The 288,358-nt window shown below is 48.6% G+C and overlaps 1 protein-coding gene across 1 annotated transcript; it reads left to right on the forward strand.

Annotated features, from left to right (window-relative positions):
- The first annotated feature begins 118,098 nt into the window (after positions 1-118,098).
- Positions 118,099-242,555, forward strand: LOC140903899 (corticotropin-releasing factor receptor 1). The gene is made up of 13 exons (XM_073325842.2): positions 118,099-118,883; positions 143,913-143,997; positions 183,789-183,908; positions 192,906-192,991; positions 203,021-203,127; positions 205,536-205,656; positions 209,186-209,339; positions 210,788-210,848; positions 211,999-212,071; positions 221,406-221,491; positions 226,401-226,536; positions 227,167-227,208; positions 236,201-242,555. Exons 1-13 carry the CDS (start codon positions 118,848-118,850, stop codon positions 236,339-236,341), a joined length of 1,248 nt encoding a protein of 415 aa, XP_073181943.1. The 5' UTR covers positions 118,099-118,847; the 3' UTR covers positions 236,342-242,555.
- Positions 242,556-288,358: the final 45,803 nt, after the last annotated feature.

A 288,358-nucleotide genomic window follows, 5' to 3' on the forward strand; every position in this document is an offset into this window, starting at 1 on the left:
GGGCAGAGCTCTTCTTGACCTGCTGCTCACAAACCGGGAAGAATTAGTAGGGAAAGCAAAAGTGGATGGGAACCTGGAAGGCAGTGACCATGAGATGGTCGAGTTCAGGATCCTGACACAGGGAAGAAAGGAGAGCAGCAGAATACGGACCCTGGATTTCAGAAAAGCAGACTTTGACAACCTCAGGGAAGTGATGGGCAGGATCCCCTGGGAGAATAACATGAGGGGGAAAGGAGTCCAGGAGAGCTGGCTGTATTTTAAAGAATCCTTATTGAGGTTACAGGGACAAACATCCCAATGAGTTGAAAGAATAGTAAATATGGCAGGCGACCAGCTTGGCTTAACCGTGAAATCCTTGCTGATCTTAAACAGAAAAAAGAAGCTTACAAGAAGCGGATGATTGGACAAATGACCAAGGAAGAGTATAAAAATATTGCTCGGGCATGCAGGAGTGAAATCAGGAAGGCCAAATCACACCTGGAGTTGCAGCTAGCAAGAGATGTTAAGAGTAAGAAGAAGGGTTTCTTCAGGTATGTTAGCAACAAGAAGAAAGTCAAGGAAAGTGTGGGCCCCTTCCTGAATGAGGGAGGCAACCTTGTGACAGAGGATGTGGAAAAAGCTAATGTACTCAATGCTTTTTTTGGCTCTGTCTTCACGAACAAGGTCAGCTCCCAGACTACTGCACTGGGCAGCACAGCATGGGGAGGAGGTGACCAGCCCTCTGTGGAGAAAGAAGTGGTTCGGGACTATTTAGAAAAGCTGGACATGCACAAGTCCATGGGGCCGGATGCGCTGCATCCGAGAGTGCTAAAGGAGTTGGCAGATGTGATCGCAAAGCCATTGGCCATTATCTCTGAAAACTCAGGGCAATCGGGGGAGGTCCTGGATGACTGGAAAAAGGCTAATGTAGTGCCCATCTTTAAAAAAGGGAAGAAGGAGGATCCTGGGAACTACAGGCCAGTCAGCCTCACCTCAGTCCCTGGAAAAATCATGGAGCAGGTCCTGAAGGAATCAATTCTGAAGCACTTGGAGGAGAGGAAAGTGCTCAGGAACAGTCAGCATGGATTCACCAAGGGCAAGTCATGCCTGACTAATCTAATTGCCTTCTATGACAAGATAACAGGCTCTGTGGATGAGGAAAAAGCAGTGGACGTGTTGTTCCTTGACTTTAGCAAAGCTTTTGACACGGTCTCCCACAGTATTCTTGCCAGCAAGTTAAAGAAGTATGGGCTAGATGAATGGACCATAAGGTGGATAGAAAGCTGGCTAGATTGTCGGGCTCAATGGTTAGTGATCAATGGCTCCATGTCTAGTTGGCAGCCGGTATGAAGTGGAGTGCCCCAAGGGTCGGTCCTGGGGCCAGTTTTGTTCAATATCTTCATAAATGATATGGAGGATGGTGTGGATTGCACCCTCAGCAAGTTTGCAGATGACACTAAACTGGGAGGAGAGGTAGATACGCTGGAGGGTAGGGATAGGATACAGAGGGACCTAGACAAATTGGAGGATTGGGCCAAAAGAAATCTGATGAGGTTCAACAAGGACAAGTGCAGAGTCCTGCACTTAGGAGGGAAGAATGCCATGCACTGCTACAGACTAGGGACCGACTGGCTAGGCAGCAGTTCTGCAGAAAAGGACCTAGGGGTGACAGTGGATGAGAAGCTGGATATGAGTTAACAGTGTGCCTTTGTTGCCAAGAAGGCCAATGGCATTTTGGGATGTATAAGTAGGGGCATTGCCAGCAGATCGAGGGATGTGATTGTTCCCTCTATTCGACATTGGTGAGCATCTGGAGTACTGTGTCCAGTTTTGGGCCCCAAACTACAAGAAGGATGTGGAAAAATTGGAAAACGTCCAGCGGAGGGCAACAAAAATGATTAGGGGACTGGAACACATGACTTATGAGAAGAGGCTGAGGGAACTGGGATTGTTTAGTCTGCGGAAGAGAAGAATGAGGGGGGATTTGATAGCTGCTTTCAACTACCTGAGAGGTGGTTCCAAAGAGGATGGTTCTAGACTATTCTCAGTGGTAGAAGATGACAGGACAAGGAGTAATGGTCTCAAGTTGCAGTGGGGGAGGTTTAAGTTGGATATTAGGAAAAACTTTTTCACTAGGAGGGTGGTGAAACACTGGAATGCGTTACCTAGGGAGATGGTGGAATCTTCTTCCTTAGAAGTTTTTTAGGTCGAGCTTGACAAAGCCCTGGCTGGGATGATTTAGTTGGGGATTGGTCCTGCTTTGTGCAGAGGGTTGGATTAGATGATCTCCTGAGGTCCCTTCCAACTCTGATATTCTATGATTCCATGAATTGCAAGGGGAGGTGAGGCACCGGCCTTAGAAAAGTGACAGAGCTTTCCAGGGTGGTGCAAAGAAGCTGGCATCCAGAGTCTCTCTCTCCTGACAATTCAATTCACACGAAGCACCAGGCACGTGACCCGGCAGCCTCCGACGGAGGTAATTAGAGTCCATTTAGTGTAGAGTCTGCTGCTTTCCTGACCTCATACAGTGCCTCAACCCAGGGCAGCGAGGGGATAGTTCTGCAATTTCCATAGCTAGATATTTCCTTTGCGGCCAACTAGGGGAATAGAGTCAAGGCAGCAGTATTGAAACCACAGGGCGTTAGCGGCGCAGTTAAGGAAACAACTCTGACTGCATAACCCTGAGACACCTTTCATGTTTTAATTAAACCTATATATAGAAATCTGCAGGCAGGCAAACTGCAGTAAAAGTTTCTCACTTGCTGAGTATTTTTCCATCCAATTTCCCCCACTCCCCAATGTTGGGGCAGAGGGCGGGAAATCCCTTGCACTCATTTTGATAGAGAGAGAGAAATGCCAAGGAGATAGAGATCAGCAGCATTGAAATTCTCCAGGACCTGTCTGAATGGCACAGGACCTGCTGACGCTCCCTGATAAGACAGAGCTGTGCCCTTTTGCCCCGATAAAATGAGGCTAACACAAGCCACACACAATGAGCCATGGCATCCATTTAATCAGCCTGTCTTTGCTCTTTGTGGAACTGGAAGGGAATGCGGGGTTTCAGACAATGCTTCCTGGGTCTGGGGAAATCACAAAGGGTGTCCAGAGGAATTACTGTTGTGAGTGGGAGGTAAAAGGTAAAAGTGTGATCTTTACTGCTTTTCAGCCCTAGCATTGCTGCAGGGAACAGATCATCACCAGGGATTATAGGAATCCGTTTGCCATGGAAAAACGTGGAATTTTGCATTTTTACAGAGAATCTTTAGTTTTTACATTTTGCAAAGAAATAAAACCATATGCAACGGAACCCTGATGATCCAATCTAATTAGGACCAGGTCCAGCTGGGATAATCAGGAGAATGGGCAAAGAACTTTCTATCCCTTATTTTAAGAGGGCTGACAGCCCGAGCCCTGCCGTTGTCAGCCCCAGGCGGCTGGTGGTTCAGTTAATTCAGAGATCCAGATAACAGAGGCTCAGATGAATGGGGTTCTGCTGAATATCAATAATACATGGTTCAACTGAGACCTCTCTATACTGTGGGCAGGAAAACTACAGTTCAGCATTTCATTTTAATCACAGGAAAATGCGTATTTTTGTAATGTTTTTATATCTGAGAATTTTGGGGGGGTTATCATGGAAAACTAGAATCCCTGATCGTCAACATGGCAAATCCCAAAAGGACATAGCCTCCTCTCGGACTGAGCTCCACGTGGCCTGATTGCTAGCTACGCCCTTAAAGTAGTAATGAAAATACATTGCTCTGATTCCAGCGCCTTTCACTGGTAGATTTCAAACTGCTCACAAAGAAGGTCACTATTATTATCTCCACTTTAGAGATGGGGAAATTGAGGCTCCGAGAGGCAAAGGACTTGCCCACGGTCACGCAGCCCATGAGAGAGGCAGGCAAAAGGCTTTCATCTCTTCCATACTGTCACAGTGGCTGGAGCCTGAGGGTGCGTAAGATCTATGACACTTTAGAGCAGTTCAGCTTATTTCACTTTGCTGAAGTGGAAGCACTTAGATACCTGTATTACTGCATCTACACTGGGAGAACTGCCACTTTAACCGTACTGCAATAACTAAAATGGCAACCCTTTTAGTGTTTCAACAAGGCCTTGAGCTTTGTTGTTGCTCAGTCTAAAATAAAAGCTACAGCATCACAAGGGCTCAAAAAGCATGACCCAGGCCTCAAAAAAATCAAGGCATTATAAAAGCAGGGGTTTTGTTAAAAAAATACATCTCAGGTTGGCTTTCTTAGTTTCTTTTGTTTTGTTTTGTTTTAACCTTTATGTTGCTTTGGGGCCGTGCTTTCAAGCCTCTCTCTGCAACTGTGAGTGCTAGAAACCTAATTTTCCATTTTTAAACAACAGAGAGAAGAGACTCCCCTTTTGGGGCCCTGGCAGGTCCAGGACAGAGTCCTGCACCCTTGACTTCCCTGGCAGCAGGCCGCACGCGCACACACACACAATCACTCTGGCAACCCTTCTCCCTTTACCAAGGAGAAGAGGGGAGACATCAGCAGTCCCCACCAGCCAGTCAGAGGGCAGAAGCCAGCCACGCAGACTGCAAGCAATCTCTGACCCAGTGCAAAGCTCTGCATGCCCAGGAAAGCAGGAGGGAGGCTGTGACTGGCCTGGCATTCCCAGCACATGACAGAGACCCGCCAGAGGGCGAAGACGAAAAGAGGTCTCACTGCAGCCTGCCAGCACAGCACACTCAGGCCCAGAAGCTGACCTGTGTGTAACCTCGGCCTGCAGGAAAGGCTCAGGAGGGGACAATCCGTTCCTCCCATACCAGGAGGAGGCAGCACATCCCTCCTGCCACCCTGCAGCCAGCCCACACCAGATCCAGGGGTTTGGATCCAGAGACCCAACCTGCTTACAGATGAACCCATGGATTGCAAGCTTTAGAGACTGTCAATACCATTCCAGGAGGGAGCAGGTGGTTAGTACCCCTCCAGAGATCCCTGGGGAGGACCTGCTGGCCTGCACCAATCTCCTGCTTGTTCACCCAGAAAAGAAACCTGAGTGAGTTCTCTGTATTATAGGTAGATGCGGGTAGGGTTCAATCTTGCACTATTAAAGCATCTGCATCTGCGAAAAGGCTTTCCTCTCCCTGGATCATCAAGCCCTGCATTGCCAGTTCCCAGTATGATTCTAACAGCATCTCCTCACAGGCCTACAATACACCTGCGCATGCAGCATGGGGGTACCTGAGACATGGGGGACAGACAGAGCCGAGGGGGGAGACGCTGGTGTTTAGGAACATTGTGGGAGTGTGGGGTCACGTGCGCTCCTGTGCTTGCTGGCATAGCCTTCAGTAATTAAAAAGCATTATTAATATCTCTATTCATTTAATCTTTTTACTGACTGTGTATTTCTCTTTAATCAAATCCGCACATATTGGTTTTCATTGTTTACTTGTGTGAGTTTGAATTATTTGTGAGTCCAAGTGTGGCAACCCTGGCCTTAGTATGGTCACCCCCTTGTCTCACTGGAGGCACCGCCAGGTAGCTTTATTCTTTCGCACACCAGGAGGAGGAGTTGGGCATCTGAAAGGAGCCTGGGCAACAGAAACTTTGGAACTGTCCAAAGACCGTGAGCTGCCCCTCTCCTGTTTGCACATCATCTGAGTACTAAGCCAGCAGTGAAAGTGGGGTTACATACACCTTGGGGAGTTCATTCTGGGATGGTCACCTGATGCAGCCAGACCATATCAGGAATTGAAATCCGCCAAGAATGAACAGGAAGATTTTGACAGAAGTAGAGTCCTTTGTCACCCTCATAAGAACAAAGGAACATAAGAATGGCCCTTCTGGGTCAGACCAAAGGTCCATCTAGCCCAGACTCCTGTCTGCCGACAGTGGCCAGTGCCAGGTGCCCCATAAGGAATGAACAGAACAGGGAATCATCAATTGATCCATCCCCTGTCGCTCATTCCCGGCTTCTGGCAAATGGAGGCTAGGGACACCATCCCTGTCCATCCTGGCTAATAGCCATTTGATGGACCTATCCTCCATGAACTTACCTAACTCTTTTTTGAACCCTGTTATGGTCTTGGCCTTCACAACATCCTCTGGCAAAGAGTTCCACAGGGTGACTGTGCGTTGTTTGAAGAAATACTTCCTTTTATTTGTTTTAAACCTGCTGCCTATTCATTTCATTTGGTGACCCCTAGTTCTTGTGTTATGAGAAGTAGTGAGCAACACTTCCTTATCTACTTTCTCTACACCAGTCATGACTTTATAGACCTCAATCATATCTCCCCTTAGCTGTCTCTTTTCCAAGCTGAAAAGTCCCAGTCTTATTAATTTCTCCTCATATGAAAGCCGTTCCATACCCCTAATAATTTTTGTTGCCCTTTTCGGAACCTTTTCCAATTCCAATATATCTTTGAGATGGGGCAACCACATCTGCACGTAGTATTCAAGGTATGGTCATACCAAGAATTTATATAGACAACATGATATTTTCTGTCCTATCCCTTTCTTAATTATTCCCAGAATTCTGTTTCCTTTTTTGACTGCCGCTACACGTTGAGTGGATGTTTTCAGAGAACTATCCACAATGAGTTCAAGATCTCTTTCTTGAGTGGTAACAGACTCTCGAGATCAGGCCAGGCTAGAACAATGGAAAGACACAGTTTCCAAATTGAACTTCATGCATTTCAGTCACAAAGCCTGGCAAACTATTAAAAGAGACTGAGCACAGATTCTAGTCTGGGCAAGAGGGAATAACCAGTCACAGCAAACTCCATTGCAACCCAGCTGGTGGCCACTGGCAGAGCTTCGAATCAAGATAAAGTTTTCAGCCATGCAGTTAAAATGATGGTTGCTGAGAGATGGCAGGCTCCGAGTATGGACACAAACCTGATGGCTCCTTTTAGTGATCAAGAGCTTCACCTGGTTATACATTAATTGTCATCTAACAAGGCTCCTGGTCTAGATAACACCCAGCAGGAGCTTATCTCTTACTTTGGGCCCATCACCAAAAACTGACTGCTTCTATTTCTGAATCGTTGGACCCAGGACTGCAGCAGAGCAAAGGCTGTAGCTGTTTCCAAATGAGGGAAACCACTGACAGACCCAAAGAGCTCCCGATCAATGGCTCTGTGCGTTACCTACAAGCTGTTGGAGAGACTAATCCGGACGTGGATTAATGAGTTAGTTGAGCCTCAGCTGCCTTGCATTCGGGCTGGATTCAAGGGGGATGATGCAGCCAGTGTCAGGTGCTTTATCTGACTAAAGGTATTGAAAACACATTGCAATGAGGAGAGAGAGTTGGTGCCGTCCTTATTGGTCCGACAGCAGCCCACAACATGTTTTGCTGATTGCCAGACTTCTGCAGGCGGATGGTAAGGATCAGCAATCAAAGCTTCATCCTGTACACTGGGGAGAAAAATCAGTCTCCTAAAATATCTCCACAATGGCCTTTCACAAGGGGTCCATTTTGACTCCCCTTTTGTTCAGTACATATACATACAACCTTCCTGAAAAGCAGGCTGAGAAGTATGTGAATGCTGATGATGTCCGTTTTCATAGAATATCAGGGTTGGAAGGGACTCAGGACGAAACTGGAAATGATGGAAAGGCATCTCAGCAACGGTATGGGAATTTGGACCACTTACCTCCAGCAAAGGAGACTAATTCTCAATGAAACCAAGACAGGGGCAACTACTGACTATCTAAACGATCATCTCGCCAATCATCCCATCCTGATCAGCATCCAAGGATGGCTACTTCCCTTCCATCCAGTTGTCACATATTTGGAAATAAAACTCAACTGTAGTTGCACATACCGGCCTCCCCTGGAACACCTGAAAATGAAGATCTCTTCCCGTACAGCCTTGAGATGAAAACGATCGGGGATCTCCTGGGGAGAGACCCTTTGGACCTTCATACATTGGCCCTGATGTTTGCTCCAGCTGAAGACTGCTCTGTGGTTTGGGCAATCTGCCACACTGAGCTCGTTGCCACAGAGCAGAATTCGACCACTCAGATTATTAGTGGCTACTTGAATTGCACCAAGCCTCTACTCTGTATGTGCTCGTGCACATAGCTCCACCAGACCTTCGGTGAGATGCCACCACCGTTAACGCTGCCTGGAGAGCTGTGACAGGTGAAACCAACCTACTACATCTGGGTACTAAACTGGGAGGACTGGTAGATACACTGGAGGGCACGGATAGAATACAGAGGGACCTAGACAAATTGGAGGATTGGGCCAAAAGAAATCTGATGAGGTTCAATAAGGATAAGTGCAGGGTCCTGCACTTAGGATGGAAGAATCCAATGCACAGCTACAGACTAGGGGCCGAATGGCTAGGCAGCAGTTCTGCAGAAAAGGACCTAGGGGTGACAGTGGACGAGAAGCTGGATATGAGTCAGCAGTGTGCCCTTGTTGCCAAGAAGGCCAATGGCATTTTGGGATGTATAAGTAGGGGCATAGCGAGCAGATCGAGGGACATGATCGTTCCCCTCTATTCGACATTGGTGAGGCCTCATCTGGAGTACTGTGTCCAGTTTTGGGCCCCACACTACAAGAAGGATGTGGAAAAATTGGAGAGAGTCCAGCGAAGGGCAACAAAAATGATTAGGGGTCTAGAACACATGACTTATGAGGAGAGGCTGAGGGAGCTGGGATTGTTTAGCCTGCAGAAGAGAAGAATGAGGGGGGATTTGATAGCTGCTTTCAACTACCTGAAAGGGGGTTCCAAAGAGGATGGCTCTAGACTGTTCTCAATGGTAGCAGATGACAGAACGAGGAGTAATGGTCTCAAGTTGCAGTGGGGGAGATTTAGATTGGATATTAGGAAAAACTTTTTCACTAAGAGGGTGGTGAAACACTGGAATGCGTTACCTAGGGAGGTGGTAGAATCTCCTTCCTTAGAGGTTTTTAAGGTCAGGCTTGACAAAGCCCTGGCTGGGATGATTTAACTGGGAATTGGTCCTGCTTCGAGCAGGGGGTTGGACTAGATGACCTTCAGGGGTCCCTTCCAACCCTGATATTCTATGATTCTATGATTCTATGATCTCCAGTGGTCTGATGCCGAGTTTTCAGACAGGAAACAACATGCAGGGCCAACTCGAAGGTGTGCTTTTTATTGAGAGGAGGAATTCCATGCCCGTGGACCAGGGTGTGACACCATGGCTGATCTTTTGATCCCCCCTTTGCTGTGGCAGTGCTCACACTTCTGGACAAGAACGCTACCGGCCTTTTACCATGCACAGGTGATCCGCACCGCCAGGGAGCTGAAAACCACATTCTTATTAGGTAGACATCTCAGTGGCAAAGAGAGTCTACAACACTAAGTCAATACAGGAGTCCACCCCTGCACCTGCCTCCTTGTCCATTCAATCATAGATCCTGGACTGGGCTCAACAGGCTACTCTCTGGCTCATCCAGAGTTCCTGGAACAATGCAGCGGCTTGGCCTGGTGTTCTCTTCGTGCCGTGATTGTGGGGCAACATTGAAGGCAGTATCCCATCTGGCCCAATTCCACATCTGGAGGGTGGTTTACAGCACCTGGCCATCTCTCCTCTGGTTCTGGCAGCCGGGCAGTGAGCTCAGACACCTGCATACTCCATGAGACTTCAGGTGCAGGGATTGGGGTCCTGGCACACAGAATCACAGAGAGCTTCAGAGGTCCATGCTGCTCAAACCCCTGCATGGCTTGCTGCTTACAAAACCATGCTCCCAGAGGGAATCAACACCAGTAACTAGGATCAAACCAGAAACCTCTGGTCCTTAAGAGCCCTTGCTGCCAGAGCTAAATGACTCACTTTCTGGTGTCATTGCTGTAGGAGGCTCATTAACCCCAGTTATGTGGCCCAGTCACCACCAGAGGAGGACTGAGTAGGTGTGGATTACAGATTCAACACACATGACTGAATCACAATACTGGGGTGATATGACTGCTGGGCTTAAGGTTACCATACATCTGAGTTTTCCCCAGACACGACCTCTTTTTTGGTCCTCCAATCTCCATCTGGGTGGATTTTTGAAATATGAACAAATGTCCATGATTGCCACCCTTACTTCTGTGCTGCTGCTGCTGGCGGTGCTGCCTTCAGAGCTGGGCAGCCTGAGCAAGAAGTAACTTAGGGAGCAGAAGCTCCCTGGGACTGACTTCACGTGCAGGGGCTGGGGCATTGCTGGGGAAGGGGGTATATGTGAGGCAGAAAAGTGAGGACAAAGCCAGCAGACAGCGAGAGAAGCAGGTGCGTGTGGTCACCAGGGAGCAAAGACCGAACTCCTGGGGGCATGGAACTGCATGCAGGGGCAGACCTGGAAATGGCACAACAGGAAGAGACAAAGTAGGAAAGGACTGGCTGCCTTTAAAAAGGTATATTTAAATTTGATGCATGCATCTGAAGAAGTGGGTATTCACCCACGAAAGCTTATGCTCCAGTACGTCTGTTAGTCTATAAGGTGCCACAGGACTCTTTGCCTCTTTTACAGATCCAGACTAACACGGCTACCCCTCTGATATTTAAAATTGATTCACATTTATTTTTGAGGCCATTACACTTGTTATTTATAAACATTAGATATCCAAAGTAGAAAGAAACTGTACAGTAGAAACTGTGCACCCCCTTCCCCCGCCAGCTTCCCCTCCCCCTGGCAGTGTCCTCTATTTGGGAACTTGAAATATGGTAACCCTATTTGGGCCTCCCCAATGCTTCCAGCTTGAACAGTTACCATAAGAGAGGAAGACAAACACTAAAGATCAATGCCTTATAGAGAACGCAAGCAGGGAGCTAGTCACACACTGCTGTGGAGTCACTGGGGTCTCCGGCAATACGTGCTCCTCAATTAAAGGCAGTTTGTCCTTGTAGATGGTGCTCTGGTCAGGGCCTCAGCAGACCTAGGTTCTAGTCCTCACTCTGCTGCTGGGTAACCTTTAACGTCTCCGTACTTCAGTTTTCCCATCTGTAAAATGGAGATAACATCTCCCACTTTTGCAAGCTACTGACGAAAGGTGAAATGCCAAGTGCTCTTATAATATAAATCCTATTTGCCTGCAAAACAATAGGAGTCTATGCCCTTCCCTGGAACTGCCCTTCTGGCCTCTTTAGTCATGCCAATTCTGTCTGAGACAGAGTCTTTCTCATTTCCCTTCTGTGTGTCCACTTCAAGGACAGCAGCCAGGAACATCTTTATTCATGGGCCAGGATGGGCCTGCTCTAGGAGTGATGAAATGAGATGTTCATCAGCACCAGCTCTCTGCAAAAGCCGCCCTTTCCCTAGCAGGGACCATTGTGTAATTAACACAGAGTATAAAGCATATTTAAGTACACTCCAAGCCATATGCCCCTGTTTTTATTTGCAAGTGACAGGAATCTTCTTTTCCTCCTGCTGCAAGATATTTTAAGGACCTTTCTTCTCATTTTAAGCCATCAGAGTTCTCTCTATTGAGTTAAGACCATGGATGAACAGCTGGGCCCAAAATGTGACTCTTCACCATGAGCTGAAAGAGATACTAAGATGGCATCATGTTGCTTTTAAACAGCTAGTCTATCTCCAGGCTGCTACGGAGGCTGGGAACAGCAGTGGTGAGAGTGTTACATTGAATCCCACTTTCCTTGGAATCTTACGGCAACCCCTCAAGTCCTGCTGAATTCTACACCAAAGTCTTGAGCATGAACTACAGTCAGAATCCAAAAAGGGGACAGTCATCTTCCAGGTTAGCCCTGCCTCTGGGTGAGTTTGGAAGAACCTGAGCTTCTCCAAAGGTATTCCAAGAACCGGAGAAAACTGTTAATCCCTCACTCCAATTTTCCACCTTATAAAATACATGAGATTTGTAAATCATGCACGGGACAGTACTCTTTTCTAGATTCTACATTTCCCTGCAGCTCATGCAATCCCGCCATTGCCCATGAGTGATTGCTAACACTCATTTCAATCACCCCTGAAATGCTAAGTCAAGACAAAGGCTAGAGAACATCTCCTATGTTTAAAACAAACTGAAATGTTTTGAAATGATTGAAACAGAACCTTCCAATCAACCCAATCCTTTTTTTTTTTTTTTGATTATCGGTCCTTGAAAATTTGCATGATTGATTTTTTGTCCGATTCTGGGGTGGAAACATTTGTTTAAATCTCGAACACACTCATGGGATGGGAAAAACATTTCCCACCCAGCTGTAGGTCAAACAAGGAAGAGTGGCCAAGAAAGAATGGTGAGACCCAATTGAGAAAAGAATGGCTTTCTGCTTCATTCTGATAAATCCCTCCCTGTCTCTTCCAGTGTGAATCTCCTTCTTTTCTAAGTCATAAAAGACTTGCTTCCCTTTTCAGTTTTGAAGCATCTTCTGCCCCTTTCCCATGGCTGCATCAGGAATCCAGGATGAGACAGGCCTGTTCAGATGAATTAAGAATCAGTAAACTCTTCTTCTGAACTGAATCAATGTTTCGCAAAGGAGAGTTCTCAGCTCTGCTGAGTAATAGATTGACAGAGGTGAGGCCCTGGCTAGCAGGAGCTACACACCTATGCACAATCTATAAAGTTGCCTTTCGACCGTTCCACTTGACCCTGAAATTTATACTGTCTTCTCCAGCAGCTGAGTGTCGTAAGTTGTGCCTTCCGCCACAGTTCAGGGCAACCGCATCTGTATTGCCCCTCTATGGTCCAGCAACGGCACCCACTCTGCTTCTCTTGCGTGAGACACACATCATTCTCCCTTCTGGCTAGGGTATTTCCAGGCTGAACAGTTCCCTGACTATACCGTGATATTCCCCAGCAAGGCAGCCTGCCTACATGGCCAGCATCCGCACTCCGCTTTCTCTTCAGAGGCTAATCACAGAGCCATCACCGCCAGTTACAAGTAACAACACAGCTCTTTCTAAGCAAGCACATTTATTTTTAAGGTACGAGGCATGCAGAGAAAACAGATTAAAAACAATAAAAGAACATACATGCATGCTAATATGCTTCCCAGAGGTCACCACAGCTCCAACATGGCTCTAGCAGGGGAGCAGTCCATCTAACCCCACTCGGAGGTTTCTTGGTTTCAAGTTCATCACATGATTTGCTCAGAACAAGAACCCAATTTATGGGGCCTCAGAAGGCCAAAGTCCTTCCAACCTTTAGCCAAGGATTGGGGCCCTCCATGCACCGGAGGTCCTATCCATTTGCTGGATGAGAAAAGAGCCATTGGGTCAGGATACCACCAAAAATCCTCTCTTCATCTATTTAGTCCCCAGAGAAGAGGGAATTGGATTAGATTATGCAAACCTCCCCAAGGCATAGCTTCGAAAGGTCTCCCAAGTATCTCTTAGGAAACCCACGTCACACGTATTGTCCCAAAACGTTCTTTGACATGCACAGGGCTTCCCAGAGATTGCATGAATCATGTCTGCGCTCCCAAATAAATTCCATGCAATCCCACAATAACACATACACTTTTGCATTTTTAATACAAGGAGCTCCTAACATACTTAAGCTTCATTCAGTGAGGCTTAATTTAATTCAGTCAGGTTTGTCCAGGATATTGCAGGGCATTGCCATAATAGTCACAGGGTGTATCCATCTGATAAATTATCAGCAACAAATAATTCAAGAAACTCTCGTTCCTATCTAATACTTCACATGCATATGCAGGCAAACTCCAATATTTTGTGCATGTCGCTGGCTTATCTGCTAATGTTTATTCATTTATTTATTTTCTTTACAGGAAAAAACAATTAATTTTTAATCAGCTGGTAATTAGCTTTCGGCACAGAATCCTCACATCGAAAACTCCGTCCGAGGCCGTATCAACGAGAAATGATTAAGTGGACAATAATGAGAAAATTAGACAGTCAGTGACTTAGTCAGACTTGAAACAAATGATCCCTTACTCAAGCACTGAAGCAGCTCATGAAAATAAAAATAAAATTAATTCATTAAAAAGGCAGCTGAGAGAGCTTTCTCTCTGAGAAAGGTGTTTGCAAGGCCCTTTTCGCTGTCTGCTACAGTGACAGCTTCAAGAATCAATAGGCAAGAGGAGAAAACAAGATGTCAAGGTATTTTGGGAAACGTGCGAGACTCACTCCTCTAGACAAAAACAAGATGTCTGTTGCTGTTATTTTATTTATGCTGTCCACTCCAAGCCACAAGAGGCTCTTGACTCTCTGGATCTGGATATGCAAGAATTGCCACGTAGACCCAAAAAGTTCTAGTTCACACAGGAATTATTTCAGTAAGTCCTATTCCCTAGTGTTATACAGGAGGTCACATGAGGTGACCACAGCAATCCCTTCTGGATTTGGAATCTATGATTCTTTCTCAGGTTTGGATTCAAACCCAAAGCCGTGGAGAGGTTCAAAAAGGGCTCAAATGATTCGGCTTTCATTTTATGGCACCTGTGGAAAATATTAGCAATGAACCCAGGGGAAACTTGACATATTTAGGATTTCATTACCAGCCCCAAACTCAGATCAGCATTGCCAGAAAGTCTGCTGAGGTTCCCCGCCTGGGACTCAAGTTTCTTGGGGACCCAGAGCCCAAGTTTCAAGCCAGTCTGAGAAGTTTTCAGTGTACCTGGGAAGATGGGTGACAAATGCACCTGGGCCCAAGTTCCAAGCCAGACCAAGCCTGTATTCCATGCAAGCCCAAGGTTAGATTCTCTGCAGTCCGTGGTTCAGTCCCGTTGTAGCCAGACAAACCTATCACAGTTTTGCAATGTGAAGCCAAGTGAAAGTCAACAGGTAAACTGGGTTCCACTTTAATTTGAGCCCGGAGTCTCCCGGGGAGGTTGCAGGAGTTGCAAACCCACATGAACTGACATTAAAAGGGAGCTTCCCATGAGGCTGAGTCCTGGTTCTAGCCCAGCCTGGTGGCAGAGAGCTATGGGAAGCTCACAAATGTGTGTGTTTGCATGAGCTCTGCAGCTTGGTGCTGCAGACCCAGGAAGAGTCTCCAAGTTAACTGGCAACACTGGGCAGTGCTGTTGGAAGAATGGGCATATACCCATGCACTCCAGTGTATCTCACATTCACGCTGCTATCAGAAGGGCACAGGGGTGAGTTTGTGGGGTTCTGGCAGTCCACTTGCTCCCCTGAAGATACCCATCAGATGGATTTGCAAGAAGCCAAGTTCGCTTGCCCCACCCCAGTGTCTGAAGCTACAGGGCAGAGGGAACAGATGCCTCTGAAAAAAACCTGAAGCTGAGCACCCCCAGCAGAAACAATGGAGAGATGGGTGGAAGACAACATGGACTCTCCCCTAGAGGCTGGCTGCTGGATATCCTGGAGGTTGTTTGGAGAAGAAGGGGATCCAGTTTGGCAGGGATTAGCCCTTGTAGGACTAGCTTGGTCCCTCTGGGTGTTGAGGTTCCGATTCCCAGTGTGGAACTTTGCTGGAGAGCACTGGTGGAACCATGGTTACCAAAATGGGAACTCAGGGGGTGGAAATCCCTGGGAGTCCCCATTCCAGAGGACTTGGCAGGCATCCACTCCACAGCTTCCTGGGGCCTGGCCCAGTTCAGGCCGACCTGAGCGCTGGACAGCTATCCTAGTGTCATTCTGCTGCAGCAGCTGCTTTCCCAATCATCCATTAAGGAACAGGCAGCACAAGGTAGTGTGCCCATGAATATGGGCTGGAAACATGCGGCCATTACTGGCCTGCTGAACACAGCCAATACTTCAGCTGTTTTGTAGGCTCACGGTTCAATCGCTCTGCCCTCAGCCATCCTGGTGCCTGTTGCCCATCTCTGATAAACTCCCGGTTTCCTCCCCTTTAACGGCTCCTTCTCCCAAGTCTTTGTTTTGCATCACTGCTGTGCTTGCTTCGCACAAATGCCTGGAGGGGGTGTTGAAAAGAACAACACACCCCTCTTTGTTGCTGTTGATTGTATGACAGGAGCAAAGTCTCTGGGGCACGGAGTGGGGCCTGGAAAGGTCACCGCTCAGTGGGTTTCTCTAGCAAATTAAGCGGCATAGTTGGGGAAAAAGGACTCTCTACATCACTGGCAAGGTCATGGTGTTCGCTGCGGCTTATTCATGTGATCAGCAGGGAAGATAAAGGCACCTTCCCTCGAGGATCCACACATGGAAGACTGCAAGGTGCTCACACATGGTGGCAGTGGGCACCAGATAAATGCATCAGCTGGATTTCAGCTCTGCATGCTAGAGAACCTACGGGGAGAGGGTTTGTGGAATGGGCTGCTCTCCGTTTTCTTCTGCTAGCACCTACAAATGGAGAATACATGTGCAGGGCCCAATACTGCCAACGCCACCTATCACGTGACTGATGAGCCTGGATTTCAGTGGGACTGCTCATGGTTATGAGTGTTAAGTGATGGCAGGACCAGGGCCAGAGGCTGGGATCCAGTTACCCTTTGTGAAGTGACTGGTCACTACTGCATCAAGATGGTTTCTCTAAGTCGTTGTCTGTCCTGCACTGTGGATGATATTGAGGCTGTTTGTGAATATGGGGCCCACGCTAATCTCCCCGGATCCCAATTCCTCCATTGAACGCTGGGGAAGGTGGGCTGATGAGCCGGATGCTCACAGTGCAGAGTCTGTGCAGGCAAAGGCAGCCGCTGTTTGGTACCTGGTAAATGCTCACGCACAGCCTGGAGCAAACAGAAGAGCTCGAGAGAGGAGGCTGGGCCAGGTTTCTGGGGTTAGCTCCTCCTCTGCAGGCAAAATCCCTAACTTCCAACTTGACCTCTGCCAGAAGAAGCAGAGGGGACCTGGAACCAAATCTCCTCCAAAGGGCAGGTTTCAGGGGGTCCTGATGTGCGGTACATGTCTGTACAGAATGTGGCTGAGGAGGGGATTCAGTTTATGTGCATTCATTTACTCTCAGAACAGGAGTTACAACCCCTGTGGCTGTGGATTTCACTACAGTGACAGGGTCAAACCATGATCTGGATTTAAGTCTGTTGACATCTGCCCTTCCTGACCTATCTCTGAGCTCAGCATGTGAAAACTCACCCCAGGAGTTTTAACTGGTCATGTTCCTGGATGAAAACAAATGCAGCGCTACCCAGGAAGTTTAACAACAAAAGCTCGGTCTCTGTCCTGCTGCCATCTACTGGCCACTGGCTTTGATTTAGCTGCCATCCAACAGATGTAGGCACCTAATGTTGGGCCTCCAGGTTGGAGACACCAGGGGTAACATTTTCCAAAGCAGCTAAGTGATTTTGGAGCCCAAGTCCCCTTGACTTTCAGTGAGACTTAGGGTCCTAAGTGCTCAAGTCACTTTTGAAGAAGGGGCTCAGGGCCTGATTTTCAAAGGTGTTTCAGTGCCTGAAGATGAAGCTAGATCCCCATGGGGTTTTCAGAACCCTAAATCAATGCAAGCTAGGCAGCTTTGAAAACCCACTAGGTGCCTGTTGGCATCTTTAGATGCCTAAACACCTTTGAAAATCAGGCCCATGGGCACTTTCAATGTTACCCCCAGTGATGCCTGTCTGCCTCTCAGGGGAAAATCTCATGTACCAAGAGAGCAGCCCTCCCATGTTCTCATCCTTGTCCCTTTTGTCCAGCAAAGTTGGAGCACAGTGGAAGGGCTGGAATAATGCATCTAGTTTGACCTGTCTCCAGCTGAGATGCCACCACAGTGAGGAGCGAAGACAGGAGCCCACAGGGAATAAGGGGAAGGTGCAAGGTTGTGGGAGCTTTCACAAACCTAAGGACAGCTTTGGGCTCAGTGTGAGAGGTGGGCTGGATCATTATCTGAGCCATTTCACCTGCCCTTCAGGTGAGTTCTTGTGTGCCTCTGCTCACCTGGAGACCATTTCTTGGCCTCACTAGCCCTGCTCCAGCTGGCGAGCATTCCATGGGACCATGAGAGTCCAAACTCCACAGATGCCATAACAGAGGGGCTGGCAGAGTTTTACTGGTGGATACAGGTTCGTTCCACACTATTCCATTTAATAGCTATGTGGAGATTTTGCCATGGGACTATTTCATTACACTGCTGATAAAGCGGTATATGACAGGGAGGGAAGGAATTCGGTTCACCACTGCTTCTGTCACCATCTCACTGGGCAAATCATTCAGGCTGAAATTTTCCAAGTGGCCACAATCTGAGTACTCAGTTTTTAGGTACCAAAGTCCATCCATCCATCCCCAAATGCCCTGTCTATCTATCTAAGGGTTTTATCCTGCCACCCATCAGTAGTATCTGGGCACCTTCCACATAAAATCAATAGAGAAATCTCTACTGCATTTCAAAGAGTCTCTGGCACATCTCCGCTTTTCTGGGTCAAAACATGGGTTAGGTGAAGGTTTTTGTTTTGATGTTTTGGGTGTCAGGGTTGGGGGGTAGGAGTTGTAGGTGGTGTCAGGTCTGTGACTGTTATTATGGAATAAAGGCTTTTTCAAATAGGTCGGTTTGCAATGTTTCCTAAAGATGCCCAGACTCTGGATTCACCTGATCTCCCCTGGGATCTGGTTCAGGTCTGGGTCCCCTGAGCTGAGTCTGGTTTGTCCCAAGCTCTCACGCATTTCGTCCTGGCCCTTGTGATCTGCATTGTCCCGGAGGAGTGAACCCAAATAAGTGACCTCGGAGCGGACACCCGGATACTAACACACCCAAGATGTGTAAAATCTCAGAAGCATCCATCCCCCTGAACTCCCATTTCCCTGTGTGGAGAAGAATCTAAATGCTCACCTTCAGAAAGGGGATAGATAATGACAGAAAATGTAATATTGCCTCTACATAAATCCATGGTACACCCCCATCTTGAACACTGCATGAAGATGTGGTCACCCCATCACAAAAAAGATATATTGGAATTGGAAAAGATTCAGAAAAGGACAACAACATTGATTAGGGGTATGGAATGGCTGCCATATGAGGCAAGATTAATAAGACTGGGACTTTTCAGATTGCAAAAGAGATGACTAAGGGGGGATAGTATAGAGGTCTATAAAATCATGACTGGTGTGGGGAAAGTGAATAAGGAAGTGTTATTTACTCATTCTCATAACACAAGAACTAGGGGTCATCCAATTAAATTAGTAGGAAACAGGTTTAAACCAAACGAAAGGAAGTATTTCTTCATACAACGCACAATCAACCTGTGGAACTCCTTGCCAGAGGATGTTGTGAAGGCCAAGACTGTAACAGGGTTCAAAATCAGGGATTGGCCCTGCTTTGAGCAGGGGGTTGGACTAGATGACCTCCTGAGGTCTCTTCCAACCCTAATCTTCTATGATTCTATGAAAAAAAATCTAGTTAAGTTCATGGAGGATAGGTCTATCAATGGTTATTAGCCAAGATGGGCAGGGATGGTGTTCTAGCCTCTATTTGCCAGAAGCTGGGAATGGGCAACGGGATGGATCACTTGATGATTACCCTGTTCTGTTCATTCCCTCTGGGGCACCTGGCATTGGCCACTGTTGGAAGGCAGGATACTGACTTGGATGGACCTTTGGTCTGACCCAGTATGGCTTCTGTCGTGTTCTTATGTACATGCTTTTCAAATGCACACAGAATGGGCCATATTCTGCCCCCAGTGAAGTCAACTGGAATTTTACCTTGAACATCAGTGGCGGCAAACTCAGGTCAATGCTGAGAGCTTTTAAAATTCCACCCTCAGATAAATACTGTGTGCAAAGTGCTGTGAGCTCTTCCGATGAAGGACAGTGTTGGGGCCCCAAGCAATCACATCATTATCTTGCAGAAAATACAGTAGCCCTTTCCTTTGGGCACAATTATAATAAAGCAGCACCTCACCCATCCACCCTTCGCTAATTCTCGCACTGCAATTCAAACATGTTAGTTTCCTCCTTACTTCTCACAGCCACGATTTCACAGCAGCTTTCTGTGGCGAGCTCTCGGTAGGTTTATGAAGGGCTGTGAAATCCTTGAATGGAAGGTGCTATCCGAGCGTGGTGTATTATACTGCTAAGACTTCACTTGTTTTTACACACAGTTGCTACAGCACATTTTGCAGGACACACATTACGCAGGGTGATGGTAAACAATTAAAACTCAGTGGCACTTGTCAAAGCAAATGAGCAAAATACATTCTGGCGAGGTGGAGACCTTGCTATTTTCCCTGCCTTTAATCACTTCGCAAAGTTCAGCTCTTCAGGGATTCATAGATATTAAGACCAGAAGCAATCAAACACTCTGATCATTTAGTCTGACCTCCTGCCTAACAGAAGCCAGAGAACCTCACTCTGCATCAAGATCCCTTTGGTGGACACCGAGCCAGCCAGTTAGCTGTAAAATCCCTCTTGGTCTGGTCTCTGCTTGCTTTACCTGTAAAGGGTTAACAAGCCCACAGGTAAAAGAAAAGGAGTGGGCACCTGACCGAAAGAGCCAATGGGAAGGTAGAACTTTTTAAAATTGGGACAGAAACTTTCTCTTTGTCAGTTGTTCCCTGGGCTGCAGGGACAGAGCAGCAATGTTGTGTAAGGTTTGAACCAGGTATGAACATTCATCTTCCATACCTAGAAGAAATTATTTGGATAGGGAATATTTAGTTAGACACAATCAGGTTTATTTCTTATTTTGGCTCCTCTGTGCTAACCCCTGATGCTTTTGTTTCCTTGTAACCTTTAAGCTGAACCCCCCCAAGAAAGCTTTTTTGGGTGCTTGATTTTTGGAATTGCTCTTTTAAAATCTAGCAAAAGCCTAAGTTCCAGATGTATTTTTTTCCTTTTTGTTTTTAATAAAATTTACCTTTTTTAATAACAGGATTGGATTTTTGGTGTCCTAAGAGGTTTGTGCATGTTGTTTGATTAGCTGGTAGCCACAGCTAATTTCCTTTGTTTTCTTTCTCAGCTCTTCCCCAGAGAGGGAGGGGGTGAAAGGGCTTGAGGGTACCCCACAGGGAGGAATTCCCAAGTGCTCCTTCCTGGGTTCAAAGGGTTTGGGTTTTTTTGCATTTGGGTGGTGGCAGCGTTTACCAAGCCAAGGTCAGAGAAAAGTTGTAACCTTTGGAGTGTAATACAAGCCTGGAGTGGCAAGTATTATTTTTTAAAATCCTTGTGGGCCCCCACTTCTGCACTTGGAGTGATAGAGCGGGGATTCAGCCTTGATGGGCGTATTTGCTCCAACCTCGTTCAAAGCATTAGAATCATAGAATTCTAATCACAGAAGATTAGGGTGGGAAGAGACCTCAGGAGGCCATCTAGTCCAACCCCCTGCTCATTCCGATACCAGAGCTATGGGTGCATAAGAAATATTGAGGGACACACAGACAGAAATGATACGGGTTAGAGATTTCTCATAATGGGAACAGTGGGTTTGATTCACTCTCCTAGAACTATTTGCAGTGGTACTCCCAGTCACTAAAGCTTCTACTTGTCATGACACTTATTTGGTCATTTTCATTCAAGAGTTCAGCAAGCTCATGGGCTCCAGGTTTGTATAATTTTTGGTGGTGCCCAGAACAGGTTCAAGTCCTGCCCCCCACACCTGCCTTGTAAACCAATATATATCCTTGCCCCTGTCCATGACCCCCACAGCTGGGGCTGGGAGCAGGGCCGTGTGTCCGGGAGGGGGGACCTGGACGGGTAAGGGAGCCAAGGTTGGGGTGAGGCGTCGGGCTGGGAACGGCAGCACCCCCTGCACCCCTAGTTCCTGTGCCTATGAAAATAAGGTTGTGTGCCCTTCAAGTTGATGTTCGGTGGACAATTGTGAACAGAGATATTGTTCACATCAAAACGTATGGAGAACAAAAGCCCAAACTTTGGTGGAGCCGGGTCCATGTTCCTGAATATTGGTGGCGCGCGGGCACTACGGGCCCATATATCTCGCCACCTATGGACACGCTGATCACAAGCTCTGGTGTTTACTGCTGGAGTGAATAGAGACAGCTTTTTCACAGAACAGATGTGGAGCTATGTCATGGCAGCACAGATAGGGTGAGTGGCACACGGACTAGCTGCCCCAAGTACGTACTCACAGGGCCTGGGTGTAGATGCATCCTGTGTTCTGGTTTGGGACAGGAAGTGCTTTGTCAGTATTTTCCCCCAATTCTTTTTTTCACGTATTTCTGGATCTGAAGGATAAGGAGGCGGGATGTCATTTTGAGAGCTGAGCATTTTTTTATTTTTTTTGACAAATCAATGCTGAAAAAAAAGAAAGACCAAACCAAAATGAAAAAGTGAAAAATTTCATTTTCACTAGAACCAAAACATTTCAGTCAATTGGACACTGATCTTTTTCAATTCAACTAGAAAACATTTGAAAAAAATTGGGTTTGGTTTGAACTGAACCATATTTTCTTTTTTGTAAAATTCCCTGGATTTTTCAGTTCCACCTCCAAACCAAAAAATCCATGATTTGCTCATTTCCCACCAGGACCAACCTTCTCATTTTACAAAAATGCTGTGGAACCCTTAAGGGCCTGGACCACCTTCTTCTGCGCCCTCCAACACCACAGTGCCCCCTAGCACGATGTAGCAGGGAGCACCCTCACCAGGAAGGAAAATAACCACCCACCTCATTCCACCAGGGTGTTCTTGATCTCGCTTCCAAGTGCAAACCAGATCACACTCTGCCTAGCTTTGGAAAGATCATGAATTCTCTGGCACACAACTGGTACTGACTTGCAGGTACTATTACTACACATCCAACAACTTCTCGGTTGAACCTTCATTGTCACTACCTCGTCTGTGGCTAACTCTCTGCTTGTAAAATATACCGGGAGACTTGGAGCATGAAACCCCCCACTGTAGACCGCCTTCTATTGTGTGTCACTCTAATTTGTGTAGGTGGCTGTGTTTCAAAATCCAGACCAAGGCGTGCAGTGAACTGTGCCGATTGTCTGGTGGAGAAAAATACAGGTTGGGGAATGAACATCAATCCCATGCAGACCTTGTCTGATGAGCACCGTGCTGGTCTTTGGAGTTGATTTGCATAGAAAAGCATTTGGCTGCTTTTCAGAATCCAGGTTCCCGATGCGTTGATGTAGCTGGGCTCCTATGCCTTGGATACCACTAGAGTAAACAGGGGGAGCTTTTTCACAGCATGGGACTCTGTCTAAGCTAAGAGCTAGGGATGTATTTCACAGCTCAACTAGACAGACTTGTGCTAGCTCTCATCCCGCTACTGCGATAAAAATAGTAGTGTAGCCATGGTAACATAGAGAGGGGTGAATGGCAGCACGGACTAGCTGCCCCACGTACGTACTCACAGGGTGCAGGTGTAGACACAGCCTGGGTTACAATTTGGGACAGGAAGTGCTTTGCCAGCCTTTTCCCCCAATTCTTTTCATTCATGGCCAGCATAATGGCTGTGCAGGTGAATGCCACAGATTGTAACTCTCGAGCTCAAGCCAATGCCAATGATGGGGCCCACTGGACAGGACACTGCAGTACTTTGTTTGAAATGTTTAATGGGGATGCAAAACGGTGTTGGATCCCGGCCCGCTGTGTGAATATGATGAAGTTCTCTGTTGATTCAGTTTGGCAACCAGACCAGATGTCTTCTAGCTCTGGAGATTCTTGCTTCCATCCCTGGTGTATCTGCCTAGCTGGGACTTTTGCATTCTCTGGGGATAGTGCACTGAAAGGGACTCATGTACATCTGGTTGGGAAATTGTTCTCCTGCCCCACACAAATTGGAGATTTTGAAAAGTTTTCCCATTCCCAAAAAGTGAAAAACTCAAAAACATTCATGAACTGATAATCCTCAAAGAACTGGACTGGGTTGATCAAAATGGTTCAGTTTAATCTTTTTTGAAGCATTTCATTTCAATTTTGACTTTTTAAAAAAAATTTTCTTAATATAATTCACTAAAATTTTGGAACCAAAATTTATTGTGAACAGAAAAAAAATGAAACTTTTTTGTTCAAACAAAGTCAAACCAGGAAGTTTTGACAACTTTGAAACTTCTCTTTCTTAAAGTTTGATTTTGCATCGGGAGATTTATTGAAACCAACCCTTACCCATGCAAGTTTTAACCAATCAGCATTGTCTGATGGAGATACACTTCATTGGAAAATTTCTCACCAGCTCTACCTGTAATGCAGTTGCCAATGGGTTCATTACCACTTCCTGCAGGGCTTGCTTGCAATTTGCAAAACTTTTTTTAACCTATGTACAGAATGTCAAAGTGAAAGGCTCCTGATCATCAGCTGCCATGGACTGGAGTCCCCTGAGAACAGGAAAAGTGTGGAAAGCAGATGTGCAAACTTCCCCTGTACTGCCCTTGCCAACGCGCCACAGTCTTGACCTGGAGAGACCCCCCCCTTCTCAGAGCAACAACAGAGCCCAGGATGTCTTGCCCATGGCCACCTGGATCTCACTAACAAGGAGGCCAGATTGTGGTGATTTTTTTGTGCTGTGGACACTTGGACTGAGACCCACCAAGTCACACTGAGCCTGGAATCGTAGCGACCTATGGAATGTTTGGCTGGAGTTTCTCTTTCTGAATGCACTTCCTTCCTTCATCCTTTTGCTCCCAGCTCTACGTTCTCTTGTCATCTGATACTCACCTAGCCTTCTAGCCACCCAACTCATGCCTTAACTACAGTGCTTCAAATTCTGCACTCAGTCCCAACCGTAGAACCCCACCAAAGCCACTGGAGTTACACAGGTGTAACTGACTTGGGGATTTTGGCTCAGTGTCTCCTGCTGTCTCATCTTATGCTTTGAATATATATGTTTTTTACTGTTTTATGTTCCCACTTGTCCCCGTTTGTGTAGGTCTGCCCTACCTCATGTGAAACTAGCTTGCAAATTAAAATAAAAACTCCCAAAGTTTATTTGACCTGCGGGGGGCGGGGGTCTGCCAAGTGAGAACCCTTCAAACTGTCTGCAAATGCAGATAGTTTCATCACCCTTGCAGGAAAATCTCCAGCATGCTCTTTGATAGCAATCCAGGTATTATGTCCTGAGAGAGACCCACCCAACACAAGCCTCACCCTCCTCAGTGAGTGGGAAACTTGATGGGGGTTGGCCAACTGGGACAGCGGCAGCTGAATGGGATGAATAGAACACATGGGGATGTAGGGGTGCCCCTCCCCTTCAAAGTTTCACTACAAAAGGCTTTTTTTCTCTCCTGCTGGTAATAGCTCACCTTAACTGATCATTCTCGTTATAGTGTGTATGGTAACACCCATTGTTTCATGTTCTCTGTGTATATAAAATCGTCCTACTGTATTTTCCACTGCATGCATCTGATGAAGTGGGCTGTAGCCCACGAAAGCTTAAGCTCAAATAAATTTGTTAGTCTCTAAGGTGCCACAAGTCCTCCTGTTCTTTTAGCTATTCATTGACTAGCCTGGGGAGGAAGGGAGCTGATTGGTCCTTTGCCTTCCCCTTTCATTGATGTAAACCCTCGTTTGACCAACATGGATCCTCTTTTCGCTCCATTCCAGCAGTGCCCCCTCCAACCCCTCCCCCCATGCTGGTAGCCTCGGAGCTGTGGTTTGTGGATGCTGTGGGTCTGACTGAACACCTGTTTTGGGTCAGGAAGGAATTTTTTCTTCCCATAAGGGCCAAATAGGCAGAGGCCTGGGGAGTTTTCCCCTTCCTTGCAGCATCCTGGAGATGCAGTGGAGTTGTAAAGGATTTAATAATGAATGACAGCACTCCGCAAGGAGGTTAGTGCGTCGCAACTTGCAGTCGGTTTCAATGGCTGTTAAAGGGATAAGATGAACCCAGAAGAAGAGACCTGGGATTTTACTGGTGGAGCTTCTTCCCACTGGATAAGGGAAGCCTTTGTGGCCTTCGCGGGTCAAGGTCCCAGATTTTAGTCCCTGCTGTCCCATCACAGGAAGGTGGGTGGTAGGACTCAGAAGGGCAAGCTAAGACCTAGCGGCAGGTTGGAGAGACTCTGTCCTGAGTTATGGGTTAGATGGTAGGAGCCCTGGAATCCCCACATGGGAACCACTTAAAATGCCTGCTAGGTGAGTGTCTAGGTGACAGGGCGGGGAGTAACCCTCCCCTGTGGCAGGTTTAATAAAGTTGTGGCCTTAAAAGCCACCCTGTGCTTGTCCTCATTTGCGGGTATTAATCAGGGCTGCAAGGACCTCAGCCACCACATGATGGCTCACAAGAGACAACTCTCCAAACGCAAGGAATAAGAAGTAGGCGAGAGATCACAGCATGGATCAGAGCGACCCTTTGCAGGGGACATGCACCCTGGCTATTTACATTCTGCAAGAAGCAAAGGCAGGTGACTGTCTCAAGCTAACATGGCTCAGGAAGGCTTATTATTATGATGATCTGTGTTGTATCCCCACAAAGGTGCTTTGCAGACGTACCTGATGGGACAGTCTGTGCCCTAAGGAGCTCACAGCTGAGAGACGGATAGGACAGACAGAGAGAGAGAGGGGAAGGAAGGGGAGCCACAAAATGGGTTTTCTCTACAGGATCAACAAGGTTTGTTATAGGCAGCTCAGCCAGAGTGGGCTTTGGAAGAGGGATGAGATGTGGGGAGTTGCGTAGAGTTTAAGGCCAGACCTCATCAGGTCTTATCTCTTATCAGACCTCATCTGGTCTGACCTCCTGCATAGCACAGGCCATTACATTTCGCCCAGATCCCCTAGTGACTTCAGTTAGACTCAGGAGACTAAACGGTTCTGTGTAATAGGAGAGAACAGGAGAGACCGAGCGGCCACCAATGCCCATGGTGATTAGGTGAGACATGCCCAGAGGATGGGTGGAGGGAGGCGGGGGGCGGGGTATCTGTGGGGGTGGACATGTAGAGTACAGGATGGAGGGAGATGTTGATCTCTGTGTATTTGGCATAACTCCGTGGGTAATGTCATCTATCACGGTTATACCAAACATCCACTGTGACAGGTAGGGCACTTTCCTGCCATGTCTTTAGGAAATCTTACTGCGTGAAGTTACTTTATCATAGTGGGCCCAGGACTGTCTGTAATTTCCTGGGGGAGGGTGACCGCAGTTCCCCCAGGAACTAAGAACAGGTGCATTTGCCTCTTCCCTTGTAAAGGGACCGTATCACCCTGTGACAGTATCATTATCCCCATTTTTACAGATGGGGAAACTGAGGCATAGAGAGGGGAGTTGACCAATTAATTTGCCCAAGGTCACTGAGCAGGCCAGAGGCAGAGCCACGAATAGAACCCTAAGTCCTAAGTCCCAAGCCAGTGCTCTACCCACTGGGAAACTCTCAACAACTTTTGTTCTTCCTCTATATTCCTGCCCCCCTCAACCTATAGAGGAGAAACTCTTTAAATCTCTCTCCTCCCCCATTTCCCCAGTATCATGCACATTCCCAACACAGGTGACAAATCACCCCATTCCCACCACGCATGGACTATGGAACAGCATCCAATTCCTTACCCTCTTCAGCCAGAAACACTAACCTTTTATCTCTTTCCTGCCATACCCAGATCAGACTTGACCCTCCATCATCCCAGCTGTTATGTCAGAAGGCCCCAGTGCTTCTTGCTGTCCTTGTACTGTTTTTGTGGAAAATTGGGGTTTTGGCTGAACATATGTTTTCACTAAAAGGGATGTGCTTCCTGAGGAAAAACTATTTTTTGTCAAAAAACTAACCCCCAAAACCAAAATGTGAGTGTGATAAACTGAAATATTACAATTCAGCTAGCTTGTCATGGGTGCCTCATTGTAGTTGTAGTTTGATTGCATCGTGGTCCCCATTCTCCTCTTTGAGTCAGACTTCCCAGCCAGACTACATCTCCCATGATGCACCATTGCCCCATCTTGATACCACTGGTGCATCGTGGGAGATGTAGTGCAACCATGGAGGAGCCTAGGGAGGACAATGGGAGCGTGAGGCACCCAAACTACAATGCCCACAAGGCACTGCGGCAGCATTTCCAAAGCAAAGGATTTTGGATCTTGGTTAAAATATTTCTCTTTTTGCCAGAAATATTTAAATTTTTGAATTTCCACAAAAAAAATCTAAATTTTCCACAGAGAATAGAGATGAAAACAATTTTTTGTTTGTTTTCCTCAAAAATTTTCAAGGGAAAAAAAATTTCTCGCCAGCTGTGCCCATGATGCCCCTTCCCACTGTGAGGGCAGAACCTCCCAGAGAAAGGCTCCATGTCCACCCAACACTCGCTAGTTCTCAGACCTCCCAGCACCCTGAAACACTGCCCAGCTAGGATGTTATTGACAGACCATGGAGGAGAGACGGAACATCACTTTTATCATTTGCCCTCAATGATTTCAGAGCTGTTTATTGTTGTGCTTGTCATGAGAGCTGCATCTCCCTGTTGGATGGCTGGTGGGTGGCTGTATGGGGGAAGTGTTAAAGTTGTTTGTGGAATTGGCAATGTGATATGATACACACGTGCAGTTAGCTCATGTTTAGCTGCCTTCTTAACTGCTCGTTTCCTTACATTTAAATACAGTATCACCTCCATCCCCACCCAAAAATCATGAGACTGACTTAAAAATCGTGGGATTTAAAATATAAGCATCAAACTCGGGGGTTGTTTTCACCTTCTGCTTTTTTTGCCTTTCTGGATCATGATTTCAAACTGTTCTCACAACCGGGAAGGCTAGAAACTCCCTTCTTCTTGTGAATGAAAGCTGAGACTCTCACATCCCTTTTAAAAGGAATGAGGTTCAACTCCTAGCCCCCTATTTTTCCAGCAGGGTGGCTCTTAGAAGCCTGGGTCCCTGGACACCCAATGCCCTGCGGTGCCCATGGGCTAGGTAAAGTTCCCAGCTCTCCCTGCTGTCCTGGTACTGCTGCCCTGCAAAGTTTATGAATTCCCCAGACTCCTCTGTTGCAAGCTTGGCAGACCCCCTAGGTCCCAGGCTTAGACTGCCTTGCAGAAAGACAATCCCAGTGGGCTAGCCTGGGACTCAAGAGATCACAAAATCAGAGAAGACCAGGGTTGGAAGAGACCTCAGAAGGCCATCTAGTCTAACCCCCTGCTCAAAGCAGGACCAACACTAACTAAGTTCAATCCCCTGCTCTGCCACAGATGCCTTTGGATGTGTCACATAGCCTCTCTGTGACTCAGTTTCCTCCCTTTGTAATAGCCCTGCCTCGCCCCACAGGGGGGCTGTGAGGATAAATCCATCAAAGACCGTGAGACACTCAGGTCCAGGCTTCTCAGAGTGTATTGCTGGGCGATAACATTTAATGGTGTGCATGGTTTGAAATTGCACCATCCAACTCCTTTTCATTTAAAGGGACACCCCCACACACATACACCCCGCAGCAAAACAATAAATGTTGAATGACATTTTCAAAAGGTGTCATTTCGAGGGGACGTGATGGAGGGAGGGTGTGAGAAAGAGGAGAGGAAGACAGAGAGAGGCCTCTCAGTGATGCCTTCTCTTTCCGCCCGCTCTTTTTGAGCCTGCCCCTGAGCAGCCACCAGACCTGCACCTGACGCCTTCATTCAGGCAAAGCTCCCATTGATGTCCATGGGATGGCTGCTGCTCCACTTCTGTTCTGGGCTGGGCTGTGTCTGGTGCTCTGTCCAGTGTGCTGAATCCTGAGGCTCAGGGTCATTTTGGGTACATCTACCCTGCAAAAAACCCAGCATGGCAGCAAGTCCCAGAGCCTGGGGCAACTGACTTGGGCTTCATGTATGTGTGGGAGGGTCACACTGGAGGGCTTTATTGGCATCATTGCAGATGATCTCGCAGACACCCTGGCTGACAAGAGACAGGGGAGGTTAAAGTGAATGTAGACAGCGAGCGCCAGCTGTACTCCCAGGAGAGCTTCTGACGGCAGCCTGACAGCTGATGCGCAGGGCTCATAAGAACGGCCCTACTGGGTCAGACCAAGGGTCCATCTAGTCCAGTATCCTGTCTTCTGGCAGTGCCCAATGCCAGATGCCCCAGCACAAATGAACAGAACAGGTAACCATCAAGTGATCCATCCCGTCATCCATTCCCAGCTTCTGGCAAACAGAGGCTAGGGGCACCATTCCTGTCCATCCTGGCTAATAGCCATTGATGAACCTGTCCTCCATGAATTTATCTAGTTCTTTTTTGAACTCTGTTATAGTCTTGGCCTTCACAACATCCTCTGGCAAGTTCTGCGTTGTGTGAAGAAATACTTCCTTTTATTTGTTTTCAACCTGCTGCCTATTCATTTCATTTGGTGACCCCTAGTTCTTGTGTTATGAGAAGTAGTAAACAACACTTCCTTATCTTGGGGCTCTGTCCAAGCACTCGTTGCTCATAAATTGTACCCCCAACAGAAGCGATCGTGAACAGTTAGCACTTCTCAAAGACAATCCCACTGCGAGCCCAGGGAACGACGTTCTACAGCGGGCAATGCACAGAGCTGTTACATCGGAAATCATCGGGCCAGGCGGCGATTGGTTTGAAGGAGCTGCACAGGTGTATAGGGGAGTAGCGCAGGGGGAATGAGGCCAGCTGAGTGCCGTTCATGACCATCCACAGCATCATGCTACTCGGGCAAGTGCCAGCTGGTCATGGGGTTTGGAGGTTTCGCCCATTTTAGCCTGAAGGGTCATTTGGCTGGAAATCTGAACTCGAAAGTGGTGTTAGCCACTAGTCAGTAGTTGTTGTTCTGCTATTTTAAGAGCTTCACTGGAGCACAGACAATCACGTGTGGCTATTACAGACCAGTCTGAGACCTAATGTGAGGGCAGATTATACCATACCTGCTACTGCAGGGTTCTTATGCCTGGCCCTTAGCACCTGTCCGCTGTCAGAGATAGGACACTGGGCTAGATGGAGCTTGGGTCTGATCCAGTCCGGCAATTCCTCTGACCCTCCAAACACCATTATCTATGGGTGCTCAGATGCTCTAGTGACAGGTACTATGGGAAACAAACCCAGGCAAAGGAAAACCAACTTGGTTCATGAGTGACATTTAAATAGGCAGAAGTGGGGACTGATTGTCAGGCTTGGGGTTCCCAAGAATCCCAAAATCATGTTCTATGCCTATTACATTAGCTCTTAAACATGATAATGATGGGCACTATAGAAAACCCTGGGAGAAAGGGAGGGAGGAATGGATGGATGGATGGATGAGGGGCTGGACAGATAGACTGATTCTCAGACAGTCATTCTGGGGAACACTGAGAGCTCAGGGATCCTACTTTTGGGGGTTCCAGAGTTTGTTTTTTTTCTAGGTTAAGTAAAATGAGAAACATGTTAGCCAAGCAGCGGGGCTTGTTTTTCAGGTATGCTGCTAGATGGAGTCATGTTGTTCTATGCTGCACCTTTTCTCCACCAGACTCCCCTGTTGACTGCAGGATGAGTGAATACGTGGGGGCTGTCAGGTTTCTGGGATTTTTTTTAATGTCCCTGAAAAGAAATGAGTGAATGATTGGAGTTTGGTTTAATTGCATGTGTTTCTTTTGCTCACCTCATTTATTTTTTCTGGAGATTCAGTTTCTCACATCCTGCACTATAAATGACCACTTGGGGCTTTAATGTGTAATTGGATTCTTTCCAGAACAGGAGTCAGAGGTTGCTGGCTTTGGTTTTGCTTCCTTAAAATGACTTTAATAAATAGCTGCATTTCTTACAAAGAGGGATTGCTATTTTTTCAGAACATGAATTTTGTTATTTTCAGTCTACTCCCTCCCTGATGTTTCATTCCTCTGCACAGCTCAGAAGCAACACAGATTGGCAGTGGCTGGAATTGCAGGAGTGAGGTGCATTAGCTGAGCTGTGTGTGAGAATCCCAGGACCAGAATAGTGGCCGGGGGGGAGGGGAGGCTGTAGGTCAGCATTGAGGTGCATGAGCAGAGCTGTGAATGGGGAGCCCAGGACTGGAACAGCAGGGAGTTGTGGGTCAGGAGTGAGGTTCATTGACAGAGCTATGGGGATGGGGGTGCCCAGGATTGGAATAGCAGGGGGGCTGCGGGCCATGGGAACGTAGGAATTGCCAGGCTGCATCAGAGCAGTGATCCACGCCAGTACAAGCTGCATCAGAGGAGGAACCCTTGCAGCTGGCAGTGGTCGGATATACTTTCACCGACGTCTGTAGGGGGAGGCTGGCTCATGCCCTGACGCAGGCGGGTTTATAGCCCTTCCAAAAAGTGACTGTGAGAGAAGGAGGGGTGAGAGGGTTTGGAGGCCGCAGCCAGTCAGCAGAGGGGAGGGAATGTCCAGACATCATCAGCGTCTGAAGGTGCCTGTCTGCTCCTGCTGACATGGGTCTGGCTGTCTCTGCACTGGGGTTTTCTCTCTCCCGTGGAGCCAGGGCAGGGGGTGACGAAGGGAATATAGGTCTTCATGGGGTCTGGTGCCCCATTTGCCCAAGAGGGGTCTGCCCTGCCCTGGACTGTTCTGGGTCCAAGGCTGCTGGTGGGGAGAGGTAGCCCCAGTCATGTCCCCTATCTCCACTACTTATTAGCTTTAGTGGTGTTTTGTGAAGGACATTGTCAAAGGCCTTTTGCTATCTACATACACAGTAAGCTGCTTCTCCTTTGCCCATGTTAATAGTGTCCCCGTTAGCAAACTCAAATAGATGGGCAAGGTGGGAGCCCTCTGCAGAAGCCACACTGGCTACACCGTATCATATCATGTTCCTCTGAGTGCTTTATAATTCCATTGGTGTTCTTCATCTCCACCAGGGCTCAGTAGTGTCAGGTTCCCCGGCCATTGCCTGGCACTCCAGGTCATCTGTGTTTGCTCTTAAACCTCTCACAATTGTATCAGGGACGTCCCTTTCTTATTTTTAAGCACATGCTTATGTTTATTTAACTCCTGAGACTGGGTCCGTCTGTAACCCACCCACCTCCTGGGCATGGTGTTCTGTCCCATCTCGTGGCACTGAGCCCACATACAGAGAGAGAGAAAATGAGTCTGCGCTACAGCCTGAGCGATTTTTCGCTCATGCGGTAGAGGTTCATGCGCTAAACTCCAGAGGTCCCAAGTTTGACCCCACCGACGACCAGGGTCTGTCAGTGTCACACATCAACCCAGCAATAAAGGGCCAGCAGTTACTGATGTGCCTAATAATAATACACAGCTCTTGTCCAGCATTTTTCACCTTTAGATCTCAAAGTGCTTTACAAAGGACATCAGCAGAAGTATCCCAATTTTAGAGATGGGGAAACTAAGGCATAGAGCTTTGCCCATGATCACCCAGAAGCAGAGCCAGGAATTGAACCCGAGTCTCTTGACCCCAGGCCAACACCCTAGCCACTGCATTGTCGTACATTGTTAAGAATATGGAATAAACAGGCCGACCGTGGACATATTGGAATATAAATACAGGAGACCATGTTTAAGTTGTAACACACACACACAGAACCGAGAAATTCACATGACACACAACGCATCAGAGACAGGATTCCCTCCTTTCGCTTCCTCCTAAGCGAGCTACTGAGTAATTCCAGGAGTCACACTCACAAAGTGCTCCACAGAACCAGGTGTCTTCCCATTAGGCAAGTGCCAAAGTGGCTGAGAATAAATCCAGGCTGGCTGGCTGTGAATGAGTCACTCTGAGTGGGAGAGCATGTACTGACTGCATGGCAGGGAAGGGGATTAGTCACTTTTAGGTGACAGTGCAAGGAACAGCCAAGCATTTGCAGGTTCCTAGGTGCACATGGAATGGGGGAGCCCCAGGGGATATGCCCAGCCTCTTCCCTGATTTAATTAAAGGCAAAACAGACCAGAGTTCAGCACCTAGAAACTGAAGCCCTCTCCTCACAGCCTGTGCCTCCCACCATCCCACCCATGGGCCTCCACAGAAATATGGAGAGACTGTGTCAGGAACCCATTCAACTTTACCCACTGCCTGCCAGGAAATCTCTTCTTTGCTCCTAGTGACAGTGATTCCCCCATGCCTTGTTAGGGCACCTTTAACGAACCAGCCAATGATTCCTGCAGCCTCAATCCATGGGACACACCAAAACAAGGCATTCTGGGAAAGCATATATCCCAGCTAATTCTGTCCGATTAACACTCAGCCAATGGCCCTGTGGATACCTGCCTAAGCATCTCTTTGGCTGGCAGGTGGGCAAACGGCCACACTATGAAACTGAGTCATGGTAAATTCATCTAAGCCATGCTAGGAATAACCCAAAAGCTCCGTAGTTAGCCAATCTCTCGCTTCCCAGAATGCAGCTTAGTTTAAATGAGATTTTGCTTCTTGATTTAAATGCCTTCATTCATCTAATCAATGAATAACACCCTGGAATTGGTTTTCTTGTGGACTGACATATGTAAGAGTTCATTCCCCCAAGGGTTCGGGCTTACTGTTTTTAGCATTGCAAGTTCAATGTGGTGAAATGTCTTTTAGCCAGCTGGGAACCTTGTTTATATAGTAAACAAGCAGACCTCTGCTTTGTGCTCACTCAGCGTTCATGCGCCACCCACACTGAGGCAAACCCAGAGACAGCTCAGGAGACTGGTGAGGGGATCGTACCCATGGCTCCCTCTGCCCTCCAGACCTCTGGTCTGGATTTCAATCCAGCTGGTAGTGACTGTGGACGGCTAGATGGGCGGAGATTTGCAGGCATGGCTAGCTTTCCCTGTTAAGTATTAGAGCCTCAAAGTCCAATCATGCTGGCCCATGCACTTCAGCTGTGATCAGCAATGGTAACATGCTCCTGGCCTTACAAGATTCAAAGATAAAGAGAGCCCCGACCCAAGGACTTTCCAGTCGAACAGACAGACTCCAAGCAGACCTGGTAGTGTGGAGACTGGACAGCTCCCTTCCATGTCCTTTGGCCTGGGGCTGAGCTGGAGAATGAAGACTACTCCACCTCACCTTCCTGCTCTCTGCAGGGATGTCCGCCTACTTGCTGTCTTTTAATCCGAGAATCAGGTGATCTGTAGGCAATCACCTGACCCCTGGCCTCAAACCCCATCACCTGGGAGGCACAGTCACAGCTGGCGGCTAAGCCCACCTACCTTAAAGGGCCATCCCACCCTAGGACAAGAACATTTTTATGGCTGAATTTTGGGCAGAACAGAGTGGCAGGTAGGGGATGGCAAGTAGGTGTTGGGGGGACCAGAGACAAGGAGGCTGCAGTAATCATGATGGGAGATGGCACGGGTGATGTCAAGGGACAGACAAGAGGGGACAATTCAATTTGGATGCAGCTAGGGTGTGATGGATGCAGGGAAGGAGGAGCTTGTGAGGAGACCAGGGGATGGCCCCGTTGATACTCTCTCACACACACACACACACACACACACAAAGGGAGGAGCTAAATTTGCAATAGATATTCATGGCGTTGGGTATCCGGCCCAGCCCGAGTGTAATGCTGGTGAAAAGTCTGGATCAGCGTTTCTCAACCTTTCCAGGCAGGTGACCTCTTACTCAGAGTCATTCATGTTTGTGACTCCCTCACCCTGGACAATGCAGCGATGCAAACAATGTTAAGGCTGTGTAACTGGTTTGTGTGTCTGTGTGCATGATGGGGTGTACAAACCCCACATCGGGCAACAAAGGGGTTCAGGGATTATTTGGGGCTCAGCCAGCCCCACCCCACCATAGAATCATAGAAGATTAGGGTTGGAAGAGACCTCAGAGGTCATCTAGTCCAATCCCCTGCTCAAAGCAGGACCAACACCAACTAAAATCAGCCCAGCCAGGGCTTTATCAAGCCAGGCCTTAAAAACCTCTAAGGATGGAGATTTCACCACCTCCCTAGGTAACCCATTCCAGTGCTTCACCACCCTCCTAGTGAAATAGTGTTTCCTAATATCCAACCTAGACCTTCCCCACTGCAATTTGAGACCATTGCTCCTTGTTCTGTCGTCTGCTAGAGGAATTAAAATACAGGGAATTAGCTCCCTTGGGTGGCTGAGCTGGAGGTGAGCAGACCTGCTCCCACAGCTCCAGCAGTGCAGAGCAAAGGAAGCCTAAAGGCTCTGACACAGCTGCCCAAAGGGGCTCTCCCCGAGGGAAGGAAAGACCCACCCCAGAGACAACCTGAGAGGGAAGGATCCCCCTCTCCCCTGACTGTCGACCCTGCACATTGGTAACCCCTTCTTACTTATTTTGGTTTGGACTTCCCCAACAGGGGAAGCCTTGGATTAAGCTGATCCCGGCGGGAGGAGAGGAAGAGGCCCAGGGAGCCTTAAGCTGCCTTGGTTGCCAGACCACTGGAAGCCCAAAGGACTCTGGTTCGGAGCCCGATGGAGTGGGAGGGCCAGGGCTCCCCGCCCCACAACCTCAATGGCAGTCAGGGGTTGCGGTCGTGACCACTGGGCCACGTTCCCCAACCAGACCCCGAGTGAGGACAGTGGACAATGTGTTTCAAAGGGCTGACAGAGAACGGAGGGGGGGTGTGTGTGGAGAGTAGGGTAGCCATATTTTCTTTGCTTTAAGGTGTAGGAAAATTTTCAATGCCTCGCGACTTCCCCAGTCACCTTTCGTCACCCCTCCCCCGAATGTTGTGAGCCCCTGGTTGAGAGCCATTGCTCTAAAGCCATGAAGACACATCAGACAAATAAACAGGCTCACTTAGTGCACCGCAGCCGGCCCTGTTCCCAGGCTATCGCCTTTTGCACGTGAACGATGTGTCCTGCATCAGGAAAGCCCATGGCCACGCGGGATCGTTTCACAGGAAGGTATGAATGCAGGGAAGCCACAGCACAAGGCATTTCATGTGAGCTCCCTTCGCCGCCTGGCCCCCTCGCTTCGCCCAGCTCAAATTTATGCTGGCATGGCGATTCACGATAAGCCACAAGAACACATTAATTTCAATTTTGATCGTTCTGATAAGGTCCATCACCCCCTCCCCCCAAGCCACGCTCATTTTGAAAGGCAAAGACTCAATGTATTTCTCCAGCGGTAACAAAAGCTCTGACTTTGCATTATCTCTCCACTGAGTCTGCCAGGCATAACGAGAAAGTGGGAGCCTCGTTAACCGAGGCTTGCTCAAGGCATTAGGAGCTGACAGAATCCCTGGGGAAGCTGGCACAGTTTTAAGGGTAATGATACTTCAGAGATGTCAGAAAGAAAAACCGTTGCTTTACTTGAGTGGCAACCAGCTTAGGCAGCTGCAGAAATCTTCATTGTGTTCAATGGACAAGGCGCATTATTAAGGGTTTAGGTCATTTAGTGGCTCAGATAATGGACACTTGTCTGCCATGTAAATCACATCAGTGTGGCTCACGGGGGCTGGAATAGGCCGGGGAGGAAGGCAGAACAGAGGGGCATCAGCAGGCCCACAGGGGAGCCCAGGCTTAGAATAGAAGGGGGCTGTGGCTGGCCAGGATTGCAGTGCATTGGAAAAGCTGGGGAGCCCAGGGCTGGAATAGTGGGGAAGGGGCTACAGATCAGGATTGAGGGGCATCAGGAGAGCTTTGTGTGTGACTGGGGAGCCCGGAGTGGGAAAAGCAGGGGCACTGCAGAGCAATACAATGCATGTGGGGTATCCCATAGAGAAGGAAAAGGAAGAAGAGGTGGGAGGGCAAGGGTGGGTTGGTTTGCTTGTTGAGTTTGGTGCTACCGCCAGTAATATCAACTGCACTCACAAACTGCATTGCTGGGCCTGCAACATCGCCCAGCCCAGTCCAGCCCAGCCTGGTTTTTATTTCCATCCATTAGCCAATCATATTCCTGGGATCGGGGCTCTCTACTCCAGGGACCTGTGCTGTGGCTGAGTTGAATGGGAGGCAGGGGGATCTCAGTGCAGAGCGAAGATTGCAATGGCTGGTGTGAGTTCAGTCCCTGCATTACAGCTCTCCTGGATTTGGCATGGGAGGCAAGTGTCTTTCCATTCATATCCAGCTAGAGGAGCTTTAGAAACTCAGGGAAGACCTAGAGCTGCTTCTGAGTTCCCCAAATTTCTAGTCGTAGACACTAGTGATAAGAAAGCCAGGCTGTCTCTGTGCAGTCTCCTTGTGCCCCAGGAGAGTTGCAACATTCTTTACTAGTGGATGCACTGATCCAAGAAAGAGGTATGTTCAAGAAGCCCAGATTACCATGGCATGAAGGTGATATGTCAAATCTGAGAATTTACTGGAAACCGAGGGGGCAATGATCTTCCCAATGAAACAGAACACCATCTCCAACTTCTGTGTCATGTGCACTTATTAGGTGTCCATCGCTGTAGTGTCCGGTCATCCTTTACATGAGTGAGATGAAGGATCTGCAGTATTTTCCCATAAATGGCATGCACATGTGCATACTTCCTCTCTCTCCTGCAGATGGCATACACACACCCAGCCACATGCGCACCCACACTGCAGCCGCATAAGACTCCAACATGAAAAGGCATTTGCTTCTAACTCTGACACATCAAGAAATAAGGTGGGTGAGGCAATATATTTTATTGGACTAACTTCAGTGGGTGAAAGAGACAAGCTTTTGAGCTGCACAGAACTTCTCTTTCCCCAGCAGAAGTTGGTCCAATAAAAGATAGGGTCTCACCCACCTGGTCTCTCTAATATCCTGGGATCAACATGTTTACAACAACACTGCAAACACCAAGAAATATCAGCTTTAATATCTTGACATTATTATTTATAGGAAAGCTATTCCATTGCACAGAGCCTCAGTGAGACAGCTCAAGAGTTGGAATATTAACAAAAAAAATACGCCAAAACCTCCTACTGCTAAAACAAATAATTGTGTAAAGCCAAATAAAAATGACCCAGAATAATGAGAGCCAGCAAATCCAGCTTCTTTAAGCCACAGGGTCACTGGAGAGACAGACCATGCTCGGTTATCCATACCTGAGCTTCAAAGACAGCCATAAAGTGGAACTCCCCTGTAACGGAAATGCTGAAGAGTATTGTCCTAGGACAAATAAACTGAGAGCTTCAGTGACTTCATCGGAAAGAAAAGTTGAGGTCTTTCTGCTACATGACGTGCTCAGGACAAGAGACTGTGAACAAGATTGGAGATCCTGAACAAGAACCACTAGTCATCACAGAAGAGATAGGCACTCACTCTGGAATGGTGAACAAGAACTTATCCCCCAGTACAAATTCCTCTCAAAAATAACATCAAGCTAGCAAAAATGTTGGGAAAACAAATCTAGCCATGGCTCAGGAGAGCGTTGTGGGTTCCTGGAGGGAGGTCCCATCATGTGAAAATTTCCTAGCTGAGTTAATACTGAATTTCGTCTTTGATGATGTTCGATTGGCCAGATCTTCATCTGATGTAAACTGACCCCTCCCCATGGACTTCAGTGGAGCTATGTTGATTTGCTGCAGTTGAGGCTCTGGCCCTCTGTGGCTTCTAGAGCAGGAGGCTTCTAGGTAGGTGAATAGGCATCTAAATGTTTCTAGACTAGTAGGCTGCTAGATGCTCTGATTGGTGGAACACTTGCGGGTGGTCTGCAGAGAGTTGGCTGTAGGGCTGGTTGGGAATTTTTCCATGAAACATTATTTTTTACACAAAAAAATGAAGATTTGTCAAAAACGAAACTATTTGTGAAACAGCGTTGGGTCTGATGAAACACCTGACTCCAGAAAAATGTGGTAAAAAAACTTCTCAGATTGTCAGATTGGAAAGTTGCTTTTTTTTAGTCTAAATGACTTTTCATTTAGAAATTTTAGTAAATTTAGACTAAAAATGGTTTAAAACAGAGGGAAATTGAAAGTAAACATGTTGAAATTATTGAAATAAAATGTTTCAATTGATCCAAACTGAATTTTTTTTCAGTTCATGAAATATTTCAAGATTTCAACTTTTCATCCTAATTCAAGATGGGAAGATTTTTTACACATCAAAAATCCTCACGGGATAGAAAACCATTTCCTGGCCAGCTCTACCTGGATGTTGACATATTACTTCTTCTCTTGCTTGTCTCCTACTGCTAAAATACATAAAGGGAGCTCAAACTACCTGAAATACTTCCCTGGTATCACTATTCCAGGTAAGCAACTTCTTTATGTTCTGTGGAGATAGAGGTGGTTAGGGACTATTTAGAAAAGCTGGACGTGCACAAGTCCATGGGGCCGGACGAGCTGCATCCGAGAGTGCTGAAGGAGTTGGCGGCTGTGATTGCAGAGCCATTGGCCATTATCTTTGAAAACTCGTGGCGAACCGGGGAAGTCCCGGATGACTGGAAAAAGGCTAATGTAGTGCCAATCTTTAAAAAAGGGAAGAAGGAGGATCCTGGGAACTACAGGCCAGTCAGCCTCACTTCAGTCCCTGGAAAAATCATGGAGCAGGTCCTCAAAGAATCAATCCTGAAGCACTTGCATGAGAGGAAAGTGATCAGGAACAGCCAGCATGGATTCACCAAAGGAAGGTCATGCCTGACTAATCTAATCGCCTTCTATGATGAGATTACTGGTTCTGTGGATGAAGGGAAAGCAGTGGATGTATTGTTTCTTGACTTTAGCAAAGCTTTTGACACGGTCTCCCACAGTATTCTTGTCAGCAAGTTAAGGAAGTATGGGCTGGATGAATGCACTACAAGGTGGGTAGAAAGCTGGCTAGATTGTCGGGCTCAATGGGTAGTGATCAATGGCTCCATATCTAGTTGGCAGCCGGTATCAAGTGGAGTACCCCAAGGGTCGGTCCTGGGGCCGGTTTTGTTCAATATCTTCATAAATGATCTGGAGGATGGTGTGGATTGCACTCTCAGCAAATTTGCGGATGATACTAAACTGGGAGGAGTGGTAGATACACTGGAGGGGAGGGATAGGATACAGAAAGACCTAGACAAATTGGAGGATTGGGCCAAAAGAAATCTGATGAGGTTCAATAAGGATAAGTGCAGGGTCCTGCACTTAGGACAGAAGAACCCAATGCACAGCTACAGACTAGGGACTGAATGGCTAGGCAGCAGTTCTGCGGAAAAGGACCTAGGGGTGACAGTGGACGAGAAGCTGGATATGAGTCAGCAGTGTGCCCTTGTTGCCAAGAAGGCCAATGGCATTTTGGGATGTATAAGTAGGGGCATAGCGAGCAGATCGAGGGATGTGATTCTATGATTCTATGATTCTATGTGCTTGTGAACAAAATCATAGAATATCAGGGTTGGAAGGGACCTCAGGAGATCATCTAGTCCAACCCCCTGCTCAAAGCAGGACCAATCTCCAAATAAATCATCCCAGACAGGGCTTTGTCAAGCCTGACCTTAAACTTCTAAGGAAGGAGATTCCACTACCTCCCTAGGTAACGCATTCCAGTGTTTCACCACCCTCCTAGTGAAAAAGTTTTCCCTAATATCCAACCTAAACCTCCCCCACTGCAACTTGAGACCATTACTCCTTGTTCTGTCATCAGCTACCACTGAGAACAGTCTAGATCCATCCTCTTTGGAACCCCCTTTCAGGTAGTTGAATGCAGCTATCAAATCCCCCCTCATTCTTCTCTTCCGCAGTCTAAACAATCCCAGTCCCTCAGCCTCTCCTCATAAGTCATGTGTTCCAGTCCCCTAATCATTTTTGTTGCCCTCCGCTGGACATTTTCCAATTTTTCCACATCCTTCTTGTAGTGTGGGGCCAAAAACTGGACACAGTACTCCAGAGGAGGCCTCACCTATGTCAAATAGAGGGGAACGATCACGTCCCTCGATCTGCTGGCAATGCCCCTACTTATACATCCCACAATGTCATTGGCCTTCTTGGCAAAAGTAGCACACTGGTGACTCATATCCAGCTTCTTGTCCACTGTTACCCCTAGGTCCTTTTCTGCAGAACTGCTGCCTAGCCATTTGGTCCTTAGTCTGTAGCAGTGCATGGGATTCTTCCATCCTAAGTGCAGGACTCTATCCACCTTATAGTGCATTCATCCAGCGCATACTTCTTTAACTTGCTGGCAAGAATACTGTGGGAGACCGTGTCAAAAGCTTTGCTAAAGTCAAGGAACAACATGTCCACTGCTTTCCCCTCATCCACAGAGCCAGTTATCTCGTCATAGAAGGTAATTAGATTAGTCAGGCATGACTTGCCCTTGGTGAATCCATGCTGACTGTTCCTGATCATTTTCCTCTCCTCTAAGTGCTTCAGAATTGATTCCTTGAGGACCTGCTCCATGATTCTTCCAGGGACTGAGGTGAGGCTGACTGGCCTGTGGTTCCCAGGATCCTCCTTCCTCCCTTTTTTAAAGATGGGCACTACATTAGACTTTTTCCAGTCGTCCGGGACCTCCCCAGATCACCATGAGTTTTCAAAGATAATGGCCAGTGGCTCTGCAATCACATTCACCAACTCCTTTAGCACTTTAGAAGAGGAGTTGGCCCCTATATCTATGGGGGAAAGAGGCCGAGGTGGCTGTGAATGGGATGGGAGGTGTGGGCAAGGCTCAAACAAGGTGTGAGTTGACCTGTGAGAAGATTTGTGAAACTCAGCCTGGAATTCTTACCCGTAACTTGGATTCATAGATCCACAGATTTCAAGGATAGAAGGAACCATTGTGATCATCTAGTCTGACATCCTGTATAGCCATAGAACCATGCCCAGAGATTTCTGCATCAAGCACAGTGACTTGTGGTTGAGCTTGTGAGATATCTTTTAGAAAGACATCTAGTCACGTTTTAAAGATGCCAAGTGATGAAGATTCCATGACCTCCCTGGGGGAGCTGTTCCAATGGTCAAAACACCCTCATTTAAACAACCTCATGTTGTTTCCATATCTCTAGCTTCAGTGTCCAGCCACTGGATCTTGCATTGCTGCCTTAGTTAGATTCAAGAGCCCTCTAGTAGCTGATATCTTCTCCCTTTGAAGGTACTCCTAGAGTGTGATCAAGTTGCCTCTTAATTGAAGCTAGCTGGGAATTTTCTGACAACATTTTTTCTCATCAGAAAATGTTGACTCATCGAAACTAAAACTGTTCTTGAGACAAATCTCCCAATTTGAAAAAGTCTTTAAAAGTTTTGAAATTGTTGAAATGTCACGTCAACATTTTAAAAATCAAAAGTTTTGTTTTCCAGTTCAAAATGGCTTTTCATTTTAAATTTTTAAATTTATACTTTAAAAAAATATTTTTAAAAGGTCAGAAAATGAAACATTTCAAAAGAATCAAAATGAAATGCTTTGATTGATCCAATCAGAAATAAATTTCAGGTGATCACTTCAGTAAAAGTTTTGAGATTTTCAACTTTTTGGCCCATTTCAGGATGGGAAACATTTATGAAATCTCAAAAACTCTCACAGGACAGGGAAAACCATTTCCTGCCCAACTCTGCCCTTAACCTTCTCTTCAATATGCTAAATCGATTGAGCTCCTTTAGCCTTCCATTAATCATCAGATGAGTTTTCAGCTGCTGGAATTGCTCTTGTAGCTGTTTTTGGAACGCTCCCCAAGTCTGGATAAGTGGACACACCTCAAGTGGAACTAGATTAGGAGCCATTTTTTATTATTCTCATTTATTGTTCAGATGGAGGTAACATCCAGGTGATTCAGAGATCAAAACCCAACTGTGGTATACACCGCACATACCTAGAGCGGAAAGGTAGTCTCCGAACGACCATAAACCCTCTGAATACAAAGAGAGTCAAGTAGGCAAGAGGTAGATAAGGCAAACAGGAGAAGCAGGGCAGCACACAGTGATGGGTTGGATCATGACAATGTCCTCTGAGCAGCAAGATTATGAAGGATGCCAAAAGTTCCCCTTTCTGCGGTGATAGGCAGCCATGCAAAAGAGAAAGAAGGAATTTCTTGTGGCCTTGGCTGGGATGATTTAGTTGGTGTTGGTCCTGCTTTGAGCAGGGGGTTGGACTAGATGACCTCCTGAGGTCTCTTCCAACCCTAATCTTCTATGATTCTATGATACAGGATTTATAACTGAGAGAGCAAAAGGGGGGGCTTGTTTCCCCCTTCCTAGCCCCTGGTCCACTATAAAAATAAACAAATCACACAGAATGCAAAATCCATCAGTCCAGAATTTTTCAGAGACTGCATCGACCCTGTTGATGGATCAATGGTGAACTAGCACCATGGTCCTTCTCTCTCTGTCTCTCTCTGAAAATTACTACTCTTTAGTGCTCAAGCGTTATCCTGACTTGTTCTGTACCTAGCACCACCAGTGCCTGAGGCACTTATAGGCAGTAAGAAGATAAGCTCCCAGCCCTGAAAAGCTTAGCTGAGTAGCAGCAAAGCTGAGCATACAGGGAGTGCTGAGGACAGGAGGCAAAGCAAAGCAGAACCCGCCTAGGCAGTGAAGTTCAGCATGAGATTTGCTAGCTCTACAGTATGGGGCTAATGGCTTTTTTCCTTTAAAGAGCATTTCCTCTCCTCGGTTTTGTTATCGCTGTGGGAGAAGGGTGTATTAAGGAGATTGCTGGAGGAGCAGAGGGTGTATTCATGGCCCACAGGGGCGGGGGGACATTGTAATGGGGGTCTGCATTGTGAACAGGTGCAGAGAGAAGAGAAGGCTCACGACTGGCCCAGCTTGGGTGCAGTTTGGGAGCCAAGGGAAGGCAGCAAACAGAGACAAGAGCAGAGAAGAAGGGAGGTAAGCAGGGTCTTCTAGGGGAGGACAGCCAGGGTAGCTCCTCAGCTGGTGTTAATCAGCATCGGCTTCCATAGAGCTGCCTGGCCCAGGCAGATTCCATCTGATGCAGGCTTTAAGGGGTGTGTGGCTGGAGTGGAAGGGATGAGGGGCACTTTTTCAGGCAGCTATGCAGTCTCCAGGGGCTAACTGCTGAGCAGTGCAGAGTAATTGCTGGAAACCAGCAGCCTGCACTGACTTTGACAGCAGATTGAAGGGGTGCAGGCCTGGGAGGTCAGGGAAGAGGAAGAAGCTGCAAGAGCTGGGGGTGTAGGCTTGCCATGGAAAGAAGGGAGAGGAAGGGATGGATTCTGCAGCCGTTGGGGAGGAAAAGCCAGCAGGATTTAGTGAGAGTGTCAATCAGGGGAGGAGTTGCAGACAGAGGAGTCCAAGGGGACACCAGGCTGTGAGCCTAGCCAGGCTGCAAGGAGCATTTGAGGGTGGCAGAGAAGAGATGGTGAGAGAGGAACTTCGAGGAGGCCAGCCTTGACCACCTGTTCTCAGGTCGGACGCAGCATTTCCTTTAGGGTTCAGGTGTTTTTTACCCTTTTTTAAAAAAAATTACATCCAGTTACCTTTTAAGCCAAAACACACAATGCCCAGGAAAACAGGGGGGACTTTGAAACTTGCAGTCTGAAGTGGAGAAACAAACTCCTGAGCCAATGCTTTGACTCTATAATCCCCCATGCCTGCACACCCACCCATCCACAGACAGACTCACCGTATCTACGGAGTGGATTTCTTTGTCTTCCTTCCAACCCAGTGGGGATTTGGCTGCTGAACCCCTGCCACTAGCACATGCATTTATATCATTTATTTTATGTATTTTGCAGCAGCTGGCAGCAGCACCACCAAATTTGTCTAGCTTTGGAAAAAGCCAGTTAACAGGAAGATACAAAGACAGCAATTAACAACGACGCCCCTGCACGCAGCAATTAGACACTTGCAAATCAAAGGATGCCGCTGAACACTAAAATTGCACTGGCAGCTTCCCGGAGTTGAATGGATTAATGTGACTTCCAAAGAATTTAGAGGCCTGGATTATTTTTATTTGAATGTCATTTCAATCAAGTTTTTGTTCCGAGCACACCATTTAAGAAGATAACAACTTGGACAGGTTGAGGGGGTTTGCAGTCAAAGCTGTGGAGGTGAAGAACCTCTAGCACTGCGCAGCTCCTCCAGCAGTGGGCAGCGCGGGAGGGCTTTGAAGATGCAGCTGTCTGGTTGCAGCCGGAGCTGGTGTCTTCAGACAGTGCACCGGGCTAGCAGAGATCAACAAGGAGCCACGAAGGCCCTGGTCATGTGTGTTTCGGCACCTATACACTTGGATTGGGATTTCAAGAGGCCAGTGAGTTGGTGGATTTTCTCATGGATACCCTAACTGGGACAGCTGTGAAAATAAACCCATTGGAACTCTACGGGTTCACTCGGCATGAGGGTCTGAAAACAAGGGGAAAGCTTTTGATCTGTGCTATGGAGTAGAAGGGAAGAGATGGGCTTCTGGCTAAAATGCTAGGCTAGGGATCGGGTAGTCTCAGTTCAACTCTCCATTCTACCACAGACTCCTCTGCTCATTTGTAAAATAGGGGGAATGGTGTTTCTCTATCATGTGGAGGTGGGGGTTCGGTATGAGGATCCATTTACTGAAGTTTGTCAGGCCTCCATAGATGCGTCATGGCCTCAACAGAAGTTCTGAGCAGGCATTTGTGATCCCTCTTCTCATAAAGCTTCCTTCTTTAAGGACATCTTATGTGTTAAGGAAGTAAACTGGGGAGGATGGTCAGCACGGAAGCTAGAACATCTATGAACTTGTCTATCAAGTCATTGGAAAGTGGCTTAAACAGAAGGCCGCTCGTTCCATTGCCAGTTGCATCATGGTTAAAGTCTTCAAGATGTTTATCTTTACTCACCTTTAGGTGTCTGAGTCATGGTTACTATTCGGGGGGGAGCAATGCTGCCCTGGCATAAAGATGCTCGCTTCCATGTCTAACTTGCAATGGTCGATATTTCTGAATGAACCACTTTACAGGATCGCCACATGACCATTTGTGATGCAATATCTATAGGCTTTTACAGAATTCCATTGTGGGGGAGGGGGTTGGGGTTTTTTTGGTTTTTTTTTTGTAATTTCAGCAGATATCAATGCTTATTTGTAAGCATTTTTTTAGCTTTTTATCAATGTAAATGTTCACCGTTGCAGAAAATGATTAAGAGGGCAGACAGTGGGGGGGGGGAATCAGTCAATAATTATTAAACAACAGTTGATGTTGGGATTTCAAAAATGTAAAGCTTTACAACTGTTAAACCACAAATGGAAAGTATCATGTGTCAAAATGTACAAAGTAAATATCTGGAAATCAAATTCTAAGAAGTTCTCAAGAAGCGTTTTTCTGACTTTGCCTCACATTGTGATTATTATTGGAGGAAATATTTTTTCATCGGGGCGGGGGTGTAGCATTAAATCCACATTTGTGGACATTTATTGAAAAAATTGAGTCCTTCCAAGCCTATATATAAATGAATGCTCTATTTTAATGACTGGTGCAGAGTGGCTTTGGGGCCAGCCCTAGAGAGGGTTGCATTTCAGTGGCTGTCAGCATCCCCTTTGCAGTGCACTTTGGGATCCTTCAGGACGGACGTGTTATAGATGTCTTAGATTTTAAGGCCAAAGGGCACTGTTGTGATCATCTACTCGATACAGGCCACAGAATTTCACCTGCCGTGATTTCTGCATCCAGCCCGACAATTTTCTGGCTCCTTTGAATTAATCCCAGTGATTTTTAATTGGCTCAGGATAAGAAACAAGAGAAACAAAACAACAATGCACGGAGTTAACACAGTGGATGGGGTTAGGTCCAGCCCCACCTCATTCCCGGGCTCCCTTTCTAAGTAAGTCCAGTTGGACAAGACTTCGAAACTCAGCAATAGAAATCATTCCAGACCTTCACCGTGAAGGAACCACCCGCACCCAGTGCAGCTCTTTAAAACACCACCCACCATAGCACCACTGGACGGGGCCTTGGTTAAGGCTTTCTCAAGGTCCATGGGGCCAGAATCCTGAAGTTTGGACTCAGTTTTCACTTGGATAAAACTCCCCACAACTAAAACAGGAGATTCCCTGAATCAGGTCTGTCAAGGTTCCTTCCCCACTCTGAACTCTAGGGTACAGATGTGGGGACCTACATGAAAGACCTCCTAAGCTTATTCTTACCAGCTTAGGTTAAAAACTTCCCCAAGGTACAAACTTTGCCTTGTCCTTGAACCATACGCTGCCACCACCAAGCGTTTTAAACAAAGAGCAGGGAAAGAGCCCACTTGGAGATGTCTTCCCCCAAAATATCCCCCCAAGCCCTACACCCACTTTCCTGGGGAAGGCTTGATAAGAATCCTCACCAATTTGTACAGGTGAACACAGACCCAAACCCTTGGATCTTAAGAACAATGAAAAATCAATCAGGTTCTTAAAAGAAGAATTTTAATTAAAGAAAAGGTAAAAGAATCACCTCTGTAAAATCAGGATGGTAAATACCTTACAGGGTAATCAGATTCAAAACATAGAGAATCCCTGTAGGCAAAACCTTAAGTTACAAAAAGACACAAAAACAGGAATATACATTCCATCCAGCACAGCTTATTTTACCAGCCATTAAACAAAAGGAAATCTAACGCATTTCTAGCTAGATTACTTACTAACTTAACAGGAGTTGTAAGTCTGTATTCCTGATCTGTTCCTGGCAAAAGCATCACACAGATAGACAAACCCTTTGTTCCCCCCCGCCTCCAGATTTGAAAGTATCTTGGCCCCTCACTGGTCATTTTGGGTCAGGGTGCCAGCGAGGTTATCTTAGCTTCTTAACCCTTTACAGGTGAAAAGGTTTTGCCTCTGGCCAGGAGGGATTTTATAGCACTGTATACAGAAAGGTGGATACCCTTCCCTTTATATTTATGACAAGGTCTCTGAGTGAATATTGAGGAAAGGCTTTAGGCCTGTGTACAGGGGGCATGTCTGTCTGTCTGTCTATCTGATCTAACCCTTTCTCTTGCCTCCTTCTCCGTCTTTCTTCCCATCCCCATCTCTCTCCAAATTTCCCCCCTTTTTCTCCCTCTCTCATCCACTTGTCTTTTCAACCAGTCTCTTTCCTTCTCTCTCTCCACCTTATTTGCTCCCTGTCCCATCCCCCTCAAACATCTCTGCTCCTCTTTCTTCCCCACACACGTGCTCCCGGTTCTCAGGACTCGGCACCGGCTAGCTGCAGCCTCTGGCGCTATCTCCTCCCTCAACAAAAATCATTTTTATTTCATGTCTAAATGAGTCCTAAATTGCAGTAAGGCCAGGAATCCATGTCAAATTGAAATTGCTTTTCAAAAATGTTTCCTCAGCTGAAATATTAACCTGGAAAGACTTCACAAGGGCCAAAGTGACTGAATTAGTGGAAATGGAGGTTTTTAAAAGATAAGAGAGATTAAATATCCAAAAATCCCAGAAGTCAGACTGAACCAGGTGCCAGCTGGTTCAGAATATTGGGTCAAATTCAAGGCTTTGATTCAAATCTTTGAAGATCTCTCTGTAACGGACTGGCCCATATCATTGAAACAATGCCCTCTGCTGGTGTGATGTCCATGGCAACTGTAGAACCTTCTAACCACAGGGGTGAACCCTGGGGTGCTGTAGGAGGAGGTGGCACAGGGGTGCCATGGGTGCTCTGGGGGGATGGCGGCACATGGCCCAAGACCCCTGCTAGTGCTGGGGTGGGGGCGGCGGTGTGCCACCAGGACCCCCCGCTGCTGCTGGCCTGAGACTGCGCCAGCAGTGACCCATGCGGCCTGCCCGAGCCAGCCACACGGGCCACTGCAGAAGTCCCAGAGGTCCCGGAAAGTCATGGAATCCATGACTTCCATGACCTCTGTGACAGACTCGCAGACTTACCTCTGGTGACAAGATCAGTACAAGGAACAGTCAGAGTCCTCTGATTTCCTGCTCTCATCCCTGTATCCCCCCTCACATCGCTCAGTAATAGAAAGAGCTGGCTTGCTTCGAGGAGTCTTTTTCTGCAATGGGGTGACAAAGAGCCAGTGACGCTCTGCTTTGAAGCCTGCTGCCCCCTCTCTCCATCTGTCTCTGACCCAGTCCTTCAAGCACAGGAACCCACTAGATGAGCTAAAGGAGAAGTTCCATCTGCTGCCACAGGGAAGGGACTATGGTACCCATGTCATTCACACCTACTACCTGGGCTGATCTGTTCCCTTCTAGCTGTGGCTGGGGTACCTATGAAGGTTGATGAGTCCACTACCAACTAGGCAGGGCCAATCGGGGGCTGGGGGGGGGCAGGAGCCTTAAGCTCAAAGGGGGCCTCACATTTAGACACTCGTTAATTTTTTGGCACTTGATAAATTTCGCAACTTGTTTTTACGTGCATCCCTATCGGACCAAAATGTGACACACTCTCTCAGCTTGGAGCTGCAAATTTAAGCGAATAAGAGATGTGATTTGGTAAAAGACATAATTTTTTTGTTAACTGATATAGATTTTGTCATAGTAAAAAGTTTAAAATGTTCATAAATATTAATAAACATATATCGGTTCTGAGGGCACAAGATTAGGCCGTGATGAATGTGTCCTCTCAGTTCAGCTGATTATATAAGCAAACCACTCCAAGTGGCTGGTGCTGGATCAAGTGCATGTTGAAAGGTAGAGAATTGTTACATTTTAGTGTCTTTATAGTTTTACGTCTAGTTGACTATGGAATTATTTATGTGTAAGAATTGCACATTATTATCTTCATAGGGTAGCTAAAAGAGGTGACTGGTTGGTTGGTTGAGCCCTAGCTTGGTAGCTTAGCCATCATCATAGGCTTTCGTAGGCTATAGGCCCAGATTCAAGGTGAAAATTTCTGAGAACAATCTTGTACAGTGAGTTTCGTGAGGACACACGTTTGAAATTTTTGGACATTATCCCTCTGTCTGTATCTGTGTCTCTGTTTACTATATATATACGTCATCCCTTTGTCTTCAGCTCAGCCTGTTATATTATACCTTGCGTGCTTGAGTTTTGATTCAGTGATAAGGATAATAACCTGTCTGTTTCGTTTTGTGTTTTTAATTAGTAGTCCTATATTTTAAGTCTTTTCAGCATTTGTGTACCATTCAGCATTTGTGTACACATTTACAGTAGAAGATTTCAAGTGTGGATAGGCTCCAGATAGATCACTATGAAGAGGAGATTTGAAAATGGTGCAAGCAAGAGATGGTGAAAACAACTGAGTGAAGCAGCCACTAAGAGCTCAAAGCCAATAACTTCATTTCTCAAACCACTGGAAAACACACCTTACCCAACAAATAATGCTACAGATAATGAAAACTCTGCAACTGCAACAGGTGATAGTTCAATGCCAATACCTGAACATGAGGACAGTAGTCAAGAAGGAGACGTGCCAACAGTAACAGATGCAGCAGAAGATCCTGTGTGTGATCAAGAAACTCAACAGCAACAGGAAGATGTAGATCTTATGCAGCAAGAGCAATTCATGAGTACTAAAGGTTTGACTGGGACTGACATTGGAATTATCGACAAGAGCAATGCTGCCCAAATGCAATCTTTTCTTCAAATTAGTTGTTTTGAAATTCCAAGTAACATGAAATTCCACAAGATGCTGATAATCATGCTTTCCCTAATCGTCTGCTGACAAAAACTCTTCCAAATGGTGAGACCTGCACAAGACACTGGCTATGCTGGAGTATGGAAAAACAATCTCTGTACTGTGCATACTGCTTCATTTTGGACAAAAGTGCTGCAAGTGCATCAGTTCTCTCTGATCAGTCAGGATGGAGCATCAACAGAGGTTGGAGGAAGTTGAAAGACTGAATACCACCACATGAGAGTTTGACGTCACACAAAGAAAACTATGGTGCATGGAAATCAGCCAGTAGGGCAGCATCAGCTGAAAGTTCAGTTGAGAATTTACTCTTGACTGAATGCTCTACAGAAACTAATAACTGGAAAAAACTTCTTGAGTGCATCCTGAATGTCATCCTTTTTCTTTCCTTTATTGGTGATCATGCAAATGGAAACTTTCTAGGCATAGTTGAGCTCCCCAGCAAATATGACCCACTTTTATCAGAGCATGTTAACCGTGTTTGAGAATCACAAGAGAGTCAAAAGCGCATGCAAGTCCATTATCTTTCCACATGCATACAATATAAGTTTAGTGAGCTATGTGAGTCATTCGTACAAACAACAATTCTTGATGAGATTCGAAATGCCAACTATTTTTCAATCATTGTTGATGCCACTCCAGATTGTTCTCACAAGGAACAGACTACTATGGTTATTTGATATGTTAAGGTTGTAGACAGCTCAAAATTTTTAATTGAAGAAGGGTTTATATTGTTTGATAATTTCATGAGAAAAACTGAAAAAGAAATTGCTGCTCGAGTACTAGCAATTCTAGAAGGTTTTAAGTTAGATTTTCACGTCTGCATTGGTCAAGCCTATGACAATGGATCTAATATGGCCGGGAAGTACAAAGATGTACAAGCAGTTTCGCTTGAGCATAATTCAAACTGTATTTTCTCCAGCTGTGGAAAGCACACACTAAACCTTGTAGGTGATGACTATGCTGAATCGTGCAAGGAGGCAATTACTTACTTTGGAACTGTTCAACAAATGTACAATCTCTTCAGTAGCAGTCCACAAAGGTGGGAAATTCTGAAGCAATATCTTCCTGTTTCACTGCATGGGATGTCCAAAACTAGATGGTCTGCATGGATTGATGGTGTTCAACCAGTTGCGCAGCATTTGAATTCAGTAAGAAAGGCTTTAAATGAGCTTGAATCTCTTAATCTCACTGCACAGGCTCGAACTGAACTTCAGTCTATTCAGAAGCACATGTCCAAATTTGAATGCATTCTGATGTCATCTTTGTGGATGAAGCTACTTATAATGATCCCCAAACTAATCTAGTAATTGAAGCACTCAATGCTACACTTGATGTTGAGAGGGATAACACTGAAAGTCTTATCAATGACATTCAACAGATTCGTGAACAACGGGATGCGATCCTGACTGAGTCCAAATTAGTAGCACAGAAAATTGGCATTTCTTCTGAGTTCTCCACCAATCACAACTTACCTACTGAATCCGATGCTGAGCAGCATTATAGGGTCAATGTCTTCCTTGTTGTCATTGACTCTATTCAGTCAGGTCTTACACGTCGATTTGAGTTACTGCAACTAATTTGTAGGCTTTTGGGGTTTCTTTGGCAGTTCAACAGACTGAGTAATGAAGATCTACTTTCTGCAGCTGAACAATTTCAGCAACAGTGCAACAAAGAAATCTCAAAAGATCTCAGTGACGAGGTCATCTTCCTCAAACGAATATATTCCACGAACTTTAAATTGGATTGCAAGCCAAAGGAATTGCTTCAAGAAATACTCGAACTTGGACTCTCTGGGGTGTTTCCTAATATCACAATTGCATTGCAAATTTTTGTCAGTTTGCCTGCATCACGGGCTTCCGGTGAATGCACCTTCACTGTGTTGAAGCAGGTAAAAAACTATCACCGTTCAACTATGGGACGAGAGTTTGAATGGGCTAACCATGCTTAATATCAACTGTGACATTGCACAAAAGCTAGATTTTTCCTCAATAATAAGTGCATTTGCACAGAAAAAGGCTAGAAAAGCATTTGTTAAATAAAAAAATATTCAAATTATGCCTCACCCTTTTTTTGGTGCCTTATTTTGTTTTCATGTGTTGTCATTATTTATTTTTATTACGGCTAGGGGCCTCAAAAGCTGGAAGTGGCCCAGGCCTCTCTGAGAGGGCCTGTGTCACGGAGTGTGGGGGAGTCCAGGCCCTGCACCCCTCTTCCTGGGATTCACTGAGACTCTCAGCCAGTCAGTAAAACAGAAGGTTTATTGGACAACAGGAACACAGTCCAAAACAGAGCTTGTGGGTACAACCAGGACCCCTCAGTCAAGTCCTTCTGGGGGAGCAGGGAGCTTAGACCCCAGCCCTGGGGTTCCCTGCGTTCCTCCATCCAGCCCCAAACTGAAAACTAAACCCCCCCAGCAGGCTCTCTCCTGCAGCCTCTGTTCACATTCCTAGGCAGAGGTGTTACCTCCCCCGCCCCCTCCTGGCTCAGGTGACAGGCTCTCAGGTCTCCCATCCCCAGGGCACATTCCCAGGTCAACACTCGCCCCTCCCTGCTGCGTCACATTGTCACATCTCTCCCCCCTTCGAGACTGAACTGAGCGGGGTCACTGACCTGGGGAATTTCGGGGCCCACACTCCGGGACAGCGCATCCGCTATCAGGTTGGCACTTCCCTTAACGTGGACCACGTCCATGTCGTAATCCTGCAGGAGCAGTTTGGCGTTGGCTCCTTTCATCTGGTGCAGCCAGGTCAGGGGAGAGTGGTCGGTGTACACGGTGAAGTGTCGCCCGAAGAGATAGGGCTCTAGTTTCTTGAGGGCCCACACCATGGCCACACTCCTTCTCGATGGCCGCGTAGTGTTGCTCCCAGGGTAGCAACTTCTTGCTCAGGTACACGATGGGGTGTCTCTCCCCCTTTTCATCCTCCTGCATTAACACCGCCCCCAGTTCCGTGTCTGAGGTGTTGGTGAATGCCACAAAGGGCTTGTCAAAGTCTGGGTTTGCCAGAATGGGCCACTGACCAGAGCCTCCTTCAGCGCCCGGAAAGCCTCCTGGCACTGCTTGGTCCAGACCACCTTGTCTGGCTTCCCCTTCTTGCATAGCTCAGTGATGGGGGTGGCAATGGCGCTAAAGTGGGGCACAAATCTTCGGTAGTATCCTGCCATCCCAATAAAGGTTTGGACCTGCTTTTTGGTGTGGGGAGCGGGCCAGTCTCTGATCACCTCCACCTTGGCTGGTTCTGGCTTTAGGCGGCTGCTCCCCACCCGATGGCGCAGGTAAGATACTTCAGCCATCCCCACCTTGCACTTCTCCGCTTTTACAGTCAGCCCAGCCCCCTGGAGTCGGTCCAGCACTTGTCTAACCTGGGACACATGGTCCTCCCAGGTCTGGCTAAAGACACAGATGTCATCAATATACACCACGGCAAAACTCTCCATCCCCCTCAGTAGCTGGTCCACCAGTCGCTGGAAGGTGGCCGGCGCTCCCTTCAGGCCGAAAGGCAGGGTCAGGAACTCATAGAGCCCCAGAGGGGTGATAAGGCCGATTTCAGCCGGGCATCTGCATCCAGCGGCACTTGCCAGTAGCCCTTTGTAAGGTCCATGGTGGTAAGGTACCGAGCTCCTCCCAGCTTGTCTAGGAGCTCGTCAGGCCTGGGCATGGGGTAGGCATCAGATACAGTGATCATAGAATCATAGAATATCAGGGTTGGAAGGGACCCCTGAAGGTCATCTAGTCCAACCCCCTGCTCGAAGCAGGACCAATTCCCAGTTAAATCATCCCAGCCAGGGCTTTGTCAAGCCTGACCTTAAAAACCTCTAAGGAAGGAGATTCTACCACCTCCCTAGGTAACGCATTCCAGTGTTTCACCACCCTCTTAGTGAAAAAGTTTTTCCTAATATCCAATCTAAACCTCCCCCACTGCAACTTGAGACCATTACTCCTCGTTCTGTCATCTGCTACCATTGAGAACAGTCTAGAGCCATCCTCTTTGGAACCCCCTTTCAGGTAGTTGAAAGCAGCTATCAAATCCGACCTCATTCTTCTCTTCTGCAGGCTAAACAATCCCAGCTCCCTCAGCCTCTCCTCATAAGTCATGTGTTCTAGACCCCTAATCATTTTTGTTGCCCTTCGCTGGACTCTCTCCAATTTTTCCACATCCTTCTTGTAGTGTGGGGCCCAAAACTGGACACAGTACTCCAGATGAGGCCTCACCAATGTCGAATAGAGGGGAACGATCACGTCCCTCGATCTGCTCGCTATGCCCCTACTTATACATCCCAAAATGCCATTGGCCTTCTTGGCAACAAGGGCACACTGCTGACTCATATCCAGCTTCTCGTCCACTGTCACCCCTAGGTCCTTTTCCGCAGAACTGCTGCCTAGCCATTCGGCCCCTAGTCTGTAGCTGTGCATGGGATTCTTCCATCCTAAGTGCAGGACCCTGCACTTATCCTTATTGAACCTCATCAGATTTCTTTTGGCCCAAACCTCCAATTTGTCTAGGTCCTTCTGTATCCTATCCCTCCCCTCCAGCATATCTACCACTCCTCCCAGTTTAGTATCATCCAAAAATTTGCTGAGAGTGCAATCCACCATCCTCCAGATCATTTATGAAGATATTGAACAAAACCGGCCCCAGGACCGACCCTTGGGGCACTCCACTTGATACCGGCTGCCAACTAGATATGGAGCCATTGATCACTACCCGTTGAGCCCGACAATCTAGCCAGCTTTCTACCCACCTTGTAGTGCATTCATCCAGCCCATACTTCCTTAACTTGCTGACAAGTTAAGGAATGATGATGACTTTGAGCTTCTGATAGTCCACACAGAACTGGACCGACCTGTCCTTTTTGGGGACCAGCACCACCGGCGAGGCCCAAGGGCTGGCAGATGGCTGGATCACCCCCAAAGCCAGCATGTCCCAGACCTCTCTTCCCAGGTCCTGAGCAGTTTTCTCTGTGACTCGGAAGAGGGAGCATCTTATCGGCGGGTGCGATCCTGTCTGCACCCGGTGGACAGTCAGATTAGTGCGTCCAGGCTGGTTGGAAAACAGCTGTCGGTACGGATGCAGCACCCCCCTGACCTCAGCTTGCTGGACAGGGGTTAGCTGATCTGAGAGGGGAATTGTTTCCAGGGGGGAACCAGCCCTGGTTCCAGGGAATAGATCTACTAAAGGGTCATCTCCCTACTCCTCCCACTGTCCACACATGGCCAACACCACATTCCCCCTGGCATAATATGGCTTCATCATATTCACATGGTGCACCTGGCGGTGGTGCGCCCAGTTAGACAGCTCCACCACATAGTTTACCTCATTGAGCTGCTTGACAACCTTGAAAGGGCCCTCCCAGGCGGCCTGTAGTTTGTTCTTTCTCATGGGGATGAGAACCATCACCTGATCCCTGGTGGCATAGGCACGGGCCCGCGCCGTGCGGTCATACCAGACCTTTTGCTTCTTCTGGGCTCTGGCCAGATTCTCCCTGGCCAGGCCCATGAGTTCAGCCAGTCTCTCTCAGAAGATCAGAACATACTCCACCACTGACTCTCCATCGGGAGTGGCCTTCCCCTCCCACTCGTCCCTCATCAGGTCCAGGGGGCCCCTTACCCTCCTTCCATATAACAGTTCAAAAGGCGAAAATGCGGTAGACTCCTGGGGCACCTCCCTGTACACGAACAGCAGGTGAGGTAAGTACTTGTCCCAATCCTGTGGATGCTGGTTCATAAAGGTTTTCAGCATCATCTTTAGCGTCCCATTGAACCTCTCCACCAGCCCATTGGACTGGGGATGATAAGCTGAGGCCCAGTTGTGCCGGACCCCACATTTCTCCCACAAGCACCGGAGCAGGGCCAACATGAAGTTGGACCCTTGGTCTGTCAAGACTTCCTTGGGGAACCCCCACTCTGCTGAAAATGGTCAGGAGCGCATCTGCCACGGCGTCTGCTTCAATGGAAGCTAAGGGCACTGCCTCGGGGTAGCGGGTGGCAAAATCTACCACCACCAGAATGTATTTCTTCCCCGACCGGGTCGTCTTGCTCAGAGGCCCCACGATGTCCATGGCCACCTTCTGGAAAGGCTCCTCTATGATGGGCAAAGGTCTCAAAGCCACTTTCCCCTTGTTCCGGGCCTTCCCCACTCTCTGACAGGGGTCACAGGATCGGCAATACTGCTGGACAGTGGTAAAGACCCCAGGCCAGTAAAAGTTCTGTAGCAACCTCTGCCGGGTGCGCCGGATTCCCTGGTGCCCTGCGAGGGGGATGTCATGGGCCAGGTACAGTAGCTTGCGGCGATACTTCTGGGGGACCACCAGCTGCCTCCTGATCCCACAGGACTCTACTTCCCTTGTGGGAGCCCATTCTCGGTACAGGAACCCCTTCTCCCACAGGAACCTCTCCTGGCAGCCTCTCCTCATGGTCCGTACCACACTGAGGTCAGCCAGGTCCCTGAGCTTCCACAAGGAGGGATCTTTCCTCAACTCGGCCTGGAACTCAGCGGCTGGGGAAGGGATGGGGACCGGTTCCCTCTCATTGGCCAAGTCTGAGGTCATAGCCTCTCTGAGCTGTGCCCCTCGGCGCTCCCTCCGCACCAGGGTAGGGTCCTGTGCCTCTGGTGTGGTACCTTCCCCGAGGTCGAGGTGCAGTGCCCCTCGCCAGCTCTGGCTACGGGTCACAACTAAGGCGGTCTGGGGCTTGCTTGGCCAGTCCTCTAGGTCTCCCCCCATCAAAACCTCAATGGGCAAATGGTGGTGTACCCCCACATCCTTGGGGCCCTCCTTGGCCCCCCATTTCAGGTGTACCCTTGCCACAGGCACCTTAAATGGGGTCCCGCCCACCCCCGTCAGGGTCAGGTAGGTGTTGGGCACCACCCGATCTGGGGCCACCACCTCGGGCCGAGCCAGCATCACCTCCGCACCCGTATCCCAGTATCCATTGACCTTCCTCCCATCCACCTCCAGGGGAACAAGGCACTCTCTCCAGAGGGACAGCCCCGTGCCCACCCTGTAAACTGAGCACCCTGAGTCCAGAGCCTCCAGCCCTCTGGCGGAGCTGCCCTGGGGTACTCTTCCCTCCTGAGCAGGTGGTAAACTGGCAGCCCCCCTTGCCTGGGTCGTCTTCCCCTCATCCAGCTGAGTCCCTACCCAGTTAACCCTGGGTAGGTTGGGTCTGCTCAGTCTGTCCCTGAGCCTGGGGCACTGGGTCCATACGTGGCCTCTCTGGCCACAGTGATAGCAGCTCAGGTCACGTTGGTCCCCTCGAACGGGTCAGAGGGGCCTGACTCCAGGCGTTCCCCTTGGGAGGGGGTTCTCCCTATTTCCCCACTAGGAGGTCCCATGGTGACTCTCTGCATCGGGGGGGGCTGTTCTTTTGGGACTCCTCCCTGCTACCCCCTGACTGACTGTTCACAAACTCGTTGGCCAGCTGCCCTGCGTGCTGGGGGTTCTCTAGCTTTTTGTCCACCAACCACAGCCTCAGGTCGGATGGGCACTGTTCATACAGTTGCTCCAGTACGATTAGGTCAAGCAGGTCCTCTTTAGCTTGGGCCCCAGCTGTCCACTTGCGGGCATATCCCTGCATTCGGTTGACCAGTTGTAGGTATGTGACCCCAGGTGTTTTATGCTGACTCCGGAACCTTCTCCGGTACATCTCGGGGGTCAGCCCAAACTCATGGAGCCGGGCCTGTTTGAACAGTTCATAGTCCCCTGCCTCCGCCCCTGTCATTCGGCTGTACACCTCCACGGCTTTGGGGTCCAGTAAGGGGGTGAGAAACTGGAGCCTGTCTGCAGGGTCAACCCTGTGCATCTCGCAGGCATTCTCAAAGGCCGTCAGGAAGCTATCTATGTCCTCCCCCTCCTTCCGCTGGGCCAGGAAGCACTTATCAAAACTCCTTGCAGTCTTGGGTCCCCCCTCACTCACCGCAGCCGGGGCCCCACTGCTCCTCAGCCTGGCCAGCTCCAGTTCATGCTGTCTTTGTTTCTCCTTCTCCTCCTGCTCATGCCTACATTGCCTCTCCTTCTCCTAACGTTCCCGCACCTTCTCCTCCTGCTCATGTTCATGTTGTTTTTCATGATCCTCCAGCTCCCTCATTTTCATCTCCCTCTCCCATTCCAGCCGCATCTGCTCCAGGGATGGGGAGCTCTGCCGGGAGGATCCCCTGCTGGCTGCCGGGGACAGGGTGCCCTCGGTATTTGCCGGGCTTCCCCCAACCCGTCCCCCAGGCCTAGGTAGGAAGGGTCTCGGGATGTCCTCGGTAGCAGTCTGATCCCTCCCAGCCCCATCAGGCCCCAGGGCCCACGCTGCGTTTGCCAGGCGGCTTCCCTCCGGGACAGGGATCGGGTCATCCAAGCGATCCCTCTCCTCCAACTGGGCAATCAGCTGTTCCTTGGTGGACCTCCCAATGCGCAGCCCCCTTTGCCTGCATAGCTCCACCAGGTTACTCTTAAGGCGTTTAGCGTGCATCTCCCTGCTGGCCACTGACAGGCCTGGGCAGCTTTCTACGGTTTCCAGGAAAAACCCCTAGTGTGCCAGTCCTTCTAGAGGTCACCCCTCTTTGCCAGGGTCGAGCTGCAGACTCCTCCGCCCCTGGGACCGCTCACTGCAATCCCCCGGGGTACCCTGTTGATGCAAAAGTCCTTCTCTCTGGTCACACACTCCCAGGGGTTAACCACCCCCTGAAACTCTTTCTCTCTGAATCTTCAGCATGCCTGGTCCCCGTCAATCCCCCTTCGTTTTACTGTTCCCCAGTCACTTACTGCAGGAAGCGCCGTTCACAGGGTGCAGTACATCCCACCGCTGCCACCAGTTGTCACGGAGTGGGGGGGAGTCCAGGCCCTGCACCCCTCTTCCTGGGATTCACTGAGACTCTCAGCCAGTCAGTAAAACAGAAGGTTTATTGGACAACAGGAACACAGTCCAAAACAGAGCTTGTGGGTACAACCAGGACCCCTCAGTCAAGTCCTTCTGGGGGAGCAGGGAGCTTAGACCCCAGCCCTGGGGTTCCCTGCGTTCCTCCATCCAGCCCCAAACTGAAAACTAAACCCCCCCAGCAGGCTCTCTCCTGCAGCCTCTGTTCACATTCCTAGGCAGAGGTGTTACCTCCCCCACCCCCTCCTGGCTCAGGTGACAGGCTCTCAGGTCTCCCATCCCCAGGGCACATTCCCAGGTCAACATTCGCCCCTCCCTGCTGCGTCACATGGTCACATCCTGCAACTAGGCTAACAGAGATCATAGAATCTCAGTGTTGGAAGGGACCTCAGGAGATCATCTAGTCCAACCCCCTGCTCAAAGCAGGACCGATCCCCAATTTTTGCCCCAGATCCCTAAATGGCCCCCTCAAGGATTGAACTCACAACTCTGGGTTTAGGAGGCCAATGCTCAAACCACTGAGCTATCCCTCCCCCCAATGGGGCTTTTAGATTTAGAGGTCCCAGGCAGGGCCGTCCCTAGGGGGTGGGGTGGGGCCCGGGGTGGAAGTGACGTCATTTCCGGGACTGACCGCACCGGGGGCAGGTAGGGGAGGCTGGGGGAGGTGGTGCCTCCCCAAACAGCCAGGCATGGTCCTGCCCATACTCTGCCCCCCACCCCCATCCAGGCCCTGCTTCAGCGGTGCGCTCCAGGGGGCTGGAGCCACGCTGTCTGCCTTCCCAGCGCTGGGGAGCGGCACCATGCGCTCTCCCTCCTGGCACTCTCTCCCTCCCAGTGCACTCTCCCTTGGGTAGAAGGACCAGGGCTGGGAGTAGCCTCCCTCAGCCAGAGGTTCACCCGCCGCCCATGCGGTGCCGGCCAATCGCGCCAGCCCATGGGGCCCCCAAAGCGCGGGGCCCGGAGCGGTCGCCCCGATTCGCCGTCCCCTAGGGACAACTCTGGTCCCAAGTATGCTCCCTGATGCCAATGACCCACCCAGCAATGTGTTGTTGTGTGCACAGATACACAGTTCTTATTCCGTTCAGCAAAGGGCCGTGGTAACACACAGGCTTCTAGACAGTTATTTACAACGCTATGTCTCGATGGCATGGGAAGGACCACCAGGAGTTTGGATTTGGTTTCCCTAGACATTATGCTCTGAGCTCATGTTTGCATTAACCATCATCGAGCTTAGTTTCTTCCAAGCTCGCTGGTGCCCTGGGCTGGTGCCAGAGCTGGTCTCCCCAAGGACAAGGAGCCTGAACCATGACTTGAAATCAGTGGAAGCATTGCACCCAGCCCATGGCGAGAATGCATTAAAGATCCCACCCTGTTGCCCTCCCCAAGCTCCTGTTGGGCTTGTCAGGGGCATGGATCAGCATTCACATCACACTCCCTGTCAGTACTCAGCCCAGGCCGGGGACGCTAATGATCCAACCAGCGGACAAAATTCTGTGATGACTCCTGGCCACCTGCCACCTATGTACTAAGAAGAAGTTGGGCTTATATCTCCTTGGCGAGGAGAGCTCCTTAAACCAACGCATTGAGGCCCAGGACTCCCAGAGCTGACTAAACTCCCACAGGCCTGGATTCAGTCTCAAAGCCGGCTGGGATTCTCCAGAGCAGGATGGGTAACAGTGAGCAGGAGAGAAATATCCCTGAGGGGAGTCCCGGAAAGCTTCATGTTGAGGCCCCTCGGACACGGTTTCACTGAGTCGCTGACTCACACTAATGCGCAGGTGCCATGGTGGCCATCTTGGCCCACCCACTGGGGATTGAACCAGGCCCCTCCAGAGCTCAAACCATGCTTGGCTATAATTTGAGGTGGGTTATATCAGGCTCATATCCTTTGGACCAGCCCAGCATGAGGAGCAGTAACACACAAGTGAAGAAACAGATTGATAGAGCCAGAAGAGTTCCCAGAAGTCACCTACTACAGGACAGGCCTAACAATGAAAATAACACAACGCCACTAGCCGTCACCTTCAGCCCCCAACTAAAACCTCTCCAGCTCATCATCAAGGATCTACAACCTATCCTGAAGGATGACCCATCGCTCTCACAGATCTTGGGAGACAGGCCAGTCCTTGCCTACAGACAGTCCCCTAACCTGAAGCAAATACTCACCAGCAACCACATACCACACAACAGAACCACTAACCCAGGAACCTATCCTTGCAACAAAGCCCGTTGCCAACTGTGCCCACATATCTATTCAGGGGACACCATCACAGGGCCTAATAACATCAGCCACACTATCAGAGGCTCGTTCACCTGCACATCTACCAATGTGATATATGCCATCATGTGCCAGCAATGCCCCTCTGCCATGTACACTGGTCAAACTGGACAGTCTCTACTTAAAAGAATAAATGGACACAAATCAGATGTCAAGAATTATAACATTCATAAACCAGTCGGAGAACACTTCAATCTCTCTGGTCACGCGATTACAGACATGAAAGTTGCGATATTACAACAGAAAAACTTCAAATCCAGACTCCAGCGAGAGACTGCTGAATTGGAATTCATTTGCAAATTGGATACAATTAACTTAGGCTTGAATAGAGACTGGGAGTGGCTAAGTCATTATGCAAGGTAACCTATTTCCCCTTGTTTTTTCCTACCCCCCCCCCAAGACGTTCTTTTTAAACCCTGGATTTGTGCTGGAAATGACCCATCTTGATTATCATACACATTGTAAGGAGAGTGATCACTTTAGATAAGCTATTACCAGCAGGAGAGTGGGGTGGGGGGAGAGAAAACCTTTTGTAGTGGTAAACACCCATTTTTTCATGGTTTGTGTGTATAAAAAGATCTTCTGTACTTTCCGATGAAGTGAGCTGTAGCTCACGAAAGTTTATGCTCAAATAAATTGGTTAGTCTCTAAGGTGCCACAAGTACTCCTTTTCTTTTTGCGAATACAGACTAACATGGCTGTTACTCTGAAACACACTCACCAGTGAAAGAGAGAGATTTTACACAGCTGCTCCCAAAAGGCTAAGCACTTCAGTCCTGGCAATCTCTCATTTCCCACCCGGCCCCTTGGCCACCGCATCCCCTTTTTTTAGTAGCCTGTTAGGTCGAAATCACAAGATGCTTCTCATTAGTTTCAATTTTTTAATGAAACAAAAAGGTAGCCACCTAGCCCCTGCATCCCTTGAAATAAATCCCCAAGCATCACAGCTTGTCGTCTGTGACAGCCACTCACTGCCCTCTTGTGATACCTACCATCTCCCAGGGCTCGGTAGCTGGTCCCAGGCTTTACGTCTTGCCTGGCTTCTGTCACTCACTATTCAGCATTACATGGCTGATCCTTTAGGTTCATTGATTGCCTCGGGCAAATCCTTCAGCAGCAATTCCTGTGCTGTCAGCCTGTCTGCTGAGATGAGCAAGCCGAGGGCTCAGCACTTTTAGAACATCAATGCTGGCTGGCTTTAAGAGGCTGGTGGACCCCAGCGACACTGATTCTCCCTGGAATAGGAATGGCCCACAGGTACTGGAACTAGGGGTCCTGCTGCACCCCCTGGCTTGAAGTGGTTTCCATCAAATACAGAGTTTACAGGTTGGTTCAATGGCTCTCAGCACCGGCACTATCCAAATTCTTCCAGCCCCCCTGCACATGTCTTTAGCCAAGTGTGATGATGATGGTGCTAGTTCATAGGGAGTTTAAGCAGAATTAATCCTTTCTCACTTACCATTTTCCACGTGCTTTAGTGTGTTGATACTGGATCTGACTGAACTATTCATTGCAAATAATCTGTCAGGAATTTAGCCTCTTTTTATCATTTACGAACCTTCCCTGATTCTCTGTGCCTGTCTTTTCTTATGCCCAAATATCCACCAAATAGTCTGAATGAATAATGTTCCCCAAAAGTCTGTTTGCTTTAAGTATTCTCTGCTTGTTATGTATGGTGAGTGGTGGGGTCACCTCAGTGACACAGCGGCATTGCTGCTCCTTGATCAGAGATAAGAAACGTAGGTAAACAGACAGATATCTGGGCTTGGCAGGACCACATCTTTATCTGTAAACGTTAATAAACGCCAATTTCACTGTACACACACACACCAATTAAAAATATTTCCTTTGATAATATTAGAAATGCACAGACAGGAAAAGCAAGAACTATGCTGCCTGATATTTTGGATACTTTGGATATTTTGACATGCAATGTTGACAGTTTGTGTTTGAATGGTTATAAAGCTTTAACTTTTTGAATTTCAATTTATACTGTCATTATATAATTATTGGCTGACTCCCCCCATAATTTAAAAAGTTAAAAGCCCATAATTTTGGGCACCTGCGAACATTTAAATCAATAAAACCCTAAAAAAAATGCTTAAAAATAAACATTGCTATTAGCCATAGAAATTACCACAAAATAAAAATCCAATTCATCCAAGCCTAAGAATAACCAATCACATGCTGTGCAGTATGAATGCTCATCTATGCAGCTTGCAGGATGTGTACCTATTTTCATGAACACACTGCAGCCTTTTAAATACTTATGAATAATTAATATGACTCCACAAATCATAGCAAAACAAAATCTTTTTTTTTTTTGCGCAAATCAAATTTTGTCATTTTTGCTTTACTATTAACCAGTTCTTAAATCTCTCTGGGACAGTGAGAAGAGGTATAAAGACGGGACCTGGGTGAATAATGAGGACCTGTGGACACACCCTCCTACACCTGTGCAAGATGTCACAGCTGGAGGAAAAGAGAAAACATGGAGCTCAGTGGTGGCTGAGTAGGAGAGGGAGCAGACCTGAGCTAGTCCTTTGATCTCGATTCCCCTCACGGTCACACCTCTGCAGCTCCCTTGAAAATGCTGGGGTCACTGAGACCAGAACTGGGCCTTGTGTGTCTGGGGTTCTTCTGCTCCAGAGATCAGCAAACTCTTCACAGCTCTACAGTCGCTTCTACTTGGCAGCAGCAGAGTCAGAGGCGTTTGCCAGCAAGGCAGCTGAGTCCCCCTGATAGCAGTTTTAATTCACTATGGGAGATTTTGGCAATTGATAGACACTTGGGCAGCCAGAAACTCGAGCTGTGAGGGTTGCCAACTTTCTGTTCAGAGAAAACTGAACACCCTTGCCCCGCCCCTTCTCTGAGGCCTCACCCCTGCTTACTCCATCCCCCCTCCCTCTGTCACTCGCTCTCCCCCACCCTCGCTCACGTGCTCATTTTCACTGGGCTGGGGCAGGGGGTTGGGGTGTGAGAGGGGGTGAGAGCTCCGGCTGGGGATGGGGGCTCTGGGGTGGGGCTGGAGATGAGGGGTTAGGGGTGCAGGAGGGGGCTGCAGGCTGGGGGTTGGGGCCAAGGGGTTCAGAGTGTGAGAGGGGACTCCAGGCTGGTGTAGAGGGTTGGGGTGTGGGAGTGGGTGCGGGGAGCGGGCTCCAGGCGGCGCTTACCCTCTGTCTCCTATGTGGAGGCATGGCCAGGCGACTCTGTGTGCTGCCCCTGCCCACAGGTGCCACCCTGCAGCTCCCAGCCAATGGGAGCTGCGGAGCCAGTGCTGGGGCAGGGAGCAGTGTGCGGAGACCCTGTGGCCACCCCTAAGCCTAGGAGCCAGACGGAGATGCCGGCAGCTTTCTGGGAGCCACGCAAAGCCGGGCAGGAACCCTGCCTACTCCACTCCGGGCAGCCAACTGGACTTTTAACGGCCGCCAAGGTCCCTTTCCAACCAGGTGTTCCAGTTGAAAACCAGATGCCTGGCAACCCTACCAGCAGTCAGTCCCTGTGTGATCACTCCCAGGCATTGCTGAGAGCTCCCCACCCCCACCCCCCGCCCCACTTTGTATTGCGTTTAAGCACAAGGGCTTATTAAAGTGTTGTACTACAGAGATTGTCACAACATATTAGCAGAGCATCTCTGGATAATTCCCCTCCATCCGCTAAACTACTTCTCATTTCAGGGGAAGGTTTTAGGAAATTCATGCATGTGTTATACAAGGCTCAGCAAATGGCTCTGACATGCTTTATGGGACTTTAACGCAGCATGTCCAATTCTTCACTTGATATTTTTCATGCAATTCTTATTCTCCAGCCAGTGACAATTTTTTTTACTCTCTTTTTGCTTGGCCTCAGCTGTCTGCAAATCTGCTGGCAATATGTTCCCTTTCTGCACAGTGATGGTGCTGGGAGTGAATAGGACGCTTCCTAGGAATAAGTACTACCCCTGTGAATGAGGGCAGCCAGGGGGCCTAATACAGCACACGCCCATTTATCCAAATAACAGGAGGGACACAGGTTTTATCCAGCAAATTGGGAGTTTGGATAATTGGGAGGGCAGGCGCCATTCAGCCAATCAGCAATGGTATGGCCTTTCCCCTGGCCAGGAACTTGTCCTCCTCCTGGAAGGGGGTCTCTGCATCATTATCCAACCCCCTGCATTGTCCAAATCCATTCCTTGCCCCCCAGTGTGCCGAGAAGAGTGTGCACCTCCTGTATCTCAGGCTGGGGGACAAGGAAGGGATTTGCATAATGCAGGGGTGTTGGAGAACAGGGTTTCAGATAAACAGGAGCAATACCGTATACAGAATTCCTGACACATGCTCTGCAGTAAGAAAAGGAGGACTTGTGGCACCTTAGAGACTAACAAATTTATTTGAGCATAAGCTTTCGTGAGCTACAGCTCACTTCATCGGATGCATTCACCCCAACGCTCTGTAGTGTGACTGAGATAATGTTGCTCATGGAACCAGAACCTTTGCAATCCATTCAGACTGGCCAGTGACAACCTGAGGAACTCCTAGATTACTACATTAGTCTCACCCTGGAGTCACAAACAGTCCCCCTTAGGCTCTCCAGCGTATCTTGCCACCCAGACAAACTGGGCTAAGTGATGAAAGGTTATTAAAACCCCAAATCCTCTCACATTAGGTTACTCCCAGCCCCAAAGGGCCAGTCACTTACCCCAGGTCAAAGGATACTCAGGAGCTCACACCAAAGATGGGGCTGTAGCAAATTTTTCTCACAAACTAAAGATTTATTAGCTAAGAAAAAGAAACCAGAGCTATTGAGAGGTTAAAGCATGTAAAATACATTACAGGTGAGTCTACGTTTATAGTACAAATGATAGCAGAGATGTAGTATCTGCTAGTTTTCCAGAAGTCTCTCAGAATGGTTTTGGGGACCTCAGTCCAATCGCTCAGAATTCCCGGTCAGAATTTATCAATCCAGAGATGCAGAACTGCACCCAGGGCTCCTTCTTATAGTTGAAAACAGCCTGGCAAGTGTTCTCAGCACAACATGGGCCCTTGCTCTGTTAACTAAATGCAGACAAAGTTGTGGATTTTCCACTGTTGAATGCAAAAACCCATGCTTTGAAGTTAACATGCTACTTCATTTACAGTTCCAAGGCTCATCAAGTGATCCAGGCCCTGTCACCCAATCCCAGCTTCTGGCAAACAGAAGCTAGGGGCACCATCCCTGCCCATCCTGGCTAATAGCCATTGATGGACCTATCCTCCATGAATCTATCTAGCACCCTTTGGAACCCCGTTATAGTATTGGCCTTCACAACACCCTCTGGCAAGGAGTTCCGGAAGCTGACAGTGCGTTGCGTGAAAAAATACTTTCTTGTGTTTGTTTTAAACCTGCTACCTATTAATTTCATTTGATAGCCCCTTGTTCTTGTATTATGAGAAGGAGTAACTAACACTCCCTTATTTACTTTCTCTATACCACTCATGATTTTATAGATCTCTATCATATCTCCCCTTAGCCGTCTCTTTTCCAAGTTGAAAAGTCCCAGCCTTACCAATCTCTCCTCATACGGAAGCCGTTCCATACCCCTAATAATTTTTGTTGCCCTTTTCTGAACCTTTTCCAAATCCACTATATCTTTTTTGAGATGGGGTGACCACATCTGCTTGCAGTATTCAAGGTGGGAGTGTACCATGGATTTATATAGATGCAATATGATATTTTCTATCTTATTATCTATCCCTTTCTTGATGATTCCCAACATTCTGTTTGCTTTTTTGACTGCCGCTGCACATTGAGTGGATGATTTCAGAGAACTATCCACGGTGACTCCAAGATCTCTTTCTTGAGTGGTAACAGCTAATTTAGACCCCATCATTGTATATGTATAGTTAGGATTATGTTTTCCAATGTGCATTAATTTACATTTATCAACATTAAATATCAAGTGCCATTTTGTTGCCCAGTCACCCAGTTTTGTGAGATCATTCCAATCTCTCTCGTTTGATGGGCAGTTATACATAATGTATTTAGTTACAGCCATCCAGACAATCCTTCATTAGTTTTCAGGAAGTTTTATATATTAAGTGAACTCACATCTAAACATTAAACAGCCCTTTGATCTAGGGCTAACTAAGTATACTGTAAATCAATAAGTTTCAGAGGAGTGAAGTCAAAGCATTAGCATTTCACTAGCTTCCATGCAGTTCGAGCAAATGTAATTACCGGTCACATGCCATGTACCTGTAATGTGATCGTGTTCCCATTTGTTCTGTTCTAACTAGTAACTGTTCCTGTGCCTTTGATTTGAGCTGGCTCCTGGGTAGGCAGGTCACACAAGCAAACAGCCATTTGCATTGTGCTCCCTCGGCCATGCAAGAAGCTTGGCTGACCGCAGCAGAGCATCTGGCATGTAAATGAGAGTGGAATCTGGCCAAGAGTTTGTCAGAGGATTTTTGTAAAGTGCCTTGGGGCCTATTTGGACGAAAGACTCTAGGCGGAGCTGTGAAGAAAACAGAATTTCTGCTCTGCAGGGAATTCTGACATTTTGAAACATCTTTACACTTGGACTCAGAACGAATGGCAAAAATTCTGAAATCAAAGTTTGGAAAAATTTCCATTTGGAACCATTGGAATGTTTCACTTTGATAATATAATATAATATAATTATAAAGAAGTAATAGCTCTATAACTTTCTTCATCATGTATTTTTGATAGGTGTCCAACCACAGTTGCCAACTTTCACGCAGTAAATAAGGACCCTGACTTTCACAATAAGCCAAAAATCAAGCTGATCCCATTTCAAAACAAGCCAAGCCCTAAGAACCCCAACACTCTATGTGACTAGATCCCCCTGGTGTGCAGGCTGGAACTGTGGTGGGCCCGCAGTGCACCCCTGACTCTCTTCCCCCTTGCCCCTGCTTGCCCCTGCTTGCTGGGAGCCGATCAAAAAAAAGGGGCAACAAGCTACAACAAGCAACAAACTACAAGCCAACCAAGCAACAAGCCAAAAACTAGCCAACAAGCAACTCACAAGCCAATTAAGCCAAAAACAAGCCCAATTTTTGCATTTTTTTCACAGGTTTGGCATATCTGACTGTAACCCACCAAAAAGTAAAAAATATAACAATAATACCTACCTCCTTCCCTTGTGGCCATCCTGCTGGGTCCTGAACAGAAGTTCTTCCTAGGGAAGGAGACAAATTAACTTTTGAAGCATTGTCCCTACGCTATTGGCTATGAAAATATTGCACAACAACTGCATAAGAAAAGACGCGCCATTCAAAAAGGCAGTTTTGTGTGCGTCTCAACACTTCTCCATTCCTCCGTCATGAAGACACTGTACTATTATTTAACGACTTTATTAAAAATTCCACTAACGGCATAAAAAGCATGTTTCCCCCTTAAAATAAGGAAAGGGTAGGACTTCTCTATTTATTCATTTATTTCATTGTTTCCAAGGAGGATAAATTAAGTTTTTTTAAATATAATTTTTCCCCAAAATAGCCAACAATGCCAAAAATGCACATGTCCAAAAATGATACCTGGGGGCCCTGAAAGGGAGGGGAAGATCGGAGGGACTTCCCAAACCATGTAGTCCGCTGATTAGACAAAAAGGGGGGCAGGATAAAAGGAGGGGCACGCAGTCTCATACAGGGGTGTCGTTGGCACAATACAATGGCAGGGGATGTGGACGTCTGTCAAAATATACATGGTGAGGGAAGCTACAGCGCTATTACTACTGATATAAACTATAATCTCTACCTGTAGAATATTGTAATTTAGATTTTAATATACAGTAAGAGTCAAGTTGAAAAGATATTATTTGCACCGATCGTTGAAACAAAATGTTTTCACCTTAACGTTGACACATTTCAATCTCCTATTAGCAAAATGCAATGGAAAAGTCAAACTGATTTCTTTTGACATTTTCCCATCAAAAAGGTTCATCGAGACTGACCCGTTCCTGCTTCAGTTTCCACGATACCACCATTTCCAATGTAAAACAGTTCCGTCAGCCAGCTGCGAGACTGAGCAAACACAGGCTTCTCGTGACCAGTGCTATAAAATTGCAAGCCAGCAAGCACACATGGATCAAGATCCTTAAGCCCTGCCAGTGTTTGAAGTGATTAAATGGAAGATTTATGGACTGTGTAATATTCACAGAGCAACCATTAAATGTACTGTGGGCTGATCCAGATCTTTTGGCTGGAATAATCAGGTTAATCACACAAACTTATTTCATGACTATTAGTTTTGCTACGCTGGTTCCACACAAGCTTCCGTCGGCACAGCATTAGCATGGAAGGAGAGGTTTCTCGGGCCCAACAGAAGCCCCAGGCGTGGCATTAACCTGGGTCTTACCGCTCATTTGCATGGAATTTGGCATTAAATGTGTAGCTTCGGGAGAGAGTGAAGGTTCCTGCTAGCTCTGCCTGAGGTAGGCTACAAAGGATGAGTCAGTGCCCTGTGAGCTGTAGCTCACAAAAGCTCATGCTCAAATAAATTGGTTAGTCTCTAAGGTGCCACAAGTCCTCCTGTTCTTTTTGTGTATTCACACAGCAGCACAATAATACTACGGTATTATAGATTGTACTACGGTACTTGTATGTGGTGAACTGAAAAATACTTGCGGCACCTTAGAGACTAACCAATTTATTTGAGCATGAGCTTTCGTGAGCTACAGCTCACTTCATCGGATGCTATTTATAATTTATTTATTTATAAGTTATTTTAATAGTGACTAGTGACTAGTTGCAAGGCTGGTTGGTGCCATGGCAGTGGGAGGCTGAGCTAGCTGATGCGAATGGTGCCAAGTGACTGGTGCCCGGCTGGGAGCCTTTGAATTAAATCAAAGCTAAATCCATGAGTGACTCACAAGGGGAGGCAGAAACCAAGATACAGGCAGTGGAGGTGCTGCAAAGGGCTTGAACCTGGCCTGGGAGGAGACAGGAAGGCAGCAGAGGACCAGAGGGAGGGCGTTCCAGGTCCCCTGACCCACAGCAGGCTATGCTGCTGGATGGTTCCATTGCTCCCTGGGCCCTTAGCCCTACCCTTGCCCCAGGTCTCCAACAGGTCGATCAGAGGCGGATGTCAATGTCTCGAGAGGTAATAGGCAAGTGGGGATAAGTCGTGAAGGATGTTGAAAGAGAAGACAAGCAGCTTATGTTTGACGTGCTCAAGGAGGGTGATCCAGTGGAGGGATGCAAAGAGAGGGGTGACATGGTCAAAGCCAGGGCCTGGGAAAATGATCTCTTCTACAGCTTTCTGAATGGAGATGAGCAAGGCAAGACTGCATTTGGCCAGAGAAGAGAACGCTGCTATAACTGCGAGGTGAGATGTTGAGAGCCCGGAGGATAGCGTTAGCTGTGAGGATGAATCAGAAAGGCTATATGTTAGCGGTGTGATGCAGAAAGAATCAGACAGACCCTGGCTCTGAGCTACAGTGATGCTGACGCCAAATGACGCCGTCCTCGTAGGTTCTTTTAGTGTCAAAATCACACTTATTTTGCACACCCACTGAAAGCTGGAGTGCGGCAAATTATGCCACTTACACCAGTTTTCTGATCAACTCTTTCCTGACGTGTGGCTTAGCACCTCCTTAAATCCCCACTGAATTTGGCCCAGAGACTTTCAGGGGAGTTGTATTCCTTTACCCTAGGTTTCATTTGGCTGAAGGCCTGGAGTTAATATCAGGCACTTCTGTGTTTTATGTGCAGTATCTGGAGGGCAGTCACTTTATGGATCACCACCCAGCCCACCAAAAGAGAGCAAAATAATACAGAGGAACGCGAAAAGATTAGGACTAGGGGCAGTCAATAATAAAATGAGCTTGAAACTAAGGCTGTGAAATTTCCCCTAGGCAAAGAGCAAAACATGCTCCTCCAATGAGAGGCCTTTCGTTTCCGATGAAGGAAGAGTGCAAAGGAAGAAAGAACAAATATAAAACGAATCTTAGTGAGTGAGAACCACAGTGTTAGTCACTCCATAGCATCTGAATTGAAAGTGAAAATGGAATTCTAGCCCAGCTTTACAGACACCTGGCATATATTTCCTGTGTAGTCCTTATGAGTCCATAAGAACGGCCCTACTGGGTCAGACCAAAGGTCCATCTAGCCCATTATCCTGTCTTCCGACAGTGGCCAATGCCAGGTGCCCCAGAGGGACTGAACAGAACAGATAATCATCAAATGATCCATTCCGTCATCCATTCCCAGCCTCTGGAGAACAGCCAGGATGGGCAGGAATGGTGTCCCTAGCCTCTAATAGCCATTAATGGACCTATCCTCCATGAACTTTTAACCCTGTTATAGTCGCAGCCTTCACAACATCCTCCGGCAAGGAGTTCCCCAGGTTGACTGTGCCTTGTGTGAAGAAATACTTCCATTTGTTTGTTTTACACCTGCTACCTATTAATTTAATTTGGTGTCCCCTAGTTCTTGTGTTATGAGGAGTAACTAAGACTTCCTTATTCACTTTCTCCTCACCAGTCGGGATTTTATAGACCTCTGTCCTATCCCCCCTTAGGCGTCTCTTTTCCTTCCTTGCCATTTAGCATGCTTGGTGTCGAGGAATTGGCCTGGGCCTCAGCCCTGTAACTCAGGAGCACCTTGCAATCGCTCGTGGATTTTGTCCAGCCAGCCGCCTGCAGGATGGGGATCTGTCCTCCCTGCTTGATAGGTTGAGAGCTAAGGTACAGGCAGACAAATTGACTTGCCCAAGTCCTACAGGAAGGCAGAGCCAGGAATTCAACCTAGCCCTCCAGAGTCCCTGTTTGGTGACTTAAACACCCAGAACAGCTTTGATTGTAAGCTCTTGAGGGCAACGTCTTTTCTTCTTAGCTGGAGGCGAAGCACCATACAACCAGCGGTATTGTCAATACACAGCATGGACCATCTTGTTATTCTGGGTTTGTACAGTGCTAGCACAATGAGCCCGGTAGTGGCTAGAGCACCAGACTAGGCCTCAGAAGATCTGGGTTCTGTCCCCGGCACTGCCACTACCCATCTGGGTGACCTTAGTCAAGTCACTTCCCTGCTCTGTGCCTCAGTTTCCACAGTTGTAAAATGGGGATAATGCTATTGAGTGGTAAAGGGGTAAAGCACTTTGGGATCTACTGATGATAAGAGCTAGGCATTTCCAGATGCTACTGCCAGACAAATAAGTGATAGTAATAATAATATTAAATATCAGAAAATTACAACCTAGTTGGGAGCCAGTGAAAATAACTGGAATTTCCCTCATCCCTAAAGTGAAGTAGGTGTCACTGCTCTATTTCCCTCCCCTTTTCAGTTTCATTCTTCTGTTCCTTTCCCCACTTTCCATTTTCTTCCTGGCCCTGGATTCCAGGCTCCCTCCCCACCTGACACCACTCAGCTCCAGACTTCCTTCTCCTCTGCTTTGCACTCTGCTCTGACACCTTGTGTTCCTCCGGTGCTGCCCATCACTGGTATCTGAGCCTCTCTGGAAAGGGAATCACCACTGTTATGCTGGGCCCCGCTTTTATTTTTTCTTCCTTTCTCCCTCCTTCCCTAGGGTTCCCCCCAAACTCTCCTCCCCACCCAAGGACTCCCCTGAGTGTTGTTCCCTCCATGAGACCTGCACCCATCTTCCTTCCCCTTCACCATATGCAACTGGAGATGCTGCTCATGGCACCTCCACTGTGTGTGTTCATGTGTGTGTTCACACGTATCTGTGTGACTGGATGTGCATGTATCCGTGTGGATCTCTGTGTGCATAAGCATGAGGCCACCTGTGACTGTGCTTACGCATGAGTATGCATGTCCCTGTGTCCATTGGCCTATGCATGCCTGTGGGCGGATGCATGAGTGTTCTGTCTGCATGTGCCCATCCACGAATAGGTTTGTTTGCATGGGTGTATGAGCTTGTATGTCTGCCGATTTCGGTGGGCAAGTACATGGATTAGGGCCTAGCAAAAAAGTCTTTACTTTGACAAAATAATCCCTGCACTGATCCTCCCCGCTGAGACACCTTTGTAATTCTAATTTCTGCCAGGCTCCAGTGTGCGGGCTTCTCTCCTGACTCCTGTCAGCTCCAGTGTGAACTCTCCATCAGATCAGCAGCTTAGCGGATGAGCAACGCAGTCAAGTAGCAGGAGCTGTAGGCTGAAAATGCAATTCCAGATTCCCTACATTGGTCAGAGGGATGGAGATGCCTCTGAACTGTAGAGATTTGACTTGCCGCTCCCTGGGGAAACCCATGAAGTTATCTCAGCCCCATGCGCTGTGCAGTGCACACTTCAAATTGCTTGGAAAGAATGAGATTGTGTCAGTGCCGTGTGTGTGTTTGGGGTGGTAGCAAGGTCTAGTGGTTAGGGTCCTGGCCTGGGAGTCAGGAGATTGTGGAAAGTCACTGCTCCTTTCTGTGCCCCTTTTGTCTATTTAAGTGCAAGCTCTTCAGGCTAGGGGCTGACTGTCTCTGGAGGCAGAGTGCCTAGCACGATGAACTCCCAGCCCTGGCTGGGGCCTTGGGTTGCTCCTGGAGCAACAATACGTTTGGCTAGGTCTCTGTGCATGGCACTGTTACACACCATGGGGCCTTGCTCTGCACAGAGACATGTCAACACAGACTGTTTCAGAAGGGAGCACACACGCTGTGCTCTTTCATGGGCACTTTCCTCTCACCAAGGTGCTAATCTGGCCCCCCATCGCCATAGTGTCTGAGCAGCTTTTGACCCTCACAGCACCCCCGTGAGCAGTGCTGCTGCCCAAGCCCCAGAGGAGCTATGTGTCTTGTTCTGATTCCCAGAGGACATTTGTGGCAGATCCGGGACGTTACCACAGATCTCCCATGTCCTCAGCGACTGCCCTAACCACTGAACCATCCTTCCTCTCTTTGCTTTATTTTTCTTCTTTCTTCTTTGTTATTTGCAATTCAAATCTAGGAAATTGAGGCTATCAGTACCTGGTGCATAGAGAAACATAACAGCATGGGCTGCGTTACCTTCTAAAATTTGAATGTGTTGAGCACATCTGCAAATTAGGTACAAAAATTAACCTCAAATCGGGCCTTAGCACCACTTCTTTGACCCTCACTCTCCTGCTGTACCTTTAGCTGCTTTGCTTGTGACCTGCCTCCTGCCCTGGAATATTATAGTCTCCACGGTGTCACCTGAAATGTCCATCCCATCAGATCAGAGTCACTACCACTTCTGTTCCTGCTATACCTCCCGGCACAGCCCTAGTGACAGGTTTTATGAACTAGAGCTGGTCAAAAATGGTTTATTGTCCATGAAAATTTTGAAAGAAAACTCAAACATTTTAGGCTAAAAGCTGCCAAAAACTGGGCAGGGGGGGAAGAGAGGGTGGAGAAATTGGTCAAAAACTGCCAAAAAGAATCTTTTGGTGGAAGTTTTCCAGTTTTTCTTTTCCAACAAAAAATCAAAAATCCAGGAATGGCAACTTGCACTGTCCTGGACCTAGACTATCTTTCATTCTTAATCCAAACCAGGATAGGAAATATGCAACATGTTTTCGCAGCTTTAAGCCACTTTAAAAGTTCCTTCCTATGCATTCCATTTTAGATCTGCCACAATTTGTTTAGGATTTTCTCCTAAATGATTGTCTTTTATTTGGTTCTTTGACTAATGAAGCCATTATTCCAAGGGGAATGCTAACAGCACAGGGTTCTGTGCAAATGGATAACATTGTGTAAAATTACTGGGGACTTTGAGAGTCATTACTTGGTCTTAAAATTGTAATAGGGTATTTCAAGGAGATGGAGAATGGCCCAGAGATTAGGGCACTAGCTTTTCATTTAGGAAATGCAGGTTCAAGTCCATCCAGGAAGCCGCTCTGTGCCTCAGTTTACCATCCATTAAAATGGAGATAATATTACTTTCCTGGGGGTGTTGTGAGGATTGTGGCAATAGAAGTCAGATAAGTAACTTAGACAGACATTGTTTCCTTCCTCAGCATGCTGTACTGTCCTGGCAACCTGTTTCTGTATAAATGAGTGCACTCAGAACTGAAGCAATTTAGTACTAGCTGGTGTCTGCTACAGACAATCAAATCACACCAGAAAAGAGGTTGACTGGCTCCTTAAGCACTTATCTGTGGGGTCAGGTGGAGCAGAGGGAAGCTGTATGATCAAGGGGACTTCAACCTGAGTGACATATGCTGGAAGTCTCATGCTGCCAGTACTAAAAGAGCCTTAGAATTACTGAATAGTATACATTACAATTTCCTCACTCAAAAAGTGTTGAATTCTATAGTAGACCTCAGCTAAACAAATAAAGAGGAACTGATCGCAGAACTAAAAGTTAGTGGTAGCTTAGGTGCAAGTGATCAGGCCTTTATCACATCAGTTATGTGCAAACAGGATAAAGTCCAAATCAATAATATAGATACTTGGTGCTTTAAAAGGGCTAGTTTTATGAATCTGAAAACAATTATGAGCCAATTCAGTTGGGAGAAAGAATTTAAACAGGAAAATGGGAATAAATGGGAACTGTTGAACATTTTATTAGATGTCCAAAAAGTCACAATCAAAAGAAAAAACAACAAGGAGTCCTTGTGGCACCTTAGAGACTAACACATTTATTTGGGCTTAAGCTTTTGTGGGCTAAAACCCACTTCATCAGATGCAATCAAGAGAGAAGGTCATGCTGATAAAAAGAAAAACCAATCTGGCTTAGAGGGGAAGAGCAACTATGAAAAAAACTTCTGTATGTGTTGGAAGCAATTGGAAGCAACAGGAAGTTGACAGGAATCAATATAAATCAGAAGCTAGAAATGATAGAAAACTGATAAGGGAAGAGATACCACTGACACCAAATGATCTGGATCACTTGATAAGCTGGGTGCAAGCAAGCAATATGAATGTTAATGCAGCCAAATGTAAAGTCATACGTCTAGGAACAAAGAATGTAGGCCCTCCTACAGGATGGAGGACTCTATCAGGGGAAGCAGTGACTCTGAAAAAGGTCTTGGGGGTCATGGTGAATAATCAATTGAACATGAGCTCCCTGTGGAGAATGTTAATAATAATCAGGAATAATGATCCTGACCTCCTCTGTAAAGCACTTAGAGATCTACTGATGAAAAGTGCTAGATCAGAGCTAGTTGTTGGGCCTGTTCCCCCCCCCCCCCCGAGGAAATTCTGGGGAGAAATATAAATCTTCCACAAAAATATTTTTGAGGCTTTTTACAAAACCCCCAAAATTAAGTAAATAAATTGAATTTAAATAGATATTTTTAAGGTCAGGCTTGACAAAGCCCTGGCTGGGATGATTTAGTTGGGGATTGGTCTTGCTTTGAGCAGGGGGTTGGACTAGATGACCTCCTGAGCTCCCTTCCAACCTGATATTCTATGACTCTATGAATTTTTTAAAAAATTGTTTTTGAAAATAATTTTTTCTTTAAAAATGTCAGTTTTCATAAACTGAAAATTTGTAGCATATACCACGTTTTTACTCCTTTGTTTTTTTGTTTTGTTTTTTTCTATAAAAAATTTCAGTTTGGTAGAAGAACCATTTTTCATCAAAAAGAAAAAAAAAGGGGCCATAACGAATTCTCAACCAGCTGTCCAAGGCACCCAAGTAGGGACACCAAGGCACGTCCTAGCAGTACCGTGCTCATGACAATGCCTGGGACATGTGGGAGTGCCTTCACCCTGTACAGATGGTACAAAGCACTGGCAAACTCCCAACGCTGATTGCATGCCTTTGCTCTGGATATAATGCACCAATTAGCTGTATCATCTGAGCCACTTGATTGAATGAAAGGGGATCCTTTCCCTTGAAAGGGCATGTTCCATCTTCAAGCCCTACTAAAAATAAAAAGAAATCCAGCTATACGCCATCCCTGGAGTATTGTGTCCCCTTCCCCTTGTTCCTACAGCGCTGTGCAAAGGGAGTACCCAGGGGGCACTCGTCAGGGCAACCAGGCACATAGCTGCTTGGAAAACACATCCTCTAGTAAAGAACAAGGCATCTCGGCCCTGCAGACCCAGTGCCCTAGAGATGCAGTTCTTCCCAAGCAGGGCGGAGGGAAAACTGATCGCTGCTGGAGTGATATTGTTCAGATTCTTCCTTGGGACCACAATAGCAAGTGACAATTCTTTTCTCCCTGCACTCTCGTATTGCACAGCTGTAACTAGACACTGAATTCCACCTGACCATAGAGGCCAGAGATTTCTGACAGGCAGAGAATGCTTCCACTCCAGCTCTCTGTGCCAGGCATGCCAGTGGGATATAGCCTCACAAGGTGACCTTGGAGGGGAATGTGAGGGTGGGGGAAGGCAGGCTTCATGCTTAAAGAGAGAAAAGGTGGCAGATGGGATCTCCGGGGAGCTGTCAGATCTCTCCTACTGCAGGACTGCAGCCTCTACTGCTGCCCAGATGCAGGCAGGACATGGGGGGCCAGTTTCCCAGGGCAATGTGACAGCTTCATTCTCAAAAAACGCATTGTCATATGTGCTCCTACAGTCAGCTCGCACTGATAGAAAGTTCAGGGTTGGGGTAGGGGGCCTCTGGAGTAGAGCTGGGTGAATAGTGGAGTTTTCGTTGCATGGGCAATTTTGAAAATTCGTTTCTAGGTGGAACCAACAATGAAAAAACGTGGGTGAATAGAAAAGCTGACAAAAGTTTTGGCTTGGGTCGGATGGAATGAATTGGTTGGAGACAATGAGGGCACCTCCATTCAAAGTTGATCCCTTTTAAATGGTGTTGAATTTTTTTAAAAATAAAATGAAAGTAAATTTGGAAATGGAAAAGTTGTTTTTGACTTGAAAATGAACCCGTTTGGTTTTGTCAATGTCACAATGAAAAGTTTCAATTTGTTCAGATTTTTTTTAGTTTTTTAGTGTTTTTCCCCCTATCAAAACAATTTGGCAAAATTGACATGAATTTGAAAAATATTTTAGTGTTGTACTTTTTTTGGCCAAAAAACCCCCCACCTTTGGATGAAAAATTTTACCCATTTGTACTTGAATGTGCAAATGCCTTGGGCTTGATTCTGTTCTCACTTGGGGCCTGATCCAAAGCCCACTGAAACCAATGGATGCTTTTCTATTGGCTTCAGAGGGCTTCTGATCAGGCTCTTACAGCAGCGTGACTTTGCTGGAGATACCCTTGTTCAAGCATTGGCATGTGCCACTTTCATCTGGGGGTGAAAAGGTCTTTGCAAACCTGCGAACCATGCAGGCTCTGCAAATTAATTATTTTTATTATTATTAACTTGCAGTGACAGCATTACTATTTCAATTGAGCTTTAACCAAATCAATTATATGATGTTAATTAAATTTTTATTAGTATGCTAATTAAGCCTCATCTACTCCTGTGATAATGATGATCAGCCTTCTTTTATGGATGGGGAAACTGAGCCACATGGCAATGAAGTGACTTGCCCAAGGGCACGCTGTATGTTGTTGGCAGAGAACAATGAGACTTGGCTCCCTTCTTTAGCTCCTCTCCCATCCACCCACTGCTATGACATCCTTCCCTGAGTAACTGATCCACTCCAAACCTATCTAATGATGTCCACCTTGTGTTTTGACTGTGTCCCTTGTGCCCAGGGTACGGATGGGGAAACTGGGGCACAGAGAGGTGAATTGCTTCACAGAGAGGTGAATTGCTTCAGTACTTTACCACAAACTGTACCCAGGGATCCTTGCATCTGGCTTTGAATTACACCCACCCCACAGGGAACACTGATCTGCTTCTCAGGGTATGTCTACACTATGAAATTAGGTCGAATTTATAGAAGTCGGTTTTGTAGAAAGCGTTTTTATACAGTCGATTGTGTGTGTCCCCACACAAATGCTGTAAATCATGTAGTCGGCGGAGTGTGTCCACAGTACCGAGGCAACCGTCGACTTCTGGAGCGTTGCACTGTGGGTAGCTATCCCACAGTTCCCACAGTCTCCGCCGCCCATTGGAATTCTGCATAGAAATCCCAGTGCCTGATGGGGCAAAAACATTGTCGCGGGTGGTTCTGGGTACATATCGTCAGGCCCCCCTTCCCTCCCTCCTTCTGTGAAAGCAAGGGCAGACAACCGTTCTGCGCCTTTTTTCTTGAGTTACCTGTGCAGACGCCATACCACAGCAAGCATGGAGCCCGCTCAGCTCACCATATGTCTCCTGGGTGCTGGCAGACGCGGTACTGCATTGCTACACAGCAGCAGTTTATTGCCTTTCGGCAGCAGACAGTGCAGTATGACTGGTAGCCATTGTCAACATAGTCCTGGGTGTTCTTTTAACTGACCTCGATGAGGTCAGGGGCACCTAGGCAAACATGGGAGTGACTCAGCCAGGTCATTTCCCTTTTAAATTTCGTCTCATGGCGATTGAGTCCTGCCGGCAGTGCACTGTCTTTTAATCAGCAGCCAGCAGAAGATGATGACCAGCCGTCATACGGCACCGTCTTCTGCCGAGCACCCAGGAGATGACGATGGCTAGCGGTCGTGCTGCACAATCTGCTGCTAGAAAGAAGTATAAAGATAGATGAAGTGGCTCAAAACAACAAATAGACCAGATTTGTGTTGTATTCATTTTCTCCTCCCTCCCTCTGTGAAATCAACGGCCTGCTAAACCCAGTTTTGAGTTCTATCCTTGAGGGGGCCATTCTGTTTCTCGCAAAACCACCCCCTTTGTTGATTTTAATTCCCTGTAAGCCAACCCTTTAAGCTATGTTATCAGTCGCCCCTCCCTCCGTCAGAGCAATGGCAGACAATCGTTCCGTGCCTTTTTTCTGTGCAGACGCCATACCATGGCAAGCATGGAGCCCGCTCAGATCACTTTGGCAATTAGTAGCACATTAAACACCACACGCATTATCCAGCAGTATATGCAGCACCAGAACCTGACAAAGCGAAACCGGGAGAGTGGGTGATGTCAGCGCGGTGATGAGAGTGATGAGGAAATGGACATAGACTTCTCTCAAAGCATGGGCCCTGGCAATGTGGGCATCATAGTGCTAATGGGGCAGGTTCATGCCGTGGAACGCCGATTCTGGGCTCGGGAAACAAGCACAGACTGGTGGGACCACACAGTGTTGCGGGCCTGGGACGATTCTCAGTGGCTGCGAAACTTTTGCATGTGTAAGGGCACTTTCATGGAACTTTGTGACTTGCTTTCCCCTGCCCTGAAGTGCAAGAATACCAAGATGAGAGGAGCCCTCACAGTTCACAAGAGAGTGGCAATAGCCCTGTGGAAGCTTGCAACGACAGACAGCTACCGGTCAGTCGGGAATCAATTTGGAGTGGGCAAATCTACTGTGGGGGCTGCTGTGATGCAAGTAGCCAACGCAATCAAAGATCTGCTGATATCAAGGGTAGTGACCCTGGGAAATGTGCAGGTCATAGTGGATGGCTTTGCTGCAATGGGATTCCCTAACTGTGGTGGGGCCACAGACGGAACCCATATCCCTATCTTGGCACTGGAGCACCAAGCCGGCGAATACATAAACCGCAAGGGGTATTTTTCAATAGTGCTGCAAGCACTGGTGGATCACAAGGGACATTTCACCGACATCAACATGGGATGGCTGGGAAAGGTACATGACGATCACATCTTCAGGAACTCTGGTCTGTTTCAAAAGCTGCGGGAAGGGACTTTCTTCCCAGACCAGAAAATAACTGTTGGGGATGTTGAAATGCCTGTAGTTATCCTTGGGGACCCAGCCTACCCCTTAATGCCATGGCTCATGAAGCCATACACAGGCAGCCTGGACAATAGTCAGGAGCTGTTCAACTACAGGCTGAGCAAGTGCAGAATGGTGGTAGAATGTGCATTTGGAAGTTTAAAAGCATGCTGGCGCAGTTTACTGACTCGGTTAGACCTCAGTGAAACCAATATTCCCACTGTTATTACTGCTTGCTGTGCGCTCCACAATATCTGTGAGAGTAAGGGGGAGACGCTTATGGTGGGGTGGGAGGTTGAGGCAAATCGCTTGGCTGCTGGTTACGCACAGCCAGACACCAGGGCGGTTAGAAGAGCACAGGAGGGCACGGTACACATCAGAGAAGCTTTGAAAACCAGTTTCATGACTGGCCAGGCTATGGTGTGAAAGTTCTGTTTGTTTCTCCTTGATGAAACCCCCCACCCCTTGGTTCACTCTACTTCCCTGTAAGCTAACCATCCTCCCCTCCTCCCTTCGATCACCACTTGCAGAGGCAATAAAATCATTGTTGCTTCACATTCATGCATTCTTTATTAATTCATCACACAAATAGGGGGATAACTACCAAGGTAGCCCAGGAGGGGTGGTGGAGGAGAGAAGCACTGCGGGGGGGGGGGGGAGGAGGGAAGGACAAGGCCACACAGCACTTTAAAAGTTTAAAACTTTAAAACTTATTGAATGCCAGCCTTCTGTTGCCTGGGCAATCCTCTGGGGTGGAATGGCTGGGTGGCCAGAGGCCCCCCCACTGTGTTCTTGGGCTTCTGAGTGAGGAGGCTATGGAACTTGGGGAGGAGGGCGGTTGGTTACACAGGGGCTGTAGCAGTGGTCTGTGCTCCTGCTGCCTTTCCTGCAGCTCAACCATATGCTGGAGCATATTGGTTTGATCCTCCAGCAGCCTCAGCATTGAATCCTGCCTCCTCTCATCACGCTGCCGCCACCTTTCAGCTTCAGCCCTCTCTTCAGGCCACCACTTACTCTCTTCAGCCCGCCACCTCTCCTCCTGGTCATTTTGTGCTTTCCTGCACTCTGACATTGTCTGCCTCCATGCATTCGTCTGTGCTCTGTCAGTGTGGGAGAACAGCATGAGCTCAGAGAACATTTCATCACGAGTGCATTTTTTTTGCCTTCTAATCTTCGCTAGCCTCTGGGAAGGAGAAGATCCTGTGATCCTTGAAACACATGCAGCTGGTAGAGAAAAAAAAAGGGACAGTGGTATTTAAAACGATACATTTTATAGAGCAATGGGTACACTCTTTCATGGTAAACCTTGCTGTTAACGTTAAATACATAGCACATGTGCTTTTGTTCTAAGGTTACATTTTGCCTCCCCCCAGCGCATAGCTAACCTCTCCACCCTCCCCGTGGCTAACAGCGGGGAACATTTCTGTTCAGCCACAGGCAAACAGCCCAGCAGGAATGGGCACCTCTGAATGTCCGCTTACTAAAACCACCCTATTTCAGCCAGGTGACCATGAATTATATCACTCTCCTGTGGATAACACAGAGAGATAAAGAACGGATGTTGTTTGAATGCCAGCAAACATACACTGCAATGCTGATGTAAGCAGAGGCAGGATGAGCTCCACCCTGACACCTGGTGGTGAGGTGTGGCAAGTTGTGGAAAAGAACTTCAGGGGCTGATCTCATTTGCATAGGCACACCCACCCCGCCTAGAATGAGGCCATAGCTGCCCAGATGGTCACTTTGGCTGCTGTGGGATCCCCAGTGTCTCTGTTATTGGGGCAGGAAGAATAAATTGTTATTACCCTGATTATGGGAACTATGCTTGGAACTGTACTTGGCCTTTTGTTATGATGGAGGGACTCGCCATCAACTAAGTAGCACTCGCTAGGCAAGGGACATGGGTTCCAAAACTCTGTGAATGGAGAAAAGCTGGGAACAGGTATTAATACTTGGTAGCATGGGCTGCCTGGTGAGGGCCTTACATGCTAATTGCACTTCCTCCTCTCTCCACTGTGGAATATCAGAGCTAATTTTGATTCCGTTAGGAGTCTAGTTAGAGGCTGCTGAGCTCACTTTGGGCTAAGGGTGCACCAGTACTGAGGATCCCCTACTACAAGCTGAATTCACCAAAGAGCTGAACTGACTAAGAGCTGAAATCACTGAGTGTTGTGTTAAGTAGCGGGGGAGCCTGAAGATCTATTGTGGAGCAGTTTGTGGGACGGCTGGAGCGCCTTGTGGACCGGCTGGTGGAGCAGTTTGTGGGACGCGGAGCAGAGCTGAGCGAAGCAGTTTGTGGGGTGGCTGATGGAGCGGAGTGGAGCGAAGCCCTATGGAGCTGCGTGGCACTCAGCTTCAGCCCCTTACCTCTTCCCCCCCCCCATCTCCACCCAGGTTGGGAGGTAAAGCTCTGTAGATAAACTTTGAACTCTGGGGCTGCCCTGACCAGGGACAGAGACTTTTGGGTCATTGGACTTTTGGGACTTTGGGTGATTTGGGGTTGCTGGACTCAAGAACCAAAGGGAAAGGGCATGCCCCAATTTGCTTGGGGTGGGTTTTTTGCTCATGGGTTGTGTCATGAATCCTGTTGGTGGTGTTTCCCCAACATAATGCCACATTGTTTCTCTCTGTTATTAAAAGGCTTTTTGCTACACTCAGACTCTGTGCTTGCGAGAGGGGAAGTATTGCCTCTTGGAGGCGCCCAGCGGGGGTGGTATATATTTGTCACTGGGTGGGGGCTCGAGCCGGTTTTGCATTGTGTTACTGGAATGGATCCCCTAGATACTGAACCCGGCCCTTGTTGCTGCCAACTCTGACGGGCAGAAGGGTTACACTTTGTTCTATAATGATTCCCGAGGACATGCTACTGGCCTGGAGTGGTAAAGTGTCCTACATGGTGGATGGAATAAGGCTGCCCTCCCCAAAAACCTTTTGCAAAGGCTTTAGGAGTACATCCAGAAGATCCACGAATGCCAGGGCAAATTAATCATTAAACATGCTTGCTTTTAAACCATGTATAGTATTTTAAAAGGTACACTCACCAGAGGTCCTTTCTCTGCCTGGCCAGTCCGGGAGGCATCCTTGGGTGTGTTCGGGGGGTACTGGCTGAGAAACAGTGCCAGGATGAGAAACAGTGCCTGGATGTCAGGAAAACTGTTTTCTCCACTTGCTTGCTGTGAGCTAGCTACAACCTCATCATCATCATCTTCCTCATCCCCAAAACCTGCTTCCGTCTTGCCTCCATCTCCATTGAAGGAGTCAAACAACACGGCTGGGGTAGTGGTGGCTGAACCCCCTAAAATGGCATGTAGCTCATCATAGAAGCAGCATGTTTTGGGCTCTGACCCGGAGCGGCCGTTCGCCTCTCTGGTTTTCTGGTAGCCTCAGCTCCTTAAGTTTCACACAGCACTGCTCCGGGTCCCTGTTATAGCCTCTGTTCTTCATGCCCTGGGAGATTTTGACAAATGTTTTGGCATTTCAAAAATAGGAACGTAGTTCTGATAGCACGGATTCCTCTCCCCATACAGCGATCAGATCCCGGAGCTCCCGTTCGGTCCATGCTGGAGCTCTTTTGCGATTCTGGGACTCCATCATGGTCACTTCTGCTGATGAGCTCTGCATGGTCACCTCTGCTGATGAGCTCTGCATGGTCACCTGCAGCTTGCCACGCTGGCCAAACAGGAAATTGAAATTCAAAAGTTCACGGGCCTTTTCCTGTCTACCTGGCCAGTGCATCTGAGTTCAGAGTGCTGTCCAGAGCGGTCACAATGGAGCACTCTGGGATAGCTCACGGAGGCCAATACCGTCTAATTGTGTCCACAGTACCCCAAATTCAACCCAGCAAGGCCAATTTCAGCGCTAATCCCCTTTTCGGGGGTGGAGTAAGGAAATCGATTTTAAGAGCCCTTTAAGTCGAAAAAAAGGGCTTCGTTGTGTGGACGGGTGCAGGGTTAAGGCGATTTAATGCTGCTAAATTTGTCCTCAACTCCTAGTGTAGACCAGGGCTCAGAAGTGTATCCCTGGCCCTTGGGCTAGAAAAGCTAGGGAGGTCATCTCTCCTTCCAGAGATTCCCAGTGCAGGCTGGAAATACCACTGGAAGGCGCTTTTGTAAGGCGTTTTTAAGACTGTCCATTCCCAGCTCATGGTTACCTTTGACAGACTTAGCTACTACTATGACCACTATCACCCTAGTATCTGAGCAGCTCACAATCTTTACCGTATTGATCCTCAAACGGCCCTATGGAGCAGGGCAGAGCTATTGTCCCTTGTAAAGCGAGACAAAGTGACTCCTCCAAGGTGATACAGGGAGGCTGTGCCAGGGAAGGGAATTCAGCCAGGCCTCCCAGGTTGCAGGCTGATGCCCTGACCGCCGGAGGGTACATCTTCTCCCTCTGGATAGCTCACACACCACAGGAGAACCACAAGAGGCTTTTTCAGAGACCTTCCCCACCAGACAAAGCACAGTCCTGTTCTTACACTCTGACCTCCTCCTCTCCCCAACCCCCTTTCCTCGCTTGCTCCCCTGTTGGGCTGTGATTCATTTGAGGTGGTAAGGGCAAGCACTGTGCCATTCGTCTGACTATAAATCATGTAGCATGCTCCAGGCACCGGGTGAATACCGGTAACCTCTGAGTGGATTCCCAATGGGAAACCCAGTGGGCTATGAGGCAGGTAGAGTGGCAGCTCCCACAGCTCTTCCCAGGAAATCTGGTAGCCACACAGAAGGCCCCACTAGGGGAGCAGTATGTCCTGGAGCTAGCGTCACACCTTTCGGAGCATTTCCATGCCACACATTACTCCACTTTGTTGCTCTCTATCATGCCTCCTATCTGAGGGGCAAGTCGGAGCTCCATTTAGCAAGTGATAACAGATTGGCAACCCTAGGCGTGCAAAATGCATGGGTCTAGCCCTCCAAAATTGGTTTACAACTCATGAGCTTTTATAAAAACAATACATTGGGGGGGGGGGTCTTTTTCTTTGCCTTCTGGACTGTTAGGGTGTTTTCAGGCAGTTCTTCACAACTATGATGGCCAGAAACTTCTTTTTTTTTTAATGACAGCTGAGATTAGAGCTGGGCAAAATATTTTTTGTTCAAAAACTTATTTCAGCTGAACAAACCTGTAGATTTGGGTCAACTGGAACATTTCACAATTTTGTACCAAATTCACTGAACAGATGCAGTCAAAACGAAGCCAAAAAATTCCGCACAGAAAAGTCTATCTTTCCTTTTAACATTTTCTAAGTGAAAGGTTTCATTTTTTTAAATTTAAAGCTGCTTTTTGTTTTGAATTTTACCTTGCTTTTATTTATTTAAAAATAAAAAAACTCTCAAAAACAAAACAAAATGTTTCATTTGACCCCGGATGACTTTCCCCACAAAATTTTTTGGGTTCCGCCAGCGAACTAAAAATCAGTTATTTGCACAGCGTCAGCTGAGATGCCCCCTTATTCCAGGGCTGCCTGGGAGGGGAGGGACAAAAGGAGTAGTTTGCTCCAGGTCCCCCATTTGCGAGGGCCCTCAAACCTGAGTGGTGCTGCAATTCTGTGTACTAGGTCAGGGAGCCAGGCCCAGCCCAGCCCCATGGGACAGGCGTCACCACTGCAGGGTAAGTATGATGTGGGCTCACTCTGCCACACCCCCCACACTGCCCTGGGCTTCCCTTCAGTGGTAATGTGTTTTTAAAGGTGGGCAGGGGGTTGTTTCTTATTTTGCCCTGGGTTCCCAAAAACCTATGTGCAGCCCTGCCTTATTCACATGACTCCAGGAGCTCAGGCTTCAAGTAAATCACCCAAAACTTAGAATCATAGAACCATAGGGTTAGAAGGGACCACAAGAGTCACCTATTCTAACCCCCTGCCACGATGCAGGATTTGTTGTGTCTAAACCATCCAAGACAGATGGCTCCAGCATCCTTTTGGAAACCTCCAGTGAAAGAGCTTCCATGACCTCCCTAGGCAGTCTGGTCCATTGTCCTACTGTTTGTACAGTTAGGAAGTTTTTTGCTGAGATTTCATCTTGTGAGAGTTGGCAACACCATGCTACTGCCAAGCTTGGAAGAATAAAAAGAGGAAAGAGAAAATTCTCTTCCATGGGTGGGGAATTCTGGAATGTTGAGATGAACTGGTTCATGGTAATGAAATTCTTTGAAGTTGCAAAGTGCAAAGGGCCAGACAGTGGAGGCTGTCCTCAGTCTCTGCTCAACTCCTAACCCTTGCAGATCTCCCCTGAGCATGGATCTTCGGGTTTGGGCCATTGATCCATTTGAGACAGGACAGGATGAGAATATTTCTCACCCTTATACTCATTGCTGCTCTGGAGCCATTTTGGATCCAGTTGAAACCAGGCTCATCAAGGAAAACTACTGGGGTTTCCAACCCAAGGAGTCTGAATACTTTGCAGAGCAGCACCATCCCTGCAGGGAACTCAAAGCCCCTTACTAAGGGTGATCAATTCACCCACACAGTCCCTCCTCTCACCATGAGGCAGATCATTATGATTACATACGGTTTATTCTGACATGGAGAGGGGAAGGCCAAAAATTGCCACAGAGTCTAATTTAGGTGGCCTAAAAGTGAGGCACCCAAAATTACAAGACAAGTGAAAAGTTTGGCTTGACTGAATCAAACAAGTCATCAGGTCAACCTGGCCTAGAACCCAGGTGTCCCAAGTACCATACTCCTGTTCCAGGCACTTGTCACTACGGCCTCTGCAAATCTGGGCAAAACTCTGGAACCAACCCTGCAAACTTGCCAAAGGTCTTTCACAACTAACTGTAACCGTAGCTAATATTCCTCTCTAAGCACCTAGGCATCAGCACATAAACAATGAGCTGCCGCCAGCCGTGGACCACCATCTAGCTGCATTTCAGTTCTCAACCAGGTCACCTGTAATGCTACTGCAGCCAATTTCTGAGACTCGTTGCTGGATAAATGTCACTTGCTGAAGGAAAATGCTAGTGGTGGGGTTGACGGGGAGTATCTCCTGGGCTTGGTGTTCGAGTACTCCCTGCTGGGTAACCACCCTCCCCAGGTGTTGGTCACCCAAAGAGTGTGGCTCTAGGTAGGACTAGAAAAGAGCAGGGAACCTGTACAATGGGCATGTCTCAGTGTTGTCTGAGCTGTGCCCACACTAGCAAATGCATGCTGCTGTGTTTAATATCAAGGAGCACTGGTAAGACCTGGCTCTTCTCCTCCGTGAATATCAAACCGCTTTACAAAGGAGGAAAATGTAATTTTACCCCTTCTATATATAACGAAATTGAGAGGTGAAATGACTTACTACCTGTCAGCCAGCAGCAGATGCAGGATTAGAACCTAGCTCTAATAAATACAAAGCCAGGGCTCTCACCACTAAGCCATACAATCTATGGGTGTGCTATGGTCCCTCCCCCAGGTGACTACAGCCAACAGCACTGCCACCAAGCCCCCAGTATGCCTCCTGTAGCACAGCACCCTCTCCTCTCCTTGGAGCTAGCATGTCTAGACATTGCCTCTGGGTCTGTCTACACTGCAGTCAGAGGTGTGATATCAGCATATGTAGACGGACCCGGGCTAGCTTTGATCAGTAATGGCAGTGAAGCCGTGGCAGCATGGGCTAGCCACTCGAGTCCATATCCAGGGTCCCAAGCAGGGTTGTACAGTCCATGCTGTCGTTACTGGAGCTAGCCAGATCAAAGCTAGCTCAGGTCTGTCCACATGGGCTGCAGCCACCCCTGTGATTGCACTGGAGACTGATCCACCTTCGCCTGTGACCAAAGGCACAGTCCAAGTTGTATGGCTGATGGAGGGAAGGATAGTTCAGTAGTTTGAGCATTGGTCTGCTAAACCCAGCATTGTCAGTTCAATCCTTGAAGGGGCCATTTAGGGATCTGGGGCAAAAATTGGGGCTTGGTCCTGCTTTGAGCAGGGGCTTGGACTAGATGACCTCCTGAGGTCCCTTCCACCCCTGATATTCTAAGTTAATATAGGCCATGGCCAGAGCAGCAGGAAATGTCAATCAAACTACCGTTGACAATGCAGTTGAGTTCCCTCCAGGTTTTGGGCTCCCTGAGCCTGGGGCGATACCTGCAGGATGATGCAGTGGGTACAGTCAGACCGAAACACTGTCCTCTCCAGCCGTCCCCCAGAGCAGCTTTCCAAATGGTGCACTCCTCTACAAGATTGATGAACACTGTATTCCAGGAAGAAACGTGACACCAAAGCAGGGCTCAGCTGTCTCGGAGCAAGGACTGTAGCCTGGAGGATCAGTTGAAGCTTGCACTAAATCATTGTAATGAAGCAAGTGTCGGAGGATCCCACGCTCACAACAATTGCCAGGGAAGTCAGTGCTGCAGAGAATTTTGCAGTCAGCTCCGGATGGATACATGCATTGCAATGAACACGAGGGAGCCTTAGAGAGGGAAAGCAAAGGCCGGGTCCGCCAGGCTTTGCAGTTCCAGAGAGGTTGAGAATGGTCATTGACATGAGTTCCGCGTGCCGGTCTCTTGCAGTGGTGAGTGGATGGTGTTGAGAATCAGGCATCCATCCTCAGCTCTTTCTAGGGGAAGGGTCAAGTGGAGAAGGGGGTTGGGGTTGTTCTTACCAACCCAGTACAATTTGCAGCCAGGCCTGGAACTGCTACTGAGATTAGACTTTTCTATTGCTGAGGGGCAGAACCACCCCATTCAGGTGCTGATTGGATTACCTAAACGAGGTAATCTCATGGGCCCATCTTCTTAATATAACTTGGCATCCCTGGGTAGGGGTGGAGGACAGCAGTGTAGGGCTTGAATGCGGGACATCGGGATCTAAACACAGGAGCAGCTGGTGCTTGAGCTGAAGGACACCCCTCAGCTGTAGCAAACTCATCAACCTCTATATGTAAGCCAGCGACCAGTAGAGGGGGACAGAGCGCCACACTGAGCAGGTGTGAGTTACCTTAAACAAAGACAGGGTCAGGTAGTGGAAGACCGGATGGTGTACTTTAGAGAAGTTCCCCAGACGTGGTCTGCACAGCTCCAGCTGGGGCAGCTGCCAAGAACAAGGACGAGAAGGGGAAATGAAGACCAAATGCAGAGCACGAGCTCAACTCTTTCAAGCAAATGGAAAAACGCTGCTGTAAAAGCCACTGAAAATACGGCCATGGCATCCTGCTCCACAGAAGCAGCTGCTGCAGCAATGTTCTGGGAGTTCGTACAGGAGAGCAGGTCCCCACAGGACAGCTTCCTACTAAGATATGGTCCCCACCATGAAGACATTGAGAATTTGGGCAGTAGGAGGTGCTCCGCTCACTGAGCTTGTCTGCACGGGGAAGCTAGTACACAGTAAGCTAGGGCGTGAATTTAAAGCATGCTAGCTACTCCATTAACTTCTGTTGTGGACACTCTTACTGCCCCCTAAGAGTGGCCTCAGATGGTTTAGCTTAGTACACTTCCAAAATGCATTAAGCTAATATGCACCTTCGTGCACAATAACAGTGTCCGTGCAGGGAGTTAGTGCAGAGTAGCTAGCACGCACCAGCAGCGGCAGGCTTTTTCCTTGTATAGACAAACCCTGAGTCAGTCCCAAGCTAATGCCCAGCACTGCAATGCCCTGTGCTGCTAGAGGTTCTGTCCTTCAGAGGAGACAGGAAGCTGAGGTCCTGACCATTAGTCACCCAACTGAGCTTCTTGTGAGAATTAAGGAGTCAGTTCTGGTGTCCTGCCCAGATTCCAGCTGAGTAATGACATTCTGCCTCCCCTTGCAGCCTTTTATACGGGAGCAGGTAAGATTCACTGTCTGCCCTAAACTAGTGTGCGGAATGGCCGAGTGCTACTCAAAGGTGGGCTCCTTCCACCCCAGGGGCAGCTGCATTCCATTGCTTGGTCCTCACACCATTTTTAATCACTCCCAACTCAGGCAGAATCCGAATGACGTCAATAGAAGTTTGCTTGAGCAAGGACTGAGTAACATATGTGTAAGAGTTGCCATTTGCAAAGTCAGCCAAGCATCTGGAGCTCTGGGGATTCTGGCATGTCCTCATGTCAGTCATCTCTATGCTTCTGACACTGTGCTACAAGCCCCGGGCCAAGAGGGCCTTATCTACAAGATGACAGGAGAGGTCCAAAGAAGCTTAGCAGTGAAGAAGTGGATGGTTTTCTCCAGGAAGTGGTGAAAACCCCATCACCAGGGCTGGCCATACATTTTTCATCAAAACTGTTTTTCAGTGGAAAATGGGTGGGAGGGAGAGTTGACTAACTATTTTTCATAAAACATGGCGGGTTCCTATGGAAATTTTTGGCTTTTCATCAAAAAAAACCCCAAACTCCTGAATACCAAAATATTGTAGCCGAAAACCATAATGTTTCCATTTGGAAATCTTACCGCAGCCTCTCATGACAGTTGCAGTTCCATTGCCTTGTGTCCCCATTCTCATCTCTAGGCTAGGCACCCCCAGCTGGACCACATCTCCCATGGCACACCATATCCCATGATGCACTCCCTCCCCTCTCCAAGTGATGCATCATGGGATATGTAGTCTGACAGGGAGCCCTGCCCATTGAAGGGAATGGGAGCATGAGACCACCCAAACTACAACTCCCATGAGGCATTATGGCAGTATTTCCAACCCAAAATAGTCCAGTTTTCAGCTAAAATATTTCACTACTTGAATTTCTACTGAAAAATTGAAATGTTCTGTGGAAAAAATAAATCGTTTTCAACCAGCTCTACCATGTCACTTGTGTAATTTTCCCACTGGAATGAGGAAAGCCCTGGAGAATGTATTGTAGATAATATCCTCATATTAAGCCATGGAAGAATGGACAAGAGGTAGCCTGGTAAGTATTTACTGTGCTGAATTACTAGGATTCTCTGAGTGCCTAGAATGTTTCTTTTTCCAATAAAGGTTTAACCCTTTCCATAATTCTCCCAACTGGAACAGTGAAGACCAGTTAAAAGGAAGAGAAAGGAGCCCCAAAACAGTCCCATCACTAAAGCTGCAGTCCTGCAAACTTCCCTATGGAGAACCCCAATGAAAACTTTGGGTGCTCCGTGATCTGTTGTCAAGGGAGTAGCTTGCAGGATCATACTTTAGGCATGCCTGGATGAAGAAGTGTTTGGTACAAAGAGAACATTTGGTACAGGTGCAAAATAGCTTTGTCTCTGCAAGTAATAGCAGAGGTACAGCATCATTGCTCCTTCACCAGAAATTCTTAGATATACCCAGACCCAGATGGGGGAACCTAGTAAGGTGGAGTGGTCTGGAGGACTTAATCATGGAGAACTTGAGGTGATGGGCAAGAGCATTAACCAACCATATTATTGCAAAAGCAGATGGAGATATTCTGAATGGGTCAGGCACCTGCCTGCATCTTTGACTGATGAACTATTTCACAGCAGAGACTTTTGCAGGAATTCCATTCTAATCAGACTGAAATTCATCATCTAGAGAGATGCTATGGTTGCTAGGCAATAACAGGTAGTGGTAACCTCTACACATCTATCCCTTTGGATCCTGCAGATCTCCTCAGTGTTCGATTTTTGGCTGGCATCCTGGCAAATGCCAGCCTCCCAATTAAGGCATGAGAGAAGTAGCGGGAAATCAGCAAAGAGAGCACACCAGGGAACTGGAAGGAAGAGTTGCTGACATATTTTGTCTCTATTATATTTAGAACCTGACCAAATTCACGGCTATGAAAAACACATCGCGAACCATGAAATCTAGTCTCCCCGCTGTGAAATCTGGTCTTTTGGGTCCTTTTACCCTATACTGTACAGATTTCACAGGGCAGACCAGCGTTTCTGAAATAGGGGTCCTGACCCAAAAGGGAGTTGCAGGGGGGGTCACCAGGTTATTTTAGGGGGGTCACAGTATTGCCACCCTTATTCTGCGCTGACTTCCGATCTGGGTGGCTGGAGAGTGGTGGCTGTTGGCTGGGCGCCCAGCTCTGAAGTCAGCGCCTCTCCCCCTGCCCCCCGCCCTCCTCCCGGCCTGAAGCCGCTGCTCTCCAGCTGCCCAGCTCTGAAGGTACTGCCAGCAGCAGCGCAGAAGTGAAGGTGTCATGGTGTGGCTTTGCCACCCTCATTTCTGCGCTGCTGTGCGGGGCGGTAGCAGTCACCATAACCAACGTAGTGTCTACCCTGACGCTGTGTCGACCTTGACTCTACGCTGCTCATGGAGGTGGAGTTCTTAAGTCTGCGTAGCAGGACAGTTACATCAGCAGGAGCCAAACTGAAGTGTAGACGCTTCCAGAGTTCGGCTGACGTAAGCTGCCTTGTGCCGCCCTACCTCTGTAGTGTAGACCTGGCCTCAGGAATCTGGGCATTAGAAGTGACTCATCAGCAAAGACTGAAGCACAGAGGAGTCTTACTGCTGTACCGCTAGTGGCAGTGCCTGGAGCGCACAGGGGCAGCACACGGGCGCAGTGGCATATGGTGCCTCTTCTCGCGGAGAGCTCCACAAACGGCAGGCAGCATCGTGCTAACATTCTGGTGATCCTCCACACCCGTCAGGGCCTCTGTCACCACCTGCCTCGTAACTTGGGTGCCTTAATGCTGGGTGGCTATGGCTCAGAGCCCTGACAGTAGCCAGCCCACAAGCAGAAGGTCCCCTCCTGGCTTCCACCAGCCAAGTTACTTCTTGCAGGTGTCCTCAACAATTCCTTCTGCTCCTTGTGTCCCCCCACCCCCAGCCCAAAAAAACCCCATCTCCCTGTGTTTTTAATTATCAATCCCTCTGATGTTTCCCAACTTGTTCATCAATCCCACAGGTGTGAAACCTGCCCCCTACTGTCAGTTCACTTTGGTGCACACAGACTTGCTTGATTTTGAAAACACACAAAAAGTGTATTTAATAGACAAATCACCGATTCAAAGAGGAGACGGTGAAGGAAAGCAAACACACACAAGTTGCACAGAACATAAACGTAAAGACACAACGTCACAACGTCGTTACATTTCTATACGAGCCAAATTCCCTTTTCCAATACAAGTCACCCATTGCCTCTGAATGGTTTCCGAGCATGCCCTCTGTCCAATGGATTCAGTGCTTCCTGGGCAGCACCCTGCTTAGAAGCTGGCCCTCAGTTTCTGGAGGCAGTGTGTTCCACAGGTTAATTATGCCTTGCGAAAAGGCCTATGCCCTTTTCAGCCCCTGTGCCAGGCAGTGCTCCCAGTACTTTTTACTCTTTGTTCCCCCTTTGGCAAGAGCATTTTAATAAGGACAGTGTGCCCTTGTTGCCAATGGCATTTTGGGGTGTATAAGTAGGGGCATTGCTAGCAGATCGAGCGACGTGATCGTTCCTCTCTATTCAACACTGGTGAAGCCTCATCTGGAGTACTGCGTCCAGTTTTGGGCCCCACACTACAAGAAGTATGTGGAAAAATTGGAAAGCGTCCAGTGGAGGGCAACAAAAATTATCAGGGGGCTGGAACACATGATTTATGAGGAGAGGCTGAGGGAACTGGGATTGTTCATTCTGCGGAAGAGAAGAATGAGGGGGGATTTGATAGCTGCTTTCAACTACCTGAAAGGGGGTTCCAAAGAGGATGGCTCTAGACTGTTCTCAGTGGTAGCAGATGACAGAACGAGGAGTAATGGTCTCAAGTTGCAGTGGGGGAGGTTTAGGTTGGATATTAGGAAAAACTTTTTCAGTAGGAGAGTGGTGAAGCACTGGAATGCGTTACCTAGAGAGGTGGTGGAATCTCCTTCCTTTGAGGTTTTTAAGGTCAGACTTGACAAAGCCCTGGCTGGGATGATTTAATTGGGGATTGGTCCTGCTTTGAGTAGGGGGTTGGACTCGATGACCTCCTGAGGTCCCTTCCAACCCTGATATTCTATGAACCAATATTCAGGGCTTTGCAGGCTTTTTTTCAATTAGGATGAAAAATCGATACAAGTCAGATCTATTCTTGGCGTGATCTTTTTTATTCATAAAGTCCTGTTCCTCAGAATGCAATAGAAACAAACTACAGCAGGGAGCATCCTTGTTCAGAAATCCCCATGCCTGCCCCTCCAGTGAGTTCTGTGCCCAAGAAGCCCAGTTTCTCTGCTTCATCTCAGGGCCAAGCTCACAATTTCTGCCTTCAACACACAAAGCCTGCACCTGATACCCTAGATCTTACATTTGCAACCAGGGAAACCCCTGTCAATCTATCTGGTTTAGCTCTGCTCTACCATTCAGCCTGTTGCCTTGGCCGGTCACCCACAATGGAGCTGTTTTTACCACATAAATGGGCTTTAATTGCTCCTTCTGTTGAGCCTGAAAGAGAGCACTTAGCTCCCATTGGCTTCAACGAGGTCTGTGAATGGCTTTGCCTCCAAGACCCCCTGATGTCAAACCATTAGCATCTTACAGCCTAGCACTGTTATAAATACTAGTACAAAGACATTTTCACAGAGGACCACTCTTGTGCTTCTTGAACTTTCCACGATTTCTATTGATTTTATTTTCAAAATATCTTTTCTTTTTTTGTTCCCCCTCTGACCAAGTTTGAAAATCCAGCTGAGTTCTTGTTTGCTTTTGAAAGTACTTTCCCTAATTATTGGGAATAATCTCTCAGTAAAGTACTAAGGGCTGAAATGGAAGGCCAACTGAGATCTAGGTTTTAGCCCATGTGCTTCCAGTCATTTGCATATTTGTGCTCTAGGACTTAGTAGAGGGTGGGGGGGGAGGTTATAGAATTGTCCATTATGCTGGGGAACTTTTTGTTTGTTTCTGCTTCTTTATGCTTAGCCAGTTCGCGTGTCATTTCTTCTAGGTTTCAGTCAATTAATTTTTCATCCAACGCAAGTAAAATTAATAAAACACATTTCCACTTTCCCACCATTCTGCTCCCACTCAGGGTAAATTTATAAGCCCAATTCTTACGATTCTCATGGGAGACTTCAATCACCCTGATATCTGCTGGGAGAGCAGTGCACAGACAATCCAGGAAGTTTTTGGAAAGTGTAGGGGACAATTTCCTGGTGCAAGTGCTGGAGGAACCAACTAGGGGCAGAGCTCTTCTTGACCTGCTGCTCACAAACCAGGAAGAATTCGTAGGGGAAGCAAAAGTGGATGGGAACCTGGGAGGCAGTGATCGAGTTCAGGATCCTGACACAGGGAAGAAAGGAGAGCAGCAGAATACGGACCCTGGACTTCAGAAAAGCAGACTTTGACTCCCTCAGGGAACTGATGGGCAAGATCCCCTGAGAGAATAACATGATGAGGAAAGGAGCCCAGGAGAGCTGGCTGTATTTTAAAGAATCCTTATTGAGGTTACAGGGACAAACCATCCCGATGTGTAGAAAGAATAGTAAATATGGCAGGCGACCAGCTTGGCTTCACAGTGAAATCCTTGCTGATCTTAAACACAAAAAAGAAGCTTACAAGAAGTGGAAGACTGGACAAATGACCAGGGATGAGTATAAAAATATTGCTTGGGCATGCAGGAGTGAAATCTGGAAGGCCAAATCACACCTGGAGTTGCAGCTAGCAAGGGATGTTAAGAGAAACAAGAAGGGTTTCTTCAGGTATGTTAGCAACAAGAAAAAAGTCAAGAATAGTGTGGGCCCCTTCCTGAATGAGGGAGGCAACCTAGTGACAGAGGATGTGGAAAAAGCTAATGTACTCAATGCTTTTTTTGCCTCTGTCTTCACGAACAAGGTCAGCTCCCAGACTGCTGCACTGGGCAGCACAGCATGGGGAGGAGGTGACCAGCCCTCTGTGGAGAAAGAAGTGGTTCAGGACGATTTAGAAAAGCTGGATGAGCACAAGTCCATGGGGCCAGATGTGTTGCATCCGAGAGTGCTAAAGGAGTTGGCGGATGTGATTGCAGAGCCATTGGCCATTATCTTTGAAAACTCATGGCGATCAGGGGAGGTCCCAGATGACTGGAAAAATGTAGTGCCCATCTTTTAAAAAAGGAAGAAGGAGGATCCTGGGAACTACAGGCCAGTCAGCCTCACCTCAGTCCCTAGAAAAATCATGGAGCAGATCCTCAAGGAATCAATTCTGAAGCACTTAGAGGAAAAGAAAGTGATCAGGAACAGTCAGCATGGATTCACCAAGGGCAAGTCATGCCTGTCTAATCTAATTGCCTTCTATGATGAGGTAACTGGCTCTGTGGATGAAGGAAAAGCAGTGGACGTGGTGTTCCTTGACTTTAGCAAAGCTTTTGACACAGTCTCCCACAGTATTCTTGCCAGCAAGTTAAAGAAGTATGGGCTGGATGAATGGACTATAAGGTGGATAGAAAGCTGGCTAGATTGTCGGGCTCAATGGATAGTGATTAATGGCTCCATGTCTAGTTGGCAGCTGGTATCAAGTGGAGTGCCCCAAGGGTCGGTCCTGGGGCCAGTTTTGTTCAATATCTTCATAAATGATCTGGAGGATGGTGTGGATTGCACCCTCAGCAAGTTTGCAGATGACACTAAACTGGGAGGAGAGGTAGATACGCTGGAGGGTAGGGATAGGATACAGAGGGACCTAGACAAATTGGAGGATTGGGCCAAAAGAAATCTCATGAGGTTCAACAAGGACAAGTGCATTAGGACGGAAGAATCCAATGCACCGCTACAGACTAGGGACCGAATGGCTAGGCAGCAGTTCTGCAGAAAAGGATCTAGGGGTTACAGTGGACGAGAAGCTGGATATGAGTCAACAGTGTGCCCTTGTTGCCAAGAAGGCCAATGGCATTTTGGGATGTATAAGTAGAAGCATTGCCAGCAGATCGAGGGACATGATCGTTCCCCTCTATTCAACATTGGTGAGGCCTCATCTGGAGTACAGTGTCCAGTTTTGGGCCCCACACTTCAAGAAGGATGTGGATAAATTGGAGAGTCCAGCGGAGGGCAACAAAAATGATTAGGGGACTGGAACACATGGCTTATGAGGAGAGGCTGAGGGAACTGGGGATGTTTAGTCTACGAAAGAGAAGAATGAGGGGGGATTTGATAGCTGCTTTCAACTACCTGAAAGGGGGTTCCAAAGAGGATGGCTCTAGACTGTTCTCAATGGTAGCAGATGACAGAACAAGGAGTAATGGTCTCAAGTTGCAGCAGGGGAGTTTAGGTTGGATATTAGGAAAAACTTTTTCACTAGGAGGGTGGTGAAACACTGGAATGCGTTACCTAGGGAGGTGGTGGAATCTCCTTTCTTAGAAGTTTTTAAGGTCAGGCTTGACAAAGCCCTGGCTGGGATGATTTAATTGGGAATCGGTCCTGCTTTGAGCAGGGGGTTGGACTAGATGACCTCCTGAGGTCCCTTCCAACCCTGATATTCTATGATTCTATGATTACAACAGGTGGCATGGGTGAGCCTGAGCGCCAACCTCCTTATAGAGACAGCTTACCCTGTGGTAATGCCCTTAGCCCATAACTGGGTGTATTCTGCACTCCCTTCTCTGTTTAGGGGCACAACATCCTGAAAGCAGGATTTGATTTGTTTGTGTTGCATGTGAATTCCACCCTGATGAGACGCACCAATCATACCCCTCCACGGTGGCCTTGTATAAGTCACTGAGCATCTCCATATCCCCTGCCCCTCCAGCCCTGAAGACCCAGGTGCTCCATTAGATGACCTCCTGAGGTCTCTTCCAACCCTAATATTCTATGATTCACCCAACCCTGACCTGGAGGAAATAGCTCTGAGGCTGAGGGGTGAGTTTGATCTCCATGGTCCATTAAGTCTTTGGCCTCAAGATGGACATGGCCAACAAGGGGGTGTCCTCAAGCTGAGAGAGATGGTGATTTTCAAGAGATGGATGTATACCTGTCCACTGGAATCTGAATTGAGACCCTCCAAACTCATGTCCGATGAGTCACTGAATATCCATCAATTATGGTCAATGTTTAGAACATTCCTGGGCTTGCTTTCATCTAGTGCTCTGGCAGGGAAAGGCTCTGATCCTATTACCACAACTTGGAGCTATCTGGTTGCCCTGAGCATTTGCAAACTTTTTTAGTTTGCCTTTGAACTCCTACCCACGCATAAAGCCTGAGGAGAGTAACAATATATGCCACAGGGACCTGTCATCGCCTGGTCCCCATGCTCCTCCCCAGCACCAACTGTCTCAAGGTGAGGTTTTCAGGTCAGATGTTACTAATCCCTACCGCATGAAAAGCTGGGTGGGTGGCAAAGACATAAAGAGCAGCTGGCTCATGTGGAACCCGGGCAAAACCAAAGGGACGTTGTTGGGAAAGGGGAAATGCTTTGAAGAACCATCAGGGAAATTAGCTTTCCTTTCCATTGTGCATCAGCGTAGTGGAAGCCTCTGGCCTCTGCTTGACTCCCCACTTAGAGCTTGGGTAATCAAGTAGCATCAATATCTAAAAGTGCTTTCTTTCTCCTCCCACTTGCCAGGAAACTTGGTTCCTTCCTGCCAGATGAATAGTTGGCCACTGCGATCCTTGCATGTGTCACCTCCAGACTGCATCATTGTCACTCCCTGAATAGGATGGCAATGCACAGGCCAGTACAGGATGCGGCCGTCCGCTTCTCCAGGACTTAGCTGCTATGAGCACGTCAGGTCCATGCTCCAGTCCCTCCACTGGCTCTCTGTCACTTCTGATGCCAGTTTAAGAGCTGGGTCCTAATTTTCATAGCAAAGAATGGACCAAGCCCCTGCTCCATCGAAGACCACATTTTGATCCATGAACCCCTGCAAGAGTGGGTGTCCCTGGGATGATGCACATCTGAGGCCAGGGTGATGCAGGTGAGAGCTGGCAAAAAAAACCTTCTCACCCAAGCAGATCCAGCCACAGAACCACTCCTGGGGGAGAGCAAGTGAATCCAGAGGTGACACTGAACAACCTTCCTCTTGGGAAAATTTTCCCACCAGAGGAACAATACAACATTGACACCCCTTTTAATCTATAAACCCTAACTCAGACAGCCCTCCTGCCCCTAGATCCCTTCCCAATCCAAAGAGGAAATTAAGAACATAAGAACAGCCATACTGGGTCAGACCAAAGGTCCACCAAGCCCAGTATTCTGTCCTCTGACAGTGGCCAATGGCAAGTGCCCCAGAGGGAATTAATAGACAGGTTATCATCAAGTGATCCATGCCCTGTCACCCAATCCCAGCTTCTGGCAAACAGAGGCTAGGGACACCATCCCTGCCCATCCTGGCTAATAGCCATTGATGGACCTATCCCCCATGAATCTATCCAGCTCCCTTTTGAACCCTGTTATAGTACTGGCCTTCACAACACGCTCTGGCAAGGAGTTCCAGAGGTTGACAGTGCATTGTGTGAAAAAATACTTTCTTGTGTTTATTTTAAACCTGTTACCTATTATATTAATTAATATTAAATTAATAAAATCTACAGCCAAAAACCCTCCTGCAAACAGTGTTTTTAGCCGAAAAAGGGAGCCAGGCCAGAGACTCATGAAATCTACAAGGGATTTCACTATTGCTATTGATTTTATGTAGAAGACCGTCTGCCTAGATAGGCAGGCAGGCAGGCCAAGAGCACTTTGCTAGCCTGGCAGCTGAGAGCGGAGCATTTAATTCATACAAAGTGCGTGAGAGCAAAGGGGCAGTTAAGGAAAGAGTCAGCCAGCAGCGAGCAGCGGCCAGAGCCAGCCAGCAGAGATTAGCTGTGAATGTAGTGTACGCAGAACAATCTGCCTGTGTATATTTACTGGCCCCTCTGTGGTATGCCTACGTTTCAAATGCACCTGCTAACCCCCTCCAGCCCCTTCTCTCTGACTTTGCTCCGGGAAGCCTGGGTCCATTGCACATAGGCCAGTTTATCAAATGTGTTTATAAGGCCCCACACTGGTACTAATGGAAGTTCCCCGGGGACACAGGTGCAGCCTATATACCCTGTCCATGGCAACAGTGCTGTGTAAATACGAGCTGGCACGGAGATTTAAATGCCACATTCTTTCCATCCTCTGGGCCGAAGAGTTAATGGACAGGGCACAGAGGAGCCTGCAGCATGGGTCTAACCTCAGCAAGGCGGGTGACACCTCACGCGCATGTCAAGCAGACATCCATCCTGCTTTGGATGCAGCACAGAGTCCAACCTGGGCGCATCCCAGGGGGGACACAGACATAGCCTGGGCTGTTTCTTTCCAGCAGGGAGCTCCCTCATTAGTGACCTAACTCACCTTTCTCCCCGTGGGTGCACGTGGCCCAGGGTAAGTGCATGGGGACTGAGAGACAGGGTCCTTGGGCTCTGCCCCCCACTCTGGCAGGCAGTGTGGCCCAGTGAGCAGAGGACTAGGAGAAAACACTCCTGAGTCCTTATGTTTCCACCCTGCAGAAATCCCAATAGGTGCTTGCTGACTCCCTGAGTGGGGACAGTCAGGGACCTGAGTGGGGACAGTCAGGTCCCTGGTTTCTCATCCTCCCTATTGGTAGACCCACTGCAGCACCTGTTAGACAAATGGGGCGGCAGGGGGGTAATTTATACATAAGTCACATGCACGGGGGTGGACGGGCATTGCCCCCCCCCAAACTGCAACCCTCGGGCAGGTGCAGAATTTGCACACACACACACCCACACCCCACACACACAGGTCCCATTGGCCTGACTGGAACACAGAACTCAGATTACACCTTTGGCCACCCAGTGATAATGAACTGGACATAGCAGATCTGCCATCAGCACAGCAATGGGAACTATGCCACGAGTCATGTTACGTGGAGCAGAAAGCAATGTTCCTTTGGGGAGGGGGGGTTAGCCAATGCGTGAAAATAGCACATGGAGTTGTATGGCCGCTCCCTGTCTGCAGCTGAGGGCTCGTATGTCAAGCCCACCCAGGAAGTGGCGACCAGAGCCCTTCTCCATCCTTTAAAAAGCCAGCTCTCTGTCCCCTGAGCGAGGGATCCACCTTGGCACATCTTTTGTTTTCTGTGGCAGCCCAGCCATGACAACTTTCATGGTCCAGGCACTGGTTGAGGTGCAGGAGCTCTGGGGTTAATTTCCCAGGTCTCCCTGTGAGACCTCGAATGAGTCCTTTTTTCGGGCATGAACTTGCCAGAGATTAGGGTGCTGGTGCTCGGAGACCATTGCCCAGCGTCCTGACTGATATGGGCTCATTGTTTCCTTTTGCTCTCTGGACTGTCTGTGTCCACCTGGTGTCTACGGGGGCAGGGGTTGTGACTCACTGACTGTGGTTCAGATGCATTGAAATGACCTGCCTACACTGACACAAACCCTTCATGCACAGCAGTTCCACACCTAGTGTGTATAGTGTAATAGGCTTGGCCAGCATAGTGCATTCACTCTGGATTGAGTTAGTGCGGCCGAATGTTCGTATGCACACATCATTCATTTGCCTTGGTTTGACTGTCCTCCAACAGCTATCCCACACTGCTTTGCGTGTGGCTGTGACCAACCTCTCTGTTCACTGGTGAACCCTCCACTGCTCCAGGTTGACTGGATGTCACATTACTCTTTAGCAATGTAGATTGTCAGCTCTCTGGGGCAGGGACCATCTCTTTGTTCTCCATACAGGGCCTAGCACAATGGGATCCTGATCCATGATTGAGGCACCTCGACACTGCTGCAACATAGATAATAATACATTCATCTGTTCCTCAGTTTCCCCATCTGTACAATGGGAATAGCACTTAACGATCTTGCAGAGTACGTTGTGGGGATAAATGTGTTATGTTTGTGAGGCGCTCAGCTGCTACAACCATTCACACAATGCTAGGCCGGTACACTTAGGTTAGCCACCTCCCCTCTCTGTGTTTCAACCTTCCCATACATACAATGGGGCAAACACTATTTCTCTATCTCCAACAGCTCTGATGAGACTCAGTTAATTAATGCTTCTAAGCCAGGCTTCAAGAGAGGGCAAAGCATTTGGATTATTAAAAAATAAACTTGCAGTGTATGGAGTCCGCATGTGATGCATCTTGACAAACCCTGCAATGCAAAGGTACGTATATAGAGGAAGAATTAATAGCACCCATCAGTTATAATCTCCTTTCCAGAGCCTGCAGGGATTATATGGCAGGAAGGTTGATTTCAAACTTCTGGACTGTTTGAAATAGATCCTCTAAGAAAACAAAACCCTTGTCCTTTTTTCCTTACCCACCTGGTTTCCAGGACTCTGGGGTCACTGCTGGATTGTCCCCTGGCTAGTAGGGCAAAGGTCTTCCAATTCATCCAGTCCTGGGTGTTATGTTCATGCCATACACACAGAGAGTAAGACCCAAAACAGAAACACTCTTCCAGAAAGGCTCTGATGTAACATTACTTCATGGCTTAGAATCCAGAAATCCAACATACAGCCACCAAAGACAGAGAGAAACAAAGCAAGCTGTGAACTCAGCCCACCTTCCTCCAGGCTGGCTAAGGACTCGGATCGCATGCTTCCCTTCAGAGCCCCCACGCTGGCCTGCAGGACCAGGACACATTAGAATGTAAAGCATCACTTGTAATTTTAGCACCATTTTCAATGCACCGCCTTCAGCAACAGTTCAAGGCTCAGGTGCGCGGCAGCAGTTCCAGTCCCAGGCCCCTTAACACTGAGAAACCCTGATGATTCTTCTCAGCCTTCCAACCCCTGAATCTTGCTGCTTTCTCCCCCATGCACAAGGAGCAGCCTTCGTCTTTCATGCTTCCATGACCTGGGTCATCCATGAAGAACACAAGTAAGGTTTCCCTGAGACAGCAAAGTGCCTCTTGCAGAGTAGGGGAAGAGGGATGCAACCTAACACCCCTATGCAGGTCATCTACAGCGGGGCTTGAACCTGGGACCGCTGCATCTTAATCCATTAGCAGCTACTGCCTGAGCTGAAAGCCCCAGTGCTGTGTGGAAATGCTATAGCACAGTGGTTCTCAAACTATTTTACTGGTGACCCCTTTCACACAGCAAGCTTCTGAGTGTGGCCCCCCCTTAAATATATAAACAAGTGTTTTTAATTTATATCACCATTATAAATGCTGGAGGCAAAGCAGGGTTTGGAGTGGAGGCTGACTGCTCACGACCCTCCATGTAATAACCTTGCGACCCCCTGAGGGGTCTTGACCCCCAGTTTGAGAACCCCTGCTGTAGCAGGCTCCTCGGTCTCTAGATGGGCCAGCCACCGCTCTGGAAGGGGACAACACACCGCACTGAGTGGGCATGGCTTTTATGTACTTTCTCTCCTGCATGTTTGTAGGCGTGTTTGGGGCCCTGGGATTTGGTTGGGACTGATGTGTTTCCATGGGGATTTGAACAGCACTGACCTTCCTGAGTCTGCCTGGCCACGTGCTTCAGGAACAAGCTTTCCGTTGTGCAATGGTTTAAAATCTTCTCAGGCACAGGGCTTGTTCCTGTTACTTCTGGGCTGCCCAGAGAAGAGCCCTGGAACTCCTTTGAAAATGGGCCAGCCACCCTGCAGCTACAGGCTCATCGCAACAGCCACCAACTAGTAGTTGAGGACCAAATGAGCCAGGCAGGCATCTCCATCTCCCCCTGCTCTGCTGCCCCCATGCACCCCCTTTCCCACCCTCTCTGCTATGCTGCCCCCACAGACCTCCTAAGGAAGTAAGCTGCTTAGTAGAGGGGTACCAGGGTGAACAGATTTGCAGCGTTCGAGCACCCTGTCAAACAGGAGAATCCAATAAATTTCATCCCAGTTGACTCTTGCTGCCTGCTGTCAATGTGGGCCTCTGGCCAAGGTGTCAGGGAATGGTCTGAATTCACACCTGGCACTTTGATTAAATTGCCAATTCATTTGCAAACTGTTTGTCTGATTAACTTCAGCTTTGGTTGGGAAAGTCTCCTTTTCCCATTGACTAGACTTCCGCCCTTCCTCAGCTCCCATGTGGAGAGCTCTGTCCCTCCAAGGAAAAGGGCTAGAAAGCAACATACATATCAAAATAATGAAAGCATCTAGGGCCACCTTCTCCACTGGCTTGCAGGAGTGTGATCCAAGGGCTTCCTAATACCACCAGGCAGAGGGCACAGGGGTGCATAGGATTTTACAGGGATCAGATATATGCATATTAATTCACCAACAGTGGCATGTAAGATCACTGCCAAGAGCCAGTAGCCTGCTTGTCAGTATAATCATTGTGAAATGCAGGTAAGGATCATATTTAAGCAGATATGTATCTACACTAAAAATTGTCTTCTTCAGGTATTGAAGGTAAATAGGTCACCAGGAGATGATATGCCTCGGACAGGCCACTCTCAGGCAGGAGGTAATAGGTGCATCTCGCCCTGCCTGGTCATATGTGTTCTGTGTATTGTCTGTTTCCATGGAGGCCTGTTTGCAGACTGAGCAAGATTCTGATTAAGAGATGGCAAAATCTAGTGGAAGGTGTATAGAGGAAAAACCAACCATTCAGGGGGTGTCCTGTTTATGAATGAGGCCAATGGATTGTTCTGATCTGTCTGGGGGTGTAAAAAGACATGCGGGATCTGTTGCTGAGTCTGGCTGCAAAATGCTGGAAGGAAGGATACTGGCTGAGCATTGCTCTTTTAGACATGAAACTATCCCATTAAGGGAGTCTAGGTTTGAGAATGCGTCCTAGGATTCCATTTTAGATGGAGCCATTTGTCTCCAATCCTCCTCCTCACTATCCCTGGAATCTCTCAACTGTCAAATCCGCATTTCTGTGTTTTCACTGGATGCCCGTCAGAGTGCTGTGTGTCGAGTGGAGCGGGCATGGAGGGGAATGGAGACCCTGGGCTGCACTGCTATTTTGGAAGCCGCAAACTGGCAAATACCATGAGCATCCGGTGCAACAGGGGCTGGCCGCTCCAGGGAGACAACCACAGAGCTCCAGATGCCTGTGGCTAGCTGGGAGAGATAGCGGGACCTCCCTCAGCCTAGAGGAGAACCTGTGTCTGCTGTAGCTAGAGACCTGACCCATAACAGCCCCAGACAAGGCTCCTCGCGCTAAGGGCAGGTGGTAGCGAGGTGCTGCCCAACGCTCAGGAAGTGTCACAAGGAGGAAGGATGGTCCAGTGGTTAGGGCTCTAGCCTGTGTCCCCAGAGACCCGCCAGAGTCTTTATTGTGCCCCAGACTCACTGGGTGACCGTGGAGCCTTGGTTCCCCAGTAAGGATAACAGCCCTGGCCTGCCTCAATGGGATGCTGTGAAGGTGAATGCATTAGCGACTGTCAGAGGGGGCGGTAAAGAGGCCGGAGCAGCACCTTAGACAGACAGCAGCTGTGCAAGAGTGGGCTTCAAATGCTACTCCAGCAGACTGGGTGTCACGGACCCAGGTGTCCGGCTGCACCAACTCACGGGCTCATTGTTCCTTAAGGCCACCAAGCCATTCCGACCTCACTGCTTGAAATCTTAACTTTAAAACTACAAGTTAAATCAACTAATCTTCAGCCTTGCACACTGGGTCACGCCCAGATGAGTCCAATACATGACATTCTCTCTCCTTCCTTCTCAAGTTGTTTTGCAACCAAGTGGCAAAATCTATTAGCCTGTTTGAACTCTGGGGAGCAGCCTGTGTTCCTTAGCCGCCAGGATTTGAGAACACCTTGTTCAGTAAACTTCAGACCTGGGAGAAAAATTCAACCTTTGCCTCAGACCTAATTGATGAATTTCAATGTTCAACATGTCTTTGCCTGCGGATTTTCATGACAGGGCCAGTAAGAGGCTCATGGCAGAGACTCATTGAGACCCATTTCTGTGGAGTAATTACCAGCACTCCACAATATCACTCACCACAGGCATATAATCCGCACAGCACATTGCACTTTATAAAGGGTCCCAATGTACAGATGGGGAAACTGAGGCACTGAATTGACTTCTGACCTTAACATGCTGTTTTCTATGCCTGCCCCAATGCACTGTGGGGCTCCATGTTTATTGTCTTTTGGTGATCCCAGAACAAAAGTGCTCAGCTGCCAACTAAAATTCTGTCGAATTCAACTTGGGCTCTGGAATTCAAACTGCTCACTTCCCATCTCATACATCATCACTAGGAATAAAAAATCTGCAGGGCAAAGCAGGCCCACAGTGCAGTCCTGTTACTGTCAGCTGGCATGCCCAGGTGTCATTGATTGGATGTCAGTACATAATTCTGCAGACAATAACCAAGCAGAAATAGACTCCATCTTCCTCGCCCTTAGCCAAACTGCGCAGCAGTATGGAGCAAAGGCCAATAGTCATTTTAGTCACTAGATCCAGCAGGTCCGACTCTGATGTACATGGGGGGGCAGCTTTGCTGAGTGAGACAACGACATGAGCTTTGACTTTGGGGTTTCATAATGATCGCTGCAAATAATGGGCTTTGGGAGGACACTGCTGGGGACCCAGAAACATCAGGAGCACTTACAGAAGTGGGGGGGAAGAGTTTAAAGGCATAAAAGTCTAGTTCAAACTTTCCCCCAGTGTGATCTTTCAGCAAATCTTTTTCTCTTCTTTTTACCCTTCCCTAATACCAGCTCCTGCTTTAGCCTCTCCGTCATGTAAAGGAATTTGAGATTAACCATGACGAATGTACTGACTTCCTTTTCTCAGGGACTGTTTTATTTTTCCTCTGCCGCATCTGACAAGTTGCATTTTGCCATAAATCCCATCAATTAGGCCTTTAAAACAGCTCTGCAGTCATTTCCTTGATGTATGGGGTTGGAATTAGCTTAATGTCCCTGGCAGTCAATTCCTTGACTAAAAATAGTTGCGAGCTGGCTTTGCTTCCCCTGCCTCTCCCGCCTTTCTCCTGGCATCTCAGATGCACTGTCACTGAGGTCCTCCTTCCCTGGGACTTATGGACAGGTTGGATGGCTAAGAGTTAACACCCAGACCTAAATGGGATCCACTCTGCTGCAGGCTGTCGTTTGTATGAACAGACAATATGCGGTGCTGGAAAATCCTCATTCCAGGGGGCAATGGCTATAGTGCACTGGCTTTGTGTGGAGGAGTGTGGGGATGACAATCCCCTCCTGTGGGTGAGCCTTGAGGAAGGCTAAACCCTGCTAGTGAGGGTTGTTAAAATAGCCCTGCTTTAGCTCAGGGAAAGAGACCTGTGGCTGGAGGACTGTGGGGTCCAACCCCGGCTTCTGCCTCCAACCTGATGCTGTGTTGATCCAGCGCTTGTGCCTCTCTGCGGGACAGGGATCCCTTATGGTGGGGGAGAAGGGGAAAAAGCAAATCATCGTTCTGCTAGATGATTTTAAAGTTGGGGTGTGGTCACATCTGAGGTTACCATGTGGCCCCTGGAAAGCATCACCCTGCCCTATCATGACACCGGTCAGTGCTGAGCTGTTCCAAGGCCAGCAGCAGGAGGAGGAGAGGTGAATGGGATAGAATCATAAGATCATAGAAGAATCATAGAATATCAGGGTTGGAAGAGACCTCAGGAGGTCATCTAGTCCAACCCCCTGCTCAAAGCAGGACCTATCCCCAACTAAATCATCCCAGCCAGGGCTTTGTCAAGTTGGGCCTTGAAAACCTCTAAGGATGGAGATTCCACCACCTCCCTAGGTAACCCATTCCAGTGCTTCACCACCTTCTTTGTGAAATAGTGTTTCCTAATATCCAACCTAGACCTCCCCCACTGCAACATGAGACCATTGCTCCTTGTTCTGCTGGGCTTGCTTTGGCACTCTGTTAGGCCTGGTAACGAAACCCTTTACCGCTGGGGCCAGGGGAAGGGTCTGGAGTGGCAGGGATGGGGGAAGCAGCGGGATGCAAGAGGGGCAGGCTGGGCTCAATCATTTCATCGGTGTAAAACATTGGCTAAAGTAGGCTGTGTAGCCCTGCAGTGTCAGGATCAAATAATGGATAAGAGCTTATCAATATTAGCAGCTAACCAAGCTAGGTGTTCCTTTGGCTCTGGTTTTACAACCTTGTACTTTGAGGCTGATAGTGGTGGGTGTTGTCCCTGTTCCCAGCTTATGGATGGGTCACTTGAATGACACCAAAGTGAAAACAAGGTGCAAAATTAAGCCTGCTTGGGACTACGTTAATGAGAATTAATGTAGGCCATGTAAGAAGAGGTGCAGTGAGACAAATACATGGCTCAGTCTTGCAGCCCTTACTCAGACACAACTCCCTTTTAGAGCTGGTTGAAATTCTGAATTTCAATCCCAGAGGAAATTCCAATATGTGCTTTCATCCCAAATTGGGACCAAAAGGGAAAATCTCAATTATATACAGCGAATATTTTGTTTTGACTTTATCAGAATGATACATTATATTATTTTTTAAAATAATAAAGTCAGAACAAAACGTATCAATAATTTCCTGCAAAAATGCCCCAAAAATGGATCCGTTCCTGTGAAATGTTTCAATTTCATAAAAATCAGCATTTTCTGACAGAAAATGGTTTCCTCTCAAAATGTTTGACCAGCTCTGCTCCCATTATAACCCAAGTTCATGGCTCTGAAGGTAGCCAATACCAAATGCTTTCAAAGACAAAACCAAACGTAATGGGCCTTATTGTATATAACTATCTGAGGCATTTCTTCCTGACCTCAGTTGGGAGTTACTCATGCCATGAAGCATGAGGATTTCTACCCAATGTAATTTTATCCTAGTTAGTATAATTCCAGTGTGGAGGCTCTTCTTATTCCTATGAGTCGAACATTTTTAAAAAATCATATCAAACTGCTAGTTCCAATGAAATCCTGCAACAATGAGTTCCAAGGCTTAATGTACATGTGTCAAGGTTCCTTCCCCACTCTGAACTCTAGGGCACAGATGTGGGGACCTGCATGAAATCCCCCCAAGCTTATTTTTACCAGCTTAGGTTAAAACTTCCCCAAGGTACAAACTATTTTACCTTTTGCCCTTGGACTTTATTGCTGCCACCACCAAGCGTATAACAAATAGATAACTGGTCAAAGTGCCCGCTTGGAAATGTCTTTCCCCACAAAATCCTCCCCAAACCCTACACCCCCTTTCCTGGGGAAGGCTTGATAAAAATCCTCACCAATTTGCATTGGTGAACACAGACCCAAACCCTTGGATCTTAAGAACAATGAAAAAGCAATCAGGTTCTTAAAAGAAGAATTTTAATTGAAGAAAAAAAGTAAAAGAATCACCTCTGTAAAATCAGGATGGTAAATACCTTCCAGGGTAATCAGATTCAAAACATAGAGAATCCCTCTAGGCAAAACCTTAAGTTACAAAAAGACACAAAAACAGGAATAAGAAAAGGAGTACTTGTGGCACCTTAGAGACTAACCAATTTATTTGAGCATAAGCTTTCGTGAGCTACAGCTCATTCATCACAGCTTATTTTCTCAGCCATTTAAACAAAACTGAATCTAACGCATAACTAGCTTGATTACTTACTAAGTTCTAAGACTCCATTCCTGTTCTGTTCCCAGCAAAAGCATCACACAGACAGAGAGAGCCTTTGTTTCTCCACCACTCCAGCTTTGAAAGTATCTTGTCTCCTCATTGGTCATTTTGGTCAGGTGCCAGCAAGGTTATCCTAGCTTCTTAATCCTTTGACAGGTTTTTCCTTTACAGGAAAGGGTTTTTCCTCTGGCCAGGAGAGATTTTAAAGGTGTTTACCCTTCCCTTTATATTTATGACAATATGTTTATATAATCTTGATATGGAAGCTGTTGAAGGTAAAACAGCATTGTACTGTAAAGACTGCTGTCTTGTTACACCACCTGTTGGTGCTCTGGGATGTTATGAGACGTAAGAAACAAAAAATAAACAGCTTGAATTTTTAAGGCTTTTAATGATTTTCAACTACTTTCTTGGCTAAATACACCTAATAATATTTGAGGAGTTTAGTTTGTATTATATGTTTTAATGAAAGCGCCTAGAGCATGTGCCCTTCAGGAATTGAAAGAATCTGTTCTATTCCTACAGTCCCTTCCATACCAACAATCCCAAAACAGCCTACAAATATAGACAGGAATCACTTCACTTGTCACTGAAATGCAGCCACCACTGGAGTGGAACGCAGCAGGTGTTTTATCAGTGCACAGCAAAACTACCCAAGAGTTTGTTCAGGAAGCAAAGAGGAATTCTGACTCCAAATGCAGGCAGAATTCAGGTGGATGGATTGTAATTACCCAGGCTGGAATTTGACCAGGACATCAGATATTACATTTTTCCTTCTTCTTGAGTAAGGTGTCTTGGGATCACTCATGTTTGGTACTCTGCTGGTTTTATGTCACATCCATCACAGAACCTCCTAGCATCTAAGGGCCTTATTGTTCTATTATGACAACACTAGGCCTGATTCTCCAGTACCTTGCGGGGAAGTCATCCACTGAAGTCAATGCATGTCATGTGAGAGGAGAATCAGGCTTTGGGTATATCTGTGATCCTCCGCTTCTGCTGCCCCATCAGCTGTCGCTGTTCTGCAAACCCCGCTTTGGAAAGGTAGGGAAGACTAAGTCCTGTGGCGCTGGGGAAGGTGGCTGAGGGGTAGACGTGTGAAGGTCTGGAGCCACGTAAGGCCCACCCAGACTCTGGTACGCTGCTGCATAAGTGTCAACTCCATGGGTGCTCTGGGGCTGGAGCACCTGTACCCAGCAGCCACAGCTGTTGGGTGGCTCGGGGTGGGTCTTGGGAGAGAGCAGCAAGTGGCAGGCAGGCGGGGGCCTCGGGGAGGGGGCAGTGCAGGGGCTGGAAGAGGCGGGCGAGGGCAGGGCCTTGGGGGAAGGGGTGGAGTGGGGGATGGGGTCTTGGGTGGAGTGTGGGGAGGGACAAGTAAAAGTCAGCGCTTATCCACTGATGGGCAGTGGGCTCAGCCACATCCCCGTGGCACCTGCCAGATGTACCCATGTGCTTCCCTTCTGGTGCTGAGCTGGGCTAGAGGGGTGCACAGAGCCCCTACTCCACTCAGACATGCTCTGCCCAGGGGTGGCTTCTTGCACCACTTCTCCCATGGGAGCACCGTTGGGGGAAGGGTTCCCACAGCCTCTCTCCCTCTACAAACACCTCAGCTCGGGATGCAAGACATTGACCCTTAGAAAGCACAAAGCTCAGGGAAAAGGGCTGTGGGGCCCAGCCCCAGGTTCTGCCCCCAGAAGCAGAGATGCAAGAAGAGCAATAGCTTCCCTAGAATGATAAGCCATGTGGAAAGTAACTGGGTTCAGGAGGAACTGCAGTCTGGCGGGTAGCATGAGACAAGAGCAAGGGTGACCAACTGGGGCTGTTCCTTGCTCTACCACAACCTGTGTGACCTTGGGAGAGTCACTTTGCCTCTCTGGGCCTTGATTCTCCAGCTGTACAATGGGGATAATGGAACTGCTCTGACTCACAAGGGGATTGTGAGACTCAGTGTGTTAAAGATTGTGCGGTGCTCAGGTATCATGGAGACGGGGGCCCCAAAAGGGCCTTAGTTTCCTCCTGGCAGTTCTGAGGGTCTAATCCTGGCTCTGCCACTTGTGTTTTGCGTCCCACTTCCCTACCTACAAAATGAAGCTAATCATCCCGATTTAGCCCCTAGGGAGAGGAGCTGTCAGGCTGAAGTCAGCAAAGGGCTTAGGGAGCCAGATAACAGGCGAGGGCCAAGTGTTGCTCTTTGCGTCCCATGTCAATCCGCTGACGCATCAGCCCCCACTGCCATGCTTGGGAAATGATGTCTGGTAGCCCCAACCCTGGGGTTTCTGAGAGGGACAATTGCCATGGAAACGTGACCATGGGTGGGGCTGCCAGATTTGAAAACGTGTTGGCAGGTCATCTTCCCCCCAACTACGCTTGGAAAGGATTGCCAGATGAAGGCAAGAGACGTGAACAGATCAAAGGGCAACTAGGGCCCCAGAATGATGACTTGTTTCTATTTCACAATTGCTCAGGCATCAAGGCCTTTTAGACAGCAAGAACAGTGGGCTACACAAATAAAAACTTAGGATCTAATGGCTCGATCTCGTCTCTAGTCTGAGAGAACTCTCTCTTGCTGCAGCCTTTCGCAAGAAGGTACCACTGGTGCCGCTAAACGTCGCCGTTTTTCCCCCTTCTGTGCAGAAGTAAAAGAATTTTAAATCCTGTTAAATGAACAGCAAATACTGATATTATATGATGTGCCAGGTAAAGTAGGAAAATGGGGAACCTGATGGACTCTAATATTATAATTAAAATGTTCAGGAAAGGGAAGTCAACTCTTTGATACAGCTTTGGGACAAATATTGTAAACGTTAATGACAGGTTTTACCTCAGGGGCAATCTGGATTAGGAAAGAAAGGGGCTGCATCCATAGGGGTCTCTTTTAGTTTAAGTGATAAAGGGAAGACGTTAACACTAATCTTTGCAATCAAGCAGGCTTATGCTGTCAAGTTAGTGAAATACACCTGTGCTGAGAGAGGGAATAAATAAAAGGAACTGAAACCAAATAATGTGGTTTTAAACACTTGACCACAGACGGGAATGTTTGGTTAATAATGCACAGACACAGCTTAGCCAAACATACCAAGGTCCCACCATTGTTGTTAGAACAAGGAGAACAGAAATGGAAGATTTATACAGTTGTTCCAGCTGGATGGAGAACACCAGTTCTTGAAGTGACTTTGCAGGATGGCTAAAACGAGTTTAAAGAGCATCAAAGAATGCGGAGAGAATCTGTATAAATTATATGAACTTTAAACTGGCCCTTTCAGTGCTGATGGAAACACTGCAACGTGAGCAAGCATTACTGCAAACTTGGGCATGGGATGTACCACAAAGGGGCCCACAAAAAGTGACTTGTGGAGGTAAGTTGCTGACTGGAGCAAAGCTGCTGGAGTTCCAGTTACGTTCTAAGATGGTTGTATCAACAGTTCCAGCCTTCCTTGCCTTACACGAAGTGGTGTTGCAAGATCTCAAAAGCTGATGTCTCCTTCCCAGCTTGGATTGGTGAGAGAGGACGGCTATCATTTTGGTTGGACATTTTGAATCTTCGGAAGATGTATGGGTCACCATTCAATTGGTCCATGCCTGCATCTCCAAGAAGAAGAACCAAGTTGGACCACCCAGCAGAAACAGGATAAAACAGCCTACCCCTTCAGCACATCACTTCCCAAAAGCCAAAGACATCTGGAAGAGAGACAACTGAGGTCCTGGGCTAGCCACCTGGGCATCCTAGTGACATCAAATACTCAGATAGACACCTTTTACTGTCTCGTTCTATTTTCCATCAATTCAGGTTGCCCACTAACACACTGGGAAAAGATTATAGTCGTGTCTGTTCTTGGTTCCACCCTTGTTTGCAGCGGCAACTCCTGCTGTGAACAATAACTGAGCTGAAACTGATGGCTGAGCAAAGATCTGGTGATAAGCATCACAGAAACTTTCTCTTGGGTGATGACCCAAATCAGTCAATTGACCGCTTTCTGAAACTGAGTACCTTATTAGTAAGGACATGTATATGCTTGTTTATGCATTTTAAAGGTTGTCAGAGAATTACTGTGTCTTTGTGTTGTGACAGGTTCTAGTCAAGATTGTTGTAAAACTGAACCAGTTACTGTTGTTAACTAAGAATGTAGTATGCTGTACATGTGTCTGTTGTGGTTGACGGTCTCACCTTGCCCCGTCACGATCTAGGGGTATAGAGACATAAAATGAGACCAACTGTGCAAGCTTTTTGAACTGCAGTAAGTCTGTAATAAATGTACGAGTTTAGTTTAGATAGTTAGGAGTGTTAGATGCTGAGGCTAATATAAATCATGGGGAAATAGGTAACAAGGGTTAAATACTAGAGATCCACTGGGAAGGAGACCTTGGTAAACTGGCAGTAACTGACCAAACTGTCCGTGACCTAGCACTGGACTGTTTTTCCTAAAGTGTGTTAGCAACCCCAGAGCTGATAACCAGCTGGCACAAGTGAGGTCCTATTCTAAGGGACTCAGTCAAAAATGTAAACAAAGGCACCTTCCCTCCATAGCGACTGAATATAAGACATATGTTCTACGGTGGTTGTGTAATTTGATTCTGAAAAACCTAAATGGTTATATTGACCAGTTTTCTAGTTGATGTTAGCCAAGTCATGGTACAATACATAAGAATGACCATACTGGGTCAAACCAAAGCTCCATCTAGCCCAGTATCCTGTCTTCCAACAGTGGCCAACACCAGGTGCTTCACAGGGAATTAACAGAACAGTTTATCATGGAGAGTGATCCATTTTTGCCTTCTTATATCCTATACTATGAGTTACTGCTGTTAGGGATATTTTACAAAACTCTATAAAACTAAATTCAACTCTTGAGTTCTTTTCTTTAGTTAAGGAAATGAAATTCAAAGAACCCTAAGAATGGTGGTACAAGGAATCAGATAAGCAGTTGCTTAACTAAGGTTTGTTTTATACCCTAGCTTTCTTACAGTACTGACCTCCTCTTTATCTGTCCAGGATATTTTGATCCTCAGGGTTGCTCTTGGTCACAATAACAGAAGCAGTGTTTGAACTGATGGGGATCTGATGTTTGAACTGACGGGAATCTGCCATATGAACTGATGGCAGGGGATGGATAACTCGATGATTGGCTGTTCTGTTCATTCCCTCTGAAGCACCTGGCATTGGCCACTGTCAGAAGACAGGATTCTGGACTAGATGGACCATTGGTCTGACTGAATATGGCCGTTCTTATGTTCTCTTGCTTCTGTGGGACGCTGACTCCTGCCACCATGGCTTCAATAAGAAGTAAATGCCTTGTCTTTGGAATATACCCATAGAACTAAGTGGGAGTAAGACAGGGAGCTGGGGGGCAGTGTGGCCTAGTGGACAGAGCACTCAATTGGGACTCAGAAGCACTGAATTCTGTTCCTTGTTCTGGCCTCCTGGGTGATGTTGGGCAAATCACTTCACTTCTCTGTACCTCAGTTTCACACCTGTAAAATGGGAATAATACTGCTGCCCTCCTTTGTAAAGCGCTTGGTGATCCACTGACGAAAAGCAGTGACTAAAAGCTGCTGCTGCTGGTATTATTACCCCCTTCCTAGCGAATAAAGGCTGAATGTCAGTGCAGGCACTGCTCCCTTTGCTCCAGTTCAGGAGAAGGGACAGTAGTCAGCCGGTGCAGGGAATCAGGGGACGCTGGTCCCCACGTGTAGGGTGATAGGATTGGGGTGAACCTTCAGGCAGGGAGTTTGCCATTAACTCCGTTTTGCTCATGCCACGTGCACTTACCTTGATGTCTTGTGATTGCTTACAGAAAAGGACCTTGCTGTCTAGCTGGTTTTTTTCCTGCTGAGTCATTCCAGGCAGGTATGTTCCCAGTTCATTTCCCTGCGGCTGGCACTCCCCAATCCCCTTCTAGAAGACAGCAATCCTTCTGCAAACCTGCACCATACTCTATCACCATTGCCCTGCCAAAGCCTGCAGGAGCAGTTCTGGAAGCAGTGGTGTGGAGGGTCCTTATTGCAGAATGCTGGGGTGCACTTTACACCAGGAAGGATAACCCCGGGTCCCATTAGCAGAGATTTACCCATAGGAAAAAGGCTACAGTGTAACAGCCCCGAACACTTCAGTAAGGTACAGGGTCTAGGACCATTAGGGAATATTACATCAGTTCAGGTAGCCCGAGTATTATGGCCCCCAGAATTGCAGCAACGTTATTGTATTGCAGTGCTTTGAACAACTGCTTTACCTTATTTTATAAAGGCAACCCCTTCCTCTGCCAGCTTCCCCTGGAAATGACTCTGTCCAGGCACACTAGGCAGCCAGGAATAAAATCCTCTACCAGATCGACAACGAGGAATCTGGTGGCACCGTAAAGTGTAACAGATTTATTTGGGCATAAGCTTTCGCGGGTAAAAAACCCACTTCTTCAGATGGATGGAGTGAAAATTACAGATACAGGCATAAATATATATTGGCAAATGAAGAGAAGGGAATTACCTTGCAAGATCTACCAGATCTATTCCTCCTGTCCTGGAAACAAATTGAAAATTGTACCCTGGGTCCAGGAATGCCAGGAAACAAAACAAGAAGCGGCAGCTATTTTGTCCTGACTCTATCCCCTAGTGATCCCAGGGAAAATGACAGTGGGGGCTGTCACCCGTGGGGGCTCTCCCTCCTTGCCAGGGTGAGACAGCACTTCCCAAGCTCCCCTGGAGTGGCAGTGAGAGCAGGGGAGGTTAAGAGCCAAGACTCCTGGATTCTAATCCTGGCTTTGCCACCTACTTGCTGTGTCCCCTTGGGCAACGTCACGTCACCTGTCTGTGCCTCAGTTTCCCCTGCTGTAAAATGGGGATAAATTACACTGATTTCAACACGGGTTCAAAGTTCTTGGAGTCTGAGTTCACAGGACTTGATCTGAAGCTCTCACGTTTCCGGAGTCAGACAGGGACTGGGGGGTGGGAGATGGGCCATGTCCCTGGAAAGACACCTGTGAATTCAACCTGGGGTGCCAGATTAGCTCAAAGCTGTCACAGAAGGAGACAGAAGAGCGGGGGCGTGGGGAGAGATAATCGTCCTAGGAGTTGGGCGGCGGGGGGGAAGAGTCCGACAGCGTTGGGCTGCTGGGACTGTCCTAAAATCCCCTGCCCAGCTTCATCTCCTTCAGCAGCGCCGGAGGAGGGGGGGAAGGCGCCAGGCCGCAGTACCGTCCCAGAAACACCAGAGGCGGCTGCTGACACAGGCGTGGATCCCAGCCCCGCTGGCTGGTGGCAGGCGGCAGAGAGCCACCCCCACCCGGGGACAGCTCCACCCCCCACCCCCCAGCCTTTGTCCCGCTCGCTGCAGCGCCCCCCCCCCCCCCCCCAGCAGCCTGCTGCCCCCCTCCTCCGGCGTGCGCCCTGCGCCCCAGCCTGCCTGGTGCGCTCCAGCCGGGCTCCTCTCCCTGGGGCGCACGGTCCATGCCTTGGAGAGCTGCCCAGTGCCATGTCCGGCCGCGCCGTGCGCCCCACAGGCTCCGCGCCTGCAACGCTGCAGGAGTGAGTTAAAAATACCCAGGATCCTGCCTCCTCCCCCGGCTTCAGGCTCCCCCCTGCAGCCGATGCGCCGGGCTCAAGCCTCTGCAGCACCAGCCTCGCTGCTGGCATCCGCCGGCTGAACTCCTGCGGCAGGAGCCGGGACTGGCGAGGGTTTAGGGAGCCGCTGTCTCGGGCGGGCTTCCAGGCAGCCGGCTGCAGAGAATCGGGTCCTCCCCTTTGCTGGGCAGGTTGGAAGTAACTGTTGCAAAGGGCGGGGGAGTGGAAAGGCGAGGGGGAGGGCTGTGGAGGAGGAGGAGAGAAGCTGGTGGGAGGATGGCGAGGAGAGAGCTGTAACCCAGCCCCATCCGAACAGGGGAGCTGGAAGGTGGCAATCCAGGAGCCGGAGCGGAGCAAGATTATAAAAGGAGGACACAGGCTAGAGCAGAGGGACAGTGCCTGCTCCCAGAGACCTTGCTCCCCAGGGTGGGAAACCTTGGCTTCCTCCCAACTCCTTCTCCTTGACAAGAGCATCTGAAAACAGCCCAGCGCCTTGCTCCCAGCCAGCAGAAGGGCTCCCCCTCAAAGCATGCCTGGGACAGCTGGGACAGATAGGAATTAAAAGCCCCAGGATGGTGCTGTGGACATGTCCTCATATCCTCCTTCAGGTAAGAGCCACTCCAGTTCTCCTGCTGGGTTTGTCAGCCCTGTCCCCTGCCCCAGAGATAAGGTCCCCTTGGGATGTCATATCCCTTGATTGGGGAGTGAAGGGAACAGTGAAAATCTGTGCTGGGAATCCTTCTGCTGCGTGACACTGTGGTTGGGGAGAGTGGCTATATTTCTGTTTATAAATAGAAGCACCATGAAAAGAGAAATCGGTGCACATAGCAGATGAACTTCCAGCCTGGAAGCAGAGAGAAGTGGAGGAGCTACATGGAGGTAGTTTCTGCCTGGCTTTCCTTTCACGCAGATTAGAAAACCCAATCTCAGTATTGCTAGCTGGGCACCCGCAAGGAAATGGGCTTAAAGGACACACTCTGGTGTCATAGAGAGTGAGCCGGCAATGAGAGAGTGTCAGCCCATCTTTCCTCCAAGCAAATCCTCTGGCATGATGCTCCACACCTCTCTTGCTTCATTTCCTAGTAAAACCATCTGCTCACCAGTTTCCTTAAACTGCAGGAGAGGAAAGTCCCCCTCTGCCTTGGCTGGGATGAAGCAGGCATGGCAAATACATGTCATGCCCTCCCCACCTGAGTTTTGAAATAAACATTCTTTTCAAAAAAATATACTTTTTTCCAAAAAAAATTGCTCTGAATAAAGCGGTAGCCGCCTTTCATTTTTCAGAGGCGAAGAAAATGCAAAATTCAGCTGCTCGGGAAATGACATTTCTTTTTCTCCCATGAAAATGTTCCAGGTTTCATTGAGAAACCAAAGACTTACAAACTGAACATTCTTCCGTTGCCAAATGGGAAGAGGGGGAATTGTTTTTCGATGAGCATCTGAACGTTTTTCACAAAACCGGACATGTGGGTTGAAAAATGCCAGCTTTTTCTTGACAAAAAATGTATTGACAGAAATGTGTTTGACCAGCTCTATGCAAAACGCTGCATTAATGGCAGTAAAGTCCGCATCCTTCAAATGACAGTCAGCAAATGCAGAGGTTCAAGTTCGATCATCCCTTTTAGCACAGTGGTCGTTTGCATGCTGTGTGTCTGTGTGTTAGGTTATACTGCACCTTGTACAACAGGAACAGTGAGAAGTCTTTAGATACTCATTTTAAGCAGAAAAACTAGGAGTCAAAAGTGCCAACAGTTGCTAATAATTGTTCATAAGTATTAATAGGCTGTTGGAAGCTTCTGTCTTGAATGACCTGAGTTTCTGTTGTTTTAACTGTACAACCGTACTACGGCATGAACAGAGTGTTCTGTAGTGAAATTCTGTGATGGTCTTGCTTATGAAAATAATGGGAAATATTGCCTGTTTCGAGTTAGCATTTAAATGGTCCTCTATACTTTCACTGTCTTTGATCACAAAAATAGCTGAACCTTTCCGCCATCATTCTTTCCAAGCACAACTCACCCTTGGGCAGAGATCAGTTCTGCAGAATTCCATCCCAAATGATTTTAGAAATTATGATCAGTTCACGAAGTGGGGTAGAGGGATGAGAACGGAAGTAATTGAGCAGCCTTAGCGACTGTGGGTTCGAGCTGTCCTAGTATATAATGTGTGTGTAAAATAATCAGTAATATACCAGACTCACCATAATAAATGTACATGTCAACGCACCTCATAGGGTCATGGAACTGCAGGGCTGGAAGGGACCTCAAGAAGTCATCAGGTCCAGCCCCTGTGCTGAGGCAGGACCAAGTAAACCTCGCCCATCCCTAGACCATCAGGCACTTTGCTTCCTTCCCCAGACCTGAAGAAGAGCTGTGCGTAGCTCGGAAGCAAGTCCTTTCCACCAACAGAAGTTGGTCCAACCTCTCCCACCTTTTCTCTGTCATATCCTGGGACCAACATGGCTACAACAACACTGCAAACTAGAGCATCCTTGCCAGGTATTTGTCCAAGCAGTTCTTTAAAACCTCCAAAGACGGGATTTCAAAACCTCCCTTGGAAGCCAATTCCAGAGCTTAAATATCCATATAGTTAGAAAGTTTTTCCTAATATCTGACCTAAATCTCCCTCACTAGGGCCCTGGTTTAGATGGTTATCTGAACTAACATACAGTGTACTCACCTCTGATGGATCACACTATGCCCCATAGCTCCCTTCCCACACAAATACTTTCCTCTCAGCACCGCCCATCAGTTCCTCCCAAGTGGGGCCTCTCTGGGGAAAGGCTGGTGGCTTCCTACCATCCTCTGTCTATGTAGAATAGATGAACTGTTCTCCAGTGTCTTCAGGCCTCTGTGTTGCTCAAGCTCTGGGCAGTCTTTGCAGGGCTTGGGAGAACTCAGAGTCCCTCCTACGTGGCAACAGAGTGGAACAGAGATGCTCCGAGTGGCTCAAAAGTCAACCAGGTCCCCTAAGCCAATGAGACAGTATGGCTTCTGCTAACTCTGTTGACCCCCCAAGTGAGTTCAACCAATCAGGGAACCAGAACCAATGTCAAGTGATTTACGTGACCAATCACAACCATGCAACCCAGCCTGAAAGAAATCAACCTAAAAAGAAATACGAGTCAATTAAACTTAAAAAAAAAAATAGAAAATTAAACCCCTCCTCCAAGCAGAGTTTTTGCTCCAAAAAGAGAGAACTGCCAGAGATGCCATGAAATCCACTAGGGACTTCGCTATTGGTATCCTTTTTGCGCAGATCCTATGGTGATAGGTGGCAGTAAAAAATCCAGAAAGAGATGTGAAAATTTGCTGCAAAAAGTTCACCCTTATCCTACAAGTGATTAAAAAACCCAGAACTGTTCATGTGACATTTTGTCAGGAAATGTTGACATTTCATACAATTACTGCAATTTCCAAATTGTTTTATCAGCCACAAAATTGACATGTTTTGATGGGAAGGGAGGGGGGGGAAAGAAACCTTTTGCTGCAAATCTTTTGCCCAGCTCTAATAATAGTAATAATGAAATACAAAATTCAGACACCTCTGCTCAAAAGCCCAAGGGAACTGTGTGTGTGTGTGTGAACTAATCACCTGCATCATTTCATGTCTCCAGCGAACGAGATAATAGTGCAATGAGTACTGAGAGTAGTTGTTCCATTGCTATCAGATGGATGTGCAGAAACACAATCTGGGAAGCCAATGGGAAAATCAGAAACCCTGCGTAGAGTCCCTGCATATGTTACGGAGATCCATTGGAAGGTTTGCGCCCTAAAAGCCTCTCCTGAGCGGCTCGTCTTGAGTGAAGAGATAGGGCAGTTATGCATCACCAGCATTTTTTTCAGCAAGTCTAGGGAAAGACTGAATCTAGCAGACAAAGGAATAATGAGATCCAGTGGTTGGAAGCTGACACGAGGCAAATCCAGACTCAAAGCAAGGCCCAAATTCCTAACAGTGAGCACAATTAACCGTTGAGACACCTTAACTAAGGACAAGGTGGATTCTCCATCATGTGAAGTCGTTACATCAAAGCTGGATGTCCTCCTAAAACATACGCGTTAGTTCACCTGCAAGTTATGGACCGCATGTTGGAATCACTGCGAGTGGTTCTCTGGCCCCTGTGATGCAGAACGTCAGGCTGGGTGATCACAGCTGTCCTTTCTGGCCTTAAAAACCTATGAATTCATGCCCTCCCAGTCCCTGCGGGGTCAGCCTCAGGCACTTTGTACAGAGCACATCCGCTCTGAGCATCTAGCCCACTTTGAGTCTCTCTCTTTGAAACGCTGCAACACTAAAAAGACCTTCGATAAACTGTGACTGAATCCTCCTTGGAAGCTTATTTCTGTGCAGTGAAAGGTTGCCCTGGATTTGGGGCTGGCTCCTTTCCCTTAGAATCAGAATTCTGCCTTCATTTATGTACATACTGATTTTTGGACTAGGGAAAAGCCAGTGACTGTGAAAATAACAGAAATTAAGCTACAAACAGGCTGGGAAGGGGAGCTGCTGTGAGAACCAGAGCAGTTTTCAGTTTATCGATAGGTTCATTGGAGTGACAGTGACTAGAGAGGAGACTGAGGGTATGTCTACACTATGAAATCAGGTCGAATTTATAGAAGTCAGTTTTTTAGAAATCGGTTTTATATATTCAAGTGTGTGTGTCCCCACAGAAAATGCTCTAAATGCATTAAGTGCATTAACTCTGCAGAGTGCTTCCACAGTACTGAGGTTAGCGTCGACTTCCGGAGCATTGCACTGTGGGTAGCTATCCCTCAGTTCCCGCAATCTCCGCTGCCCATTGGAATTCTGGGTTGAGATCCCAATGCCTGATGGGGCTAAAACATTGTCGCGGGTGGTTCTGGGTACATATCGTCAGGCCCCCGTTCCCTCCCTCCCTCCGTGAAAGCAAGGGCAGACAATCGTTTCACGCCCTTTTTCCTGAGTTACCTGTGCAGACGCCATACCACGGCAAGCATGGAGCCCGCTCAGGTAACCATCACAGTATGTCTCCTGGGTGCTGGCAGACACAGTACTGCATTGCTACACAGTAGCAGCAACCCATTGCCTTCTGGCAGCAGACGGTGCAATATGACTGGTAGCCGTCGTCGTCATGTCCGAGGTGCTCCTGGCCGCATCGGCCGGGAGCGCCTGGACAGACATGGGCACAGGGACTAAGTTTGGAGTGACTTGACCAGGTCATTCTCTTTAGTCCTGCAGTCAGTCCTATTGAACTGTCTTATGGTGAGCAGGCAGGCAATACGGATTGCTAGCAGTCATACTGTACCATCTTTTGCCGGGCAGGCAAGAGATGGGGATGGCTAGCAGTCGTATTGCACCGTCTTCTGCCGAGCAGCCATGAGATGTGGATGGCTTGCAGTCCTTCTGCACCGTCTGCTACTAGCCAAAGATGTAAAAGATAGACGGAGTGGATCAAAACAAGAAATAGACCAGATTTGTTTTGTACTCATTTGCTTTCCCCCCCTCCCCTGTCTAGGGGCCTCATTCCTCTAGATCACACTGCAGTCACTCACAGAGAAGGTGCAGCGAGGTAAATCTAGCCATGTATCAATCAGAGGCCAGACTAACCTCATTGTTCCAATAAGAACAATAACTTAGGCGCACCATTTCTTATTGGAACCCTCTGTGAAGTCCTGCCTGAAATACTCCTTGATGTAAAGCCACCCCCTTTGTTGATTTTAGCTCCCTGAAGCCAACCCTGTAAGCCATGTCGTCAGTCGCCCCTCCCTGCGTCAGAACAACAGCAGACAATCGTTCCGTGCCTTTTTTCTGTGCAAACGCCATACCAAGGCAAGCAAAGAGGCCGCTCAGCTCATTTTGACAATTAGGAGCACATTAAACACCACACACATTATCCAGCAGTATATGCAGCACCAGAACCTGGAAAAGCGATACCGGGCGAGGAGGCGACGTCAGTGCGATCACATGAGTGATCAGGACATGGACACAGATTTCTCTGAAAGCATGGGCCCTGACAATGCATGCATCATGGTGCTAATGGGGCAGGTTCATGCGGTGGAACGCCGATTCTGGGCTCGGGAAACAAGCACAGACTGGTGGGACCGCATAGTGTTGTGGGTCTGGGACGATTCCCAGTGGCTGCGAAACTTTCGCATGCGTAGGGGCACTTTCATGGAACTTTGTGACTTGCTTTCCCCTGCCCTGAAGCGCATGAATACCAAGATGAGAGCAGCCCTCACAGTTGACAAGAGAGTGGCAATAGCCCTGTGGAAGCTTGCAACACCAGACAGCTACCGGTCAGTTGGGAATCAATTTGGAGTGGGCAAATCTACTGTGGGGGCTGCTGTGATGCAAGTAGCCCATGCAATCAAAGATCTGCTGATATCAAGGGTAGTGACCCTGGGAAATGTGCAGGTCATAGTGGATGGCTTTGCTGCAATGGGATTCCCTAACTGTGGTGGGGCCATAGACGGAACCCATATACCTATCTTGGCACCGGAGCACCAAGCCGGCGAGTACATAAACCGCAAGGGGTATTTTTCAATAGTGCTGCAAGCTCTGGTGGATCACAAGGGACGTTTCACCAACATCAGTGTGGGATGGCCGGGAACGGTACATGACACTCACATCTTCAGGAACTCTGGTCTGTTTCAAAAGCTGCAGGAAGGGACTTTATTCCCAGACCAGAAAATAACTGTTGGGGACGTTGAAATGCCTATATGTATCCTTGGGGACCCAGCCTACCCCTTAATGCCATGGCTCATGAAGCCGTACACAGGCAGCCTGGACAGTAGTCAGGAGCTGTTCAACTACAGGCTGAGCAAGTGCAGAATGGTGGTAGAATGTGCATTTGGACGTTTAAAGGCGCGCTGGCGCAGTTTACTGACTCGCTTAGACCTCAGCGAAACCAATATTCCCACTGTTATTACTTCTTGCTGTGTGCTCCACAATATCTGTGAGAGTAAGGGGGAGACGTTTATGGCAGGGTGGGAGGTTAAGGCAAATCGCCTGGCGGCTGGTTACGCGCAGCCAGACACCAGGGTGGTTAGAAGAGCACAGGAGGGCACGGTACACATCAGAGAAGCTTTGAAAACCAGTTTCATGACTGGCCAGGCTACGGTGTGAAAGTTCTCTTTGTTTCTCCTTGATGAAACCCCCCGCCCCTTGGTTCACTCTACTTCCCTGCAAGCTAACCACCCTCCCCTCCTCCCTTTAATCATTGCTTGCAGAGGCAATAAAGTCATTGTTGCTTCACATTCATACATTCTTTATTCATTCATCACACAAATAGGGGGATGACTACCAAGGTAGCCCAGGAGGGGTGGTGGAGGAGGGAAGGAAAATGCCACACAACACTTTAAAAGTTTACAACTTTAAAATTTATTGAATGCCAGCCTTCTTTTTTTTGGGCAATCCTCTGTGGCGGAGTGGCTGGTTGGCCGGTGGCCCCCCCACCGCGTTCTTGGGCATCTGGGTGTGGAGGCTATGGAACTTGGGGAGGAGGGCGGTTGGTTACACAGGGGCTGTAGTGGCAGTCTGTGCTCCAGCTGCCTTTGCTGCAGCTCAAACATACACTGGAGCATACTGGTTTGGTTCTCCAGCAGCTTCAGCATTGAATCCTGCCTCCTCTCATCATGCTGCCGCCACATTTGAGCTTCAGCCCTGTCTTCAGCCCTCCACTTACTCTCTTCAGCCTGCCACCTCTCCTCCCGGTCATTTTGTGCTTTCCTGCACTCTGACAGTATTTGCCTCCACGCATTTGTCTGTGCTCTGTCAGTGTGGGAGGACAGCATGAGGTCGGAGAACATTTCATCACGAGTGCATTTTTTTTTCTTTCTAATCTTCACTAGCCTCTGGGAAGGAGAAGATCCTGTGATCATTGAAACACATGCAGCTGGTGGAGAAAAAAAAGGGACAGCAGTATTTAAAAAGACACATTTTATAAAACAGTGGCTACACTCTTTCAGGGTAAACCTTGCTGTTAACATTACATACATAGCACATGTGCTTTCGTTACAAGGTCGCATTTTGCCACCCCCTACCACGTGGCTACCCCCTCAACCCTCCCCCCTCCCCGTGGCTAACAGCGGGGAACATTTCTGTTCAGCCACAGGTAAGCAGCCCAGCAGGAACGCGCTCCTCTGAGTGTCCCCTGAAGAAAAGCTCCCTATTTCAACCAGGTGACCATGAATGATATCTCACTCTGCTGAGGATAACACAGAGAGATAAAGAACGGATGTTGTTTGAACGCCAGCAAACATACACTGCAATGCTTTGTTGTACAATGATTCCCGAGTACGTGTTACTGGCCTGGAGTGGTAAAGTGTCCTATCATGGAGGACGCAATAAGGCTGCCCTCCCCAGAAACCTTTTGCAAAGGCTTTGGGAGTACATCCAGGAGAGCCGCGAATGCCAGGGCAAAGTAATCCTTTCACATGCTTGCTTTTAAACCATGTATAGTATTTTAAAAGGTACACTCACCGGAGGTCCCTTCTCCGCCTGCCGGGTCCAGGAAGCAGCCTTGGGTGGGTTCGGGGGTACTGGCTCCAGGTCCAGGGTGAGAAACAGTTCCTGGCTGTCGGGAAAACCGGTTTCTCCGCTTGCTTGCTGTGAGCTATCTACAACCTCATCATCATCATCATCTTCTTCGTCCCCCAAACCTGCTTCCGTGTTGCCTCCATCTCCATTGAAGGAGTCAAACAGCACGGCTGGGGTAGTGGTGGCTGAACCCCCTAAAATGGCTTGCAGCTCATCATAGAAGAGGCATGTTTGGGGCTCTGACCCGGAGGGGCCATTCGCCTCTCTGGTTTTCTGGTAGGCTTGCCTCAGCTCCTTAAGTTTCACGCAGCACTGCTTCGGGTCCCTGTTATGGCCTCTGTCCTTCATGCCCTGGGAGATTTTGACAAAGGTTTTGGCATTTCAAAAACTGGAACGGAGTTCTGATAGCACGGATTCCTCTCCCCATACAGCAATCAGATCCCGTACCTCCCGTTCAGTCCATGCTGGAGCTCTTTTGCGATTCTGGGACTCCATCATGGTCACCTCTGCTGATGAGCTCTGCATAGTCACCTGCAGCTTGCCATGCTGGCCAAACAGGAAATGAGATTAAAAAGTTCGCAGTTCTTTTCCTGTCTACCTGGCCAGTGCATCTGAGTTGAGAGTGCTGTCCAGAGCAGTCACAATGGAGCAAGCTGGGATAACTCCCGGAGGCCAATACCGTCGAATTGTGTCCACAGTACCCCAAATTCGACCCGGCAAGGCCGATTTAAGTGCTAATCCACTTGTCAGGGGTGGAGTAAGGAAATCGATTTTAAGAGCCCTTTAAGTCGAAATAAAGGGCTTCATCGTGTGGACGGGTGCATGTTTACATCGATTTAACACTGCTAAATTCGACCTAAAGTCCTAGTGTAGACCAGGGCTGATCAGGCTTTGTCTATACTACGAAATTAGGTCAAATGTATAGAAGTCGGTTTTGTAGAAAGCGTTTTTACACAGTCGATTGTGTGTGTCCCCACACAAATGCTCTAAGTGCATGTAGTCAGCGGAGTGTGTCCACAGGACCGAGGCAACCGTCGACTTCCAGAGCGTTGCACTGTGGGTGGCTATCCCACAGTTCCCACAGTCTCCACCGCCCATTGGAATTCTGGATAGAAATCCCAGTGCCTGATGGGGCTAAAACATTGTCGCGGGTGGTTCTGGGTACATATTGTCAGGCCTCCTTTCCTTCCTTCCGTGAAAGCAAGGGCAGACAATCGTTCTGCGCCTTTTTTCTTGAGTTACCTGTGCAGATGCCATACCACGGCAAGCATGGAGCCTGCTCAGCTCACCGTCACCGTACGTCTCCTGGGTGCTGGCAGATGTGGTACTGCATTGCTACACAGCAGCAAATTGCCTTTTGGCAGCAGACAGTGCAGTATGACTGGTAGCCAGTCCTGGGTGCTCTTTTAACTGACCTCAATGAGGTCAGGGGCGCCCTGGCAAACATGGGAGTGACTCAGCCAGGTCATTTCCCTTTTAAGTTTCATCTCATGGCGATTGAGTCCTACCGGCAGTGCACTGTCTTTTAATCAGCAGCCAGCAGAAGATGATGGCCAGCCGTCATACGGCACCGTCTTCTGCCGAGCCCAGGAGATGACGATGGCTAGCGGTCGTGCTGCACAGTCTGCTGCCAGCAAGATGTATAAAGATAGATGAAGTGGCTCAAAACAAGAAATAGACCAGATTTGTGTTGTATTCATTTTCTCCTCCCTCCCTCCGTGAAATCAACGGCCTGCTAAACCCAGTTTTGAGTTCTCTTCGTGAGGTTTTGAGTTCTATCCTTGAGGGGGCCATTCTGTTTCTCGCAAAGCCACCCCCTTTGTTGATTTTAATTCCCTTTAAGCCAACCCTGAAAGCCATGTTGTCAGTCACTCCTCCCTCCGCCAGAGCAACGGCCGACAATCGTTTCGCGCCCTTTTCCCTGGATTGCCCGAGCAGGAGCAGATGCCGTAGCACTGCCAGCATGGAGCCCGTTCAGCTCACCCCAGCAGTTATGACCATTGTAAACACTTCGCGCATTATCGTGCAGTGTATGCAGAACCAGCACCTGAAAAACCAGGCGAGGAGGTGACGGCAGCGTGGTGATGAGGACATGGACACACTTTTCTCTAAAACCGCGTTCCCCTGCAATTTGGAGATCATGGTGTTAATGGGGCAGGTTCATGCCGTGGAACGCCGATTCTGGGCCTGGGAAACAAGCACAGAATGATGGGACCGCATAGTGCTGCACGATTCCCAGTGGCTCCGAAACTTTCGCATGTGTAAGGTCACTTTCATGGAACTTTGTGACTTGCTTTCCCCTGCCCTGAAGCGCAAGAATACCAAGATGAGAACAGCCCTCACAGTTCACAAGAGAGTGGCAATAGACCTGTGGAAGCTTGCAACGCCAGACAGCTACCGGTCAGTCGGGAATCAATTTGGAGTGGGCAAATCTACTGTGGGGGCTGCTGTGATGCAAGTAGCCAACGCAATCATTGAGCTGCTGCTATCAAAGGTAGTGACTCTGGGAAATGTGCAGGTCATAGTGGATGGCTTTGCTGCAATGGGATTCCCTAACTGTGGAGGGGCCATAGACGGAACCCATATCCCTATCTTGGGACCAGACCACCAGGGCAGCCAGTACATAAACCGCAAGGGGTACTTTTCAATGGTGCTGCAAGCACTGGTGGATCACAAGGAACGTTTCACCAACATCAACGTGGGAGGGCCGCGAAAGGTTCATGATGCTCGCGTCTTCAGGAGCTCTGGTAAATGTAAGGGGGAGACGTTTATGGCAGGATGGGTGGTTGATGCAAATCGCCTGGCTGCTGAATACGCGCAGCCAGACACCAGGGTAGTTAGAAGAGCACAGCAGGAAGCGGTGCGCATCAGAGAAGCTTTGAAAACCAGTTTCATGACTGGCCAGGGTACTGTGTGACACTTCTGTTTGTTTCTCTTGATGAAAACCTGCCCCCTTGGTTGACTCTAATTCCCTGTAAGCCACCCGCCCTCCCGCCTTTGATCACAGCTTGCTTGCAAAGGAAATAAAGTCACAATTATTTAAAAAACATGTATTCTCTATTAATTGATTATAAAAATAGGGAGATAACTCACAAGGTAGCCCAGGTGGGGTGTGGGAGGAGGGTAGGAGGGAAGGAAAATGCCACTTTAAAACTTGTTGAATGCCAGCCTTCTATTGCTTGGGCTGTCCACTGGGGTGGAGTGGTCGGGTGCCCAGAGCCTCCCACTGCGCGTTCTTGGGCGTCTGGGTGAGGAGGCTATGGAACCTGGGGAGGAGGGAGGGCAGTTAAACAGGGGCTGCAGTGGCAGTCTGTGATCCTGCTGCCATTCATGAACCTCCACCAGACCCCGGAGCATGTCCGTTTGATCCCGCAGTAGCTCCAGCATTTCCTCATGCCTCCTCTGATCTTCCTGACTCCACCTCTTCTCACGTTCATCGGCCACCATCCTGTACTCTGCGATTGTGTCCCTCCACACAGCTCTGTCAATGCCGGACGACTGCCTGAGCTCAGAGACCATTTCATCGCGGGTGCGTTTTTTTTGCCACCTTATCTGAGATAGCCTTTGGGACGGAGGAGGGAGGCTTGAAACATTTGCAGCTGCTGGAGGAAAAAAAAGGGAGTGAAGTATTTTAAAAGATACATTTTACAGAACAATGGCTATACTCTTTCACGGTGAACAACACTATCACATTACATAGCACATTTGATTTTGGTACAAGGTCGCATTTTGCATCTTATATTGAGTGCCTGCGGCTTTGGTGTTAGAGATCACACATGCAGGGCCGGGCAACAGAATTTGGCTTGCAGGCAGCCATGGTAAGCCATAGTCTTTTGGCTTCTGCAACCTTCATAACAGCAGCGCCCTCCTCTCCCATACCAAGCAAAGCCCATTGAGTTGGCCATTTAGTGCTGCAGTTTTCCTGTTAACGTGCAGCAGCAGAAACCAAACTAACCCCCTCCCCCCATCCAATTATCTGGGATGATTGCTTTACCCCTCTCCCCACCGCATGGCTGGCATCAGGGAAGATCCCTGCTAGCCAAATGCAAACAGCTCAGCGCCAATGCCCCCCCCTCCCACCGCATAACTAACTGCGGGGAGGATTTCTTTACAGCCACAGGCAAACAGCCCAGTAGGAACGGGCACCTCTGAATGTCCCCTTAATCAAATTTCCCTATTTCAACCAGGTTACCTTGAATGATATCACTCTCCTGAGGATAACACAAAGAGATAAAGAACGGATGTTGCTTGAATGCCAGCAAACACCGGGACCATATGCTGCCAGGCTTTGTCATGCAATGATATCAGATTACTTGCTACTAGCATGGCATGGTAAAGTGTCCTACCATGGAGGACGGAATAAGGCTGCTCTCCCCAGAAACCTTCTACAAAGGCTTTTAGAGTACCTCCAGGAAAGCTTCATGGAGATGTCTCTGGAGGATTTCCGCTCCATCCCCAGACACGTTAACAGACTTTTCCAGTAGCAGTACTGGCCATGAATGCATCCCAAGTCCTCAGGGCTACTTAACCATTAAAAAACGCTTGCTTTTATAACATGTATTATATTTAAAAAGGTACACTCACCAGAGATCCCTTCTCTGACGTCGTTGGGTTGGGAGGGTATTTCAGTCAGGGTGAGAAAAAGATCCTGGCTATCGGGAAGAACGGTGTGCTGTCTGCTCTCCCCAAGCTCGTCCTCCTCCTCCTCATGTTCCCCATCTGCAAAATCCTCAGCCATGGCAGAGAGTACCCCATCATCGGAGTCCACGGACAGGGGTGGGGTAGTGGTGGCGGCCCCCCATAGAATTGCATGCAGCTCAGCGTAGAAGCGGCATGTCTGGGGCTCTGTCCCGGAGCGTTCGTTTGATTCTTTGGTTTTCTGGTACGCTTGTCTGAGCCCCTTAAGTTTCACGCGGCACTGTGTAGCCTCTGTCCCTCATGGCCTCAGAGATTTTTTGAAATGTTTTGGCATTTCGTCTTTCGGAACATAGTTCTGATAGCATGGATTCCTCTCCCCATACAGCGATCAGATCCAGTACCTCCCATTGGGTCCATGCTGGAGCTCTTTTGCGATTCTGGGACTGCATGGTCACCTGTGCTGATGAGCTCTGCATGGTCACCTGTGCTGATGAGCTCTGCATGGTCACCTGTGCTGATGAGCTCGCCTGGCCAAACAGGAAATGAGATTCAAAAGTTCCCAGGGTTTTTCCTGTACACCTGGCCAGTGCATTCGAGTTCAGAGTGCTGTCCAGAGTGGTCACAATGGTGCACTGTGGGATAGCTCCTGGAGGCCAATACCTTTGAATTGTGTCCACACTAACCCTAATTCGAAACAGTGATGTCGATTTCAGCGCTAATCCCCTCGTTGGGGAGGAGTACAGAAATTGGTTTTAAGAGCCCTTTATGTCGAAAAAATGGCTTCGTTGTGTGGACGGGTGCAGGGTTAATTCAGATTTAACGCTGCTAAATCCGACATAAACTCGTAGTGTAAACCAGGCCTTAGCACATCAAGGGCCATGCATTAAGCTACAGGTTTAACCAGAAACACAGGACTGGATCTATGCACTGATCTGGACCTCAGGACCCTATTAGCCAGACCCCTGGCAGCCATTAATCCTACGTATGGTCTGGTTCGGAAAGGCACAGCTAACACCATGCCGTAACCATAGGACTGTGGCTAAGGCTGCTGGAGTTTGTGGGCCCAGCTTAGATACAGCTGATTTAAAAATGGGTAAAATATTGCTGAAATGGCAGTGCGTGAGATCAAACCGCATGGGGTGATGTCAGGTTGGAGGGAGGGAGGGGGACGGGAAATCACTGAACAAGCTTGAGCCCTGGTGTGTGCAAAAATAATTGATAAGGACCGGAAACGTTTACTGTCCTGTTTTATTTAGGGGCACTGTATCTTGGGAACCCCTTGGCCAAATGGCCTCAAATTTGTGTCACTAAAACTACCCTGGCCCCTGATGAAGCATGGAAACTTTGGGGACAAGCTGAGCATGCATGTGGACTTTAGGGCACTTAGTGGGTAAACAGCAAACTCCTGAGCAGGAGTGGAGCCACTGCCCCACTCTGCTCACTTAACCCTATATATATCACTCCTGGGCACTCCTTCCTCCCTTGAATATGCCAGGGAATGACCAACTGAAATGTAATACAGCAGCAGCCCCGGCAGGCCTTTCACTCTGCTTGTTCTCAGGGGCTCTCTCAGCCAGGGCCCCTGCTGACTTGCAAAGCCCAGGGCAGTTGTTGTGCATCTGGGGCCATGAAAGGAAGTCTCCCGGCCTTCAGCTTGGCAGCCCCACCTAGGCAACTGGGAGTCACCCTGGCATGCACCGCCGGTCAGGTCCGTCTGCCTTCGATTGGCTGGTGAAAATCCTTGCTGTGCAAAGGCAGCGCGGCAGATCCCTGGGATCTAGATGGAACTGAGAGCAAGTGAGATGGTGCTGTTGTGTCTGTGTCACTCCTCCCCCCCGATTTTGGTCTGTTATCGTCTGAGGGGTTTGCAACAGGCTCCTTAAATGGCGCTGTACCTGCCAGGCTAAAGTCTGAGTCCTCTTCCGTAGCATTGCAGCTCACCGGGTCAAGAGGCAGGACATGGACTGTAGCGAAGCAAAGCCCTTGGGCCTCAGCCTCACTTTATGGCATCACTGACTTGGTTAACTTTTCACACGGCTGTTGCAAAGGGATAAGTGAAGACACCAGGCATGAGGGAGTGGGAATCCACCCTGCTAGCAAGGAATGAGGGATGCCCTGCAATCAGGAATTGCAGAGGTGTGTGATCCTAGACAGTGCAAGGGGGAAGGGGAGTTAACCAAGAAGGTTCGATCGCAGGGTAGGAAATGACTTTGATTCTCCAGGCAGGTACAGTCTCTGGTTTAGGGCTGGGTTTTGATTGGTTTGATTCATTCCACAGGCTGCATTAGCCTGGCTGGGAGCTAGAAAGCACCCGAGTCTGTCCGTGTCCAGCCAGCCTCAATACAGGATCCCTTTGATGGTTATTACTGCAAAGCCAGACGCTACAAGCTGTTTGTGAACCATTCACTGCAAGTGTTTGCCCTTCACTCTAAGCTGTGTGGCCCATCCCTTGATAATAACTGCCAGCTGTTCTACAGCAGTTTTCATGAGTAGATTTCAAATGGGGAAACTGAGGCACAGGAATGGGTGGTGCCTCGCTCCAGGTCACCTACCAAACCAGTGTCAGGGCTGGGAATGGAACCCCAGTCTCCCAATGCCCGAGGAAGATGCATCATTTCTTTCTCTGTTTTGACGAACAATCCTTTATGGGTGACTTCTGCTTCCCCCTAAAAACAAATTGTGTTGACTCCCGAATGCTACATCATGATTAAAAGTGCCTAGGCCATCGTTGGCTGGGCACCTGCACGCGAGAAGTGAGCTGATATTGGGGAGGCATCGTCAGAGCCACGTCTGACAGCGAAGGGACCAAACTCTTTGCAGAGAACTTCCCACTCGCCCTTCCAGCAGTGAAAAGACCTCACTTGGAGTATTGCATCCAGTTTTGGTCCCCTCACTACAGAAAGATGTGGACAAATTACAGAAAGTCCAGCGAAGGGAACAAAAATTATCAGGGGCTGGGGCACATGACTTATGAGGAGAGGCTGAGGGAACTGGAGTTATTTAGTCTGCAGAAGAGAAGAGAGAGGGGGGATTTGATAGCAGCCTTCAACTACCTGAAGGGGGGTTCCAAAAAGGATGGAGCTCGGCTGTTCTCAGTGGTAGCAGGTGACAGAACAAGGAGCAATGGTCTCAAGTTGCAGTGGGGGAGGTCTAGGTTGGATATTAGGAAACCCTATTTCACTAGGAGGGTGGTGAAGCACTGGAATGGGTTACCTATGGAGGTGGTGGAATCTCCATCCTTAGAGGTTTTTAAGGCTTGGCTTGACAAAGCCCTGGCTGGGATGATTTAGTTGGGGATTGGTCCTGCTTTGAGCAGGGGGTTGGACTAGATGACCTCCAGAGGTCTCTTCCAACCCTAATCTTCTATGATTCTATTAAACTGCCCTCCGTCTCCCAGTGCTTGTCACTGACACCCCACAAGGCGCTGCCGAGAACACAGACACTAATGCAGCTGCCCGGCATGTCTTTGTTCTGAAACGCATGGAATAGTTTGCTTAATAAAGCTTAGCGGCTCGCTCTCCAATTTCAGCCCCGTTGAGAGGGGGAAACCTGAGCTCCATCTCCCATTGCTAATTAGGCAGCTGCCCGTCCATCTTTCTGCTCCGAAGCTGTTGCAGGCCTTCCTGTCATACCGCTCAGATCTTGTCCGAGCTGGAAAATGCCTGCACATTTGCAGCCCTGGGAGCTGGTGTTGGACGTGGACATTAATTAATTAGTTAATGGCTCTGGAACACTTTGGAGATGGAGCAACACTCAGTGTTAATCATGATGAATGAGGATTTCACAGTTAGGTCACTGGCGGGTCAGGGGTGGGCTGACACACCCCATGTCTCCACATCCACCGCTCACACACCTCTTAGCAGCAGTCACCGCCAGGGCTCTCCTCCGAGCTGCTTCGTGCTAACAAGTGCTGACAGTTTATCTCTCAACCCGCCTTTCTCCAGCAGGGAGGAGACCAGCCCACAAAGCATGTGGTCAAGGCCAGATTCTTCTCTGAGGCTTGGGAGGAACTGGAAAAGTGACACAAAATCAGAGATGCATGCCAACCTTGACCAGGCTGGGATGTGTCCTACCCAGGAATGGTCTGCCCAGAGTGAAGAGGCTGGGTTTAGTGTGCGTGGGTTCAGGGTGGGGCTAGTGGACCTGTGATATCCCGGGGATCAGACCAGATGATCTGTGCTCCCTTCCAGCCTTAAACTCCATGAGGGGGACAGTGCCAGAGAGTGTGTTGCACAGAGGACTTTATAAAACCCAACAGCGGTCACCATGGAAGCCCTGACTTCTAGCTGGCAGAAGGGCCTGATCCTGATGTCGCATCGGAGGGCGTAAAAGAGGAGTAAGTAACTCTACTGCAGCCAGTGGATTTACACTGCGGGGAGGTGGTGACATGAGACCAGATAGCGCACCTCAGGTGGGGTTGTTTCGGGTTTTATTTAGTTCTGAAGTCCGTGTGGGTCTGTCTACAATTCAGTTAGACTCCTGCTGCTGGCCCGTGCCAGCTGACTTGGGCTCGGGTTAAGGGGATGTTTAATATGCCGTGTAGCCCAAGCTCTGGGACCCTCCCCCTTGCAGGTCCTAGAGCCCAGGCTCCAGTAGGAGCCCAGAAGTCTACACTGCAGTGAAACAGTTCCTTAGCCCAAGCCCTGCAAGCCCAAGTCACTTGGCATGGGCCAACCGCAGGTCTTCCATTGCAGTGTAGACAGACTCTGTGACTCATGCACCCGCAATGCAGCTCTCTCTCCCCCTCTAGTGGCCACATGGAGCATTATGTTTCTACTGCCGCCTCTGCGCTAACCAGAGTGGACCCTTTTAGTCCAGGCACTAGAGCCTGTAGGACTGATCCAGGGTTCAGTCCTTGCTCTGGACGGTGGCCCAGGGGTGCCGCATTACATAAACATTCCCCTTCTCCAGCAAGGAAGAGCTGATGTCCAGTGAATGGAGAGGCTTTGAAATTCACAGGCCCCTCTTGTACAGCAGAGCCCAGAGTCCTGGCTGGAGGCTCTCGGTGTCAAGAACAAAGCTCAAAGGCTGGTGTGTTATCCAGCTGGCCAGGCGGTGCAAATTCTAGAAATTGCGCGCCCACTTCAGATCCATTTTACACAGGAAGTTTGTATCGGATTAAAGATGAACGCAAATAGCCCAGTGGTGTGTAGCGGAATTGGGGCGTATACTTTTAAACGGTGCGTGACTCCTCTTGTGCTGCTGGAGGTGCTGTCTGTCAGTCCCCAGGTAAAAGTGAGGTCCTGGCCGGTTATATTCATTGAAGAGCCCCTGGCACTTTTAATAAGATACAAGGTGTTAGCCCTGGTGTCTTGACTAAAATGCGCTTCCCTAAAATCTCCCTTTATACTTTCAATTGGATTTGCCCCTCTTCTTCTTCACTTCCAGTCCTACTCTGTTCTGTAGTGCTGTTAAACAGCAGCCACATTCCACCCCAGAGATGGCTGCATTCCAGCTTGACTCTAGGAGACAGAAATGGCTGTAAATCCTTGACACTGGGATAACTTCCCTGTGGACCAGGGACTTCGGCTCCCTTGTGGGGAGGATGTTTTATCCCAGGGCTCTGCCTCTCTGTCTTAAGCTGGATCCCTCGAGGCAGGATAGATGAGATATTCATTTATAGGTGCCCCTGCTTTGAAACCATGACACATCTAGCTGGTGGATTGACCCAGCCTAGATATTACATTCCTCCCATTTGTAACCCTCCAGCTAGCTAGCTAGACAGGCCAGGGCTGTCCCTTTGAAAAATGGAGTGGGTTGTCTCCCACCTCCCACTTCCGAAGTGCCATCACTTATTTTTAGACAGGAGACAATGAGCTTTTCCGATTAAATCCGGGCAGCGGCAGCAGCCATCAGATAGCATCCAGGTGGATTCAGCCTACACAGTCGATATTAATATCAACCCTGTTCTCAGAGCCAATGTTCAGGTTATTAGGTCCGGCACTTTGGGGGCAGGGAGGTAGTGGTATGTCCTTCTTGAGTGTCAAGCAGCTGTGGCTTTAATGGGAGTCCCAGGCTCCACTCCCCCCAAACCCACTGGCTTGGAAAGGTATCCTGGAGACAAACGGAGAAAAAGAAAAAGGAAATCAATTGCTAGGGCAAATCAGCTCAGCTCACACAGGGAAATCTCCCAGCCTCTGGCCAAAATGCCAGACCCACCTTTCCGGAAAGTCTGCTACCCCAGTATTCAGAGGCACTTTCCCTTTTTGCTGGGGACCTGAACTTGCCACTCCAGGCCGTGCTGGAGGAAGCCACCGTGTTGCAAAAGAAGCTGCCGTGCAGAATTGGCAAACGCACTTCCGTAAGTGGTGACATCTCCATGGTGGGCAGACCGATCCCTTTACGTGCTGCTTTTGGATAGGAAGACTGAGACTTTGGGTAAAAGCGCCAGAAATGCTGAAGTGCCTGTAAAAACAATGATGAGTCCTTGTGGACCCTTAGAGACTAACAAATTTATTTTTATTATTTATTTCCCTCTGTTAATATTCATCCCTTCTTGTCATCTGTTGAGAATAGGCCACTTCCACCTTAATTGAATAGGCCTCATTAGCACTGACCCCACCCCCCCACCCTTGGTAAAACAGGAGGAACATCTGAGCCCCAGCTTGGGGAAACCAGGGCAGGAACCAGGGCTAGAGGGGGCCTTGCTGGCTGCTGGCTCCAGTAAGGCTGCTGAGTAAACGCCATTCTAACCCTCTGCTCCCGACTCCCAGTCTGCAATTGCCCGTGGCTGGGCCTACATTTTCCAAAGTTACTAGTGAGTCTGGGGGTTTCTATTCTGTTCTGTCCAGATTCTTGTCCCACGCTCATCACCGCAGTATCTGAGCACCTCCCAGGAGACGGGCCTGACCTCTGTCATGCGTTTGTTCTTATCCTAAAAGTGCGTGCAGGGGAGGGTCTCATTTTGATAGGAGGTTTTTAATTATTTTTAGGGGGTGGAAAGTCTTCAGCGTACAGGGGCCCAACAGGAGACTCCTCGAAGGGGGCCAGACTTTAAGAGAGGGCAGAACATGTAGCACCCTGAAAATCAGACCCCTTTTAAAGGAGCCCCCAACCTGAAGCCCCCAGGACCACTAGCCACTTTGGATAGCATGGGCCTCAGTCTCTGCCCAGCAGTGAAGTGGATCTGCCATCCTGGAGCATGAGAAGAGAAAGGACACTTTGCCCTCTGAGAAATATTCTTGCCATTTATTCGCCATCGCCAAAGCCAAAGCAGTGAAGGGCTGAACACTGCAATTGAAGGAAACAAGCCCTCAGGACGGAGCCTGGCACAGCCTTCCCCTGGAGGAAACTGGCTTTGATGTGACTGAGCTAGGAATGTTTGGCTTGGAACGGGATCCCAGAGGCTGAAGGTTATGGCAGGCCTGGTGTGCCACACAGGAGCTAAGTCTGATACAAAGAGAGGCAGGGGTCCAGTGGGATGGACTGAAGATGGTGACAGTAGTGGGATCATTGGGAGAGGACAGCGAGTGTTCTGAGCCGTGCTGGGAGAAGGAGGTTGCATGCACTGGGGCAGCAGGGACTTTTGCAGTTGTGCCAAAAGCTGTACGAATTTTAAAAAAATAGCTGGGTCAGGAGACAGGGACTGAGATGGCCAGAGCTACCCTTCTCTGCCAGCAACTCACAGACTGGTAGCATGGTTCCCTAGCTGACGAAATAACTCCCAGTGCTGGAGGTATGGTGTGAGTGACCAGGCTCGGGCCAAATACTGGCAGCATTCCCTAGCCTCGCTGTAGTGGGAGCAATTCAGAGATTCAGACATTCCAAGGCCAGAAGGGAGCACTGTGATCATCTAGTCTGATCTCCTGCGTAACACAGGCCAAAGACCTGCCCCGAAATAATTCTGAGAGCAGGACTGCTAGAGAAACAGCCCATCTTGCTTTAAAAAATTGTCAGTCATGGAGAATCCCCCACAACCCTTGTTAATTGTTCCAATGGTTAATTACTCTCACCGTTAACAAATTACACCTTATTTCCAGTCTGAATTATACTCGCTTCAGCTTCCAGCATTGAATAGGGTGATACTTTTCTCTGCTAGATTGAATAGCCCATTATTAAATACTTGTTCCCCCATACAATACTTATGGGCTGTGATCACATCATCCCTCCCTTGGCCTTCTCTTTGTTAATTGTGTTCTTTGAGTCTATCACTATAAAGCAGGTTTTCTAAAGCTCTGAATCATTCTTGTGGCTCTTCTCTGAACCCTCTCCAATTTATCCTTTCGAACTGGGGGCACCTGAACTGGACACAGGATTCCAGCATCAGCTGCACCAGTGCCAAATATACAAGATTGCCCCATTTATGGCTTCAAGGGTCGCATTAGCTCCTTTGGCCACAGAGTCACACTGGGAGCTCACGTCCGGCTGATCATCCACCACAACCCCCAAATCTTTTTCAGTCAGTTCTTCCCAGAATAGAGTTCCCCCATCCTGAACATTCTTTGTTCCTAGCTACAAACATTTGTTTATTTGCCCCCAGTTTACCAGGCAATCCAGATCGCTCTGATTCTGTGTCCTGTCTTCTTCGATATTTACCACTCTCCCAATTTTTGTGTCATCTGCAAACTTTATCAGTGATGATTTTATGTTTTTTTCCCGGTCATTGATAAAAATGTTAAATAACCTAGGCCCAGGAACTGATCCCTGTGAGACCCCCCTAGAAACAGATCCATTTGATGATGATTCTCCACTGATGGTTTCATTCTGAGTCCTCTCAGTTAGCCAGTTTTTAATCCTTTTAACGTGTGCCAGGTTAATTTTATATTGTTCTAGTTTCTTAATCAAAGTATCGAGTGGTACCAATTCCAACACCTTACAGAAGTCTGTGTGTATTACGCCAACACTGTTACCTCTATCAATCAAACTGATAATCTCATCAAAAAAAGATATCAAGTTAGTTTGAGAGGATCTATTTTCTATAAACCCATGCTGATTTGCATTAATTGCATTATCCTCCTTTAATTCTTTATTAACCGAGTCCCCAATCAACTGCAGCATTATCTTGCCCTGGATTGATGTCAGGCTGACAGGCCTATAATTACCCAGGACAGACTTGATGGAAAGGAGAGTCAGCCAGAGCATCAGGATTGTAATAAAAGTTTGGAGCCTTTCCCATCGGTGGCCTGGTAGAACAGCCAGTAACAGTAGTCTTGCACATGCCTCGGGCACTTTTCATCCTGAAGGGACCCTGAGAATTTAGAGTGACACACAAACCAGAGTTGGGGAGTGCCTCATCCGCCTCTGGGGTGGAACATCTGGCAGCATCACAACCCGGAACCAGAATTTAGGGCAAGAAGCAAATAGACAGATCCTTGGTGCTTATCATACACAGCATTTTGTTAGAGCACTTTATAGGCATTAATTACCTATCCTAATTAGCAACCTTCTGAGGGAGACAAATAATTATCACCCTGGTTATACAGGTGGGTAAACTGAGGCACAGATAGTCAAATTCTGTTCTGGTTAGTGCAGCTGCACCTGGGATGATTTGACCCAGTGACTTCCCTAAGGTCACACAGTGACCTTACTAGGAATAAAACCCAGGAGTCCCTTCTCTATCCACTAAACTCCCCTGCCTGATCTATGAATAGAACCCAGGAGTTCTGACTCTGGTTCCCTGCTTTAACCACTAGTCCCTTCTCCCATCCCAGACCTAAGAACAGAACCTAGGAGTCCTGACTCCCCTGCTCTAAGCACTAAACCCTTCCACTCCCTCATTTTAACACTAGGCAAACCCATGCTGGGGGCTCCCAACGGAACATGACTTAAGAACACATGTCCTTGGACAACCCCCTTCATCGCAAGTGACTGAGGACTGAGCCCATGCTGGCTTGCAATTAGCAGAGCCCGCCGCTGAATGTCCTGCAGCGCGCGGCAAGGGAGGGCTTGCTAAATGAGCTTTCCGGGCCATTTCTGCCCAATTATTTCTTTTCATCAGAGGGAGGCGGTTTTATTCCAGGGACCTGGAGCTCAAATCTCATCATAACAACACACGACAATACATCAGGATGTAACACTGCACCTGAAGAAATCAGAGGCGTTGCCTCTCTCCACCAGTGGCTGCAGTCGAAGTACAGCGCTTGCCTGGCATCTTGCTTTAACACCTGCCTGGTGACTAAGGCCAGAATTCTCCCAGGGGCCCATAAATAAGGCTAGGGAGGACAGAGGAGTCAGTGGCAGAAGGGCTAGCCTGTGTGTTAGGAGACCTGGGTTTCACTCCCGCTGTGCTACATACTCTCTGTCTGACTGTGGGCGGGTGATTTTTATTCCAGAATAATTACTCCATTTTGGAAGCACACTAATCACTTCAGAATAAAAGTGACTTTTACTCCAGATTAGAGCATCCACACAGGTAAACTGTGCCAGAATAGCTCATGCTACAAGAGCAATTCTGGTTGATTTCCCCATCAGACAAGTCCTTGGCCTGTGCTTTGTACATCCATCAACTTTAACCAGGTTTGTGACTGTCTATAGATCAAAGACCTACTTGATGGAAGCCATTAACAGCTTCCAGCATAACAATGTAGTAAAAGTCTGTGATTTTATTAGCAAGAGTATTTATTATTTGTCTTCCATAAGGTAACAGGGTTTGAACGTAAAGACAGGTTTGCACGCTTTCTCGGCTCCGTGGTACCTGCAACTGCTAAGGCTGAAAGGAAGATGATAATTATGGTGCCATTGCTAAATAGGGTCAGAGCAGGTTGCAATGTGTTTCCTGGGGCTGTGGTGGGTCAGAGCAGGTTGCAATGTGATTCCTGGGGCTGTGGTGGGTCAAAGCAGGTTGCAATGTGATTCCTGGGCTGTGGTGGGTCAGAGCAGGTTGCAAAGTGATTCCTGGGGCTGTGGTGGGTCAGAGCAGGTTGCAATGTGTTTCCTGGGGCTGTGGTGTCTTCACTGAGCATGAGTTGGAAGCGATTGCGTTGGAGAGGGTGTTGTGCATTGCTGTGATAGAAAGTCAGGATGGCAGTGGGCTAACTCTTGCACACTGCTATTGTGTTGGGTTGGAATGGCCCCTTACTTTGGGTTTTCCTTGCTTTCAGGGTATGTCTACACGTCAGTCAGGGGGTGTGATTGCAGCTCATGTAGATTTACCTGACCTAGCTGGGATCTCGCTAGTTTGGGTGCCAATAGCAGTGAAGCTGCAGCAGCATGGGTTTCAGCACAGGCTATACAAGCCCACCCAGGCTCCTGGCTATTTTGCTTGGACGGCTAGCTTGAACTGAAGGCCATGCAGCCACAGCTTCGCTGCTATTGATACCTGGGCTCGCTAGAGCGAAGCTAGCTTAGGTATGGCAATATCATAGAATCATAGAAGGTTAGTGTTGGAAGGGACCTCAGGAGGTCATCTAGTCCAACCCCCTGCTCAAAGCAGGACCAATCCCCAATTTTTGCCCCAGATCCCTAAATGGCCCCCTCAAGGATTGAACTCACAACCTTGGGTTTAGCAGGCCAATGCTCAAACCACTGAGCTATCCCTCCCCCCAATATGCTGAAATCACAGCTCCAGCTGCAGTATGGACAGACCCTTAGAGTATGCATTTTGAGCAAATACACCTGAGCAACCTTAGTTTTCATTCTGGTGCCTAGGAAAGTTGTGCACAAATTTTTTTTGTGGGAGGAGGGGCAGAATAAATATGATACATTTAAAAAACCTCCAGCCTCATTTTCATTTACATTAAGGCCACTTTATATGGTTCTGGGTATGGAGAGGGCTCTTAAAGTGAGTGTGAATGTAATGTATGTTCACTGAAGGCTCCTTCAGCAAATCGGTTTCCTGGCTCTGTGCCTCAGTTTCCCCACCTGTAAAATGGGGATAATCATACTGACCTCCTTTGAAAAGGGCTCTGAGAGCTACTGATGAAAAATGCTATAAAAATGCCAGCTATTAATTAATTATTAGTGTAGATGAGAATCAGCCCCTTAGTGGAGCAAAGGGAGTTTATTGTACATTCTCACGCAGAATAATAAATAATAAATAACAATAATAATACTCATAGATAGCTCTGGGCCTGGGTCTCCGAGAGTCAGGCCTCTCTAACAACCGGAGCAGAATTTGTAGGAAGCAGAATTTGCATGAGCTTCACAACCCTCATTGTGACCTGAATGTGGGAATGGCTCTGTGCTGAAGCAGGCAGGGGGGTTAGGAATTAGATGTACTGGACCAAATTCATACCAGGAGCAATTCCTCTGGCTCCAGGGGCATTACATTGGGGATGGATTTGGCTCTGAGCAGCTCATTGGGCCAGGATCGGGTGCCTTTGTGCACAGTTCTCACCCAGGGAGAGCTGACACAAGGGAAGGTCCCTGAGGCCCCATCAGGAAGCTGGGACAATGTGACCAAAGCAAACCTGAGTTCTTCCTAGGGAATACTGTGGTCTCTTCCAAGCCTAATATTCTATAATTCTATGTACGTGAGATCAGAATCACCCGCTGTGATGGCCACCCGCAGCCCTAACAGTGTTTGCTTCCTCCACTTCTGTCTGCAGGTATTTATCCTCTGGATTAGCCCCATCTCGGCTTCCATCCAGGATCAATACTGTGAGAATTTACCTCCGATCAGTAACACCACGGGTAAGCACGCTACCCACCTTCCCCTGCACCAGCCTCCCCGTCCCACCTATCTAGTTTCTGGAGTTGCTGAATGGACATTAGCGACCTGGTTCTCCACAGGGGTAAGGGCTAGTCAGGCTGAAGGGCTCTGCGGTTCTGCTGGGGTTAAATCGCCCATACTGCAAACTTCAGGGAGTTTGTCTCCTGGGTATTAAAACCTGACTCCCAGCTCTGGCTCAGACCTCACCCCAATAGTTACAAGGACACCCCGAGACAGATTCTGTGCTGTGTCTCTAAGTGGTGGAGCACAGAACTCCCAGCCTGAGGGGGACGGGGGCTTGGAGACTTTAATTCACCTTTATGCCCTCCTAGCCCTGGGATGCTCTGTGGGCCGGAGAGTGTACCTCAGCCAGCCCCATGGCTGCAGCACTACCTGGTCTCTACCCGCACGTGGGCCTCCTCCCAACACAGCCTTATGTCTGCCCCCCGTAGTGCTGCCTGCACCAAAGGAAACCTTCCCCAGCCGCGTGGGGGGCTTTTAAGCTCCTTTACGCTGCTCTGGTCCTTGTACGCAGGGGACCACCTGCCAGCTGAGAACTGGCAGAGTGCAGACATGTTCCATCTCGCTTCCTCCTGCCCCCTGTGTCTGCTGAGAGCTCCCTACAATGTTAGAGACACATTATATCACTCATATTTCGGGTGGTCGTCCTGCACTATTGCTCATCAGCCTCATTGTCAGTAGAAAACTCTAGGCACAACAGGAGGTGATCAGCAGGTGAGAGCTGTTCGAGAGCAGGAGACACAGGGTGTGTCCACACTGCACACTAAGCCTGGGCTGTGACTTAGGTTCAAGTCCAAGCTCCCCCTTCCATCCACGCACCCGTCACTCTGACTGGCACTGAGAACCCGGCTCCTAGGATCCCGCTCGGGGCGTGGATCAGAGCCCAAGTCCCGCTGTGACTCAGGTCCAAGCCCTGTCATTTGGCAGTGTGGACGCAGGCAAAGCAACAGACACGAGTCAGAAGGTCTATGTAGTGCAGCGCGGATGCATGAGCACGGCTGTGAGACCCAGATCCTGCCATTGTAAACCCAGATTTACCATGCAGCAGGGACATCCAAGTGTGAGCTTGGAAACGCCAAGTCCCACAGACCCGGGCTTGGGGTGCAGTGTAGACATACCCGCAGAAACCCAGAGAGTCAGCCGCAGAGAGGATTCAGAGACAGAAGCAGCAAGCAGAGCTGGCAGGAGCTGAGTTTGAAGGGAGAGCAGTAATTTAGCCAGGAGCTTGGAAGAAAGCTGTTGGTGAGAACGGAGCAAAGCTGGGTACCCCCAGGGAGCAGAAGGCTCTGGCAGTGGCCCCTCGGAAAGGGGAGGCTCCAGCTGGGTCAGCAGAAGCCAAGCCCAGAAGTCAGAGGGTTCTTGTGGGAGAGTGGATCCTGCTGAGCAGGGGTACAGGCATGAAGGAGCGGGGTCTGCCTGGGTGAAGGTACTGGACAATGGGGCCCTGAATCACGTCAAAAGGAACTGGGAACAAAGTGCCACTATTGACCTCGGGTGGGTGACTTGGACTTGATGTTCCTGTAGAGGGGAATGGAAAAAAACCCTGCAGTATCTTTTTTTATTGTGGGAATTGGAGAATGGTTTTTATTACAAGGTTGGGGGGGGCGGGGGAGTTACTGCACTGTGTGTGAATAAGTTATGCCCAGAGGCAGGTTTTGTTTTGGACACAGAGAGATTATGTTCCTTTCTTAGGCAAACAAAAGGGGAAACTAAGGCAGGCACACTTGTTGTGCTATGGCCTGATGCTGGAGGGTGCCTCAGGTGAGGGCTCGCTCTATTGCAAGTTGGAAATGTACTTCTATAAAAAATAAAAACCGAGATTATCACCTAATCCCATGACTCCAAGAGCTGGGGCTTTACAAAAAAAACCACTCAACATCATGAGAGTTGTGATAACATTGGGAATGCTGGCAACATTGAGTTTGGGCCAGATCCTCAGCCAGCATAACTCAGCATAGCTTGAGTGAAGTCAATGGAGCAACACTGTTTTACACCAGGGAAGGGTCTCCTGTCTCTCTCTCCCGCTTCAGTCACTGAGAAATCCTCTCCAGGGGACACAGCTAACCTTTGGTTAGGTGAGAGTGCCAGCTAACTGGGCCTGCTGTATAGCCATATGATTCTCCTCTCTATAGCCTGCAATCAATTTTGAAAGCAGAGCTGTTGAAATCACAATTTTTCCATTCACTGGCCATTAAAAAAAACAATTATTTGGGGGTCAGTCTGAAAATGAAATGTTCCACAAGCGTTGGCAAATCAAAAAGTTAAAACACAGGTCAAATGAAACATTCCATTTTGATTCTGACCATTCTAAACTTGTTTAAAAAAAATACAATACAGAATCAGAGAAGATTAGGGTTGGAAGAGACCTCAGGAGGTCAACTAGTCCAACCCCCTGCTCAAAGCAGGACCAATCCCCAACTAAATCATCCCAGCCAGGGCTTTGTAAAGCCGGGCCTTAAAAACCTCTAAGGATGGAGAGGCCATGACCTCCCAGGTAACCCATTCCAGTGCTTCTCCACCCTCCTAGTGAAATAGTTTTTCCTAATATCCAACCTAAACCTCCCCCACTGCAACTTGAGACCATTGCTCCTTGTTCTGTCATCTGCCACCACTGAGAACAGCTGAGCTCCATCCTCTTTGGAACCCCCTTTCAGGTAATTGAAGGCTGCTATCAAATCCCCCCTCACGCTTCTCTTCTGCAGACTAAATAAACCCAGTTCCCTCAGCCTCTCCTTGTAAATCATGTGTCCCAGCCCTCTGATCGTTTTCATTGCCCTCCACTGGACTCTCTCCAATTTGTCCACATCCCTTTTGTAATGAGGGGCCCAAAACTGGATGCAATACTCCAAGTGTGGCCTCACCATTGCCAAATAGAGGGGAATAATCACTTCCCTCGATCTGCTGGCAATGCTCCTACTAATGCAGCCTAATATGCTGTTAGCCTTCTTGGCAACAAGGGCACACTGTTGACTCATATCCAGCTTCTAGTCCACTGTAATCCCCAGGTCCTTTTCTGTAGAACTGCCGCTTAGCCAGTCGGCCCCCAGCCTGTAGCAGTGCATGGGATTCTTCTGTCTAAGTGCAGGACTCTGCACTTGTCCTTGTTGAACCTCGTCAGATTTCTTTTGGCCCAATCCTCTAATTTGTCTAGGTCACTCTGGACCCTATCCCTACCCTCCTGTACATCTATCTCTCCCCCCAACTTAGAGTCATCGATGAACTTGTTGAAGGTGCAATCCATTCCATCATCCAGATCTTAATGAAGGTGTTGAACAAAACTGGCCCCAGGACCGACCCTTGGGGCACTCCGCTTGATACTGGCTGCCAACTAGACATCAAGCCGTTGATCACTACCCGTTGAGCCCAGAGATCTAACCAGCCTTCTATCCACCTTATAGTCCATTCATCCAATCCAAACTTCTTTAACTTGCTGGCAAGAATACTCTGGGGAGACCATATCAAAAGCTTTGCTAATGTCAAGTTATATCACGTCCACCGCTTTCCCCACATCCATGTTGACTGTTCCTAATCACCTTCCTCTCCTCCAAGTGTTTCAAAATGGATTCCTTGAGGACCAGCTCCATGATTTTTCCAGGGACTGAGGTGAGGCTGACCAGTCTGTAGTTCCCCGGATCCTCCTTCTTCCCTTTTTTAAAGATGGGCACTACATTAGCCTTTTTCCAGTCATCTGGGACCTCCCCCAATCACCATGAGTTTTCAAAGATAATAGCCAATGGCTCTGCAATCACATCAGCCAACTCCCTCAGCACCCTCAGATGCAGCGCATCCGGCCCCATGGGCTTGTGCACGTCCAGTTTTTCTAAATAGTCCTTAATCTGTTCTTTCACCACAGAGGGCTGGTCACCTCCTCCCCATGCTGTGCTGCCCAGTGCAGAAGTCTGGGAGCTGATCTTGTCTGTGAAGACAGAGTAAAAAGAAGCATTGAGTACTTCAGCTTTTTCCACATCCTCTGTCACTAGGTTGCCTCCCCCATTCAGTAAGGCTCCCACACTTTCCCTCACCTTCTTCTTGTTGCTAACATTCCTGTAGAAACTCTTCTTGTTACCATTCACATCCCTTGCTAGCTGCAACTCCAATTGTGCCTTGGCCTTCCAAATGAAAGGACATTTCTGGGCAGGGAATTGGACTAGATGGCCTCCAGAGGTCCCTTCCAACTCTGTTATTCTATGATTCTATGATTCTAAACAAAGTAATTTCAGACTGAAAAATCATTTGAAAACAGATTAAATGAGCTGTTTTGCCTTTTTCTAGGGTGTTGTTTTTTTTTTGGGGGGGGGGCAGGTTCCAACACGAACAAGTCAATGAAACTGACACAAATTGACGGAAGTTTGTCAAATCTGCATTGTTTGTGGGCGGGGGGGGGGGAGTTTGGGCTAAAAAACTTTACCCTGCTCTATTCAAAAGTCCCCAGATAGAAATCATTTAGGCTTCACCTTCTGTGTTTCCCACTCTAGCGATTCAGTGTACACACTCACTGCAGTGACATTAGGGGTTCTCCCATCACTGTAGGTCATCCACCTACCTGAGAGGCCTTAGCTCGGTTCTTCCATTGACCTAGTGCTGTCTACACTGGGGGTGAGGTTGGCTTAAAGATGTCTCTCGGGGTGTGGATTTTCCACACTCCTGAGCGACATCGCTATGTCAGTGTAGCCTTTCATTGTAGACCAGCCTTTAGATGCTGGTCTCTGTTACTCTGTGAGAGACCATGACACTCACTGCCAGCCAGTAGAGGGCAGTCACAGACACACAGTCATTCGCCCACCCCAGGAGAGCGCAGTCTGCTTATTAGTATTATACCTCGAGGACAAAGCATACATAAGCTAAGCAAAGGCCATGAGGAAGGAACACTGTGTCTATTTGACAAATACTTCTGAGTGCTGCATTTAATAATCAGTATTCATTTCTGTGAATTAAATACTCACGGGTAGTCCAGGCATGGGCTTTACTGACAGAGTTTCTCCTGCACTACTTCCTCTTGCATTAGATTTGTGTAGGAATCAAAACACGGCCTGTAATTTGTGAGCTGAGTCATAGTTAGCTCCAGCACCTGGGTAGATCCTGAGCTGTGCCATTGGAACAAGGTGGCAAGTTTGCATCCGCTTCAAGCGCAGGAGAGTCATTGCCATTAAATGGACCTTTGGTCTCCCAGGTGAAATGAGTTTGGCAGGTCTCAATCCGGACCCACCATCACAACTGGACACAAATTGACCTTCTTGTTGGATATCTGCACAGAAAAGCCAGAGGTGAAATAGGTCATGGGGAATGAAACCCCTTCCCAATGGGGTTAGGGGTCACAGTCTCCATGCTGTGCCTATTCAGTGCCCTGCAGGCCTGTCTGGCACCTCTTGCCACGCTGGGTTCCCATCTAAAATCAAGGTCTTTTTTTTTTTTTATTTTCCCTATCAGCAATTAAAAATAGCCAATATTTCCCATGAGAACAATAGCATCCCTGTGTCACGTAGCCAGCAGGACTCGGAGAGGATGCAAAGGAAAGCAAGATCCTCACTGGTCTCTTGCATGAAAATGCTGGAAAGGTTTATTTTCCAATTTGCATGAAAGAAACAGTGGCCTCTGAGAAATCGCCTGGCCTGACCCAGCCCCCTGTAATCGGCGACCTGTCAGGGTGAGTGATGGACTCAGAGGATCCATGCTGATGGATAATCCCTGCCACACAGCTCCAGTTAGCACACCTCGCAGACTTCTTTCGGAAATTAAATATTGGCACCGGCGCAGGGTGACTCCCTCCCTCTCCGGCAGGCGGAGAGTAGTGAGCCTCCAGCCGGCAAAGCAAACACTCTGCACGCCTCACACAGCGGGGGGGGCGAGGAAACCCCACAACAGTGCCAGGTTGGGAAGAGAGCTGGCCGCAGAGCGAGCCGTAAGGCTGCACCCTGGGATCGCGGCTTGCAGCACAGTTGTTGGGGAAGGGCCAGTGGCACAGCAGGAAACACAGAGTGTGGATTTCACTAGGTGTACTGCTGTGTCAGCAGCTGGCCCCTTCCTTTGTGAGCCCGAGTTCAGGCTGTGCGTGTCCGGAGTGGGATGGGAGCTGGGAGAAACACAGAGGGACATCTACACTTGGAGCTCCAGGAGACATACCCACGCTAGCCCTGATCAGGAGAATGCACTAAAAATAGTGTAGCCACAGCACTGCAAGCAGCGGGAGGGGCTAGGCACCCCGCGTGGGGACCTGTCCGAGACCCCAGGCATGTCCTCAGGGTGGCCAGCCCCTCCTGCCACTCGCTGTGCCACGGCTACCCGAGACAGCATGGGTGGCTCCTGGGAAGAAGGTGCCAGCGGTTTGCATTGCTCTGCAGGGCATGGAGTGGTGTCAACAGAATGAATATCCTGAGAAACCAAGAGGATCCACTGCCCCCTTCAGCTTCCCCTAGGGCACAGCACTCTCCCCTGAGGTTCTCCCCTCATATCTAGGGTTCTGTCCCATACCCCCCTCGAGGGACCCAGCTCCCATGAGCCCCTTCTCCTTCTGAGCCCCACACCAGGACTCAGCTCCCATGAGCCCCTGCTCCCTCTGAGCCCAATACCAGGACTCAGCTCCCATGGGCCCCTGCTCCCTCTGAACCCCACACCAGGACCCAACTCCCATAAGGCCCGGGGCTCTGGCTGCAGTAGCCGTGGCTGGGAGCCCCAGGCCCTTTAAAGCACCACCAGAGCCCCGGGGCTCCCGGCCACCACCACCACTACCCCAGGGCTCCAGCAGCGGGGGTCTGGTGGCGATTTGAAGGGTCCGGGATTCCAGCCACTGCTGGGAGCCCCGGGCCCTTTAAATCACGAGCCTCAGGAAGCTGCCCTCTGCCGGTACGGTTGGCTGTGTACCTGCTCTTGCCGGTACGCCACACCGGACTGGACCGGCTTATTTTCACCTCTGCTTATACCAACTATCACAAAATATTCAGGTTCCTTCCAATCCCAAGAGACCAGTCACTTTCCTCAGGTCAGTTTGTACCTTAGATCTCACAGCAAAGACAGCACTTGTAGCGAATCCTGTACTAAACTAACTAAGGATTTATTAACTAGGAAAAAGAAATGAGAGAGTTATTTACCGTTAAAGCAAGCAACGTATCTTACAAAGGAGTTATGGTTCCAAAATGTGACTGAGTTGTAGCAATCTGTCAGCACTGAATGTGCTTTAGGGCTAACCCAGGTTGACCTGGGGGATCTTTGCTTTTGTTTCTCAGCCTCGTGAGAGTCCAAACAGCAAAGAGATGAAAAATTTTCATGTCAGCTATTTTTATTTTGCTCTTCTGAAATCCAAACAGATGAGACGAGCCCCTCTGCACATAGCCTACGTAGGGGCAATTAGCAAAGTTTTTCTAATGTGATGTGCCACAATGACCCATTTAGTTCGGATAATCCTCCCTAATGGTCAGGGCAGCCATTCCTCCTGCCTGAGTTCACAGGTTCAGAGCAGGCATTTGTACAGTTATAGAGTAAAATGTACCTATTACCTTAGAGCATGAGATACAGACATTACAAGTCAGATTAACCCTTGCAGCAATTTACAAGCATTCTATAGAGTCTAACCACTAAAGACATTGTTACAAGTCCAACACCTATCTTGAACAATATTCACATATTGGTTGGTCTGGTTTCCAGCAATGAGTTTGTCAGTGCTCAGCTGACAGCTACAGCCTTGGGAGGAGTTGGCACCTGGTCTACCAGCATCACAGTCAGAGACAGGATACTGGTTAGAGGGACCAGCGTTCTGACCCAGTCTGGCAAGTCTTATGTTCCTAATGAAAACAGACAGTCCTTGCCCCAGAGAGCTCCCAGTTCAGGATTATGACAAGGTGAAACAGACAAAAGAGGATGGAGAAATAGGACAAAGTCTGAGTAAAGTGAGGTGTAAATGAGGGCTCTTGGTAGTCACAGGTTGAGTGGGGCCAAATTTTTCACACACAGCTTTTTTTGGCAAAAAGTGAAGGTTCAGGGACATCAAAAGGTGTATCGAATGAATACATGTCGATTTCACCTAATTTTTCATCTAGAAAAAAAACCCTAAAAAATTCCCCCCAAAATCTATTGTTGATGTTTTTGAAACAAAATATTTCAATTTTTCTGTTTGAAACAACTTTTCATTTCAAGTTTCTTTAATTTTATTTTTATTTATATTCAAAAATGTTTAAAAATGGTCAAAATCGAAACAAAATAATTTGTTTGACCTGAAACCTTTTTTTTTTTTTCAAATAAATTTTCAATTCGCTGAAAAGTTTTCGCAGTCTAACCCAAACTGAATTTTTCCCCGACTTTTTAAAATGGCCCATGAACCCCAAAAAGCTGTTTTTCGCCCAGCTCCAGTTGTAGGGGTCGCCAGCCTGGCTGAAAGCAGAGGGTAGTCCATTGTTAGCATCACCATCGGAAGTTCTCCATCATTATTGTTACGTTATTTGTATTGTGAGAGGGTCTAGCAGCCCCAGTCACAGACCAGGACCCTGTGATGCTCGGCATTGTACAAACTCAGAACAAAAGACTGTCTCTTCCCCAGAAAGCTTCCATTCTAAGGGCACGTCTACACTTAAAATGCTGCATCGGTGGTGCTGTAGCGTGTTAGTGAAGAGCTCTCCTGTCGGTGTAGTTAATCCACCTCCGCCAGAGTTAATCCACATCTGTCTACACCAGCTCTTTGGTCGGTAGAACTACGTTTTCACACCCCTGAGCCACGTACTTATATCAAAGTAATTCTGTAGTGTGGACCTGGCCTAGGCCTTTGGGATGGAGATTCCTTGTGAACCAGGTTCCCCCTCACACTCACGCTCCAGCAAAGTGATGTGAAGTTATGAAGCCCAGGGTGAAAACAAGGTGTGTAATGGAAATGCCAGCCCAGCCTTGGCTGGGACGCAGGGCAAGCAGGAGTCAGGGTCATAATTCATTTGTTTTCCTCCCTGAAGGGTTTCATTACCTTGCTAGTGCAGGTGTCATTTGTCCTTGGGAGTGTTAGGCGGTGATAAATAGCATTTGTTTTTCTCTTATTCATCTTCCCTGATCCGCAGTGTGCCTGGCTTTGTGGGTTCTTGATCTATTTCATTCCCGATAGTCTACTGATAAGGGGCTATTTGTCTGCCTTCTGCTGCATAGCTGCCTAGATTGATAGACACACGCAAAGACAGACTGATGGATAGAGGCTGGGACAGAGGGCTGGCTGGCTGTCACAGGGAGAGGGGAAAACAGTAACCCTTTCAGCGCTGTGCACCACCCAGTGAAATGGAATGTGCGGGCATCCCTGACCAATTCAGCAAGCCAGCCAGTACATTACTCTACCTTAATATACCTGCTGCATTCAGCACTATGGCCTGCCTGGTATGTTCAGCAGCACAGTAGGGGCATTCTGCTCGGCTGTATCTGGAACACTGGACATGCTCTTGCTTCCCTTTCCCATCTGAGCAGCCAGGCTATCAAAGGTGGAGCGAGAAACCAATTCCTTTTGCTCTCTAAAAGCAGACTCTTTCAGGCAGCAGGAAGCCTCATTCACTTACTCTGTCATCTCACCAGAGAGCTGCTGCTAAAATCAGGTCAGAATTGAAGATGGGGCTGGTGGGGGGGAACACAGTTGTTGAGAAAAGTGTGACTCTAACATCCAGGAGCGTGGGGGCTACCAGGAAATGTTGCCACCATGAAGAAGTGGACACTCCTCCTCCAGGGTTTGGATTTTGGTCATGTAGAGTTTTACTGGGAGTGTCCTTAGTAAAGCCCTGATCCTGGAAAAGTGCCCATTTCATCTGGAGGAAGACAGCCCATCTGAGCAGAGGTCTGGGAGATGGGAGCTCCTGAATTCTAGACTTGCCTGTTCCTCCAGCTAGCTGTGTGACCTCCCTGCTTTGCAGCCCGTGTACAAGCTGGAGTTGATACTTATCTACCCCTTTAAAGGGGGGTGGGAGGAAGGATCCATCCTTACTGTGCTTCCTAATCCTTGGAGGATGAGAAATGCTAGGGGAGAGTTACATTGTTGCTTTTGTTGTTAATCATTAATCGGAGCACACAGAGAGCCAGATGCACTCCATCTCTTTGATTTGTTCTGATATTGTCTCAAGTTAATCCATTATTGCTCACCACCAGGCTTTCTGCACCATTTTTGGAAGCATCTGGTTCTGGCTTCTATCATCAGAGACACAATCCTGGTCTAATCCAGTCCAGCAATTCCTATGCTCCAATGAGAGCAGGGAGGGGTGTTATAGTGGAATTACAGTTTGATGTCAGCATAAACCACCGCTTCATAGGGAAAGGTGTAAGCTTAGAATAGGAATTGTTTGATACTTTTCCACAAACAACAAATTTCCCCTTCTGCCTTCCCAGGGCAGTGGGAATTTCTCCACTCAGCTGCACCAGGAAAGACTGCAAATGCCGTGTTCCTCTCTAATGCCTGCTGTGTGGGGGTGTGTCCCAAGTTGTTCTACTTGTGTTGCTTTCCTCTGACAATGTGCCCCCCAAATCCTTTGGCTGATGAGGAGCTGAGAGTTTGGGAAAACAAATACTGGAACGAACTGGCTGGGACGTATGAAAGTCAATGCCCTCCGCTGAGTGAAAGTGGGACTGTTCAACTGTGTGTCATGGGCCTCATACTGCTAACAGCTAACGGAGATTCTCCTTTAGCTCTAGTGGCAGGGGCCTGGGCTTGTGGAGCAGGAGGATTTGAGTTCTCTCTCTGTTGCCTAACTGAAGCCCTGAGTGGCTGTGGGGGCAGCGTAGTGACAGCAAAGTCCACGATGTGTTACAGAGTAATAAGAACAATCTATTGTCTTTTTCATCCAAGGCTTTTTAAGCCCCACTGGCTTTTTATAAATCAAATGTACGGTCCCTCGATGGGCGGCAGTTGTGATGTGTGCATTATAAACAGCGGGGGCTCTCTTCTGGCCTCAGTTCCACGGATGCAATTCCTGCTGGGGTCAACACTTGTCTGAGAGCTTGTCTACATGACGCTGCAGTTCGGACTACAGGGGTGTGAACGGCAGAGCACTCCAACATGTTGCACCCTAACTGCCCCATCTAGACCCTGTGGGAATGAGCTAATGTGTGCATTAACAGAGCCCTGTTTAAATGGGACAACATCAGCATGAACTCAATACCTTTTAGTTCACGCCAGCGGGGCCTACACAGGACAGTCAGAGCATAACACGGTAGAGCGCTCCACAGTTCACACCCCCTATAGGCCACTCTGTGTGGACAAGCCCTAAAACACAGCAGAATCACCTCCCCTGTAGTGCCATTCCCAACTCCCTTGATTTCAGGATTTCTACTGCTAGAACCAGGAGCAGAATCCAGCCTCTGGGTAGATTAGATCAGGATAACTGGATTAATCCACTCTCACCTCTAACTAGATAAGTAGATTTCAGCTGCAGCTCTTTTTCTCAGCGTGCAGGGGAATTTATGAAACCTTTGTTCGGGGTAATTTTAAATTAGAAGTTTTATAATGAAGCTAACGAGAGCCCCAGTAGGGCCGTGAAATGTAATTAGCTAATGTCTGTGCAACACTTGGGAACTGGCATGTGCTAATAACATGAGAATGATTAGCATCTAGAGCCACATGCTGCTGAGCACAGTGTCTGCTGAATACAGAGGAAGGGCTTCCTGGCATTTTGCAGCGAAATCACTTTTCTCATCAAAAAATATTTTGGAGATGGAATTTATTTCTCTTAGGTTCTTATCTGGCCCCCTTTCTGATAGTAGAATAATAGAATCGTAGAAGATTAGGGTTAGAAGAGACCTCAGGAGGTCATCTAGTCCAACCCCCTGCTCATCTAGTCCAACCCCCTTACTGAGAAAGAGGGGCGATCAGCAGGTTATCTCAAGTGCCTATACACAAATGCACGAAGCCTGGGAAACAAGCAGGGAGAACTGGAAGTCCTGGCAAAGTCAAGGAATTATGATGTGATTGGAATAACAGAGACTTGGTGGGATAACTCACATGACTGGAGTACTGTCATGGATGGATATAGGCTGTTCAGGAAGGACAGGCAGGGCAAAAGGTGGGGGAGTTGCACTGTATGTAAGGGAGCAGTCTGACTGCTCAGAGCTCAAGTATGAAACTGCAGAAAAACCTGAGACTCTCTGGATTAAGTTTAGAAGTGTGAGCAATAAGGGTGATGTCGTGGTGGGAGTCTACTATAGACCACCGGACCAGGGGGATGAGGTGGACGAGGCTTTCTTCCGGCAACTAGCAGAAGTTACTAGATCGCAGGCCCTGGTTCTCATGGGAGACTTCAATCACCCTGATATCTGCTGGGAGAGCAATACAGCGGTGCATAGACAATCCAGGAAGTTTTTGGAAAATGTAGGGGACAATTTCCTGGTGCAAGTGCTGAAGGAACCAACTAGGGGCAGAGCTCTTCTTGACCTGCTGCTCACAAACCAGGAAGAATTAGTAGGGAAAGCAAAAGTGGATGGGAAACTGGGAGGCAGTGACCATGAGATGGTCAAGTTCAGGATCCTGACACAATGAAGAAAGAAAAGCAGCAGAATACGGACCCTGGACTTCAGAAAAGCAGACTTTGACTCCCTCAGGGAACTGATGGGCAAGATCTCCTGGGAGAATAACATGATGGGGAAAGGAGTCCAGGAGAGCTGGTTGTATTTTAAAGAATCCTTATTGAGGTTACAGGGACTGTCAAGGTTCCTCCCCCACTCTGAACTCTAGGGTACAGATGTGGGGACCTGCATGAAAAACCTCCTAAGCTTATCTTTACCAGCTTAGGTCAAAACTTCCCCAAGGTACAAAATATTCCACCCGTTTTCCTTGGACTGGCCGCTACCACCACCAAACTAATACTGGTTACTGGGGAAGAGCTGTTTGGACGCGTCTTTCCCCCCAAAATACTTCCCAAAACCTTGCACTCCACTTCCTGGACAAGGTTTGGTAAAAAGCCTCACCAATTTGCCTAGGTGACTACAGACCCAGACCCTTGGATCTTAAGAACAATGAACAATCCTCCCAACACTTGCACCCCCCCCTTTCCTGGGAAATGTTGGATAAAAAGCCTCACAAATTTGCATAGGTGACCACAGACCCAAACCCTTGGATCTAAGAACAATGAAAAAGCATTCAGTTTTTTACAAGAAGACTTTTAATAAAATAGAAGTAAATAGAAATGAAGAAATCCCCCCTGTAAAATCAGGATGGTAGATATCTTACAGGGTAATTAGCTTCAAAAACATAGAGAACCCCTCTAGGCAAAACCTTAAGTTACAAAAAAGATACACAGACAGAAATAGTTATTCTATTCAGCACAATTCTTTTCTCAGCCATTTAAAGAAATCATAATCTAACACATACCTAGCTAGATTACTTACTAAAAGTTCTAAGACTCCATTCCTGGTCTATCCCTAGTAAAGACCAGCATATAGACAGACACACAGACCCTTTGTTTCTCTCCCTCCTCCCAGCTTTTGAAAGTATCTTGTCTCCTCATTGGTCATTTTGGTCAGGTGCCAGCGAGGTTACCTTTAGCTTCTTAACCCTTTACAGGTGAGAGAAGCTTTCCCCCGGCCAGGAGGGATTTCAAAGGGGTTTACCCTTCCCTTTATATTTATGACAGGGACAAACCATCCCAATGTGTAGAAAGAATAGTAAATATGGCAGGCGACCAGCTTGGCTTAACAGTGAAATCCTTGCTGACCTTAAATACAAAAAAGAAGCTTACAAGAAGTGGAAGATTGGACAAATGACCAGGGATGAGTATAAAAATATTGCTCGGGCATGCAGGAGTGAAATCAGGAAGGCCAAATCACACCTGGAGTTGCAGCTAGCAAGAGATGTTAAGAGTAAGAAGAAAGGTTTCTTCAGGTATGTTAGCAACAAGAAGAAAGTCAAGAATAGTGTGGGCCCCTTCCTGAATGAGGGAGGCAACCTAGTGACAGAGGATGTGGAAAAAGCCAATGTACTCAATGCTTTTTTTGCCTCTGCCTTCACGAACAAGGTCAGCCCCCAGACTACTGCACTGGGCAGCACAGCATGGGGAGGAGGTGACCAGCCCTCTGTGGAGAAAGAAGTGGTTCGGGACTATTTAGAAAAGCTGGACATGCACAAGTCCATGGGGCCGGATGCGTTGCATCCGAGAGTGCTAAAGGAGTTGGCGGGTGTGATTGCAGAGCCATTGGCCATTATCTTTGAAAACTCATGGCGATCGGGGGAAGTCCCGGACTACTGGAAAAAGGCTAATGTAGTGCCCATCTTTAAAAAAGGGAAGAAGGGGGATCCTGGGAACTACAGGCCAGTCAGCCTCACCTCAGTCCCTGGAAAAATCGTGAAGCAGGTCCTCAAGGAATCAATTCTGAAGCACTTAGAGGAGAGGAAAGTGATCAGGAACAGTAGGCATGGAGTCACCAAGGGCAAGTCATGACTGACTAATCTAATTGCCTTCTATGACGAGATAACTGGCTCTGTGGATGAGGGGAAAGCAGTGGACATGTTGTTCCTTGACTTTAGCACAGCTTTTGACACGGTCTCCCACAGTATTCTTGCCGGCAAGTTAAAGAAGTATGGGCTGGATGAATGGACTATAAGGTGGATAGAAAGCTGGCTAGATTGTCGGGCTCAACGGATAGTGATCAATGGCTCCATGTCTAGTTGGCAGCCGGTATCAAGCGGAGTGCCCCAAGGTCGGTCCTTGGGCCGGTTTTGTTCATTATCTTCATAAATGATCTGGAGGATGGCGTGGACTGCACCCTCAGCAAGTTTGCAGATGGCACTAAACTGGGAGGAGAGGTAGATACATTGGAGGGTAGGGATAGGATACAGAGGGCCCTAGATAAATTAGAGGAGTGGGCCAAAAGAAATCTGATGAGGTTCAACAAGGACAAGTGCAAAGTCCTGCACTTAGGACAGAAGAATCCAATGCATCGCTACAGACTAGGGACTGAATGGCTCGGCAGCAGTTCTGCAGAAAAGGACCTAGGGGTTACAGAGGACGAGAAACTGGATATGAGTCAACAGTGTGCCCTTGTAGCCAAGAAGGCCAATGGCATTTTGGGATGTATAGGTAGGGGCATTGCCAGCAGATCAAGGGACGTGGTCGTTCCCCTCTATTCAACATTCGTGAGACCTCATCTGAAGTACTGTGTCCAGTTTTGGGCCCCACACTACACTACAAGAAGGATGCGGAAAAATTGGAAAGAGTCCAGCGGAGGGCAACAAAAATGATTAGGGGACTGGAACACATGACTTATGAGGAGAGGCTGAGGGAACTGGGGATGTTTAGTCTATGGAAGAGAAGAATGAGGGGGGATTTGATAGCTGCTTTCAACTACCTGAAAGGGGGTTCCAAAGAGGATGGCTCTAGACTGTTCTCAGTGGTAATAGACGACAGAACAAGGAGTAATGGTCTCAAGTGTCAGTGGGGGAGATTTAGGTTGAATATTAGGAAAAACTTTTTCACTAGGAGGGTGGTGAAACACTGGAATGCGTTACCTAGGGAGGTGGTGGAATCTCCTTCCTTAGAAGTTTTTAAGGTCAGGCTTGACAAAGCCCTGGCTGGGATGATTTAATTGGGAATCAGTCCTGCTTTGAGCAGGGGGTTGGACTAGATGACCTCCTGAGGTCCCTTCCAACTCTGATATTCTACGCTTCTATGATTCTATGATTCAAAGCAGGACCAACACCAACTAAAGCATCCCAGCCAGGGCTTTGTCAAGCCGGGCCTTAAAAACCTCTAAGAATGGAGATTCCACCACCTCCCTAGGTAACCCATTCCAGTGCTTCACCACCCTCCTAGTGAAATAGTGTTTCCTAATATCCAACCTAGACTGCCCCCACTGCAACTGGAGACCATTACTCCTTGTTCTGTCATCTGCCACCACTGAGAACAGCCAAGCTCCATCCTCTTTGGAGCCCCCCTTTAGGTAGTTGAAGGCTGCTATCAAATCCCCCCTCTCTCTTCTCTTCTGTGGACTAAATAACTCCAGTTCCCTCAGCTGCTCCTCGTAAGTCATGTGCCCCAGGCCCCTAATAATTTTCGTTGCCCTCCACTGGACTCTCTCCAATTTGTCCACATACCTTCTGTAGTGTGGGGCCCAAAACTGGACGCAATACTCCAGGTGTGGCCTCACCAGTGCCGAATAGAGGGGAATAATCACTTCCCTCAATCTGCTGGCAATGCTCCTACTAATACAGCCCAATATGCCATTGGCCTTCTTGGCAACAAGGGCACATTTGAGCCCCTCCCAATCTTCAATGCTTTATTCCCCTAACCCCACTGTGAGGCAGGGCAGGGCTATTCTCCATGTTTCTGAGTATGTCGACACTTAGAGCTGGGGTGTGATTCCCAGCTGGAGGAGACATACCCATGCTAGCTCTGATCAAGCAATCACTCTAAAAATAGAGCGTAGCCAAGCATGTGCCTGTCCAAGGCACTAAGTACATACCTGCAGCAGTGGGGGTGGCTAGCTGTACCATGTATATAACTAATATCTCAGATGGGTACCTAGTTGGCTGGAGTAATGTGTTGGCATCCTTTCATCTGCGAGATACAGTGGGAATTACAGCCTATGATGTAGATGGTTTGTAATGTCTCATGTGATTGAATACTCCAATCAGAGATTTGCATGATCTCTGGCAGTTATTGCAAATGCCTGTATCTTGGTTAGGAGCTGCTTGCTTCCTAGGGCTTTTTTCTCTTCAAGCCGCAGGAGCCAGTTCCTGTCCTGGACTTTGATACCCTGATGGAGGCAATGACTCCGCTTGTTATGATCACTTGCCAAGACTTCCCATTGGTTAGGATCAATTCCAAATTCCTTAATATCTAACTTGCACGTGTCTTTATAGTGAAGCCTGGGACGTCCTGTTTTTCTTGTTCTCTTTGATAGCTCGCCATATAGCATGTCCTTGGGTATGCGTCTGTCTTCCAACCTACTCAGATGGTCCAGCCAGCGCAGGCATCTTCGCTTGAGCAGGGTTGTCACACTTTGTAAACTTGCCCTTTGAAGAACCTCTGCATTAGTGACTTTATCCTGCCATTTGGTGTTGAGTATGTGGCGTAAACAACATAGGTGGAAACTGTTCAACCTTTTCTCCTGATGAGCATAAGTTGTCCACATTTCCCCACCATACATGAGAGTGCCGAGGATGCAGGCATGGTACACTAGCATTTTGGTCTTGATAGTCAGCTTTGAGATGTTCCATGGTCTTTTAGCTAATCTGCTAAAGGTAGTGGCTGCCTTTCAAATGAGAACATTTAGTATATAACTAACATCTCATAGGGCTGCCTACTTAGCTACACTGTTTTTAGCACATTAGATTGACCAGACCTAGGATGGGTATGTCTTCTCCAGCTGGGATTACATCCCCAGCGCAAAGTGCAGCGGTATCATTAGAGGTGAGACACACAGAAGCTAAGTGACTTGCCCAAGGTCATGGAAGAAGTCTGTGGCAGAGCTGGGCCTTGTCAACCCCCTTCCCCCCGCACCGTTCCCAAGTCCTACGCTCATGATATAACCACTGGATCATCCCACCTCTGAAAGTAACATTTCAGCAAAGCAATAGCAATGAGGAATTTTCTTCTGTAGACATAGTATTGCCAACCCTAAGTGTTTAAAACTCAGGCCTCCAAAATCCCAAGATTGTCTTAAAATCATGAGATTTTTACAAACCATAAATGTGGAGTTTGTTTTATTTGTCTTCTGGGTTTTTAGCCTTTTGGGATCATGTTTTCATTTTTTCCTCCACTAGGAATAGCTAGAGTTAATGAAAGCTGAGAGTTTCACCTAATCCGATGACTTTCGGAGCTGGGACTTTAAGTAAAACCCCAAATAGCACAAGATTTGCAACAAATCAGTGTGAGATCGCAACACTAAAGGTGGAGGAAAGCAGGCTGAGTATCTGGAGGGATCAATCAGTGTTAAGTCCCTGGGGGTGGTTTTGTAAAGGTGGCAAACCTTCAAGAAAGGGTTTGGGACATTTGTTCCTCCCCACACATTGTTAATGCCCCTAGATACATCTGCAGTGCCAGGCCCCCTGTGATTCCAGCTCCTCCCTTCGAGGGGATGAAAATGATTGTGTTTAAGGCAAACGCACAAACAAGCCGCCTCTGGTTATCCCCGGATCCCGCTCAGCACAGAGATAAGAGTCCCAATTCCAGAGCAGTTAAACTCTGAGCCCTCACTGATCCCCAGTGCTTCCCAGCATGCACTGCAGTCATCTAAGCCTGTTGGGTGGCTCTGATAGGTCAGGCCCCTGGAACATCTTATCAGGGGGATGCATTCCCAAGAGCTAAGCCATGAGGTGCTCCAGTTCTGTCTTGTATATGTGATAAGCACAAGAAAGCCAGGCATTAAGATGTCAGCTTGGCTTCGGGTTATCAGGCAGCCCCGTCTCACTCTTGCTGGGAGTGGTTCAAAGAGAACGACAGAACGATCTAGTGTCACAGCTGTTGCTGTCCGTGAGAGATGGGCCCAAACCAGAGCCCCGCACCCAGACAACCCCCAGCTTCAGGCAAGTCCTGAGGTTCGGGGGCATTTTAATGTTTGTTCTACAAGGATGCTGGGTGGGAAGATACATTTCCTCCAGAGAAGCATACGAGGTGAAAGCAGGAAGCATTGCTGGTGATGTGGTAACTGGCACACTTCCCTTAGCGTTAGGGCCAACGGGGTCCGTGTTTGTGGTGGTGCCATCTTTCAGATGAGGCCTAAAACCTCCATTAAAGATCCCATAAGGGTTAAGGTTGGTGTCCTAGCCGAATTCCAACTGGGGCAATTCCACTGCGCTTCCCTAACTCCCCCGCCAGCTTTGGTTAGATTTGGGGTTCTTCTTCACTTTGCTCATTTATCCCGGAAGTAATCAGGAGTGGCTCTATTAGCATTAGTGCAGTTTCACCAGGATAAAACCAGCTACATATGAGATTTGCCCTTCGCTCACTGTGTAGCGTTGCTGTGTGCTGTTAAACAGCTGCCACATTTCACTACAGCGAGTTTGTGGGAGCCACACCTGTAGATCTTCTCACCCAGGGGAAGTGGGTACGGTGACCCTACAGTTCCATTATCTACTCTACAGGAGTGCTGTAATTAATGCTAATTAATTAATTAGGAGTGCTTATTAATGTTTATAATGCCATGTGGAAATATATTGTGATGATGTAATTAAAGGCATACACACAAGGGGATGAATTAAGGTTGCATGGCCAATCTATATTATAATAAATTAATTATAATTATTTTATATTATTAGGGCTGTCGATTAATCGCAGTTAACTCATGCGATTAACTAAAAAAAGTAATCACGATTTTAAAAATGATTCGCCATTAATAGCAGTTTTAATAGCACTGTTAAACAATCGAATAACAAATGAAATTTATTAAATATTTTGGATGTTTGTCTACATTTTCAAATATATTGATTTCAATTACAACCCAAAATACAAAGTGTACAGTGCTCACTTTATATTATTATTTTTATTACAAATATTTGCACTACTGAAAAGACAAACAAAAGAAATAGTATTTTTCAATTCACGCTATACAAGCACTATAGTGCAATCTCTTTATCATGAAAGTGCAATTTACAAATGTAGATTTTTTTTGTTATATAACTGCACTCAAAAACAAAACAATGTAAAACTTTAGAGCCTACAAGTCCACTCAGTCCTACTTCTTGTTCAGCCAATCACTCAGACAAGCAAGTTTGTTTACATTTACGGGAGATAATGCTGCTCGCTTCTTATTTACAATGTCACCTGAAAGTGAGAACAGGCGTTCGCAGGGCACTTTTGTAGCCAGTGTTGTAATATATTTATGTGCCAGATATGCTAAACATTTGTGTGCCCCCTTCATGCTTTGGCCACCATTCCAGAGAACATGCTTCCCTGCTGATGACGCTCCTTAAAAAGATAATCTGTTAATTAAATTTGTGACTCAACTCCTTGGGGGAGAATTATGTGTCTCCTACTCTGTGTTTTTCCCACATTCCACCATGTATTTCATGTTATAGCAGTCTCGGATGAGACCCAGCACATGTTGTTTGTTTTAAGAATGCTTTCATTGCAGATTTGACAAAATGCAAAGAAGGTACCAATGTGAGATTTCTAAAGATAGCGACAGCACTCAACCCAAGGTTTAAGAATCTGAAATGCCTTCCAAAATCTGAGAGGGATGAAGTGTGGAACATGCTTTCAGAAGTCTTAAAAGAGCAACACTCCAATACAGAAATTACTGAACCCGAACCACAAAAATGAAAATCAACCCTTCTGCTGGTGGCATCTGACTCAGATGATGAAAATGAACATGTGTTGGTCCTCACTGCTTTGGATGGTTATCGAGCAGAGCCCGTCATCAACATGGACACATGTCCTCTGGAATGGTGGCTGAAGCATGAAGGGACATATGAATCTTTAGCGCAGCTGGCAACACCGGCTACAAAAGTGCCATGAGAACGCCTGTTTTCACTTTCAGGTGACATTGGAAACAAGAAGTGAGCAGCATTATCTCCTCCAAATGTAAACAAGCTTGATTATCTGAGCGATTAGCTGACCAAGAAGTAGGACTGAGTGAACTTGTAGGCTCTAAAGTTTTACATAGTTTTATTTTTGAATGCGGTTATTTTTTGTACATAATTCTACATTTGTAAGTGCAACTTTCATGATAAAGAGATTCCACTACAGTACTTATATTAGGTGAATTGAAAAATACTATTATTTCTTTTGTTTTTTACAGTGCAAATATTTGTAATAAAAAATAAATACAAAGTGAGCACTGTACACTTTGTGTTCTGTGTTGTAATTGAAATGAATATCTTTGAAAATGTAGACAGCATCCAAAAATATTTAAATCAATGGTATTCTATTATTGTTTAACAGCACGATTAATCACAATATTGTAATCACTTGACAGCCCTAAATATATTATATTATAAAGTCAAAATGTTGCGGTTTATGATGTGTCTCCCAATTTCCACCTCTGTAGTTGCTGGTTCTGCATTCAGAGAGAGTCTGCCACAATTTTGAAAATGGCACTGTGCTAAGGTGTTGATTTTCATCCCTTCTTCCATGGTGCTTCTTACACACTCAGCTCCATATCTCTGGGTCCGACAGCCACCTCACCATCCTCATTTGATTCCCCTCTTTATATCACACTCCTGCAACCAGACCCTTTCAGTAACGCTGCTCAGAAAATGGGCAAGATGGGTTCCCCAGGCAAAATTTCTACTTTTCATAGAAAACTTGAAAACAAACCAAAAATGGGCCTGCAACCCCAAACACACCCCTTACCCACCAGTTATCTGACAAAAATCAAACATCTGTGGTCAAAAACTGGCCAAAAAAATCAGTTTTTGTCAACATATTTCAGTTTCCAGTGAAAAATCAAACATCTTGAACGAAAGCAGACATTTTCTGGTAGCTAGGATTTTCATTTCATGGAAAACCCCATTTTTGGATGGAAAATTTTTGATCAGCCTTACATTTCAGTGACGATCTCTCTGGGATATTTGTCTAGTCTGGGAACATAAGTTGTGCCCGAAAAGCCATTAATGAATGTGCTTTAAATAACGTGGTCTTAAAGACAACTTTGTACCTGATCTAGGCAGGGCAAGTCACGTTTAATAACATGTTACATGATCATGGCCAGTCTAGGAGGAAGCCTAAGGTTGACTCTGCCTAGCTAATGTGTCTTATTTTGTATTTAAACATGTCTTATATCCCCATGGTGTGTGAGATCTGCCCTACTGGGTGTATATGATCCTCTGTGTTATCCATACCTGAACTGCTTTGTGTATCTTAGATTGTAAGCGCCACAGGGCTGGGTCCATATCTCCTTCTATGTGAGTCCAGGCACGAGGAGCACTGTAGGTGCTCAATAAATGATAATAAAATAATCCCAGTTTTCTGGCCTCACCAGCTGTAGAAAAGACAAGAATCCTCCGCAAAGAGCTCTGCAGACCAGGCACTCAGACTGGGATTTTGAGTGTCAGTGGGAAGTAAGTGCCTAACTCCCCTAGGCTCATTTGAAAATTCAAACCTCATGTGCCAAGTTTCCACTTTAAGTAGCATGTTCTGAGTCCCGTGGAAAATCGCAGAGTCCAGAGGGTTGTGAGATAAGTAGTTATCCATGCCCATCTTTCACCCCTGGGCAGAGGGCCAGCACAAAGCTTATGCTCATTGATCTTAAGTGCGATTTTTCTTGTGCTGGCTCTGAACAGGGGTGAATTGGACCCTAAATGCTGAATATTACCCCAAAAGGATATTTTTTAAAATGTTAGCTGTCCCATTGTCAGTGTGTGCAGTTTTGTCACGGCCCATCACCACGGCCTCTGGGCATCTGATGTAAAGAGTGCAATAATTTCGGGTAAAATACCTTTTGGAATGTTATAATTATCCAAATATCGAGCATTAGAAACCTAGGAAATTGCTAGTTAAGGTTAAATTTAAAAGAAATCAAACAGGGATCAGGGCCCCATTGTGTACTGTGCTGTACAAACACAGAGGAGAGATGATCTCTGCCCCCAGTGGCTTTACAGTGGAAACCAGTGTTTCTCCACTCGTGGGTTACAACCCCAGGAGGTCTGGGGGGGTTGTGACAACAGGCATTAGATTTTGTATTACAATCGGAAGCAAAGAAAAACACACTGTCCCACTGCCCATGCACCCTTCCCCTGCAAGGTTAACTGTTCTATGCCAGCCTCTTGAACCGCACACCCGGCTTAGCGTCGTTAGCATAAACAAAAGATCAAATACAATGTCAGAGGTTTGCAAAAATGTCTGACTTAGAATGAAGGGTTGCTAACCTGGCAAGCTTGAGTAATGCTGGTCTAAAGAAAGTACAGTGGGAGTGGGGCTTTATGCCTTATTATTCGGATTTATTCTCCCCCCGGGGAAGCACCAGGCAGCTGGTTTTTTACAGTTGCTCTTACGGGAGAGCTATTTGCAATGAGACGGGTCAGGCATTTTGCTCAAAACAGAGCCTTCGTTCTAAGTCCTGGTGCAAACCACAGATCTGAATGTTGCCAGTGGGACCTCTTCAGCCCTGACCCTTTATTAGGGAAAAATCACTGCCGTTTTAAAAGCCGCTTTCCAATTAAGGGGGCAATGCTTTTCCAAGCTGCTCAGCAGCAGCCACTCAAGTGGAATTGTGTGTAGAGCTCTCCATGGCTTATTGTGGCAATTGCACCAAGGATGTTAATTTGAATTGACCCTCTTTGCATGCAGGAAGCCACTTAAGCCTTGATCCTGAGCACTGCAGAGATTCTAAAGGCAGGTCTGCCCTCTGAGAAGCCACGGAGCACAGGTGTCATTTGCTTATGGGCCTAGGGGTGCAACTGCGGGCCCCAAACCTTTGTTCCCCCAACCAGACTTTGCAGGATATAATATAATTGCCTATCATAATTGTTCTCTATGCTGATCCAACTGTGCACCTGTCCCGGTTTTTCTGAAATGATGCCCCTGCCACGGAGTCACCTTTAACACATCGGGAACTGGTCGGTGTGGGGCAAAGAGGGTTGGCAGAACAAATAAGGCACCAAAGAGGATACTAACCCATGCTACGGGAGGGTGGGAAGGCGAAAATGGGAGACAAGGGAGAACAGAGACTGGACTTCCAGGCTTAGGATCAAAACATAGGCAGGTGGGAGAATATCTATGGTCCTTACCTGGCCCCAGTCATGGTAGTATGTGAGTGCCTCACAATCTTCAGTGTCTGTGTCCTTGCCAAAAAATATCATTTGTATAGTTTACTGCAGAAAATATCATTTTTGGCAGAAAACTTTCTCAGTGCAAAATTTGGGACTCGCTCTAACAAAATGATGTTGAGCTCTCCTTAAAGTGGAAGCTCTTTGGGGAGGGGCCGCCTCTTTGTTCTATGTTTGAACATCACCCAGCGCAACACGGTCCTGGCCCGTGACTGGGGCTCTGAGGTGCTACGTCTGTAGAACGGAAAGGGTTTGAAAAGGCAGGTCAGCAATATTTTCTGTCAGGGGATGGACATGGAGACCTTACAAGGCTTTTCCTACCAAGGGCTGCTCTGCCCAGACAAACTAGATTGACCCACCTGCATTTTTTGGGGGTGTGAAAATTCCATACCCTGGAGCGACATAGTTAGGCCGACCTAAGGGCCTGTGTAGGCTGCTGCAGTGTTGTAATGCGCCAGTAGGGGTCTCCCATCGGCAAAGGTAACCCGCCTCCCCAAGAGGCTGTAGCTAGGTTGATGAAGAATTGCCACCAGCTAATTAAACAACATGTGCACAAACCTCTTAAGACACAAAAACCTAATTCTGTTCTTAAAGAAGGTAAATTTTATTTTAAAAAAAGGAAAGAAAATACTTCCGGGAACTCAGCTATTGCTAGATTTTAAAAGAGCAATTACAAGGATTAAGCACCAATAATAGCTTTCTTGAGGTCCAGCTTAAAGGTTGCAAGCAAAGCAAAAGCCTCAGGGATTAGCACAGAGGAATCCACAAGCCATAAAGAAATAAAAGGGATAACTCTTACTAGACATTTCCTAATCTACTTACACATCTGGGGTTTCAAATGAGTAGTTTCTAGGTATGATACTGATAATTTTTTCATACCTGGCCCAAGCTTTTCACAACATAGCTCTGCCCTGTCCACCTCTCCCCAGGAGAACAACAACAGACAGACAAAAGGGGAGTCATTTTTCAATTTTAAAAAGTTCTAACCTTCCCATTGGGTCTTTTGGCCAGGTGCCCACTCACTTCCTTTTACCTATGCATAGCAATGAGACTTTTTTAATTCTTTACAGGTAGAGCAATTAGAGAACAGCTACTGGCTGGCTGGGTGTCCATAAAAGGGAGCTACTCCCTCCCCGCTTCATTTATCACAGCCCGAGTAAGAAGTTGAGATGACTGTGCGGACAGACTTACTTATTACCCAGATCCATGACATAAATAGAGTAGACCTTAACATTATGGTGATCCAGGCATTATTAGGGTGGGTGTCATGGGAGGAGAAGGGGCTGTGTTTGCCTTGTCCTCTGGCAAATACTGGAGTTTGTCAGAGGATCTGGGAGTTGCCTGCTAATTGATTCCTCCTCTGGTTCTACCAGCTGAAGCAGTTGGTGGAATATAAGCAGTTAGTGGCCTCCCCAGCTAGTCCTGCTGGCCAAAGGTTCGGGGAGATCAGACCCTCAATTGTTCTGGTCCTGCTGCTGCTGGGCCAGCTACACACGTGCTGCCTGAGCCTGCAAACAGCCTGAAACAGTGAGTCAGAGAGGTGTGAACCATCCTGATCATCAGGTTGTTAACACTGAAGCTGAATGGCTACAATGTAAATTTCAGCAACTTTGGTAGCTATTCCATTGCTGATCCAAACACAAAAGGAGATAGAGGGACGATCATTTCATGGAGATCGGCACCGTGCACTGAGAGCGAGCTGCCTCCTTTTGGCATCTTGTGTTAGTTTCTCGATTGGGCAGACTGGTGGGAGCTTGGGGGAGCAGCACCACAAGGACTGATCCAAAAACTTTGCATAAATTGGATTTTTGACCTTGTGACATTATTGACTTGAACTGGGACCATATAGATCATTGTTGCAACCAAGGTCCTGTTGTCCAACTAAGGCACCAAATCTTATATAAAGGGGGTCAAATGAGGTGTCTAAGACAAGGTTATGGTTTGCTGGTTATGATTATGCTATCTGTATGTGTGTATCATTTTTATAGTTGAAGTTACGAATATTGGCTCTATACGGTCTGTATTTCAAACTTATGTTATGCTTCTGGGTAACTCCCCAGACAAGTTGCTGTCAGCTCTGCCTAGCCTGCTTGATGGCCCATTAAGGACCATCAGCTATACAACTGACCCATTGGGAGAAGGCAGACAGGCCTAGGGATTCAGCAAGGCATGCAGAAACATGCCTATGGACAGAACTCTGAGGTTTTTCCAGGCCAGGTGATGGACAGCTTGTCTTTGGAACAAAGAAAGACAGACCACATGGCAAGAGACTATAAAAAACTGCTGCAGCTCCTCCATCTGGTCTTCAGTCCTGCTTCGTACCTCTGGAGGGACTTGGCTACGCTGAAGCTTTGAACCAAGGACTGAAAGACCCATCCCAGCCGGGGATGTTCTCCAGAGACTTGATTTGAACCTGCAGTTTATTCTATCTCTGCTGCAAGCCTGAATCAAGAACTTGGCCATCACTGTATGTCATTGATTCCATTTAACCAATTCTAACTCTCATCTGTATTTCTTTCCTTTTATGAATAAACCTTTAGATTTTAGATTCTAAAGGATGGGCAGGAGCGTGATTTGTGGGTAAGATCTGATTTGTATATTGACCTGTGTCTGTGGCTTGGTCCTTTGGGATCAAGAGAACCTTTTTTCTTTCACTGGGATATTGGTTTTCATAACCATTTGTCCCCATAACGAGTGGCACTTGTGGTGATACTGGGAAACTGGAGTGTCTAAGGGAATTGCTTGTGTGACTTGTGGTTAGCCAGTGCGGTAAAACCAAAGTCTTCTCTGTTTGGCTGGTTTGGTTTCCTTGGTGTGCACAGAAACCCCAGCCTTGGGCTGTAACTGCCCTGCTTGAAGCAGTTTGTCCTGAATTGGCACTCTCAGTTGGGTCCCGCCAGAACCAGCCTCGTTACAGAAGGCTATCAAAACTTTTCACAGACTGTCTCCTTTTTCCTAGAAATCTTCCGGTGTTTTGTCAGAAAATCAAACCTCTGCAACCTAAAATTTTTTACAGTTTTCAGATGAACATTTTGTGGTTTCTGGTATTTTTCCCCACACACATCCACAAAATTTTAAAGGTTATTTTTCATTTTCATGGAAAGTTCCAGTGGAAACCCCACTAATTTTCTGATTGGCGATATGCACAATTCATTCGTAGTTTGCTCTCTGGGGCTGGGAGAAGCAATTGAAGCAAAACAGTGTTTAAAGCTCTTTGGGCCCTTGGCCTCTAGGGACCACATTTTCAGAATTGCTCAATGTGAGATTTCCAAGGGCCCAGCGCCATGACGGGGGCTAGATTTCCCAAAGATTTCCCCACTTTCATGCCAGGGAGTGCCAGATTTTCAGAGAAACTCAGCAAATGGATTTTTTCTAAACAAAAGCCTGCTTTGATTTGAATCCAATAGAAATCAAAACAAACGTGTGATTTTTTTTATCTAGATTTTGAGCTTGTTTTTAAAATGTGTCATCAAAAAAACCAAAAACCAACAAAATGTTGGTTTTAAATCCAAACAAAATTTGTGTTTTGTCAAACAATTGGCACTGTTGAGATAAGATGGATATTTTTACAAATACTTTGATATTATTTGAAATGCATTTCATTAAAAAAAAACACACATTTTGATAAAAAATGTTGGCCCAGCCTGAGCTGAGATCCCTGAGAATGTTACCTTGAGGCAATCTCTTTCGGTGCACTTGCTTTCTCAGTCATACACGATTCCCTAGGGGTGCTGCTGGAATTTCAATCCATAAAGGTCAAATTAACAACATCAGCATTTCTTTCCCCTTCAGTCTCGCACATTTTCACACAGATATAGACATAACAAGCCGAAGAACTAAACTGGGATTTCAGAGACGTGTGATGTAAAATGATCAGAAGTCTGGAAAAAATTCGATCCAAACATAGAGTGAGCATATTGGAACCATTTAGTGTAGAGAGCAGATGAATAAGAACTTGTCCAGACACAAAAATTTGACCTCTTTAACTAGACTGGTATATTTAATGCAGCACACCTCCTAAGGTGGACCCAGTTATACTGGAGTAAAGAGCTTGTTCTGATATCGCTTTTTCCCTATAAGGGAACAACATGCTATGCCAGTACAAGGCACCTTTATACCAGTGTAACTGCGTCCACATTAGGGGCTGCACTGCTCTAACTGTGCGTCACACTTGTGGCTTACAGAGGTATATAAAAGCTGGGTGTACACCAGACCTAAGAAAGGACATCCTGGAGATACGCAGAATAATGACTGGGCTAGAGACGCTTTCCATTCAATCAGACGCTTTCCATTCGCCCTGTCCCAATAAGAGCATCACCAACAAGCTCTTCTATAGCCCTTTTCAGCAGTAGACCTCAAGGCACTCCAGGACTTTTAATGTAATTAACCTTACAAGCCCCCTGGGAGTCAGAGCAGCACTGTTCTCCCCATTGTATAGATGGGGAACTGAGGCCCAGAGAGGCTAAGTGTCATGCCCAGGGTTACACAGAAGTTAGGTGGAGCAGGGATTAGAACCCAGGTCTCCTAAATCTTAGGATAGTCCCTGAATTATGATACTCTATAAACTGCTTTTCCAGACCCAAACAGCGGGGCACCGAGGGAAGTAATGGAGAGGAATTAGGATGTGAAACAGGTGAAAAGGGGTGAATTAGCATCTCTAAGGAGCAGGCTGTGCAGCTTTCCGGACAGCTGTTGTGTGTTCCTATCATCCAAGGACTGCTTTGGGTGTGAGCTGGGACATGGGGTGGTCGAAAAGAAAACAGAACAATTGAGTGGCCACCTTTGGGTCTGCATATGGTGATAAGCTAAGCGTATCCAAAGACCTGGGGCTTGAGAAGCAGGTGCCAGGAGACTGGGAGCAAGATAAAGGTAAACTGAGTGGCCTTCTCTTTCTTCCCCCCGTCCCATAACATGATACCAAGGGTGACTCTGTCAAAAAGCAAACAATTTTAGGGAAAATGAAAGAAAATACTTCCTCACGCAGAATGTAACCAGCCTGTGGGACTCCATGTCTCAGCAGGTCACTGAGTCAAACACTGCAACTGAAACGGGGTAGTTTCATGACCGATAGTAACATATGGGGTTTGGCATCTTCAGTGTCACAATTTGGTGCATGTGCTGATTACTGCAGAGGAGTGGTAGGAATCATAAAAGATTAGGGTTGCAAGAGACCTCAGGAGGTCATCTAGTCCAACCCCCTGCTCGAAGCAGGACCAACCCAACTAAATCAACCCAGCCAGGGCTTTGTCAAGCCAGGCCTTAAAAACCTCTAAGGATGGAGATTCCACCACGTCCTTAGGTAACCCATTCCAGTGCTTCACCACCCTCCTAGTGAAATAGTGTTTCCTAATATCCAACCTAGACCTCCCCCACTGCAACTTGAGACCATTGCTCCTTGTTCTGTCATCTGCCACCACTTAGAACAGCCGAGCTCTGTCCCCTTTGGAACCCCACTTCAGGTAGTTGAAGGCTGCTATCAAATCCCCTCCTCATTCTTCTCTTCTGCAGACTAAATTAGCCCAGTTCCCTCAGCCTCTCCTCGTAAGTCATGTACCCCAGCCCCCTAATCATTTTTGTTGCACTCCGCTGGACTCTCTCCAATTTGTCCACATCCTTTATGTAGTGCAGGGACCAAAACTGGACGCAATACTCCAGGTGTGGCCTCACCAGTGCCGAATAGAGGGGAATAATAACTTCCCTTGATCTGTTGGCAATGCTCCTACTAATGCAGCCCAATATGCCATTAGCCTTCTTGGCAACAAGGGCACACTGTTGAATCATATCCAGTTTCTCGTCCACTGTTACCCGTAGGTCCCTTTCTGCAGAACTGTTGCTTAGCCAGTCGGTCCCCAGCCTGAAGCGGTGCATGGGATTCTTCCATCCTAAGTGCAGGACTCTGCACTTGTCCTTGTTGAACCTCATCAGATTTCTTTTAGCTCAGTCCTACAATTTGTCTATAACAATTCGCTTTAGGGAGAGTTTAGCTGGGTAAGAGCTGAGGAATAGTTCAGAGTTTGGGCTCACAAGACATCATCAGTGTTTAACTGGCTGAGACTGAGAGGCTGTGAAATGCCAGAACGGTGTGTCTCATATTTACGTCGTACAGACACCATGTAGTCACGTCAAAGTCACATTTCTGCCCTAGGGTTGCAAAAAGGAAGAAGAAAGAGACGTATATGGTGTTGCCACCTTAGGTAAACCTGGTGTGTTGCTAGCCACGTGCATATGATTTCTCACCGATGTGCTCCTCGCACAGCCCTTCATCAGAATGTAATACCAGATCTGTGAGCAACTCGAGATACAGAAGGGAGCAGCAAACATGGATCCGAGAGCTGGAACCAATTTTAAACCGACCTACCGGCATGTGGAGAAATAACCCCTAAACTGCTATATATTCTTGGGGGTCTTTCTCCAGTCCAGTTTGAAATAACTCAAGTGCTGGTGTTTCCACTGCCTCCATAGGGAGTTGATCAGGAATCTTATTTCTTGATGGCAAGCCCACATTTCCTTGTGCTCCTTGCCAGCCCGCCACTCAGGTTGGGGGAGAATTGTATCTGGTTTTGGACCTTTCATCCATCCCAGAGACAGGACCATGCTCTCCAGCTCAGGGCCGGGACTTGCACCAGCTTAAGCAAAGGGGTGACTGTAAACTGCGCTGCCAAAGGCAGTGTGGACGCTCTTACTTTGGTTTAAATCCAACTTATTTTTGGTTTATCTTAAGTCAGTTAGGAACAGGTTTAAATTTATTAATAGGGCTTGTCAACATGGTGAGATTTACCAGCGTATCTATAACAGTCTCATTATCCTGCTGTGGTTATGCCTGTGTAACTCCTTGTGTGGGTACCCTTATTCGGTGATAACAGTGCTTTTTTCCAATCAAGTTTGTGCTGCTTTCAAAGCAGCATACGCTAAATGCGGAGAAAGGCATTCTACACCCGAACACAGGGGGGTGCACCAGTGTGACTCACATGTGTGCAGAGACCCTCTCGGACGCTTATTGTTATCATGCTGCGAAGAACATAAACAATGTCCCTGTTATAAACAATTCTGCCAAGGCCAGAGCAGATGTTTGCAGAAAGCAGCTTGCAAAATAATTCCCTCTAAAATATGGATGGACTGGAAAAGAAAACATGAATGCATTTAGTATCTGATCAATGTAATTTCCATGCTAAGCAGTGGTCTAAACTCTAGTAGCCGGGTACAGCCACTGAACAGCTACAATGGTGGCTAGTAATGAGGGACAAATGGGACGGAACCTCTGCTCTAGTTAAGGTTTAGATTGTAAAATCTGCACAGTTAATCTGATTTCCTTGAAAACTGGTGTGCCTCATGGGGACACTCGCTTGGGTTAGAGATCCAAATTTGGGGTCATTTCACTCAGGGGTTTCTGGGATACAGCCATCCCTCCAAAAAGATTCCTTAAATGCATGGCAGGTGATTTTCTTTCCTCTGTTCAGCACAATGCAGAGGGGAGAACTTGTAAATTCTAGCCCCATCAGTGTGCAACACTGTAAAGCACTGTAAAGCCCTTGGCACATGCCTCGAGAAAGTTGTATCACTCTACACCACTGTAAGAGTGAACAGAAACTGTCCACAACAGAAGTCAAGTATGTATCCAGGCAAAACCACTGGGGGAATTTATGCAATCTGTCCTGAACATTGCGTATCAACCCTACTAGTAAAAAGAGCCATGAGACTATTATTCAGCCAAGATGCACCCTATCCCTTTCATCCCTGCTCTCTTTGTAACCCATTCCCCAGACCCAGCTCCATCGTCACACGCCTGCCTCGGGTGCAGGATCACAGCAGTCAGGACTAGAACTGGCCAGGATGTGGAATTTCAGTGCCATGAAAAAATGTAGTTTCCAGAAAACTGTTCCTCCCAAATCTAGACGAACCCTCCACCCCAAACTCAAATTTGGTCCCGGTATTGAATTTCCACAATAGTTCATTTGAGAAATGCGGAAACGTTCCCGCAGAGAGAGCATTTCAGTTTTCCGAAAGAAAATATGCAAGAGACCCAACCCTGGACTGCCAGGGAGCCATAGAACTCGATAGCTTCTGAGGAGATTGAAGCTGGCCAGCCGGAGAACCAGCCACCCAGGGTGCTGGCCAACCTGGGATCCCTGGACTCTGGGCTGTCTGTCTGGGAGCCTGACATGCCAGCCAGCCTGCTTCCCTGCCTGGTTTCCATCGGAAGTTTCGACAGAATCGAGACTTCCCGCTACGTCACAGCTTTCCCCGGAGAATGCTGCTCCATTAGAAAATTTTCAGCCAGCTCTAATCAGGGCGTTTGTTTCCATGTCTCCCTAACGAAGGAGGCTTGCCCATAGCTGGGGCGCTGGCAGAGCCATGATCTGGAAGGAAGGAAGGACACCTCCTGCTGCATGCTGGGCTGCCATGGAAGTCTCCTGTTCCCATGACTGGGATGCAGACGCTCCCAGAGGATTTTCACACTTGGGGAACTTGCCTCTCTCACACGTTGGCATCCAGGGCTGGGTTTTCCCAGCTTATCCTTTTCCCTATGTCTTACACGTGTCTTGCAGCTGCTGCCCAGTGCTGGAAGTAGAGCTGGGGCATTTTTTTGTTCTTCGGCCCAGGACTCACCCCAGCCTTCCAAGCCCCATTTCTTTGGCCATAGAGGGTAGCCTGGGACACCCACCCTCAAGCTCCATCAGTGACCCGCCCACGTTGGTTATTAGGGTTACAACAGAAAGACGTGCAGCACTTGTCCCAAACATGCATGCTGCAGAAAGCTCCTGCACCTCACCCCCATGCATGGCTGACCCCTGGCTCTTCAGCACCAGAATCCCAGCCCCATTAACACTGGAGCAGAAAGAGACCAAAAGCCCACAGCCCCAGAGGTGTTTAGGAACCTAACAGCAGCCACGAGAGGGTGAGATGCACAAAGCCAAACCCATCACTCCCTGTCTCCCAGCCCCATTCCCATCCCAAAGCAAGAGACCAGGGGCTGGGGATCAGAAGGGATCACTAACCATTGCTGCCCTGCCGCTCCCTGGGTGATAAATGCCCTCCAGGTGGCTCTAGGTTAGATTCATATTCCATTCTGCTCCGGCTAACTGGGAGTGGGTCTGGGCCCCCCAGTCCCTGATGTCAGCCCCCTCCCCACATGCCCTGCTCCAGGGTCCTGTTCACATTCAGCGGGAGTTGCCTGGTGACCAGTTTCAGCCTTTGGCAACCTCCTGACAAGGGGGCAAGGCCCAGCTCCTCACAGCTATTGAGGCCCCAAACTCCCAGGATCTGGGCCTAGGTGTTGTCAGACAGGATCCAGCCTCCCAGTCACACCCATTACACTTACAGGAGCCAAGGACAGGGAGGGCCCAGCCCGCGTTTAGGGCCTAGACAGATTCTTTCTTCCCATGCCACCTGCTGCCTCCTCCCCCGCCCCGATTGCTGAGCGGGCTCATTTTGTGCGTCACACACACACAAAGCTGAATTTAGCGCACGTGAAGGGTGCCAGACTGATGTCTCTGTGGGTGACGCCATCTTGGCAGAGAATGGGCACTGCCTGGGCAGGTCAAGCATCCCAGGCGAACCCTGCCCCAGGGATATCCGGCTGTTCCAGCCAGGGCTCCAGCCTATCACTGAAGCAGGGTCGAGGGGCCACAATCCCTACTTTGGGCAGATCCCCTTGAGCCCTTTGGGCAACACGAAGGGGGCAGACACCACCTGCGAGTCCCCTGCTGGAGGAGGGCCCTGTGGGCATTGAGCCAGCATAACCGGTTAGCCCCCCGCCCTGCAGCCCCTGGCATAGTCTGGGCTTGGGAGGGGGAGTAACGGCCGCTCCCTGGACTCCAGCTATCCAGAGATGGTGCATGGTCCCTGTGGGACCTCTGCTAGCAGGTAGAAGTTAGAACAACCCCTAGAGCTAGGGCAGCGAATCAGGGGCCACAAATGGCTGTTGGGTTCCATATTTTCCATATTTTCCTCCTTTCCCTGCTCCTGGGCTGCCCAGGGGGGCTGTTTGAAGGAGTGGAGCCATCCTGTGTTAGCCCCCTGGGTTCAGGGCTCCTTCCCTGCTTTCACTGGACTCCTGCAGTCCAGCTGGGAAGTAGCCAATGGAGCAGCCACAGTGGCCCTCCTCCCTTTCTTGCAATGCGGCAGGTGGTCACTGGGTGAGCTGCTGAGGAGCTGCTGCAGAGCTGGGAGCTCTAGGCTGGGAGATGGGATGGTCCCAGCTCACTTTAGAGCTCCCCCAGAGCTGCTCAGGATGGTGACCTAGAGGCAAAAGGCTCCATAGTTCCTTCCAAATCCCCCCTGAGCTGTCTGTCCCCACCACTGTCTGAGCTTGGACATTAACTGATCTGCCACTGGCCACAGCACTGGCTTAGGTGCTCCGCCTCAGGCCAGCTGCTGGGACATCCCATCCCCACCTGGCCGTTGCCAACTGCCCGGACGTGCAGTTTATAGAGAAGCAGTCCCAGAAAGGCAGCTGCTCTCAGCTCTCTGTAGACCAGCCGCGGTGATGGGGCCAGAGGGGCAGCTCCAGCAGCGGGATTGATTTATGGGGTTTGTTTATTTCCTGACACCGTAAATCTTTAATCTGCGGAGACACGGGACCCGGATGACCACTCTGTTTCAGGGTCAAGATTGGGGAGCTGACTGCTTGGCAGAACGGGGAGCTGAACCACTGGACAAATGCCCATTGCATGCTGGGCCCGGGGCAGGGCTGGAGACGAAGCAGGGGCCTATTTCATCCTGAATCGCTGTGGTTGCATTAGAGGACCCTGAGAGGAAGGATGGGCCAATAGGTAGATCACTCGCCTTGGGCTTAGCAGCCTCTGGGTCAAGTTGCTGCTGTGCCACAGATTCCCTATGTGACCTTGGGTAAGTCCCTTTGTCTCTCTGCCTTGATTCCCCATCTGTACAGTGCCCTCCGTCCCAGAGGCGTTGGGATGCTTAAATACAATGAAGAGTCGAAGGTGTTCAGGTACTACCCAGGGGACATATAAATATGGGGAGATATTAAATGGTAGAAAAGTGCGGGGAGGTTTACCCAGTCCCCTCTCCCAGTAGAAACCGCAGGCTCCAAAGTGCATGTATCGGTCTGGCAGAGCACACTGGATCTCCTGCTAGTTGATAATTCTCTATTGAGATCTGTCAGTTGTTAACTCATTTGTTTTGGGCCCACATTCATTTTGTGTAGTGCTAATTCTTTCATCAGAAAGTCGTGAGGTACGATGTCAAATGCCTTCTGGAAATGTAAGTATATTATATCAAGACAGCTGCCTTTATCAACCACACTTGGAACCGACTCACGTCTGTCTGACAAGATCTAAATTCCATGAAAACTATGTTGGCTGGTATTAATTATATTTCTGTCCTCCTTTCACTTTTTATTGATAGCACACCATATCAGCCATTCCATTATTATGCCTGGGGTCAATGTCAAGCTAATAAACCTTTAGTTATTCAGGTCATTCTGTTTACCCTTTATAAATATTCTGCTTCATTCAGTAGCCAATGAATTCTCATTTTTCAATGCTGCATCACTTTGCAAACTTCACACCTCCTAGCTCACCTGTGATGTCGGTGGGTGATAAGCCCCATTTTACTAATGGGGAAACCGAGGCACATGTAGTTAAATGGGATCTGCCCAAGATCACACAGCAAGTCAGAATTACCACCATGATTATTTCCCAAGGAATGGGAAATTTAAGGTTGCTACAGCAACATAAACATTAGCAAAAATAGAGTTACAATTAAAAACACCTTGCCACAAAAAATATGGAATTGTTCCCAAAACTCTGAAGACTTTCACAATTCATATGTAGAACTATTGGGAAATAATTTTTTTCCTGCAATTATTTTTTTGAGGAAAACAACATTTTTTCAGCACATTGTTTTTAAAGGACTCATCAAACGGTCCTCTGTGAAAACAGAATCTTTTCCCACCAATATTTGCATTTTATCAAAACTCCAATTTTTGGCCAATTTTTTGGCCAGCTTTATTCATACGCAATGAAGGAGAAATGTAGACATATAAACAGGTTTCAGAGTAACAGCCGTGTTAGTCTGTATTTGCAAAAAGAAAAGGAGTACTTGTGGCACCTTAGAGACTAACCAATTTATTTGAGCATGAGCTTTCGTGAACTACAGCTCACTTCATCGGATGCATACTAACCACATACAATTATCATACAATGTGTATGATAATCAAGGTGGGCCATTTCCAGCACAAATCCAGGGTTTAACAAGAACATCTGAGGAAGGGGGTGAGTGTTCGCTTCAGGTTGGGGGGCTGTCTGTAGGCAAGGACTGGCCTGTCTCCCAAGATTTGTGAGAGTGTTGGGTCATCCTTCAGGATAGGTTATAGATCCTTGATAATGCGTTTGAGGGGTTTTAGTTGGGGGCTGAAGGTGACAGCTAGTGGCGTTCTGTTATTTTCTTTGTTAGGCCTGTCCTGTAGTAGGTGACTTCTGGGAACTCTTCTGGCTCTATCAATCTGTTTCTTCACTTCTGCAGGTGGGTATTGTAGTTGTAAGAATGCTTGATAGAGATCCTGTAGGTTTTTGTCTCTGTCTGAGGGGTTGGAGCAAATGTAGGCCAGTCCTTGCCTACAGACAGCCCCCCAACCTGAAGCGAATACTCACCAGCAACCACATACCACACAACAGAACCACTAACCCTGGAACCTATCCTTGCAACAAAGCCTGTTGCCAACTGTGCCCACATATCTATTCAGGGGACACCATCCCAGGGCCTAATCGCATCAGCCACACTAACAGAGGCTCGTTCACCTGCACATCTACCAATGTGATATATGCCATCATGTGCCAGCAATGCCCCTCTGCCATGTACATTGGTCAAACTGGACAGTCTCTACGTAAAAGAATAAATGGACACAAATCAGATGTCAAGAATTATAACATTCATAAACCAGTCGGAGAACACTTCAATCTCTCTGGTCACGCGATTACAGACATGAAAGTTGCAATATTACAACAGAAAAACTTCAAATCCAGACTCCAGCGAGAGACTGCTGAACTGGAATTCATTTGCAAATTGGATACAATTAACTTAGGCTTGAATAGAGACTGGGAGTGGCTAAGTCATTACACAAGGTAACCTATTTCCCCTTGTTTTTTCCTACTCCCCCCCCCACCCCTTCCTCAGACGTTCTTGTTAAACCCTGGATTTGTGCTGGAAATGGCCCACCTTGATTATCATACACATTGTAAGGAGAGTGATCACTTTAGATAAGCTATTACCAACAGGAGAGTGGGTTTTGGGGGGGGGGGGGAGAAAACCTGGATTTGTGCTGGAAATGGCCCACCTTGATTATCATACATATTGTAAGGAGAGTGATCACTTTACATAAGCTATTACCAGCAGGAGAGTGGGGTGGGGTGAGAGAAAACCTTTCGTAGTGATAATCACCCATTTTTTCCTGGTTTGTGTGTATAAAACCGTCTTCTGTACTTTCCTCAGTATGCATCCGATGAAGTGAGCTGTAGCTCACGAAAGCTTATGCTCAAATAAATTGGTTAGACATATAAACATGAACATTAAAATGTCCAGTTGCAACCATAGCTCCCCCACAATGCACTGCAGCTACCAAGATAAACTTGGGTCTATTCTGCTCTACATCAGCAAAAGTATGGAGTAACTCCATTCAAGTCCTATGTAGAATTGATGTAACTGAGCTCAGATTCAGGCCCACGGTATTTGAGATGCGGAGTTCCTGAAAGCCAGTTAGAAAAGAATGAAACCACTCATTTCAGCCCAGAAAGTGCTGCTGTATCTTCAGTAACTATAAGTGCTTTGCACTAAACCACACAAACACCTTTCAAGGTCTGTTGTACACCCCTCTTCAAACTGCAGAATGTTAATTATTGAATTATGTTGACATGACACAGAGAAATCCGTTTTGTATCTAATCCTCAGCTGTAGCAAAGACATATTTTGCTACAGAACATCCTGTACTATGTTAAAAATATATGTAAATAACTCTGCAATCTGGCCTCAATAAAGCCTAAATTAACACACTGTGCTTTCATTAGCCGTATTAGCCATGGCCCAGATAGAGCTGATTTCCTGTACAGTATCACAGTTTACTAAGCGCTAAACCCACACCAAGAAACATGCTTAATCCCGGGTACCATGAATAGACTCCAGCAATGAACATGTGCCCAAAACATTGTGAGCCAAATCCTGCCTCGTTTGCTGCCCCAAAGGCAGCATGAAGCACAAACTCCCTCCAGGTTCTTCGAGAGGACTCAGTGCTTGAAAACTGAATAGGGACCAACCGCAGGACCCCTGGAGGGATGGGGAGGTTGCAAAGGAGTAATGGGGAAGGGAGGCGGGTCCCACAGAAAGAAGAGCTGTTGATTTTTCTCAGTACAAGCTCTGAGCTGGGTTGTGAAACAACTACTGGAATCAAAAGAATTAATATAACTATGTGTTATACCCTGCTAACCATGAAGCTGCCAATTTCCCCTACTTTAACTTAAACTCTGTGCCACAGGAAACCCCCCAATACCTTGTTATTCTCTCAGCGTATAAATGATTTTTTTGCTGGTTCTATAGACATGGCGGCTGAAGGCCACAGTCTGTGCATGTCCTTCCACCGGGGCTCAGCCTCGAAAGACCCCACTTCAAGCTCCTTGGCCCATTCAGTCCTTTCTTGACCAGCAGATGGGCCATGTTTTCAGGGTGGGTTTTATAACAGGTGCTGCAACTAGGGCTGGTTGAAAAATTTTCATCCAAACTGTTTTTAACAGCAAATTGGCTTTTCAGCTAAACAAAATTTGTCATGAAAAGTGTCTGCCTTCTTTGAAAATTTTGTGGGTTTTTTTTTTGTCAAAAACCCAACATATCTGTATTTAGATAAGTAGTTGTAGTGCCTCATGGGGGCTGTAGTTCAGCTGCCTCGTGTCCTCATTCTCCTTCATGAGCCAGATTCCATGGTCAGACTACATCTCCCATGATGCACCATATCCAGGGACTCCCAAGATACAACTGCCTTTTTCACTCTGGGGGGGGATACCATGTTGCATCATGGGAAATGTAGTCTGACCAAGGAACCTGCCTTGTAGAGGGGGATGGGAGTATGAAACAAGTGAACTACAACTCCCATGAGGCAATTGCAGCAAATTTCCTAATTGAAATATTTTGGTATTCACGCACACACACCCCATTTTCCAGCCAGCTCTAAACATAACTAAACAATTCATTATACATAAGTTGGCAGGAAGCTCTCATTTATTGTCACAACTTTTGGTTCCTTCTCACCCGGGAGAGCTGAACCACCCAACTGAGACTGAAAGTCTCCGCTGCTTCTCTCCGATTGCAAGTCCACCCAGGCCCGCTTATTATAATCCACTTTGCACTGGAGTGTGAAACACAGGTATCCCCAGAAAGACTCAGACCCAGGATAGGGCAAGCATTTTCCCGGTCACACCTATGGTCAAGATAGTCCAGTTCCTGGGCTCGCCTTCACTAGGGAAAGAAGTATGTTTCTACAGTGAGATAAGCACTCGCACATTAGCTGTCTTGCTGTAAAACCTGAGTGGAAACAAAGCAACCTTGATAGAGGGATAGTTGCACCTCAGTGTAGCTGATTGAGATGGAGAAGGAGGGTTTAAGGCAGGAGTTCCCACACTGTGGTACATGAGCTTAATGTTCCACCCATTTGCTTCACAACAAGTTTTTAAGAAGGTTGGTGCAGTTTCAGAGCCAGTGGTGTGGGGTTTAACCACAACCAGCTACAGCAAGGTAACACTTCCCTCTGCCTCGTCTCCAATAAGAACTTGCAGCGCTGTGGCTATTTCAAGTTAGCTATCTCGTAAGAGAGACCCCTTTTTTTCCTAGTGAAGAAACAGGCTCTGACAATGGCCAACAATGACTGCTTCAGAGGAAGAAAGCTCTCAGTGTGTTAGGGGATAATGGGATGCAGCAAGCAGCTGGGAACGGGAATGGGATACAGTGAGAAGCTCCTGTATCCCACCAGCAACAAATCCCCTGGCCCACCATACCCCCGGCTCTGCAGGGTTCAGTCCCTTTGCTCTGTTGACCAAGGGGTGCTGCGGGTGGGAGGTCCATGCCATTCACTTTGGGATCTCTGTTAACCCTCTCCCCTGTCTCTCCCAGGTCTCCAGTGCAACGCCTCAATAGACCTGATTGGTACATGCTGGCCCCGGAGTGCTGTGGGGCAGCTGGTGGCCCGTCCTTGCCCCGAATACTTCTACGGAGTCCGATACAACACCACAAGTAAGGCATGTGGGTCTGAGGGGGCAGGGGAGGGAATAGGAAGGGGGCAGCAGCACCAGGGTCACTGACCCCCAGGGCTGAGTTTGGCATCAGTTGCACACACACTGAGCTATGACAGGGCAATGGGGCAAAAAGAAAACCCCGTTCCTGGCTACCAAAGAGCTTCTGCTTCATTTGCGGTTGGCATTGGCACCTGCCCAGCACATGAAAGGTGGGGCCGCACCCTGTTCTCACTGTGCCAAGCCCAGCAACAGCAGTTCAGTCAGATGTTTCAGGCCATCTGTTGGGTGCTGTAGGTGTGAGGAGGGAACCCGGTCACCCAATGTGTGGTACCACATGGGAACATTGCCACTCTGGCTTAGACCCAAGGCCTGCCTAGTCCAGGAACCTGTCTTTGGCAGATGCTTCAGGGGAAGAGGCAAGAAAGCCTGCAGTGGGTAGATGTGCCCCCCACATTAGGTTTCATCCTGGTATCTAATAGTCACTGATTGTCTTAAACCTCGGAACATGAGGTTTAACATCTCTTCCCAATTATTGTTAGCATTAAATATGGTAATTCTGGGAAGCTTTGTTACCATGTAAATGCCCAATCCTTTTTGGATTGTGCTAAGATCTTGGCCTCAGAAGCATCATGTAGCAGTGAGTTCCACAGGCTAATCCCCTTATGTGAAAACATATTTCCTTTGACCTGTTTTGAATTTGCCACCTTTCAATTACATTGACTGTTCCCTTGTCCTTGGGTGAGGAGACCGGGAGAACAGAGGCACCCAGTTCTACGTTTGCTAGCCCATTCATCCCGTTTGTGTAAACAATGGGCCTCCACATTCTGACACTTGGCCAGTGCTAGCCACTGCTGGACACCAGGCAAGAGGCTACGAGTCAGAGAGTTTACAGCCAGAAGGTACCACCAGATCATCTAGCCTGACCTCCTGCACAGCACAGCCCACCAGCACCACCCAGCACTGGCACACTAAACCCAACAACCAAAATGAGACCAAAATATTACAGCCCACCAGAATGGCGTGTGGGGGCAGGAGGGCATGGCAGTGGCAATGCTTCTGATAGTCCTAGCCAAATTGGCAACTTCTGTTGCATGGGATGAACATCATCTTCCTTCGCTGCTATATAGCCCTTTTCGTCCATTGATCTCAAAGCACCTGACAAAGGAGTTCAGCAGCATTATCCCCGTTTTACAGATGGGGAAACTGAGTCCTTCTTCCTAACCCATCCCTTCTGGGGTGCAGTTCATTCTCAGGTGCTTCTGCAGGAATGACTCCCCAGAAAGGGGATGGGTTAGGAGGAAAGACTTAGTTTCCCCACCTGTAACATGGGGTTAATGCTGCTACACTCCTTTGGGAGGCTGACACTCTGATGCACTACAGTTCTACACTTAGAGAGAGGAAGGATGGTCCTGGAGTTAGAACATTGAGTCACTGCTCTACTACAGACTTCTCTTGTGGCCTTGGGCAAGTCACTTAGTCTTTCTGTGCCTCAGGTCCCCTTGTGTAAACTAGGGATAGGAGCACTGTCCTACTTCACCGAGGGGTCATGAGGAGTTAAAGACTGTGTGGTGTTCAGATATCATGGTGGTGGGAAATAAGCACTGCAGGTCCATATCAATGTGCTTGAGAGAAAGAGTAGTAAGTTATTATCTAAAGTGCCCGGATCAGCCTCAGGAGCAAATATATGGGTAGAAAGCTGGTCTGTCCCCCTGTTTTTATGATTGGTCACGTCCTTCCAAAGAGAAAAGGAAAGTGTAAATGCTCCAAGCTCCCCCGGACATAAGGGGCCTGAAGGGAATTGTTTTCTGCTTATTCTTGTTCATGACATTTTAACGAAAATTGCTTGAAAATGGCTGATGACGTTTGCTGAGCACCACAGATTGGGAGGTGGGGGGAACCTCAAGTCTGGTTAATAGCTAAGGCATGGAGAAGGGTATCTTTTTTCCCCATAAAAGTGTTGATAATTGTCAACCAAAAAAAAACTCCATCAGAAAGATGAATTATCCCCAGCTCTCCCAGGGAACAGGATAGTGGGTTTACATTTTGTTAATGTTCTTAAGCTGCTGATTATCATGATTGTACACACAGCGTTATTTTTAATGATTTAATGATGAGGCCACCTTTGTGATGTCAGCTAGTTGTCATGGGGACTTTCTGGCAATGCTTCTTTGCAAGGCCACATAGATTTGTTTGTTTGATCTCTGGGGTGACTTCATTGTTGGGAAGGTAGGTTTGCTCAGTGAAATTGAGCAGGTTTGGTTTCCTCCTGCCTGGCTCTGCTTTGATGTCTTCATTGTTTGGTAAAGCATATTATAGTGCCTCGCTGGTGGCTTTGCAACCCAGGCCCCGCTAGCCATCCTCTTCAGTTTATTAGGAGAGGAGATGAGCTCACAGACAAAGGACTGTGCAAAAAGATGTAAGGGATGCTGGTCACATTTTCCTATCACTTTCATGTCCTTTGGGTTCCCATTTCCTTACAATTTCATGAGCTACATTTATACTAAGTGAGGCTGAGCAATAGGGTGAGCCTCGGTCATTTCAGAGCTATCTATTTATCTGAGGTCCCCATTATCTTAGTATCAGAGCCTCTCACAATCTTCATCCTCACAACACCCCTGTGAGGTCAGGCAGTGCTCTTATCCCCATTTTACAGATGGAAAAGAGAGGCCTCAAACATATTGAGATTCCTCATTAACACTGCTTAAAATGGAAGGCTAAAGTTGGGAATCTGGGTCCACCCAAGTCTGGGGCTGGAGCCTTGACCAGTGCACCAGCCTTCCACATACCCGTCATTTGAAAATTTCTGAGCATCTTGGGTCTGCGGAGCAGGGCAGGAAATCTTTCACGAGGTCTGCAACTTCTGCTCAGGTGAGGAGGCCACGGGATCTCCCAGTGCAGCTGCCTCTTCTGTAATGCCTTTGAAAAAGAAGCCAGCCAAGTAAGACACATGTATTCAAAAAGTGATCTCCTGACTGTTGTGAGTCTGACTAGCATGTTGTGTGTCAGCCTGAGTTAGACCCCGATCCAGCAAACACGAGTCGCCCCTACTTAATCATATGATCCCATGGACATAGATTCTAAGGCAGAAAGGGACCAGTCCGATCAACCAATCTGACCTCCTGTATAACACAAGCCAGGGAACTGCCCCAAAATAATTCCTAGAGCAGATCGCACATCACTGGCACTTCTTGCCTTGTGCCAGGGCTGCCAGGTCGGGCCCACAAAATGGGACTAGGACTGGTGGGAAATCTTGTACCTAAACTATTTTTCGATGGCAAGTTGTGTGTTTGGCTAAATGATGCTCTTTCACCACAAGGAAGTGCTTTCCACAGAAAATTTCCAAATCTCATCGCAAACACTTTTGGGCTGAAAATTGTAGTTTTTCAGCACGTGGAATGTTTTCTTATATTTGATTTTTGGAGGAAAAGTCCACATTTCCCATGGGGGGCAGTGGGAAGAGGCCATTTCTTCACCAGCTCTAAATGTGAGTGGTTAGAGAGCGCCTAAATCCCATTTTGAAAATTAAACTTAGGCTCCTAAATCAGTTAGGTCTTGCAATGCTAAGCACAGCAACGCTAAGTACCTTTAAAAATCTGGGGCCCATCCACACAGTCCACAGCAGCAAGCCTCCCAGTCCAGATAGACAGACTCGGGCTCGCACTGAAAATAGCTGTGTAGACATTGAGGCTTGGGCTCTGAAGCCTAGGGAGGGGGTGGGCTTCAGAGCCTGAATTCAGCATCTATACGGCCATTTTTACAACGCTGGCTCAGCCCCCACCAGGCCCAGTCTGCCAGCCCAGACTGGGAGGCTCGCTGCCGTGAGCTGTGTAGATTTATCCTATGTGACTTGCCCAAGGTGACACAAGAAGTCTGTGACCCAGGAGGGGACAGAGCCCAACACTCCCAAGTCATAAGCTAGCCACTTAACCACTGGTCCATCCTTCCTTAAGAGGGAATCACTGTGGTTTTATTCTAACAGAAGCTTCCCCCCAATTCCTTTCTCGCTGCAGCAATACTGTCCTAGCCTCGGCACTGTGTGTTGGTTGTTTATTATTATCTATTATAGCAGTAGCGGCTAGCAGCTCTCATCATGGACCATGACCCCATTGTGCTAGGTGCTGTACGAACATAGAACAAAAAGACAGTCCCTGCCCCAAAGAGCTTCCAGCATGACCAGCCCTTAGTCTTGCCTTGTTGAAGCAGATAGCAGGACCCGTGGCCCAGGCATTTTGTAGCTCCTCAATGGGTGCAATCAGCATGAAGAGGAATCCTTTGCAGAGCTGAGGGTGTCAGTTCTGACAGCTGGTGCTTACACCCACGTACTCGCTTCCGCTCTCTCCCACTCAGCAGCCTTCCCACACAATAGCTCCTCCGCCACTTTGTCCTTCACCACATCCCGGCACCTGGCACTCTCGGAATTAATGTGCCCATCTCCCAGTGCTTTGCAATCACAGCTATTGACCTGGTTCGGTTAGTGGGCGTCAGGAGACCTGAGTTCCACGCCCAGCTGTGTGACTTTGGGCAAGTCACTTTGCCTTGAATCCTTTTATGGGCCTGTGAATTGGTTTTGTGTGTGTGTGCTTGTGCATGTGTGTGTGTGTGTGTGCGTGCATCACTGCAATCTACAGAGTAGAATCAGAGCTACTCAACTGTGTGTCTTAGGCCCAACGCTGCTACTAGCAAATGAAGATTTTCCTACAGCTCAGTGTCAGGGGACCTGGGCATTGAAAGTGTGACAGGCTGAGTACCTAGCCCACTCTTACCACTAAGCTCTGAGTAGCCATCTTGTGCAGCATAGTGACAACCAGGAAGCTCAAGGTGGCTCCAAATTTGCAGTGCTGTTTGAGACCCCCTTTGGAGGCCCCACTTTTTGTTTGTTTATCTTTTTGTGGGACTTTTAGAATTCACGATAGCGAAAGTGGTACAGACACCATCCAAGCGTCCCACAAACCTTTACCTCTCCTAGTCTGACCTGCATAGCACAGATCTGTACATTTCACCCAGTTACTCCTGTATTGAGCGCAATGACTTTGGCTAGACTGAAGCATTTAAGTCCTCATGAGACTAACCGGCTGCATGCCACAGACAGAGTCCATGCCCGAGGCCCCTGCATTGGCATGGAATTGATTAGGTGCCAATCTGTGGCCAGTGGGAAATTCTTTACCAACTCCGCTCTGGTGATCAGTGTGACCCTGAGCATGTGAGCAAGACACACCAGCCAGGCACATAAGAAAGAGTCCTCTGTACCTCACACCAATCTACTTCAGTGTTGGCCATGTCCTGAGTCCAATTCAGTTTCATGGGTTCTCTCCAGATTTTGCATCCAGTTTCGATTCCTCACGGAGCCCAGGGCATTAGGAGCTGAGAGGCTGTTTTAGGTGTAGACTAGTCCCAGTCTTGCAAAAGGTAGCATTAATTATTACCCCAGTGGGCTGTGAAACACACAGTAACATTGCACTGGCTTCTGACAGTTGTATCAGTACAGCACCCCTCATGCACACAGAGAGAGAGAGAGAGCTGGCACACACATACACACACACACATTGCTGACAAAGTGCCTCACCCCTAACTTGCAGTACTCCCTGCTATTCCAGTCCTGGGCTCCCCAGGCAATTCTGCCAATACAAATCTGATCCACAGTACCTGGTTATTACAGTCCTAGACCTCTCCTGGACTGACTTCAACTCCTGTGTTGAATTATGCTGTGAACAAACCAGCTACACCATCGTTCATTAGTGGAGAAATGTTGCCATTAGGGCTGTCAATTAATTGCAGTTAAATGCATGCGATTAAAGCAAAACAAATTAACTAGATTTTTTAAAAAAACAGTCATGATTAATCACAGTTTTAATGGCACTGCTAAACAATAATAGGATACCAATTTAAATTTATTATAAATACTTTTGGATGCTTTTCGACATTTTCAAAGATATTGATTTCAGTTACAACACAGAATACAAAGTGTACAGTGTTCACTTTATATTATTATTTTAGATTACAAATATTTGCACTGTAAAAAGATAAACAAAAGAAATAGTATTTTTCAAAAGAAAAGGAGGACTTGTGGCACCTTAGAGACTAACCAATTTATTTGAGCATGAGCTTTCGTGAGCTACAGCTCACTTCATCTGATGCATTCCTTTTTCCATTCCATACGGCTAAATTCAGTGCCTTGCATAATGACAGGTTTCAGAGTAGCAGCCGTGTTAGTCTGTATTCGCAAAAGAAAAGGAGGACTTGTGGCACCTTAGAGACTAACCAATTTATTTGAGCATAAGCTTTCGTGAGCTACAGCTCACTTCATCGGCTGCATTGCACTGGCTTCTGACAGTTGTATCAGTATCCGATGAAGTGAGCTGTAGCTCACGAAAGCTCATGCTCAAATAAATTGGTTAGTCTCTAAGGTGCCACAAGTATTTTTCGGTTCACCACATACAAGTACCGTAGTACAATCTCTTTATCATGAAAGTGTAGCTTACAAATGTAGATTTTTTTTGGTTGCACACATGCACTCAAAACCAAAACAATATAAAACTTTAGAGCCTACACTTGTCCTACTTCTTGTTCAGCCAACCGCTAAGACAAACAAGTTTGTTTACATTTACGGGAGATAATGCTGCCCACTTCTTATTTACAATGTCGCCTGAAAGTGAGAACCAGGCATTCGCATGGTACACTTGTAGCCGGTGTTGCACGGTATTTCCGTGCTAGGTGTGCTAAACATTCGTATGCCCCTTCATGCTTCGACATTTGTAAGCTGCACTTTCACTTTCAATATATTTGAAAATGTACAGAAACATCCACAAATACTTATAATAAATGTAAATGAGTATTCTATTAGTGCTAAACAGTGCAATAAAACTGTGATTAAGCATGACTCTTTTTGTTTCATCTTGCAATTAATGGCGATTATATTTTAGAATCGTTTGACCGGAGGGGCAACACGAGTGATGAATGCAATAAATTAACCTCAGGTTTCAGTTTGGGATCAGCACTGCCTGTCGCAGCTCTATGGCATTTAAGGGCATAAATTGATCCGAGGGGAGGTGATGTGCAGGAAGATGCCATGAAATCATTACACCATTAATAACTCTGGGGGGAGGGGGGTTGTTTGTTTTATTTAACAAACAATCTAAGGGCTGTCTGTGTCCCCTGTGAATTCTCCATGGCTGGCACTGTAATGTGTGGTCTCTAATTCACATTCACAGATCTCTAATCACTAATCTAACCCTCCCATTTGATGCTGTGTGTGAAGTGTGCATGAGAAACAAATGGCGCGTGATCACATCTAGCAGCCAGAGACCTCCAGAGGGGGGTGAAAGGCCAATTTCCCCTGTCTAAGCCATTTAGCTATGGGCACATTGAGACCACGCTCATCACTGGGCTATCTGAGTGCCTTACTGCTGAGGCAGGGAGGGTGCCACAGGGTACCAAGGTGTTCTGTGTGCATTCACACCAAATGGCAAAGGGTTTGTGTCTTCATCCCACCGCAAAGCCGGCACTATGGAAGTGGAGGGTGGCTGGCAGGAGGAAGCTAACCATATCCCGGCGTGGGAAAGGTATCGGCTTCGTGTTTCATTCAAAAGAGGGTGCCCCCACCTGGGGCCAGCCCTGAGGCTGAAGGGAGATCACCCCCTGTTACTCGACCTGATCCACTGCCTGCAGCACAGCACCCCCTGGCTCCGCAAAACGTGTGGTTTTGTCTGGTATCCCACATGGAGGACGCCATTGCAAGCGCGTGCCACTCCGCCTCCACCTGTGTGACCATGTGCACACGCATGTGAGGAGGTCATGCTGGGCAGTGCGGCGCCCTCGTTGAAACAGCGTCCTCCATGCAGCATGGCCTCACCTGCACCAGGCTCGCAAGGTCATGCCAGCGGGGGCAGGGTCATGCAGGTGGGGGCAAGCCACGCCATTCCTGGACGTACTGGCCCATCCAGTATTCTGGGCTCTGAAACCCAGGCTCCAGCCCAAGCCTGAACGTCTGTCTACACTGCTATTTTTAGCCCTGTAGCCCAAGCCCTGCCAGCCCGAGTCAGTTAACCCAAGCTCTGAGACTGTTGATGAATCCGACTCCATGCGGGGAAGAGCAGAACAAGAGATTGGGCCCCAGTGTGGTTGGGGATGAAGCAGCTGAGTCTGGGGGACAAGGAGAGCTGCTGGCAATGTACCGATGAGAGGGAGCAAGGAGAAGAGGGCATCTCCGGATGATGAGGAGGAAACTGAAGCCTGGGGCTATTTCCTTAGGCTAGTTTGTTGGTTATCGGTGACTAATGTCCGCCGTGAACAAGGGGTTATTGAAGGTAAAGTCTGACTCAGATTGGTTTATATAGCCAAAGGGGAAACTGAGGCACAGCTCAGGGCCTGGGCCTATGACAGGGCCCTTCTGGGCTTGTAATCTCTGAATCCAATTTCTCTGATAGGGCACAAAGGCCTGTTTGCTAATAATAGACCTGCAATGTCCCCATCGCTCTATCACTCCTCTGGCGCTAATGCTAATAGGATGTTGCTTTGGGCTTGCCACGGGAGCTGTCTTCTCAGCTCGTGATGCCTAGAGTCATCCCCGTGACAATGAAATTTGCCGATATGCTAAGGAAGTTGTTATTGCAGGAAATAAGGCGCCAACTTCACATTATCACTGAGATAGTGTTAAAACAGACAGTGAATGATCATACGGGCGAACAGCCAGTATGAAGGGAACATTACCACCAGCCCTTTGCGCTAGATTTGCTTTTCTTTCTTTCCTTCTTGGCTCCCGCTTTCATCCTTGTTTGCAAAGAAAGTTTTTGAAAGAACAAACATGGCATTTACTAAGTGGCAACTGGATTTCCATGTTGAAATAATAATAATCAAGTAAATGAGTCAGTATTACAGGAAAAAAATCCAGTTGGCCTGGTGCCATGGCAACCTGAAAATCTCGCCATAGCAACTTCCAAATCTCTTTTTTAATCCTGTGCCATTAACTGTTCGATGTGTTTGTGTCTCTTTCCTCCAGACAACGGGTTCAGAGAATGCCTCATGAATGGGAGCTGGGCAGCCCGCGTCAATTATTCCCAGTGCCAGGAGATTCTCGACGAGGAGGTACGGGCCCACAGACCATTTGAACCAGGTCATGTTTGTTCCATGGGGTTGGAAGGAAGTGGCTGGAAGGGTGGTTAAGCACTGGAATAAATTGCCTAGGGAGGTTGTGGAATCTCCATCATTGGAGATTTTTAAGAGCAGATTGGACAAACACCAGTCAGGGATGGTCTAGATAATACTTAGTCCTGCCATGAGTGCAGGGGACTGGATTAGATGACCTCTTGAGGCCCCTTCCAGTCCTATGATTCTGTGTTGCTATCTCTTGCTGGGAAGGGCTTTCTCACCACGTTAATTGATGATTCTCAGGTTGGATGAGTGCCTGACAGTAGGGGAAATAATTAGTTTAATTAGCATGCATGTCTTCTCCTGAGCCCATACTGCTCTGGCCAAAACCCACCACCACCCTCAAGGGTGGGAGGGAAAAGGAATCACTTGAAATATTGGATGTATCAAATTTCCAGGCACCCTTGCTCAATTCTAATTACACCAGAGAGCTCTGGGATTTTCACACAGGCCTCTCCACCAAGTGGGGCTGCTGGAGGCACGATGTGGTTGTCAGCCATTAGGTGCCTCCGCCTTCTTGGGCCCAGCACCAGCCCAGCCAAGCATGGTGCCTTGCAGGCCGCAGGCCGGCCTGCTGACTCTGTAGAGGGCTCAGCACAACTGTTGGCTAAAGACTTTCACAAAAAGGCTGAGAGCCATCAGCATCAATGGCTTCAGAAGGGGTCTATTACAATAGGGGACAGGTTAAATTATTAGTTACTGGGATAATTTCACTACAGGCAAAATTTCCGGTGGCAGAACAAACTTTTTGGGTATACATTTGATTATTTACTAGTGAGGCTACTGATTGGTCAAGATCTAGAAAAATATTACTTTTCCATTCCCACCCTAAGTTTGTTAAGAAGGAGAGGCTGAGGAATATTAAAAGTTTTAATTCAGGTAGTTTTGGCTAGCTTCCGCAAGCTATTCTTCAAGATTTTGTAGTCTTAATTTACTTAGCTGTCAGGCAATGAGGCAGCAAGGGAGAGGTTACTAGCACAATCACCTTGCTTGGTTGGAGGCTTTATTATGTCCTTAGGTGGAGAGGTTGTTTTCTTCAGGTGGAGAGGTTGTGCCTTTAAAGGCACTGTGGGTCTGTCAGCAGACAAAGGAGAGGTTACTGGCTTTTTACCTTGTCCTTCACTCCTGCTGTTCAGAAGGAGCAACAATACCAGAAGGAAAGATAGATTGATCATCAGTCGGAGAGCCATTACAGTGAGAAACATGGGCAGGTAGTCAATTCTCAGCACTTCACAGTGGTGTTGATAATTAACAGGACTTGATAAGGGTCTTTCAGCATGGGGCCAGGGCGGTTCCTCGCTGATGGACCTCTATGTAGCTCCAGTCTCCTGGTTTCAGCGAGTGACAGGGCTGCTGTATATAAAAAGACCTAACACATTTCATTAGTGCCTGACAATAATTAAGCATTGTGTTATTTATTAAATGACTGCCCATCTGAGCCAGGATCAGTGGGGCGCAGCCAGTAGTCGCATTGGGCGCCCTGTTAGAATTCATGAGGGCTGAGTCCAGTCTTTTGATTGGGAGTGGCTCTCATATTCATTAATGCTAATGGGAGGGCATTTGGCCACTTTAAATTTGTTTTAGCACAGGCCAGTTATATTTTTCAAAATTCCATTTTGACGTTTTACTGTCCTGGCAGACTGCGGGTGGTGGGGGCAGTGGAGATTGTGTTGGATCTGTAAAGCTGCACATAACTTGTTATAATTTTTCCAATAATATTAGGTCCACTAAAAAGAAAAGGAAGACTTGTGGCACCTTAGAGACTAACCAATTTATTTGAGCATAAGCTTTCGTGAGCTACAGCTCACTTCATCGTGAAGTGAGCTGTAGCTCACGAAAGCTTATGCTCAAATAAATTGGTTAGTCTCTAAGGTGCCACAAGTCCTCCTTTTCTTTTTGCGAATACAGACTAACACGGCTGCTACTCTGAAATCTGTCACTAGGTCCACTATCATAGAATCATAGAATATCAGGGTTGGAAGGGACCCCAGAAGGTCATCTAGTATCAGTGTTGCTACTCACAGATATGCCAAATTGTGGTACAAAATCCTTAAACAAAATTTTACAACAGTTTTGGCATCTGCCTTTTTTACAGGGAAATACATTACTAAAACTAACACATACTTGCAATTACAACATTTAAACATTTGAATCAATCTGAGTATTTACAAAAAGTCCCCAGGAAGGGGGATGTGCTGCCTGCCTAACCTTGACAGCTTTACCAACGCTATGTTGCTGACAGATTACACACTGTTGGCAGTATTGGTTAAAATATCCCTTTCTTTACAAATACCCTTGCTGATTGCAGGCAAAACTGAGGAATTACTCCCCATATTTTCCTGTATTTGTTTTATAGGCAGGTTAGATTTTAATGGCTTCTATTTTTATTATTTAGGTGATTTGCATTAACACAGACATTCTTGGCTTGCTTTTGGATTCAAAGTTATCAGCCGCTTAGAGACTTTGTCTCAAAAGGACACAATTAACTTTTAACTTTTAACTTTTGCTCTTAAACACACATTAATCTGAAAAGGAAAACACGACCCATTTTGGCTCCCCTTTGGCAAAGTGCCTGTTGATTACACGGAGCCACCTTAAGACTTAGTGTGGGGCACCCACAACAGCTTTTATCTGCCATTTGTTACCAAAACAGATTTAAAATCCTTTTCCATTTTCCTGGCTTTGACTGCCCTGCTGCAGCCACAGCTTTGGTCTTTATTTAAAAACATTTTAAATCTTGTAAAGCATTAAGTCACCTTAAGGATTAAATGCTAAATACCAAAATTAAACAACACTCGTTTCTTTTGTTTGGCAAAAGTATTTTTTTGGTTTTACAATTTTAAAACAACACCTATTTATTTTAAACTTATAAAACAAAGACTGTATTCACCAGGAGTGGTTTTTAGCTAATTTGCCTAACTTGTTTATAGTTAAATGATTTTACTTAAATAACCGTTTGCCTGGATTCTTCCAGAGAAATGCGCCCTTTCTTCAAAGGAATGGCTGCAAAGAAACCAAGAATTTTCTTTTCATAACACCTTCTTTAACATTTGTACAAAGTTTCACTGCTTAATTTCCACCAGTAACTCCAGAGTTAACCTCTCACTTTCTTTTCTTTTAACTTTCTTAAACTGCGGTTGCCTGCGTGTCTGGGCCTGATCCTTTGTTGTTGTTGTTGTTGCATTATTTCTTTTCATGGGCACAGGCATTGTTTTACTACCAACTGAGCAAGGAGAGTGGGCTTTTTGACTAACCCCCCTTTTATTTATTTATACACACCTATTTACATACACACACATTTATTTTTTTACATCTAGATACATCTTATTTAACAATAACCTTAATTCTTTTACGTTTGGACTTAATATAACCTTTTCCTTATTTGAGGTGGTAACAACCACTCAGCACCGGTGCTTTGCAGGAAAGGATAGTAGCAGGACGAGGGACAATGGGAAAGGTAGGGAATACAGCAGCATTAACAGCACTGTAAAAAGGGGGGAGTTACACTCACTGACCATAGGAATAATGACTCCTTGCTGAATGCAGGAGGTAAGAACAGGTTGGATTTTCCCTTGGCCTGTTTTGATAGAGCATAAAAAAGAAGCTTACAAGAAGTGGAAGGTTGGACATATGACCAGGGAAGAGTATAAAAATATTGCTCGGGCATGTAGGAATGAAATCAGGAGGGCCAAATCGCACCTGGAGCTGCAGCTAGCGAGAGATGTTAAGAGTAACAAGAAGGGTTTCTTCAGGTGTGTTGGCAACAAGAAGAAAGCCAAGGAAAGTGTGGGCACCTTAATGAATGAGGGAGGCAACCTAGTGACGGAGAATGTGGAAAAAGCTAATGTACTCAATGCTTTTTTTGCCTCTGTCTTCACGAACAAGGTCAGTTCCCAGACTGCTGTGCTGGGCATCACAACATGGGGAATAGATGGCCAGCCCTCTGTGGAGAAAGAGGTGGTTAGGGACTATTTAGAAAAACTGGATGTGCACAAGTTCATGGGGCCGGATGAGTTGCATCCGAGAGTGCTAAAAGAACTGGCGGCTGTGATTGCAGAGCCATTGGCCATTATCTTTGAAAACTCGTGGCAAACGGGGGAAGTCCCGGATGACTGGAAAAAGGCTAATGTAGTGCCAATCTTTAAAAAAGGGAAGAAGGAGGATCCTGGGAACTACAGGCCAGTCAGCCTCACTTCAGTCCCCGGAAAAATCATGGAGCAGGTCCTCAAAGAATCAATCCTGAAGCACTTGCATGAGAGGAAAGTGATCAGGAACAGTCAGCATGGATTCACCAAGGGAAGGTCATGCCTGACTAATCTAATCGCCTTCTATGATGAGATTACTGGTTCTGTGGATGAAGGGAAAGCAGTAGATGTATTATATCTTGACTTTAGCAAAGCTTTTGACATGGTCTCCCACAGTATTCTTGTCAGCAAGTTAAAGAAGTACGGGCTGGATGAATGCACTATAAGGTGGGTAGAAAGTTGGCTAGATTGTCGGGCTCAACGGGTAGTGATCAATGGCTCCATGTCTAGTTGGCAGCCAGTGTCAAGTGGAGTGCCCCAGGGGTCGGTCCTGGGGCCGGTTTTGTTCAATATCTTCATAAATGATCTGGAGGATGGTGTGGATTGCACTCTCAGCAAATTTGTGGATGATACCAAACTGGGAGGAGTGGTAGATACGCTGGAGGGCAGGGATAGGATACAGAGGGACCTAGACAAATTGGAGGATTGGGCCAAAAGAAATCTGATGAGGTTCAATAAGGATAAGTGCAGGGTCCTGCACTTAGGACAGAAGAACCCAATGCACAGCTACAGACTAGGGACCGAATGGCTAGGCAGCAGCTCTACGGAAAAGGACCTAGGGGTGACAGTGGACGAGAAGCTGGATATGAGTCAGCAGTGTGCCCTTGTTGCCAAGAAGGCCAATGGCATTTTGGGATGTATAAGTAGGGGCATAGCGAGCAGATCGAGGGATGTGATCGTCCCCCTCTATTCGACATTGGTGAGGCCTCATCTGGAGTACTGTGTCCAGTTTTGGGCCCCACACTACAAGAAGGATGTGGATAAATTGGAGAGAGTCCAGCGAAGGGTAACAAAAATGATTAGGGGTCTGGAACACATGACTTATGAGGAGAGGCTGAGGGAACTGGGATTGTTTAGTCTGCAGAAGAGAAGAATGAGGGGGGATTTGATAGCTGCTTTCAACTACCTGAGAGGTAGTTCCAGAGAGGACGGTTCTAGACTATTCTCAGTGGTGGAAGAAGACAGGACACGGAGTAATGGTCTCAAGTTGCAGTGGGTGAGGTTTAGGTTGGATATTAAGAAAAACTTTTTCACTAGGAGGGTGGTGAAACACTGGAATGCGTTGCCTAGGGAGGTGGTGGAATCTCCTTCCTTAGAAGTTTTTAAGGTCAGGCTTGACAAAGCCCTGGCTGGGATGATTTAATTGGGTATGGGTCCTGCTTTTGAGCAGGGGGTTGGACTAGATGACCTCCTGAGGTCCCTTCCAACCCTGATATTCTATGATACTGCTGCACCTTGGGAAGGGGTCTTGCTAGATTTTGGCAAATCTTAATGGGTTGGGCCAACCCAATGCACCCAACCTGATTGGCATGATAGGCTCACAAGGCTTACAAGGAGGGAGAGACCTTAGCCAGCAGTTCCTGTTGCAGTGAGGAAGGGCTGAGGTTGGACTTCTCCTGTAAACTGCCAGGACCTCATTGTGAGTGGGATCAGGCACGTCCAGATACACTCCATTTGAGGTACAGCAGATTATACAATTTAATTTACACAGCAAGTCTTTTCCCAAAAGGTTAGCTGGTGAACAAGGGCTTAGGAGGAAAGCATGACGGTCAAACAAAGGACCGATAGAAATGGACAGAGGTGAAGAGATGGAGTGGGGAATAAGAGTATTGCCCACCCCTACCACTTTTGGATCGACCAGGGTGGTAGGGACATTTACTGAATCCAAAAAGAAAAGGAGTACATAAACCACCAATTTATGTGGTTAGTATGCATCCGATGAAGTGAGCTGTAGCTCACGAAAGCTTATGCTCAAATAAATTGGTTAGTCTCTAAGGTGCCACAAGTCCTCCTTTTCTTTTTGCGAATACAGACTAACACGGCTGTTACTCTGAAACCTGTCATTACTGAATCCAATGGTCCATTTACTTGCAAAAGTAACACACACCATCACTGGGTCCCTAGGGGAGGTGGACGGTGGGAACCTTGGCTTGGCCTTCCCCTTCTCCCCCCGCAATGGGCAACTATTACAGGGGTCCCTGTATGTTCTGGAGCTGGAAGGTCATTAACATAGTTTTAATGTGGCTGTGAGAGTATTGGGTTTTACTTAAATTTTTATTTTTACTTTGTTTACAGGTGCTAATTTTTGCTCCAGTCAGCTTTCTTTGGGCAGGCTGTGAGAATTTTATTTAACAGCTTTTTTCTGATTTTATTTAACCTTTTTTGGTTTTGGCCTGGATTTTGCTTGGGCCACTGAGCTTTTTTACAAAGGCAACTCAGTGTTTCCCTAGGCATGACCCTTCATAGAAGGTGGTTTACATCTGCCCATGTAGGGTTCTAACAGTTTATAACAGTTTTCAATTTCTTTTTTAATTTAACAGGGTCCTCTTTTATTTTTGGAAAATTTTAAAGTAAATTATACAATTTTGTAGGAGACCAAGGTGCATGTGCAGACACCGAGGTCTTATGACCCGAAGCACCAATGCCTGGGAATTGGCGCAAGGGGAACATTTTCTCAGTACAGGGAGACACTGTCTGAGGGGTGAACGTAAGGGGCTTCTGTTGTTTAATATTTTTTGCCGGCTTACTTGGATTTAAATTCTTTGCCAATTTTTTTTTAATCTCTTTTAATTGTGTTGTAAGTTTCTCCTACTCCTCATTTGAGATTCACGGCACTGTTTTTTATTTTGTTTTGTTTTTTCCTTCTGTTTTTTCATGCCAGTAGAAATATGCCTCACACTGACACTGGCCAGAAGCACACTTTTGAGGTGCACAATCTTGTCAAGGTCGAAGCTTTCCCTCTAAGGGAAACCATAACTTTAAATTATCCCAATCCCTGGTATACCAATTCCAATTTTTCCAGAAACTTGCAAGTGAACTAGTGTGTGCCTTTTGGCAGGACGGTGATCCTTTTTGACTCATCGGCCCCCATTTTAGCTGACGAGTGCAGGAATCCCTTTTGGACCCCCGGCTCCCAGAATCCCTACAGATCTTTTACTCGTCCCACTTGAGTAAACAAACAAAAGAAGGTTTGCGTAGGGCCTCCACGACTGTCTTACAGCCACCCTTAAGCAAAGAGCATCGGCTGGCACCGCATACTCTGTCGCTTCGGGTGAGGTGATCAGACCAGTCAGTGGCTTTTCAAACCGCCTCCAGGCAGAAACCAGAGACAGGGGAGGAAAGAGGGTACAGAAACAGACTGTCCGAGGATGGAAGGGATGGGATCACACACTCCTAGACCCAGACAGGCCCCTCACCGGTCATGAGCCCAGCTTTGCAGGGTGCTCGGGGTGTCTTCCTGTGACTCACACTCACACCGGTCTATCGACCTTCACTTTCACACTGGCACATGGAACCAGGTCTATCCACAACCTGCCCAGCCACCCTCAGTGGCTCTTCCCAGGGAAACCAAACCTGGATGGGACTCTGACCCACCCCAAGGGCGTCAGGCATGTCTGGCAGCAAAAGTCCAGATAGAGTGTACAACTTACCCAAGCCCAGAGCCTACGGGCAGTCCTCCACCAGAAACCCAAAACAGAGATTTCAAAAGGTCTCTTACCTTTCAGATGGGCCCTCGGTCTGGCGGAGAACTGCTCGTGGTCCTCCAGTTCTGGGGGTCGGCTGTCTATTCGAGTCACGGCACCAAGATTTGTGGTGGAAAAATTAACCACGCGTTGTGTTTGGATCAGAACCAAGCCTGAGGCTCCTTTATTGATTACAAGTGCAGGGAGGTAACAGCTCTAAGTAGCTGCCCCGCCGTATACAGAAAATACAGGAGCTTACATTGCTGAAAACCACAATTTGTTAAATCCACTTCTTTTAACAGCATTTTCCTTATTTGTCATATAGTTCAAGTTTCAACAGTAGCTTTGCCTTAGTTGGAGTTTAGGAAAAACAAGCTTTTCCTGCTATTGACAGGTGTTTTCTTTGCAGTTAATGGTTTTTTTCTAACTTCTAACAGTTATGGTTACATTTCTTAAGCTGTGCTGTTTGCAATCACCCCTTAATGGAATTTTTCACACTCTTTTCTTATGCTTTATATACACAGTTAGCCTGACCAAAGTTTTAGGCCTACTTGGGAAGTTTAGGCCTACTTGGGTCCACTGAATTTTCCCTCCACACCAGGCATCAGGCCTCGCTGGGCTCCTTGACTCACCTCAAGGGACTTTGTCAGTGGGGCTCAGGATCCCAAGTTCCTAAGTCTCTTTCGAAAACAGGATTCATGTTCCTAAGACACTTCAGTCCAGATCCATGGCAGTTAGGCGCCTAAATATTTTTGAGAATCTGGGCCTTTGGTGCCTTTGAAAATATGACAACCTGCACCACTCTTAATTATAGGAGCTCTTGGTTCAAAAAAGAGCTAGATAAGTTCATGGAGGATAGGTCCATCAGCGGCTATTAGCAAAGATGGTCAGGGTGCAATTCCATGCTCGGAGCGCCCCTAAACCTCTGACTGCCAGAAGCCAAGAGAGGAAGATGGGGTGGATCATGCCAAATTGCCCTGCTCTATGCACTCTCCCTGAAGCTCTGGCCACTGTCAGAGACAGGATACTGGGTAAGATGGACCATAATCTGAGGTGCGTGGCAGCTCTTATGGTCTTCTGACCAGCCTTCCCCTGTAGATTGAGATTCTAGCCCAGATTTTCAAAAGTGGCCTGAGATACGGGGGGTGCCCCAGACTTCAGGTTCTCAACCTGACACGCCAGCTACGGGCTGGATGTTCAGAACGTACTGAACCGCCCATGCTCCGGAAATCAGGTCCCAGGCAACTGTCTACTTCAAAGCATCCCACCTTCAAGGACCCCAAATCACTAGACACCTCTGAAACACTTGACTAGCCTTTCTATTTAATGCTTGAGGGTGTTAGATGTGAAACCAAGAAGGAGCTTTTAAAAAATGTCAGGCCTGATTTTCATTGATATCAAGGACAGTTTGCACTGCGTAAAGGGGCCTGCAAGTAAGAGTGAATTCTGTCTACCCTTGTTTGGATGTCTTCCACACTGTCAGAGACTTAACATCGATGCAAATCAAGGCCCATGAATTTTTGTCTTGAGATACCCTGGTGATTGGCTCTGTGAGGTCTGTGCTGAGATCTTGCATTTTCCTTTTTTTTTTTGCTGCTTTCTTAAAGATTTAATAAAAAGAAATTAAAAAATGAGACTCCTGAAGCAGGGCTGAGATGTTATCGAGCGCAGGCTCATATGCACATTCGGTATCGGCTGCCTCATTTCCTTGCAGGGCTTTTGTGGCCAACAGCTCCCCCTGCAGATTCATTGTGCTCCTCTGCCCCGGGCTCCTCCAGGCCAGGAAGAAGACAGCTGCAGGTACCTGTGAGCCCTGTACTATAAAAAAGATGTCAAGCAGCTGACTGGAATCTAAAGAAGGGCAGCCAGATGGATGAAAAGAGGCTTGGGGAACCCAACCCCCCACAGCCAGATGGAGAGAGGCAGTAGGATAGTGTGGTTAGAAACGCTACCGAAAAACCCAGCGAGAATCTAGCATGGTGTTTGCAAACCGTCACTCTCCTCACGTGTTACTATAGTTCTTCCTCCTGCCCTATGCCTGTCTTGTTTACAGAGTCTGTAAGCTCCTCAGGGCAGTGACTACAATAACAATACTGAGCTCTTTCATCAGTAGATCCCAAAGTACTTTACAAAGCAGTGACCCTCAGCGGCCACGAACTTCCAGCTGATCCACCTTCGTTGTGTCTTTTCTCCCACAGAGGAAGAGCAAGCTGCATTACCACATTGCCGTCATCATAAACTACCTAGGACACTGCGTCTCGCTAGGAGCCCTGCTCCTTGCCTTCGTCCTCTTCATGCGATTGAGGTAAGAGACCCAAGAAGCCCAGGGCTGGTGTCCGAGTGGCATCCAGGCTTTGTTCTCCTCCTTTCTCCTGCCAGTAAGCAGCCAGAGACAGGTTCTCTTGTGCAGCTCACTGGGATTGAGACAGAAGAACTAGACTTGGTCAGAAAATAGGGAAGAAACATTTTTGTTTCCATCTACATTTTCCATGGAAAATTTCAGTATTTCAGCAGAAATTTGAATACCAACAAATTTTGACCAAAAACCTCAATATTTTGATTTGGAAATGCCTCACGGGCATTGTAGTTCTGGCCTTCATGCCTCCATTCTCTTCTGTAGGCCAGGCTGTCTGGTTGGACTACATCTCCCAAGATGAACCACAGCCCTGGGGATGAAGGGTGATGCATTATGGGAGTCCATCCCAAGGTGCATCGTAGGAGATGTAGAGCAGCTGGGGAGCCTGGCCCACGGAGGACAATGGGGACATTAGACACCTGAACTACAGCTCCCATGAGGCATTGCTGCAGCAAATCCAAACTGAAATGTTTCAGGTTTTGGATGAAATATTTTGATTTGGGTACATTTCATTTTTCAACAACAAAATTTCCAAGGAAAGCAGGCATTTTTCACACAAAAAATTGTTTAGTTAAAATCCAATTTTCTGACACAAAAACAGTTTAGACAGGAAATTTCCAAGCAGTTCTAGGAAGCACTGTTTTGAGCCCCTGCCCGCACTTCCCATCTTGTCCATATTCCCCAACAGTCACTCCACACAGACCTATAACTCAGAGAGCTTGGGGAATGGATCACGACCTCTGTGCCTGAAGAGCGAACTGCTTGTGTCTTTTTTCGCTCCGTTGAGTTGGTGGACAATTTTTCAACAAAACAATTTTTGTTGGAAAATTCCGATTCTTTGAAACCCAAACTGTTAGCGGGAAAGAGTCTGATTTGACAAAGTTCCCATTTCAAAACTTTTCTAAAAAAAAAAAAAATCACATTTGTCAAAACGTCCCATTACAACATTTTCTAAATGAAAAGTTCCAGGTTGAAAATGACTTTTCATTTCAAAATTTAAGCTCATTTATTGTACAAATAAATAAATAAACAAGGTTGAAATGTTCTAAAATGATTAAAATGAAATATTTTGATTGATACACACACACCCCAACTGAAATTTTCTTTTAGAGTTTCGGTTGGTGGAAAATTTGGAATTTTTGACTTTTTGTCCCAAATTGGGAAAATTTTTCAAAATTGCAAAATGTTCATGGGACAGGAGAGCCGTTTCCTGCCCAGTTCCACCCCTGAGCTGGGTAAGCGGGTTCTGACAGGCACTGGGCTGGACTTCGATGCAGGTGCTCAGCTTGGGAGACATTCTGTGCGGCACAGGGCAGGACAGCTCAGGGACCTGAGTACAGGAGCTTTTACTCTTCAGAGCCAGGCCAGCAAACACAGCCTGATTCAAGCCAATGGGCGTTACTTGTACCTGCAGTAAGAGACTAAGGCCCCGGGCTGGTATCAACTGAAAGTGATGGTGGCTAGGTGGCCTGCGTGAAATGAGTTGGGTGCGGAGAGGGAAGGAGGCAGGCCCCCATACCACAGAAACAACCGCCGGCATGAACCAAGAACCAGGAGGGTTTACTAAGGGGACTTGGCTGGCACGTTGTCCTGACTCACACACACACACACACTCGCAGGCACACGAGCAGGGGTCTTACAGACACAGAGCTAGAGGATTTGCTAAGGAGATTTGGCCAGCATGTCCTGGCTCTCACACACAAACACACATACAGGGCACTGTGGAGAGGCACCACTAAATCCCCTCTCTACAGGGACTTAGGGTACCTCTACACAACAATTAAACACCCACAGATGGCCCGGGTCAGCTGATTCAGGCTTGCAGGGCTCAGGCTGTGGGGCTGTAAAACTGTGGTGTAGACATTCGGGCTCGAGCTGGAGCCTGGGCTCTGGGACCCCCTTAAGTCCCTTGTAGGTCACCAGTTTGACTCCAGCCCAGCTCAGTGGGGATAAAGAGCTGCTCCCACCTAGTAGAAGGTTGAGATGAGTGTCACAGTGTTTGGGGTGATATCCAGATGGGGAAGGGGTTGTGTCACCCTTTTAGATACAGAGTATAACCCCTAGTGTGTTGGGGTTCACTGAATTGGTCAGGCCAGCTGAAACTCATCATCTGCCACCAGTGAGCCCCTTGTCCTCTGGCAGTGGGGTGCTCTTAGGGTCACAATGAGTTAGGTGGGCCTCAGCTCCAGCTCCCTCATCACAAACTCACCCCCGTGCTTTGCACTGATTGGCCAGCTCCACAGGTGGACATCAGGGAGGCGGGGAAAAGATTGGATAGGGCAGAGGATGGTACTGCTTTGACTCCAAACCGCAAAGGTGTCCTAACAGCCCCTTCCCTTCCCCTCTTGTGTGCACAGGAGCATCAGGTGCCTGCGGAACATCATCCACTGGAACCTGATCACAGCCTTCATCTTACGAAATGCCACCTGGTTTGTGGTGCAGCTCACCATGAACCCGACCGTGCATGAAAGCAACGTGGTGAGTCCAGCAGCAGCCAGTGTGGGTGGCTACACACCCAGTGTGCCGGGCATTTCCCAGCTCAAGTCACAATCGCAGTGACGCTGCAGCAGCACGAGATAGTCAAGTGGCCCCAGGGGAGGGTGGGCAGCCTCCACGGAAGCTCCCGGCCCCACATCTTTGCTGCTATTTTTAGACATGTTCTCTAGATTAAAGCTAGTGCTGGTATGGTCACCCGGGCTGCAGTCACACACCCGAGGTGCAGTGGAAACATACCCGAAGGGCGCTGGGCACTGCCTTGGGTGCCATGTTGCACACCCAGCATACCAGGCACTGCCCAGGGTGTAATGTTGCATTCCTGGCGTCTCGGGCACCGCTGCCTTGGGTGCCACGTTGCACTCCTGGTGTGCCGGGCATGGCTTTGGGTGCCATGTTGCACACCCAGTGTGATGGGCACTGCCCAGAGTGTCTTGTTGCACACCTGGCATACCGGACACTGCCCAGGGTGCCATGTTGCACACCCAGCATGCCAGGCCCTGCCCAGGGTGGTGTGTGATACCCAGTGTGCTAAGTTGAGGTTAGCCATACGGGGTGGTGCTGCCCATGTGGCGTAGCACGGCGCATGAGCGAGGTGCTGCCCAGCTGGGTTGGGCTGTGGGCCTTGGAGCCGAGAGCTGTCAGAGTGACAAGTAGGTGCCGTTGCAGTCAGAGCTGCACTAACCAAAGAGGCAGGTGGTGCCAGCCCTGGCCTGTGTCTGCTGTGTGGTTTCACGTGTGAGTTAATCCCCTGGAGCAGCCTGGCTCCGGGATGTGATTAAACTGGCGCTTGGCCTCCGGGAGACGTCCCGGCCCCGAGGCCCCACGGGGTCATCAGAACCTCAGCAAGTTAGTGCGGAGGGGAGGAGACATGTGCCCCTGACCTTTGCCCGGGGAGGCTGACAGGGGCACCAGAGTCAGTCTATAGCCTAGACCAAGTGCTACTCACCCCTAGCCCATAGATCTGCTTCTGAGCCCCCAGGGCCCCTCCACCTGCCCCCCACCCCCACGGACCTGGCTAGTTTTCTGCAGGCGGATTTGCAGTTCCTTGGGTTCAAACCCTTCAGGCTGCCCTGGCTGGCCCAGCTGGACCCCCAGCAGGGTCCCCCAGGACTGCAGGCCAAGGTGTAACTATCACCAGCTCCCACCAGCACCCACGGTGAGAAGCCACCTTGCAAACGGATACAGAGTGGATCCCTTAGCACTCCAGTGCTTTGCTTCTTGTGGCAGCGCCGGATTCTTCACAGCCGGCAAAGAGCTGAGAATGCGGGTAGGTGCTGGGCAATCTCCCCTGCCCTCCACTCTGCTGATACACCTCATGCCTGATCCACAGCCCCTTGCTATTCTAACCCTGGGCTGCCCCCCAGCTGTGCCAATGCACCTCTCTCCTGACCCACAGCCCCCTGCTATTCCAGCCCTGGGCTCCTGACACAGCGTTCTGCCAATGCACCTCATGCCTGACTCACAGCCCCCCCGTCCCCAGCACCCCGAATCTGTGCCCATGCCAAGATTGAGGTGCATTGGCAAAGCCTTGCAGGGCGAGGATACACAGGCCCTTCCCACACTGTTAGGCCTGGCTCTGCCCAGTGCTTTTAGCTCCTTCCATTCCTGGAGCAGGAAATTCACCCCCATGATATGGTTCACAAAAGGTGGGGGGTCCGTGTCCATGACCCTTAGCACCCAGCTCCTTTTCTCCCCCATCCTCCGGCATCACCGCGCAGCGTTCCCCAGCACAGGCCTTGCTGCACAATAGTCCAGGTCTAACGCCACGGGAGGGGGAGGTGAAGAGGGGAGAGGCGAGCGGGTACAGGACATGTAGAGTCAGATGGGAAGGCTGGGAGGGAGTTCGGGACAGTCTGAAAGCTGAGGCTGGAGTTTCCGTACTGCAGAGGCGGAAGAAGCAAATTTGGCCCAAACATAATTGGCCAGGGGTCAAACTCTGCCCTACACAAACCCCACTGACTCTGCTCCGAGAGTAAGTCAGCCCAGAATTCGTCCCTTGTGAGTGGCAGCCCGTGGCTGCGAGTCTCAGCTCACAGGCCAACAGAGTCACGTTTGCGGGGCTGGATCTCAGGCTCCAGAACCCTCCTTCCTGCCTAAGCTTCAGAGCCTGAGCTCCAGCCCGAGCTGCGCTGTCTCCACAGCTGCTCACTGCCGGGGGCGGCGTAGACGGCGCTGGGCGCTGCTGGCGTTACCCAGCGCTGCAGGGCCGTGCGCACGGCACCGGGCCCAGGCAATCAGGGAAGGGAAGCTGGTGGCCAGCAGGCCGCCTGGCAAGAGAAGCGGGGACAAGATAGGCCAGTGGCAGGGAGGCAGGTGTACTGTGCCAACGCCTCCTGCTAATCCCCCTCCCCTGTGCGGAGCACGCTCCATCCCACAATCCCAGCACCGGCTCCTGCTCCAGCCCTGCTGACTTGACCGTCGACCCAGGGTCTGCTCTGTAGCATTCCAGAGGGCTTGCTAGCTTTTATAGCCAATGTCACTTGGGGGCTTTGGCGGCTAAGAGGAAATAGATGGGAGTGGAGGCCTGCTGAATGGGGGGCCAGGGAGGAAGAAGCGTCCCAGACAGCAGTCTGACAAGATGAGGGCTCAGATCCTTGAAGGTATTTAGGCACCCAACTTCCATTGATTTAGGCACTTAAATGCCTTTGGGGATCTGAGCCGAAGTTCACGCAGCTGCACCCAGGGCTGGTGTGTGTCCAGCAGGACCGGCCCCTCTAACCCTCTCCCAGCAACCTTCACTTCCAGGTCAGCCCGGCTCCAGCCTGGCGTTGGGGGCGGTGATTTGAGGGGTTACATGGTCTCTGTGAGGGGAGGGGAAAGCGGGGCATGGAAGCATAGCAGAGGAGAAGAAGCCATGTCCATGCCCAGGCCACCCCTGGAATATGCCTGTGCCAGGGGCCTCTCTGCACTATGCACTATGCGCAGTCAGCCCTGGGGGTGGGTATCACAATGCAAGCAAGTCGCACCTCGCTTTAATTTACTGTATGTGGAAGGCCATAGAACTACCCCGAGAGGCGCAGGGGACTAGCCTGGGACTTACGTGACCTTTGTTCAAATCTGTGTTTCCCACTGAGCGCTTGGGTTAGTTTGTGCCTCAGTTTCCCATGTGCCCCAGAGGGATAATAGCAGCATCCAGCTTCACAGGGGGTGTTGTAAAGATAAACATATGAATGATTGTGAGAAGCTTTGATGCTACAATAATGGGGACTAGATAAGAACTAACGTAGATTCAAGTGATATGGGGTCTCTGCCACTGACCCAGTGGGTCTCCCTGGGCAAGTCACTTTCTCTGTGCGCCTCTGTTTCCCCTCGGTAATATGGAGCTGCTGGGGCTTCCTACCTTTGAGCTCCTGTAGGAAGAGTACTGTCTCTGTTCAGCACCAGATGAATCAAGCAGCCCAGTGGGGAGAAGAAACTCTGAAATGGCTGAGCTGTTTGTTTTATTGCTTCATGGTCTGTTCCTAACGCACACCCTCTCCTGCTTCCTTTGTATCCCTCCCTGCCGTGGCAGGCCTGGTGCCGCCTGGTCACAGCCGCCTACAATTACTTCCATGTCACCAACTTCTTCTGGATGTTCGGCGAGGGCTGCTACCTCCACACGGCCATTGTGCTCACCTACTCCACCGACAAGCTCCGCAAGTGGATGTTCATCTGCATCGGCTGGTGTAAGTCCCATGGAGCACGGGCAAGACTGGGGCATTCACTGCGGTTCTGACTTTCTGTGCAAGCCCTTTGCTGGTTGGGGCCGGCTGGTGAGCAGTGGCCCTGAGTGCGAGTTGCACCACCACCATCACTCTCCAAGTGCATCATTGCGTCCTGCAGGGCAGAGACAGATGGGAGAGAAATCAGTGCAGAAAATTCAGACCTCACAATGTGTGCCCCGGGGCGTGTGCCAGCCCTGCACGCGGGGGATCCGTGCGGACACCGGGGTGGGCGCCAGCCCTGCACGCGGGGGATCCGTGCGGACACGGGGGTGGGCGCCAGCGCTGCACGCGGGGGATCCGTGCGGACACCGGGGTGGGCGCCAGCCCTGCACGCGGGGGATCCGTGCGGACACGGGGGTGGGCGCCAGCGCTGCACGCGGGGGATCCGTGCGGACACCGGGGTGGGCGCCAGCGCTGCACGCGAGGGATCCGTGCGGACACCGGGGTGGGCGCCAGCCCTGCACGCGGGGGATCCGTGCGGACACCGGGGTGGGCGCCAGCGCTGCACGCGGGGGATCCGTGCAGAGCAGACAAGCTGCCAGCTTTCCCCCAAAGGGGAATGTAACAGCCCCTCCCATGGTACCTCTTGCCAGTCTTGCCACGATGAGGCTGGATAGATTCTCTCATGGTCGTGAGGCCCCAGCTCTGGTAGGCCCGGCTGCCTTGCCCTACAGCTGAACCACACCTCCTCGTGGCTCCTAGAGCAGCAGGAACTTGGAGCATTTGGAGGCAGCACCCACTGGTGGATCAACCCCGCATTGGACCCAGATTCCCTCAGGGCTTGGCACAAATGATCTTCAATCCCCCGGGGGCAGCCCGCAGTGTGTGCTCAGCCACAGAACATCCTGTGGGCGGCAGAGGGGAGGGCCCCGGACCAGGAGGTATTTCTTCCTGCCTAGCCCCTGAGCTTATAGTGTGGGGCAGAGCTTTCCCGGAATCCGAGCTCCAGGTCTCACTGGGGATATTCAGGGCAATTAGCGTCTATCTGCATTGCACGGGCAGGCAGCATCCTGCACGAGCATGTACCAAGCTCAGTGCAAAATCCAGGACCGGAGCTGGCCGTAGCAAAGGAGAAACCTTTCCCCAGTCGCGTTGTCTTTGTTTCAAAACTTTCACCTCATTTTTTTCCTCATTCACACTTCCAAAGTGCCTTGGCCACCCCAATATTGGGTTGAAAAACAAGGAGGCGGAGGGGGACAGGTCCTGAAAACATCGCCAGCATTTTTCCCCTGTTCCCAGATTTTGAATTTGTAAATTTCATTAGAAACCATCTTCCAACCAGAGCCGACGCTTTGGGGGCAACGTCTTGCGAGTGCCCCCCAAGTCCTGGTCACAAATCTGGAGTAGATCTTCCCAGGACCTTCATCTGTACTTCTGCCACTCAGACCAATATGTTTCTTTCCTCGCAGGTATCCCTTTTCCCATCATTATTGCCTGGGCCCTGGGAAAGCTGTATTATGACAATGAGAAGTAAGCCTGATTTCTACCACATCTATTAGCATTGGGAAAATATTGATATGGATGCACTGCTCAGGATGGCTGCTGAACAAACAAAGAGGTGGATATGTTCCCACTCTAAAGAGTTCACAGAAGGCCGGCTACATGCAAAGGGTGGGGAAAGACAGACAAGCTCCTTCCTTGGTTTGGTGCACGAGCCCTAGTCCTGCTCAGTGACTGGCTGCTGCTGGGCTTTCCCCGTGAAGTGATAAGTGAGGACTGAAGGGGAGACGTTAGCCTGAGCCTGGGATCCTACAAAGTGTTTGCTAAATGGAGCTGGGATTTAATCTGCCAGCAGAGTTATACATTGACTCCACCTGGGCCACTTTCACAGAGACCTGCTAATGGAGGACTTAGCTGGAACATGATGTGTTCTTTGTGTGAACAGTGGCATTAAAATTAGCCCATTTCGGTGCCTGATAACTTGCCTTGTTTTCCAGCTACGGTTTTGCCTCGTGACTCTAAGACCTTTCCCACTCCTGCACGATTTGCACCGGTTGAGATGTGTGGCAAAAGCCAGGGAGACACTCTCAGGACTTGTCCCCATGGGATGTTAGACTTGTATACTTATACTGCTTTGGTTATACCCTTATAACTGCCCGTGTGGATGCTGTAATTCTTGAATACCAGGGTCTCTTCAGTTTAGATTAGACAACTTCCAAAGCAACATAAACTAACCCAGCAAAAGGCCCTCTTAAAGCTTGCCTACACTCTCAGTTTAATTCAGATTAGGGTAAAGTGAGAATTTAAAGTGCATTGCTCTTCCTGACTAACTCCATGTGTACGCCCCCTTCTTCCAGAATAAGCATGCTTGATTCCTCTTTAGTTAAATTAAACTAAACCAGAGCAAGGTCCTTTAATTCCAGAAGAAGCACATCCACACATGTTGCTGATCAGTAATAGCTATTCCAGAATAAATCCAGGTGTAGACAAGTCTCTATTCCAGATTAAGAGTCTCCACACGGGCAGTTATACCCAACTAGTTATTGTGCTTTAAATTCACACCCTACCGTACACCGATATAACTTCCTATGTAAACAAGGCCTTAGGAGGGGCTCTTCCAAGGAAGTTGTGCCTAGATTCAAGGCCCTGATGCTGACCGCCCCATTCGCTTGACTTGCAGATGCTGGTTCGGGAAGCGAGCAGGAGTCTATACCGATTACATCTACCAAGGCCCCATGATCCTGGTGCTCCTGGTAAGAACAGATGTTCTTGCTCACTTGATGAGCTTCAATCTTGTTCTGATTGTGGTGGCCACATTCTCCTAAGCTGCTCCAGCCTCTTGAGCCAGGGAGAGCTGCTCTGCCCATGGGATCGGTGAAGGGGGAACATTTCTTAGGAGATCATCTGCCTCAGCAGACTGAGGTCTTGGAAATAACCACAACCCCGAAATGCCCATCAGTGTTTCACCCCGATGTGCCGAAGCCAGCCAGTCAGGGTGTCTGACACTCAGCTGCTTCTGTGGGGTGCCTTGGGGAAAGCCTGCAGGTCCCATGGCAGCCGTTGTACTGTGATTGCTGGCAGCCCCCTGACAGGGTGACGTGAGGGGAGAGAGCAAAGGATAAAGAAAAAGCAGAGCAGGAATGGAGCTAGACAGCCAGCATTGCTTTGAGCAAGGAAGGACGGGTTAGAACGTAATGTAACTGCCTGGGTCAGCACTGGACGTCCCATCCAGTGCAGTCGAGCGGCTAACTAGACAAGGCCCTCATTAAACCGTTTGATCCCAACCCAGCTGCTAAGCCCCCACCCTCCAAAATCTGACTCCCTTGGCTCTCAGCTAAAAAACTCTTTAAGCATCTTGGGCTGTCTTCTGTTTGTACAGCTCCTTGCACCCTGATCCTCCAGGTGCTCCCACCATATAAACCATAACAGGTAATCACACTGAAAATCGCTCCCCTTTCCGCACCTGCTTCGGCACCCCCAAGCTATTCTTCACCCCAACTTCCAACTCCCACCTTTTCACCCTGCTGGTAGGAGACCCTACCTGCTTGATTCCTCTCCCAGCCGGAAACCACCCTCCCACTTGTAACCCCGGGTCTGTCCCTCCCATTCCTGCCCCTGAAATTCCAAAACTCCCCCCACCTTGCAGGTTTATCACTGTTCCCCTCTTCATCCAGCTGCCAAACTCCTTCTTGTGTCTGACTCAGGTCAGCTGTACAGTGTAGACAGATCACTGACCACAATGGACATCTACCAACCATCCCAGATGGGCACCATCCTGAATTCCATGGCAAAGTGGCTTGCCCAGATTAGTAACATTATCTATTTGTTGTATTCTTGTAGCATTTCCAGGCCCAAGGCATGGATCAGGGCCCCATTGGCCTAGGCACAGTACAGACCCAAATGACAGTGTCTGCCCCAAAGAGGATCCCCCAAGGATAACGTTGCAAGACAACAGGTGTCTGCGACAGACAGGGGAATACAAGACAACCCTGGTCAGCAGAACAGAGAGCGGGTGGTATCAGCACACCCGCTGCCTAACTGGCGCCTAGTTTTTTTCAGGCTCACGGCAAAGGGGAGTTGTGAGGAGGACAAGAAGGTGGTTTTGTTGATGTTTATGGGGAGCAAGAGGGGCCGCACTGGAGAAGGCACGAAGGTGCTTGTTAGAAAGTGGCACAAACAGGCACCGGAGGCTGGCATCTCTGGCCAAGCAGAGTGGGGCGTCAGCATCTGGGTAGCGAACGAGAGCTGAGGCGGGAATAGGCCATGAAAGCAAAGACGAGCGGTTTGTGTTTCATGCAGCGGAGAAGGGCAGGCCAGTTGAGGGGCCCCAGGGCAGAGTGCTGGGAATCAGCAACAGAGACAGCACTCTGGTCACTGGCGAGCCCACTCGGGCCTGAATGAGGAGATCAGATCAGATTGGGGGGGGAAGCAAATGAGCCCATTAACGAGGAGGCTGGGTAGAATCATAGAATCATAGAATATCAGGGTTGGAAGGGACCCCAGAAGGTCATCTAGTCCAACCCCCTGCTCAAAGCAGGACCAATTCCCAGTTAAATCATCCCAGCCAGGGCTTTGTCAAGCCTGACCTTGAAAACCTCTAAGGAAGGAGATTCTACCACCTCCCTAGGTAACGCATTCCAGTGTTTCATCACCCTCTTAGTGAAAAAGTTTTTCCTAATATCCAATCTAAACCTCCCCCACTGCAACTTGAGACCATTACTCCTCGTTCTGTCATCTGCTACCATTGAGAACAGTCTAGAGCCATCCTCTTTGGAACCCCCTTTCAGGTAGTTGAAAGCAGCTATCAAATCCTCCTCATTCTTCTCTTCTGCAGGCTAAACAATCCCAGCTCCCTCAGCCTCTCCTCATAACTCATGTGTTCCAGTCCCCTAATCATTTTTGTTGCCCTTCGCTGGACTCTCTCCAATTTATCCACATCCTTCTTGTAGTGTGGGGCCCAAAACTGGACACAGTACTCCAGATGAGGCCTCACCAATGTCGAATAGAGGGGAACGATCACGTCCCTCGATCTGCTCGCTATGCCCCTACTTACACATCCCAAAATGCCATTGGCCTTCTTGGCAACAAGGGCACACTGCTGACTCATATCCAGCTTCTCGTCCACTGTCACCCCTAGGTCCTTTTCCGCAGAACTGCTGCCTAGCCATTCGGTCCCTAGTCTGTAGCTGTGCATTGGGTTCTTCCGTCCTAAGTGCAGGACCCTGCACTTATCCTTATTGAACCTCATCAGATTCCTTTTGGCCCAATCTTCCAATTGGTCTAGGTCCTTCTGTATCCTATCCCTCCCCTCCAGCGTATCTACCACTCCTCCCAGTTTAGTATCATCCGCAAATTTGCTGAGAGTGCAATCCACACCATCCTCCAGATCATTTATGAAGATATTGAATAAAACCGGCCCCAGGACCGACCCTTGGGGCACTCCACTTGATACCGGCTGCCAACTAGACATGGAGCCATTGATCACTACCCGTTGAGCCCGACAATCTAGCCAGCTTTCTACCCACCTTATAGTGCATTCATCCAGCCCATACTTCCTTAACTTGCTGACAAGAATACTATGGGAGACCGTGTCAAAAGCTTTGCTAAAGTCAAGAAACAATACATCCACTGCTTTCCCTTCATCCACAGAACCAGTAATCTCATCATAAAAGGCGATTAGATTAGTCAGGCATGACCTTCCCTTGGTGAATCCATGCTGGCTGTTCCTGATCATTTTCCTCTCATGCAAGTGCTTCAGGATTGATTCTTTGAGGACCTGCTCCATGATTTTTCCAGGGACTGAGGTGAGGCTGACTGGCCTGTAGTTCCCAGGATCTTCCTTCTTCCCTTTTTTAAAGATTGGCACTACATTAGCCTTTTTCCAGTCATCCGGGACTTCCCCGGTTCGCCACGAGTTTTCAAAGATAATGGCCAGTGGCTCTGCAATCACAGCCGCCAATAGAAGATCATAGAAGATCATAGGGAGGCCGTGTTGGGGGAAGGAGCAGAAGAGAGAGAAAGGCTAGTAGGTCTGACAAGAAGGAGGAGACACCTCTGCTCCGCCCACCTTCGGACAAGGGGCAGTAAAACTGGGGGGTACTGTAAATCCAGCCCCTGCACTAGTATGTCGAAGGTGGTGGAGTGAAACACTGCCCAGTGGTATAGGTCTGTGCCAAGCAGAGGGTGCGCCGTCCCACCCCGTCCCAGAGGGGTTGTGATGACATGCCAGGGAGATGCTGTTTGAATGGACTGATCCTGAAGGGATGCCAAAATATTCCCCGTGCCTGGGAAGTTCCTTTTTCACCTTTAAAATGGTCACAAAAGGAGCATCCGTTCCACCTCATCTTTGCTAAACAGCTCAAACAGCACGCGTCAGACCAGCCCTGGCTTCTCAAGGCCTGTTGGTATCTGAGTGCGTTTGGCGAGGAAATGAATCGGGACTCACCAGACGGGATTCATAGAATCATAGAATTTCAGGGTTGGAAGGGAGCTCAGGAGGTCATCTAGTCCAACCACCTGCTCAAAGCAGGACCAATCCCCAACTAAATCATCCCAGCCAGGGCTTTGTCAAGCCTGACCTTAAAAACTTCTAAGGAAGGAGATTCCACCACCTCCCTAGGTAACCCATTCCACCCTCCTAGTAAAAAAGTTTTTCCTAATATGCAACCTAAACCTCCCGCACTGCAGTTTCAGACCATTACTCCTCATTCTGTCATCTGCTACCACTGAGAACAGCCAAGCTCCATCCTCTCTGGAACCCCCTTTCAGGTAGTTGAAAGCAACTATCAAATCCCCCCTCATTCTTCTCTTCTGCAGACTAAACAATCCCAGTTCCCTCAGCCTCTCCTCATAAGTCATGTGTTCCAGTCCCCTAATAATTTTTGTTGCCCTCCACTGGACGTTTTCCAATTTTTCCACATCCTTCTTGTAGTGTGGGGCCCAAAACTGGACACAGTACTCCAGAGGAGGCCTCACCAATGTTGAATAGAGAGGAATGATCACGTCCCTCAATCTGCTGGCAATGCCCCTACTTATACAGCCCAAAATGCCATGTCTTTGCAAGGTGTTTGTGATGCCAACCTGGTCATTGCCCAGCTGACCGACCCTTGTAAACAGAAGATGTGAAGGAGTGTGACACACTGGGACTTGGTTTTGTGGTGGGACTTGGGATGTGTTGGCAGGAGGGGAAAAGCCATGTGAAAGGCCCCCGTGGCTACTCCTCCCTTCCCGCCGATCAGTAATAATACCCAGGGCTTTTAATCACCGGTATCAACTGGCCTCCCCTCGATTCCTCTGTATAATTGGGCCTGGCTTCTCATTTCCAAGCCCTTTAGGTAGCCAGACTGTTTTTAATCTGTGTCAGTTTTGCTTGGCTCTGTCTGCGGCTCCCCCCATGACCTCATTAATGGAACAGCAATTAGGAAAGCTGCCAGGCAATGGATTGATTGCCTCCAGGACTCTCAGAAGCTTATTCACCTTTCTCTTTCTTTTCCTTCTTTTTCTTTCTTCCGCCCCTTTCTCCACCCCTCTGTCTTTTAACCCTTCCCTTCCAGCTCTCCATCTCCATCTCCCACCACTTCTCTTCTCCCCTGGAACAAAGTCCAGATCTGACACTGAAGTTGACCCCCGAATGTCTTGCTAATAAAGTGCTTTGAAGATGCTAAATGAAACTGCCCCCTTCCCCAAGTGCCATCCAGCCTGTGTGTTGAACGAGGCGGGGGCCTGTGGAAATCATGGAAGTCATTAAAGACTCCATCAGAATTAGAGCAGGATTGACATTTTTTTCATCAAAGCTTTTTTTCCAGCAAAAAATGTTTTTTTTAAATAAAAAATACATTGTTATTTTTGAGGTTTTTAGATGAACCACCCCCCCCCATTTTACAATATTGAAATGACTCCATGAATTTCCCAAAACATGGAGGGAGAAAGGGTTTATAAGTGTGTGTAATAAAGCCCATGTGAGACTGCAAGACTGGAGCAACTCAGTGATGCCACATCACATGGGCCCCATTTAAGATCAGAAAGATCGTTTTCCTGCAAACACCCACTGGGATCTAAGAGTCGAGCTGGGTCTTTTCCTTCTCCTTCAGCATCCCCAGGAATAAATGAGGCCCTCGGTTGTATGTCAACTGAATTGTTGGCTAAGTTCTAGTCTTATACACTTGGCCAGCCCTAGGGGCTTGAGTGAGTTTCATAGGATCATAGAAGATTAGGGTTAGAAGAGACCTCAGGAGGTCATCTTGTCCAACCCCCTGCTCAAAGCAGGACCAATCCCCAAGTAAATCATCCCAGCCAGGGCTTTGTCAAGCCAGGCCTTAAAAAGCTCGAAGGATGGAGCTTCCACCAGCACAGGAGAGGCTGACTGGAACTTAGTCCTGTCGCTGAGGCACGGGAAGGAATCGATTGTAGCTCACTTGCCCAGAGCTCTGTTGGCTTTACCAGGTTCCTAGCAGCAACAAGCTGATGGTCCCCCCAGTGCAAGGGAGATCACTATGGAGGTAGTGTAGCTAGCCCTATACCATCACCCCAAGGTAGGGTGCATGACTCAGGGGACATGCTGTGCTCCAGCCATCCCCAGAAACCCAACAGCCCCTTGAGGGTCATTAGCAGCCAGCAGACAACAGAGACGCTCTGAGGATGCTCATAACTTGCACCACAGGCTAAACCAGCTCCCAGCAGCCCTGGGGATCTGAGGAGTGGGAGCAGAGCATGCACCAGCTTTTCCACCTTACCCATGGCATGCCGCACTTAGTCCGGCTTGGCTCCTGGGGCACGTTATGCTTGCTTATGCCAGACTTGAGCCTGGTCCTTTGAGATCAGCCCTGCTGTCTTGAGATGAATTCTGGGCACCCAGCTGGCATAGGGCAGGTGGCCTGGCTCTCAGAGGGTCTGCTCCCCTCTAGGGCCTGGTTCCCCCTGCCATGCAGCAGCATCTACTCCTGTGTGCAGTGAGTGAGTCTGATGCCTGCCTTATGCCAGGGCAATCACTGACACACAGCTCAAGGCAGAGGGGGATCTGGATGGCTGGGCAGCAGAGCCTGTCTGCTCAGAACTGGCCCGCGGGGAGAGAGCACTCGTCTCCCATCAGCATATGGTAAAGAGGCCTTTTCATCCCCTGCCTGCCACAGAGGCAGAGCAGCACAGCCGGGCAAGGCTGGCTCGAATCGACGCCTCCCTGGCACCACAGCTTTCTCTGCAAGTTTCTGCCCCTGGGGAATGGTTTTCCCCCCGGATGTGATGGCACTGAGCAGCCATCAAGGTAACTGCATTCTCCAGCCAGGTCCTGTCACTACCCCGGGAGTAGGAACAGAGAAGTGGGGGGGAGGGGGGCTGTGCTTTTTCCCACCATCAGAAGAGAAACAGCATTAAGGTTTGAGCTTCGTCTGGTGACCAAACCCCAAGAGACAGGAGCTTGGCTGCATCTCTAACTGGAGGGGCTCTGTCACAAAAGATTTATAGAGGGGCTATTTGATTCCCTGTTCTAGTCTGACCTCCTGTATATCACAAGCCCTTAAAGTTCACCCAGTGATGCCTGCATTGAGCCCAGCAACTGGTGTTGGACTAAAGCATTAGCCATCCACCTCTCCTGGCAGCCAGTCTTGGCTCTCTGGACACATGCCTGGGCCTGACCTGCAGCCAGATCCAAGCAACCTTCTTTCTCCACGGTCAAGGAGGCAGCCAAGCTGCGCAGCCCCACGCAGGAAAAACCGCTCGGCCGGAGGTTCCTCACAGACTGACCAAGAGGCCCCAGAAACACTCAGGAAGCCTGAGGGGCAAAGCATTTGAGTGACAGACGTAGCCATGGCTGGAGGGGACAGGTGCGGAGAGGAACCAGCCAGGGACTCCAGCTGTTCAGAGTAGAAGCAGCCAAAGCAGGAACTTTGGGACATTCAGAGAACTTTCCATTGCCCCTGCCCTGTCCCCCTCCTCCCCTTCCCTTTTCTTTCTGTTCAGCTGATCCGCTCCGAACTAACCCCCCACAAAAATAATGGCACTAACATGCCACTTGCTGCCATCCCACAGCTAGTGTGTTTCTACCCCCACCCCAGGTCTAGCTGCTCTGTTTCAATTGTGAGCAATTTGGGGCAGGGACCAGCAACTATCCCATGTCTGTACCGCACCTAGCACAGTGGGGCCCCATTCTTAGGCATGACCATAAGAAATGCAATAAATAATATATGTTATTAGACTAGCCACTGGAGGAGGATTTGATGCGCGCTTGGCCAGTGGGTTGCAAACTACTGCTAGCCTACAGGAGAACAGTGGCGAGCAGGAGTCCAGACTCTGGGTGGGGAGTATGGCCTAATGGTTGGTGCCGATTAGTGACAGACTAACCAAAGCCTGTTGGCTTTGAAAGCCTCGGGACTGAGTGGATTAGCTGCAGAGCTGCCGCATGAGAGGTCTGGGTGCTATCCACAGCTCTCAGTTGGGGTCTGAGGCCTGGGTCAGTAGAAGGGTTGGGAGCAGCACAGAAACAGAACCAGCAGCCAGGCGAGGTGAGAATTAAGCGCCTTGGCTTCTGGCTCTGAGCTCTGTTGTCCCCTGGGCTACGAGGTGTTTGGGGAGGAGCTTGTGCCTGACAGCCAAACGCAGGGCACATCCTGCAAAATCCAGTAGGCTTAGGAGATGTGACACCCCATCCCCTGCTGTTACAGCCCTGAGCTCCGAACCTGCAGCTCTGTCCATAAACCCCAATCTGCTTGCTAGTCCGCTCCCGATCCAGTCAGGAGGGACCAATTGTGCCAGCTTCGAAGGGAATGTAATGCTATGTGTTAGGGGGCTTATTCCTTCACCCGCTTCCTTCCCTGGTCCTTCTCGCATGAACAGAGAGCATCAATACCCGAAGTCCAAAGGTGCAAACAATTTGATGTTTATTGGGGTGAACTTCCAGCAAGCATGAGTCCAGTTTCCTTCCTTAGTGTCCCCCTTCCCAGCTCTGACACCACAGAGCCTTACACCTGTGTCCTTGTTCCCATTCCTGCCCTTAGCCAAACATGATACCAATTTCCTTACCCCCATTCCCTGTTCACATCTCCCCCTTTAGCAAAACATGATTCCAATTTCCTTACCCACATTCCCTGTTCACATCTCCCCCTTTAGCAAAACATGATTCCAATTTCCTTACCCACATTCCCTGTTCCCATCTCCCCCACCCACACACCCCCCTTCCTGATTGACTGCAGACTAGATAGTAAAACTTGAGTTCTGCTTAGCTATACCTTAACCAATCATTTTCCTGAAATTTAACTAACCAATCCTAACATATTGTAACATGATTATGTAACCAATTATATCCCACCACCTTAATTAGTTTACACCCAGCAAAATTAACTATACAGCAGACAGAAACAATCACAGAACCAGACAGAGATTATACAGACAAACAATAGCAAAGTGGGAACTATAATGACAAAACAATACAGAAGTGAGGATTTCACAGCCCAGCTATTGATAAGTGAGTTCTTGCCAGGCAGGATGCTATCAAACTAAGTTTCCTTTTACATTTTCTAGGCACTTCCCTTTCTCTGGAGGTGATAGGCACTATCAGGACAGGATTGTATCCTAACAGCCCAATAGCACCTTATTTCAATGTGACTAGTTTGGAATGTGAGGATGTGACCGGTCGCTTCCCAGCTTATGGCTGCCTGTTAAAGGCCTTAATCTAAGAACAGGGCCTCAGACTGTCACAGTAAGAGAAGGACCTTACATTGGCAGACAGTGATTTTGATTCTTTCTTTTATACCCCTAACTAGCCAAGTGATAAGAATACACCTAAATTCTTCGAGTACAGGCCTTTACCGACAGGCCTGAATATCTATATCCTAACACTATGGACAGATGCCTGCTAGGAAATGGAATGAAACACCAACCTCATTTCCCGTGGGCGTGAAATCAGGACCCAGCGCAGGTGTCCAGCAGCAGAAGGCGAGTGCTATGGGAAAAGGCTCTGCAAGGCTTTCGGCAGTGGTTCTCTGGGCACTAGATTTTATTTTTTCTGGAGTCCTTTCAGGATTGTTCCGTGGCGCGCGGGGTGAGGCGTGGGAGACGTGTGAACACTGGCGACTTTCCACCGTTTGTCTCTTGCAGATCAACTTCATCTTCTTATTCAACATCGTCCGAATCCTCATGACTAAGCTCCGAGCCTCGACCACCTCGGAGACCATGCAGTACAGGTAGCAGCATGCCCGCCAGAATGCCACTGGCGGGACGCACTGCAGAGGGACAGATTGGCTGAGGGGGGCCCCAATTCACTTCTTTCCTGGCGTTTAAATAAAGTAACATGGAGAGCTGCCCTGACTAGCCACTGGCTGCCCAAGGCCTCTCTGGGCCTCTCAAAAGCTGGGCAGGAGTCATGGCATGGGAATGCCCTGGCCTTGCCTCCCTGGTCTACCTTTGCCACGGGCTGCTCCTTGTACTGGGGCCCTGGACACTGGCTCCCTGAGTTCATTAATCTAATAACTCCGGCTCCAATGCCTGCACCCCTTAGTACCTCCTGCCCCACAACCCCCTGCGCCAGCCCTGATCCCCCTCCCACCCTCCTAACCCCTTGGTCCCAGCTCGGAGCACCCTCCTACACCCCAAATCGTAGAATATCAGGGTTGGAAGGGACCTCAGGAGGTCAGCTAGTCCAACCCCTGCTCAAAGCAGGACCAATCCCCAATTTTTGCCCCAGATCCCTAAATGGCCCCTTCAAGGATTGAATTTACAACCCTGGGTTTAGCAGGCCAATGCTCAAACCACTGAGCTATCCCTGCCCTCCTCGCTATCCATCCCTCCCCCCCATCTCCAAATCCCTTCATCCCCAGCCCCACCCCAAAAGTCTGCACCCCCAGCCAGAGCCCTCCCACACCCCAACCCCCTGCCCCAGCACGGAGCCCCCTCCTGCCCTCTGAACCCCTTTTCCCAGCCCAGAGCACCCTCCTACACCCCAAATCCCTCATCCCCAGCCCCACCCCAGAGCCTGCACCCCCAGCCAGAGCCCTCCAATACCCCTGCCCCAGCCTAGATCCCCGTCCCACACCCTGAACCCCTCATTTCTGGCCCCATCACAGAACCCGCACTCCCAGCCCAGAGCCCATACCCCCTTCCACACCCCAACCCTCTGCCTCAGCCCAGAGCCCTCTCCCATACTCTGAACACCTCGACTCCACCCCCCATCCCGGAGCCCCCTTCTTCACCCCAAACCCTTCATCCCTGGCCCCACCCCAGAGCCCACACCCCAAGCCAGAGCCCTCTCCCGCCCTGTGCCCCAACCCCATGAACCAGCCTGGTGAAAATAAGCAAGTGAGTGAAGGTGGAGAGAGTGAGCAATGGGGGGGAGGCGGGGGTGGAGTGAGCGGGGGAGCCTTGGAGAAGGGGTGGGGAAGGGGCGGGGCAAGAGGCAGGGCAAGAGTGTTTGGTTTTGTGTGAATAGAACGTTGGAAACCCTATTTAAAGATCCTTGCTCCTGGCTATAAGAGCGCTCTGGTTTTGCCTGCTGTTCCTGGCCAAACGTTCCCCATTCCTCCCACGTACTCTGCTACTCCCCACCCCAGAGGTGGCTGCATTTCGGCAGCACTGTCTCTGAAGCCGCCTGGAACTCTCATTAATGAATGATCTCCTTTGGTTCCTGCAGGTGCATTGTGGCCCCAAGGGGGGCTGGCAACTTTCACACTGAAGGGGACTCAGGCAAAAAGGACAGTGCAACGGGTCATGGGGTGTGAAGCTTTCAGAGGCTGGGGTCTACCTTCGAAAAGCACAGCCCCCATTAACCCTAATCACCCTAATCACTCAAGGCTTTTGAAAAGGCAGCCAGAGAGCCCAGGCCAGAGACCTGGAGCTGCTAGGTCCTCCACTAAAGGGAGCAATTAGCAGCTGAGTAACGGCCTTTGCAGAAGCCTCCCGCCATGGGAGCAAACCTTCTGCTCCCCAAAGCTGGCCCTCCCAATCCCGGCACGGAGGTGAGAATTAAATTGCCACTTGGGAGCAAAGCAAAGGACTAATGAGGAGGAATTAATCGATGCAGCTCAAACACCTGCCCGCCAGAGCTTTTGCCGGCACATGGCACAGAAAATTTAACCCTCCCTCTGCTGAGCAGCACTTTCCAAAAAGAGACAATCACCAAGTCCTAAAATTCCAGGGGTCTTGCAGGGATGCTGGTCCAGATTTTTAAAAATATTTAGTGGGCTCATTCCCATGGGACTGCCTCTATTACAGGAGCTCAACGTTATTGGGGGATGCTTCCCCTGCAGGAGAGGAGCCAGATTGTACCTAGCACATGGTTGAGATGAGGATGGATTTGTACTTATCTAGACAGCTTCTGAGGCTTAGGGACAGCCAGAGCACAAGGTTGTGTCCGTGCCCATCCTGGCTAATAGCCACTGATGGACCTATCCTCCGTGAACTGAGTTAGTTCTTTTTTGAACCCTATTATACTTTTGGCCTTCACAACGTCCCCTAGCAATGAGTTCCACAGGTTGACAGTGTGTTGTGTGAAGAAATACTTCCTTATGTTTGTTTTAAACCTGCTGCCTATTAATTTCATTGGAGTGACCCACGGTTCTTGTGTGGAGGGGTAACTAACACTTCCTTATTCACTTTCGACACACCAGTCATGATTTTATAGACCTCTATCATATCCCCCACTTAGGCTTCTCTTTTCCAAGCTGAACAGTCCCAGTCTTTTTAATCTCTTCCCATATGGAAGTTGTTCCACCCCCTCATCATTTTAGTTCCAGGTCCAGGTACACTATATCGATTGGATCACCCTTCACCATGTGTTTGCTGAGCCCCTCAAAGAATTCTAATAGATTAGTGAGGCATGATTTCCCTTTACAAAAGCTGTGTTGACTCTTCCCCTGCGTATAGTTTTTATCTATGTGTCTGATAATTCTGTTCTTTACTATAGTTTTAACCAACTTGCCTAGTACTGAAGTCAGGCTTAGCGGCCTGTAAGTGCCAGGATCACCTCTGGAGCCTTTTTAAAAAATCAGTGTTACATTAGCTGTCCTCCCGTCACCTGGTACAGAGGCTGATTGAAGTGATAGGCTACATACCAGAATTAGTAGTTCTTCAGTTTCACATTTGAGGTCCTTCAGAACTCTTGGGTGAATCCCATCTGGTCCTGGTGACTTATGATGGTTTAATTTATCAATTTGTTCCAAAACCTCCTCCTATTGATACCTCAATCTGGGACAGTTCCTCAGATTTGTCACCTGAAAATAATGGCTCAGGTGTGGGAATCTTCCTTGCATCCTCTGCAGCGAAGACCAATGCAAAGAATTCATTTAGCTTCTCACAATAACCTTGTCTTCCTTGAGTGCTCCTTTAGCACCTCAATCATCCAGTGACCCCACAGATTGTTTAGCAGGCTTCCTACTTCTGATGTACTTAATTTTATTTTTGCTGTTAGTTTTTGTGTCTTTTGCTACTTGCTCTTCAAATTCTTTTTTGTCTAATTATACTTGACCTGCCTAATTATACTTTCCTTCTTGACATACCAGAATTTATGGACCTTTCTATTTGCCTCTGTAGGATTTGACTTCCAGTTTTTAAAGGATGCCTTTTTGCCTCTAACTGCCTCTTTTACTCATTTTTTAATGATGGTGGCATTTTTTGGTCCTCTTTTTTTTTTTAATTTGGGCTACACATTTAATTTGAGCCTCTGTTACGATGTTTTTAAGAGTTTCTATGCAGTTTGCAGGCATGTCACTCTTGTGACTGTTTCTTTTAATTGCTGTTTAACTGGCTTCCTCATTTTTATGTAGTTCCCCTTTTGAAGTTAAATGCTACTGTGGTGAGCTTCTTTGACTTTTTCTTCCCAACGAGGATGTTAAATTAATTGCAGGATGGCGCTATTACCAGCAGTTCAGCTATCTTCACCTCCTGGACCTGACCCTGTGCACCACTTAGGACTGAATCAAGAACTGCCTCTCCCCTTGTGGGCTCCAGGACTAGCTGCTCCAAGAAGCAGTCTAGAAAGTTTGGTGTCTAGAAAATGTATCTCTGCATCCCGTCCTGAGGTGACACATACCCAGTCACTATGGGACTACCTGAAATCCCCCATTATTATTGGCAAAAAGAAAAGGATAACTTGTGGCACCTTAGAGACTAACCAATTTATTTGAGCAGTGAGCTGTAGCTCACGAAAGCTTATGCTCAAATAAATTGGTTAGTCTCTAAGGTGCCACAAATCCTCCTTTTCTTTTTGCGAATACAGACTAACATGGCTGCTACTCTGAAACCTGTCATTATTATTGGGTTTTCTGTTTGTTTATCCTCCCTATTCTTCCTGTCACCAGACTGGTCAGGTGGTCGGTAGTGTATTCCTACTGCTGTACTCATATTATTCAAGCATGAAACTTCTATCCAGAGAGATTCTATGGGACAGTTTGATTCATTTAAGATGTTTCCAATATTTGATTCTGTGCTTTCTTTCACATAGAATCATAGAATATCAGGGTTGGAAGGGACCCCAGAAGGTCATCTAGTCCAACCCCCTGCTCGAAGCAGGACCAATTCCCAGTTAAATCATCCCAGCCAGGGCTTTGTCAAGCCTGACCTTAAAAACCTCTAAGGAAGGAGATTCTACCACCTCCCTAGGTAACGCATTCCAGTGTTTCACCACCCTCTTAGTGAAAAAGTTTTTCCTAATATCCAACCTAAACCTCCCCCACTGCAACTTGAGACCATTACTCCTCGTTCTGTCATCTGCTACCATTGAGAACAGTCTAGAGCCATCCTCTTTGGAACCCCCTTTCAGGTAGTTGAAAGCAGCTATCAAATCCCCCCTCATTCTTCTCTTCTGCAGGCTAAACAATCCCAGCTCCCAGCCACATACAGTGCCACTCCCCCACCAGCGCAACCTACTCTGTCATGCCTAGACATTTTGTACCCCAGTATTACTGCATCTCATCGATTATCATTGTTCCAGCAAGCTTCTGTGGCTTCCCCACTCCCCTGCTCACAATAATCTGATTGCCGTACCTTTGTCCAGTAAGAGAAATTGATCCCAGCCTCCCTGCTCAGATCTGCCTGGGGTAGTGGCAGGGGGAGGAATCAGCTGCTGTGCTGATGTGGTTCAACCCTGTGTTCATTCCTCAGGAAAGCAGTGAAGGCCACGCTAGTCCTGCTGCCGTTGCTGGGCATCACCTACATGCTGTTCTTTGTGAATCCAGGGGAAGATGAGATCTCCCGGGTCGTTTTCATCTACTTCAACTCCTTCCTGGAATCTTTCCAGGTATGCGCCCTGGCGGTATGCGCCCAGCGTCATCCCCTCCTGGCCAGAACCCTGCATGCACCGGCAGGCCCTGCTTTACCAGCCCATGCCCCTGGCCAGAACCATAGCCAGGAAATATGTCACCCAGCTGGAAAATGTACCTGAAGCTGCATCAGACGCACATCCTGGGGATGCTGAGCTCGCCCGGCCGTATCGAGACCGGTGGCCACCCTCACTGACGTCACTGCTGGGTTCTAAACCAAACCCTGTGAAATGGCAAGATTTTACCCAGGCTGGCCCCACAACCCAACAAACCGGAGATTGACTTAAAAATCACGAGATCAAAGATATGAATTGAGGGGGAGTCTATTTCTTTGCCTTCTGATTTCTGGGCCTGTCAGTCACACCCCGGTCACATTTCCAGCTTTTCTCTGCAACCACAAGGGCTAGAAACTTCCTGTTTTGTTTAATGGCAGCCAAGATTCTTACTCCATCACTTGACTCCAGGAGCTCGGGCTTTAAGTAAAGCACCTGTGACAAGAATGGACATGTCTGATCAATGCAACGCAGGTGGCTGTCAGCCCCAGAGTAGCCTGTGGGCCCTGGTCCCTGCTTAATACAGTTCATAATTACTGTGTTTCTTTCTTCCAGGGCTTCTTTGTCTCCGTCTTCTACTGCTTCCTGAACAGCGAGGTGAGCATTTCCTTGTGAGGTGAGGGGATGGAGGGGGATCTCTCATCTGTACAGCTTCCACATGGCAGTTCCCGCTGTACCTGACAAATGAAACAGCCCTGCCTGCCCAATCTAATGACTGTATTAATGGATGGGGAGATGGGCCCAGGGCTGGTCACCCTGGGAGACCTGGGCTTTCCTGACACTTGGAGCCATAATGAAACAAGTGTGGTGGATTTAACCTGGTCCCCAGTATTTCTGTGTCCAAATCGGCTGGCAGGGGTAGTAAAGACCAGGGACTAAGGTGCATCGGCAGAGCTGGGTGTGGTTCCAAGACTGGAAGGGCAGGAGTCAACTCATCAGTGGGAGCCACCTTCTCCCAGCAATGTCAGATCTGTTCCCGCAGAGCTTGTAATCGGCACTACTCAAAAATACGCCAGCTCCCTGCCCTGCATTTCAGCAACAAACTGAGCACTGCATCCTCTGGAAGGCCAAGAGACGGTCACAGCTGTGTGCAGTTGCTACATTCCCTGCCTGTGCAGAACAGATTCTGGGTTTGTTGCCCTCCTTGGGATTAATTTCTAAGGTACGAAACTGTGTCAGCAGGAGACACACACACACACACACACACACCCTCCTAATATCACTTCTGGGGAAAGTGGGTCAAAAAATGGCAAGTATTCATCATGGGAAAACCTCAGGCTTGAATCATTTTCATCAGAATTTCCCATTAAAATTTCTTGGGTTCGGGGGTTTTTTCAACAAAAAAGAAAAACTGGAAACAAACATTTTCAGTGTCTTGAAAACATTTATGGGGGTGGAGAAGTTGGGGGGGGTTGGTTAAAAGGGTCAGATTTTGCAAATCAAAAACCAAACATTTTCCTGAAAACTGAACATTTTCCCCAAAGGCTTTTACTGTGAAATCATAGAATCATAGAACATCAGGGTTGGAAGGGATCTCAGGAGGTCATCTAGTCCAACTCCCTGCTCAAAAGCAGGACCAATCCCCAATTAAATCATCCCAGCCAGGGCTTTGTCAAGCCTGACCTTAAAAACTTCTAAGGAAGGAGATTCTACCACCTCCCTAGGTAACGCATTCCAGTGTTTCACCACCCTCCTAGTGAAAAAGTTTTTCCTAATATCCAACCTAGACCTCCCCCACTGCAACTTGAGACCATTATTCCTTGTCCTGTCCTCTTCTACCACTGAGAATAGTCTAGAACCATCCCCTCTGGAACCACCTCTCAGGTAGTTGAAAGCAGCTATCAAATCCCCCCTCATTCTTCTCTTCTGCAGACTAAACAAGCCCAGTTCCCTCAGCCTCTCCTCATAACTCATGTGTTCCACACCCCTAATCATTTTTGTTGCCCTTCGCTGGACTCTTTCCAATTTATCCACATCCTTCTTGTAGTGTGGGGCCCAAAACTGGACACAGTACTCCAGATGAGGCCTCACCAATGTCGAATAGAGGGGGACGATCACATCCCTCGATCTGCTCGCTATGCCCCTACTTATACATCCCAAAATGCCATTGGCCTTCTTGGCAACAAGGGCACACTGCTGACTCATATCCAGCTTCTCGTCCACTGTCACCCCTAGGTCCTTTTCCACAGAACTGCTGCCGAGCCATTCGGTCCCTAGTCTGTAGCTGTGCATTGGGTTCTTCCGTCCTAAGTGCAGGACCCTGCACTTATCCTTATTGAACCTCATCAGATTTCTTTTGGCCCAATCCTCCAATTTGTCTAGGTCCCTCTGTATCCTATCCCTGCCTTCCAGCGTATCTACCATTCCTCCCAGTTTAGTATCATCCGCAAATTTGCTGAGAGTGCAATCCACACCATCCTCCAGATCATTTATGAAGATATTGAACAAAACCGGCCCCAGGACCGACCCCTGGGGCACTCCACTTGACACCGGCTGCCAACTAGACATGGAGCCATTGATCACTACCCGTTGAGCCCAACAATCTAGCCAACTTTCTCCCACCTTATAGTGCATTCATCCAGCCCGTACTTCTTTAACTTGCTGACAAGAATACCGTGGGAGACCGTGTCAAAAGCTTTGCTAAAGTCAAGAAACAATACATCCACCGCTTTCCCTTCATCCACAGAACCAGTAATCTCATCATAGAAAGTGATTAGATTAGTCAGGCATGACCTTCCCTTGGTGAATCCATGCTGACTGTTCCTGATCACTTTCCTCTCATGTAAGTGTTTCAGGATTGATTCTTTGAGGACCTGCTCCATGATTTTTCCAGGAACTGAGGTGAGACTGACTGGCCTGTAGTTCCCAGGATCCTCCTTCTTCCCTTTTTTAAAGATTGGCACGACATTAGCCTTTCTCCAGTCATCCGGGACTTCCCCCGTTCGCCACGAGTTTTCAAAGATAATGGCCAATGGCTCTGCAATCACAGCCGCCAGTTCCTTTAGCACTCTCGGATGCAACGCGTCCGGCCCCATGGACTTGTGCACGTCCAGCTTTTCTAAATAGTCCCTAACCACCTCTTTCTCTACAGAGGGCTGGCCATCTATTCCCCATGTTGTGATGCCCAGCGCAGCAGTCTGGGAGCTGACCTTGTTAGTGAAGACAGAGGCAAAAAAAGCATTGAGTACATTAGCTTTTTCCACATCCTCTGTCACTAGGTTGCCTCCCTCATTCATTAAGGGGCCCACACTTTCCTTGGCTTTCTTCTTGTTGCCAACATACCTGAAGAAACCCTTCTTGTTACTCTTAACATCTCTCGCTAGCTGCAGCTCCAGGTGCGATTTGGCCCTCCTGATTTCATTCCTACATGCCCGAGCAATATTTTTATACTCTTCCCTCATCATATGCCCAACCTTCCACTTCTTGTAAGCTTCTTTTTTATGTTTAAGATCCGCTAGGATTTCACCGTTAAGCCAAGCTGGTCGCCTGCCATATTTACTATTCTTTCGACACATCGGGATGGTTTGTCCCTGTAACCTCAACAGGGATTCTTTGAAATACAGCCAGCTCTCCTGGACTCCTTTCCCTTTCATTTAGTCCCCCAGGGGATCCTACCCAGCTGTTCCCTGAGGGAGTCGAAGTCTGCTTTCCTGAAGTCCAGGGTCCATATGCTGCTGCTTACCTTTCTTCCCTGTGTCAGGATCCTGAACTCAACCAACTCATGGTCACTGCCTCCCAGATTCCCATCCACTTTTGCTTCCCCTACTAATTCTTCCCCGTTTGCGAGCAGCAGGTCAAGAAAAGCTCCCCCCCAGTTGGCTCCTCTAGCACTTGCACCAGGAAATTGTCCCCTACACTTTCCAAAAACTTCCTGGATTGTCTATGCATCGCTGTATTGCTCTCCCAGCAGATATCAGGAAAATTAAAGTCACCCATGAGAACCAGGGCGTGCGAGCTGCCGGAAGAAAGCCTCATCCACCTCATCCCCCTGGTCCGGTGGTCTATAGCAGACTCCCACCACTACATCACTCTTGTTGCTCACACTTCTAAACTTAATTCAGAGACACTCAGGGTTTTCTGCAGTTTCATACCGGAGCTCTGAGCAGTCATACTGCTCCCTTACATACAGTGCAACTCCCCCACCTTTTCTGCCCTGCCTGTCCTTCCTGAACAGTTTATAACCATCCATGACAGTACTCCAGTCATGTGAGTTATCCCACCAAGTCTCTGTTATTCCAATCACGTCACCAAAATGATTCGGTCTTGGGAAATTACAGCCGGAACAAAACTTTCCATATGAATTTTCGGTTTGGCCCCATTTTTCATTCAACATCCTTTTCGATGAGGACATTTCAGCCAGCTCTGCTCCTGTGACCAGAGAAAGGGTGCTGCTGGGCTGACCGAAGGAGCGTGAGGCTATTTTGATGCAGTGCATGGCAAAACTTCCGCAACAAGACCCCAGTCCAATTTGTCCATTAGTTAGTGTCCCTGTAAACCCTTTCCTAAGAAGAGCAGAGTTTGCCAGGGCAGCACACCAGTGTCGGTTGCACCATCTGTTTGAATACAGGGATCATTTCACCAAACCTACTGCATTGTGACCCAAGAGAAACGGAACATGTATAGCCAAACAAAAGCCCCTCTCTGGGTTGATCGGTTGTGTTTCCGTGTTTCACACAGAATCAGAGGACTGGAAGGGACCTCAAGAGGTCATCTAGTCCAGTCCCCTGCATTCCGGGCAGGGCTAAGTATTATGCCTCCCTGTAATTGCTTTCACACCTTTGCTAGCTGTAAGAATGGATGGCTGGGTACAGGACAGAAACAGCAGATCCCGCGGGACGGGGAACATAAAAAGCCTTTTCCGACGCTGAAGGAAAACACAGCATCTCTTTTCTGTATCCGTCCATAGCCTTCCCTTGGGGAGAGACAGCTCCCAAGCCAGCAATTCTGTGAGCTAACAGTCTGGTGTTTGCTAAAGAACTCACCCACCAGGGCTGCTTTCTGTCTTGGGATCTTTGTGGATGGATTTTTTTTATTATGATTATTTTTAAAAACTTTCTTTTTAAAACTGTTTCCCACCTTCTGCAAAGCAGCAAAATAATCTAGTTAATAATTCAAGGATGAGATTGGCTTTGCCCTCCCCGTCACCAAGGCGTGAGGTTTTGTTCAGTCACTGAGGCTGAGTGATGTTCTGAGCCCCTTCATGGCTTATGCTTTGATAACAGGCAGTTTGCTGTGGTCAGTCAGGCTAAAACTGACCAAGGAGCAACCAGGGGAGCAAATCATTGTTCATTCCCTCTGAAACACCTGGCATTGGCCACTGTGGGAAGACAGGAGACTGGGCTAGATGGACCTTTGGTCTGACTCAGTATGGCCATTCTTATGTTCTGAATAGGCCCAGATCCCCAAAGGTGTTTAGGCTCCTAACTTCCAGAGGAAGTACTTGAGGATTTGGGCCATAATGCTGGGCACTCAGAGAGAGCTCAGCTATTTACCAATTCATCCTCACAACACACTCGTGGAGAATTAGCGTGGCCCCTGTTCACAGAGAGGGCACTTGGCCCAGGCAGAGAAGTGACATGGCCAAGGGTTGTGCGGTGAGTCAGTGGCAGAGCTTGCAGTGCAACTGGAGTCCTGATGCCCACTTTCCTGCTGTAACCACTAGCCAGCACTTTCTCCCAGAGCCAGCAAGTCCCACTGCAAGTCCCTTCCTCTAATCACCTGACAGCATTCCTGCCCCAACAGCCACTCCCAACAGGGAAGGAACATTAGCTAGAAAGGGGCTGAAAAGATAAATGGGCTGGACTGGCTCCCGGGGAGCTTGAAACCCCGAGGGAAGATGTGGGATGGGATGAACTAGGAATCCAGGGGGCTTTGCAATGCATGGAGGGGAAGGGACAGACATCTTGGTGACAAGATGCATTGCTGCAAATTAGCCAGGGCAGCAGAGGAACTGAAAGTGGGACTTCCAAGAGGGCCTGTTGGGAAGCATCTCAGAATCCTTCCTGAGCCCAGCAGGGGGCAGCCAAGATGGAGACAAAGGAAAGCCGGGGCTCTTTTTTCCAGATTACCCATGGAGGGTTTTAATGCAGCGTGTTGGAGACCAGGGAGCCGATGTGTGATTCTGTTATTAGCTTCCCTGCAGGCTGACTTGTAAACCCCTTGGGGCAGAGCCATGACTCCTCTGTGTGCCCTGAGCCCTGTTGGCTTTCAGTGTGTGGTAAATAATACCAGCACCCCTCTGCGGAGAGGTTGCAGATATCAGGACCATGCAAGTCCGCTTCCTGTTAGAGGAGAAATCAGTAATGTGGAGGCTGGGGATATTGGTGTAATTTGTTTATTTACTGTATATTCACCAGTCCTGGAACAGAGGTGGGCACAGATAGCACACAGGCCATCTCCTTTTTCAGTACACTCAGCCCAAATCCCAATGCCAGCTCCCAACTCTATCCCTGGAACAGACTCTACTTACAGAGGTTAAGGCAGAGAGCAAACTCTCCTGCTACTTGCAACAGCTCCCCTCAAGGAAACCGCATCTGAAAACTAACAACACAGCATTTCTTCCAAGACTAAAAACTTCCTCACACACTAAGAAAAAGAATGTGTAGGTCTATATGTTGCACTGCCATCTGATAACAATGGCAGGGCTACATATAACAATAATATTATTTGAGATAACACTGATATTATTTGAGATGTGTGTTCCAAAGCATATGTTTCCTGTCTAAGTCATAAAGAAACACAAAGCCCAGAACAAGGGGAAGATGCTGCCAGATACTGAATTTGTAGCAGGTGGAGAGAGGCTATTTCTTTCCACATGGATCAGATAAAAAGCTCCTTTCTCTGACCTCCTGTTGCTGTGATCTTTGACCCTGAACTCCCCTTCCCCTATGTTGCAAATCTGCCTGGCATTTCCTTCTGCAGCCTCCCACATATGTTACAACTTCCCATCTGCCTCTTTCCTCCTTGGTTCCTACAAGTCTATTCCTCTGCAGCGGCTGCTGTCCAGCCACATCCGCAGCCTCCCCAATCACAGTTCTCCAGAGTCTAGCAAGTGCAGAATGCTGCCTCCCTCTTCAAAGAAGCATGGCCCCGTACACCCCACTCACCAGCACCGTTTAGACCCAGTTCAAAATCCACCCCACACTCTGCCTTTGACCTGTACTGCCCTCCCCACTCCCTTCCTTTAGCATTGGCGTCCTCTCTGCCCAACCCTATAGACACTGTGGGTGCAAGAGCCTTCTCTTCTGCAGCTCACACCATCAGCAGCAGCTTCCTTGTGTCTCTAAGTGCAGGACTGTGCACTTAGGACAGAAGAATCCCATGCACTACTACAGGCTGGGGACCGACTGGCTAAGTGGCAGTTCTGCAGAAAAGGACCTAGGGGTGACAGTGGCTGAGAAGCTGGATCTGAGTCAGCAGTGTGCCCTTGTTGTCAAAAAGGCCAACGGCATATTGGGCTGTATTAGTAGGAGCATTGCCAGGAGGTCGAGGGAAGTGATTATTCCCCTCTATTCGGCACTGGTGAAGCCACATCTGTAGTATTGCGTCCAGTTTTGGGGCCCTCGCTACAGAAAAGATGTGGACAAATTGGAGAGAGTCCAGCGGAGGGCAGCAAAAATGATCATGGGGCTGGGGCACATGATTTACAAGGAGAGGCTGAGGGAACTGGGGTTATTTAGTCTGCAGAAGAGAAGAGTGAGGGGGGATTTGATAGCAGCCTTCAACTACCTGAAGGGGGGTTCCAAAGAGGATGGAGCTCGGCTGTTCTCAGTGGTGGCAGATGACAGAACGAGGAGTAATGGTCTCAAGTTGCAGTGGGGGAGGCTTAGGTTGGATATTAGGAAACACTATTTCACAAGGAGGGTGGTGAAGCTCTGGAATGGATTACCTAGGAAGGTGGTGGAATCTCCTTCCTTAGGGGTTTTTAAGGCCCAGCTTGACAAAGCCCTGACTGGGCTGATTTAGTTGGTGTTGGTCCTGCTTTGAGCAGGGGGTTGGACTAGATGACCTCCTGAGGTCTCTTCCAACCCTAATCTTCTATGATTCTATGATTCTCCATCTCATCACCATGCTGTCGGGGCCTCCCATAGGATTGCAGCAGGGCAAGCCGGGCTAGCAGCTGGCGCTTGCCCCAGTGAGCAAATAACAGGCAGCTTAGGACTGGACCTCGCTGGAGACAACCTGGGAATTTCAGAGCCCTCCAGAATTTCCGTGCTCGCCCAGGGCCATGAAGCGCTGAGATGCAGACACGCCCAGTAGCCATTACATAGACCAGGCTCCTCGATCCCATTCCTAGCTCCACTGTCAGACAGGACACGCTGCTGGACTGCACAGAGTGTGTGGCCTGGTTCTGCTGCAGAGCCCACAGCGCAGGCAAACAATGCGTTGAGACTGGATTGATTGCTGGGGGGGCTCCATGGGAAACAATCGTCCCCTGCACTAACTCGGGACACAGCTCGGAGCCAGGGGAATGGAAAGGGGGCAGAGCCAGCTACTCAGCAGCCCCAGCTGTCTGGGTGTTAGATATTTGGAAGGCTAATGACGGACACTAAGAAATCTGTTCCCACGCAGCTGTTTCATCCACCCTAGCACCCGTTGGTGGAATTCGCACCTTGCGGTCAATAAAACGTCCTTCAGCAGTAACTCCAGGAAGTATTCTTTGCATCATACGGGAGGTCAGACTAGATTAGCACAATGGGCCCTGCTGTCCTTGGAATCTGTGAATCTATGATATTTACCAGCCACCCAAGGCATCTGCACTGCTGTAAGTTTGAACTGACACAGATGCGGACCAGACAAGTAATAAAGAAACTCTGTGAGCCCATCGCTCGCTTACCCTCCATCACACACTAGGCAGCCTCAGGTTTATTAGACGCTAGCTCTTTTTTATAGCTGAAGTCCAGATTTATCTCCTCCTGCTCGCTCTTTCACATTCCTGGACCCGGGTTCATTTCTCTCCTTTCCTGTCAGACCTTTAAAGACAGGATTTATTGAGGTCGGTGTCCAACAATGGAGAGTGACTAGCCGGGAGTGGGAGTCGGGACTAGTGGGACCTATTCCTGGCTCTGGGAAGGAGGCTGCCTTGTCAGTTAGAGCAAAGGTTTTGGAATTAGAACTGCTGGGCTCAAATCTCCCATTGCAATGACCCAGTGGGGTGACCTTTTGCAAATGCCCTGTCCCTGCATCTGCCTCAACTCTCTCCCCGTCACACTGGGATAAGAATGTTTCACAGATTCATAGGCTCTGGGGGGATCAGAAGGCTCCACTCTGATCACCTAGTTTGACCTCCAGCATAAGGCAAGCCCCAGAACTCCAGGGTGACCTTGGGCAAGTCATGTCCCTGCTCTGTGCCTCAGTTTCCCCATCTACAAATACAGAATAATGCCAGGAACTGTTCCTTCCTGGGGAATTTGAGGGCTTAGTTCATTGATGTCTGTAACCTGCTTTCAGCCCCTTAGCTCTAAAGTGTATTGCAGTACTGTGCAACGGGAGAGGGAAATCTTGCCCTAGTTCTGCCGCAGGTCTCAGGAAAGCCCTCGCCAGCAGCATGGGTTGTAAATGCCCTGTGTCCTCTGCAATGTGTTGGCAGGTCCGCTCTGCTGTCCGGAAGCGATGGCACCGGTGGCAGGACAAGCACTCCATCCGCGCCCGCGTGGCCAGAGCCATGTCCATCCCCACGTCGCCAACGCGCGTCAGCTTCCACAGCATCAAGCAGTCAACGGCTGTCTGAGGGGAGGAAGCCGTCGCACGGGACGGGAGCCAAGGTTTGCAGCAGAGCCTCTGCTGCTTGTACTGCACACGGCGTGCGGGCCATGTACTTCCAGGATGGAACCCCAGCCCACGAGCCCAGCAGAGCCCGGGCAGGGACTGTCTGACACCAAAGAAACCCCTTGCCAGCGTCCACCCTGGGAGACCAGCTCTCAGAGCACCTCTTTCTTATTCTCCCAAGCCCTTGTGAGGCCAGAACCTCCCTTGCCCAGGACTGTGGGTCTGGGCAATATCTGGTGGCCCTGGCAAGGCCTACAGCAACTGAGGACAACGGTCCATTGAGGACTTCACATTATCCCAGGGTCGGCTGCGGGCAGAGCAATTCCCCGAGCAATGCCGGGTGTGCTGGAGATATGGCAGAGTCCAGCACCCGCCCCGATCCTGACCTAGCAGCCGGTGTAGTGGAAATCTTTGTTTGTCCGGTGAGAGCCCTGGTCCTGCTAGCACTGGTCACATGGATGGGATGTGGCCAGTCTGCATTTTTGCCTCTCTCCCCATTCCCATGCATGTCACTGCCCCTCTGGGGTATAAATTCCTCGCTCCGGTTCAGCGGCTGCACGGCAGGTCGCTTTGGAGTGACTGCCTTCAAGGGTGTCGTGAAAGCTCCGTTTGCGGCACATGGCGATGGCATCTCTGGAACAACCCTGTCAGAAGCCACTGCCACCACATGGCCTTGCTAACCCGTTCTGGGGGGGCAAGCCTGGGAAATCCGCTGCCAGGCTCCTGCTGCCAGTGCAGATGCCCTGAAGAACCTCTGCAAGCTGCGGTGATGGGGAGGGATGCCCTGATGTGCGTTAACCCAGAGGACAGACCAGCTGCTTGGGCCGTGAATGTAGTTTGCCTGGTGCCATTTCTGTGCTTTGCCTTATGCCTCCGTTTTATTACAACCCTGAGAGTATTCATCCCCCCACATCCACCCTGCCCCCCTGCTCCAAGCAGGATACCTGGCGAGGTCACGCGGCAGCCCCTGCCATGCAGTCTGCTGCAGAGCTGGGGTCGCCCTGCTGCCCCCTGCAACCCCAGCATGTGGCGCCTGGCGAGGCCCCGCGGCAGCCAGGCCTGCACGTCGCTGAGTGAATGCAGCATTTGTGAGAGTAGCCTGAGCCTGAGTCTTCACTGCGGCGTTCGCCCCAGTGACCGGCCCTCGCACTCGCTCCTCTGGCGTTAGCCCAGCTCGAGAGTGGGCATGCTAGCTGCGGACACGTTGTGGTAACGCTCGCAGGACCCCGCCAGGCCAGCCCACGCCAGCGGAAAGCCCCTCTGCACTCGCGCCAAGGTGGCAAGAGCCAGATCCTGTAGGGAACAGGGAGATCAGACACCAGGGGAGGGAGTGGGTCACTGGCACTCAGTAAATGAACACCAGGTGAGCAATGCCAGTGGAGATACGGCAAGTGGGGGGTGAGATGGTTCCTCCCAGAGCAGAGACCTGGCATGATAGGGCCCCGGGGTGGGTGTGAAGAAGAGGAAGGCAGCTCCCATTGAAACCCCAGGAAAACATTGAATGGGGGGGGGGTTGGCTTCTGCCCATGGCAAGACAAGGATTTGGAGGACACCTGGGTTCACACCCGGATCCTTGGGAAGAGGGCGTCAAAAGCTACACAAAAAATCTTTTAACTTCTCCCAAATACACATGCCCACATACACCCTACCCACACATGCACTCTCACATACATGCAACTCACACACACACACACACACACACACAGCACCTTGGTTTTATGCCTCATCAGACAACACAGCTTTGATGTACTTATTTCTAAGATAAGCAAAATTTGGCCCAACTCTGCTGCGTTGTCTACAGGCCGCAATTCCCGCAGGATCACTGTCGGGGTGCAGAAGGGGACATGGGGCTGAGCTGCCCCCTGGTCTCAAGCTGCTCCTCTGGGGCTTTCTTTCCAGAGGGTGTACAGCTGAGATGGAGAACTACAGAAAGCACTGAGGAGAGACCAGTAGGTCGTGGGTGGCGTGTTCTGAAACCTGCAGTTTTACAATCCAGCGACTTCTGCATATTTATGCATATTCATCCAGTATGCAAATGAGGATATTGGATCATTTGCATAAACCCTCCAGATTTCTGGATCTTCGGCCTTATATGGCTATACCCTCTGGTGGGTAGAACTGTGTGGCAAACATTCCCAGCTGCCCTGAACTGCTTTAGCTGAGAGCCAGGGAACAACTCGTTTGTGGGCAGGGTTTGCTTGTGCCTTCTCTACAGAAAGATTGCAGATGACTAACAAAGAAATGCAAATCCTGTTTTTCTCAGCCCGTAAACTCATGGCAGTGACAGTGGAATTTTTCGATGTTTTAATCTTTCGTATTTTAATTCCAAAAATGTCCATTTTTCTAACCTGCAAGTTTTCTCAGGAATGGCTGGGTTACGACTAATTCCTCAATTGTTGAAAAGCAAGTTTCAAAGTTCCAAAAAGGTCCCATTTTGACGTTTTCTAAATGGTTTTCCAAGTCAAAAGGACTTTTTGTTCAGAAATTAAAGCTAATTAGAGTGACAACATTTTTAAAAATATATGATTGAAATTGAAATAAATGTTTCAATCGGCCCAAAGTGAAATTTAGGAGAGGGAGGTTTGGTGGGGGAGGGACATGAAAATGTTCTAGATTTCCACTTTTCATCCCAACTTGGGATGGGAAAAATGTTCAAAATCTGAAAAATCCATTTCCCATCCAGCCCTACGTGACAAATCTGCACCCATCTCCTTGTACTGACCTTCCTCCGATGGTCCTTGCTCAGCGCTATTAAGTTCTACCAGGAGTGCCAGCATCTCCTCTGAAATACCCCTCTCATTCCATGGCCCTACCTCCAGCTATGGCCTTGGAGAGACTATATCCAGAGCCAGTGTCCACACTTCAGAAAGGATGTTCAACAACTGGGAAGGGTTTAGAAAAAAACTATAAGGTTTATTCAAGGTCCGCAAAACCTGCCTTCCAGTGACAATCTAATGGAGCTCCAGCGGCTTAGTTTATCTAAGATGATTAAGAGGCAATTTATTTGAGTAGGGTTCTATTTTTCAGGGTTTATTAATTTCATTGGGGAGGGGTATTTTTAGCCATTTTTGAGTTCTGTGTAGATGTCCAAAAACTGGGTTATTTCCAGGGCTTTCCCTTTGGATATTCACCTCATACTGTTTCAAACTGCACCATGTTCAAGTGCAGTAGGGAAACTAGTGCACACCAGCAAGGTCTACATGGACCAATTAATGCACAACACACTAGTGTGCTTTAGAAGTCATACTCCTGTAGTCTGCATTGGTGCTCCATGGAGACAAGCCCATAGAGATACAAGCCAGTGAGTGGAGACATCACCTCTGTAAACACACAGAGCTGGGAAAGGGGTGAAATCCACATGAATTGAGAAAACATTTCTGGTGTTTACTGGATAAACACTGGTTTGTTCTGGGGTTCTGTATCCGGGATGTTTTATCAGTGTTTACCAGTTAAAACCTAAAATCAGAAGCCCTCTCCATCCATACCTATGCCAAGAGAATATATCAGTCCTAGAGAGCTCTTTTAGGTAGCTGGCAGAGGCAGAATAAAACCCACCAGCTGGAAGCTGCAGCCAGGAAAGTTCAAAAGGGCAACCAGCAGCACCAAGGGGAATTAATTCTTGGAACAGATCAGCAAGGAGCCTGGCAAATTCATCATCACCGGGAGGCTTTAAATGGAGATCAGCCATCCTACTGTCAGAATCACAGGGTGATGTTTTCAAGACTGTGTTATACAGGAGGTAAGATGAGCTGATCATCAGAGTCCTTCAAGCCTTAAAATCTATGACATTACAAGGCCATGCCATTCAGAGAAGGACAACCAGAGGTTGGTAACCCAATGCTAACCAGGCAGCATGTCTCATTCCAGGAAGTAACACTCTGGGCAGGGGACAGAGTGACCCTGTACCGGGCTTGGTTCTCTCTGAGGTCCTGGCCAATTCCCCTGATGGCCATTTTTGTGCTTGTTTGAACTGCCCCATGCTCCATACACACACGTCACATTTGTGTCTGATGGTTCCACATGGCTGGTGAGCCAGCAGTTCTCACAGCAGAATATTTCCCGGATGGATGGGTGAAATTCTGACCCCCACTGAAGTCAATGGGTGTTTTGCTATTGACTGCACTGGGGCCAAGATTTCATCAGTGTTGCCACTATAGATGAACAAACAGTTCTAATAGGGGCAAGGATGACGCAATGGTTAAAGGGCAGGATGGTGTGATGGTTAAAGAACTGACCAGAATAGCTGTCTTCTGCTTTAGGAGATGCATCATTCCTGGGTACCCCAGGGTTTTAATCCCCACTCTGCCACTGACTTACTGTAGGACCTTGGTCAAGTCACTTCACCTTTATGTTTTATAGTTTTCTCCACTATAAATTGGAGCTAATGATACTTCCTCAAAAGGGAGTTTTGAGGCTTCACATTAATATGCATAAAACACTTTGTTATCCTGGAATGAAAGCTGCTAGAGGGGAGAAGGAGAAAACACACTACAAAAACCTCCATCCAACCTTCAGGATGTTCCCTGAACTGAACTCTACCCATGACCAGCTGTCACATGTCCAGAAATTGCTCCATGACCCACAGGTCATTGAAAGAGCCCTAAATCAATGCTGAGGGTCATAGTTACCACGTCCTAATTTGAAGACGTTGCTCTCTCATTGGGGTGATTCACTAACACATGGTGATGCAGCAATGTCATGGCATCCAAGTCATATCACTAACTGAAGACACAGAAGTTCATAGATACCAAGGCCAGAAGGGACTATTGTGATCATCTAGTCTGACCTCCTGTACAACACGGGCCTTAGAACTTCCCCAAAATAATTCCTAGGTGCTGCAGCATTGTGGAGAAATGAGTAGAGCTAGGCAGGACCTGGATTTTCCAGTTCAAAAGGAATTCCCCAATTTCTAAATTTGTTCCCTTCCAAACTTGGAACAAACAAAAAAATTGAATTTTCCTGCGAAAGGGAAATTCTGGGAGGAAAAATCACTTTGTGCCCACGGAAACGTTTCATGTTGGTAAAATTAAAACATTTCATTTCAATTTCAACCTTTGGAAACCCTTTCACTTTTTTTAAAAATACATTTCATGTCAAAAATCATTTCAAACTGAAAAATCACAGCAGTCCACACCAAAAATGTTGAGCTAGGATAATATCGAATCGCTTCGTTGCGGGAGGTTTTGCGAAACGTGCTGTTGTCAAATTGACACTTTTTCTCAGCATTTTGATATTGGCAAAAAATATTTCAATAAAAACTTGGAGCCCAGCTCCAGGAACGAGGCAGTGGCTCGGTACTTTGCCGATGGCATGTCAGAGCCAGGAATGGGACCCAGGAACTCCTTGTTTCCAGCCGGGTAGGATTCACTGCACTAGGGCTGCCGTGTAGAACACCTGATTCAAACAAAGCCCTTTACAATAGACAGAGTCAAACAATGCTCACCTGCTCCAGGGTGTGAAGGGATCTGACATGGAAAGTGAACTCCAAAAAGAATGAAACAAACGCAAGCAGAACCAGGAATGGCATTCATCAGATTTCAGTGAAACTGAAGCCAACGTGCGATGCCCAACTTGCTGTCAACCCTACGTCCTGCCAGCTCTCTGCCAGTGCAGTGTGGAATGGTGCCCCATGATTTCACAGCACCTTCATCATATTTTTGCCCTGTAGCCTAACACCTTGTCAAATAAACTAAACAATCATTGCCATCCCACAGGCTATAAAAACTGCTGCGTAAACAAACCATCACCTCCAGTGATTCCCACCCATCGGGATACACTTCAACACGGAAATCCATCAGCCCCGAGGGACCAGTGCGCTCCCTCCTTGGGTTCCCCTCTTGCAGGCCAATGCCCTTGGGTGCCCAGGAGAATGGATGCAGGATGATGCTAGTTTGGAAGACCTCAAGCTGGCTGACTGATCCCTTTCTCCCTCACCCTGTATCCAGCTCCCAGGAGAGCCAGCGCTCTGCGCATGCCAGTGGCCAATGTGGAGGGGTCAAACGACAACAAAATGCCCAATGTGGCCAATGTGGAGGAGCAAAACGACAACAAAAGCAGCACTGTGTGGGTGTCACTATTTACTTCATCCTCCTGTCTTACGATTGTTCAGATGTGCACAATTTGCTTTAAAAAAATCTGTGTGTTGCCTTGTGTACTCTCAACTCTGTTTAATTAAAATGGCTTTTAATTATTTCATGGGGACTTTGCGTTTGTCTCCCAGAGAAGGAAGGGTTGGTTCAGTCATGGGATCTTCGCACCTCTTGGATGGGACCCTGGAGTACTGCCTTTTCTCCCCACGTCTAGGATATCTCAAGAGGGACTGCTCCCAAAAGACCAGAGCCAGGAAGGGGCTGAATACCCTCAGATCCAAGGGCGTGGTCTCCAGGTTCCAGCCCCAGATGGTCATCAGAAAGCATCAGGGGTTGAAGCCAGGGCACAAAATACAAAGCAGAACCTGCTCCTGCTGTTTATTTTTGGGTGCCAAATGAGCTAAAATTGGGTGGTGATCTGTAGAATTAACCTGGCTACTTGGAGGCAGTGTGGCCCAGTGGACCTCGGTTCTCTTCCCAGCTCTGCCCCGGGGCAAGTCACTTACCCGCTCTATGCTGCCATTTCCCCAGCTGCAGATTGGGGATAAGGAGACTCACCTCCGTTGACATCTACTGCTAACAAGTGCTCTGTGGGTATTACTATTCTTGTCACTTTAATGTGAGAGGGGCCAAGCTCCCACAGCCAGCCCCCTTTGCACCTCTGTTCACCATCTGTTATGGGGGTCACGATATGCGAGGAGAGTTGGGTGGGATCAGCGGTGTGATTTGCAGTCAGGAAGTGCCAGTTATTACTATTCTATGTTTGAAAAAATATTACACATCTCAAGCTGTCAATTTCTACATGTAGGGGAGAGCGCCTCCTACCACTTCCCCCCCTCACAGAGCCACCTAGCACTGCACTGGGCTCAGCACTCAGATGGCAGATTGCCCCCTATTGAGACACCAACACCACTCGCTGCAGCACAGCATCCCCCCTATCACCACTTTGGGGCATTTTAAAGGGAGGAGAACGCCCCCTACTGAATCCCCCACACAACTCCCTGCAGAACAGTGCCCCCAGTGAGTGTAATCTAGTGGGGAGATTGGTTCAGAACTAACTCGGAGGCTGAGCAGTAGCCACAACGCCATTTCAGGCAGAAACCAGGTTGACCCTTGGCCTCCCTCCCCCTGCCTCCCTTTTAGACTGTGAGCAAGTTCACAGGCTGAGGTGGTAGGGCTGGAAAACCACAGTGGTATTTGAACTTCTGCATGAGGCCTCTGAGGCTGTTCCTCACTAGCTGGGCCAAGCTACAATAACGTTGCAATGCAGTTCCTCGGGGCGAGGCCAGTTAAAACTGAATGTCATGCCACAGATCTCTGTTTACTGCTGAAATTCAGACCCAAACATCTCTTTCTGGTCAGGTTAGTCTTATGCGGAATTAATTCATGCGTTGCACCGAGCTTGAGGAGCAGAAGCACTAGGCACATAAATATAAATTATATATAAATATATTAATTATATTATTAATAATAATTATAGGTTCCTACTGATTACATGATGATTATTTTTAAGAGAGACAAGGTGGGTGAGGTAACATCTTGTATTGGAACAACGTCTGTTGGTGAGAGAGAAGCTTTCGAGCTATACAGAGCTCTTCTACAGGTCTTCAGCTCTGTCTAAGCTCGAAAGCTTGTCTCTCTCACAAACAGAAGTTGGACCAATACAAGATATTACCTCACCCACCTTGTCTGTCTAATATCCTGGGACCAACACAGCTACCACAACTCTCCAAACAATTATCACTAAAGTTATCGATTCCCAGATTAATGAGCTGTTGCTTGCGGTCCTCAGATCTCCTGACAAGCTTCTAGCAGGGCGAGATGATCCTATGGTAACCCTCTAATCATGTCCCGGTATGTCTCGGGAACAAGAGATGCACTGTTAGAACACAGGGCGTAGGACTGGAAGGGACTTCCAGGGTAACTGAAGCAACCCCATCATATCATCCCATTCATAAATTTATCAAGCTCCATCGTCACAGATTCTAAAGCCAGATGGGACCACGATGACCATCCAGTCCAGCCTCCTGGGGTCTCCTGGCCCCACTGCTCTTACTGGCAGGCTGTTCCAGAACCTCCTTCTGCTGCTGCTTAGAAACCCTCTTCTCATGTCGAGCCTACCTTTATTCATGGCCACTTGATCCCTGTTTGTTCTTGTGCCAGTCTTGTCCTTTAGCTCCAGTACCTCTCCTCCCTCACGGGGGTTTTCCCCAAGCCCTCCGCATCAAAGCAAGCAAGGCTTAGAAGTCAGTGTCTCTATGACAGGGCTCTGTAGTGGTCACTAGATGGGTCTTTGACTTGGTTTAGTTAAACCTGCGGCCCATGGGGTCACATTCATTCAGAGACGTTGTATGGGCCCCTTACTGAATGAGGGAGGCAACCTAGTGACAGAGGATGTGGAAAAAGCTAATGTACTCAATGCTTTTTTTGCCTCTGTCTTCACTAACAAGGTCAGCTCCCAGACTGCTGCGCTGGGCATCACAAAATGGGGAAGAGATGGCCAGCCCTCTGTGGAGATAGAGGTGGTTAGGGACTATTTAGAAAAGCTGGACATGCACAAGTCCATGGGGCCGGACGAGTTGCATCCGAGAGTGCTGAAGGAATTGGCGGCTGTGATTGCAGAGCCATTGGCCATTATCTTTGAAAACTCGTGGCGAACAGGGGAAGTCCCGGATGACTGGAAAAAGGCTAATGTCGTGCCAATCTTTAAAAAAGGGAAGAAGGAGGATCCTGGGAACTACAGGCCAGTCAGCCTCACCTCAGTCCCTGGAAAAATCATGGAGCAGGTCCTCAAAGAATCAGTCCTGAAGCACTTACATGAGAGGAAAGTGATCAGGAACAGCCAGCATGGATTCACCAAGGGAAGGTCATGCCTGACTAATCTAATCGCCTTTTATGATGAGATTACTGGTTCTGTGGATGAAGGGAAAGCGGTGGATGTATTGTTTCTTGACTTTAGCAAAGCTTTTGACACGGTCTCCCACAGTATTCTTGTCAGCAAGTTAAGGAAGTATGGGCTGGATGGATGCACTATAAGGAGTGGATGAAAGCTGGCTAGATTGTCGGGCTCAACGGGTAGTGATCAATGGCTCCATGTCTAGTTGGCAGCCGGTGTCAAGTGGAGTGCCCCAGGGGTCGGTCCTGGGGCCGGTTTTGTTCAATATCTTCATAAATGATCTGGAGGATGGTGTAGATTGCACTCTCAGCAAATTTGCGGATGATACTAAAGTGGGAGGAGTGGTAGATATGCTGGAGGGGAGGGATAGGATACAGAAGGACCTAGACAAATTGGAGGATTGGGCCAAAAGAAATCTGATGAGGTTCAATAAGGATAAGTGCAGGGTCCTGCACTTAGGACGGAAGAATCCAATGCACCGCTACAGACTAGGGGCCGAATGGCTAGGCAGCAGTTCTGTGGAAAAGGACCTAGGGGTGACAGTGGATGAGAAGCTGGATATGAGTCAGCAGTGTGCCCTTGTTGCCAAGAAGGCCAATGGCTTTCTGGGATGTATAAGTAGGGGCATAGCGAGCAGATCGAGGGACGTGATCGTTCCCCTCTATTCGACAATGGTGAGGCCTCATCTGGAGTACTGTGTCCAGTTTTGGGCCCCACACTTCAAGAAGGATGTGGATAAATTGGAGAGAGTCCAGCGAAGGGCAACAAAAATGATTAGGGGTCTAGAACACATGACTTATGAGGAGAGGCTGAGGGAGCTGGGATTGTTTAGTCTGCAGAAGAGAAGAATGAGGGGGGATTTGATAGCTGCTTTCAACTACCTGAAAGGGGGTTCCAAAGAGGATGGCTCTAGACTGTTCTCAATGGTAGCAGATGACAGAACGAGGAGTAATGGTCTCAAGTTGCAGTGGGGGAGGTTTAGATTGGATATTAGGAAAAACTTTTTCACTAGGAGGGTGGTGAAACACTGGAATGCGTTACCTAGGGAGGTGGTAGAATCTCCTTCCTTTGAGGTTTCTAAGGTCAGGCTTGACAAAGCCCTGGCTGGGATGATTTAACTGGGAATTGGTCCTGCTTTGAGCAGGGGGTTGGACTAGATGACCTTCTGGGGTCCCTTCCAACCCTGATATTCTATGATTCTATGGGCCACCCTTTGGCTTTTTTAATCGTTTTATGCCAAAGGAAGGCAAAAAAAAAAACACACACAGGAAGAGAAAACCTCCACAGCCACTCTGAAGAGCGTAGGCAGGTGGATGACTAGCAAAATCCTTCCCCGGCGGTGAGGGACTCTCCCCAAACCTAGGCTGAGCTAACAGGTACCCGTTCAGTTCCATGTGGACTCATGCCTTTATCACATGCACACGCCCCCGCTGTCTTCCCATATCTCCCCTTCCTCCCACAGGTTTCAGCCCAGCCACAAATGATACACGGCCCTAGCACACGGGCCTGCCGTGTGGGCACGGCACGCTCTGGCAGGAGGCTCCCGTAGCTGAAAACACTAGCAGCACGAGGCAGAAGGAGGCACCGTGCTCGGTGACAAGTGGTGACAAGGGACAAGCGCTGTCCTTTTCCCCTTGGGTAAGTGACCCCCCCCCACAACAGAGATGCCTGCAGGAGTCGCTGTGAAACGCTCCTTGGGTGGAAGTCACAGAAGGTGCAGTCCTGGCCGGCTTCCTTTATATAGAAAAGGGGGTGTTTTGACGGGGCCAGACTGAGCCCTGGAGACCAGAGGTAACCTTTCCAAAGTGCACAAATCCCACTGAAAGTCAATGGGACATAGGTACCTAAATCACTTAGGTTCTTTTGAATGTTCCCCCTGGGCAGGTATTGTCCCCACCCATCAATGTGCCTCAGCCGGAGGGGTCAGCTGGTAGGTGAGTTTCTATGGCCCACTTCATCCTTAACCTCTAACCGATGCTGCCAACCATGGCCAGTTTTCATGTGCCCAGCTCCCCAGCGGCTCCCCGTTGACCTCAAACACTTGGGAAATCTGGCCACCCCATTTCACTGCCTAAACGGGAGTGGCGCGCTCTGGAGAACTGGGCCGAGGGGCCCAGTACACTAGGAAAGAGCTGGGCTGAGGTCCCCAGTCGTGTTGCATGAGCCAAGCAGCTGGCAGGCAGGTGGTGATGAGTTGCAGTTGCTACCCAGCCAGGGTGGCTTTAAAGCAGACACCTAAAGGTTAAAAGCTCCGTAGGGTCTTGCTAGTGCCCTGGGCTACCCAGTTCCCCAGACCCTTGCCAGCCATTAACCCCTCCTGTTATTGTAAATGCTGTCTTGGGCGTCTGGATGCCCAGGTCTTGAATTCATCCTCTGACTGCATCGGAGCATGGAGCATTTTACAGAGTGGCAGACTTTAATGATTTCCCCCAGCACCATACGAGGCCAGAGAATGATGTGGGAGGAGGTTCAGCAGGACAGGGGTATCCTGGGGTCCCTCTTTGGCTGGGGGCTGAGGCAGATTAAAACCAGGAACCCCCATGAATTCCTTCAATGGGACGACAGCACAAAGCCCAGAATGCAACGTGGGGACACAGATGGCAGGTGGCATTTCATTTTGCTCCCTTGATTAACAAACAAAGCCCTCTCCAGGGGCTGCCTCCTGCCCCACAAATCGCGCCAGCTCAGCCTTCACCATATGGGATAGTGTCAGGGTGACATTTATCACACTGCTCTCTGTCTCCTGGGGACTGAGATCTTGGAAGACAGCCCTTCATTTACAGTAGTTACAAGAACCAAAAGAAAGGAAAGTAAAGAGCTCCAGAACTCTTTGTCCATCGCTGGAATTTACTCCTTTGCTGACAGCACCCCTCTACTATTAACAGGCCACATCTGCAGATAACAGATGCAATTCCAGATCCTGTATAAACCTTGGGGAGCCAAACTAGAACCCAGGGCTTTGGCTCCAAACACACAAGTCTCTGAGCTAAAGGAGTACTCTCCTAGCTGATATGAACAATAAATCCCTTATTTTCTCTGTTTGCCCAGCTACTTGATAGGGACAAAATACACACACCCTACTTAGCTATCTTAAGTACGTCTACAGCCCCCTATTACTGACATCTCCCACTCACTGCATTATTCTCATCGCTGCCTTTTGAGTAGGACAGTGTTATTATTCCCATTTTCCAGATGGGAACAGAGGCCAGATGACTACACACACAGACAGTGACTCGAATCTGGGGCTCATAAGTGCTAGACTAGTACCCTAACCACTGTACCAGCCTTCCTAGCAGCATGAGACTTCCATAATCCAAGGAGCACGCAGCAGGACCCACAGATCACTCAGGGTTGCCCAGTGGGTCTAGGAGTGGCTGGCCCTGCTCGGAGAAAGGAAGACCCTTCTCTCCACTGGAGCCTTTGCTCATTGCCAGATCTGAATGTCAATCAAACCCATGGAAAGGCTTTGAAGTGTCCACATGACTTTGTTTCCCTCCCATTTATTTTTCACCTTTGAAAAAAAATCTCTCCGGGACCCAGCCAGAGGTTCCAACCCCCCGTGCTCCAAGAAGTCTGTTTCCATGCCGGAACCCCATCATCCAACTAATCCCTTCTCCGTCAAGGTGTGCCAGGATCAACCTCCCCATTTTACAGACGGAGAAATGGAGGTACAGAGAAGTCAAGCGTTTTGCCCACGGTCAGGAAGTCAGTCCGTGACAGAGGTTGGAATCGAACTCAAGTCTCCCGACACACCCAATCTGATTCACCAGGCTGCAAAAAAGTGCCTATACCTTCTGTGCTATGAATTAAGCCACACCTCCTGAATGCAGGGTCATCCAGGACGCGTCTCCATGCCGAGCCAAGGCCTAAGCTTGGCCACAGTCTCCTTCATGGTGCTTGCTCTGTGGTAGCAACATCAGAACCAGGCTCTACATGGAGTTCACCATTCAATCAGCCCCACACACTGCTGGGACGGATGTGGGCTATTCCACCCAAGTGAAGAGGGCAGGGGAGCCTGGTTCAATATGGCACCAGAGGAGAGTTCGTTGACAGGATATAGCAGGTTTTTTGGGGTGTTCTTCAGAGGCCAGCCACCACGACAGGCACTGCACATGTTCACTGTCCCTATTTTAGAGCCTGGGTTTGATCACAATGTCACCTAGGCAGGATGGTGGCCCCCGGTCGCACAGTCTCTTGTGGCAGATTCATATAGGGCATTCAGTCCAGCTCTGCTTCTGCAACGGCTTTGCTACAAAGGGGATGTCTACACTGCAGCCTGCACCCATGTCTGGGCCAACCCAGCTTCCCAGCATCCACAATGCAGGCTGCACAAGGCTTAGACATCGACCTAGAGAAGTGACAGCCCTAGGGCAGGATCCTGGGCAGGGGTGCACAGAAAAGTGGTGATGGAAGGAGGAGAAACACCAAATTAATGTCTCAGCTTGGTGTGGGACAGAGAGCGTTCCCCGTCCCAGTGGTTAGCATTTCCCCAGCACAGCACAAGGTGAGTCATTATCTCCCCAGGACAGAGAAAGGAGAAGGGGCTTGAAGGTCACATGGTGAGTTAGTCAGGAATGGAAACCCCCCACAATTCCCCCCGCCCATTCTGGGGCCCTGTGCCTGGCCCCACCCAGCCAGCGGTTCCATCATTTACTCAGAGCTGGCACTTGGATTGCACACTCCACCAAAGGGCTCAGCTCTCTCTCTCAAAGCTCTCATCAGTACAACTGCCCTGGGAACCAATACCCAGAGTAATATAGGAAATGCGAGAGGTGTTCAGGCCTCTTAGGTATCCTACTAAGCTCCAGGCCACAGTGGTGTCCAGTAGCAGTGAGTTCCGCAGGCTACGTATGAAAACATATTTCCTTTTAACAGTGTAGCTTCCTGGGTGAGGAGGAGGGGAGAAATACCATATAGAGGTGTGGCCCACTGAGGTGACTGGTCCCAGAATGTGACTTTGTCGGAGGGCTTTTTAAAATCCCAGTCAAATGATGCCAGCCAGTTCTGCTGACACCCTCTAGGCGATTAGAGTGGTGTGGAAGGCATGTGAGACGAGTTCTATCACAGTCTATTCAGCTTTTTACAGAGGTTCTCAAACTTCATTGCCTCTATAGAGTCCCCTGCTTAGTAAAAAAAAACCAAGATGTAAATGGCATTGGTACACAGCGGCCACAATCAGGGCAAGCAGGGGTTAAGTTCATCCCTACAGGCTGCAGGGGAAGGGGAAAATCTCATTTCCTGTTACAGCTGAAAATGTCTAATTTGAGCATTTTTATTGCCGTTTGCCCAGAGACATCTCCCCCTCCCCCCTGTATTATTATTCTGACCTCATGAAACTCTCAAATTAATATTTAATCCTTTAATTCCCACGCGCTTGTCTTCCCTGCTCCCCAGACGGAGCCCGCTCACATCTGTCAGAGCGGTCACAGGGAAATGGCAGCACTTTACTGCTCTCATGAAATTTTCAAAGGGCCGGATTGTGCCCGTTTGGAGGAAACGTAAAGGCAGGAGACACAGTCCGGACACGGCCCTGGGAGATCAGTATGTCTGAAGAGACTTTTTAGAGGGCTGGTAAAACATGCCAGATGGAGAGCGCTGGAGGCTGATGTCCTCCATGCCACAAAGCATGGACCCTATTTCCAAACCACTTCCCCCCACCCAACACCTTGCTCCACTCCTGTCACTGAGTCATCAGCAACCCCCTCCCGCCCCTGTCTCTGGGCTACAATGACAAAGGAGAGCCTCTGGCTTGTGTCACTGGGGTCTGCTCCCAACTAGGCAGGAGGCTCAGAGAAGCAGCTCCCCTGCATCTGAGACCACCCCAGCACTCTACGGGGACTAGCTGAAAGGAAACCTATTTCTAAAAGCATCAAGTCTCCTGTGCATGGCAGGGAGAGGGGAACAGACACTGGCTGTTGTCACAGTTATGTTCTTTCTCTGTCTTCTACAGGTGGCAGGAGCCCCTCTGATCCTTAAGCCTGCCAGCATGATGGATAGGCCTAAGTCATCAACCACTGCCCTCTCAGAGCTACCCAAGCAGCTTCAGACATGTTAGCCTTTCCTGCTCTCCATGCCAGGGGCTAGAAAAAAAATCCTAGCCCTCATCACTCTACAATGGAGGGGTGGGATCATTATCACCATTTTATAGATGTGGAAACTGAGGCACAGTGACTTGCCTGAGGTCGTGCAGCCAGGCAGTGGCAGAGGTGAGAAGAGAACCCAGGTCTCCTGACTCTCAGGCTTGGGCTTTCACCACTATGCCCTCAGGGCTAGCAAGGCCTGCTACACAGCACCTTTCATCAGAAAGTACTTGGGCCCTCAGCAAACTTCAGAAGCTGGAAGGGAGACGAGGTCAAAGCCTGAGCCATGAGTGGCTTGGAATCCTTCCAGATGGCACCGTATAGAGGTGTGACCCACTGAGGTGACCGGTCCCAGAATGTGACCCACAATTTGACCCAAATTGAGGCACTTGGACAATACCTCATCCAGTGCACTAAATGCCCCAGTAACAATTACATGGGGGAAACCAGACAATCCCTACGCTCTTGGCTGAACTCACACAGCAAAATGATAAAAGGTACAAACACCCTATCACCTGTGGGTGAACACGTTTCACAAGGCGCTCACTCTAGATCTGACCTATCAAAGGGAACCTGTGTGATGCTTTCAAAAGAAGAGCCTGGGAGCTTAAATTTCATAACTTTGCTAGACACTAAAAATCATGGACTCAGAGAAGACACTGGATTTATGGCTCATTACAACAACCTGTAACCCACTGACCCTCCTTTGGCCTATGCATGCAGAGATGATACCTGCCCACTTCACCTGGAATGGTCTCTTGCAATATGTGTTAACTCCTTATGCTTAACAATCCATCTCACCTTGTATTTAGCTGTGACACTCGGATTGCCTTTCCCAGGCTGAAGAAGAGCTCTAAGTTTGAAAGCCTGTCTCTTCCACCAACAGATGTTGGTCCAACTGTCTACCTCAGAGAGCGATGTAGAGATTCAATTAATTGAAGTACATAAAGCACTTGGAGAACTTCAGGTGGAAGGTTCTGTAAGGAAGCTAAATATTTTATCTGGCTCCACCAAGAACAGAGATTACTGGAAAACTCTCCCTTGCAAGACATCTCACTCAGTTTTTCAGATCTTTCTAAGGTTTGAAGGAGCATGTAAAACGTAGGGTGATTATCCACACTGAACCTTGAACTCTTTGGGTGTTCACTACCCTCCCTATTTACCAACTCTTCACAACATAAACTGACTTTTACTATGGAATTTTCCTCTCCGACAACTGGTTCACTAGAGCTCCTGAATTCCTCTAGCAACAGTAGATGATAAGTAGCTGGCTAGAGGACAGCACAATACCAAATTTATTAGACTATTGTTCAAGGATTGCATAAAAGGGGTAATTATCATGACAGCTCTGAGTTAAAGTTTGGACTTAGCTTATAAAAGAGAAAAAAGCTTTACTAATATAATCATTTCTCACATTTTCATAGTGCATTTTGTCAAAGATCTCAAAGTGTTTACAAAATACAGGGCATATATAGGAATCAGCAGCCGCGCAAACCCCAGAGAGAAGCAGCTTGCTTGCAGACTGAGAACCTCCTGGATCCATTTCTACTTAGGTCCTTAAGACATTCTGGCTAAATGCTCAATCTATGTCCATCACTGGCGATCTTATCGCACCACCACAGCTTCTGGCAACCATCGGATTGCCGGCCATGTAACAGCATCCCTTGGTAAACACATGTCATAATCCATTGGTCTTTGATTCTAATGATAAATATAGGAATAGCGTGCAGTAAATAAGGCATGGGGCCACACACTGAACAATGAGGAGAAGACAATATTGAATAGCTAGCTGTTCATTCAGTGACCATCGTCCATCCTGTGCACTGAACGAGACCACGGTCCTCCAGAAAAAAAAACTCCAATGTGTGATCACCTAATTAAAGTCCGTGGTTTAATGCTTATGCACAAAGGGGGCAAAATAACATTGCACAGGCCACCTTAATTCTGGCATTTCCTAGCTTTGGGGTGCTTGACTTTTCCTGCTGAAGAGAGCTCTTTAAGGTAGTTTTCTTGTGGGCAATTTTCTAGGCTTTTAACAAAACAGAAATTCCATCGTATCAATAAGGGTCATCTGCAGGGTTGGAAGCTTTAGATCCACCACCCAGACCTCTGCCACGTGAGCTAACAGAGTGACCGGTAGCAGCACTAGGTTGCCATCCCCTAGGTGGCCCAGCACTAGAGGGAGAGGGTGGGTTTCACAGATATTTGATGACAACAGAGGAATGGTAAGATTCGGGCTCCTCTGGAGGGAAGCATGCTGTACCAGGCACAGACTCTTCTGCCCATTGCTCCCACACTCCCACCCGCCAGCAGGTCCCTGGCACAGTCCATTCTCCTCACCTAGCCAGTTCCAGTCTCCTTCCTTCAGCTTCTCTTCCCAGTCTCCTTGCCCAGCAAGTCCTCGTCTCACCCCTCTGGACTTCCCCCAGTCTGTCCCCCCACACCCAGTCAATCCCCTTGGTCAGCCAATCTCAGTTCCCCTCTCTTAGAATCATAGAATATCAGGGTTGGAAGGGACCTCAGGAGGTCATCTAGTCCAACCCCCTGCTCAAAGCAGGACCAATCCCCAATTTTTGCCCCCAAAAAATTGCTTCCTCTGATCTTGCCTCCAGTCACCCCCCTCCCTCACCCATGCTTCCCATTCCCACTGGCCCCCAGTCCCAATCTCCCTACCCTGGCTCCAGAGTTGTTGGGATCTTTGAGGAATTTAGCTGTGAATGTAGAAGTCTCTACTGAATGTGTGCAAACTGCAATTTTTCATAGGCTTGTAACTTGGCCAAAGGTGGACAGATTTTCATGGGCTTAGCAAAAGGCACATCCCTGACCTAAAGGCCACCTCCGGGCCGAATTTTAAAGCTGTGCTCCAAAGCACTGGGGTGCTAGATCATCTCAAAAAAAGTTCACCAGAATGTTTTTTACATGGGCAAACCAATGTATTTTCCCCCTCACCTTGTTCTCAGAAACAGCTGAACCAACCATTCTGACTGAAATTTTCCAGAAATATTCAGCCAGTGGGAGACACCTGGCATGGAAAATTTCAATCAAACAGATAAAATTCAGCAAAGTTCTAAGTAACTGAAAACAGGGTCTTGTAATGGGAAGTATCAAGCAACCTTAACACTACCAGCCCCACCTAGATTATAACTACCACTGTCCTGACTCCATTTTTGAAGATGGCACCTCCCACAACATATCGCCCCCTAGTGCTATGATGGCACATTGGCATCAGCATCAGATGGGATAATGAACTAGAAACAGGGTTCTCCTTGGAGGTTTCATCTCCAAGGTCTGAGCAGGCCTATCCCAGTTAAACAGGAGAATCATAGCCCCAGGGAACGCATACATAAAGATCAATAAAAACGAGAAGACAGGGCAGATTCATCCACCTCAGGCCTTCAGTGTCTTGCGTCTGCAGGAGTCTCACCAGCGACATTAGACAAAAGCAAAGCGCGGGCGGTAGAAAAAGCTCATGTATGACAGCAGGTAGCAAACGTGTGCAGGCCCATTAGGCCATCAAGGTTTCTTGGCAACTACCTGAAGAAAATTGCCAAGGGAGAAGGACAGTGCAACACATCACCAATGCTATTATCCTAAATTGCAGTTATAAATATTAGTCCTAGAATGCAATCAGAACCATTTATTTTCTTGGCCAGGGAACAGAACAATAAGTTGATCATCGTATCAAGCACTCAGCACTGACAACCTACTACTCCCCGCAAGCAGAGACAGCGGAGAGAACTGCAGTCTAAATTCGAGCCCAGAGAGCAGGGGAAACCACTTGGCCTCTCCTCTGATCTTTGTGCTTTTGAAATTCCCTGTCTAATCAAAGCTAGGGAGCAATTTCTTTTTTTTTTAAATTGCTTCCATGCAAGTAACAGGTGCTGGATTAGCAGTTCTGAAAACTGAATCCCTCTGATAGCTACGGAATGGGGACAGAGATTCAGCAGTGCTGCAGTCTGGCCAAATACCCTTAGCACACAACTAAGACACTTTAAGGCCAGAAAGGGACAATCATGATCTAGTCTGACCTCCCATATGACCCAGGCCACGGAATCTCATCCACGCACTCCTGCAAACAGGCCCAGAACCTCTGGCTGAGTTACTGACTTCCTCAAAACCTGATTTAAAGACTTCATGTTACAGAGAATCCACCATTTATTCTAGTTCAAACCTGCAACTGAGCCATACACCGGGGGGTGTGTGTGTGGGGGGGGGGTAATAGGTGCCTATTTAAGAAAAAAACCCTAAAATGGGGACTGTCCCTATAAAATCGAGACATCTGGTCACCCTAGCTGCAGGGGAAGGCGACAAATGCCCAGGGCATAGGCTGCAGATATCAACGGCCAGGATAGGCTAAGCCTCCCCTGACCCAGGCATGGCCCCCCCCATGTTCTGCCCTGAGGCCCCACGCTCCCGCCCCATCGACCCTTAAGCTGGCAGGCTCCAGCCCATAGCCTGGAGCTCAGGCCCACCAGAGGCCTGGGGTGGCACTCGGAATGGCCGGGGAGAGGGGAAGTCAGGCCAGCCTGGTGGGGGCGGGGAGAAGCTTGGGCCAGTGGCCCAGGGTGACGTTGGGGCCAGCCTAGCGCTGAGAGGGTCAGCAGCTTGCCTTGGTGTTGGGGCAGGTGGCTCAGCACTGGCGCGCTGGTGGGGGCTCACTCGCCACCTATGCCCCAAGGTCTCTGCCAATCTTACCCTGCGGGAAATTCCTTTTCCACCCCAAATATGGTGATCAGTTAGACCCTGAGCATGTGGGGCAGACCCACCAGCCAGACACCTGGGAAAGAATTCTCCATAGTAACTCAGAGCCCTCCCCATCAAGTGTCCCATCTCCAGCTGTTGGAGATACAGAGAGTGGGACGTCTGTGGGTCAGAGGAAGCGAGACTGCATTCAGGCCACAATGCCCATTCAGTACTTGACCTCTTGACATTGCCTAGAAGATGCAGTCCGGTTCAGGAGCCTGGCCCATCGGGAAGTACTCAAACTACAGCTCCCACCAGGAACTGCGGCAGCTCAGGCGAGCACAGATTAGCATTGAGCTGACCCAAAATGAGCTGTTTTGATTCCGGGTGACCCAAATATTTCATTTCTGATGTTTCCCAATGGAAACCTGAAAAGTTTCAGCGAAGGAAACCATGGAAAATATATATTTTCACAGAAACCACATCTTCTGTCAAAAATAAATGTTTGGATGGAAGATACCCAGCCAGATCTATCTTGCATCAGCATCTAATTCAGACCAGATTTTGCAAAAACGCAATAAACTCATTTCTGTTCTTTGTTGCCACTTTGTAATAAACTGTTCCCCGAGAATCCGATTTTACAAGTGCATTTCGGCCCTGGGACTACTTAATCACAAGGAAATATTTGAGGGCAGTGAAATGGCTCCAGACATGATCCAAGCCAGAGCAGCATTCATGTCAGCAGCAGGGCCCGTGCTTGGATGGCAGAGGCAAGGAGACAGTAGAAATACTGGGCAACCTATGCAAAAAGAGCAATTAAATCAGAATTAACTGGATTGCAGGAGGGGAAAATTGCTTCTTTCACCTTTCTTGATTCTAAAGCTGCCATGGCCCAGCGCTTCCACTGCGTTTCCCTGCACCCAACAGCTGAAGAGGCTGTTAATCAGGATTGTCAGATGCCTTCCCAAAGCTGAACATCCTTGTACAGACCATGGTTCAGTGGTCCCATTCTCGCTCTCTGCCTCCGCCTCATCTGTTCTGATATTAGCCACAGAAATGTGGGCTGGAGAAGGGGGACATCTTTTGCTATTTACACAGGGGAGGAATGAATAGTTCTTGCTCGGGATTGGAAGTTAATTTCCCTGGCTAGATATAATGAAGACAGACACTATAGAAGAATCTATCCCTGGCTCTGCTCATCTACGTCCACCACAGTCTGCAGAGCACCTCCATTCTAGCTTGTAGCTCCTCTCTTACTGTACCGGTGAGAAACACCCTTGCGTATGGTCCTCCAGGCATATGCCTGGGTCTCCAGAGGCAAACAACATTCTGCAAAGTAACTCAGCTTTGGAGCCTAAGTCTGTGCTGAAGGATCAGTTTCTGCAGCTCAACCTGTGACCCACAGACACAGCTGATCTGGACATATTATGGATGTGAATGAGATTCCAGCACGGGGGTCTGAGACAGGGAGTCAGAGCTTCCGTTGTGTTCAGCTTATCCCTGGAACCAAGGGACCTTTAAGGCACGGGTCAAATGCTAGACTTGGTGTAAATAGGCACAATTCTGTTTAAGCCAGCTGAGCGGCACGCACACCACCAGGCTGAATCCGCTCAGTGCCTGGCCCAGGAAGAAGGTCAATGCGAGGGCAGCATACGGGGTTTATAGCCTTCCAGGTCTCCCCTCCTCCAACTACTTCCCCTCCATCATTTCTGCATCCCGACCCCAACAAGCCTACAAGCGTTATCTGCTGCCTCCTCCTAGCTGGGAATGGGCAACGGGATGGATCACTTGATGATTTCCTGTTCTGTTCATTCCCTCTGGGGCACCTGACATTGGCCATTGTCAGAAGACAGGACACTGGGCCAGATGGACCTTTGGTCTGACCCAGTCTGGACGTTCTTACATTCTCCTGCCTGTGGTGTGTCTTAGTGCAGCCCTTTGGGGCAGGGCATCGGTCGCTCCCAGCCCCAGCCGTGCACAGCTCTGGAGCAACGGGAGAAGGAGTGAGGCTATGAATGGTAGCTGCAGAGCAGGGCTGCAAAGGGTGGAAGGGAAATACACATGTGCTCCTGCTGATCGGGCACTTGGCTTTAGCTCCTGCCAAATTAAAACAGCTGGATCAAGCCAAGGGGCTGCAGCAGGGGGTGGGGAGAAGGACACACTGGTCCAAGGCTGGCTGCTGTGGGCCGACGAAGGCTCATGTATTGTGTAAACATCTGTTACCAGCCACATGCAAACAGCTCCTCCAGGAGCCCTGGTCACAGACCCCACCTTCTGGCCGGTGCTGAGTACGCTGTCCTGCCCCCATGCACCCACAGATATGCCTTGCGCTGCCGGTCACAGGGCACAGAGAGGGCTGCTGCAAAGCCAAGGTGCCAAAGGGAAAGGGCAGCGCATCCCGAGCGAGCAGCCTGCAAACCCGGCAGGGTTCTGCCATCGTTAAGGGGGCGGGGCAGCGTCAGAGGCAACGCGGGCAGCGCCCATGCTTGTAAATCGGTAGTCACCCTCCCAGCAAGGTGATTTAAGACCACGGTGAGCAGCAGAAAGCCAGCACTATGGAGATGGCCCTGGGAGAGGATCCTAAACCTCAGCCTCCAGCACAGCAAAAATACAGGCGAAGGCTCCTGAGCAGAACAGAAAGCTGCTCCTGGCTCAGGGCCAGGGTGCTGGAACAATGTGTACAGTGGGGGTGCTGAGAGCCATTGAACCAAACCATAAACCCTGCATATGATGGAAACCACTTCAAGCCAGGGGGTGCTGCAGCCCCCCTAGTTCTAGCACCTGTGCTCAGGGCCAATCTGCTCAGCAAAAGCCAGCAGTGGCTCTGCCCAGTGCACAAGCCGGGACTTGATCCCCTTCCACACACACAGGCAAGAGCCCCCAGGAGCACAACCCCCCCTCGCGACTAGCAACGATGTGAGGCCTTGGCCCTAAACCCTCCTCTCCAATGGCCAGCAAAGCAGGTGGCCAGCTGCCCAAAGGGCATGCGGTGCGCCCGAAGGAATTGCACAGCAGGCAGGCAATGTGGGCCAGGTTTTTAAAGGCATGCAGGCACCTAACTCCAGCGATGAGCTGCCAACATCTTAACAATGGGTTCCCTCCTCACCCCACGAGGGGGTCGTGGCCCACCCCTGCCCCCCGGGACTCCTGCCCCATCCAACCCCCCCACGCTCCTTGACGCCCCCCACCCCCTCCAGGACCCCTGCCCCATCCACCCCCCTCCCCTGTCCCCTGACTGCCCCCAGAACTGGGCAGGAGGGTCTCGTGGGCCACCGAAGTGGGTGCCCACCCCACCCCTAAGAGCCAGAGGGACCTGCCGGGGGGCGAGGTGGGGAGTCCCGGCGGTGCTTACCTGGTAGCTTCCAGGAAGCATCCGGCAGGTCCCTCTGGCTCCTAGGGGTGGGGGAGCGTAGCTAGGGGCGGAGCAGGGGGAGCGGCCACTCCCCCCACTGATCACATCAAAAGTGGCGCCTTAGGCACCGACTCCCTGGGTGCTCCGGGGCTCGAGCACCTATGGGGAAAATTTTGGTGGGTGCAGAGCCCCCACCAGCAGATCCCCACCCTGCCCCACGCCCGGCCCCAGCTCACCTCCGCCTCCTCCCCTGAACACGCCGCCCCGCCCTGCTTCTCTGCCTCCCTCCCTCCCTGGCTTCCCGCAGCTGTTCGGCGGGAAGCCGGAGAGGACTGAGAAGCAGGCGGCAGCTTCCCGCTCAGGCCGAGCGTGGCGGAGGTGAGCTGGGGCGGGGAGTGGTTCCCCAGTGCCCCCCCGCCCCCCGGGTTACCTGCTGCGGCGCGGGTGGCCCTCCTCACCCCCCCCCCCGTCCGAGCTCACCTCCGCTCTGTCTCCCTGGGCCTGAGCCCGAAGCCACCGCCTGCTTCTCAGCCTGCCCTGGCTTCCCGCATGAACAGCTGATTCGCGGGAAGCCTGGGGGGGCGGAGAAGCAGGGTGGGGCAGTGCATTCAGGGGAGAAGGCGGAGGTGGACTGGAGGTGAGCTGGAGTCGAGGGTGGGGCGGGGAGCTGCCAGTGGGTGCTCTGCACCCACCAAATTTTCCCCTTGGGTGCGCCAGGGCTGGAGCACCCTTGGAGTCGGCGCCTAAGGCGCCACTTTGGGCCGGTTAAATTTAGAAGCCCTTTTAGAACCGGTTCTCCCTCGCGGAGCAACCGGTTCTCAAAGGGCTTCTAAATTTACCAACCGGTTCTAGCGAACCGGCTCCAGCTCACCACTGCCTAACTCCCATTGGTTCCCATTGGAGTTAGGTGCCTACATGCCTTTAAAACCTGGCCCTTCCTTCCCGCTTGGGAGCGCAAGGAGATATTGCACCCCCAGCACTCCCTGCTGGAGCAGGGCAGCATGGTATCACCCTAGTGCGGGCCAGGATCGAGAGCCAGGATCTGATGAGAGACAGAAAGCATAAAGCCAGGATCCTGCTGCAAAGTTCCCCCAACATTTGGGGGTGTTTGGTCCGGGGTCCACAAGAGCCTCTGGAATAGCTTGGGGTGGGAGTCACTCACTTCAGTGGAGTGACTGCACTTCCCCCGGCAACCAGAATGTGGTTCAGTGCACTCATCTCCCTAAAGGACAGAGAGAGAGACAGTCACGCCTCTGCTAAAAGAGAAAGAGGTGAATCTAATAATTCCCCTGCCTTCTCCTCCCCACTCAGTACCCCGCCTTGCTTGGGAGAACCCCGCCTTGCTTGGGAGAACCCCCTGCTCTTTCAGCCCAGCACCTGAGCTACACCTGTCTGCCTGGAGCTGCGGCTTCCTTGTCTGCCAATTAAATACTTAAACTAATGCTATGGCATTAATTGCATTAATAAAAAACTAATCTCCTACCTGGGCCATGTAATCAGGAGCTAATTACCCAACCCGACACTCAGATCTACAGCTCCTCTCGCAGAGCTATTAGCCTTTGCTAAGTGCTTTTGCACCAATTACTGTCCTTGCTGCAAGCCTGGGGTTGTCTCATTACATCCCACGGCCAACGCTGCTCCAGCACCGGGTGTTTTTCAAGGTTGCCCGGCTCATTGTGCATGCAGTTGTATCTCTCTAAATGGCAAGCACAGGAAACTGTAAAGTTCAACATCTACAGGCATAATTCTGCTCTGCATTGCAGATGCTATAGTGGCCACCTGGCTGGTTTTTAAGCAGCCTGGCTGGTTTTTGTACTGCCTTGCTGGTTGCTGGTCAAAAGATGTAATATGCTGGGACGTTTGTTTGCTGTGCACAGGCACAGCTGTGCATGCAACCGGCGATGCAAGTCACATGGCTGGGCGCACAGCCAGCACCTGGGTCTGCGTGCTGGCCCCTCGCCTGCACAACCATGGCAGCTCCTCTCAGTGTCAGAGCCCAGGAAGCAGGATGGGCCTGAAGCTTGCCAGCAGGAAGGGATAAGCAGTGCGGCGGAGAAAGCTGGGAGGGACAGTAGTGGGGTTCCCTCAAGGGCTCTGAAAGGAGGACAGACCTGAGATTCAGCAACTGGGTCAACTCTAGAACCCTTTTAGTTGGTAGAATCACAGAATATCAGGGTTGGAAGGGACCTCAGGAGGTCAGCTAGTCCAACCCCCTGCTCAAAGCAGGACCAATCTCCAATTTTTGCCCCAGATCCCTAAATGGCCCCCTCAAGGATTGAACTCACAACCCTGGATTTAGCAGGCCAATGCTCAAACCACTGAGCTATCCCTCCCCCTTAAAATTTCTTTTTTTTCTTCATTCCCAATGGCCAAGGCCACATCATCTTAATAGTAGGGGATGGCCAGTTTTTCTGCATCTCAGGGGTAGCAACCCTATGTCTCTATTAACCCTCCTGCTTTGGGGCATAAGGCAGCCACTGAGGGCCAGATCCTCAAAGGTGTTTAGACACCTAAGTCAGGCACCTAAATACCTTTGAGGATCAGGGCCTAATTGCTTCAGGTTAGGAAGGAACTTCCCCTAAGAGCAAGTTATTCCATCAGTGTCCATTAGGGCGTTTCTTGCTCCTTGCTCTGTAGCATCAGGGGTCGGCCACTGTTGGAACCAGATGCTGGACCACACGGACCTGATCCAGTCCTGGCGTCCGAACAGCCCGAGTTGGGATCTGGCCAGGATGCTAGTGTTCACTCACTAGGTGTGAATGGCCTCAGTGTCTCAAGGATCACTCTACAGACAGTGCCTCCAGGCGGTGGCTGGGCATCTCACACCTGAGATTAGTGAGCTTGAGAAGCAAACCCACAAAAGGCAGTGTGCTCTACAAACATAGCTCAAAGTCTAGGCTATGGAGCATTTCGCTTCTAGGTCACCAGTTCAAATCCATCCCAGAGCAAGAAGCAAGCAGGAGACATGGCTGTCTGATGGCAGTTAGGAGGCTCAAGTGGAATGACTTCATGGATGCAGATATGTCCACGTCACAAAAAAATCACCATCTCTGTGGTGCTGATTGGCTTCCTCGATAACCCAGAGGCCAAGGACTGAACAGGAATGGAGACAGAACCCTGGACAGTCCTACCAGGGGTGGGGGAACATGTGGGACACTGGTGGCACATGCTGGCTTAGTACAGAGGGGCCTGCTAGTGACTGACCCCACTGACTATAACAGGGGTCGGCAACCGATGGCACGGGAGCCGATTTTTAATGGCACGCTGCCTGCCGGGTCCCAGCCGCCAGCCCCACTCAGCCCGCTGCCAAACCAAGGCCGGGACCCCGGCAGGCAGCAGAGAGCCATTAAAAATCCTGCCCGCCCCGGCCCACTCTTCTCCGCCCCCACGCGGGCAGGGTGAAGAAGCTTGATCCTGCCGGAGGCTGCTGCAGGGCAGGCAAGTTCCCCCTCCCCCACCTCTTCCCCCAGCCTGCTGGGGTCCTGCCCCTCCTCCTCTCCCCCGCCTCTTCCCCCAGCCTGCTGGGGTCCTGCCCCTCCTCCTCTCCCCCTCCCCTGCCTCTTCCCCCAGCCTGCTGGGGTCCTGCCACTCCTCCTCTCCCCCTCCCCTGCCTCTTCCCCCAGCCTGCTGGGGTCCTGCCCCTCCTCCTCTCCCCCTCCCCTGCCTCTTCCCCCAGCCTGCTGGGGTCCTGCCCCTCCTCCTCTCCCTCCCTGCTGCAGATCAGCTGATGGCCCTTGCAAGGGAGGGGGAGAAGCGGAGCCGGAGCCGCAGCGCGCTCGCTGCTCTAGGGAGGAGGCAGAGAAGAGGTGGGGACAGGGCCTTGGGGAAGAGGGGTGGAATCAGGGCATATCCCCTCCAGCCCCCTGCCGTGAGCCACTCTGGACAGAGGGCTGGGACCACCCCCACAACCCTAGCCCACACCCCCAGCCCTCTGCCCTGACCCTTACACCCCCCCCCCACACACACACACCTCAGCCCCCTGCCCTGACCCCTGCACCCTCCTCACACACCCCCACCCCTCTGCCCTGATCCTTGCACCCCTCACACACACCCAGCCCTCTACCCTAACCCCTGCACTCCCCCCACACCCCATGCTCTGACTCTTGTACCCCTCACACATACCCAGCCCCCCCACACCCCATGCCCTGACTCTTGCACCCCCCACATTCTCATCCCCACCCTGAGTACCAAACGGGAGCTCCTGCACCACTACCCCCACATTCCTACCTGCACCCCTCGCACCAAATGGGAGCTGCCCAGGTAAGCACTCCACACCCAAACCTCCTGCCCCAACCCTGAGCCCCCTCCCTCATTCTAGCTCCTGGCCAGACCCTACACCTCAACCCCCAGCCTGCTCCTTCACCCCCAGCCTTGTTCTCAGCACACTCCCACCCTCATCTCAGTGCAGAGAGAGGAAGAGAATGGGCTAAAACCAGGGAGAAGGTAGGTACCCAGTCTATGTGGGCAGGGCCGGGATCCCAGACCGGCAGCGGGCTGAGTGGGGCCCTGGCTGGCAGGAGCCGGCGGACAGAACCCCAGACCAGCAGCGGGCTGAGCCGCTCAGCCCACTGCCGATCTGGGGTCCCAGCCGCCAGCCCCGTTCAGCCCGCTGCTGGTCTGAGGTTCTGGCTGCCAGCCCCTTGCCAGCCGGGGTCCCGGCTGCAGGCCCCGCTCAGCCCCCTGCCAGTCTGGGGTCCCTGCCACCAGCCCCTTGCCAGCCGAGGTCCCAGCTGCAGGCCCCGCTCAGCCTGCTGCCAGTCTGGGGTTCTGGCTGCCTGCCCCTTGCCAGCCGGGGTCCCGGCTGCAGGCCCCGCTCAGCCCCCTGCCAGTCTGGGGTCCCTGCCGCCAGCCCCTTGCCAGCCGAGGTCCCAGCTGCAGGCCCCGCTCAGCCTGCTGCCAGTCTGGGGTTCTGGCTGCCTGCCCCTTGCCAGCCTGCCCCTTGCCTAGGTGAACAGAACCCCAGGCCGGCAACAGGCTGAGCGGGCCAGCAGCGTAAGATCAGCATTTTAATTTAATTTTAAATGAAGCTTCTTGAACATTTTGAAAACCTTGCTTACTTTACATACGACAATAGTTTAGTTATATAGACTTGTAGAGAGAGAGCTTCTAAAAAATGTTAAAATGTATGACTGGCACCCAAAACCTTAAATTAAAGTGAATAAATGAAGACTTGGTACACCACTTCCGAAAGGTTGCCAACCCCTGGACTACAACAACCTACTGCATACAGCTGCCGGACCTGGCTCTTTAACTGAAGTTAGGCCAGTCGCTGGGGGGGGGCGCTGTAGGTGGGATCCCCACTACACCATGGTGTCTCTCTGTATGCAGCTGTGGTTCACTGCACCTCTCCTGCTGGAGTGCTGGAGAGAGGTTCACACCCAAGATATACCAGTCATACCCACTGGGAGTAGTTCCTAGCCAGTTACAAGAGATGGGACTGTCAGCTCAGTAATTTTCCTGAGTACCAAAGCCTTGGAGTGGACAGACAGATTGCATGGGGGCTAGCTATGGAAAGGCAAAGGGCCTTCCAGGATGATTTTGCTGAGGGAGCGGAAGAGAGACGGTGGGAGAGAGAGAAGGCAAATCTCATCCTTGCAGAAGATGGAGAGCACAGGCTCAGGTAGGCACACAGGGAGCTCTGACAAATCCCTTTGATTGAAGCCAGTGAGTCAAAAGCACTGAGATCAAACAAAGAATTAGGAGTTATAGGTCTGCCTTGCAATAAATAATATTTAGGAAACAACTGGCTAGTGGATGAGTCAGGTCAACAGATTTGGATACAGGGGGGTTGTTTAGTTCTGCTCCAATGTGAATTCAGTGCTTTATTTGTGCTTCTCTTCCCCAGACACAACTCCTGATCTCAATCCTAGGTTCCCTCCTTTCGCAGGATGCCATTTGAGCTCAGCAGCAACAATTCCTTTCCTGACCACAGGGGTCCCTGTCGAGCTAGTTTGGGATCAAGGGTGATATAGTGTACTTGGACTTTTGGAAAGCCTTGGACAAGGTCCCTCACCAAAGGCTCTTAAGCAAACTAAGCAGCCATGGGATAAGAGGGAAGGTCCTCTCATGGACAGGAAACAAAGGTAGGAATAAATGGTCAGTTTTCAGAATGGAGAGGTAAATAGCAGTGTCCCCCAGGGATCTGTGCTGGGACCAGTAATGTTCCACATATTCATAAGCGATCTGGAAAAATTAAATAGTGAGGTGGCAAAGTTGCAGGGATACTAAATTGTTCAAAATAATTAAGTCCAACGCTGACTGTGAAGTGTTACAAAGGGATCTCACAAAACTGGGTGATGGGGCAACAAAATGGCAGATGACATTCATAGAAGATTAGGGTTGGAAGAGACCTCAGGAGGTCATCTAGTCCAACCCCCTGCTCAAAGCAGGGCCAACCCCAGCTAAATCATCCCAGTCAGGGCTTTGTCAAGCTGGGCCTTAAAAACCTCTAAGGATGGAGATTCCACCACCTCCCTAGATAACCCATTCCAGTGCTTCACCACCCTCCTAATGAAATAGTGTTTCCTAATATCCAACCTAAACCTCCCCCACTGCAACTTGAGACCATTGCTCCTTGTTCTGTCATCTGCCACCACTGAGAACAGCTGAGCTCCATCCTCTTTAGAGCCCCCCTTCAGGTAGTAGAAGACTGCTATCAAATTCCCCCCTCACTCCTCTCTTCTGCAGCCTAAATAAGTCCAGTTCCCTCACCCTCTCCTCCTAAGTCATGTGCCCCAGTCCCCTAATCATTTTGGTTGCGCTCCACTGGACTTTCTCCAATTTGGCCACATCCCTTCTGTAGTAGGGGGACCAAAACTGGACACAATACTCCAGGTATGGCCTCACCAGTGCCGAATAGAGGGGAATAATCACTTCCAACAATCTGCTGCCAATGCTCCTACTAATGCAGCCCAATATGCCGTTGGCCTTCTTGGCAACACAGGCACACTGTTGACTCATATCCAGCGTCTTGTCCACTGTAATCCCCAGGTCCTTTTCTGCAGAATGTCAACATTCAATGTTGACAATGCAAAGTGATGCACATTGAAAACATAATCCCCAACTATCCATATAAAATGATGGGGTCTAAATTATCTGTTACCACTCAAGGAGGAGATCTTGGAGCCACTGTGGATAATTCTCTGAAAAACATCTTGTCAATGTGCAGCAGTAGACAAAAAAGTGACCAGAACATTAGGAAAGGGAAGGAAAGTTCCGCTCAGCCATTCCTGCTAGTTCACATACGCAGATGACATTTGCGAAGGTGTCCAACCACAGTCATTCCCAGAATTTAAAGACACCATCAGTGCAGACTTGATTAAGATTGTCGAATACTGGAGCCAGTGGCAATTACAACCAAGTATGACCAAGACAGTTCTGAGTGTCTCCCATCTTTACAACACCAGAGCAGATCAAGAACTGACATTTTTTCTCTCAGTGGTCATCACTTGAAACTGGAATCCCACCCAGTCTACCTCAGAGTAACCCTAGAGAGTTCTCTCACATGTCTTAAGCAGCTGAGGGCTAAGCAGAGGATGTGTAACAATCTTCTAAGCAAACTGGGAGGACTTCCTGGGGAGCAAACGCTCAAACACTCTGATCATCTGGCTTAGCCCTCTGTTACCCTGCAGAGAATACTGTGGGCCGATCTGGCTCCATTCGGCTCACATCAAGCAATCTGATGCACAGCTATACTCAGCCATGCTCACTGTAAGTGGGACGATTTGACCTGGCGCCCCGCGTTAAGCGACATCCTTCCTCCACAAGTCCATCATGAGGATGCTACAACCAGAATAGTTGAGAAGATCAGGGCAAACCTGAGCCCACTGCAGTACACAGACCTCTTCTACCACCCAAAAGCAAGCTTGCAGTCCAGGCACCTGTTGTGGGCCCACTTGCCCTGCCCAGATTTCTCTGGAACGTTGAGGTGCTGTGAAGAATAGTCTGACATCAGAAACCAGAGTCTTACAAGTGACTCGACCATGTGTATACCCAGTCATGGGCCCTTCTGAAGTGCTTTGGAACAGGCCAGGGTCTACATACAGCTAGCCGCCGCACCTTGGGGCCAATGAGAGGATCCCGCTTGCGTCTGTGGCCAAAAAGACAGTGTCATACCAGACTTCATGGCCATGCCAGGGCTCTACACTTCGCTGAGGAGGCAGACGTGGATTGGATTGGCAGGCTCCGCCTCCGCTAAGAAGATTGCAGGTTGTTGACAGCCCATTGTGCAGCGTCTTCCAGCAGGTCCTGAACAGCACCCACAGCCTGGATCACACCAGAGATAGGCAGGTGTTCCTTGCTTACCTGCCTTTCGCAGGGACTCGCTAAAACCAGCCCCTCTCACCCCTGAGCTCCTCCATTATCTGATCACCTCCAGCACATGAAAGCTGAGCTGGCTGTTCACGCTCACCGAACAGGCCTTTTCTTCCCAAGAGGGTGTCACAGCCTGGTGCTAAACATGCCATGTGGGTGGGAATGTCAAGCCGAGCTGCTCCTGTCACTGAACAGGCAATTAGAGATGCTTTGTCAGCACCACTTAGCAGCTGGTGCTTTATTGGTGACAGAATCTGGCAGAAGCAGCTTTGTCCCAGCTGGCTGTCTGCTGCACAGCCTGCTGGGTGGAAACTCCTGGGGTCTACTCCAACTCTCCTGTTAACCCTGGGCAAGACACTCAGCCTCCCCGTGCCTCAGTTTACCCATTATAATGTTAGTATAATAAAAATAATAAACCAACCCACCTCCCCTGGCTTATTTCATGAATATTTGTAACATGCTGTGAGATCTGTGGTTCGTTATTGATGCACCAAGAGGTGGTGGCTGGATAATTGCTAGAGAACCGGGAAGAAGGGGTGTTCGGCTGCTCCCATCCCTCACTGGTTTGTCTGAATGCAGAGGCAAGATGCCCGGTTAAATGATCCCCCACTTTGTCTGCTTCATTCATTTCCACCCCTACCCCAAGCACATCAGCAGCGCCGCCCCAGGTGTGATGCCTGGAAATCAGAGTCCCACAGCCCATCAAGTCTCAGAGGGGTGAGGACAAATCACCTCGGAGTGTCATTGTTAAAATGTCTTCATGAACGGAGCACCATCTCCTCAGCCCATCACAGCAGGACTTGCTTTTCTGCTGCCATTCTGCAATTCACTTGAATTAGAAGGTCACCGAGTCCATTTGTCTTTGCAATGTGACTGCACAGCATTAACAGAGCTTCTATAGCCACATCCATTGTACCTAGGCCAGGGGTTATAACTGCTGGCAAAGAACAGCCCGCAGGGCAATGGATGCAGATTAGGCTGGAAAGAGCAATGACATAAATACAAATCAACCCTCGTATTGTGGTTTTGCCCAGAAGCCCCAGGCATGACTCAAGGACCCCGTTGTGGTCAGCACTGTATGACCATTGAACAAAAAGACTGTCCCTGCTCCTACAACCATATGGGCCTTACCTATATGTATGGCCCAGGATTGCTCAAACTGTAATGCATGTGTTCATAGCATTGATCTGACTGAGTTCAATGAGATTGCTTTCTAGCTCCTGTTCCTAGAGGCTCTCGGTGCAGTTACAAATATTTAAAATATACACAGACAAATATTCAGAAATGCAGGGAACTATCTGGCACTATTTGCCTGAAATATCCCACCTTGTTAGCTAGGAAAGGGTCAAGTGGGTTTTGCTTACTCACTGAGGCAGATGGCTCTGTCTTGGAGTTGATCAAAAAATATTAAGTACTGCCCACGGGGAAAACAAAAAACATGCATTTTTTTCCATTTCAGTTCATTTTGTTGAAACATCAAAAATATCAATGGAAAGAAATTGCTCATGAAAGTTTGTTTCTTTGAAAATCAATTGTTTTTCATCAGGAAAAAAATGGGAAGAAACATTTTTCTTCCCATCATCTCAGCCCATTACTCCACCTGGATAGTAAGGAGGTGGGAGTCGGTCTCTGGAAAAAGAAGACCTAGAGTGTGGGCTGAGCAGCCCTGAGGGAGGATCCTTACGAGAGCTGAATATTGTAATTTGTTATTTTCTGTACTGATAAATCCAAACCCCAAGGAGGGGTTGAGTTTGGATTCTACACAGAGCATGGATTGCATGTGAGAACAGAGAAAGGTACCTGGCTCTTCTAGAAAAATACTTTTTTCCAAAATAACAAGACTTCATTACATCTTATCTATCCCTCAACCCGCCTCTTAGATGGACACCAAAGAAACAGATATGCCTCAATGCATGCATTAAAGCTCAGAAAATCCAGGCTGTCCGAGACCCAAAGGGGACTGGGTATCAGAGTCAAAGGCCCATCCCTAAAAAAGCCCTGACATGAGCCCATGCCCTTTGCGAGCAGACAGCTGTTAGCATGTGGGCCTGTGCCAATCACAACTCTGGGCAGCATCATAGGGGGAGATGGGAAGCTCTCTGAAGCAGCACAGACCCAGGGTGTATAGGACTTTAGAGAATAAAAATCAACACCCTAAATTCCACTCAGAGGCTAATCGCACATCTGTGTGGACTAGAGCTGAGTGGAAAATGGAATTTCCCTCCCTTGGAAAATTTCAAAGCTTTTTGGAAAAGCATTTCCTCTCAGATTGGGATCCCCAAAAAATATCATGGGAGGGGAAATCTGCTTGGGGAGCTGAGGAGCCCAGAATGCCTGGTTTCCTTTGGAAGTTTCAACAGAATTGACATGTTCCTGGGGAATGTTCTGATTCCATCAGCCCAGGCAGTCTCAGACCATCCCCTCCATAAACTTATGAAGCTCAGTCCTGAAACCAGTTAGATTTTTTTGCCCCCACTCAGATGCTGGAAATAGGCATGCTGCCGCATCCCCTGGATGGATGCAGTTTCCATCACGTAGAGGGTTTACGGTTTGGTTCAGTGGCTCTCAGCACCCTCCCCCACTATAAAAACTGTTCCAGCACCCCTGTCCCCACTGCTCTTCTTGGGAGGCTACTCCTGAATGTCACTACTCTGATGGTTAGAAACCTTCCTCTAATTCAAGCCTAAACTTGCTAACAGCCAGTTTATTGTCATTTGTTCTCGTGCCAACATTGGCCCTTAAATAACTCCTCCCTGGTATTTATCCCTCTGATGTATTTATAGAGGGTAATCACATCTCCCCTCAGCCTTTGTTTGGTTAGGCTAAACAAGCCAAGCTTCTTGAGTCTCCTCTCGTAAGGTGCGTTTTCCATTCCTCGGATCATCTTCTCAGCCCTTCTCTGCACCTGTTCGTTTGAATTCATCTTTCTTCAACATGGGGGACCAGAACTGCACACATCTGGATGTATACCTGGATTAAACACTTCCTCCTATTAATACAAATAGTGAATAATAATGACAATAGAGTTAACAGCCCCAGGTGCTAGGTCCTGTACAAATAGAACAAAAAAGACATCCTCTACCCCTAAAGACTTTACTATCTACATAAAGATGTCCTTAGTGATCCTCTTTCTCTGTCCCCTCCACCTTCTCTGCTCCCTCCCATGTGCCCTTCAGCAAGTTTTAACATCCCCTTGGTCTTCACTGAGCGAGAAGATCAAATTTCAGAGAAATGAGCCATTGTGAACTCCTCCCCTAGGGCAAGCATGGCTGCAGACACCCTGCATGCCAGACTAGGAGCTTACCTACTGTGCTAGGGAAAGCTTGTTTGTGTCAGGGCAATATTTAGATTAGAGACTGAGCAGGGGGCATGCCCCCTGCTCTCTGAACAGTTTACAGCCAGTCTATTTAGTGCAAACCAGCCCCTTTCCCTTGGGTTTGGTTTAATGGAGACTCCAAGAGCAGTAATACAATCATACACTTTCGGACTGTTTCACACAGGGACCCATTCTGGAACAGCTATTCCAGAATAAGTCTTCCAGAGCCACAGTGGGTGTGAACACCCTTATTATAGAAGAAGTGCCTGGTTCCTGTTTAGCTTAACCCACTTTAAAAGTGTAGTAAGCAAATCCAGAAAAAGGCACTCTGATTCTAGAGCAAGAGTGTCCACATGCAGAGTTATTCAGGAATAGCTGCTGCACTCCAAAGTCCCACTCTACCTTAATCCAAATACCTTTCGTGTGCAGATAAGTCTTGAGCCTCAGGGTGGCTGCTACTAGGATTTCCCTGCCGATGCCACTCTGTCCTAGACTCTGTCCTCTACCCTGAAGAGCTACCCCCATTCTGTCGGGCATGGCAGTAATGAGCTGCCCCCTGATACTGTAAGTCCCAGACTCCCTGCCAAGACCCTGCACTGGCTAATACTATGGGCTAAGAAAACTGGGACACTGCAGGAAACAGTCCTGGCAATGCGGCAGGTGGCACAGATTCACAGGGACCATGCCAAGCCCCATGCCTGCTGCACGCTGCCTGGGAGTGCTGGGGTGGATTCTGGATTTCATCTAAAACAGAGGAGCTGCCTATTGAAAGCCGCAAGGTCTTGCTGCTCAGAACAGAGAGAGCACGGAGCCCTGGATGTCCGCCAACGTGGCTAACTCATTCTGCCTTTTTAAAATCCCACCTGCAGTATCGGCTGCACACAGCATTCGTCACTCCTGTTACAACGGTTGCTGCATGCTGCCAGGGCCCCCACCCCCGCTCAGAACTGGCTGCATTTCAGGGTTGGCAAAGAGTCTCTTGTATGCAGTTTGCAGAGGGGGGAAAAATCCAATAGATGTCACTTCTGTTTATGCTCGTGCTCTTATTAAGATGGACTTCAGAGCATCAGTTTGGCAGAGACTCAATCCTTTCTTAGCATTCACTGCTCTGTCTATTTACCCCTCCCCAGCCAAGGTTTTAGACACACCTTTTGCACTCCCATTTCCTCCAGAATGCAGCTCACCCGGCCCTTTGGACTGGTGACAAAAAACATGCTACTAAGTTAGTGATCACTTCTCCTATGACCCTGGCTTTTGACTGCATTTCTTCTTCCCTTGGGTAATTGATGCCTCTTTTGAAAGCTATTCTCCACACTGAAGGGGAGGAATTAGTCAGGGCCAGATGAAAATTGTCAAAACTCTTTAAATAAATGGGAAAAGGAGGTTTTGGCAAAATGAAGCTTTTCATGGGGAGTGTGCTTCCTTCAATTTGTAGGTTTTCATTAGACAAATCAAAAGCCAGAACATTTTTCAGATCTGGAAAAGTTTTCCGCAGAAGTTTCTCAGTTTCTGAACATTTTGAAACATTCAAATGTTTCCATTGAACCTTTCAACAAAAACCATTTTCACTGAAATTGTCCACAGGGGAAGAGATGCAATTTTCAGACTAGCTCTCGAGTTACTGTAGATGTCAGGCTCGCTCACGCCTCGGACCATAGCTTGCTTTTGCCATCTCCTTGGTAGCTCCTCTGCCTCCTTGGCAGAGCTTGTGTTCATTACTGTGTGAGCTTGGAAATACATTCTGACATCCTCTTCCATTGTACCAGCCTCCCCTAATTTCCACTTTCCTTTTATCCGTACACTCACACGTACGAGCCAAATCAGATGTAGTATAGCACGTTGGCAAGGCCTGTGTAAGGAACATTGAGACCAGCCTCCTGTTATCACAAACGGTCGTATAATCTGGTCACAAACTTACCAAGCTCCGTATTAAAAATGAGCTTGGTTGTTTAGCCCCCAGAGGCTGTTCCACAACCTCCCTCCTTCTGATGGCTAGAGCCTCTCTCCTCATTTCCATCACAGAAATATTTATGGCCAGTCTGTCCCCATTGGTTCTTGTCCCAATATAGCCCTTTAGCTTTGCTAGCTCTTCTCCCGCCCTGGCGTTCACCCACCCCCCCCCAATGTATTTATAGAGAGCAATCACATGCCCTCTCACCCTTCAGTTTGCTAGGCTCACACGCCTCTTTTCCCTATTTTCTCTATTTCCAGTCCGAATATGTCTAGCTTACACTTCCAAACACTGGATTGTGTTGGACCTTTCTCTGCTAGATTGAAAAGCCCATTATTAAATATTTGTTCCCCAGGTACATACTTTCAGACTAATCAAGTCACCCCTTAACCTTCTCTTTGTTAAGCTAAATAGATTGAGTTCCTTGAGTCTATCGATATAAAGCACATTCTTCTAATTCTTTGATCATTCTTGTGACTCTTCTCTGAATCCTCTCCAACTTAACAGCCTTCTTAATTGTGGGCACCAGAACTGGACACAGCACTCCAGAATGGGGTGCACTCACCTTTGGTGAGCTCCCCCATCTCAGTGCATGTGCCTGCATGCTCTCTCTGTTTGTGGTGGATCTTCGGTGCCTCAGCCCTTCAGCTAAGTCACGCAGTCTGTATGCGAGATTAAAAACAAACAAAAAACCAAACCCTTTCCAGGATACAAGTCCAACAGGGGGCCTATCTCAGCACCCTCTGTAAGGTTCCCTCGATCTGCAGCCCTCTCTGTGCTTGCCCCTCAATCAGTCCAGTAGGGCCTATCACAGCACCCTGATACAAACTGTCTTAGCCCCATCTGGGCTCCCTCAAATTGTTCCTGCTCTTGAAGAGTCCTGGTTTGGGACCATGTCACCCAGGGCTCCCTCCCTGGAGACTCTTCACCTCTCTGGCCCCAGCTGGACAACTAAAAAAAGAGAGTTCAGTTCCCCTTCTCCAGTGTATCAAAGTCCAGGCCACTTTCCTGGTGGCTGGTACCCAGGCCCACCCTCTACTCCAGGTACCAGCTCAAGGACCCTAAAGATAGCAGCCATCTGCCATGTCCCTTTAACTAAGCCACATTGCTGCTATGATTCCCTGGGCCACTTCCCCATGGCTCCAGCACATTCTTCACCCTTACCTCAGAGCCTTCTCCTGGTGAAGTCCCAGCAGCCAGCCCAGAGCTCCTTCACGTTCCCCTCAACCTCTGCCAGCACAGCTCTGTCCAAAGTCCTGTTGCTCCCTCAGCCAGGTACACCCTCCACACACCTCCAGGTCTGGCCAGAAACTGATCTCAGGCTGGCCCTGCAGCTCTTCTTATACTAGCCTGCTGGGCCCGGATTGGCTGCTTCCCACACAGCTACTCTAGGCAGCTTGGAGGACCTCTATACTGCCCTTTCTGGGGCTGGGTGTGGCAGGGCCATGAAGCCTCCAGCAGCAGGCCTCCCAGGATCACATTAGCTCTTTTGGCCAGAGTCCCACTGGAAGCTTATGTTCAACTGTTTATTCACCATGACCCCCAAATCTTTTTCAAAGTCGCTGATTCAGCTGTGTATAACTTGGAGCCTTCTGCTCTGGCACCTCCCACCAGCAGTAGGAAACAAAATGAGCTACAGTGAAAACTGTCATTCATGTGGCAGAACAAGACTTGTGGGTTCACCCCCTCCTATGCATGCTGGTGATGATTCTGATCCTTAGTAAAGTACTTTAGGTGAAAAGCACTAGATAAGAGCCAGATATTATTATTATATCAGCCTGAAATGTTCTGCATTCCCTCTGCAATCTACCCTGGGACTTCATGGGATTAGGCTAGGCTAGGCCTGATCCCATGAAGTCCCAGGTCTCCTAGTCTGAATTTTAAGCAAGCTCTTGGTTTGTTTGCTCATTTCTTTGCCTCATTTGCTGCGCAAGCCAGAATTAAATCCACGGAGCTGCCAATTTCCCCTTTTAATAACGCCTCATAAAAGGCTTCCACTCCCCTCCCCAAGAGAGAGACATTTAGACACCACATCAGTGCCACCGCTGACACCAGCATTTACATTCACAGCACAGCACAAAGCCACATGTCGCTAGGTTGAGCCGAGAAGCTCGACTGCGTTTGGATTGAAAGATAATGACTGAACATCAGTATCTCTGCACTGGGGAGATTTTATTCTCACTTATTAAGAGAAAAGGGGGGAAAAAGAGGCCATGACGAGGGGCATATCTACACTTAAACTGCCATGGCAGCACAGCTGCGGCGCTTCAGTGCAGACATAACCTATGCCAGCCGAGGGGGTGGGTTCTCCCAACCCTGTAGTTAATCCACCTCCCCGAGAGGCAAAAGCTAGGGTGACGGAAGAATTCTCCCATTGACCTAGTGCTGTCTACACCAGGGGTTAGGTCGCTTGGGGGGGTGGATTTTTCACACCCCTGAGAGCTGTCACCCTGGCGATGTAAGTCCCCAGTATAGACCCACCCTAGACCCTATGATAACACAAATAATAACAATGGCCCTGGAGACTAAATGCCTCTGTTTATCTACAGAGCGGGTGAAGTGGGGGTGGCAATGGCTTCCCCTGCAGTGCCCCACTCCTGGGTCTCCTCCTGAGCAGGAGGCTGAGGGGTGAGTTACCCTCAAAGAAGAGGGAGAAGGTCCAGCCCCTGCCCCCAAATAGCCAAGGTCGTGAGATGGGGATAGGCTTCCCCAAGGGGCCCATTGAGACTCTTCTGTTCCAGCTGTGAATGTCCCCCAGCTCCCCACCTGACAGTCCCCAAAAGGGAAGGAGAGCCGTGGGCGGTGGCCCCGAACCGGAGCACCAGGATTGGTTCGAACACTTCAGTGTCAAAGTCACTGGACACAGCATAGGGAGAGCCGTTTTCAATCCACAATCACGCGCGTATTGTTGCATTCACCCGAGAAGGCCCCAATCAAGACAGACTCCTCTTAGCCACGCATCTAACGGGCCTTGTCCTCGCCTGATTCATTCCACGAAGGCCCAGTGCAGCATTTGCAGCTGTGTCCCACTGCCTGGAGAGGAGTTCAGGAGTCCCTTGCATTCTCTTTTCTCTCTAACCCTCCCAGGGGGAAAAGGTTAGAATGGTTTCACTTCAGCATCCGAAAGTTTGCTAATAGAAGTCGATGCTTTCCCCAGTGGTGCTGACTAACAGGAGCTGCCTCAGACTCACTTAGCAGCAGCAGGTCTGTGAAAGAGCTCCTGCTTCAGTGCATTTAGCTGGCTTAACAGCACGTGCCCTGACTTCAGCGTCTGCAAAGAGCTGCAGGGTTAAGTGGTGACCTTGTAGAAACCCAGTTGACCCTGAACAGCCAAAGAGGCCATTTCCAAGCCATCCATCTGGAGCTTAAGGACCGAGAGAGAGAGAGAGACTCCTGAAGCTCGGGCACTTGTACAGATGCATGTAGGACATTCAATTGCCATTTCGCCTCAGCATTCCCTGTGGAGAAGCCAGAGATGATATCAGGGAGCTGTGGACCTCCCACTCTGTCCCTGGCTTGCTTAGATCTTTGCAACTATCTGTCCCTGTCTTGCTTTCTGTGCTGCCCCGGACCCCCCAGTTGCTCTTTGTAGGAAGGTGACAGGCACTTTGCAAAGAAAAAGTAACGGCAAAGGTAGAAAACACAGGAAGGGTGGGAAAAGAAAACCCAAACCCCTTTCTCTGCAGGAAAAGGCTAAATAAACCTAGTTTTAAAAACAGTCAGTGATGCCCACGACCCAGTCTTTGAAGGGAGGGTGTTGAGCCGGCAATGTAACGCATGCTCACAAATAACCCCCATCTGTCTACACACAAATCACGCTAAACCAGGGCTCAGACCCAGGGGTTGGATGGTTCAAGCTTGAGTCAAAACAGCACCCAAGGTTCAAGACCTATTGCCGAAAAGTCCCACAAAAATGTGTTGTTTGATACGGGTCTGTCTACACTGCAGTGTTAACCTAGGGCTTGAGCGTCTGCACTCGTTTGTAAGCCCAGGTTAGAAATTGGTGAACCCTGGGTCCCAGCCTGGGGCTCCAGCATCTACGTTGCATTATGCGGGCCCAAGTCCAACCACCCATATCCCAGATTTCCTTGCACCTGCCCAAAATGTGGCCACCCTTTGTTCATGGTGTACTGTGGGAAAATTTGATTGTCCACCAAACTTGACTGTCCAGAGGACAAAGTGAGTCTGCCCATGGGATTGTGGGATACTTTTGGCAAACTCCCAGAGCACAGGCTGGGGGGGGCTGTGTCTGCACTGCAAAGCAATTGGGCTTGAACCTTGGGTCCCAGCTTGACTGACGCTCCGACCCTCCACCCCTGGGAGCCCAAGGTTAGCGCGATGTATGTGTAGACAGAACAGGAGTTTGGCTTGAGCCTGAGTTCAAACTCTGGGCTTCCACTGCAGTGTAGACATATCCTAAGATGCTGCCCTGAAAGTTCTGGTCCCTTCTGTTGGAGGGCCTCCCATGTACAGAAGAGGGTGCAGTTTGTGGAGGGTGGAGAACAGATGCCTTGCAAACAAGACAGAACAAGTGTAGTATCACTGTGCCCATAAATCAGCTGCCACACTCCACCCCAGAAGCAGCTGCCTTTCAGTCATGAGTAAAGTGACCCCTGCGAATGGATTGTAGGAACTGAGCATGCTGGGATCTTTGGATGCCAGATGCTGAGGTCAGTCACTGGGAGGAAACTTGCTTTTTGTAATTGACGTGATGCCTGCCTGAGATCTTGTGACACTCACATTGAGAGTAGTTTGTATAGTCATTCGGAGCTGTCCACAGCGAGCTGGGAGAACATCCCCAAGGCATTCAGTGCTCCCGCCACACAACAGGAACTAGCTGTTCAGCTAGCCGAATGGACATGCAAAAAGCAATTAGAAACCACTACAGCAAGACTGGCATATGTACCCGTTATATCAGAGGCTCTCAAACTTCATTGTAGCACGATCCCCTTCTGACAACAAAAACTGCTACATGACCCCAGGATGGGAGACTGAAACCTGAACCCACCCAAGCTCCACTGCCTGGGCCAAAGCCAATTCAGCCCTGGGCAAGGGGCCTACATCCTAAGTCTGGCCACCCAGGGCTAAAGTCCTTAGGCTTCAGCTTCGTCCCTGGGCTGTGGGGCTTGGGCCCTGAGCGGTGAGGCTCGGGCTTCAGTCCTGCACCCCAGGAAGTCTAAGCCAACCCTGGCAACCCCATTAAAACAGGGTCATGACCCACTTTGGGGTCCCAACCCACAGTTTGAGAACCGTTGTGTTATATGAATATCAACTGCCGTGACTCACTTGGGTCATGGGGACAAGGGCTAATAACATTATAGAAACAATACTTAGCTCTTATATAGTGCTCTTTGTCAGCAGATTGCAGAGTGCTTTACAAAGGACAGCAGTATCATCTATCTCATTTTACAGAAGGGGAAACTGAGGCACAGGGAGTAGAAGTGACTTGCCCAAGGTCACCCAGCAGGCCAGCGGCAGAGGTGGGAATAGAACCAGGACTCCCACACTCTGTGCTTTCAGAGCATAAGATGATCAGTAGCTGGGGTCAGGGAATATTTCCCCCTGGCCCTCTGTGGTGTTACACTGTATTTTGAGGCACCTGCAATTAGGAGCTTCTGGACAAGCTAGATCTCCTGTAGAGTTCTGGATGTGGCAGTTCTTAGGGGAAGCATCTGTCCTTTGTGCTGAAAAAAGAAAGTCCATTCCCTTTAGCACAGAGAATCTGCTGCATTCTGAGCAGAGACAGGAAATCACCACTGGGGATTCGTACGAGTATCCTTGGCAAACAAGCCCCCCCACGCCAGTTCAACCAACGTGACTGATGAAAAATGAGTCACAGACCATGCCACTGACCCATGGCAGCAACCGACAAGCTGCTGAGATGCAGCCAAAAGAAGCCGGCATCTGTTCCTCTTTTTAAAGAGCCAGATCGTGGCCTCTGAATGGGATAAAAATGTGTGTGTGTGTGTGTGTGTGCGTGTGCATGTGTGCGTGCTCACATGTATTAGGGTGGGAATCTCCCACAGAAGACCCTCAGACCATGCGCCATGATGTAATCACGTATATACCGTCAGTGTTGATGTATGAACAGTTAGACTCATAGAGTCATAGATATTAAGGTCAGAAGGGACCATTATGATCATCTAGTCTGATCTCCTGCACAACGCAGACCACAGAATCTCACCCACCCACTCCTGCAATAAACCTCTCACCTATGTCTGAGCTATTGAAGTCCTCAAATCATGGTTTAAAGACTTCAAGGAGCAGAGAATCCTCCAGCAAGTGACCCATGCCCCATGCTACAGAGGAAGGCGAAAAACCCCCAGGGCCTCTGCCAATCTGCCATGGAGGAAAATTCCTTCCCGACCCCAAATATGGTGATCAGCTGAACCCTGAGCATGTGGGCAAGATTCACCAGCCAGATACCCAGGAAAGAATTCTCTGTAGTAACTCAGATCCCACCCCATCTAACATCCCATCACAGGCCATTGGGCCTATTTACCATGAATATTTAAAGATCAATTAATTGCCAAAATCATGTTATCCCATCATACCATCTCCTCCATAAACTTTTCAAGTTTAATCTTGGACATGAACGCCTAAAAGCATGTGACTGCTACACAAGAGAGCTGGATTGCACCTTTCATTAGGATATATATATCCTAAAATGCCTGACAGCCTTAAATAATCAATAGCAGAGGGAGTGAGGCATTCAAAACCCAGGCAAGGAAGGGAGGAAAGATGCTGGCAGATGAGCTCCAAAATGCGATGGCAAGTCAGTGGGGCAGAGAAGAAGGCTCTAACACCAGCATCACACACACTGAAGAGGGACAGAGAGAAGAGACACCAAGCTGAAGATCATGGCAGGTGTCATTAGAAAAGTAATTTCCTCTAGATTTACAGTCAGGCAGTGGGCTTTACGTAGGACCTCTTTGTGCCAAGGTGATTCATTAACTCTGTGCAGGGAAATTATCTTTGCAAGCTGAGTTAATGCGCAAAGATAATCCCCCATCAGTTACACCTGCTCCGTTCTGCAGGATAACATGCTCACAACAAACCATGGCCCACACAGGCTGTAAAGGTGCCACTTTAAACCATTCAGTTAAACCAGTGCAGCTGTCTGTGCACACTCACACTGGTAAATTACCAGGACAGGCTAATGCGATGGAAGAGTGCCCGCACCCACAGCCGCACCGGTTTAACATTACACCATTAATTAAACTGAGCATAACTTCTGTGGGCAGCCCGGGTCTCCATATCCCCATCCTGCAGGCAGCGACCCCAGCCTCTCGGTTCTAAATGAGGTCAACGTGGTTCCATTCGTGCAGGGTGGGGACTTCTGAGTCCAAGGCACTGAGCAGACACAGGCCTGGCTCTTCAATTGTCTGCAGCTTCTCAGAGACCCCTGGGGGTCCAATGTTCTGCCTTCCATGCCATTGGTAGCTCAGCATCCTCACTCCCCCACAAGGCTTGTGAATCTTCCTAGGATCATATCTAACAGGAGGTAGATCTCCCCATCTATCTATCTACCTACCTATCTATCCCCATACATCCCCTCCTATCTAATCTATCTATCCATCCTTATCTCCTCCTTTCTTCTAGGCCCAGTGCAGAAGTTGCTGTGCTCATGGGGATGGACCAGGGCCTGCTCTGTAATAATTTATGACTACATGAATTAGTCATTGGGCTGTTCGCTGGCTGGATACGTTGGTTTGGTTTAATAGCAGGCCACTGCAGAAATGAACAGGAAGGCAACCTGACGGTTTGAGTAAGCCACCCACCTACTAACACGTAACAGGCAATGCAAAAGTCAGCCACTTCGCTGTTCTACCTCAGACCCCCTGAAATGCTCACCGGACTGGCTTGTCCCAGGGAGGTCCAAACTTGACCAAACGAAGACCCTGTCTAGATTTAAAAGGACACACTCCTTCAAGCAGGGAGGGGGACCCAGACCCTAGAGGCTTGAGACATTGAGGCCTGCCTATGTCTTTATTGAGGCACAGCAGGACTCTGGAGAAGACAGACATGCTTCCATTGTTTGAAAGCCCTTTTCCTCAGATGCTTTGTTTTATTCCCACTGTTAAGATTAAACAGCACTTTGGTTTGGGAAAGTTGTTTTGAGTAACTGTATTGAACCACAACTCCTGAAGGGCAGAACCGCCGGTACCAAAGCCAGTCAGAGCTGTTGGGTAAGCACAATTGACATGCTGCGGGCTGCACCCAAGGCCTGGGCTAGGAGCGCAAGGAGGGATGTCCTCCTCCTGCCCCATTAGGCCCCACGCTGCTCCCTGGAGTAATGAACTGTGCTGTCAAGAGGCAGGACTCCATAGCAGGACTCCAGATGGAGGCTGCTGGATGCAGAGAGCCCCTGTGGTTCTTTCTGACTTTCCTGCTTCCAGCCGGGATTACGCCCTGGGCTCCCTCCATCCTGAACTCAGGGCAGGGTCTGCTGCCTGGCCCACATGAATGTGTGCAGCAGCTCAGTGCAAGGAGAGAGATGAGCCCTCAGTGGCTATCCAGCAGCAAAGATGAAATATTCCCTGCCAGGGCCGTCCCTGCTTTCCAGGAGCAACTGCACTTTGAACGCCCATCAGCGTTTAGCTGCGGGGTGAATGCTTCTGCCATTATTGCAGGTGCCAGGCAGTTGTCCCTCCTCCACACGGTCTCCACAACTGCTGCTTTTCAACAAGGATCCGAATCTTTCTCGGAGAGGAAGCACCGCCCGCCCTGGGAAAAGTCCGCTGCTTTCTGCCAGCTAGAGCAGTGCAGCCTCATGGACATATCCCCAAGCCTCCCACTCACCACAGCTGCTCAGCTGAAAGCAGCCGAACACCTGGAGTCTCAGCACGAGCCAGCCTCCCACGGCTCTCAGATCCTGTGGGCCACCTTCCCACACAGCCTCTCTCTCTCGCCACAGCTGGTGGATAAGGCAGGAGAGGAGAGTGTAGCAAAATGACACTGAGAGGCAAATTCATGTTACTTCCTGCCTCAGGATGTCCAAGCGCTGCCCATATATTAACAGATTTCCCCTCTGATGTCTCTGAAAGGAAAGGAAAGCATTATTCGCCCCAATAGGGAAACTGAGGCACAGAATACGAGCTAAGGGAGATCTCTTGTATCTTAGGGGGGAGGGGGAGTTCAGAAGGATCCCATTTCAAATCCCAGGCCCCTCGTGTGGACCCTCCGCAGCAGCCCACTCTGCCCTCATCCCTTCCCCTTCCCCACACCCCGGGAACAGTTGTGAGACCAGTGCTGCTGAGGCTGGGGAGTTGCAGCTGTGCCGCTCTGCCATCTGTACCTGCTGGGGGAGCTGGAGTCGCCACACTTCCTGTCCTAAACTGTCCCACTGCCTGCGAGAGCGCTGGGAAAGGGCCCAGGAACCAGCCTTTCTGGCCTCGCTAGCTCTGTCCTCCACAAGGGGCACAGACCCATCTCGCAAGGAGGCTGGATCTTTGCACCAATCTGCAGGGATGCAACACCCGGGCCTGCTCTGGGACTGGCACCAGGGCATCCAGGGAGGACGTTGAATAGGGAGAGAGAGAGAGAAGTTGCCTTGTCACTGAGATCTTAACGGCTCTGCCGGCTCAGACTGCAACGGGCTAGGTGGGCGACACCGTGACAGCTTCCCTGACAGCTGAGACAAATAGCCCTCGCAACCAGTTGTCTCGTTGTTTGTGCAGGACGACAACGTTTGTTCTCAGTGGCGTGTTCCATCCCCCCAGCTCCCTTCACGTAGGCGCAGAGGAGACAGCCAGTGACAACGGCGCAGCTGGGAGTTGAACAACCCAGAGAAGGTGTGTTGGGAACCTACGAGATGTTCCCAGCCAGCAGGGAATAGCCCCACTATGACCGGGCCAGGTGCCTCCCATGCACCCCCTCATGGCCAAGGGCCATGCTACAGACAGCCCGCTTCAGTTTCCCCTCTTGGAGTGTTCAAATCAACTTTGCTTCAGGCTTTTCTTTGGTCAAAAAATACTAGGTTTGCTGATATAAAATAAACTGTAAATAAACCTCAACCCCCACAGACAAAGTCCATTCATAAGTCCACACTATCACCCCCAGTCTTCTTTTCCCCCACCTAGGCCTTCCTGCCTGGGGCCTCTGTAGTCCAGGGTCTCTACCAGGCCCCCCCGCCTGGAGAGCTTTCTTTCCTCTCTGCAAACTTTGCCATAAAGTCCTGAGCTTTCTCCTTTCCTTGCAGCCCCATGTGGCTCTTATGCCTCATTCATAATCCAGGTTAGCTGGCCCCAGCCATCCAGCCCGGAAGGGGCGAGCCACCCGGTTACACCCAACCTCTAGGTTTTCAACTCGGCTCTGGAGAATAAGCCACTGAAATACAAGTCCAAGGCACTGATAAGTTAGTACAAGATCCTGATGGCCATTACCAGTGATGCCCTGGTCCTGAGCCGACTGACCAGATCACCACAATTCACAGATGAACTGCAGCAGATGAAGGGTGCATGGCAGAGAGATAGTGCACCAGTCATGCAAAAACCACTGTGGATCCATCTGCATGATGCACTGTGATACAGATGCAAAAATTGTCCACAATTCCCTCCCCACAAGAATTGTTAATCTTTAGCAGAGAGAGCTTTTCTGCTAAAGGTTTATTGGGCATTTGAGTGAAGTGGGTATTAAACCAAGCAAACACGAAAGGTTTTAAGGAGTCTGAACCAAAAATCACATCCTCTTTCCACCAATTGTATCCCTTACCCAGTTGCGTGAGAGCAAGGAAGCGGAAAGATGGGGTGGGGCAGTGGTTAAGGGTTACACCATGCTGATCACTGGTGTCTGAATGCCAGCTACATTTCTTGGCATTTGTGGTGTCATCTACCTACTAATTCCCTTGTCAGCCAGAGAGTCTTCTAGGAACAGCTGGGTGGATCAGAGCTGAATTGCTGACATAAACAAATAAGGGAAAGAAGCCTTTAAAAAAAACCTGTTTGAGGGGCATTCCTAAGCCCTAAGTCCTAAGACCATCGCCCTATTCGACATTGGTGAGGCCTCATCTGGAGTACTGTGTCCAGTTTTGGGCCCCACACTTCAAGAAGGATGTGGATAAATTGGAGAGAGTCCAGCGAAGGGCAACAAAAATTATTAGGGGACTGGAACACATGAGTTATGAGGAGAGGCTGAGGGAGCTGGGATTGTTTAGCCTGCAGAAGAGAAGAATGAGGGGGGATTTGATAGCTGCTTTCAACTACCTGAAAGGGGGTTCCAAAGAGGATGGCTCTAGACTGTTCTCAATGGTAGCAGATGACAGAACGAGGAGTAATGGTCTCAAGTTGCAGTGGGGGAGGTTTAGATTGGATATTAGGAAAAACTTTTTCACTAAGAGGGTGGTGAAACACTGGAATGCGTTACCTAGGGAGGTGGTAGAATCTCCTTCCTTAGAGGTTTTTAAGGTCAGGCTTGACAAAGCCCTGGCTGGGATGATTTAACTGGGAATTGGTCCTGCTTTGAGCAGGGGGTTGGACTAGATGACCTTCTGGGGTCCCTTCCAACCCTGATATTCTATGATTCTATGATTCTATGATTCTAAGAACAAACAAACAAATAAACAAAACAAAGGACCAGGGCCAGTTTATTTTGTCCTGTGCTGGGCACTGCTCAGGGTAAGGAAAAGTGAGGAAATTCCTTTGCCCGTAGCTCACTCCCACCCAGCCTGACCTCAAAGCTCGAATGCCCTGCAGCTGCCTTTGCAGAGTTTCAAGCTAGTCTTCCACCTTGATTACTGCTAGAGGGTGGCACACCAGGTAGCTTGCATTGGCCAAGCTCACTGCATACACCAGGGGCTCCTTTCATCTCTCCATCCTCCACCCACCCAGAGACTCCCTGTGTGCCACTCTCTCCGCCCCACATAGCAGGGCCCCCATTCACACAACCTCATGGTAGGGGACACAGTCCTCTCTTCCCTCCAGCACCAGAGATGGGGTGTTCTATGCTAGAGGGAATTAATGGGGACCATCGCCCAGTTGTTAGATCTATCGACAGTTGCAGAGGTGCCTGAGGCTGTATCTATGCTGAATACATTCCAGGGACTCCGTGTGCCCCCCCTTTTCCCCAAAGTCAGTAAGTTCTGGCCACTGTCACTTGGAACGTTTGGAATTGATCCGACGCAGCTCTTCAAAGTTGGCATGTTGCAGCCAAGCAGAGAAATGCCACCAAGCTGAGCGCGAGGCCTTCCTGAGTTCACCCAGTTGTTTATATTGCAGTAGCACCCAGAAGACTCAGTCACAGGCCAGGCTGTCCCACCAGGTTAGGTGCTGTACACCCTCGATCTATCCGGGATGCGGCTTTACAGGTGGCAGCCATAGTGTAGACAACACGCCAGAGTTTTGACAGATGTTGTATGACTGTCCTCAGAGCAGGTGAAGATGGAGCTCTGATGACAGCACCCACCCCGATGTGCACTAGTGCTCCCCCTGCTGGAGATGCACTGGTACTAAACCAGCACACCACATCCTTAAAGCGAGGATTTTGGCTTGGAAGTTTTTAGAAAATTTCACCACAAAGATGCAGAAAAAAGAGTTAAGTCCCCCAAAGGTCACTAAGTAATGTCGTTTTGGCTTCACCGATGTACACAAGAGTATAGCGAAGGTGCTGAAAGATGAGGTGGAGGTGTGCAGGTCAGAGAGGGAGCCTTCCCCGCACTCACCCTACAGTGACAGCTCCTGTCTGGCCAGGGCCGGCTCTACCCTTTTTGCCACCCCAAGCAGCGCACCGAATTGCCCCCACCGTGAGCGGCTGAAGAAGCTGCCGCAGAATTGCCACCGCCACAGGAACGCCCTAACGGCACACAGACTGCGGCCCCTTGCAGATTGCCCCCCAAGCACCTGCTTGGAACACTGGTGCCTGGAGCCGGCCCTGTGTCTTGCAGGTCTGGGCCCGGTTCCTGCTCCAGGGCTTGTAACCTGGCAGACGGTGATACAGTGTCATTCATGGTGTGGCACTGAGACCCCGTGCACCACGTCACACCACCACTCAGTTTGGGGGCCTAATTAAATGGGGGGGTTGTTTTGTTTTGTTTTTTACAGCCATTTCCAAGATTTCACCGACTTTATTCAAATTCACCATTTCCATGACCTGTAGGAAAATTGGATTTTTTTTCCTGAAGAAAAAAATCAGACACTTTCCACAAAGTGTCAAAAACTCCATTTTCTGTCAAAAAAAAGTTTTGATGGAACATTTTTGATCAGCCCTGGTCTTTCTCCTGAGAGTTAAATGAGGTGGCTAAAGTCAGCTTGTTGCCACACAGGGGTACCCTTTCCCCATTTACTCCTCACAGCACTCCCAGGAGGCAACATGTAAAACCCCTGCTCGTCTGCCCTCCTGCCAGCAGAGGATGCAGCGTGAGTGCATCCCTCACTGCAGCAGGCTCCTCTCTGCAGGTGCTGGTTGACACCTTCTCTCCTGGTGCTGAGTGGGGCCGGCAAGTAGGAAGGAGCAGAAGAACCTGCCCAGTTGCTGGGGGAATGCACAAAAGCAGCATCTGGGAGAGGCATGAGAGCTGGTCAAAATTATTTGAATGAAAAGGGGGGATTTGTGGGGGGGGGTCAAAAATGGCCCTTTTTTCAAAAATGACACAAAGCTCTTGACATTTTTGGGAAAAAAAAAATTCAAACAAGTTTCACAACATTTTTAGGGAACTTTTTATCAAAAGTCACCATCAAAACCTTATTGCAATGGTTTCTTTAGCCAAAATTCAGTGACCATTTGCTCCCAGTGTCACAGATTATTTGCTCCCTGCAGCTCCACCCAGATTGACTGTGCATCACACATTCTCTCTGGGCCCCTCAAAGTACTCACCTCCATTGCTCCTTCTGGGGCAGGGCATGATTTACCCCTTCTATGCATGGGTGGGGTAGGCACCCCATCACACCTGGTATAATTAAAACATTCCTCCTTATCATTCTCAGTCCTACTGTCCAGAGTTATTTCATTGATACCTTCAGCTTTCCTTATCAACTGGATGCATTTCTTAATAGCTAACCTTTATTCATTGACATCTACCTCTCCTTTTTCCCTTTTGCTCTATTTGGATTTTAACATTTTTCATTTTTTCACAACATATCAGAAATAATCAGCATTTTTAAAATATGTTTAACCAAAACTCAATTACCATTTATTGCTAATATATTTTAAATATTCCTTCTTATCATCATTATCTCTGTTATCCGTAGATATTTCATCAGTACGGTTAGCTTCCCTAATCAATTGCCTGTAGTTCTTAACATCGAATCCATATTCATTGCCACCTACTTTCCCTTTTGCCATTTGTTATATATTAATTTCTTTCTTTTAAAAAAATGTCTGCTCACCTAGCAAATCTTAATAAGTTTACTAATCATTACCATAAAAGCATAAGATATATAATATTAACTATAACAGAAATGAATGTATCACTTTTTGTTTATAGAAATATTATGGATGGATATAAACTGTTCCGGAAGGACAGGCAGGGCAGAAAAGGTGAGGGAGTTGCACTGTATGTAAGGGAGCGGTATGACTGCTCAGAGCTCCGGTATGAAACTGCAGAAAAATCTGAGAGTCTCTGGATTAAGTTTAGAAGTGTGAGCAACACGGGTGATGTCGTGGTGGGAGTCTGCTATAGACCACCGGACCAGGGGGATGAGGTGGACGAGGCTTTCTTCTGGCAACTAATGGAAGTTACTAGATCGCAAGCCCTAGTTGTCATGGGAGACTTCAATCACCCTGATATCTGCTGGGAGAACAATACAGCGGTGCATAGACAATCCAGGAAGTTTTGGAAAGTGTAGAGGACAATTTCCTGGTGCAAGTGCTGGAGGAACCAACTAGGGGCAGAGCTCTTCTTGACCTGCTGCTCACAAACCGGGAAGAATTAGTAGGGGAAGCAAAAGTGGATGGGAACCTGGGAGGCAGTGATCATGAGATGGTCGAGTTCAGGATCCTGACACAAGGAAGAAAGGAGAGCAGCAGAATACGGACCCTGGACTTCAGAAAAGGAGACTTTGACTCCCTCAGGGAACTGATGGGCAGGATTCCCTGGGAGAATAACATGAGGGAGAAAGGAGTCCAGGAGAGCTGGCTGTATTTTAAAGAATCCTTATTGAGGTTACAGGGACAAACCATCCCGATGTGTAGAAAGAACAGTAAATATGGCAGGCGACCAGCTTGGTTTAACAGTGAAATCCTTGCTGATTTTAAACACAAAAAAGAGGCTTACAAGAAGTGGAAGATTGGACAAATGACCAGGGAAGAGTATAAAAATATTGCTCAGGCATGCAGCAGTGAAATCAGGAAGGCCAAATCACACT

The sequence above is a fragment of the Lepidochelys kempii genome, chromosome 27 (assembly GCF_965140285.1).
Source record: "Lepidochelys kempii isolate rLepKem1 chromosome 27, rLepKem1.hap1, whole genome shotgun sequence".
Classification (NCBI taxonomy): Eukaryota; Metazoa; Chordata; order Testudines; family Cheloniidae; genus Lepidochelys; species Lepidochelys kempii.

Bases quoted from the DNA above. Each gene is read 5' to 3' on its own strand.
- LOC140903899 (XM_073325842.2), top strand. From the start codon at position 118,848: ATGGTGCTGTGGACATGTCCTCATATCCTCCTTCAG. The intron at 118,884-143,912 runs GTAAGAGCCACT...TTCTGTCTGCAG, and splicing joins GTCCTCATATCCTCCTTCAG to GTATTTATCCTCTGGATTAG. The intron at 209,340-210,787 runs GTAAGTCCCATG...CTTTCCTCGCAG, and splicing joins GTTCATCTGCATCGGCTGGT to GTATCCCTTTTCCCATCATT.